Source organism: Crinia signifera, chromosome 11 (assembly GCF_055691185.1).
Source record: "Crinia signifera chromosome 11, ASM5569118v1, whole genome shotgun sequence".
NCBI classification, from domain to species: Eukaryota; Metazoa; Chordata; class Amphibia; order Anura; family Myobatrachidae; genus Crinia; species Crinia signifera.
Genome location: NC_139227.1, coordinates 1,346,028 through 1,597,302, shown reverse-complemented (window position 1 = coordinate 1,597,302; position 251,275 = coordinate 1,346,028). Strand labels below are relative to the sequence as shown.

The 251,275-nt window shown below is 44.2% G+C and overlaps 4 protein-coding genes and 1 long non-coding RNA gene across 7 annotated transcripts; 3 read left to right on the top strand and 2 right to left on the bottom strand.

The window, feature by feature from the left end:
• Positions 1-14,874: 14,874 nt before the first annotated feature.
• LTBP3 (latent transforming growth factor beta binding protein 3) lies at positions 14,875-173,185 on the top strand. 2 transcript variants are annotated; one of them, XM_083164803.1, is made up of 25 exons: positions 14,876-15,748; positions 20,359-20,652; positions 22,858-23,072; positions 38,443-38,548; positions 62,206-62,298; positions 71,937-72,059; positions 76,659-76,817; positions 78,495-78,716; positions 79,095-79,114; positions 82,758-82,827; positions 86,715-86,810; positions 86,887-87,012; positions 90,645-90,776; positions 97,867-97,995; positions 113,231-113,350; positions 113,426-113,554; positions 114,998-115,165; positions 118,049-118,132; positions 122,526-122,654; positions 126,585-126,722; positions 128,019-128,159; positions 135,261-135,416; positions 156,876-156,956; positions 158,529-158,660; positions 169,025-173,185. In XM_083164803.1, the coding sequence occupies exons 1-25, from the start codon at positions 15,505-15,507 to the stop codon at positions 169,174-169,176; spliced, it is 3,459 nt and encodes a 1,152-aa protein (XP_083020929.1). In that variant the 5' UTR covers positions 14,876-15,504; the 3' UTR covers positions 169,177-173,185. The 2 variants fall into 2 exon arrangements, with proteins under 2 accessions (XP_083020930.1, XP_083020929.1); XM_083164804.1 differs by lacking the exon at positions 97,867-97,995 and having other exon boundaries at positions 14,875-15,748.
• LOC146045934 (uncharacterized) lies at positions 151,017-153,540 on the bottom strand. Its single transcript, XM_083165087.1, has 6 exons — positions 153,453-153,540; positions 153,082-153,189; positions 152,674-152,892; positions 152,434-152,472; positions 152,019-152,216; positions 151,017-151,021 (listed from the first exon to the last, which is right to left on the bottom strand). Exons 2-6 carry the CDS (start codon positions 153,176-153,178, stop codon positions 151,017-151,019), a joined length of 558 nt encoding a protein of 185 aa, XP_083021213.1. The 5' UTR covers positions 153,179-153,189; positions 153,453-153,540.
• LOC146045760 (uncharacterized) lies at positions 153,695-155,267 on the bottom strand. The gene is made up of 3 exons (XR_014465587.1): positions 154,968-155,267; positions 154,035-154,091; positions 153,695-153,958 (listed from the first exon to the last, which is right to left on the bottom strand). It is a non-coding gene; the product is annotated as an uncharacterized LOC146045760 (long non-coding RNA).
• A 12,196-nt stretch (positions 173,186-185,381) lies between the features above and the next one.
• On the top strand, positions 185,382-203,915 carry MEN1 (menin 1). The gene is made up of 11 exons (XM_083165600.1): positions 185,382-185,541; positions 188,677-188,762; positions 191,891-192,689; positions 193,464-193,672; positions 194,791-194,919; positions 200,049-200,089; positions 200,652-200,739; positions 201,029-201,165; positions 201,862-201,967; positions 202,051-202,203; positions 203,421-203,915. Exons 3-11 carry the CDS (start codon positions 191,906-191,908, stop codon positions 203,778-203,780), a joined length of 2,007 nt encoding a protein of 668 aa, XP_083021726.1. The 5' UTR covers positions 185,382-185,541; positions 188,677-188,762; positions 191,891-191,905; the 3' UTR covers positions 203,781-203,915.
• Positions 203,916-207,364: 3,449 nt separating this feature from the next.
• Positions 207,365-230,975, top strand: SF1 (splicing factor 1). 2 transcript variants are annotated; one of them, XM_083164816.1, is made up of 12 exons: positions 207,365-207,487; positions 215,363-215,488; positions 219,091-219,166; positions 225,888-226,040; positions 226,364-226,453; positions 226,533-226,716; positions 227,156-227,271; positions 227,347-227,454; positions 227,676-227,865; positions 229,412-229,595; positions 229,670-229,831; positions 230,004-230,975. In XM_083164816.1, exons 1-12 carry the CDS (start codon positions 207,484-207,486, stop codon positions 230,330-230,332), a joined length of 1,722 nt encoding a protein of 573 aa, XP_083020942.1. In that variant the 5' UTR covers positions 207,365-207,483; the 3' UTR covers positions 230,333-230,975. The 2 variants fall into 2 exon arrangements, with proteins under 2 accessions (XP_083020942.1, XP_083020943.1); XM_083164817.1 differs by lacking the exons at positions 207,365-207,487; positions 219,091-219,166.
• The last annotated feature ends 20,300 nt before the right edge of the window (positions 230,976-251,275 follow it).

Here is a 251,275-nt window from a genome sequence, read left to right as displayed (position 1 = left end):
CTGGACCATGGTTTATGAGGGCTCAGATCTTATCTTACATCCTAACTCCGGAGGAGTCCACAGATGTCACACTGAGGAAATACAGGCCTCAAACTCAAACCAGGGTCACCTACAGTTTACATACAAGACATGTCCTGATTCCAATACTCACAGGAGACATAACTATTACACCAATATCAGACATACATTGACCGGACAGATAATCATAACAGGAGGCATACGTTAATTTGATCGATCACCTGATCTGATCGTTACACCTCCCCCTTTTAAAATGGCGCACAGAGGCGGTGACCCACGTCACCGTCTCATCAGTGCGCTATTAACTACATCACCCGGACAGGTAGCAGTGGTCTCTGTGCTGAGACAGACTGCCACTGATTCTGCGGGATCTGTACTAACACTTCCCTATACTTGACGTCTGTCATGGCACCACCTGACGCCATAGCCGTGGCTAGGGTGGGCAATGGCCATAGTCCCTGTCCCTCTCGCAGGAGATGGCAAACTAAAAGCACACAGGTGTCCTCGAACCCATAGTCTGTGAGCACAGTGATATAGTGGGAGCTGTGTCCATCCCGGCTGGTATTGACACAGCCCACCACAGCTGTGCGTCGGACTCCTGGACACGGATTCTCCCCTGCAGCTGGCAGTTTGGCCTTACTCACTGAGATCAGTACCAGACCATTCCGCCACACCCCAAACGGCCATCCCCCTGGGACTCGCAGCTCGGCACGTTTAACTATACCACAGGTGTGGGGCATTCTCCCAGCACTATATACAGACTTAAACATGTCTTCCCAGCACCTCTCCTGAGCTGACTGACCCCCCCTCCCCTTCACTGGGGGGAAGGTCCACTCACTCAACACCTCACACCTCATCCTTTTGTGAGGAGATTCGCCCTCTGTGTCTGTGTGTGTGAATTGTGAAGGGGGGCATGTTTCTGCAAGGGGGAATACCAGCAGGTCATTGTCCCCTGTCTTGGGAACATCCCAGCTCAGCTTTTCTGAGGTTAATGGAGCTGAGTTTACCTGTGCTTCACGGGCCCTCCCACCCTTCTGGTTACACACAGCAGCTTCCCTACTAGCCACTGGCTCTATTCCTGACACAACCCTCTCACTGTACCCAGGGGTATCTTTCCCACTTCCCAGGTATGGGGCAGCCTGTGCCGGGTTGATTCTCAGTTCTGCGTGGAAAGCCAAGCTTTCCATGGCAGTCCAGGACACCTTCCTGAGCCTGACCTTCCCTCCCAGACCCGCAGGTTCTGTGGCTGGGGTGGTGCCACTGAGGTTCTCAGGAGAGGCATCCGTTATCCAGTGATGCTGGAAAAATGCACTCTCTGGAGAGTTCTCAGTGTCTGGAGGGAACCCCTGCTGTGTTCCTGTATCTGTTCTTGTGTGGCTACAGTAAGGAGGGGGGTTTGGGGGGAAAGCTGCAGTAAGGGACACTCTCTCCCTATCTGACAGGTCTACAGTGCACACAGGGCCCACCAGGTCACTTATTATACCTGGTACCACAGTTCCCACAGTAGCGCAAGACATCACATTATCAACAGCAACATCACTATCATAACCTGGGGAGACATCCTGCAATACCTGCAAATTTGCCTGTGCATCTTCCACAACACATGGGGCCCATCCTGCTGGCTTACAATTGCACCGTGGCAAAAACTCTATATCTGGGTCCCATTGTCTCTGAGCAGGAATGGGGTTATCTGAGCATGTTGTCACCAGTAACTTATTGGCAGGTACATGCGCTGCCTGCAACCAACTCAGATCGGTCCCATTTGTGCAGTTAGCGTCCCCGGGCACCATGTCACAACCAGACATCACTGGAGGAACAGGGTTAACGTCTAGCACAGCAACCTTAATGACATCACCAGCAGCACTCCTACCACTGGTGAGTGAGGGTGTCTCATTCCCAACTAGATTAGGGCATTCATTTAACCCCACAAACTGGCAAGGATTACCCACTATACCTGTCTCTAACTCATCCTCCACCTCTACCGAAGGTACGGCACTATCACAGATCATCCCAGGGGCTTCACACAAAATAACAACATTGCAATGTTCAGCATGGTTGCATACTACCTGAGATGCATCATATGGTTCAGAAGGGTTAGTGACAGATATGTGTGGAGTTAATAAAAGTCCCACATCAGTAGTCCCACACATACTTGTGTGCATACAGTCAGAAAGTCCCATTCCTATTTCCGACATAGTCTCTCCCCTGCATACTTTCACTATGCAGCCAGCCGCTTCCGGCAACAAATCTGGAGCAACGGGAGGGAACATGCTGCTCACATCTTCCAGCAGTTTAAACTGGGCCTTGTGATGTGAGGTCTCCTGAGCAGGTTCCATGACTGCTGTAGTAGGCAGAGGCACCTTGCCCTGGTGGGGCACCCCTGGTGAGAGCAAGCTGCTGACATCCTCAGATTCTGCTTCTCCCAACCGTTTAAACTGGAACTCTGCTTCCAGAGCTGGTAGCAACAGCTGTTCTAGGCGACGCCACTCCACACCTATCCGGCGGCACTGATCCCCCCAAAATGGGGTATCCAGCTTTCTCCAAGCATCGACCTCCTGCTGCGCAAATTTGTAACATTGTCCCAGTTCTCTCAGCAGCACCCAAGGAGACGCGGATGGACCCCAGAAACGAAATGCTGCACGATACTGGCTGAAGGCATTGCACTCATCATAACTGGCCTGGATGAGCTGCATGATCATCTCCCCACGAGTATGGTTGTGGCAGGAGATACCTTGCAGCTGGCATTCTTCCGTTAGTTCCTCTGTGCTCAGTAGGGTAAACACATCATCATCCTCCACTGGGTCAATATACCCACTGGGCTCTTCTGGTGCTGTAGGGGATTGGTACTCTGCAGTCTCCCTGACTGCCACACATCCTACAGTCTCCCTGGTGCTAGCAGAGATGTCAGCTCTCTGAGCATCGGCTGTAGTGTCCAGGGCCAGCTCATTACTCACAACCAAGCTGACACTCACTTGGCTTCCTCTGTCTGCTTCCAAGACAGGGAACTGTGCATGACGCGGTCCGGTGAAATTCGCGTCAGCGGTCATTTGGGACCTCTGTCCCTTGTTAGGCTCCCCATGATTGATAACAGAGTCCACACCATGATCCAACACATTATTTACTTCCGCAGACAGTAAAAGTTCAGTACGAAGCCCATCTCCTGCTAACTCAGTAGCCACGGCAGATAAAGTCTCACGTAAAGGTTCGCCATCATGATGCCCTGTATCATCCTCCACTGGTTCACCAACAGCGATCAGCCCCCTGAGCCTCACCAGTTCCAACTGGTACTCACGCTCGGCATGACGCTCTGCAGCCTCTCGTACGGCTTTGCGCTCCTCAGCCTCTCGTCTGGCTTTGCACTCCGCAGCCTCTCTGTCGACAATGCCTTGGCAGAACTGCACCAACTGCAAAGCGAATACGGGGTTCACATCCTTCAATTGCCTGCTAGCAGCTAGAAGGTCGCTCTGCAGTGTAGACTTGCTGGGTCCAGCAGAAGTGTTTGACCCTGGCGCGGAATCGTTTGTACTGTCCAGTGCTGACTGAGCCCCTGGGGTAGGATTGTCCATGGACTGGTTTCCACCAGCAGCTAGAGTCCGATCGGCATCCACTAGTGCCTGAATCATACGTTTTCTACTCTGGCCAGACCAAGGGATATTCCTCTGCACACACACGACCGCCAGGTCATCTCTCCTCATCTGCTGGTAATCAGCCATCCGGAGTCTCACACTTGTCAAATAAAATGATAGGAAAGAAAAACAAGAGAAGGGAGGGAACAGAAATTGCATCCACTGTGTGACTTTTAAAACTATAGTAAAGCTCTGAGTTCTGATTCTGGTGATGTGGGTATTTCTCACAAAATTCTACCCACACTCACTTAAGTTCTTAAAGAGAAAAATGAATTCTCCACCCCACCGCTTCCACCAAATGTCACGGACCCACCGGTCGCCTGCTCCGATACGTCAATCTGAGCAGCGCCGGCCGTGACTGGGGTTCACTCAGGACACTCGGGTCCTTTCCTTGAGGTACACTGCCACCAGCCAAAACCTGATTTTAGCGCCTGAAACTGCGCAAGGGGCGGCTTGGCTCGCCCCTGACCACACAATACAAGATAACAATGGTAACGTTTTTCAGCCGTTCTCTTCCGAGGCTAATGAGTCTTAGGAACACAGAACCAGAACTGGGAATATGTATTATTTATTCCTAGAAATACTACAGAGCTTTAGAAAATAGTTACAAGATTTTACAATGATTTTAAAAGTACACACAAGTTTTAAATGCAAATTTCAGAAATAAAATAAAAGGAAAAAAAGACAGAACCGTATCCTACAATCCTGAAGTGGGGGGGTCCTCCACAAGAAATCTCTCGTCGCCTACAGCCTGCTTGCTCGACCCCCAGGTAGTGACTCTGACTATAGGGAGAAGGTCTTAGTTATACCTTGCAGGCTCCCTCATCCCTCCCACCCTTGGGATTCCACTCTTTCCATGCTGAAGGAGTGTGGAAGGTCCCTGGCAATGTACAGTCTGCTGTTTTCAAAGTGATTGATCCTCTTTCCTTGCATAGCAGACCCACTGATAAGAGATGTGAAGGAAGGGGACAAACTCTAACCTCTTCTTCTGGACCATGGTTTATGAGGGCTCAGATCTTATCTTACATCCTAACTCCGGAGGAGTCCACAGATGTCACACTGAGGAAATACAGGCCTCAAACTCAAACCAGGGTCACCTACAGTTTACATACAAGACATGTCCTGATTCCAATACTCACAGGAGACATAACTATTACACCAATATCAGACATACATTGACCGGACAGATAATCATAACAGGAGGCATACGTTAATTTGATCGATCACCTGATCTGATCGTTACACATACTATGACCGATTACTGTGTTACATACTATGACCGATTACTGTGTTACATACTATGACCGATTACTGTGTTACATACTATGACCGATGACTGTGTTACATACTATGACCGATGACTGTGTTACATACTATGACCGATTACTGTGTTACATACTATGACCGATGACTGTGTTACATACTATGACAGATTACTGTGTTACATACTATGACCGATTACTGTGTTACATACTATGACCGATGACTGTGTTACATACTATGATCGATTACTGTGTTACATACTATGACCGATGACTGTGTTTCATACTATGACCGATGACTGTGTTACATACTATGACCGATGACTGTGTTACATACTATGACCGATGACTGTGTTACATACTATGACCGATGACTGTGTTACATACTATGACCGATTACTGTGTTACATACTATGACAGATTACTGTGTTACATACTATGACCGATTACTGTGTAACATACTATGACAGATTACTGTGTTACATACTATGACCGATGACTGTGTTACATACTATGACCGATGACTGTGTTACATACTATGACCGATGACTGTGTTACATACTATGACCGATGACTGTGTTACATACTATGACCGATGACTGTGTTACATACTATGACAGATTACTGTGTTACATACTATGACCGATGACTGTGTTACATACTATGACCGATGACTGTGTTACATACTGTGACCGATTACTGTGTTACATACTATGACAGATTACTGTGTTACATACTATGACCGATTACTGTGTTACATACTATGACAGATTACTGTGTTACATACTATGACCGATTACTGTGTTACATACTATGACCGATGACTGTGTTACATACTATGACCGATTACTGTGTTACATACTATGACCGATGACTGTGTTACATACTATGACCGATGACTGTGTTACATACTATGACCGATGACTGTGTTACATACTATGACCGATGACTGTGTTACATACTATGACCGATGACTGTGTTACATACTATGACCGATTACTGTGTTACATACTATGACAGATTACTGTGTTACATACTATGACCGATGACTGTGTTACATACTATGACCGATGACTGTGTTACATACTATGACCGATTACTGTGTTACATACTATGACCGATGACTGTGTTACATACTATGACAGATTACTGTGTTACATACTATGACAGATTACTGTGTTACATACTATGACCGATGACTGTGTTACATACTATGACCGATGACTGTGTTACATACTATGACCGATTACTGTGTTACATACTATGACCGATGACTGTGTTACATACTATGACAGATTACTGTGTTACATACTATGACAGATTACTGTGTTACATACTATGACCGATGACTGTGTTACATACTATGACCGATGACTGTGTTACATACTATGACCGATGACTGTGTTACATACTATGACCGATGACTGTGTTACATACTATGACCGATTACTGTGTTACATACTATGACCGATTACTGTGTTACATACTATGACCGATTACTGTGTTACATACTATGACAGATTACTGTGTTACATACTATGACCGATGACTGTGTTACATACTATGACCGATGACTGTGTTACATACTATGACAGATGACTGTGTTACATACTATGACCGATGACTGTGTTACATACTATGACCGATTACTGTGTTACATACTATGACCGATTACTGTGTTACATACTATGACCGATTACTGTGTTACATACTATGACCGATGACTGTGTTACATACTATGACCGATGACTGTGTTACATACTATGACAGATTACTGTGTTACATACTATGACCGATTACTGTGTTACATACTATGACCGATGACTGTGTTACATACTATGACCGATGACTGTGTTACATACTATGACCGATGACTGTGTTACATACTATGACCGATGACTGTGTTACATACTATGACAGATGACTGTGTTACATACTATGACCGATGACTGTGTTACATACTATGACCGATTACTGTGTTACATACTATGACCGATTACTGTGTTACATACTATGACCGATTACTGTGTTACATACTATGACCGATGACTGTGTTACATACTATGACCGATGACTGTGTTACATACTATGACAGATTACTGTGTTACATACTATGACCGATTACTGTGTTACATACTATGACCGATGACTGTGTTACATACTATGACAGATTACTGTGTTACATACTATGACCGATGACTGTGTTACATACTATGACAGATTACTGTGTTACATACTATGACCGATGACTGTGTTACATACTATGACCGATGACTGTGTTACATACTATGACCGATGACTGTGTTACATACTATGACCGATGACTGTGTTACATACTATGACCGATTACTGTGTTACATTCTATGACCGATTACTGTGTTACATACTATGACAGATTACTGTGTTACATACTATGACCGATGACTGTGTTACATACTATGACCGATTACTGTGTTACATACTATGACCGATTACTGTGTTACATTCTATGACCGATTACTGTGTTACATACTATGACAGATTACTGTGTTACATACTATGACAGATTACTGTGTTACATACTATGACCGATGACTGTGTTACATACTATGACCGATGACTGTGTTACATACTATGACAGATGACTGTGTTACATACTATGACCGATGACTGTGTTACATACTATGACCGATTACTGTGTTACATACTATGATCGATTACTGTGTTACATACTATGACCGATTACTGTGTTACATACTATGACCGATGACTGTGTTACATACTATGACCGATGACTGTGTTACATACTATGGGGGTTATTCTAGTTCATTCTTTCTGACAAAATCCTTCTTAGATGGACAAAACCATGTGCACTGCAGGGGGGCAGATGTAACATGTGCAGAGAGAATTAGATTTGGGTAAGTTATTTTGTTTCTGTGCAGGGTAAATACTGGCTGCTTTATTTTACACTGCAATATAGATCTCACTTTGAAGAAAAACCCCACCCAAATCTAATTCTCTCTGCACAAGTTACATCTGCCCCACCCGCAGTGCACATGGTTTTGTCCATCTAAGAAGGATTTTGTCAGAAATAATGAACTAGAATAACCCCCTATGACCGATGACTGTGTTACATACTATGACCGATGACTGTGTTACATACTATGACCGATGACTGTGTTACATACTATGACCGATGACTGTGTTACATACTATGACCGATTACTGTGTTACATACTATGACCGATGACTGTGTTACATACTATGACCGATGACTGTGTTACATACTATGACCGATGACTGTGTTACATACTATGACCGATGACTGTGTTACATACTATGACCGATTACTGTGTTACATACTATGACCGATTACTGTGTTACATACTATGACAGATGACTGTGTTACATACTATGACAGATTACTGTGTTACATACTATGACAGATTACTGTGTTACATACTATGACCGATGACTGTGTTACATACTATGACCGATGACTGTGTTACATACTATGACCGATTACTGTGTTACATACTATGACCGATTACTGTGTTACATACTGTGACCGATGACTGTGTTACATACTATGACCGATGACTGTGTTACATACTATGACCGATTACTGTGTTACATACTATGACCGATTACTGTGTTACATACTATGACCGATTACTGTGTTACATACTATGACCGATTACTGTGTTACATACTATGACCGATTACTGTGTTACATACTATGACCGATTACTGTGTTACATACTATGACAGATGACTGTGTTACATACTATGACAGATTACTGTGTTACATACTATGACAGATTACTGTGTTACATACTATGACCGATGACTGTGTTACATACTATGACCGATGACTGTGTTACATACTATGACCGATTACTGTGTTACATACTATGACCGATTACTGTGTTACATACTGTGACCGATGACTGTGTTACATACTATGACCGATGACTGTGTTACATACTATGACCGATTACTGTGTTACATACTATGACCGATTACTGTGTTACATACTATGACCGATTACTGTGTTACATACTATGACCGATTACTGTGTTACATACTATGACCGATTACTGTGTTACATACTATGACCGATTACTGTGTTACATACTATGACCGATGACTGTGTTACATACTATGACAGATTACTGTGTTACATACTATGACAGATTACTGTGTTACATACTATGACCGATGACTGTGTTACATACTATGACCGATTACTGGGTTACATACTATGACCGATGACTGTGTTACATACTATGACCGATGACTGTGTTACATACTATGACCGATTACTGTGTTACATACTATGACAGATTACTGTGTTACATACTATGACCGTTGACTGTGTTACATACTATGACCGATGACTTTGTTACATACTATGACCGATGACTGTGTTACGTACTATGACCTATTACTGTAAATCTGCTATAAAGGGGGGTACTGCAGTTATGCTTTTTAACTGCAAAATTTGTGGGATTGAGGGGGAAATTTACTAAAGGAAATTTGTAAAAAATCTGTGTATTTGTATCCAGAAATACACTTATTTTTGACATTTACTATCCCGAAAATACGGCAATTCGTATTGATAGCACATCAATACGACAACGAATTGCCGTATTTTCGGGATAGTAAATGTCAAAAATAAGTGTATTTCTGGATACAAATACACCTATTTTTTTTATACATTTCCTTTAGTAAATTTCCCCCTAAATTGCTATGTGTACAGTTGGATGAGGTGTACAAGCTGCAAGTCTGGCCCAATGGCTCAGTCACAGAGGGCAGAGCAGACAGAACCTATATGGGCTACAACCAGGGGTTGAAGTGAGGGGGAACGGGGTGGAATGCTGAGGAGGAACATTTTAACCTCCACATTGGCCCTACACAGTAATTGTCACAGAATAGCGTTCTAGTTTGCAGGGGGATGCTTAATACCCTACCGCTGTCCCTGTCTCTGCCTAATGGGGGAAGGGGAGGGGTGTAATTAAGTGGCATAGAGAAATGAGTCCCCCACCTCTGCATGACCACTTTAAGCTCTGGGTTCATCCATGGTGGATTTGGTGCAGATACTGACTAAAAAGAGTGAGGATCTCAGTACAGTAGCTCCCCAGTTCTGCTGCCCCCATCACAGCCTTCTCTGGGCTCCGCTACACTTCATCCTGCCTTGGTACCGGTGATGCAGCACAGGGCACAGGGCAGTGATGGCTAATTGTGACACTCCAGCTGTTGTTGAACTACACATCCCAGAATTCCCTGCATTAGCTTTATCACACCACTGCTTGCCATTGCCACCCCCAGGAGGTGCCGCCTATAGGCCCATGCCTTATGGGCCTAGTGAGAAATCTGGCCCTGTTCTGCAGTCCCCCGGGTCACCAGTTTGGACATGTTTTAGACTGTTAGGCACAATGCTGGCTACATTTGAGCCACTCTAGAGTCAGTTCCACTCTAGAGTTTTCAGTGGAACATTCTGCAGAGTTGGTCTGGGTATCCGAAGTCTGTGAAACAGGAGTGTCTGATGTTGTCTCGGGAGTCTTTCTCTCCAGTGGTGGTTGGATTTGGACACTTTCCTGATAGGCATGTCTCTGCTGACCTGGTCTTGGGTTATGACGACCTATGCCATTCTCATGGGTTGGGGGTGCAGTAACCATGCATCTCAGACTACAGGGTCTCTGGTTTATAGAGGAGTCTGTTCTTCCAATCAATGTACTTGAACTTTGTGTAGTTCTAAGGGCTCTTCAGGAGGCAGAAAAGGTCTTCATATTCAGTCCGCCAATGCCATGGCAGTGGAGTATGTGAATAAGCAGTGAGGGACTCACAGATGTGCGGCAGTGCTCAAGGTTTTACCGATCCTGAGGTGGGCAGAAGCCCATGGGCCAGCTTTGTCTGCCGTTTTAATACCCGGGATCCGGAATATAGAGGCGGATTTTCTGAGCAGGAATCAGTTACTGGACGGGGAGTGGTCTTTACATGCCAAAGTCTTTCATAACCTGGTGAAGCACTGGGGGTTGACGGAGGTGGATCTGATGGTTTCCCAGCAGAACCATTCCTTGGTTCTGTTCCAGAGTCAGAGATCCCAGGGCTTGGGCAGTGGATGTCATGATGGTTCCCTGGGTGTTCAGGCTGGTCTATGTGTTCCCTCCGTTTCCCATGATAGCAAGCGTGCTGAAACAGATAAAGGCATAGAAGTCTCTGCTTATCTTTGTCTGCCTGGATTGGCCTCGGAGGGCTTGTTCTCAGACATTCTGAGGTCGTCAGCAGCACCGTGCTGGTGTCTTCCTCTGAGGCCAGACTTGTTGCGACAGGGTCCATTTCTGCTTTAGGGCCTCGCTCACTTGGCTTTGACGGCGTGGCTTTTTAGGCCTCCTTGTTGAAAAAGAGAGGGTTTTCAGATGCTGTGTTCCAGACTATGTTACGGCTTGGAAGAGTTTCTTCCACCAGCTATCATAGGGTGTGTAAGAAATATATTCAGTGGTGTGAGCATCAGAAAGTTCATCCTTCCCATTTCAAACTGTCTAGAGCACTGGAGTTTTTTCAGAATGGCCTTATGGTGGGTTTGAGTCTTGAACTTTCCAATTTCAGCCTTGTCTGTTTTCTGGAGGTGTGTTTTTGCAGGGCGTGATGCATATCCAGCCACCTTACCATCCACCGGTGGCTCCATGAGACTTATTCTTGTTTTTTTCTGTATTGCAGTGTGCTCCATTCTAGCCATTACATTCAGTGGATTTAAAGTTTCTCACTTGGAAGTTAGTGTTTCTTCTGGCTATGGCTTTGTATAGAAGGGTTTCGGAGTTGGGGACATTGTCTTGCAGGCCACCGGTCCTTGTTTTACGTGATGAAAGAGCTGTTATATGAACTGTTCCCTCTTTCCTGCCGAAGGTTGTGTCGCCATTTCATCTGAGCCAGGAGAAGGTTCTCCCGTTTTTCTGTCCTCCAATGGATTCTAAAAACAGGGACAAACTATTGCGTTTGGATGTGGTTCGGGCCCTCAAGGTTTACCTTGGTAGGGTTACTTTCTTTTTACAAGACTGATTCTTTGCTGGTGTTGTATGATGCTCATAAGAGAGGCTGGCAGGCCTTGAAGCAGACAATTGCTCATTGACTGAGGTTGGTGATTTTACATGCCTATACAAAAGTCGGTAGACTGGTTCCATCTAGGATTAATGCCTATACCAGAAGATTGGTTGCCTCTTCCTGAAATGTGTGTCATAGTGCTTTGGCAGAGCAGCTGTGCAAGGCTGCTACCTGGTCCTCTGTTCACATTTTTACCAAATTCTACCATTTCCATGAGTTAGCATCTGAGGTTGCTTCTTTGGGCAGCAGTTTTACGTGCTGTGGACGTGGGCGTACTCTCCCAAAGGAGGACCTCTTGAACGTCCCATGGTTAGCTGTGCCACCAGGATGGTCAGAAGAAAAAAGGAATTTTTGTAAGAACTTACTGTTCGGATACCTTTCTCTGAGTCCATCCTGGTGGTACAGTACTCCTTCCCTTTACACTCAGTAAGTATTTATACTGTTTCTTATTTCATAATATTGTTCATGGTTAAAGTTCATGTTTATTGTATATGTTCAGGCATTGTACTAAGTATTGTTTCCTAGTGGTCTCTTTTGAAGATGTACTGAGGTCTTCTGGGATGCAGCAGGGGAGGAGTCTGCCTCTTAAAGCAACAGCAGAGGTGCCCTGACTCCTCCGGACCCACTACATTGTATGGTTAGCTGGGCCACCAGGATGGACTGAGAGAAAGGGATCCGAACGGTTAGTTTTTACAAAAATCCTTTTATATGACTTTTGCCATAGACAATGGATTCAAAAGCAGTTTTCCAAAATCAGTGTGGGTTTGATACCATTTCAAATCTTAGCAGTGAGGCTACTCCCAGGGTGGTGCTGTTTGGCAGTCAGGGAAATGAGTAAGAGCAGAATACGGTTGTCATGTATTTGTGTGCTGCCGAGAAGTGCATATTCCTTTACAAACATTGTACATATTCAGCCAGGCAACTAATCCTTGATAAGACGTGGGTTTCATATGAAAAAAGAACACATTTAGCAATAACCCCATTAATACCTCATTTTACAATATTATTATTGTTTATTTATATGGCATGACAAGGTTTCTGAAGCACCTAACAATATATAAATGTGCAAAAACCAATGAAATAACAAATTACAGTACAAGGCTATATAGGACAAGTACAGTTGTGCTCATAAGTATACATACCCTAGCAGTATGTGTGATTTTCTGGCCATTTGTCAGAGAATATGAACGATACTCACAAACTTTTCCTTCACTCGTGGTTAGTGGTTGGGTGACGCCATTTATTGTCAAACAACTGTGTTTTCTCTTTTTTAAATAATAATGACAACAGAAACTGCCCAAATGTCCCTGATCAAAAGTTACAAGTTATCATTAAATTAAATGTCACATGGATGGGATGGCTTTCTATAAATATGTTTATATATTTTCTCTATACTTGTAAAGCTGCTCAAATCATTGTAGATCTTTAACCTGAACCTAATGTTTTTGTTAATAGAGGAAATCACATATTCTACATATTCTACATTGTACCCGGATACTGTACATTGCACCCGGATACTGTACATTGCACCCGGATACTGTACATTGCACCCGGATACTGTACATTGCACCCGGATACTGCACATTGCACCCGAATACTGTACATTGCACCCGAATACTGTACATTGCACCCGGATACTGCACATTGCACCCGAATACTGTACATTGCACCCGAATACTGTACATTGCACCCGGATACTGTACATTGCACCCGAATACTGTACATTGCACCCGAATACTGTACATTGCACCCGGATACTGTACATTGTACCCGGATACTGTACATTGCACCCGGGTACTGTACATTGCACCCGGATACTGTACATTGCACCCGGATACTGTACATTGCACCCGAATACTGTACATTGCACCCAGATACTGTACATTGCACCCGAGTACTGTACATTGCACCCGGATACTTTACATTGTACCCGGATACTGTACATTGCACCCGGATACTGTACATTGTACCCGGATACTGTACATTGCACCCGGGTACTGTACATTGCACCCGGATACTGTACATTGCACCCGAATACTGTATATTGTACCCGGATACTGTATATTGTACCCGAATACTGTATATTGTACCCACCTGGTACTGTACATTGCACCCGAATACTGTACATTGCCCCCTAATACTGTACATTGCCCCCGAATACTGTACATTGCACCCGAATACTGTACATTGCACCCGAATACTGTACATTGCCCCCGAATACTGTACATTGCACCCGAATACTGTACATTGCACCCGAATACTGTATATTGCACCCGGATACTGTACATTGCACCCGGATACTGTACATTGTACCCGGATACTGTATATTGTACCCGAATACTGTATATTGTACATTGTACCCGAATATTGTACATTGCACCCGAATACTGTACATTGCACCCGGATACTGTACATTGCACCCGGATACTGTACATTGTACACGGATACTGTACATTGTACACGGATACTGTATATTGTACCCACCTGGTACTGTAGAAAAGTTTCATATATTGTATATTATTTCCTTTGCTGTAGTGTTCTATACAATGCTGCCCTCAAATATACAACAAAAACTTAGTAAAGCAAATAACTATAAACATGCGCTCTTCCTATGTGACCCTTATTGTATAGTAAAACTACACAGGTTAATGATGCAGTTACTGTATATCCATCTATTGTTGCCCATGGTTATGTTGTCTCTTATACTCGTTTCATGCTTGTCTCTTAATTACACTTCCGATGTTCTCTTTAGTTGACTGTTGCTGTACTTTTTATTCCAATCATTCTGCTCTATCTACAGTATATACTGTATATCCCCTTTTTTTGTTCTCATTCCCAGTCTACTCCCACCTTCCCTCATCTCTCCTCCCCTGCCTGCCTCTCTCGCTCCCTTTCTCCCCCTCCTCCGTCTTCCTGTTTTCTCGCTTTCTGTTTCTTCCCTGGCTGCTCTCAAGACATTGCTCCCATCCGAAAAACCTTTTCCTAAAGCTTCCAGAGCCTCCGGCTTCAGCGGCTGTCTCTTTCTGTCTGTATGTCAGGCTCTCTCTCTCTCTCTCTGACAACTTTGTCTTTGTTTCCTGAGTATTCTCACTTTTAGAACCTCTCTTCATCCTGTCATTTCTCACATTCCAGTCTCTGTCTTTTCTTCTGTCTTTGTACGGAATACCTCACCCTTGGCTGATAGAAATTCTTAGCATACAGAGCCGCAATTGAACACAGAAGGCGGCAGATGTAAGCTGGCACATCTGCATATATCAGGAGATGCTGACAGATACATACAGATAGTTACATAGACACAGATACATTACAGATCCATTTCATCATCTGTCTGGGTAGTGGGCACACCATGCCCATGTAATGTACAGATACACTGGCACAATCACACATACTATAATGATCTATGTCCCACACCACAACAAGTGACACGAGGCAATGAGAATTAGTGATAGTGAGGTACAATATATACATATACACATATTGAGTAACATACATGTGAAGGCTTCTGCCATCTGAGTATGACTCCTACACGCTGCTCTCCTACTCTTTGCCTATTGTTCCTCTGGTTGGGGACATTTTTCTGTCACTTTTCCCCTTCGGTTACACGTGAGCGCTTCAAGGTAGTATTTGCCCCTGTGGTATGTAAAAGGACGTGTCACAAAGGCTATTGTCATGATGTCTGCAAACCCGGGAGCAACATGACGCTGATAGCAGAGAATGGAGGTTCCACAGACACACTCACAGGGTCTGGATTTAGAGTGGGTGAGTATTTGTCAGAATCCTAGACAGTTGGCAGAGAAAGTCTGGCGTAGCGGCACAGACAGGAAAGCGCTTCTACGGTGACACTATGACACTAGACCAGAGGTTCCCAATCGTTTTTGAATCACGGCTCCCTAGAGTATCAGAATTCTTTTCATGGCACCTCTAGGCCAAACATTAGTAAATAAATTGTTTGTATATCTCATACTTAGGTTTAATTATGTGATGAGGGACAGCATTTGCTTCTTTTATAATTGGCAGCCACCAGCACCTTCAATCCAATGCACCCCTGCAATTTTCCTGAGGCACCCCAGTTTGGGAACCACTGCTGTAGACACAAACAAAACAACAACTTTTTGTACCATATCCACACGCAATGTCCATTCATAGGTAGATGGTTCATTTAAACTTCCGCTGTACAGAGTGATAATGATCTGAGGAATAGGGATGTAATATAACTACAGGTACAGGTGTAAAATCTAAAGGAAAAGACCAATTACGCTGCTCGGAATCGGGCTCGGAATGATGGCGTCCGTGGGGGCTCGGATCTCTGGAATCCGAGTCTGCACATCTCTAATATATATATATATATATATATATATATATATATATATATATATATATATGTGTGTGTGTGTGTACTAAGGAACCAGTAATATAAGGTGTCGCATTAAAGAATAGTGAGAGTGCCTGCACTTTTCCATAATAAGGAATTAACAATAATATATTATATTGTATCATGAAAGAAGCAGCAATCTTTTTGTGTTGTGTTGTGCCTTATTATTATGTATGCCTCCTCCTTTTATAATGGACTTTGTTATATAAGAAAATAAATATTCCCTCTTTATTTTGTGCTTTCCTATGGTTTGGAGCCATAGCAGAGAATAATATGTATTGCATAGAATTACTTCATGTGGAAAATTGGGTGACTTTGTGAATGGGTGCGCTTATAATAACACCGTGGAGCAGCTAGATGTACATTTCTTTAAGGTGCCATTCAATAACACCTAAACAATAATGGTACAAGAAATAAAAAGAAATGTTGTCCAGCGCTATGGTGGTTCACGTGGTAACAATCACCCTTAGAAGTGATTGAATAGAATGTCAAAGTTATATCACCATGTACTCCTTTCCATAGGCGATAGGTTTTAAGTTCAATTGTACACTCCTCCTCCACAACCGGTACCATGCAATAGAAAGATAACACAGATAGTGCAGACTGATAAACAATGAACAGTTTTAATGAAGATGTACACTTACAATTGTGGGGGGATATAAAAGCATATCAACAACCCGGGGCAATGCAGGGCACGGAACAGGGTCAGCGGCAGGGCAATCCAGTCTAGATCTGGTCAAAGTCCTTCCTGCTGAATGTCCAAGGTCCACGATAGTCCCAGGTCCAGATAAGAATGGGTGGTTGGTGGTTAAGAAGCGCTAAACGCGTTTCAGATCCAATAGATCCTTCGTCAGTAGCATACTTAACCAGGTTCCTGAGCGCTTTAAATAGCGTTATCAATTACAGTTACTTCCGCATGTCGCGGCGGAAACAGTATGGCCGTGCGTTCCAAACGGCCGGAAGTGCGTTCCACAGTGTTAACTGTGGATGCGCACATAACTTCACGGGCACACTCTTAAATAAGAACATGGCTGTGCGTTCCAAGATGCCGCTAGCGTGCGTGTCACCAGCGGAATAATGTATACTTATTGACCAGCACATAATACAATTATATAAGAATGTCGATCATATACAGTACAATTTGGAGAAGAAAATATATGGACATATATAAAAAATATGGACATATATAAAAAACGATTAAACATATGCATACATCAATACCGTAATATAATAAAAAACATTTGATAAAAAGTGAATAAAAAGTGAAAAAACAGGAGGGATGGTCATTTTTAAGACAAGAAATGTTTGAGTTCAAATTCACCGTTTAATCCCCCTGGACCGAGGGTATTAAGACGGTGAATCCACCTCATTTCAGTTTGAGATAGCCTTTTGTCTATATCTCTAGTACGCCATCTAGGGGTTATCATTTGGATGCCAACAAAGTTTATTAAAAAACATTCTTTTGATTGATGGTGAGTTTTAAAATGATTTGATAGATGGTGCGTTACTAGGCCCTTTCTGATGTTGTAAATGTGTTCTGCTAGACGCACCTTCAGTTGGCGACTTGTCTTTCCAATATACAATAAATTACAAGAACACTCTAACAAATATATCACGTTTTTGGAGTGACAGGTTATGAATTCATTTATTAAATATTTCTTTTCTTTGGCTTTGAATTCTACTATTTTACGATTCGGATTTTTTACTGATTTGCACATCAGGCAATCACCACATCGGTGAAATCCTTTCGTCCTGATGCTCTGCCTTGGTATATTATCAATGGAGCTTTTAACCAAATGGGTTTTTAATGAGTTAGCTTTTCGATAGATAAAAACAGGTTTCTGGGGTAACATGTGTCCCAGAATCGGATCTTGTTGAATCAAGTGCCAGTGGCATCTTGGAACGCACAGCCATGTTCTTATTTAAGAGTGTGCCCGTGAAGTTATGTGCGCATCCACAGTTAACACTGTGGAACGCACTTCCGGCCGTTTGGAACGCACGGCCATACTGTTTCCGCCGCGACATGCGGAAGTAACTGTAATTGATAACGCTATTTAAAGCGCTCAGGAACCTGGTTAAGTATGCTACTGACGAAGGATCTATTGGATCTGAAACGCGTTTAGCGCTTCTTAACCACCAACCACCCATTCTTATCTGGACCTGGGACTATCGTGGACCTTGGACATTCAGCAGGAAGGACTTTGACCAGATCTAGACTGGATTGCCCTGCCGCTGACCCTGTTCCGTGCCCTGCATTGCCCCGGGTTGTTGATATGCTTTTATATCCCCCCACAATTGTAAGTGTACATCTTCATTAAAACTGTTCATTGTTTATCAGTCTGCACTATCTGTGTTATCTTTCTATTGCATGGTACCGGTTGTGGAGGAGGAGTGTACAATTGAACTTAAAACCTATCGCCTATGGAAAGGAGTACATGGTGATATAACTTTGACATTCTATTCAATCACTTCTAAGGGTGATTGTTACCACGTGAACCACCATAGCGCTGGACAACATTTCTTTTTATTTCTTGTACCATAGAATTACTTCATGACATAAATGTCTGTAGTAAATCTAAGTTATATACTGTACATGTTGGGCCTTATTTTGGTTACATCACCCCCCCCCCCCCCCCCCCGAACATGGGGGGGAGCGATGCTTTTTGTCTGCGAATACGCATTTATGTGCATGAGCAGATGCTGGGTGCAAGTGGGCACCTAGCGGTGCTGGTGGGGGGGCGGCGGTGACGTACTGTGCCCATGGGAACGCCCAGCATTTCTTGGTGAAACGTGAGTGCGGGGGGCGGATGTGCACTGGCCGCCCACTTCCTGTACAGGGAGCACTCACATCTACGACACCAGAGAGTGTCTTATATTTCCATGCACCTTCAAAATCATTGGATGGTCACCGACCATTATACCACTGTATGGCTGAATAAGTTGAAAATACGAATGGAAAATGCACCACATTTGTTATCCGTGTTTTGATAAAGCATGTACAGATCAGCAGTGATATCCGTGCACGCTTCTATGTGTAAAAATAAGTGGAATTAAACAAACACCAGGCTCTTGGACCGGTCCTGGTTACAAAAATACAAGGAAACTTTACGAACAACAAATCCCATTATGTGGGGCATTAATGGGCTCACTGGGACTTGTAGTTCCACAACAGAACCAATACCGTCATAATTATACACAAACACTAAAGTATGATTTTATTACACACAACATCCATACATACTTGTGTATCTTCAGCACGTAGATGTGGTCCACTTGTCTAGTAGAAATGTAATGGGGACCTGGGGAAAAAAATGATACTCTCCATCTCCGGTGTACATTCCTCCATGTAGGCATCTACGGGGTTAAAAATAATAACAAAAATAGCCCAAACCAGTGTACACGAGGAGCTGCTCCCCAATACTGAGTAATTCCCAGTGGCGTCGGTACTGGGATATACAGTATTGGTGTAATTACTTATATATAATTAACTAGTAAGCCTGCTCAAAGCAAAAGCTTCGAAATCTAGTCTGCTACCTTCTGTGTTTGTGCATGTCTGAGAAAGAGATGGAGTTTCACTCTCTGCCAACAGATGGCAGTGTTTCAGAGACTCATGGACACTAGATAGATAGATAGATAGATAGATAGATAGATAGAATGCTGATAGATAGATAGATCGATAGATAGATAGATCGATAGAATGCTGATAGATAGATAGATAGATAGATAGATAGATAGATAGATAGATCGATAGAATGCTGATAGATAGATAGATAGATCGATAGAATGCTGATAGATAGATAGATAGATAGATAGATAGAAAGCTGATAGATTGATAGATAGATAGATAGATAGATAGATAGATAGAATGCCGATAGATAATTAATATTGGTGTAATTTGCTGTAAAATGAAGTAAAGTTGATTTGTTTTTTTGTTATTTCAGCTTATATTGTATACAGATTGTAAATATTCTTACATCTTCTATTTCTCCTCACACAGTGGTTTGCCCCTTACCTTGTATGAATGGTGGTCAGTGCTCTACCAACAATCATTGCCAGTGCCCCCCAGAATTCACAGGCAGATTTTGCCAATTTCCTGCTGTCGCTGGTGGATCTAGAGTACGAGGTGCTACTGAGGCGGGTGAAGGAGAGGGAATAGAGCCATCATCAGGGAAACATGCCGTCTACGCTGTGCAGGTGATTACTGGAGAAGAAGATCCTGAAGGGAGAGGTGTGAAAATCAGTCAGTCAGCTCTCACAGTGCCCCTGGGACCAGGACACAGCTCTTCTGAAGGTATTCTTCCTTGTGCGTGTTGTCTTGTACAAAAGAGCTATGTAAAAAATGTTTGCAAAATGATGCAAAAACTTCCATCTCGATCAGACCTTCATCTCTATATCTTTAATTATAATAAACTGCTGAATCTTTTAAGGCCCCTATACACTAGTCCGACTTGTCCTGAGAGCAAGTCGGACCCAAATTCCCCCAAGCTCCCTTGGAAGTTCTCCTGAAGAGCTCACTAACGATTTGGCACTTGATGTGCCATTTTTTTACATGGGATAAATCGCATGTGATTGGTCCCATGTAAACTTCAGGGGTGTTATATATACGGGGCAGTATGGATGGTGTAATGGTTATATTACTGCCTCACAGCGCTGAGGTCATGGGTTCTATCCCCACCATGTGTTATATATACGGGGCAGTACGGATGGTGTAATGGTTACATTACTGCCTCACAGCATTGAGTTCCATTCCCACCATGTGTTATATATACGGGCCAGTACGGACGGTGTAATGGTTACATTGCTGCCTCACAGCACTGAGGTCATGGGTTCTATTCCCACCATGTGTTATATATACAGGGCAGTACGGATGGTGTAATGGTTAGCATTACTGCCTCACAGCACTGAGGTCATGGGTTCTATTCCCATCATGTGTTATATATACGGGGCAGTACGGACGGTGTAATGGTTAGCATTACTGCCTCACAGCGCTGAGGTCATGGGTTCTATCCCCACCATGTGTTATACATACAGGGCAGTACGGACGGTGTAATGGTTAGCATTACTGCCTCACAGCACTGAGGTCAGCACTGAGGTCATTCCCACCATGTGTTATATATACAGGGCAGTACGGATGGTGTAATGGTCAGCATTACTGCCTCACAGCACTGAGGTCATGGGTTCTATCCCCACCATGTGTTATATATACAGTTCAGTACGGATGGTGTAATGGTTACAGTACTGCCTCACAGCGCTGAGGTCATGGGTTCTATCCCCACCATGTGTTATATATACGGGGCAGTACGGACGGTGTAATGGTTAGCATTACTACCTCACAGCACTGAGGTCATGGGTTCTATCCCCACCATGTGTTATATATACGGGGCAGTACGGACGGTGTAATGGTGATAGCATTACTGCCTCACAGTGCTGAGGTCATGGGTTCGATTCCCACAATGTGTTATACATACAGGGCAGTACGGACGGTGTAATGGTTAGCATTACTGCCTCACAGCGCTGAGGTCATGGGTTCTATTCCCACCATGTGTTATATATACGGGGCAGTACGGATGGTGTAATGGTTGGCATTACTGCCTCCCAGCGCTGAGGTCATGGGTTCTATCCCCACCATGTGTTATATATATACGGGGCAGTACGGACGGTGTAATGGTTATAGCATTACTGCATCACAGCGCTGAGGTCATGGGTTCTATTCCCACCATGTGTTATATATACGGGGCAGTACGGATGGTGTAATGGTTAGCATTACTGCCTCACAGCGCTGAGGTCATGGGTTCTATTCCCACCATGTGTTATATATACAGGGTAGTACAGATGGTGTAATGGTTAGCATTACTGCCTCACAGCACTGAGGTCATGGGTTCTATCCCCACCATGTGTTATATATATACGGGGCAGTACGGATGGTGTAATGGTTAGCATTACTGCCTCACAGCGCTGAGGTCATGGGTTCTATCCCCACCATGTGTTATATATACGGGGCAGTACAGATGGTGTAATGGTTGGCATTACTGCCTCACAGCGCTGAGGTCATGGGTTCTATACCCACCATGTGTTATATATACGGGGCAGTACGGATGGTGTAATGGTTAGCATTACTGCCTCACAGCACTGAGGTCATGGGTTCTATCCCCACCATGTGTTATATATACAGGGCAGTACGGACGGTGTAATGGTTACATTACTGCCTCACAGCACTGAGGTCATGGGTTCTATCCCCACCATGGCCCTAACGGTGTAGCGTTTGTATATTCTCCCCTTGCTTGCGTGGGTTTCCTCCGGGTACTCCGGTTTCCTCCCAAAAATACACTGCTAGGTTATTTGGCTCCAAACAAAAAATATGAACCCTAGAATGAATGTGTGTGTGTAGGGAATATAGAATGTAAGCCCCTCTGGGGCAGGGACTGATGTCAATGCTTAAATATTCTAAGTAAAGTGCTGCAGAATAAATGTAATCATTCGCTCTATCTCTCCGCAGTCCAGGTCCTTCCACCTCTTCTAAATGTCAGAGTTCACCACCCACCTAATGCGTCCATTCAAGTTCACCGTATTGACGGCCTTGGAGCCGACGGAACAGGGGCTGGAGGACAGCATTTAATCGTACATCCTGAAGGAAATAAGGCAGCACCTTCCCGTCCTGTTACCTACAAACCTCTAGGACGATGCTTTCAAGACACTCTGCCCAAGCAAGCTGTAAGTACAGTTACTGATGTGTCTTCTCACCATGGGCGGCATGTTCTAACATCCGCAGACCAGCTCCGCCGCCCTTCGCCGCCCATCGTCGACATAATTATCGCATATGGTCTAACATATGCAATAATTATGGCAAAGGACAGCTCTTGGGTTAAGAGCTGTCCTTTGCGGTGAGCCAGCGGGTCCCGGCGGCTCCCCCCTTCCTCCCTTACCTGGCGTTGGTGCTGCTGCTGCGGCAGGAGGGGGCTGGCTCTCCTTCTCCTCCCTGCACCCAGAAGAGGATTACAGTGCAGGGAAGAGGAGGTCACAGGTCCGGGCAGCACAGCTCTGTGCTGCCCGGACACAGGTGAGGAAGGGGGGTCGGTGAGGGGCGGCGGGGGTCGGTGCGTGGCGGCGGTGGGTTGCGGTAATAGCCCATAGGCTTCTATGGGTCATCACCAGCTTTTGCTGGCGATGCCCCCAGTGGCGGTAACCCGGCGGGGGATGTTTAGAGCATCCCAAAATGCAGTAAAAACCCCAATAATGGGGTTTTTACTGCATTTTTCGTTTAGAGAATCTCGCCTCGTATGTGTGTCAATAGGTTATGTTAGAATTCACTTACAGTACCTGGGCCTGGATTTCAGTTGCTATAAGACAAATATTACAGTTTTTATGCTAAAAAGGTAAATAACTAAATTATAACTTGCTGCCTCATTGCCATCTGTATTGGTGTTTGTGTCCGTATTTTCCTGACGGTGTTTAATTCATATTGCATTTACCATACCAGGTTACATAACACCTGGTGAATTTGAAGCTGGGCCTTTTTGTGGAAGAATGGACATTTTCTGTATATAATCCAGTCCAAAACAATGAGCTGAATGTGGGAGCTTACTGTAATCAGCACCTGAGTGTGTTTGTCTACTGTCATCAGCACCTGAGTGTGTTTGTGTACTGTCATCAGCACCTGAGTGTGTTTGTGTACTGTATATTCTATGCATGCAGTGCAGGAGTGATTACTGCCAACATATACTATTATATACAGTACCTCAATCACAATCATGGACCTCTGTCAATCCTTCTGTCAATGTCGACCTAGTGAGTTTATATACTGTTTATATATTAGAGATGAGCGGCGCGCCCATTTTTGGGTTTTGGTTTTTGGATATGGATCTCCCTTTGGGTTTTGGATCTGGATTGGTTTTGGTAAAACCACCCTTGCGGGTTTTGGTTTTGGATCTGGATCTCCCTTTGGGTTTTGGATCTGGATTGGTTTTGGTAAAACCACCCTTGCGGGTTTTGGTTTTGGATCTGGATTTTTTTGGAAAAATGCTAAAAATTGCTAAAATAAGTGATTTTCGGCCTGTTTTTGCCCCTAAAGTATTATTAAGCTCAACAACATTAATTTCCACTCATTTCTAGTCAATTTTGATCACTTCACAGCTCACAAAATTGTTTTCATTTACTGTAGTTGGGCCAAAAGGTTATACCGAGGTAGCTGGATGACTAAGCTAGGCGACAGCAGTGGGCATCACATACATGTGGACCTTACACTTCCAACCTGGCACATCTTGGAAGCCGAGCAGCTCTGCAGGGGCAGACAGGGTGGCAGTTTAATAAACTACCCCCCAAAAAAAGAGCAAAGAATCCAAAGATGTGCAAGTTCAAATTGTCCTTGGGCCCTCCCACCCACCCTTAGTTTTACTAGTAGCTGCGCTCCACTGTTAGAACCTTAAAACAAGTACCAAGACCCCTATGTGGCTTGATTGTGCACTGTTTTTACCATGTGCAGCCAAGGAGCAGTAGGCATTTGGTGCAGCACTGACTTTGTCTGCAAGTGTTTATCTGTTTTGATCAGTTTAATATCCAATAAGACCCCTATCTGGCGTGATTGTGTGATTGATTGATTATTAATTAATTTAATCTGATTGGTCAACTTTGGGATCATTACCAGTCGCCTCTTAATCCATTACCTAATGGGTAGAGGGGAGGGGGGTAATTGGTGGCACATGAACGAGTTCCTCCACCTCTCTAGGACCCCTGGGTTGGAGATCCCTATCTACCCCTATAGACCCCTATCTAGGTTGTGAGGTCTATGGATATACACTGGACAATGGATATATGTCGTCACACTGGACAATGGATATGTGCCGTCACACTGGACAACGGATATATGTCGTCACACTGGACAATGGATATATGTCGTCACACTGGACAATGGATATATGTCGTCACACTGGACAATGGATATATGTCGTCACACTGGACAATGGATATATGCTGTCACACTGGACAATGGATATATGTCGTCACACTGGACAATGGATATGTGCCGTCACACTGGACAACGGATATATGTCGTCACACTGGACAATGGATATATGTCGTCACACTGGACAATGGATATATGTCGTCACACTGGACAATGGATATGTGCCGTCACACTGGACAATGGATATATGTTGTCACACTGGACAATGGATATATGTCGTCACACTGGACAATGGATATATGTTGTCACACTGGACAATGGATATAGGCCGTCACACTGGACAATGGATATATGTCGTCACACTGGACAATGGATATATGCTGTCACACTGGACAATGGATATATGTCGTCACACTGGACAATGGATATGTGCCGTCACACTGGACAATGGATATATGTCGTCACACTGGACAATGGATATAGGCCGTCACACTGGACACAGGGGCACGGAGCACATGCCATGGAGCACGGATTTTCCCACCCACCCTCTTCCCTCTCCTAGATTGGAGTGAAGAAGCAGGGCGCGTGTGTGTCTTTTATAATATCCCGGTCCCGCGAGAATCCGACAGCGTTTTGCCTCGTTTTCGGTCCGGAATTCAAGCGGGAACTCCCGAACGGACTCGGATCCTGACTCGGATCACGGTATTTGGATCTGCCGGATCCCGGAGATCCGGACCCGCTCATCTCTAATATATATGTGTGTGTTACTCCTTTAATAAATACATGAATCCATTCCAGCAAGTAAAATCAGTTACATTTTCAATCAAGTAGTGAGTCATATACATAACAACCCAAGTGGATCTGCAATGTACTGTATATTACTTACCCAAGGCAGTAAATTGGCACCCTCTCCCCCCACATTCCCCTTCCCCAAAACTATAGACTCTGCCCTTGAGAAACTTTCCAACCACGAAAGATGGTCTTTTCTGACATAAAATTTACTATCCAACCCCCTCACATACTTTATAAATGGACAACACGTGCCTAAGCTGTACATTGCAAGAAAAAAGGTGTGGTCTAACAAGGAAGGGGCGTGGCCATACAATAGTAAAACAAATTCATATTATGCCACACAGTAGCACAATCTTACTCACATTAAACCAGATAAAGCTTCAGGACGGAAGAGAGCCCTGCTCCGAGGAACTTACAATCTAGTAGTACTTTATGCCATTGAACTGTTATCACCTCTTGTTTACAGCAAAAGATCATTTAAACTTTTTTAAAGATTATTTCTGGACTCCCAAAGATTACAAAGTTTTGGCTTGCCCGAGATTGTCAATATAAAATATATATTGTTCAGCACTCCGACCCTGGTCATGAAGGGTTTTGAAAGTGAGTAAGTCAATCTTAAGCCCCCCCATACACTGGGCCGATTTATCCTAAGGACAAGTCGGACAAGTTTGCCCTTGAGAGCCCCCCTGGCAGCTCCCCGGGAGGCTCTTTCCGATTTGGCACTTGATTTGCCATTTTTACATGCAATAAATTGCATACTATTTATTGCATTTAATCCTGGGGGAGCTGCTGCGGCAGCAGGGTCCGAGCAGTAGGGGGCAGGCAGCGGGGTCAGTGGGGTGGGCAGCGGGGTTCGAGCAGTGGTGGCTGGGAGCTTGTAGAGGGGGGTGGGGGGTGGGAAGCGGCTACTGAATTTGAAAAAATATTTTGAAAGACTGGCCGGCCGGTTATTGGCTGAGAGAGTTCTCTCAGCCAATCAGCAGCCTCCCTTCTGATTGACTGAGAGAATTTTCTCAGCCAATCAGTGTCCAGCCAATCTTTTCTAAATATTTTTTCAAATTCCCCAGCCACTTCCCACCCTGCAAATGCCACTACTAGCTCCCAGCTGCTGCTCTGACCTCGCTGCCCACCTCATGGACCCCGCTGCCCGCCCCCCACCGCACAGGCCCTGCTGCTGCACGTAGGTGTGTGCCAGCAGTGCTTCAAAGCTGGCACACACCTAGGGATCGGACCCGACACATCATGGGTGCTAAACAGCACCCGCAATGTGCCACTGATGGGTCCAATTGCGAGACATCTGATGTCCCACCGGGTCCGTACAGGGCACATACAACCGATTACATCCGATTTCACAGCACGATCTGTTGGGATCGGTCGAAATAGGCCCAGTGTATGGGGGCCTTTACAGTCAGCCAGTGAAGGAAGTAGGTGTTATGTGGCTGGAACAAGGCTGGTTGATTAATAGCCAGTCAGCCTTTTGTACCATCTGCAAGCAGAGATAGAAGTGTTGGAATTGAATGAAATCGGGCATATTCGCAGTAGTGTTGGGCCACCTTTAGACAGATGATACAAATGCATGTATGATCTTCTGAGCAAATTAAGGGCCTGATTCAGACCCGATTTCTCATATGCAAATTTGCAGATGACTGTGAGTAGTCAGCCACTGCCCAGACAGAAAGAGAACCCGCCCTATGCAAGATAATTACAAAAATATCGCTATTCGCTATTCTGTTGCGCATCCATATGCAATTCACGAACCATCAAATAATTTCCAGTCTGTGCATATGTGAGTAAGTCTGTCCTTTTCCAGAATGCTTCAATGGATACATCCTGATCAAGGCCAGCATTATGTCATGTGACGTCATCCCCCCCCCCCTGGTGGCATCGGCCCGCCTGTGTTCACAGGGCAACGTCCAGAGTTTTCATGGGGACGCCCATAAAATTCTGGGCATTCCCCTGCTCCAGCCCATTTCTATCCCCGTCCGTCAACGGCCCTCCCTCCCTGCAATGAACATGTAGAGACTTTTATGTAAGTCTGATGGTTTTAAGTATGCCCGTTATCAGTGATACAGATTGTGCCCCATTCATGCAACTCTGCCTAACCCCTCCGTACTGTGGTACATATGTGGGCTCTTGTTCTTAATAAACATAGCTATCTCAAATCATCTTATCAAAAACCCTATATAAGACAGCACATTGGAGGTGCTAATGTGCATTTCGCTTAGGACAGCTTCCTCAAGGCCCCTAGTTGCCATCTCACACATGTAGCAATATGGATATAGAAGTGATGGATCAATTAGAAGCATACACTGGTTTCCATCTGTCCAATCACTTTCTAATACTGGAATTTGAATTTGGGATTGAACATCCATAAATTGGGCTAATGAGAGCATTGGGGCTCCTTTTGCTATGTCAGCCTTTTATCCTGACGGAGTCCCCTTATGCTCTGCTGTGTTTCAAAAATCCTGGTTTATTAATCAATAGCCGATATCCTTAATCCTGCAGTTACTACAAATGTAATTTTAATATAATAATAGTAAACTTTATGACACAGATTAGCTTGTGAATATTATTGTATATTAATTGTGAACACACTGCATGACTAATATATTATACATGTGAATAAGTAAAAATAAACAAAAATGTATACAAAAAAGAAAACATATATAATATACCAAATATGACATTTTGCATAAATCAATAAAAACAGAGTTAAGTGATACAGTTGATAGAATTTATTTGAATGAGTTATTAGTTATTAATATAGCGCACACATATTCCACAGCGCTTTACAGAGAATATTTAAACATTCACATAAATTCCTGCCCCAATAGAGCTTACAATCTATATTCCCTACAACATGAACACACACATTCTAGTGTTATTTTTTTTTGTGGGGAACCGGTTAACCTACAGATGGAGCAGCTCTCATTTGAGCTGCTCCTCGCAATAGAATCCCCATACGCCGCCATTTGCGATCCGACAGAAGGGGGCACACAGGACGCTCGTGCGCCCCATTCTGCCGGAGCCCGCCAGCTCCCCGCTGCTCTCCTGTCGCTGCCTGCAGCCCCTTGCCGCCCCCCCACTAACCCTGCCCATCTCTCTGAAGCGGAGATGGGAGGGGAATCCGCTCCCCATTGCCGTACGAGACACTCGTGCATCCCCATCAGATGAAGCGCCTGACCGCCAGCCTGTGCTTGCTCAGGGGATCTGGTGATTCCTCAGGCTAGCTGGGAGGTGCTCCATCTGCACCAGTATATTTTTAGATTGTGGGAGGACCTGTATGCAAGCACGGGGAGAATACACAAACTCCACACAGTTAGGGCCATGGTGGGAACTGAACCCATGACCTCAGGGGTGTGGTATAGCTCAGTCAGTCAGACAGTCAGTCAGTCAGTCAGACAGTCAATAGATAGATACCAAAACTTAGACATTCACTAGTCAGACATTGGAAAAAGTTAGACATTGACCAAAGTTAGACATGCATTAAGCCCCGTACACACGGGGGAGATATATTGCTCAGCCATATATTGCTTAGCAATATATGGCTGAGCAATATATTGCTCAGTTTCTCCTGTTCATCAGCGACCAGAGATGGTCGCTGATGAAAAAGAAACTGCCGGGGGGAGCCCAGCAGTGGTAATCAGCTGGTCGCAGGAGCATGTTCCTGCGACCAGCGATCACTACAGGGGTAAAAACAGGACCGCGCACCCGGCGATATATCGCCGGTGCACACTCCCATCGTGGACAATATGGTCGCTTAGCGACCATATTTCCCACGATATTACACAAAATCGCCCCCGTGTGTACGAACCTTCAGTTAGACATGCATTAGTTAGACAATGTCAAAAGTTAGACATGCATTAGTTAGACACTGACAAAAGTTAGACATGCATTAGTTAGACACTGACAAAAGTTAGACATGCATTAGTTAGACACTGACAAAAGTTAGACATGCATTAGTTAGACATGCATTAGACAATGACAAAAGTTAGACATGCATTAGTTAAACATGCATTAGTTAGACAATGACAAAAGTTAGACATGTATTAGTTAAACATGCATTAGTTAGACAATGACAAAAGTTAGACATGCATTAGTTAAACATGCATTAGTTAGACAATGACAAAAGTTAGACATGTATTAGTTAAACATGCATTAGTTAGACAATGACAAAAGTTAGACATGCATTAGTTAGACACTGACAAAAGTTAGACATGCATTAGTTAGACACTGACAAAAGTTAGACATGCATTAGTTAAACATGCATTAGTTAGACAATGACAAAAGTTAGACATGTATTAGTTAGACACTGACAAAAGTTAGACATGCATTAGTTAGACACTGACAAAAGTTAGACATGCATTAGTTAAACATGCAATAGTAGACATTGACAAAAGTTAGACGTGCATTAGTTAGACATTGACAAAAGTTAGACATGCATTAGTTAGACATTGACAAAAGTTAGACGTGCATTAGTTAGACATTGACAAAAGTTAGACATGCATTAGTTAGACATTGACAAAACTAACAACACAAGTAAAATGTTGACATGAAGAATCAATGTGTGTACATGGACACCGTATAAGTGTGGTTATGGTATATTAGATCTACAATTTCTAGGTCTACAGTCATATGGTCAACCACTAATAGTCGACAGTGAAATGGTCAACATAGTCAAAAGGTCGACAGGGTCTAAAGGTTGACAATCAAAAAGTTGACGGTCCAATGGTCGACAGTAAAAAGGTCGACAGTGACCAAAGGTCGACAGTGAAAAGGTCGTAGGGGTCCAAAGGTTGACAGACAATAGGTTCGACAGGGTCAACAGCCAAAATGTCGACATGGTCAAAAGGTCCACATTGTAAAGGTCTACATGGAAAAGTTCAACATGAGTTTTTCTGTGTTTGTTAAGTCTATGTCAACATAGGTTGACATGGAAACTGTCTAAATATACTGTCTAACTGCACTCGGCACACTATTATATTCTGTAGTATCCATGCTGTAGTGGATGGTAGGGCATAAAATACCGCCTGTCTGCACAAGTCTCAAAGTTTTGTAAAAAAGAAAAAGGCATGTTGACCTTTTGACCATGTCGCCCCATTGACCCTGTCGACCTATTGTCTGTCGACCATTGGACCATGTCAACCTTTTGATTGTCAACCTTTTGACCCTGTCAACCATTTGACTGTCGATTATTAGTGGTGGACCATATGACTGTAGACCTGGACATTGCAGATCTAATATACCATAACCACACTTATATGGTGTCCATGTACAGATGGGGCCGGGCTCATCTTTGCAGGGGATGGCGATGGCGACGCCATCGCCATTCTCTGCTCCCGCGCCATCTGTGTGTCGGAAGGGGACGCGCGCGCACGAGGTGCGCGCGCGTCCCCTTCCGACGGTGCTGCCGTCCCCTTCCGACGGTCGCCCGGTGCCCACACCGGGCGCCCGCACCCCCCCACAGCCTCCTCGGGTCCCCCCAGCCCCCCTCGAGCGGGAGGCGGACAGTATTGCGTCCGCCTCGCCGGCCGGCCGCCCGGATACTGAGACGCGCGTGCGTGGGGGACGCACGCGCGTCTCAGTCAGATGGCGCCCCGTGTTGCTGGCGGATCGCCAGCAGCATGCTGCTGGCGATTCGCCAGCAAGCATAAGGCCGGCGCCGTCTGTACACATGTTTTCATGTAAACTTTTTACTTGTGTTGTCAGTTTTATCAATGTGTGACTGATGCATGTGTAACTTTTGTCAATGTCTGACTGATGCATGTGTAACGTTTGTCAATGTCTGACTGATGCATGTCTAACTTTTGTCAATGTCTGACTGATGCATGTCTAACTTTTGTCAATGTCTGACTGATGCATGTGTAACTTTTGTCAATGTCTGACTGATGCATGTCTAACTTTTGTCAATGTCTGACTGATGCATGTGTAACTTTTGTCAATGTCTGACTGATGCATGTCTAACTTTTGTCAATGTCTGACTGATGCATGTCTAACTTTTGTCAATGTCTGACTGATGCATGTCTAACTTTTGTCAATGTCTGACTGATGCATGTCTAACTTTTGTCAATGTCTGACTGATGCATGTCTAACTTTTGTCAATGTCTGACTGATGCATGTGTAACTTTTGTCAATGTCTGACTGATGCATGTCTAACTTTTGTCAATGTCTGACTGATGCATGTCTAACTTTTGTCAATGTCTGACTGATGCATGTGTAACTTTTGTCAATGTCTGACTGATGCATGTCTAACTTTTGTCAATGTCTGACTGATGCATGTGTAACTTTTGGTGTCTATTGACTGTCTGACTAGACATTGTCTATCAGTCATCTGGAACCCGACCTCAGTGCTGTGAGACAGTAGTGATATCCATTACATTGTCTCTGCTGCCTTATTATAATATAAAATCAAGTGCTAGATTTCTAACTGATTTGAGCGACGCCGGCATTTTTAGCCGATATTGTGCACATCTATCACAGAGATTTTGGCACTGAAAGGGTTAATATCAGACATTGCACGTATTTCAGATTATGAATGTGCATATATCTACGAGACTGGTCATGATTGGGAAGGTCTTAGTATAGTCCCATGCACAGTTATGAATGTAACGCCTCCACTCTCTATTTACTTAGTTATCTGAGGGGTTAATGCTTTTTTAAATGTATTAATAGTGCACTTAATGTGCACTAGGGACAGCCCACCGCTTAACGCTCAGCGCGGCTGTCCGCTTCAATGCCCCTCCCATTTACAGCCCAGACGATGGATGACTGGCTGTCAGGCATACATCACCCATTAAGCAGCTCCTACTGCTTCGCCAGTCCTGGGCTAGCGTTGTACGATTCTCACAGCAGGGACAACGCTAGCCCTACTGCTGGCTCAGGGCTAGCGTTATGGAGGAGAAGCTGGACCCGCCATTTTACAATAGGCTTCTACTGGGTAAAGATGGCATTGCCATCAGATCCCAGCCTCAGAATGTATTGCATTTTGGAATTTGGTACATATGGGAACGTTTCCAATACTCAGGCTTAGTATATCCCACCACATGTCACTCAGAACAAGCAAATGTGAATGGGAGTGCTGTTAGGGAAGACCATGGACCATAGGTCCCCATTATTCACACATGTGATCCTAAAGCTTCTGTAATTCTCTGAGTCCTAAGATAAATATATTTCTGTTCCGCTGCTTCTACCAATGTCCTCAGTTGCTATGAATTTCACCAAGCAGAATGGATGTACCTGAAGGTGGAGGAGGATATTAACATGGGTTCGATATTTTTTGCAGAGGCCATGCTTTGGTTTGGTGTCACAGTTTTGGGTCCTATTTGTTTTCTATAAATGTTCAAATGGAAATTTCTCCCCACAGTCCACAAATACGGCTACTTTGTCTCCGACTGATCCAACGTTCTCTACTTTCCCATTAAGAGTTCTTCCTATGCTAGACTCCACCCAGAAACACTTGATAATCCTTGCACTTCCCCTAGCCCAGGGCTGCTATATTCCAAATATGATACATGATACATTCTTATGGTGTATGAATACATCAAAATATATCAATAACATAAGAAATGATCTTGGAGGCAGTGTATTATAGCAGTGCAGTCAATGCGGTTAGTTCTTAGAATCCTAGTAGGGCGAACAATGGAACGCTATTGGCTCCAGTGTGGGTGATGTAAGAACCGTCAGGACTTGTGTCATTTACATAGTTGTAACCGCCACAGTCAAATAGGCAGCCGCTTTCTTGTCAGGCCACCATACTTTGTGTTGAGTAAAGTCCTGCCACAGCTCCGTATGTCTCAATCTTCGTGTACCTTTTTCTTCTACAAAATACTTTGGGGGTATGAAGGTGCACTGATTTTACCAACCTTGGGAGTTATTAATATGTCAGTATTGGTGTAACGTCCCCCTGTAATTCCCTGCTGGAGCACCCTAGGGTAAAGATTAAAGTAAATCTACAGAACTAACTCATTTTGTTAAAACATTAAATTTTTCACACAAACATGAAACAGATAGCAAACATGCACCGGGTGTACACAGATTAATCTCAGTGGAAGATTACATGGAGCTGAATAAAACAGATAATACTCTGTGTGATTTGCATCCCTTTATCTATAAATGTTAAAAAGATCCTTGGAATGAATATGTCAAGCAAAATCCAGCTACCCTGAAAACATTCTGGACATGTCTGTGTCCATCCTCACCCCTTAAACACTGTGTTTTGACCCCCTTAATGCCCGCATCTGTCACTCAAACTACAATTCTTTCCTTCCGGGATGCAATTGGAGTTTGGCACAGATGCTGCATATGTGCAGAAATGCAAAAATCGTCTGTTTGCAGTTTTCGAACTTCTGCTTTCCATACTGAATTAGTTCCGATGTTTAGCTGTTTCTTCCTGCTTGGTGGAACATTATAGATTGTAAATCCACACACATAAGTACCATAACCCTGCAGCAATACATTATGCAAGAATCAGGACATCCCTGGTCTGTTCCTTTCATACATACTGTACTCTAGCCACAACCTGTTGATGTGCATACACAGTAAATAAAACCTGCGCTTTTGGCTTATATCGAATTCCCAGGTTGATTACCCCATTCACTATACATGGAAATCAACCTGGGATTTATGTAAGCGTGAGCACAAATGGTCCCAGGGTCACAGAGCTAAGACCCAGGAAATTGACATCTTGCTAAACCTGACAAATTCCTGGGTTACATGTCTGGAAGCAGCAGGAAAGTGGGATCCTATGTAATATGGTTTCACCTAATACTGCAAGGCCAGCAACTGAAATGTTTAATGTTCAAAGCTTTTAGTTACAAATAATAATAATAATAGAGATAAAACAATAGAATGTGTGATTTAAAAAAATAATTCTGCAATCGACACATTTTTTTTTTATAAAACCCCAATATTTCAATAAGGATTCAATCACATTTCTTCAATAACAATCCAAATATGTGGTGGTTAAATAGTCGTTACAGGGAATAACATCATATAAATAATATGCACATTCTTTAAAGAATTTGGAAAAATATAAATGTGTAAATGAAAATAATGATGACTTTTTAGTAATTAAATAATTATCCATAGATACTGTACACAAAGGCATCATATTAAAGCATACCTGCCTACTTCTGAAAACTAGTTTCAGGGAGATTATAGTTGGTAATAGAATTTTGCCACGCGCCACATTGAGGGTCACATCAGTCCCTGCCCCAGTTGAGCTTACAATCTATGTTCCCTACCAGATGTACACACACACACAGACATTCTAGGGTTCATTTTGTGGGGATCCAAATAACCTAGCAGTGTATTTTTGGATTGTGGGAGGAAACCGGAGTACCCGGAGGAAACCCACGCAAGTACGGGAAGAATATACAAACTCTGCACAGTTAGGGCCATGGTGGGAATTGATCCCATAAACTCAGTGCTGTGAGGCAGTAATGCTAACCATTACACCGTCCGTACTGCACATGTTACATCTGCCCCACCTGCAGTGCACATGGTTTTGCGTATTTTGAGAACAAATTTGTACTGCAATGAGATTTGAATAAGGGCCCTAGGTTACACAGTCAGGAGATGCATGTTGAGAGGGGAAGCTAATTGTACTTCAGTGATCTGTTGTATGGATAGATTGTTTGCCTTCAGTTTTCCTTCGGTTTAACATCGGTATAACATTGAAGTTCTTATTTAAATGTATGCAATCCTTAGAATAGATGGGCACAGGCCTCCCTGATGTTCTTTAATTACTTCATACCTTTGTCTAAGCACTGACTACACCTAGAACCCAGTGAGACCCTCATCCAGCAATAGCTAGTAATAACACGGTTTCAACAAACAAACAGGATACCAACTATGATTTAAGGTGCCCATACACGGTGCGCGCCCCCCCGCGGGCATTGCATTGCACATACTTTTTGTACTGCTTTCGGATCACATCGCGCACATTGTATACAAAACACATGCCGTTCGATGCGATCTAGCCCATAACGCGTGCGATTCCCGCAGCGTGTTTGGGCACCTTTAGCAAAGCACCATGCCCGCTTCCAAAAGTCAGGAGATAGCAAACATTCTAGTTTTTTAACAACCCATCAAAAGCATAACGTTTAACACCCCTTAACATAATGACTCACAGCATTGCATGAATAAGGGGAAGTATGATGCCCCATCTGCAAAGTGCCACCTGCATCGTCACCCTGGCCAGGGATAAATAAGTAAGTGTGCCCTCGTGTGTTCTCAGCTAGCTGCCATACAACTATCCTGTACGCTCTGTCTTCTAACTGTAACATATAGATGTTCCTTACATTGTGTTCATTACTCGCAGTGAGTATTTGTAGATCATGACATCATTCCAAAAATATGCTAAAAATAACGCCTCACAGTTGAACAAACATAATCATAGTCTGTTATGTCTCCCCTCTGTGTGACCAAACTTATGGCACTCGACCAGTGGTACAGCAGAACCGGAAATACCTATTCGGGCTGTCTCATTACTCCTGTGGCCTATCCCTTTCCTATTTCATGGTATCGTTGTATTTCAGCCAGTAATTACAGGTGCACAAGATGTCAAATGTTAAATGTATGGACTAGGATTTAAGTAAAAGTTAAATGTACCATCCCCAAGAGATCCTGGCTCCCCTCACCATACACTGAAGGTTCTCATGTACTTTTTCAAACATTCTGTCATGAAATGTACTGTATTTCTATTGTCTGTTGTTCACATCTATCTGCATGGAGAGGTGAAAGCGGGATTACACCATGAAGCTTATACAGCCTCTGGCTGCAGAGATTGTAGGTTATAATAGTTGCTGACAGATTGAAGTTACATACATTGAACAATGCACCTCCTCCAGGGGATGGGAAGTATTATTTAACATATAAATGTAATTTGCCTGCCTTGTAGAATGCTTTGAAAGATAAATAGATCTGGTTCCCAAGTTTAGAATTGGGAGCGTTAAGAAATAGACTAGAAATATGTGAAAAATGCTGGAGTTTAGCAACAAGATTGGGAGTAAGATAACAGATTTAGTCAAAAACAACAAAATATTCACAGTCTGGTAATTTCCAATCCGGTCGAGCTGGGCTTCATCCGAGCCAGAGAAGACTGTATACCATAGCAACCATAGGAACATTAGGCCAACAGTATGAAGGAAAGGGCATGCAGTAGAATACAGAGCATATTTATCAGGGCATGTAGTAGAATACAGAGCGTATTTATCAGGGCATGTAGCAGAATACAGAGCGTATTTATCAGGGCATGTAGTAGAATACAGAGTGTATTTATCAGGGCATGCAGTAGAATACAGAGCTGATGTATCAGGGCATGTAGTAGAATACAGAGCATATTTATCACCAGCCGCGGCTGAGGATGCAGATGTGCTGCGATCATTTATTACATCGCACGGATGTATCTATTGTTCCAAGCTCTGTCCCTGTGGATCCTCTCCGCAGCATTATCAGGGTGTTTTTTCAGAAATAATACTGCAAGTAATGGCTGCACCTGCACCGCTGATGACATAGCCATTACCACCGCCGCCTGCACCCCTTCCCCATCACAACGCCGTGCTACGACCCCCTACCACAACCAGGGCCGCCAAGAGGTATACCTGGTAAAATGTAGGGGGTGTGGCCTAACCATGGGAGCTGTGGCCACCTCCCGCTATTAGGCCACACCCCCAAAATGTTTAGGAGGGGTTGAAAAAACACCAGTTGAGGGGGGAGTATCATTGCCCCCCCCCCCCCCCAGCAGCAGCAGCAGCAGCAGCAGCACACACCTACAGCACGTGCTGTAGGTGTGTGCTGCTGCTGCCTGGGAGAGGGAAGGGGCGAGGTCAGACCAGGGCCCAGTGCCCCCCCCACTCAGTGGCCCTGACTGCAACTCACACTTGCCAACCACTAAGGATCAGTGATGAGAGTGCCTGGAGGGCTGCTGGTCGTCGGGGCTTCCTGCTACTGTCACCTCCAAGTTAGTTGCTGTTTGCAACATCACTTTACTGCACAGGGGGTCACAGGAGCAGCGGGGAGCCCTGATGATTGCAGCCCTCATCTGAGCACCGATCCCCACGACAAGAGCACCCTGATGATATTAAAGGGTATCAGTCCATACAGATAAGTGCAGTCCAGCCGCAATGGTCCATACAACTCTGCATCATTATCTCTAAGTATAAATGTGCTCATATTTTTATGTTTATTTCCTAAATACTATTTAACCTGCTGTATTTGTCCCCTGCGTGTCCTTCTGAAGCTCTGCAGTCATGTTGTAAATACGGTACATATAGGAAGCGTTAAATCTGAGGATGATGGCTGTGTAACGTACTATGGAGAGGAAACACAGAAAACCGAATTTGTTTTATTTCTGTGCCTTCTGCATCACTTTGTATCTTTTGATTGCAGTGTGGCAGTAACCCTCTACCTGGATTAACCAAAGAAGAGGATTGTTGCGGCAGTGTGGGAACGGCATGGGGACAGCACAAATGTAATAAGTGTCCACAGATACCATGTAAGTACCAAAATACAAACATCCCTGGCATGTAAATAATGAGGGGAATTCAGTTGGTTTACAATGCAGAATCTACTAAATGTCAGCATTGTTTATCCTGTAAATATTCTGGTGATAATAAACCTACTGTATACCCTAATAATATAACAACACAGAATTTGGCAGAAGTGTCAGATATTTATTCAAAGTAGCAAATATTTGAATATTGTAAATAAAATTAAAGTATGGTGTCCATGAAAGAACGGCTATAGAAGCAGCTTAAAAGCCAGCAAAATAACACTGCTCCACGGAACCAATCCAAAACAAACTAAAATCACACAGGTTTCCACTCTACGTTCCATTTGGATTACACACCCTCTGTAAGGTGGTCCAGCAGATTTAAGAGCCATCCAAGGTGAGCGCACCTGGGACTAGTCAAACAAACTCCAACTAAGATCTGCCCTATAAAACAGGTAACCTTTCCCATCTACAATAGCCAACCAATCACAAAATACCCAAAATATCACCAGTAGAACTGGGGGGTGGGAAGATTGGAACAAAAGTAAGTTCTCGCGAGCAGGGCCCTCTACCCTCATGTGCTTTTCCTTCTCTAACCTAAACCTTCTATGATGGCACCAAATCAGTTTTCTGCCACTCTGATACTTATGTCAGTGTCCCCTGCTGATGCAGCTATGGTTATGTGCCCTGTACTTGTCCTCTATTGTATACAGCTGTAAGTTACTGTCTCCTGGGTTATATACTCTGTAATAGGGTGCTGTGGATCCCTTGTTCTCTGCCCCCTGATACTTATGTCAGTGTCCTCTGCTGATGCAGCTATGGTTATGTGCCCTGTACTTGTCCTCTATTGTATTCAGCTGTAAGTCACTGTCTCCTGGGTTATATACTCTGTAATAGGGCGCTGCGGATCCCTTGTTCTCTGCCCCCTGATACTTATGTCAGTGTCCTCTGCTGATACAGCTATGGTTATGTGCCCTGTACTTGTCCTCTATTGTATTCAGCTGTAAGTCACTGTCTCCTGGGTTATATACTCTGTAATAGGGCGCTGCGGATCCCTTGTTCTCTGCCCCCTGATACTTATGTCAGTGTCCTCTGCTGATGCAGCTATGGTTATGTGCCCTGTACTTGTCCTCTATTGTATACAGCTGTAAGTCACAGTCTCCTGGGTTATATACTCTGTAATAGGGTGCTGCGGATCCCTTGTTCTCTGCACCCTGATACTTATGTCAGTGTCCCCTGCTGATGCAGCTATGGTTATGTGCCCTGTACTTGTCCTCTATTGTATACAGCTGTAAGTTACTGTCTCCTGGGTTATATACTCTGTAATAGGGTGCTGTGGATCCCTTGTTCTCTGCCCCCTGATACTTATGTCAGTGTCCTCTGCTGATGCAGCTATGGTTATGTGCCCTGTACTTGTCCTCTATTGTATTCAGCTGTAAGTTACTGTCTCCTGGGTTATATACTCTGTAATAGGGTGCTGTGGATCCCTTGTTCTCTGCCCCCTGATACTTATGTCAGTGTCCTCTGCTGATGCAGCTATGGTTATGTGCCCTGTACTTGTCCTCTATTGTATTATTCAGCTGTAAGTCACTGTCTCCTGGGTTATATAGTCTGTAATAGGCTGCTGCGGATCCCTTGTTCTCTGCCCCCTGATACTTATGTCAGTGTCCTCTGCTGATGCAGCTATGGTTATGTGCCCTGTGCCTGTCCTCTAATGTATACAGCTGTAAGTCACTGTCTCCTGGGTTATGTACTCTGTAATAGGGCGCTGCATATCCCTTGTTCTCTGCCCCTGATACTTATGTCAGTGTCCCCTGCTGATACAGCTATGGTTATATACCCTGTACTTGTCTTTTATTGTATTCAGCTGTAAGTCACTGTCTCCTTGGTTATATACTCTGTAATAGGGCGCTGCGGATCCCTTGTTCTCTGCCCCTGATACTTATGTCAGTGTCCTCTGCTGATGCAGCTATGGTTATGTGCCCTGTACTTGTCCTCTATTGTATTCAGCTGTAAGACACTGTCTCCTGGGTTACATACTCTGTAATAGGGCGCTGCGGATCCCTTGTTCTCTGCCCCTGATACTTATGTCAGTGTCCTCTGCTGATGCAGCTATGGTTATGTGCCCTGTACTTGTCCTCTATTGTATTCAGCTGTAAGACACTGTCTCCTGGGTTATATACTCTGTAATAGGGTGCTGCGGATCCCTTGTTCTCTGCCCCCTGATACTTATGTCAGTGCCGCCTGCTGATGCAGCTATGGTTATACAGGGCACATGTCCTCTATTGTATTCAGCTGTAAGACACTGTCTCCTGGGTTAATATACTCTGTAATAGGGCGCTGCGGATCCCTTGTTCTCTGCCCCTGATACTTATGTCAGTGTCCTCTGCTGATGCAGCTATGGTTATGTGCCCTGTACTTGTCCTCTATTGTATTCAGCTGTAAGACACTGTCTCCTGGGTTATATACTCTGTAATAGGGTGCTGCGGATCCCTTGTTCTCTGCCCCCTGATACTTACTGTATGTCAGTGCCGCCTGCTGATGCAGCTATGGTTATACAGGGCACATGTCCTCTATTGTATTCAGCTGTAAGACACTGTCTCCTGGGTTATATACTCTGTAATAGGGTGCTGCGGATCCCTTGGGATTGGATAAAAGCATGGTTGCAGGACAGAAACAGAGAGTTGTAGTAAACGGAGTACAGTCAAAGGAGGGAAAGGTAACAAGTGGAGTACCCCAGGGATCTGTACTTGGACCAGTGCTTTTTAATATCTTTATTGGTGATATTGCAAATGGAATTGAGGGTAAAATGTGCCTTTTTGCAGATGACACAAAGGTATGCAACAGGGTAGACACACCAGGAGGGGTAAAACAAATGATTGATGATCTAGGTAGATTAGAGGAATGGTCAAGAGCATGGCAACTACAGTTTAATGCCAAAAAATGCAAAATCATGCACTTGGGTTGCAAAAATCCAAAGACTAAATATAGTATAAATGGCACTATAATGGAAACTACTGAGGAAGAGAGGGATCTAGGTGTCACTATTTCAGGGGACTTAAAGGCAGGTAGGCAATGTAACAAAGCAATGAAGAAGGCAAGTCAGATGCTTGGTTGCATAGGGAGAGGTATCAGGAGTAGAAAGAAAGAAGTAATAATGCCACTGTATAGGTCATTGGTACGACCTCATCTAGAGTATTGTGTTCAGTTCTGGAGGCCATATCTCCAGAAGGATATAAATACATTAGAGACTGTACAAAGAAGGGCAACTAAAATGGTGCATGGCCTACATCACAAAACGTACCAGGAAAGACTAAAAGATCTTAATATGTATACTTTAGAGCAGAGAAGGGAAAGGGGGGACATGATAGAAACGTTCAAATATATCAAGGGTTTTAACAAGGTACAGGTGGGAGACATTCTTTACAGGAAGAGGAGCAACAGAACACGAGGACATGCACTGAAACTAGAGGGAGGAAGATTCAGGGGAAATTTGAGGAAGAATTACTTCACAGAAAGAGTAGTAGATAAGTGGAATAGCCTCCCATCAGAGGTGGTAGAGGCAAATACAGTAGTACAATTTAAACATGCTTGGGATAGGCATATTGATATCCTTACAAAAAAATAAGGATCAAATATGGTTTGAGGTAACATGTTTAAAAAAGGGGCAGACTAGATGGGCCAAGTGGTTCTTATCTGCCGTCAAATTCTATGTTTTTATGTTTCTATGTCAGTGTCCTCTGCTGATACAGCTATGGTTATGTGCCCTGTACTTGTCCTCTATTGTATTCAGCTGTAAGTCACTGTCTCCTGGGTTATATACTGTGTAATAGGGTGCTGTGGATCCATTGTTCTCTGCCCCCCCTGATACTTATGTCAGTGCTGCCTGCTGATGCAGCTATGGTTATGTGCCCTGTACTTGTCCTCTATTGTATACAGCTGTAAGTCACTGTCTCCTGGGTTATATACTCTGTAATAGGGCACTGCGGATCCCTTGTTCTCTGCCCCCTGATACTTATGTCAGTGTCCCCTGCTGATGCAGCTATGGTTATGTGCCCTGTACCTTTCCTCTATTGTATACAGCTGTGAGTCACTGTCTCCTGGGTTATATACTCTGTAATAGGGTGCTGCGTATCCCTTGTTCTCTGCCCCCTGATACTTATGTCAGCGTCCCCTGCTGATGCAGCTATGGTTATGTGCCCTGTACCTTTCCTCTATTGTATACAGCTGTAAGTCACTGTCTCCTGGGTTATATACTCTGTAATAGGGCACTGCGGATCCCTTGTTTTCTGTCCCATGATATTTATGTCAGTGTCCTCTGCTGATGCAGCTATGGTTATATACCCTGTACTTGTCCTCTATTGTATAGAGCTGTAAGTCACTGTCTCCTGGGTTATATACTCTGTAATAGGGTGCTGCGGATCCCTTGTTCTCTGCCCCCTGATACTTATGTCAGTGCCCTCTGCTGATGCAGCTATGGTTACGTGCCCTGTACTTGTCCTCTATTGTATACAGCTGTAAGTCACTGTCTCCTGGGTTATATACTCTGTAATAGGGCACTGCGGATCCCTTGTTCTCTGCCCCCTGATACTTATGTCAGCGTCCCCTGCTGATGCAGCTATGGTTATGTGCCCTGTACCTTTCCTCTATTGTATACAGCTGTGAGTCACTGTCTCCTGGGTTATATACTCTGTAATCGGGTGCTGCGGTTTCCATGTTCTCTGCCCCCTGATACTTATGTCAGTGTCCTCTGCTGATGCAGCTATGGTTATGTGCCCTGTACTTGTCCTCTATTGTATACAGCTGTAAGTCTCTATCTCCTGGGTTATATACTCTGTAATAGGGCGCTGCGGATCCCTTGTTCTCTGCCCCCTGATACTTATGTCGGTGCCCTCTGCTGATGCAGCTATGGTTATATACCCTGTACTTGTCCTCTATTGTATACAGCTGTAAGTCTCTATCTCCTGGGTTATATACTCTGTAATAGGGCGCTGCGGATCCCTTGTTCTCTGCCCCCTGATACTTATGTCAGTGCCCTCTGCTGATGCAGCTATGGTTATATACCCTGTACTTGTCCTCTATTGTATACAGCTGTAAGTCTCTATCTCCTGGGTTATATACTCTGTAATAGGGCGCTGCGGATCCCTTGTTCTCTGCCCCCTGATACTTATGTCAGCGTCCCCTGCTGATGCAGCTATGGTTATGTGCCCTGTACCTTTCCTCTATTGTATACAGCTGTGAGTCACTGTTTTTGCTATTTGTTTATGTACTCTGTAATTGAATGCTGCGGATCCCTTGTGGCACAATATAAATAAAGGATAATAATAAAAAAAATAAAAAAGAGGCTGACCCTAAATAAAACTAACTTAACTAATTCATGCTTATAGGACAACCCTATTACCTGATGCACTGAGATTTAATTCACTACATTCCCATTCTGTTGTCCTGTCATTTTGTTTCTACATTTAGGGTAAAACATCCAGCACTATTCTATCACCATTGTTGATGCTTTGTATTAGATTATTGCATACTTACCTACCTGACCCTCTCCATGAGGGAGAAAATGCTCTGTTCCTGGGCTTCCCTGGTAATGTATGATTGCCATCACCTGCGGGGAGCTAGGTAAAGGTGTTTCACCACAGGTGATGGCAATCATACATTACCAGGGAAGCCCAGGAACAGCATTTTCTCCCGCATGGAGAGGGTCAAGTAGGCAAGTATGGCTTATTGCTGTACCCAGTGCTGTCAGAGTACAGTATTACAGATTTGTATGGTCTGTGACTGTAAGCTGCTGTATGTCTTACTGAGATAACTTTTTTCTATAGTTTTATTTCTCCCTCTAATGGTGGCCCCAGGCCTGAAGCACAATGTGGAGCTCTGACTAGTAGTAATAAAGCGTATAACAGGGAATGCACAATCCACTTAACGGGAATGATACTTACACATCCATAATTGGAAACATATGTTCTGTGAATCAAACCGTACTCTCTGCACAAATGTTCTGGCGTCAGTTGCATGATTGCCATACACATATTAATGTAATCATCGTCATTACAGTGCACCTGCAGCAGCATTACTGCATGTGCATGATTGCCATACACATAAGGCGCCCAAGGGATTATATTGGTTGCCCTTTGTTGTTACCTTTACAATACTCTCCTAGAAATAATTCACGCGGACACCTTATCTAAAAATAAGACTCAGACAACCATGGCATAAGTTTAAAATGGTCAAGTTATTTATTTAGGTGGTATGACCCTTGTTAGTCTATCAAAGGGATGGCCAAGACAGCACTTGAGACCAGCACCAGTCAGAGGTGTATGTCAATGGCAGCGACTGCCTCGCTCCAATCTAACAAACACACCCCTTACGTAAGGTACAGCCTGCACCGTGACGGCTCCCCGCCCCCTCTAAGGTAAGGCGCGGACACCTCAAGGAAGTGCCCACCGTCCCCGCTCATTTCGGGACTCGCCCACCGTCCTGGCAAGGGGGGGGTAATACCGCACGGTGACCACCTGACACCTCACCCGACTGCTGGTCGAGAGCGCCTTCTCGCCGATTTTTTAAACTAAATTAAATTTAACCGAATTGTTTGGACAGCCCGAAGGCAATGAGCACCAGAGAGAGGAAAGAAAAGAAGGGATGGGAGGGTGGGAATCCGGATTCCAAGAGGAAGTTCCTCCCCCAAGCTGGACCCTATATACCCCCCTTAAGCTACCTCCCCTCTGGGTGCTGATTGGCCCATAAGCACCACATGCTAACCTGTCTAAGAATTACACACAGCTCTGATGCTGCATGTGTATCTGCGTTTAACCCCTAAATCCCCGGGCTCTTAACTGCACTCTGGCTTATGCAGCCTTCGTTTTGCCTAAGGCGCCCAAGGGATTATATTGGTTGCCCTTTGTTGTTACCTTTACAATACTCTCCTAGAAATAATTCACGCGGACACCTTATCTAAAAATAAGACTCAGACAACCATGGCATAAGTTTAAAATGGTCAAGTTATTTATTTAGGTGGTATGACCCTTGTTAGTCTATCAAAGGGATGGCCAAGACAGCACTTGAGACCAGCACCAGTCAGAGGTGTATGTCAATGGCAGCGACTGCCTCGCTCCAATCTAACAAACACACCCCTTACGTAAGGTACAGCCTGCACCGTGACGGCTCCCCGCCCCCTCTAAGGTAAGGCGCGGACACCTCAAGGAAGTGCCCACCGTCCCCGCTCATTTCGGGACTCGCCCACCGTCCTGGCAAGGGGGGGGTAATACCGCACGGTGACCACCTGACACCTCACCCGACTGCTGGTCGAGAGCGCCTTCTCGCCACTGCCAAGGCTCCCCAGACCTAACAAGGTCGCCCGGGACCAGGCCCGCCACCCCTCAACTAGACCTAATGCCTTCCTATTGCCGAGTCACGCCAGAAAAGATGTCGCCCAGGAAAACTTCCATGCCCGCGTCAGACAGGTGGACCCCGTCTGACCTATAAAGGTGGGCCGACTCCCTAACTATCGTGGGGTGCCGCACTGCCCTACCCCCCATGGCGCTCACCCTCCTGGAAACCGCGTGGTTCACCTTTCGCCTTGCCCTATCTATGGCAACTGCATTCCTGCAGCCCCGCCACTGAAGCCGGGGGACGATATCAGACCACACTAACCGCACTCCTGGCCAAAGGGCCGCAATGCGCTCCAGGTCAGCCGTTATGCTACACATGAGTGAGAGCCCCGTATTTTTAACCAGGTCGTTGCCCCCTAGATGTATAATCAATGTGTTGGGGGGGACCTGAACTGCGGGCCTTGGAAACCAGCAGGCTAAAAAGCCCACCCCACTGAAGTCCCCTAACCCCAAACCACTGCACTGAGTCAGCTCGTAGCAAGCCTAAAGCTCTGGAGGCCATGGGATGCCTGGCCGCCCAAAAAATATATGAGTGGCCCACTACCCAAACTCTCCCCTGATGTGATGAGGAAAGGGAAAAGGCTGAAAAAGAAAAAACCTAACGTTAACATCATATATTATACACTGTAACACAACCAGAATACAGTAAACAGCCCAAGTGAAGGTGAAAAACTTAAAAAACCTCCGGTGAACTTTGGTGACAGCCGAATTGAATTAGTTCTATCTCGGAGGAAAAAGTAAAAAATTCACTCCACACCGTCGATTCCCGAACGCTAGCCGTTCCAGAACCGATTGTAAACTTACGTTTTTGGGCTGGCGCAACAGGCGCATTCTACAACTTATCTACTTTATCTAACTTATCTACTTTATCTAACTTATCTACTCTTATATATTTCCTATAAGCCGATGACTTCCACCTCCCTACCTTCTGTATGGCAGAGGGTGGAAGCCCCGCCGCTGCTGCGCATGTTGCGGCCCCTATGCGAAAGGAGTGTGTCCCATAATCCTGAGCCCTCAGGCCTATGCCGGTCAAGCACCGTCTAAACACAGCCCCGAACTGAAAACGGGTGAGGGGCACACCATCTGTGTGCACCAAAAACTGTATGGCTCCAACCGGCCTAAGAGACATGTAGTCCCTGCACAATGCTACAGGACAAATGGCTTGGTTCACACTGGATCGCAGGGTGGCCCAACTACCCTTTCCCAACTGGTCTGTTTTGGATCTCTGTATCCTGCACAGGACGTGGTCCTCATGGAGAACCACGTCCTCCGACCTGAGACCAGACTGGGCCTTCTTGCTCGCAGCTACCAGTTCCCCAATCCTGAATGCCCCGAAAAAGGCGAATGTAAAGGCCACCTTCAGGAGCGCAGCCTCGAAAGGGTTATCAGCCACCTTATCCAGATTTGCCACTAGCTCCCCCAGCATGCGCTCGTCTATAGGCCGCCGAGTGTCAGGAGGCACTGGCCGCTGCTTAGCCCAGCCCCTCAAAGCCTTACTTAATACAAAAGAGGCTGTGGGATCTTGCTTCCCTCTCAGCCTGCTGTGGAAAGCTATACCCGCCAAAGCCGCCGTCATAGCCGACTTTGATCTGCCTCTTACATAATGCCCCCATACGAATGCGAGTAACCGGTCCTCGACCGACTTACCGCTATTGTCAGGCGCAGACTGAAAATCTTCCCAATCCCTCCAGGCCGCCTCGTAAGCCCTGCGGGTTGAGGGCGCCAGTGACAGCAGTGCCAAACCCTTCATGCCGATTCTATGATCTGCCATACAAGATTTGGACACCTAAGCCCCAGGGGTGACGCTTCAGGAGCAAGCTCCCGAAACTTTGTAAACTGAAACCTAGACAGGGCGTCAGCTATAGTGTTTTCTATGCCTGGGACATGTCTAGCCCTAAAATGTATATTGTACCTCAGACAATGAAGCACCAGGTAACGCAGCAACCTGAGGGCCTCAGGGGAAGCCGCCCTCTGATTGTTAATTGCGTGTACCACCCCCAAGTTGTCACACCAGAACACTATGTTCCGATTTGCCAATTCCGCTGCCCACAGCTGCACTGATACTATGATGGGGAACAGTTCCAGCAGCAAAAGATTGACCGTGAAACCCCTGTCAATCCAAGACTGTGGCCACCGTGAGACGCACCATTCCCCTTGGAAATAAGCCCCAAATCCCGTGGAGCCAGCAGCATCTGTGAAGAGCTGCAGTTCCTTGCTGGATTCGGGCTCCGTGGGCCATATAAGCTCCCTATTAAATTGCCCCAGGAATGTGGACCACACTTCCATGTCGTCTCGCATTTCCCGTGACAGCCTGACCGTGTGGTGGGGGTCCCGAACCCCCGCCGTGGCCCTCTCGAGCTTGCGGCAGAATACCCGCCCCATGGGAATGATGCGGCAAGCAAAATTAAAGGACCCCAGCAGGGACTGTAATAGTCTCAGCTGTATCCTCTTCTTCTGCAAGCACTCACTTATTAACCCTTGAAGCTTTGTCACCTTATCCTCGGGCAAGCGGCAGCAACCCGCAGCCGAGTCTATTTCTATGCCCAGGTAAGACAGGACCCTGGTGGGTCCCTCCGTCTTATCCGCAGCTATAGGGACCCCCAGCTCCTCTAGCAGGGAAACCGCCCGGGATAATATATGGGCGCACGTGCCGTCGTCTCCAGGTCCCACAAAGAGAAAGTCATCCAGGTAGTGGGCTACGCCCGCACAGCCTGTACTGCTCTGTATGCACCAGTGCAGGAACGTGCTGAATTTCTAGAAGTAAGAGCAGGAGACAGAACAGCCCATCGGTAAGCACTTGTCTATGTAACAGCCTCCATCTAGCCTAAAGCCCATGAACCTGAAGGACTTAGGGTGTAAGGGGAGGAGCCTAAACGCGGATTCAATATCCAGTTTGGCCATAAGTGCTCCCTGGCCGAAACCCCGGACTATGCCCAGCACCTCGTCAAATAGCTGGTACTGCACACTACAGAACTCATCCGGGATGGCGTCGTTTATAGACGCCCCGTGGGGGTGTGACAGGTGCTGAATCAACCTGTATTTACCCGGGGTCTTCTTAGGGACCACCCCGAGAGGGGAAAAACACATATCAGGGAGGGGGTTCCCTTGGAAGGGGCCCGCCATCCTGCCCAGGGCCACTTCAGCCTGGACCTTCTGGCGGACCACCTCTGGAAAATCCCTGGCCGACTTGAGGTTCCTGATGCAGGAAACTCTGATTCCGTCAGGGATGGGGAGGGGGAAACCAAAACTAAACCCGTCCAATAAAAACCTAGCGTCAGCCCTGTTAGGGTACGCCATCAACCTACGGGCCAGGGCGTCTACCACAATTGGGGAAGGGGCCCTACTTTCCGCCAGTGCCGGCGTCCCCGTGATCCCCACCTTTGGCTGCTGACCTGCAGGATTTGGAGGGGTGCCCCGCCCCCCCGCAGTTACTGCAGTCGTGACGGAAGCGGCACTTGGCGCCCCTGTCACATTTGCCCTCATTGTACGCAAAGCACTTCCCTTTGCCGCCGGCTTTAGACCCGGGTTTGGCCGCAGGAAATGGCTTCCTACCCGATGTATCTGAGCTATGCTGCCCTTTGCCTATGACCTCGAGCCATATCTCCACGTGCTTGCAGCCCATGGGCGTGACCCTTGACCCGGCGTGGGCGAGGCGGAACTTCTCGTCGTAGTTCCGCCACGCCAGCCCCTTATAATCTGTGTACGTCTCGTTCACAAGGAACAGGTAGCGTAAGACGTTCACGTGCTCCCCAGGCCTTGTGCTCAGGTAACAAGAGGAGAATATTAAAAAGCCCTTCAGCCAATTGTGGAAGCCTTTAAAGGCCGCCTCGCTACCACTTCCCGCTTTCTTGGCTGCCTCAAAGTCTTTTTTCATGTCGACCGTCAGTGTAAAGAAGTCGACAAACTTTCCCCTTTTTATTTTGTCCTTTACACCCTTACGCAGGCCCCTGGCCATGGCGGTGTTGGTGCAATGGACCATATCGCCCGCTGCGGCAGCTACTTCAGGATCCGCCTCTTTCCTAGCCCGCTTAGTGCCACCCACTTTTTTCGCAACCGCGCGTGCAACCATTTTAGCAAACTTGCGCGGGCGCTTGGGGGACCCAGACTCGTCGCTACTGGCTGAGGAGTGAGAGGAAGAGGATGCACACTCTGAAGTATTGTCATTCTCACCATCTCCAGAAGCTTCGCCTTGGACCACGGGATCCGCCTGTGCCGTGGCCCCTGTCCCTGCGGAAGTGGATGCTTCTGCCCTTGACGTGGATGCAGGGGTCTCGGTCGACCTGGGGGCCGGAGCCAGGACCCTGGGTATGGCTGGAGCCGTCACCGGTGTTGGCGGTCTGGATTCCGGGGCCCTCCTGGACCTTTCTGCGTCCTCTTCCTGGGACGATCCCCTGAACATGCCACTCCTGCCTCCGACAGAGGATACCTCGGGAGATAAAGGTGCAGTGTTAGGACCATATCCTGACCCCGTCACCCTCACCGACCCTCCCGCTGCTGTACCAGAGCTCCCCAGGCCCCCAGTCGCATAAACCTGGTTGACCTGTTGAGCCTGGGCATACATGTTTGGGTGCGTGTAAGCCGCCCCCTGAAAAGCCTGCTGCGGCACCCCGGGGCCCTGCTGTTGTGGTGCACCAGCACCCTGCCATGCTCCCCCGAAATACCCCCCGGGAAACCCTCCACCTGCCCCCGCTGTTTGGGGAAAGTACGGGAAAGGGGGCTGCTGGGACCCTGTATAGGGCCCGTATTGTGGGTTGGGCATGGGGTACCCCGGGTAACCCCCCGTATTCGGACCGGGAAAAGCCCACTGCTGTTGCTGCTGCACGGGGGGCTGCATGTATGCGTGTTGACCCGCACCAAAACCCGCGTGGCCAAACCCCTGGTGTCCCCCCTGCCCCGCCGGGGCCCCGGCGAAGCCCTGAGAGGCCGCGGGTAAAGGCTGCTGGCCTTGATGCCATTGCTGCTGCGGGGCCTGCCAACCCTGGAAGGGGGGGGCACCGCCATCCATCCGGCCGCCGACGAAAGCGTCCCCACGGCCACCGTCCCAGCCCAGGGGGATGAGAGAGCCTCTCCCCGTGGCCAGTATGTTTGTCAGGGAAGCCAGAGGGCCCTGATCCGCACTGCGCTGCCCACTTGCATTCATCCGCAGGGGGCTCCATGTGGGGCCCCCTGTTATGACCTGCAGAGGACTCCCTGGACCCTGCACTAGTGGGGTGCTAGCCCTGAGGGGCACCCCCCCATCTCCCCCGCTGAGTGACACCCTCCCAGCGCTCACCCCGCTGCCTGAGGCGCGCGGGGTACCCATAGGGGTCTGTCTACCCCGCACTGGCGTTGAAACGCCAGCAGATGGCGCCAGAGCACTATCCCCAGCAGCGCTACTCACTGCTGGGTGCTCACCATGTGCTGCTGGCGCAGCGCGCTCCCCGCTCCCAGCAGAGCCCTGCTGAGCTGGGGAGACGCTTCCCTGCGGTGGGGACCCCTGTCCCCCAGAGGTAGAACGCGCAGGAGACGGCGCGCTCACCCGCGATGACGCGGTTGCGGCCGTCCTGCTGCCTCCCCTGCCTCCCCCGCGCGCTGGTACAGTCACCAGCGGGCGGGCTGCGTCTGCCAACCACCTAGGTGGTGGGGCAGATCTCTTGGGGCGGCCGGACATACTTGCAGCTGCGCGAGTGAAAACAGGCCTAAAAACAAGTTAAAAGGTACTTAGCTTCGCGTGCTGCACTGTGTGAAATCCGGATTCCAAGAGGAAGTTCCTCCCCCAAGCTGGACCCTATATACCCCCCTTAAGCTACCTCCCCTCTGGGTGCTGATTGGCCCATAAGCACCACATGCTAACCTGTCTAAGAATTACACACAGCTCTGATGCTGCATGTGTATCTGCGTTTAACCCCTAAATCCCCGGGCTCTTAACTGCACTCTGGCTTATGCAGCCTTCGTTTTGCCTAATGTGATGTTGCAGATGGTTTTGCACGCATATGTTATGGATAAAGCAGCATGTGAACACAATTTCCACAAACCTTCTCAGGACGATACAGCAGAAGACCCCCAGACTTGTCAATGCATCCAAAGCTTGCACCCCAAAGCATCGCTCTATTACTGGTCTGGTGGCCTTCTGTGTTCCACGTCACAATCAGGCAGCAACAGTGGAGTCATTAGCCAAGTCACACACAGATACCCACCATCACCTATGGAAGAAATAAACCAAAAAACATAAAGAGGAATAATATCACAGAATACTGGTTCGCACTGCAGCATTACACTGCACCACACAAGGCCCAGAACATAGATTTAACTAGAAATGTGACCACTTTTCATGCAAAGAAATTTTTTATGCTGAATGTAAACACAGTCGACAGGGACACTAAAAACATTCACGGCGTCACCATGTTTCAGCCACACTGTTTTATTCTCCCACAAAGTCCCAGCAGATGGGAGGGCATGAAATACAACACGTTAGCTAAAAGAAAGTGAAAAACCCCATGTTGATCTTTTAACTGTCGACCTAGCTTATGTTGACCAAATGGTTGTGTCAACCTAATGTCCCTGTTGACCTAACCCCATGTCGACCTTCAGACATGTCGACTTTCATGCATGTCAATCTTCATTGGTCAACCTTCCCCTTTCCGACCAAGTGACCGTATCCCCTGGAAAACCTGCTGATCATGCTCAGATTCGTGACCCTGCCATCGTCGTCTTCTGTGCTGCTGACAGTGCATCAGGTATACCCAGGGCTATTGTTCAGCAGGCTCCAGCAGGAACTGAGGCCCTTATTCTAGTTCACTTTTTCTGACAAAATATTTCTTAGATGGACAAAAGCATGTGCACTGCAGGTGAGGCAGGTGTTACTTGTGCAGAGATAATTAGATTTGGGTGGGGTTTTTACACCTGCCCCACCTGCAGTGCACATGGTTTTGTCCATCTAAGAAATATTTTGTCAGAAAGAGTGAACTAGAATAAGGGCCTCAGTTCCTGATGGAGCCTGCAGAAAAATAGCCCTGGGTATATCACAGCCCCAAATGCCAAAATGTCCGTCTGGAATGGCTGTAACAGTCAGGAGAAAGGTATTTATGTGCTCAATGTCCCGTATAGGCAGGACACGAGCACAGATGATTGGTCAATTTGGTTCCCATTTGAAACTCCCATCAAAAATGTGTTTTCTAAAAAATACGAATGTAAAAGGACCGAAATACTTATGTAAACCAAAATATGAACCATTGGTAAATTTGTCAATACCATTGAAATGAACGGGGATTTACGGATCTATTCTATTGATGGTGTATTTATTCACATTTTTTTTTGTAACTACCAGAGAATACGAACGGAAAAAATATATCGTATACATTTCAGCCATAGTAAATTATACAATGTGTGAAGTACAAATGTACGAATACGACCATTAGATCTTGGTAAATCCCCCCCCCATTTATCATTAAGAGTTATAATACGGTCTTCCCTTCACATAGGCAAGAGAGATTTGCTGGTTAACTTACAAAATGAAGTTTGCAAGTAACACATTTCTGATATCTAAGGCAGTGTACAGAAAAAACAATTATCTGAGCAACTACAAAATACATCCAGCCCAGGAGGTGGAATGCTGCAGCCCAGATAAGAACTTAAGGTGCCCACACACGCACCGATCCCGGCAGTGCGATGCTGTACGATGGGGTGCGCGCTCCCGCGGCACGCCATCGCACAGTACAAAAAGTATGTGCTGCACATACTTTTTGTACTAGCTTTTTCTAGCATAGCATCGCATCGTATGCACATCGTATGCACAAGGCATACGATGCGATGCTATGTGTGCTAGTTAAGCCCACAACGCACGCCGGGATCGGTGCGTGTGTGGGCACCTTTAGAATGTGGGGTAGAATGATGGAATGCTGCATGTGGAATTACTCAGGAGTAACTGGGATACTCTTACTCTAAGGACATCATTGCACTGACTGTTTATCTAGCCCAGCTCTAGCATATTTATAGTGGATGCAGCGGATTGGTAGTTGCAGGATGATGTCAGACTAGCTTGACTTGGATTGGCTGAGAGACTTCCTGTATACTAAAACAATATGGCTGCACCCATGCTGAGAATGGAGTTAAGTGTGCCATGTATGTGGACCAGGCCTGAGGCATATAACCAGCATGAGAACATAGCGCTGGAAGACATTGCGGGAGCCGTCAGCCGCATGCACTCTGAGTTGGCTGGACACCGGAGCGCCGCATGGAGGAAAGTCTCTGAGCAAGCCTGGAGAAAAACTTGGATGGTAAATAAGTGTTTCTCAGTCAATGGATCGTGACATGGTCTACATATGGAAGGGTTGACATGTTTTTCTAGTGTCAATTTGTAGATTTCATCATGTGGAGTCCAAATTAGTGTATTGTGTCTCCTCGCATGGCTCGTATTGGGCAAGGTGCCTCACTCCACTACTGCTTACAATTCCCAATCAGAGTCCCCGTGGATGGAAAAGTCCGAAGAAAGAAAAAAAATCCCCAAAAACTCATGTTGACCTAATATAGCGACCAATGTCATGTTGGTCTTATGCCATACTTACCTACCTGACCCTCTCCAATACGGACACAGTGCTCTATTCCTGGGCTTCCCTGGTAATGTAATTCCCTGGTAATGCTGCAGGGAAATCCAGGAGCAGAGCACTGTGTCCCTCATAGAGCGGGTCAGGTAGGCAAGGATGCCGTTTGCCTGTGTTGAGCTATTGTCTGTCTACCTTGTGCATGCTGATTCTATGGTGTCCACCTATCGACCAGATACCAGTGTAGGCTGCAATATATTCGTATCTACCTTTAAGGTGTCACAAGGAAAACCTGTTTATTAATGCTCTGTAACCGGTGTCTGTGAATATGAATATATACTAATATACTAATGCAAATGTAAGCCTAAACTAGACGATGGATATCGTTAACGATTCCCGCTAAACTCCAGGGGAAATTATATAGTGCATGCACACTGAACAATATTGTTAACGATATCGTTCAGTGACATCATCCTGACCCCAAATTCATACATACATACAGGTGCATCGTTCACGATATTGATGTGTATGGGGCTTAAGCTATCGAATGAGATATATTATATTTGTGTGTGTGTGTGTGTATGTATATACAGTGGGGCAAAAAAGTATTTGGACAGCCACCGATTTTGCAAGTTGACCCATTTAAAATCATATGTACACTTCAACAGTGAGAGACAGAATGTCTGTGTGTGTGTGTGTGTGGGGGGGGGGGGGGGGGGATGATAGGAAATCACATTGTATGATGAAAACATAAATATTTGGAGACCTACCTACCAATGTCTGTCTCTCACAGACCTGTTACTATAAGAAGCTCTTCTATCCTCCACTCGTTACCTGTATTAATAGTTATCTGTATAAAAGACACCTGTCCACACCCTCAAACAGTCAGACTGCGACCTCTCCACCATGGCCAAGACCAGAGAGCTGTGTAAGGACACCAGGGACACATTGTAGAGCCACACAAGGCTGGGGTGAGCTATCCGACAATATGCAGCAGCTTGGTGAGAAGAGATCCACTGTTGGCGCAATTATTAATAAATGGAAGAAATACAAGATCACTGACAATCTCCCTCGACCTGGGGCTCCATGCAAGAGCTCACCTCACGGGGTATCATTGGTCTTGAGAACAGTGAGGAATCAGCCTAGAATTACATGGGGGACCTGGTCAGTGACCTCAAGAAAGCTGGGACCACAGTCTACAAGGTTACCATTAGTAACACACTACGTAGTCATAGATTAAAATCCTGCAACACCTGAAAGGATCCCCTGCTTGATCCAGCACATGTCCAGGCCCGTCTAAAGTTTGCCAGTGACCATCTGGATGATCCGGAGGAGGATTGGGAGAATGTCATGTGGTCAGATGAGTGTAAAATAGGACTTTATACCAAAAACTCCACTCGCATGTTTGGAGGAAGAAGAATGATGGTTGGCATCCCAAAAACACCATACCCACTGTGATGCATGGGGGTTGAAACATCATTCTTTATGGCTGCTTTTCTGCAAAAGGGACAGGACGAATGATCCGTATTAAGGAGAGAATGAATGGGGCCATGTATCATGAGATTTTGGCCAAAAACCTCCTTCCCTCAGTAAGATCACTGAAGATGGAACGTGACTGGGTCTCCCAGCATGACAATGACCACAAACACACCGCCTAGGCAACTAATGAGGGGCTCTGTAAGAAGCATTTCAAGGTCCTGGAGTGTCCTAGCCTGTCTCCAGACCTTAACCCAATTGAAAATCTGTGGAGGGAGTTGATAGTCCGTGTTGCCCGGCGACAGTCCCTAAACATGACAGAGCTAGAGAAGATCTTCATGGAAGAGTGAGACACAATACCTGCTACAGTGTGCCCAAACCTGGTCAAGAACTACAGGAAACGTTTGACCTCTGTAATTACCGACCAAGGTTATATTACAAAGTATTGAGTTTAACTTTTTGATTTTCCAAATATATATTTTCCACAGGAATATACAAATAAATTGTTTAAAAATCATACAATGTGATCTCCTGGTCGTCGTCCCCCCCCCCCCCCCCCCCCGCCTGTATCTGAAATAAGCACTAAGAGGGACTGTATATATATATGTCATCATCCTAGGGTGTGGCCAATGTGTTGACACGTGCCAGTTCATATCTATGAACTTAATAAAACTCTTTGGATAAGACTTTTTGCTTGATATCTAAAATCCTGGGAAAACTACATCACTGCTACAAGCTGAAATACCCAATCCAGGGGCCTAACAACAGCGCTGACTCACTATTGTTTTGTGTGTGTGTATATATATATATATATATATATATATATATATATATATATAAAGGCAAAGAGAGAGTAGAGAGCGCTATATATTCTCCACCAGCTACAAGTAAAATCACCACGATGATTAGTGGTGTGAATAACCAATCCAATTACAATGTGATAGAAATTCAATAATAAAACAATTTTATTAAAACATATTTTTCATTGTTCACATCTGGATTTCATCTTAGGATATGATTTCAACAGCCCCTATATATATATCTGTGCCCCAAGTCTGGCTAACCTGTATATGGGCGACTGGGAGAAAAATACTTTGAGTCCAGATTTAATGAAAAATTTCATCATATTTAAAAGATATATAGATGACATTATCATTGTGTGGAGGGGGGATGAATCGTCCTTCAATTTATTTGTCGATTCCCTGAATAATAATTCTTATAATTTGAAGTTTACCTCTAATTATAATGAGAGGCATATTGAATTCTTGGACTTATTTTTGAGCGTTGATAATTTTCCTACAGTTAGTACCATTGAAACATCCACGTACTTTAAGCCCATAGATTGTAATAGCTAGTATCTACAATTCCAAAGCTGTCATTTAAAATCTTGGAAGGAGAATATCCCATTCTCTCAGTTTGTTCGATTGAGGAGAAATTGTTCTAATATTTCTTTGTCTGACTCCCAAGCTTCCACATACACTAATAGATTTAATGAGAGAGGTTATCCATCTAATATAATCACTCGAGCGCGTGAAAGGGCTAGAGTCTTTGAACGAGGAAGATTATTGGAATATAAACAATCATCCTCATTACAAACAGTCCAAAGGAGGGATGATTGCCCATTTGTCACACAATTTAATGACAAAGAAAAAGAGATCAGGCTCATATTTGAAAAGAACTGGAATATATTAAAACTGGATCCAGTACTGAGAGACTGGCTCTCTAAGAAACCCGGCATTGTGTATAAAAACGCTAAAACACTGAAAAACATGATTGCTAAAAGCCAGTTGGAACACATTAATCCTAGACCTTCTTCTACCGCCCTTTTAGACATAAAAGGTTGTTTCTCTTGTAACAGCTGTAAGGTGTGCAAGCACATAAGGAAGGGCACTGATCTATTTAATACTAAATTGTCCAAAATAAAAATGCATAAATTCATCAATTGCAATTCAACTTATGTCGTTTATGTGCTGTCCTGTACACAGAGCCAGATTAAGGTCTAAATGGGCCTGGAGCTGCAAATGATCAAGGAACTATTATGCGCAATAATAGGGGTTGTGGCCAGCACCTAATATTGTGGGTGGCGTGACCAGTGTTCTGTTTGGGTGGTCTGCTCATGGGTGTGTCTGTATTTGTGTAAATACTTTCAACTAATTATATATGCCTGGAAAAGGCAGGGGCGGGCATAAGAAAAATGCAGGGAGATATATTGGCGGCTGCACTCCAAAGGTGCACCCGCAGGATGCCGATGTCCTAAGATACTTGTGGAGTTAGGCGGCACACCAGTCATAAAAAAAACACTGAAAGCCGAAACTTGGTAGACAACATTTCAGCACCTTTTATGTGGTCACCTAAATTTACCACACCATATACCCCTTATACAAATCATGCAACACAATAGTAACCCCCTTATACTGTAATTGCCTCTTACACATTGTGCCCCATGGAATGAAAATTCACACCGATTGAGCCAAAATTCACACTATGGCACACAGATTGAGTCAAAATTCACATTTTGACACATGGATTGAGCCAAAATACACACTATACCAGGCATGTCCAAACAGTGGCCCTTCAGCTGTTGTAAAACTAGACGCCCCAGCATGCCTTGAAATAATTTTAGCATTCCCTAATAGCAAAACTGTGCCAATGCATGATGGGACTTGTAGTTTCACAACAGCTGGAGGGCCATAGTTTGGACATGCCTGCACTCTACCAAACAGATTGAGCAATAATGCACAATTTGCTTTATAAATAGGGGCATTGCGCGCCAAAGGCGCATATTAAAAATGTACACCATAATGCCCATTACATGTTAAGCCACACACCATAATCTACATTACGTATTATGCCAAACAGCATAATGCCTATTAAAAATGATGCAACATACATGTTCATTGCCAGGGGTTCCATGACCGTTGCAATGTGGGATTACATGCTCATTGCCAAGGGGGAATACATGCTCGCAGTAACTGGGGGACATCCGCCGCCGGGCAGAAATGACAACTGGGCAGAGAGCAGGGGGCTGCCCGGCTGTATTCAGAGCACTGCATGTCCCAGCTATTTGAAATAATACCCCTTTCACACCAGAAAATGCAGGGACTTACCCGGGGATATGGTCCCAGGATCATGCAGGGACATTCCCGGACTAGCCCCTTTTACACCAGCCTAGTCCAAGCATTTTCTGGTGTGAGGGGGAGATAAAACCACCCTGGGACCCCCTTTTAACAACAAGCTATATCTTCAGAAACAAACTAACCCATTTACATGTAGGCTTCAAATGATTTTGGTCCCGTGAAACTGGGCCATTTGGTTCCAGAGAAATCTGTCCTCAAACAACATGAACAGCCATGAAATTACATTTCAAAAATGAAAAAAATTGGTTTACCCACAATACCTCTAGAACCAATGAACCAATACAGACCAGGTATCAGATTGAAGGCTCAGCAATTTGGATTTGACTGAGATCAACCTCGAGCTTCTGTGATGCCGAAGCGGGAACTGGCAACCGGGTGGAGGTCGGAATTAGTGGGTCCCATGTTGTCCTATGGGGAAAACGTTCCAGGTTTGCCTGGCAGTATCTCCGGGTCCCGGGGGCTACCAATGCGAGGCTGGTCTCATTAGAAAGCTCTGGCCCTCAGCTACAAAATGGGCCTATTTGGAGAGTGGACCTGGAGCTGTAGCTCCATCAGGCCCATTGTTAATCCGGCCCTGCCTGTACACGTGACCTACATTATGTAGGGAAAACTAAGAGAGCATTGAAGATTAGAGCATTAGAACATCTGCGCAATATAAAACATGGTCTCACCAATCATAGTGTCCCACGGCATTTTAAGAATTGTCATAACAAAGAGCCTAGTGGGTTGTTAACAAGGGCAATTGAACAGGTGCCCCCACCTAAACGCGGTGGAGATAGAGACAAACTTTTACTTTGTCGAGAAACTTATTGGATTCTGACATTGAATACCGTAGTTCCATCCGGACTTAATGAAGGTTACGAAGTAACTCCATTTATTAATCAATAAACTGATGACATTATGTGTGGAAATTGGATAACCTTATAGAGATATTTGCCACATGTCTTGAACTATTTTTACTAATAGTATTTGCGGCATTTATTTTAATGCACTATTGAGGATTTTCTTGATTATAATACGATGTTTTGTATTTTAATTATGTTTTTTCTATACACACACATTATATATATATATATATATATATATATATATATATATATATACAAACAACAATATGGCCACTGTTATGCGCTAAGACTCAATATAATAAGCTGCTACTCCGATAAGACTCTCCTGTTAGTGAGAGCCTGATAGTAAGTACAAGAAAGAAGGAAGGGGTTATCGGAGAGCGCTGGACTTGGTACCACTCAGTTCTTAGTGAGATTGTAACCACGTGATGTCCCGATCACACTTCTTATAGGAAATTGGAAAACTGCAAAACCCTCATTTTTAAATATTCGGATCTAGGAAATCTGATTCAATTTGATGTAGTTAATATTTTGGGGTGTATTCAATGATTTCTGGGAACTGTGACAGTGAGTAGTGCTACCTGCTCGCTGTCACAGCTCGCAGGGTCAGTATTCACTGGTCCCCCTGCACACGCCGTTTTCCCCATGCTAGGTTTTTGTAGCGACGGAGGAACTACGTGTGTGGCCGCTTAAACAGGGAGGTTCGTGGCTAAATGCAGTGGGCTCTCCGCATTAGACGTGAGCCTCGCTGTTTGGGGGAATTTTCACTGTCCTCTGACAGCGAGGATTCCTCAGAACGTAAAATAGGAGGAGCGGCCGGCGTGGGTCGCTTGTTTTAGGCGATCCCTGCCATTGCCGGCTGCATTGAATATAGCCTACTGTATGTGTATATTTAATGTGTATATAATGTTATATTTATTTGTCAGATGCCGTTGTTGACGTTAGTGAATGCTGATTGTAGTAGTGAATATACTGTATATATATATCTCCACATGCTGTGTAAGACTGAGGCTTGCAGTATCAGAATTGACTGTGCAGTTGGTTATTCTGTCGGAGAGAAGTTTTATTGTGCTTCTTGATTTGATTCCATTATATCCACTACTAAGGGGATTTTTACAAGGTCACCGAATTAACCACAGTGACCACATTACCCTTAATAAACTCTCAAAAGAGTCACCCAATATAATTTCGTGTGTATCGAACCAAGGTACTTAATTTCCATAGATCCTGGTGTATTACCCCTGAAGAAGTCCCTAGTGGACGAAACGCGTAGGGTTCTGCGTGATCTTTTAACACCTATGATCAAAACGATATTGGATGACAATGACACACCATGAAACTGTATAATGTACTGTTAATGAGAAGCTTTTTATGAAAGTTTTTTAATTGTATTACTGTTCGTAATAAATGTTTTATATTTTCCCAATTGTGGATTGGTGAAACTATCTCTGAGCGCACCTCTACATCTTTTCTCTCCATATATATATATATATATATATATATATATTTATTTGTCAGATGCTGTTGTTGAAAGTAGTAGTGAATATACTTGTGTGTGTATATATACTGTATATATAATGAAATATTTGTCAGATGCTGTTGTTGATAGTAGTAGTGAATATACTATATACTGTATATATAATGAAATATTTGTCAGATGCTGTTGTTGCAGACTGCATAATAATTATCACAGATGAGCCCCTGGGACAAGCCCAGGATATTAGGCTGCAGTATAAGTCTCTCGCACACTTAACTATTACTCGTTGGAATCCCTCCTGTGTTTTGTACTACTCTCATATATATCCTAGTGTTTTACATTTGTTGTGCATAACTGGTATTTACTGAGCACAATGTTCCCGAAACTCAAAACCCATGAAGAAAGTTTTAAAGAACTGGAATCTGAGTACAGCCCGGTGCACTTTCTCCCTCTCAACACTCCTCCCTCTCTCCCCTCCCTCTCCACACTTCTCCCTCTCTCCCCTCCCTCTCCACACTTCTCCCTCTCTCCCCTCCCTCTCCACACTTCTCCCTCTCTCCCCTCCCTCTCCACACTTCTCCCTCTCTCCCCTCCCTCTCCACACTTCTCCCTCTCTCCCCTCCCTCTCCACACTTCTCCCTCTCTCCCCTCCCTCTCTGTTTTTCTCACTTCTCTCAGATTTTGGATTCAGATTTTCCAGAGCTGTTGGAACTAAAATACATCAGACAATAGTGAGGGGGAAGGGATGGAGAGTGAGTTATATTAAATATTCAAGCCCAGAATGTATAACTTTGCTTTGTGCTTCGTTCCAGATTCTGGCCTGCAGAAGACTGCACCTTTCCGAGGTGAATTTGGTTCAGATTGCCCACAGGGGTATAAAAGACTTAACAGCACTCACTGCCAGGGTAAATATCTCATGTGTAATTCATTCTTCTCATGGGGTAATGTTGCTCACTGCCATTTGGGTGCCATGGAGAGAGACAATTGTTTTAAATAGTTTGGGGTTCATGTAATACATCAACCATATGGCTAAAAAAAACACCTATACTTTACATAGACAGTGAAATCTGCCATCCCCACATGTGACTCCCCTCACCATACACTGGAGTAGTTTTTCGAACATTCTTTCAAAACCTGTATATCTGTCACCTGTGGTTAACCCCTTCACTGGCACTCCGGAGAATTTTCCCCTATGCGCCAGTGCCCAGTCTGACTAACCCGGAAAATCCTTGCCGGGCAGTGCCGCTGAGCTGAGCGCTGGGCTTCAGCCGCTGCGCGGCTCCTGCTGCGCGGCTCCTGCCTCCTTCTCCCCTGGCTGTGTGTGGACCCTGCTAACGTCATGCCGAACACAGCCAGGTTGCTGGGTGAAGGATCGGGCAGTGGCTGATCTTGTGCGCGGTGCTGTCCGGACCCTGGAAACACAGTGGGGCTTTTTTTTAGGGAGCACTCCCCCCAGAAAAACTCACCCAGTGGGGAGCACTCCCTTAAAAAAACTACCACTGAAGGGGTTAAAATCTTAGACCACAAGTTATCAAACTCGACCCTCAGGACCCTGCATAGTGCATGTTTTGCAGGTCTCCACACAGAATCACAAATTAAACAATTAGCTCCCCCACTTTTAACATGTGTCAGTGAGTAATGTATGCACCTGTGCACCTGCTGGGTGACCTGGAGAATGTGCACTGTGTGGGGTTCTGAGGACCGAATTTGACATCCCCTGTTTTAGACCTATACTACATAGAGGTGAATGTGGGATTACACCATATATTTGTAAGCAGCATATGGAGCTATATTCATATATTGGTGGTTTTTAACACCCCATTCTGTCTATGGCATTCCCATACAGGTGGTAAAGTAGACACTGGGGGCCAAATGTAATAGGGTGAGAGATTTTGGGAGAGTTTTCCCATGTTTTTTAAAGCAGCAATCAATTACATGGTTTTGCCATGTAATTGATTGCTGCTTTAAAAAAAAAGGGAAAATCTCTCACTTTCTGAAACCCTCGCCCTGTTACATTTGGCCCTTGGTCTTTAGCCTTTAAAATGATTTCTGATAGTAGTCCACTAAGCATATGGTTCTCTTTTGTCTATGTTTGTTTTGTATATTACAGTATAATGTTGTATTTATGCTCAGACACCCACAGAGCTGGCTCCTATCGTGGATCCTGAATAAGGGCCCAGTCAAACACGTATATTGATTTACAGAGTCATATTTGACTCCTACAATATTATGAGGTACCAAAGTCTACAATGGTGTGACTAGACACATGAGCACCATATCTGATAATATCTATAATACCCGGTGAACTTCCGACATCATTGAGTTCAAACCTGCCAATATCTGAAATTCTCAGGTGATTACATTTACCCCTAAGTTAAGTAAAGCTCCGTATGTGTCATTCAAAGGGGGAGGAAATACATAAACACATATAGCAGTAGCCTATTAGCCCCGATGAAAAACTTCAGGGGCAAAATTTAATGCTGCCCGAGTCCAGCGGCAGTGCGAACTGTCCGCCGAACTCTGACGTTTTTTTAAAGGGGAATTAACTTACAAAGCATGGTTTTGCCTTGTAAGTTAATTCCCCTTTGAAAAAGTGCAAGATGTCCACGAACTCTGACCTGTCGCTGCACCCAGGCAGCACTAAATCTCACCCAAAATTTTCACAAATTTCCACAATGTTTTAACAATGTTTGTATTGCACTATCCTATAAGGATTGTCCGAAAAAATGCGCTACTTTTTCCGAAAACGGTACTTCTGTAGTTTCACGGCGCCAGTATGGCGCCGTGCGTCTGAGTCCCCTTGCGGGGCACGCTTCGCTCGCCCACGCTGCGGGCTCGCTACGATTGCAACGCTATTTAAAATCAACTCCATGCCAACATGGATAGTGGGGGTATGAACTATCCATGTTGGCATGGAGTTAAGTTACTTTTTTTGACATATTTCGTGGCGAGCGTAGAACCCGGAAGTAGCACGGCGCCATGCTGGCGCCGTGAAACTACAGAAGTACTCCGAAAACACACAGGTTCAGTAAACCTGTGTGTATTTGGCATCTGCAGCTCTGGTTTTGTTGGAAAACTTGCCTGCTTCAGGGATTTTACTTCACCTGTCTCAGGCAGGCGAAACAAAATCCTCGATAAGCCACTTCACGTGCCAACTTATCAGGCTAATTATGTAGCCCTCGGCAAGCCTATTAACCACGACCGGCTTGGAGTGGCTGCCAAAAATACACAGGTTTCACTGAAATTGTGCGTTTTTGGGAGATCTTGTACTTTTTAGCAGGCAATCCTGATTGGAATGCCCAATAAAATTACAATAGGAAAACTGTGAAAAACATAATATTTTAGTTCCCAGTGTTTTAATGGACCGTATAGGATACTATTTGATGTGGGAGACTGATAACCACAGCAACAGGACTAAGCGGGAGATTCTCTAAGCCATGGGTCTTCAAACATTGGCCCTCCAGATGTTGTGAAACTACAAATCCCAGAAGCCTTGCCACATTTTTAACACACCCTTATAGCAAAATTGTGGCAATGCATGCTGGGATTTGTAGTTTCACAACATCTGGGGGGCCACAGTTTGAAGACCCATGCTCTAAGCTAAAAATGCAGTAAAAACCCCATTATCAGGGTTTTTACCGCATTTTGGGATGCACGAAGCATCCCCGTTGGGTTACCGTGGCGGGGGGCATCGCCAGAAAAATCTGCCGATGCCCCATAGAAGCCTATGGGCTTCTAACTCGCCCCCCCCCCCCCCTCCGTCCCGCATCACCCCTCCCCCTCTTAACGCAAGAGCTGTCCTTTGCCGTAATTAACGCATATGTTACAGCATATGCGATAATTATGAATGCGGCAGCCAGCGATAGAAGGCGGTAAGGGGGCACGGTTGTTAGAGCATCCCCCCTATGGGCCTAATTAAGGCCGGTGAACAAGGCTGCAATTTTTGCAGATGGACAAAACCATGTGGCACTGCAGGTGGGGCAAATGTAACATGTGCAGAGAGAGAGAGAGAGAGAGAGAGTTAGATTTGGGTGGGGTGTGTTAAAATTTAAATCTAAATTGCAGTGTAAAAATAAAGCAGAGAATATTTACCCTGCACAGAAGCAAAATAACTCACCCAAATCTAACTATCTGCACATGTTACATCTGCCCCCCTGCAGTGCACATGGTTTTGCCCATCTGCAAAAATTGCAGCATTTGATTACAGGTCTGAATTAGGCCCTTACAATGCAAACACAGTAGTTACATGGTTGGTGTGTAGTTGTGGTCACTTGTCCCATTTCCAATGTTTGAGTGGACAAATCATCGCTGAAGGCAATGAGACATCTGGTTATGAGGATCACCACATACTGTATGAGCAATGTGTGGCAAATGTACGCTTGTGTATTATTTATAATGTATAATATACTACATTGTGGTACATTATAAAGGAGTCACCTTCTGTGGGATGAATAAAGGTATGCAGTGTATAGTCCTTTGCTTTTTTTTATTTATAATTTAAGTTTCAGCTCCACAAATTTTGTTGCACTTTACAATTGGAAACAACAGCAATAATAATAAAAAACGGTTCTTGTTTCCTAGCAGGGCCCCCACTAAGCAAATTGCTTAGCGGGCGATTCTGCGTAAGAGAATCACATCGCAATGCACACGTTTTTTGCATGCGATGCGAACACATGCGATCCGATGCAATATTTCTATGTAATTTATTCACTGCTCTTTTTTGCCCGGGCAGTGCAATGTGATCGCATCGCAAAATCGCATGCAATTTTATAGGGTGCGATGCCACTTATTTTACTATACACTTATATAAGATGCTATGAGATTGAGGAACCCCCACTATCCTCGCCACCCCGAAGCGTGGTGAGCACGGCGGAACGCGTCCTCCCAACCTTTTCATACCCCCACTATCCACGACAGCGTGGAGTTGATTTCTTATAATGTGGCGAGCGCAGCGAGGCGAGGGAACGCGGAATACATGTAACGTAATCTGCGTCCGCTCGCCACGCTTCGGGCTCGGGGGCTCGGAGGCTTGCTGCGCTTGCCACACTATATAATATCAAGTCCACGCCGACGTGGATAGTGGGGGTATGAAAAGGTCGGAGGACGCATTACGCCACGCTTCGGGGGGTCGTGGATAGTGGGGGGTCAGTGAAACCTCATTGTATGTCATACAAGTGTATAGCTAATGGCATGGCATCGCACCCTATAAAATCTCATGCGATCGCATGCAAATTTGAGGAGGTGCGATGCGATGCAATTCCCTGGGGCCAACAGAGCAGTGAATAAATTACATTAAAAAATCGCATCGCATGGCACTAAAACGGCCCATGCAATGCGATTTCGGTACGGTAGCGTACATAGGAAATCTGGGCACCCTGCTAGGAAACAAGTACCAAAAAACCTGTGTATAACAGGCAGTCATAGAGGTAGGAAGGACCTACTCACAAGCTTACATATGGAAATAGGCCAGAGGTTCCCGAAGCAGTCCTCAAAGCACCCCAAATCCATGATTGGCTACAGGTGACTTAATTAGTATCCCAGTCAGTTTACAGATGGGGCCACGCTTATGCTAAATCCTGGCGCTCATTGCTGCGAATGGGGCGCACGGGCATCTCACAGGTCATGGGTTCTATTCCCAACATGTGTTATATATACGGGGCAGTACGGACGGTGTAATGGACAGCATTACTGCCTCACAGCACTGAGGTCATTAGTTCTATCCCCACCATGTGTTATATATACGTGGCAGTACGGATGGTGTAATGGTTACATTACTGCCTCACAGCACTGAGGTCATGGGTTCTATCCCCACCATGTGTTATATATACGGGGCAGATATATATACGGGGCAGTACGGACGGTGTAATGGTTAGCATTACTGCCTCACAGTGCTGAGGTCATGGGTTCTATCCCCACCATGTGTTATATATACAGGGCAGTACGGACGGTGTAATGGTTAGCATTACTGCGTCACAGCACTGAGGTCATGGGTTCTATCCCCACCATGTGTTATATATACGGGGCAGTACGGATGGTGTAATGGTTACATTACTGCCTCACAGCGCTGAGGTCATGGGTTCTATCCCCACCATGTGTTATATATACGGGGCAGTACAGACGGTGTAATGGTTACATTACTGCCTCACAGCGCTGAGGTCATGGGTTCTATTCCCACCATGTGTTATATATACAGGGCAGTACTGATGGTGTAATGGTTAGCATTACTGCCTCACAGCGCTGAGGTCATGGGTTCTATCCCCACCATGTGTTATATATATACGGGGCAGTACAGACGGTGTAATGGTTACATTACTGCCTCACAGCGCTGAGGTCATGGGTTCTATTCCCACCATATGTTATATATACGGGCAGTACGGATGGTGTAATGGTTAGCATTACTGCCTCACAGCACTGAGGTCATGGGTTCTATTCCCACCAGGTGTTATATATACGGGGCAGTACGGATGGTGTAACGGTTACATTACTGCCTCACAGCACTGAGGACATGGGTTCTATCCCCACCATGTGTTATATATACACGGGGCAGTACGGATGGTGTAATGGTTACATTACTGCCTCACAGCGCTGAGGTCATGGGTTCTATCCCCACCATGTGTTATATATACACGGGGCAGTACGGATGGTGTAATGGTTACATTACTGCCTCACAGCACTGAGGACATGGGTTCTATTCCCACCATGTGATATATACAGGGCAGTATGGACAGTGTAATGGTTAGCATTACTGCCTCACAGCGCTGAGGTCATGGGTTCTATTCCCACCATGTGTTAATATACAGGGCAGTATTGATGGTGTAATGGTTATATTACTGCCTCACAGCGCTGAGGTCATGGGTTATATCCCCACCATGTGTTATATATACAGGGCAGTATGGATGGTGTAATGGTTAGCATTACTGCCTCACAGCACTGAGGTCATGGGTTCTATTCCCACCATGTGTTAATATACAGGGCAGTATTGATGGTGTAATGGTTATATTACTGCCTCACAGCGCTGAGGTCATGGGTTATATCCCCACCATGTGTTATATATACAGGGCAGTATGGATGGTGTAATGGTTAGCATTACTGCCTCACAGCACTGAGGCCATGGGTTCTATCCCCACCATGTGTTATATATACGGGGCAGTACAGATGGTGTAATGGTTAGCATTACTACCTCACAGCGCTGAGGTCATGGGTTCTATCCCCACCATGTGTTATATATACGGGACAGTACAGATGGTGTAATGGTTAGCATTACTGCCTCACAGCGCTGAGGTCATGGGTTCTATTCCCACCATGTGTTATATATACAGGGCAGTACGGATGGTGTAATGGTTACATTACTGCCTCACAGCACTGAGGTCATGGGTTCTATTCCCACCATGTGTTATATATATACAGGGCAGTACGGACGGTGTAATGGTTACATTACTGCCTTACAGCGCTGAGGTCATGGGTTCTTTCCCCACCATGTGTTATATATACGGGGCAGTACAGACGGTGTAATGGTTACATTACTGCCTCACAGCACTGAGGTCATGGGTTCTATCCCCACCATGTGTTATATATACAGGGCAGTACGGATGGTGTAATGGTTAGCTTTACTGCCTCACAGCGCTGATGTCATGGGTTCTATCCCCACCATGTGTTATATATACGGGGCAGTACTGATGATGTAATGGTAAGCATTACTGCCTCACAGCGCTGATGTCACGGGTTCTATTCCCACCATGTGTTATATATATACAGGGCAGTACGGACGGTGTAATGGTTAGCATTACTGCCTCACAGCGCTGAGGTCATGGGTTCTATTCCCACCATATGTTATATATATACAGGGCAGTACAGACGGTGTAATGGTTAGCTTTACTGCCTCACAGCGCTGAGGTCATGGGTTCTATCCCCACCATGTGTTATATATACGGGGCAGTATGGATGATGTAATGGTTACATTACTGCCTCCAGCACTGAGGTCATGGGTTCTATCCCCACCATGTGTTATATATACAGGGCAGTACGGACGGTGTAATGGTTAGCATTACTGCCTCACAGCGCTGAGGTCATGGGTTCTATTCCCACCATGTGTTATATATATATACGGGGCAGTACGGATGATGTAATGGTTACATTACTGCCTCACAGCACTGAGGTCATGGGTTCTATCCCCACCATGTGTTATATATACAGGGCAGTACGGACGGTGTAATGGTTAGCATTACTGCCTCACAGCGCTGAGGTCATGGGTTCTATTCCCACCATGTGTTATATATATATATACGGGGCAGTACGGATGATGTAATGGTTACATTACTGCCTCACAGCACTGAGGTCATGGGTTCTATCCCCACCATGTGTTATATATACAGGGCAGTACGGATGGTGTAATGGTTATATTACTGCCTCACAGCACTGAGGTCATGGGTTCTATCCCCACCATGTGTTATATATACGGGGCAGTACGGACGGTGTAATGGTTACATTACTGCCATACAGCGCTGAGGTCATGGGTTCTATTCCCACCATGTGTTATATATACGGGGCAGTACGGATGGTGTAATGGTTATATTACTGCCTCACAGCACTGAGGTCATGGGTTCTATTCCCACCATGTGTTATATATACTGGGCAGTACGGATGGTGTAATGGTTACATTACTGCCTCACTGCACTGAGGTCATGGGTTCTATCCCCACCATGTGTTATATATACGGGGCAGTACGGACGGTGTAATGGTTACATTACTGCCATACAGCGCTGAGGTCATGAGTTCTATCCCCACCATGTGTTATATATACGGGGCAGTACGGATGGTGTAATGGTTACATTACTGCCTCACAGTGCTGAGGTCATGGGTTCTATCCCCACCATGTGTTATATATACGGGGCAGTACGGATGGTGTAATGGTTACATTACTGCCTCACAGCACTGAGGTCATGGGTTCTATCCCCACCATGTGTTATATATACGGGGCAGTACGGATGATGTAATGGTTACATTACTGCCTCACAGCACTGAGGTCATGGGTTCTATTCCCACCATGTGTTATATATACAGGGCAGTATGGACGGTGTAATGGTTACATTACTGCCTCACAGTGCTGAGGTCATCTGTTCTATCCCCACCATGTGTTATATATACGGGGCAGTACGGACGGTGTAATGGTTACATTACTACCTCACAGTGCTGAGGTCATGGGTTCTATCCCCACCATGTGTTATATATACGGGGCAGTACGGACGGTGTAATGGTTACATTACTGCCTCACAGCGCTGAGGTCATGGGTTCTATTCCCAACATGTGTTATATATACGGGGCAGTACAGACGGTGTAATGGTTACATTACTGCCTCACAGCACTGAGGTCATGGGTTCTATCCCCACCATGTGTTATATATACGGGGCAGTACGGATGGTGTAATGGTTAGCATTACTGCCTCACAGCACTGAGGTCATGGGTTCTATCCCCACCATGTGTTATATATATAGGGCAGTACGGATAATGTAATGGTAAGCATTACTGCCTCACAGCGCTGATGTCATGGGTTCTATCCCCACCATGTGTTATATATACAGACTGCCAAATGCCAGTCTGCCCGCCCCCCTTGCATGCCGCGTTCGTATGCACTGGCTGCAAATGGATGTTTAACACCCACATCATTCGATGGTTGCCGACTATCGAATGATGTGGTGAGTGCACGCATATCTAAAGTGACTTTCAGGTCACCTTAGATATGCGTGCACATTCGCCAGGAAGTGGGCGGGCAGCTGACATTCTGTGATGTAAACTGACCGCCCCCACCACCCACGTCACGGCCCGATTACCATGGAACCGCCCAGTGTTTTCATGGTAACGCCCATGAAATGCTGGGTGTTCCCATGGGTGGGGCTATCTGCCGCCGCCCCACACCCGCAGACTTGGTGTGGTGCGCCTGGCGAACAGTCTGCCCATACGCACCCTGTGTATGTACATGCACAGAAATGGGTATGCGCCCAATATCGGTCCCAAGTGCGAGTGGACGGGGAATACGAAGGAATCAGAATAACTCCCTTTGTGTATTCTCCTTGTGCTTGTGAGGGTTTCCTTCCACACTGCAAAAATGGTAGGTTGATTAGCTTCCAACAAAAATGACCCGTGTGCGTGTGTGTGCGTGCGTGTGTGTGCGTGCATGCGTGTGTGTGCCTGCGTGTGTGTGTGCGCGTGCATGCGTGTGTGTGCCTGCGTGTGTGTGCCTGCGTGTGTGTGTGTGCGTGCGTGCATGCGTGTGCCTGCGTGTGTGTGCCTGCGTGTGTGTGTGTGCCTGCGTGTGTTTGCGTGCATGCGTGTGCCTGCGTGTGTGTGTGCGTGCGTGTGTGTGCCTGCGTGTGTGTGTGCGTGTGTGTGTGCGTGCGTGCGTGCCTGCGTGTGTGTGTGTGTGCAAGTGGTTATTATCTCAAATTCAGTTTCTATCGTGTGATACAATTATCCTTGATAATAATGTCAATGTGATGAGATTTCCGTAGGATAACCTGACTTCTGTGCCTGTTCTTGTTTTCCATAGATATAAATGAGTGCAGCATGCAAGGAGTTTGTCAAAATGGAGAGTGTCTGAACACACAAGGCAGCTTCAGATGCGCATGCAAACACGGTTATGTCTTCATCTCTTCACAAATGCGCTGCGCACGTAAGTTTGCACATAAAACCTCTTTTGAGACCATAGCGAGTTAAGAAACCTCTTATGTCACTTTGTAGCACAAAATGTTGACAACATCAAGAGATGCTCGGCTCATGCTGTCATTGCCAGACAGGAAAGTGCAGTAGGAAACATGTATAAAGCCACATAGTGGTTCACTTTTGGGTCCATTCAAGAATATGTTCACTGAATTCAGTCTGTCCTCTTTCCCAGATACACCATGAAGGAAGTGTAAAGTGTCTCTTGCAGTTCTGGAGAGCTGGTGTGATACGCTATGGCGCTATGGCCTTCTGTTTGGCTGATTTGCACACTGACTGCTATTGCTGATAGTGCTAAAATCATTAGTACTATGGCTACGACACATGAAATCACTGTGACTTATTCACATCTTTATTTAAAGTTTTGCCAGAAAGAAGATTTCTATTTGATTATTAAATGATGTGGTGGTAATACCATTGAAGGTAAAATGGAGACTTACATATACCAATAGGGATTCTTCAAATTAACTTTCTTTTAGTCTCCTCTCAATTTGGCGTACATAAAAAGGAAAACATACAAGAATGGATTATTCAAAGTCTGTAAACAAGTCTTTCTCAATAAAATGGGGACGATAACCAATCACCCTATACGTAGAGTGGGATGGTGAAATACTGATGGCCACCTTCAGTGTTCTAGGTGATGTTTCACACTTACTTTTGCTTACTTCAACAAAGGTGCGCATAACGGTATCTTTTGGATAGTGAAATTCCCTAAAATGGGCACCAAATGGGACACTGGATTTGTGTGACCATGTGGTGACCTGGATCAGTATTTAATTTGGTGCCCATATTGGGGAAGATCTCTATCCAAAAGATACCTTTATGTGTCTGCATCTTTGTCGAAGTGCATGTCTTCACAGCCGTCATTATGTCACACCGCATGGTGGGGGCTTCCTGTACCGAGTCACTGGAGGATGTGTGCAGTGAGCAGTCACAATGCGCCACCGTAGCCCACAATGAACTCGGAGCCGGGCGGCGGACTCAAAGAAAGTGAAGGGGCGGGTGACCGTGCTGCTGGGGATAGAGCTGCTGGGCCCTACCCTCTGTCAGAGTGGCGGGGCCTGGGACGCAACTACCCCCAGACCCCCCCTGTTGGCAGCCCTGCCTAGAACACTGAAGGTGGTCCAGGAACCTATCAGTATTTCACCATATTGGGGAAGATCACCATATTGGGGAAGATCACCATATTGGGGGAAGATCACCATATTCTGGAAGATCACCATATTGGGGGAAGATCACCATATTGGGGGAAGATCACCATATTGGGGAAGATCACCATATTGGGGGAAGATCACCATATTGGGGAAGATCACCATATTCTGGAAGATCACCATATTGGGGGAAGATCACCATATTGGGGAAGATCACCATATTCTGGAAGATCACCATATTGGGAAGATCACCATATTGGGGGAAGATCACAATATTGGGAAGATCACCATATTGGGGGAAGATCACCATATTGGGGAAGATCACCATATATTGGAAGATCACAATATTGGGAAGATCACCATATTGGGGGAAGATCACAATATTGGGGAAGATCACCATATTGGGGAAGATCACCATATTGGGGAGATCACCATATTGGGGAGATCACCATATTGGGGAAGATCACCATATTGGGGAGATCACCATATTGGGGAAGATCACCATATTGGGGAAGATCACCATATTGGGGAAGATCACCATATTGGGGAAGATCACCATATTGGGGAAGATCACCATATTCTGGAAGATCACCATATTGGGAAGATCACCATATTGGGGGAAGATCACCATATTCTGGAAGATCACCATATTGGGGAAGATCACCATATTGGGAAGATCACCATATTCTGGAAGATCACCATATTGGGGAAGATCACCATATTGGGGGAAGATCACCATATTGGGGAAGATCACCATATTGGGGGAAGATCACCATATTGGGGGAAGATCACCATATTGGGGAAGATCACCGTATTGGGGGAAGATCACCATATTGGGGGAAGATCACCATATTAGGAAGATCACCATATTGGGGGAAGATCACCATATTGGGGAAGATCACCATATTGGGGGAAGATCACCATATTGGGGGAAGATCACCATATTGGGGGAAGATCACCATATTGGGGAGATCACCATATTGGGGAAGATCACCATATTGGGGGAAGATCACCATATTGGGGAAGATCACCATATTGGGGGAAGATCACCATATTGGGGGAAGATCACCATATTGGGGGAAGATCACCATATTGGGGAAGATCACCATATTGGGGAAGATCACCATATTGGGGAAGATCACCATATTGGGGAAGATCACCATATTGGGGGAAGATCACCATATTGGGGGAAGATCACCATATTGGGGGAAGATCACCATATTGGGGGAAGATCACCATATTGGGGAAGATCACCATATTGGGAAGATCACCATATTCTGGAAGATCACCATATTGGGAAGATCACCATATTGGGGGAAGATCACCATATTGGGGGAAGATCACCATATTGGGAAGATCACCATATTGGGAAGATCACCATATTGGGGGAAGATCACCATATTGGGAAGATCACCATATTGGGGGAAGATCACCATACTGGGGGAAGATCACCATAGTGGGGGAAGATCACCATATTGGGAAAGATCACCATATTGGGAAAGATCACCATATTGGGGGAAGATCACCATATTGGGGGAAGATCACCATATTGGGGAAGATCACCATATTGGGAAGATCACCATATTCTGGAAGATCACCATATTGGGGAAGATCACCATATTGGGGAAGATCACCATATTGGGAAGATCACCATATTGGGAAGATCACCATATTGGGAAGATCACCATATTGGGGGAAGATCACAATATTGGGGAAGATCACCATATTGGGGAAGATCACCATATTGGGGAGATCACCATATTGGGGAGATCACCATATTGGGGAAGATCACCATATTGGGGAGATCACCATATTGGGGAAGATCACCATATTGGGAAGATCACCATATTGGGGAAGATCACCATATTGGGGAAGATCACCATATTGGGGAAGATCACCATATTGGGAAGATCACCATATTCTGGAAGATCACCATATTGGGAAGATCACCATATTGGGGGAAGATCACCATATTCTGGAAGATCACCATATTGGGGAAGATCACCATATTGGGGAAGATCACCATATTCTGGAAGATCACCATATTGGGAAGATCACCATATTGGGGGAAGATCACCATATTGGGGAAGATCACCATATTGGGGAAGATCACCATATTGGGGGAAGATTACCATATTGGGGTAAGATCACCATATTGGGGGAAGATCACCATATTGGGGAAGATCACCATATTGGGAAGATCACCATATTCTGGAAGATCACCATATTGGGGGAAGATCACCATATTGGGGAAGATCACCATACTGGGGGAAGATCACAATAATGGGAAGATCACCATATTGGGGAAGATCACCATATTGGGGGAAGATCATCATATTGGGGAAGATCACCATATTCTGGAAGATCACCATATTGGGAAGATCACCATATTGGGGAAGATCACCATATTGGGGAGATCACCATATTGGGGAAGATCACCATATTGGGGAAGATCACCTGTAAATCACGTTACGAATGTCCAGCGAGAAAAAATCTGCCGTATTTCATCCCGGAGAGTCTTCGCACAATATGAGCTATGCACGTGCGCAGCAGTCTGACAATTGCTCAGGCTGAGGATCGCAGCCCAGCCAATAAATCTAAAACAGGCCGAGTGTTTGACTTTATGTGTAAAACTCTGTCCCTGCTTTTACGTTCGCTACATACCGTCGATTGTTGATGCGCTGTTTTTCTTTATCCTGGATTGCATTTTTGCTATTACCTCTGTTTTGCTTTGCTTTAGAATCAGTTCTCTATTAAATCCCAATTAGCACATCATAAGGCATCTGGTCTCTGACTTGTTTTCCTGGTTCATGATATTGCGCTGTTCAGCTAATTACCTTGCTAATTACCAGAGCCGGCGCAGTGCTGAGTTAGTTCTGCCGGCGCAGCGCTGAGTTGGTTCTGCCCGCGCAGCGCTGAGTTAGTTCTGCCCGCACAGCGCTGAGTTAGTTCTGCCCGCGCCGCGCTGAGTTAGTTCTGCCCGCGCCGCGCTGAGTTAGTTCTGCCCGCGCAGCGCTGAGTTAGTTCTGCCCGCGCAGCGCTGAGTTAGTTCTGCCTGCGCCGCGCTGAGTTAGTTCTGCCCGCGCCGTGCTGAGTTAGTTCTGCCCGTGCAGCGCTGAGTTAGTTCTGCCGGCGCAGCGCTGAGTTAGTTCTGCCTGCGCCGCGCTGAGTTAGTTCTGCCCGCACAGCGCTGAGTTAGTTCTGCCCGCGCAGCACTACGAGCAGGTGAAAAATCATTTGAAGGTAAATGATTTCCTCTGTGTGCATGTGCAGCCATTCACATAGGTGAGGGCCAAGCGGGGAGTGCGCTCGGTGGGGCAACAGCTCACTGGGATCGGGCCTTTTATGTATGTAGGAGTTTGTTACCAGGATTTCACACTTCCAACCATTTCTCCCCACAGAGGACAAGTCTGAAGTGAAGAGTCAGTGCTACAGGCTGGTGGGCTCGGAAGGACACTGTCAGCACCTTATATCTAACTGGATGACGCAACAACTGTGCTGCTGTAGTGTGGGCAAAGCCTGGGGTCCTCAGTGTGAACCATGCCCTGCGGAGGGCACAGGTAGGAAATGAGGACGGATTCTCACCATCATTTATTCTGATGCAGTTTGTGCTTCCCCTTGTACCTGAGGAGACCTGTAGTAAATACTGTACATGTGCCAGCTCCCGGCTCTATTACCTCTCAGTACCGTGTGTTTCCTTTACCCAACATTTCTCTATGATGGTTCTGATCCCTGATTCCCCTTGTACCTGAGGAGACCCGTAGTAAATACTGTACATGTGCCAGCTCCCGGCTCTATTACCTCTCAGTACCGTGTGTTTCCTTTACCCAACATTTCTCTATGATGGTTCTGATCCCTGATTCCCCTTGTACATGAGGAGACCTGTAGTAAATACTGTACATGTGCCAGCTCCCAGCTCTATTACCTCTCAGTACCGAGTGTTTCCTTTACCTCACATCTCTCTATGATGGTTCTGATCCCTGATTCCCCTTGTACATGAGGAGACCCGTAGTAAATACTGTACATGTGCCAGCTCCCAGCTCTATCACCTCTCAGTACCGTGTGTTTCCTTTACCTCACATCTCTCTATGGTGGTTCTGATCCGTGATTCCCCTTGTACATGAGGAGACCTGTAGTAAATACTGTACATGTGCCAGCTCCCTGCTGTATTACCTCTCAGTACCGTGTGTTTCCTTTACCTCACATCTCTCTATGATGGTTCTGATCCGTGATTCCCCTTGTACATGAGGAGACCTGTAGTAAATACTGTACACGTGCCAGCTCCCAGCTGTATTACCTCTCAGTACTGTGTGTTTCCTTTACCTCACATCTCTCTATGATGGTTCTGATCCCTGATTCCCCTTGTACATGAGGAGACCCGTAGTAAATACTGTACATGTGCCAGCTCCCAGCTCTATCACCTCTCAGTACCGTGTGTTTCCTTTACCTCACATCTCTCTATGGTGGTTCTGATCCGTGATTCCCCTTGTACATGAGGAGACCTGTAGTAAATACTGTACATGTGCCAGCTCCCAGCTGTATTACCTCTCAGTACCGTGTGTTTCCTTTACCTCACATCTCTCTATGGTGGTTCTGATCCGTGATTCCCCTTGTACATGAGGAGACCTGTAGTAAATACTGTACACGTGCCAGCTCCCAGCTCTATTACCTCTCAGTACCGAGTGTTTCCTTTACCTCACATTTCTCTATGATGGTTCTGATCCGTGATTCCCCTTGTACATGAGAAGACCTGTAGTAAATACTGTACATGTGCCAGCTCCCAGCTCTATCACCTCTCAGTACCGTGTGTTTCCTTTACCTCACAACTCTCTATGATGGTTCTGATCCGTGCTTCTCCTTGTACATGAGGAGACCTGTAGTAAATACTGTACATGTGCCAGCTCCCAGCTGTATTACCTCTCAGTACCGTGTGTTTCCTTTACCTCACGTCTCTCTATGATGGTTCTGATCCGTGATTCCCCTTGTACATGAGGAGACCCGTAGTAAATACTGTACATGTGCCAGCTCCCGGCTCTATTACCTCTCAGTACCGAGTGTTTCCTTTACCTCACATTTCTCTATGATGGTTCTGATCCATGATTCCCCTTGTACATGAGAAGACCTGTAGTAAATACTGTACATGTGCCAGCTCCCAGCTGTATTACCTCTCAGTACCGTGTGTTTCCTTTACCCCACATCTCTCTATGATGGTTCTGATCTGTGCTTTCCTTATTCAGCTTCTTTTGCTGAGATCTGCCCTGCCGGGAAAGGTTACCACATATTTAGTACACATCAGATTGTCAGGATTCAGGGTCCAGACATCACTCTGCATTTGCAGCCAGACCTAGGGGACCAGCAGGCAGTTCCCCCAATGACTCCAGATGTGGCTCCACCTCCGATCGTACGGGAACAGACTCCGATACAACACAGACCAGAACTTGACTCTAATGAAGGACAACGTGAGTTATTATCTTATCTTTGGGACTAGATAGAGCAAAGTCATTTGGTTATTTGCTTATATTTCATAAAACACTGCATGTACCTCAATATACTGTAGTCCATCTTTGCAGGTAGAAATCCACTTTTTAAACGGGGCCCATTTATTATTGTGAATTAGCCACAAATAGTATATGGCTTTTTTAGTACTGTACATCACTTATATATTACAATAAATAGAATTTAATACAGTAATGATTTAGAAATGGTTTTCAATATTCAGTAAAAAATGATGTATTTTTCATGCGTACTGCAGCAACCCATACAGCATATGTGTAAATTGTATGTATGTAATGTTACAGTTATTACACTAACTAAACTTATTACCTTGTCTCTTTAAGGTGAAGTAACTGCGGCTATGGTAAGTGTGAAGTTAGTGTCTTGCTGGCATCGTTTGCCTACCTGTGCTGCCAGTGTCATGTGGGAGACTTTGTGTATGTTTTACTAATCGGCTCTGCTGGCGCACCAGATGCCCATATCTGGCGCTGACGCGCTAGCACACGTTGGCGCCTCGCAATTTCGCACGTCCATTGCTGGGAATGGGGCATGCAAGCGTCTCCGAGGCACGTGCGTCACATTTAGCGGCGCAGGGTTTAATTTCCACCTAATTATTACATTTTAGTCATATTGGGTCATCTTAACGTACGAGCTCGATGGGCAGCTGCCCAAGGCCCCTCTGGAGTCTCCTGGGAGGCAGTAAGCAATGCTGCCTGTCACCATGATCACACACAGAGCGACCATGCAGGATTCCAGCCTGCAGCCAGACAGTGAAGGGCTGTCAGCATGCTGATTGGAGGGTGGCTGGGGCTATCGACCAATATGGCATGAGACCACAGGAGGGGCGTGTTATTGTTTACATTTTCCTGTGAATAAGTGTGGAGGGGCCCCAAACATATCGCTTTGCCTGGAGCCCATAATGCTGTGAAGATGGCCCTGGCTCCTCCATACAGTTTAGAGGTTTGTCTTTCAGCCCACGGGAAATGTGCCTCTGTGACACTGTGGAAGCCGTGTGTGAAACCAGTTATGGCTTTTCATTAATAATCCTCTCTATAGCAAATTAAAAGTTATAGGGCCAGATTCAAAAGTGATACACTGGAGAGTGATAAACAGCCAGCCAATCAGCTCCTACCTGCCATGTCACAGACTGTGTTTGAAAAATGTCAGGCAGGAGCTGATTGGCTGGCTGTTTATCACTCTCCATTTTATCACTTTTGAAGCTTAGAGAATCTGGCCCACTAACTGTATAGGTTGCTGGTCCTGTGTTAGAGAAACTGAGGAGCTCTGTGTTAATCAGGGAAGCAAAGCTCGATAATTAGGGGATAATGCACAAAAAATATATTAATAATTAAAGACAAATAAAATGCTTGGTCAGTTAGCATATAGAATGCATTTATTAATAAAATCATGTTAATTAAATATAGAACAATATTTTTTTAGGATGTGTAATTCAGAATAATAATCACATGTGACATCATTTCAGGAAACCAGAGTCGATTTATTGAAATAATTTTTACTAAAATAATCAAAAAAAGGGTGTGATATGATAATGCCCTTTAGCATTATTTTAATATCACCTTAATGTATGATACTAAAAGACTGCTCCAAACCCTAGAATTCGTTTTTGTATTGGAAACCAGATCACATTTTCCGGTACTTGTTTCCTAGCACGGCGCCCGTCGTGGGTGATCGCATACCGTAAGTTAAGGTAACCAAGGTATGCGATGGATGCGATGGACGCGATATTTGGCTATTTTTAGCCTTTATTGCCGGCACTGAGAAAATCGCGTCCATCACATGCCATTATAATGGCATGCGATACGACCGCCGCGATCAACGCAATATTACATAGGGATCAATGTTAAATTAGCCGGCTATTACAAAATCGCGTTGATCGCGTCCATCGCATGCAATTATAATGGCATGTGATACGACCGACGCAATTTTACATTTTTTATTGTATAGGCACCCTAATGGGTAATTGGTACTTATTTCCTAGCACGGCGCCCATCGCATAAGATTGTATGCCTTAATTAAGGCATACAATCTATACAATTGAAAAGATTTTTAATTTTATGTACAATATCGAATCTTATGGATCTCATGGATCTTATGCATCTGGTGGCTCGCTGCGCTCGCCACACTATATAAAATCAACTCCACGCCGACGTGGATAGTGGGGGTATGAAATGGTCAGAGGATGTGTACCGCTGCGCTCGCCACGCTTCGGGTTGGCGTCAATAGTGGGGTGGCGTTAACAATGGGGGGGGGTCATTTCACCCATGAGGGGGTATCAATTAAAATTGGGGTTTTGGGGGTTTTTTACATTGGAATCAATGTAAAATTGGGTCTCAGGGACCATTTCACATTGATTCCAATGTAAAAATCTCGTCGATTGCATCGCATGCATCTTATGCCGCACAAACACATAAGATACATGCAATGCTTGCGATATCGGCCCGACACATACAATCTAGATCGTGGGCGCCGTGCTAGGAAACAAGTACCGGGTAATTTGTATGTTAAATCCCCCCCATTGTTAACGGCAACCCACGATTAATGCCAACCCGAAGCATGGCGAGCGTAGCGAGCCCGCGAGGGTCGGTGGTACACGTCCTACGACCTTTTCATACCCTAACTATCCACGTTGGCGTGGAGTTGATTTTATATAGTGTGGCGAGCACAGCGAGCCACAACGCCCGAAGCGTGGCGAGCGCACACGTAATACCTGTGAAGTAATGCGCTGTGCTCGCCACGCTTCGGGCTCGGTGGCTCGCTGCGCTCGCCACACTATATAAAATCAACTCCACGCCGACGTGGATAGTGGGGGTATGAAAAGGTCGGAGGACGCGTACCGCCGCCCCTCACGGGCTTGCTACGCTTGCCACACTTCCTTGGTGTTGATCGTGGGGTGGCGTTAACAATTGGGGGGGGGGGGGCATTTCACCCATGAGGGTGGGTATACAATGAAAATTGGGGTCTGGGGGGCATTTTTCATTGGGGCCAATGTTAAATCGGGTCTCAGGGACCATTTTACATTGATTCCAATGTAAAAAATCGCGTTGATCGCGTACATCGCATCGCATGCAATTTGCTTGCATGCGATGCGATCGACGCGATTTTTTGGGTCCTGATGGATGCAATTAAAATCGCTGGTGCCGTGCTAGGAAACAAGTACCCATTTTCCTTACTATAATGGGAAATGTGATCTGGCTGAATCTACTAAAAAAAGAGTGAAAGAAACACAGCAGTGAGCCCTCTGATAAAGCACCAATGATGTTTGTCCGATAGACACACAAGCTGATCACTGTGCAAAAATATTATGGGGGAAATTTACGAAGGCAAATAAGCCTATAAAATTCGTATTTTCATAGTAAAATACAAATTTTTTAGGCATAATAAATGCCAAAAATACGCATATTCATATTTATGGCACATTCATATTTGTATTTACCAATACGAATGTATACGCCATTGACAGAATACGAATAGGAATCACCATTCAAAAGAATGGTGATTCCTAATTTGATAATTGATAAATTGATAATTGTAATTATCAGCAATTAGCGGGCTACACTTGCTAATTGCCGGCCAAATACGCCAAATACACTTCATTTTCCAGGAGTATTTGGCTTCAGCCTGAACGGATCAGCAGTGATTAGCCACCGGAAAATGGCAGGTACCATGTGTTTGGGGACCAGCGCCAGCGCAATATACGCTGGCATAATGCCCCCTCCTCTGTTAAACTGCCCCTGCACATATCAAAATAATTTGTTCACATACAGGGGCAGATTTATTAAGTTCGGGGAAGTGATAAAGTGTCTGTTTTTTATCACCGGCCAATCAGCTCCTACCTGTCACTTTTCAAACCAAGTCTGTAACTTCCCAGTTAGGAGCTGATTGTCCGGTGATAAAGTACCAGACACATTATCACTTCACAGAGCTTAATAAATCTTCCCGACAATGACATAAATGATTTCTATGTACATCACTATCTTTGTCTCCAGCTCCCAGCATACAGCCCAAACTCTGAAGAGGAAACCGTGGACTTCCCATCGCCCTTTCCACCAAGGCCAGGTAATAATTATCCGTTGGATGTGCCTCTCATTGTATTAGGGTGTGCACCGCCGATGGTGACACACGACCAGTACAATTACAGCTATTAGGTATTAGCACATTTGCTTAGTGAACTATTCTGCGTAGTGAAATTGTATCGCATGGCATGTTTTCGTGCCGTGCGATGAATGCGATGCGATCTCACTAATTAATTTATTCACTGCACCCTGACCACCGATCGCATCGCATCCCCCTGCAAAATCGAATGTGATCGAATGCAAATTTTTGTGTGTTGTGATTTAGTACAACCCCCCCAGTGTACATGTGTATGTGATGCAATGGATTTAGCTCACCCCCCACTATCCACGTCACCCCGAAGAGTGGCGAGCGGACGAGTTTTGCTTCCTCCTGACCTTTTCATACCCCCACTATCCACGTCGGTGAGGAGTTGATTTTATAAAGTGCGGCGAAGGGACACGGAATGCATGTAATCTGTGTCCGCTCGCCACGCTTCAGGCTCAGTGGCTCGCTGCGCTCGCCACACTTTGTAAAATCAACTCCACGCCGACGTGGATAGTGGGGGTATGAAAAGGACGCACCGCGTCCCCTCGCGTAATGGCGACATGTGTTAACTGTTAACTTGAATTTACTTAATAATTAAGAATAACTAATAAGAATAGAATAATACCAATTAATCAAGAAGAAACGCTGCCAATGCTTATTCTGACAGCACAGCTACGCTAACTGCGTAACAGGCGCCGTGATAATATACAAGTACCATATTAACTAGTGAGATCGCATCGCACAAATATGGGCCATGCTATGCGATTTCAGTACGCTAGCATACGTATGCTAATTAGGCGCCGTGCTAATACACAAGTACCCAATTACAATATAATTAAGTATATTTAATTATATATATATTTCAAAGTGCTTAATAAAAAGCGAGGGCACTCACCATAGCAGCAAAAGTCAGCCAATTTTAATAGTCACACATAGTAGTCGACGTTTCGACCCGCATGGGGCCTTTGTCAAGACACACAAAGTAGATCCAAAGGTACACCAGAGAAGGCAAGGTAACACTGACACATAATGCCAAGCTCACCTATGTGTCAGTGTTACCTTGCCTTCTCTGGTGTACCTTTGGATCTACTTTGTGTGTCTTGACAAAGGCCCCATGCGGGTCGAAACGTCGACTACTATGTGTGACTATTAAAATTGGCTGACTTTTGCTGCTATGGTAAGTGCCCTCGCTTTTTATTAAGCACTTTGAAATATAATTGGCTATCCGGACTGGATGACCTTTGCTGTGCACCCCGTTTATGGTCCTGACATTTGGATGTGAGTGCGGAGCCCCCTGGCTAATTATATATATATATATATAATATACCCTCTGAGTCTGCACTGCACAACACTCCTCTGAGTCTGCACTGCACAGCACCCCTCTGCAGTCTGCACTGCACAGCACCCCTTTGCAGTCTACACTGCACAGCACCCCTCTGTAGTCTGCACTGCACAGCACCCCTCTGCAGTCTGCACTGCACAGCACCCCTCTGCAGTCTGCACTGCACAGCACCCCTCTGCTGCACAACACCTCTCTGCACACTAATGATGAAGTGATTGAAGTTGAAGTTCAACAGCACAGTCGACTCAGCACCCCAGAGACCCGCCACCAGCAGAGCGTGACTGTGAAATGCCAAGCTTTTATAGACTCAGCGTCTCGCGAGAATCCGAAGGCAGATTCCCATGTTCTGCCATGCTCGGGTTTCCGAAAAAAGCCGGAAACTCACAAGCGTGGCTCGTGGGCACTCGGGCCAGGGATATATAAAGATTTTTTCTTGTTAAATGTAATTTTCCTAGGAATACAAATCTTAGTATTCATGTAGGGTGCCAAGTGCTTACAGATAATTGATATTTACAAAGACATATAATAATTTCAGGCAGTTACAGACATGCTCAAGCTAAAAGACAACACACATTAACCCATAGCTGCATGAAGACCTATTGTGACTTGTCTCTAAAGCTCCATACACACGGGGCAATGGGAGCAGTGTGCTGAGCAATCTAGCACAGGTCGCTCAGCACAGATTGCTCTGTACACAGTGCTGTACCAGCGATCTGTCATGCAGGACCGCGCATCACTGTCGCTGGGGGCCATAACACAGAGAGATCTGTGCATCATTTCTAAGCGATTTAGACAGATTGCTTACACATGGGTCTGTAATCCCCCCATGTGTATGGCCCATTACTGGTCAGAAAGGATCAATATACAGTGCTCGCCATACTTAGCAGCACACCTATATATGGACTGCACCGTGTTATAGAAGTGCAAGTAATACATCTATACAGAACCACCACGCACTTACCATGTCCATCATGTATCGAGCGTTCTTAAGAGTGAAAAAAAGGTGAAAGAGTGAAGTGAAAACCGGAGAAGTAGCCAATCGGCTTCTACCTATCATTTTATAGAATGTACTTGATAAATGTCCCTTGCAGTATTCATGGAGGGACAGCTCCCTGTCCCTCCATGGCTGTTACTGTAGTGACTGCCCCTGACATACTGTAGTTTGGAGTTGGGCTTCCCCGAGTTGCTAAACAGCCGTCACAGCAGTGCAGCTACCTACTGGTTCACATTCCCAGGTTCCAGCACCTGACATGCAGCCCCTGCAGTTGACAGCTGCTGCCAGGGCTGATCACAGGCATGGTGGCACTAGGTGAGCACTACTGGTACTTTGTGTGTGTGTGGTTGACTGTTGTGTATGTATCTGTGTGTGAGACAGTGGGAGACTGCTTTGTAGGTTTAAATTTCTACCGCATCTGTCCTGGAGCTTGTACGTGTTGTACAGTAAGATGTCTGTAACTAGCTCCAGTGCAGCCAGGTGTTACGTATGGACAAAGAGCCGGGACCCCCTTCAGGGTGCAGCCAAAAGGATAATCTAACTACAAAGCCTGACAAGGACTTAAAGAAAAAAGGCAGCTTGCCGTAACTATCTAACGCAACTAAAAGCGCCAGCGACCTAGTCGCCCACCAACCGCGACCACGTCGCATACACAATAAGAAATACACCACACAACGGATAAATTCCCACTGGGACCACCCAGTCCAGGAAAACTGAGAACACAGCAACGGCTGAGGAGAATCCCCCCTGAGTTCCGCAGTGGGGCTGAAATAACAAAAGATGAACAAGGCCCAGGAGGGCACCAAGCCAAGAATAAGGAACCAGATCCACAACTTACAGTACCAAGAACAGACCGCCGACCAATTGATGCACCCGGGAGTGTACCAGCAGCAGACAAGCACAGAGGAAGATGGCTGAGATCAGGCAGGTGGATAGCACTGGAACAGAAGCTGAAGCCGCCAGACAGGATTCTGTAACTGAGTGAAAGCAGGCTGGAAGTGCCAAAGGCCAGGAAGGCTGCACTGGGCTAAGTGCAGGGAGAAATGGACAATTGCCAGCAAACAGCTGGTGAACTCCAACAGAGCAGTACCCAGACAGGTGGACAGCTGTGGATCGGGAATAGCAGCTACTTGCACAGGAAACAGGAAGCAGGAAGCTGGAAGCTATCACTGGCTAAGTATTGCAGGAGAGCCTGCCCGATGAAGGGCTCAAGTGATTAATTACACCTGGTAGAGATCCAGGCAGCTCCCAAGCTGTACTTAACAAGCTCATTACCTTGCAGACTTGTGAATGAATTAAGCTCACAGAATATTGAGCTGATATGGCACAGACCTACCACTGGAGGCCACCAGTGAGTCACATGCCAAACACAAACTGAACAGAACCATAAATCCTGGTTCCTAACAAATGGGTATTGTGCATCTTGTATAGAGCTGTGTCATACTGGTTTGTTACAACTACTGTTTAGGCGCCAATGTGAACTTACATATTAACTATTCCTTTATGCAGCGCTTACTTTGGAGCCCACTAAGATGGCTGTCCGAAAAGAGCCTGCTGAGTATGACGACCGGAGCGCTGTAGAAATGGCTCCCTTACAATCGACGGGTGAGTTGTAAGAAAACGACTGTCATCAACTGCTTCTAACATTATGGTTCACTAACCGTATTATTTTCCCCTTTAGAAACTGACCATTGTAAGATAATGAGGAATATCTGTGGATATGGAGAGTGTATATCAACACCAACAGATTACTACTGTAGTTGCAATCCCGGTTACTACGTAGATCCTGAGAAAAAGGTCTGTGTAGGTAGGTAACATCAATGACTACGCTTGCTTTACTTCAACAGAAATAATTGACACTTGGAAAAATTGTACTTGGCATTTTCTCCATATTTAATTTTTGGCATAATATGCTTTTTATTATATATTTATTATATACTGTATTATGAATATATTATTATACCTACGGACTCTACATGTCTCATAAGGCCCCCATCCACTAGGTTGACCTATCGCATGCGGTACCTCGCAATGTCACCCAGCAGCTGCCGTGAGGCAGGATCACATATGATACATTGTATGCAGTAGTTTTGGATACAATGTATCTTATGCAATCCTTGCAGGGGCTATGGGCTGTGACAAGTAATAATGGGAACTTGCAGGACGAAACACTGGCCATATGCAATGTTTTAACGTTGACTAAATCATGATTATAGCTTGTACCCCTGAAAGTTTTTACTATAAATTTTTGTCTAACCTTATTTAAAATGTGTTCATTGTGTCACCCCCATTTCTGGGAGAGAGTTCCATACCCTTACTGCCCTGAAAAACCTTTTTACCTCTAGTCTGAATGCATACCCACGTGTCCTTATCTCTGACTCAAAGTAAAGGGGGTGCCTGATAGTTCATTATATTGTCTCCTGATATATTTTTAAATGTTGAGCATTTCTCCTGTTAATTATCTCTTCTCCAGTGTAAACATTCCTAATTTGGCTAAAGTGGATGCTAAACAGCCCAAGTTGCAGTTGGTGGCAGTGGTAATAGGATAGATCAGTGGGTCTGCAGTTCGGCCCTTAAGTACCCCCAACAGTTCCCATTTTCTAATTCACCCAGTAGGTGCACTCATTGCTAACTGATACATTTTAACAGTTGGAGCTAATTATTTCATTGCAATTCTATTTGGAGACTTGGAGACCTGGAAAATGGGAACTGTTGGGGTTACTTTTGATTGCGAGGTTGGGAACCACTGGATAGATTGAAGGATTAAGGAAATAATCAAGGAGGATGGGAAAGATGGGCACAGGGGAGCTAAGAGGAGGAGGAGGATGAGGAACAATTCATTGTCATTAATATCTGACTATTGTGTTCCGGCAATTTCCCGATGTGCAGGGCAAAAAATTGGCATGATTGCTGGTGGCACTAGTGTGTACCCATTACAGGGTTTGTATAAAAAGTAATGAGACCTATGTTTTCTGACACTTCTGTACGTTGCGCATGCTCCAGGCAGGTTTGATGGAGGGGGGGAGTCAGCTGCAACGCGCAAGGAGCGTCAGTCGCCTACAAGCTTCCGTGAAGTTCATATTATGGTTTAGTGGACCCCTGTTCCTAGGCGTGGTTGAAGCTCAAAAATGCAACATTATCGAACAGCGTTACGCCATTAAATTCTGTGTGGGACACGGAAAATCAGCTATGGAGACATTGGCCATGATCCAGAAAGTGCATTGCCGCCAATTGGAAGCTGAATCATGCACCAAGCCACACCTGCTTCATAGTGAACAACTACCGGAACGGCATCACAATGCTTCCCTAGTCCCCCTACAGTCCCGATCTGGCCCGTCTGACTTTTTTCTCTTCCTGAGTGAAGGCAGCCCTCAAAGGACACGGCGACGGGACCATAGCAGAGGTCAAAGCAGCTTTGACGCGCTGCTTGAAGGATGTTCCAACAAAGGACTTCCAGGGTCCTAGCGAGGACAACTCGTTGGCAGAAGTGTGTCGATGCACAAGGGTCTGATTTTGAAGAATTTTTATTGTTTGTAGCGATATCTTCAATAAATATTTTGGTACTCTTTACCTAGAACGGCGCCCACGATTGAAATCGCGGGCATCGCGGGTAAAATCGCGGTAATCGCGGGCATCGCGGGTAAATCGCGGGTACATCAAAATCGGGTACCCGCGATTACCGCGATTTTCCCATAGAGAACAATGTTAAAAAGCCTGATTGACCGCGATTTTAGCGTTAAATGCCTCAATGCCCGCGATTTTCCCATAGGAATCAATGTTAAATGGGCTACAGAGCCCAAATAGCCCCAATTAACCCTTAAATGTCCCCCCAAATTTTTAACGCCACCCCACGATCCACGCCAACCCGAAGCGTGGCGAGCGCAGCGAGCCCGCGAGGGGCGGCGGTACGCGTCCTACGACCTTTTCATGCCCTACTATCCACGTCGGCGTGGAGTTGAGAATAGAATAGTGTGGCGAGCGCAGCGAGCCACCGAGCCCGAAGCGTGGCGAGCGCAGCGAGCCCCGCGAGGGGACGCGGATACCTTCACAGTTATACGCGTCCCCTCGCGGGCTTCACAGGTGTCCGCGTGGCCACGGACACCTGTGAAGCCCGCGAGGGGACGCGCTTACCTGTGAAGGTATCCGCGTCCCCTCGCGGGGCTCGCTGCGCTCGCCACGCTTCGGGCTCGGTGGCTCGCTGCGCTCGCCACACTATTCTATTCTCACACCACGCCGACGTGGATAGTAGGGCATGAAAAGGTCGGAGGACGCGTACCGCCGCCCCTCGCGGGCTCGCTGCGCTCGCCACGCTTCGGGTTGGCGTTGATCGTGGGGTGGCGTTAAAAATTTGGGGGGACATTTAAGGGTTAATGGGCTCTGTAGCCCATTTAACATTGATTCCTATGGCCAAATCGGGTGGATTGAGGCATTTAACACTAAAATCGGGTCCATCGCGGCTTTTAACATTGCTTCCTATGGGAAATCGGGAGCATCGCGTCGCGGGCATCGCGGGTACGTTTATGGCCGGCCGCGACGCGACCGACGCGATTTTTCAGGTTTAACATGGTTTTCAATGGGAAAATCGCGGGCATCGCGTCGGTCGCGTCGCGGGCAGGCATAAATGTACCCGCGATGCCCGCGACGGGCGCCGTTCTAGGTAAAGAGTACCAATATTTTTTCCCGAATTTGGTCTCATTACTTTTTATACAAATCCTGTATTAAAATTCACAGTTTGCCTGTACAGCTTAAAATCAGGCCCTTTTCCATATTTGAATACCTTTAGAACACGTATGACCATGTCAGAGAACCCATGTATGACATGTCAGAGAAGTTCTTGCCTGAACGCTACATATGTCTAGTAGGTGTACTGAATACCCAAATGTAGCCACAAAGGAACCCTGAGCTCCTGATAAAGCCGTGTACAGTTACAATGCACCCATCAGTGTGTGCGTATGAATCCGTGGGTATAGATGGTAGGAAATGGTTGACCCAAGGTCGACATTGACAGAAGGTTGACACAAGCTTTAGGTCAACATGGTTTTTCACATTTGGGTGTGTATGTCGACATGGACCATATAGTGTACCGCGTGCCCTCCCATGGTTCTCTCAGGCATGGTGCCACCCTGAGCTTGGCACACTACTACCCAAGTCAGCAAACAGTGAGAATATAATAAAGTATAAAAAAAAACAACTTAAAAAAAAACATGAAAAATGAATGTCAACCCTGTCCATGTTGACCTTAAGCTTCTGTCAATGTCGACCAAGGGTATGTCGACCATTCTTAGGTGCTGACCTACTCCTCGACCATTAGTGGAATCGGTGCATGCAAATCAGTTTCAGAAAATAATTATCAATGATCTCTTATAGTGTTATAAAAGTATTTGCATAAAATTCTACTTCCGCATTGTGGCAGATTACAGTTTGCTTTTTGCATCGTAGATATTGACGAATGTAAGAATAACCCCTGCGGGCACGGAAGGGGATTGTGTCTGAACACCGCTGGCTCATTTAACTGTAACTGTCCTCATGGGTACAGACTAAATGTATCACACGGGCAGATATCTTGTGTGGGTAAGAAAACGGTTTTCATGACCATTTGTCCTTTCTCAGTCACTGTCTATGTGGTCTTCCTGCTCACTAATATATGTATAATATATCAAATATTTCTGTTTTATATTGCACAGTAGGTAGCACCTCTATAAAGTGGCACATATTTGACAAATAAGAAACTGAAGCATTTGCAGACACATATGGAGAATATTATATACAGTGATGTCACAGAGAGACCTCTATTGCTTTGTTGTGTACTTGGTCAACCATGAGCAATGTGTATTACAGTAAGGGAGCTTATTGGAGTAATCAGTACATAGTGTCTCTAGAGATACAGTACTGCTGTGCTGCGTCATTGGCCAGCCAAGAGGAATGTGTATCATATTATAGCCAGGAGTCCATATACATAGTATCTCTAGAGATACAGTACTGCTGTGTGGTGTCATTGGCCAGCCAGGAGAAATGTGTATCATATTATAGCCAGGAGTCCATATACATAGTATCTCTAGAAATACAGTACTGCTGTGTTGTGTCATTGTTCAGTCAGGAGGAATGTCTATCATATTATAGCCAGGAGTCCATATACATAGTATCTCTAGAGATACAGTACTGCTGTGCTGCATCATTGGCCAGCCAAGAGGAATGTGTATCATATTATAGCCAGGAGTCCATATACATAGTATCTCTAGAGATACAGTACTGCTGTGTTGTGTCATTGTTCAGTCAGGAGGAATGTCTATCATATTATAGCCAGGAGTCCATATACATAGTATTTTTAGAGATACAGTACTGCTGTGTTGTGTCATTGTTCAGCCAGGAGGAATGTATATCATATTATAGCCAGGAGTTCATATACATAGTATCTCTAGAGATACAGTACTGCTATGTTGTGTCATTGTTCAGTAGGAGGAATGTCTATCATGTTATAGCCAGGAGTCCATATACATAGTATCTCTAGAGATACAGTACTGCTGTGTTGTGTCATTGTTCAGCCAGGAGGAATGTCTATCATATTATAGCCAGGAGTCCATATACATAGTATTTTTAGAGATACAGTACTGCTATGTTGTGTCATTGTTCAGCCAGGAGGAATGTCTATCATATTATAGCCAGGAGTCCATATACATAGTATCTCTAGAGATACAGTACTGCTATGTTGTGTCATTGTTCAGCCAGGAGGAATGTCTATCATATTATAGCCTGGAGTTCATATACATAGTATCTCTAGAGATACAAAGTTAAATCTAGGGGGTAGGTGTGTACTTGCGCTGCTGACAATTTATTTGATAAATTTAACACTCTAATTTGCCAGACAATTGTGCTGAGAAATGAATGAAGGACACACTGCTTAAATAATGCAAAATTTATATGTAAAAAGATAAAAAAGCTTACAATACACAATACATAAATAATTACATATATAGAAATAAACAAAAATAAGAAAATAAAAATATATGCAGGTAACAATAGGATTAATATCAATATAATGGGCTTATTGGAGTAAATACCATATAATATGGTTTTGAGAATAGGACTGGACGTATAGTTTGGAAGCTCCGCTTTTTAAATATATTTCAAGTGCGTTTATAGCAGCAATTGTAAAGATCCAAAAAGTTTATTGTATGGTGATGAATTAGTGGATTAGTATCCAGATAGAGTTATTGTTAGTAGTATGAGTAGTTGAAACGCTGGATGTATGGACGAATTTAGCATGTAAATTTACATGCATCCAGAAATAAATAGCCAAGTAATGCTGGTAATTGCGATGGTATAGTAATACAGAGCGGGGCTCTGGTTGTATCTCACCCCTTTATGGACAAGTTGTCAGCTGGTTGCTCCTGATCGAGGGGGCGGCTGGAGTAGGTATCGTGCGGGGCGCTTCGTCTTGAGAAAGTCTCCATTTGATTCAGGAGACGAAACGCGTTGACGTCACCAGACCACGGACGCACCTGGGCTACAGGCTGCCGCATACGAGACCGCTGTGCACTTCCAGCTCTCGTTTACCCCGTTCTTCCTGCAGGGCTCTCACCCCATCATCACCCACAGCGTCTGCACTACATGGACGCTCCTGCTGCCGGAGGAGTGAGCGCTGGCTGACGGCGCATTGAAGCGCCCCGCACGATACCTACTCCAGCCGCCCCCTCGATCAGGAGCAACCAGCTGACAACTTGTCCATAAAGGGGTGAGATACAACCAGAGCCCCGCTCTGTATTACTATACCATCGCAATTACCAGCATTACTTGGCTATTTATTTCTGGATGCATGTAAATTTACATGCTAAATTCGTCCATACATCCAGCGTTTCAACTACTCATACTACTAACAATAACTCTATCTGGATACTAATCCACTAATTCATCACCATACAATAAACTTTTTGGATCTTTACAATTGCTGCTATAAACGCACTTGAAATATATTTAAAAAGCGGAGCTTCCAAACTATACGTCCAGTCCTATTCTCAAAACCATATTATATGGTATTTACTCCAATAAGCCCATTATATTGATATTAATCCTATTGTTACCTGCATATATTTTTATTTTCTTATTTTTGTTTATTTCTATATGTGTAATTATTTATGTATTGTGTATTGTAAGCTTTTTTATCTTTTTACATATAAATTTTGCATTATTTAAGCAGTGTGTCCTTCATTCATTTCTCAGCACAATTGTCTGGCAAATTAGAGTGTTAAATTTATCAAATAAATTGTCAGCAGCGCAAGTACACACCTACCCCCTAGATTTAACTTTGCTACTTTCTATTGTGGGTTGAGGCAATCCCACAGGTGCTGTATGCAGCAGCAGACAATTGAGTAATTAAGCACCACAGCGTGACTATATTAACTCCCTATAAAGCGCCGGGGACCTTGCTAAACTGGGATCTGGCTGTTTAGCCACTCTCAGCAAGTAAGGAATCCTTTTGTTCTCTAGAGATACAGTACAGTACTGTTGTGCTGCGTCATTGGCCATCCAGGAGAAATCTGTAACATATAATAAGAGTCCAGATACAGTACATAGTATCTCTAGAGATACAGTACTGCTGTGTTGTGTCATTGACCAGCCAGGAGGACTGTGTATTACAGTAAGGGAGCTTATTGGAGTAATCAGTACATAGTGTCTATAGAGACACTGCTATGTTAGCCAGGAGTCCGTATACATAGTATCTCTAGAGATACAGTACTGCTATGTTGTGTCATTGTTCAGTAGGAGGAATGTCTATCATGATATAGCCAGGAGTCCATATACATAGTATCTCTAGAGATACAGTACTGCTGTGTTGTGTCATTGTTCAGCCAGGAGGAATGTCTATCATATTATAGCCAGGAGTCCATATACATAGTATCTCTAGAGATACAGTACTGCTATGTTGTGTCATTGTTCAGCCAGGAGGAATGTCTATCATATTATAGCCAGGAGTTCATATACATAGTATCTCTAGAGATACAGTACTGCTATGTTGTGTCATTGTTCAGCCAGGAGGAATGTATATCATATTATAGCCAGGAGTTCATATACATAGTATCTCTAGAGATACAGTACTGCTATGTTGTGTCATTGTTCAGCCAGGAGGAATGTCTATCATATTATAGCCAGGAGTTCATATACATAGTATCTCTAGAGATACAGTACAGTACTGTTGTGCTGCGTCATTGGCCATCCAGGAGGAATGTGTAACATATTATAAGAGTCCACATACAGTACATAGTATCTCTAGAGATACAGTACTGCTGTGTTGTGTCATTGACCAGCCAGGAGGACTGTGTATTACAGTAAGGGAGCTTATTGGAGTAATCAGTACATAGTGTCTATGGAGACACTGCTATGTTAGCCAGGAGTCCGTATACATAGTATCTCTAGAGATACAGTACTGCTGTGTTGCATCATTGGCCAGCCAGGAGGAATGTGTATCATATTATAGACAGGAATCCATATACATAGTATCTCTAGAGACACTGCTCTGTTGTGTCATTGGCCAGCCAGGAGGAATGAGTATCATATTATAGCCAGGAGTCCATATACATAGTATCTCTAGAGATACAGTACTGCTGTGTGGTGTCATTGGCCAGCCAGGAGGAATGTGTATCATATTATAGCCAGGAGTCCATATACATAGTATCTCTAGAGATACAGTACTGCTTTGTGGTGTCATTGGCCAGCCAGGAGGAATGTGTATCATATTATAGCCAGGAGTCCATATACATAGTATCTCTAGAGATACAGTACTGCTGTGTTGCATCATTGGCCAGCCAGGAGGAATGTGTTACATAGTTACATAGTAGGTAAGGCTGAAAAAAGACTTGCGTCCATCTAGTTCAACCTGGTATAGATATCCATTGCTGATTTGGTAGGTTCTGGTATTTTACAGACAAATTATATTTCTTATTTGTACCCATGGATGTTTTTCTCCAGTAAATGTTTGTCCAACTTTGCCTTGAACGCATTTAATGAGCCAGCCATTACCACCTCTCTGGGAAGAGAGTTCCAGAGTTTGACTGTTCTGACCGTAAAGAAATTCTTTCTACTAGCTGAATGAAATCTTTTTTCTTCTAATCTATACTCATGCCCTCGCGTCCTAGATTCCTTTCTAGTAGAAAATAGGGTGTGTGACAGTTCCTTATATTGGCCCTTGATATACTTGTACATGTTGAGCATGTCCCCCCTTAAACGTCTCTTTTCTAATGTAAATAGTCCCAAATTGCTTAATCTCTCCCCGTAGCTTAAATTCTCCATTCCCCTAATAAGCTTTGTTGCTCGCCTTTGGACTTTTTCTAATTCTATGATGTCCTTTTTATAGTGTGGGGCCCAGAACTGTACTCCATACTGTAGGTGAGGTCTCACCAATGCTTTATATAGTGGCATAATTACCCTTGAGTCCCTAGTTTCCATTCCCCTCTTAATACATGCCAGAATTTTGTTGGCCTTTTTTGTAGCTACATTACAATGGGCACTACATCCTAGATTGCTGTCTATTTGGACTCCTAGATCCTTTTCAAGTATGGAATTCCCCAGTTCCTCTCCGCTAAGGTTGTAACTTGCACACTGGTTGTGTCTCCCAAGGTGCATAACCTTACATTTATCTACATTGAACCTCATCTTCCATTTTTTAGCCCACTCATCTAGAATTGCAAGATCATTTTGAAGCATGGTGACATCTTCTGGTGATTTGATGACTTTGCTAAGTTTTGTATCGTCCGCAAAGATGGATACATTGCTGAGTAACCCTATCCCAATATCGTTAATAAAAATGTTAAACAAAATGGGCCCCAAAACCGAGCCCTGGGGCACTCCACTTAGTACCGGTATCATATCTGATACGGCACCATCAGATGAGGTGTATCATATTATAGCCAGGAGTCCATATACATAGTATCTCTAGAGATACAGTAATGCTGTGTGGTGTCATTGGCCAGCCAGGAGGAATGTGTATCATATTATAGCCAGGAGTCCATATACATAGTATCTCTAGAGACACTGCTCTGTTGTGTCATTGGCCAGCCAGGAGGAATGTGTATCATATTATAGCCAGGAGTCCATATACATAGTATCTCTAGAGATACAGTACTGCTGTGTGGTGTCATTGGCCAGCCAGGAGGAATGTGTATCATTTTATAGCCAGGAGTCCATATACATAGTATCTCTAGAGATACAGTACTGCTTTGTGGTGTCATTGGCCAGCCAGGAGGAATGTGTATCATTTTATAGCCAGGAGTCCATATACATAGTATCTCTAGAGATACAGTACTGCTGTGTGGTGTCATTGGCCAGCCAGGAGGAATGTCTATCATATTATAGCCAGGAGTCCATATACATAGTATCTCTAGAGACACTGCTGTGTTGTGTCATTGGCCAGCCAGGAGGAATGAGTGTCATATTATAGCCAGGAGTCCATATACATAGTATCTCTAGAGACACTGCTCTGTTGTGTCATTGGCCAGCCAGGAGGAATGTGTATCATATTATAGACAGGAATCCATATACATAGTATCTCTAGAGACACTGCTCTGTATCAAGTGTCATTGGCCAGCCAGGAGGAATGTGTATCATATTATAGCCAGGAGTCCATATACATAGGATCTCTAGAGACACTGCTGTGTTGTGTCATTGGCCAGCCAGGAGGAATGTGTATCATATTATAGACAGGAATCCATATACATAGTATCTCTAGAGATACAGTACTGCTGTGTTGCATCATTGGCCAGCCAGGAGGAATGTGTATCATGTTTTAGCCAGGAGTCCATATACATAGTATCTCTAGAGACACTGCTCTGTTGTGTCATTGGCCAGCCAGGAGGAATGAGTATCATATTATAGCCAGGAGTCCATATACATAGTATCTCTAGAGATACAGTACTGCTGTGTTGCATCATTGGCCAGCCAGGAGGAATGAGTATCATATTATAGACAGGAATCCATATACATAGTATCTCTAGAGACACTGCTCTGTTGTGTCATTGGCCAGCCAGGAGGAATGTGTATCATATTATAGACAGGAATCCATATACATAGTATCTCTAGAGACACTGCTCTGTTGTGTCATTGGCCAGCCAGGAGGAATGTGTATCATATTATAGCCAGGAGTCCATATACATAGTATCTCTAGAGATACAGTACTGCTGTGTGGTGTCATTGGCCAGCCAGGAGGAATGTATATCATATTATAGCAGCCAGGAGTTCATATACATAGTATCTCTAGAGACACTGCTCTGTTGTGTCATTGGCCAGCCAGGAGGAATGAGTATCATATTATAGCCAGGAGTCCATATACATAGTATCTCTAGAGACACTGCTCTGTTGTGTCATTGGCCAGCCAGGAGGAATGTGTATCATATTATAGCCAGGAATCCATATACATAGTATCTCTAGAGACACTGCTCTGTTGTGTCATTGGCCAGCCAGGAGGAATGAGTACATGCATGACTTTTACACTATATTCTTCCTCAAACGACCATTTTAGAAATCCATGAATCTACAATACAGTTATGTGGAGCTGTGGAACTGGAACCTACTGTATGCTGTATAGCCAGTACACGCAGCCTTGCATTGTGTTATTAGCTTCAGTGATTTGCCAACAGCCTTCTCCCCCAGCTAACACATTATTATCTCCTAGATGTTGATGAATGTTTGCGCTCAGGAATGTGCGGGGACCCTGGCATTTGTGTCAATATTCCAGGATACTTTAAATGTGAATGTCAACCTGGATACAACAAACTGAAGCATAGACCACTGTTATGTGAAGGTGAGAAACATGGGCGAGCTTTTGGCTTAAATGTGGAAATCAAAATACATATAATTGACTAGAATACATTTGCTGCATTATTCACATGGCCGGACTTTAATCCATGGAGCTTTGTGAAAATGAACAGTGGATTTGGGGACAGTGCACCAAGCATAGTCTAATGGAGTAGAGAAATGAAACCCAGGCCTGAAATAATCAATATTTGTACTGAATTTATAACGCGTATAGCGCTTACCCATCGCTGCATTGAATCCATTTCAAGTCATGTGTTCATTTATAAAACGTTTACCTACCTACAGTATATTGTAAGGATTTCATTCACCAAATGACTGTAAACCATCCAGGGCACATAGTGTTCCCATTGCTTTACAACACTGCCAGGCATGTTTGCATGTTCTTTATTTTATGTCTTAAGAAATTCCATTCTCACTTACGCTTCAATATAGAAAATAAGATTGATGCTTTTGTGAGTAATTCTGGTATAGGTTCATTTCAATACAAATATAAAGCTACATAAATATAACAATGACAATTGTAAAGTGTTCTATGTGGAAATCACCACAGGACAATGGAGAGCTGCGTGTGTGTTTTTAACTGTTAATAAATGAATTCATTAATATAAGGGAGTGCTCTCTGCATTCTAGACTGGTTTCCCCCTAACTCAGCACTGTCCCCAAATTCAAGTATCACCAGACATTTCTACAGCAGGACAGTAAAGTTTCTAAGGGTTCCATTTATCAACATTAAATTTACTAAATTTACTAAAATAATGTGAAAAGGGTATTTTCCCACCCTTTTCACAATATGTTAGTATCCGCTAAATGCAGGGCTTTTGGTGCAGTTTTTATGGACACATAAGTTGATCCCTGTGTTAAAAAGGAAAAATTCATACCTCCCCTGGGTCCGTTGATTGGTGCTTCGGTGAATGCTGCCATTTTTTCAGGCTCCCTGCTGCTCTGTGACCCTCGGCCTGGTAAAGTAAAGCTCACTCTGCAGCACTGGTGGTTGCAATAGCAGGAAGCCCCGAAGACCGCCATTGCTGCATGAGCCGAACCCTGGGAGGAGAGTATAATCAGCTGTGGTGAGGGGTTGCAGTGCAGGATGTGCCAGTTGGGGGGGATTCCAATCCTGGGCTCAGACAGACCGGGGCCCAGGACTGGAGTTTATAAGGTATGTTGTCAGAATCAAAGTTCAAACTTCCTTTGAAGCAATGTGGAGGTTGAGTAGTGCAGCCAGCGCTGCAGACGGAGGACTCACCAGGCATTCCAGATGTTCCAGAAAGGGAAGGGGGGCCCTGCCTATTTTGCCAGTCACAGGCCCAACAATTTCTGATGGCAGTCCTGCTAGTGAATAAGAAGTCATCTCCACCCTCTGGTCTAAATACCATACATGGCAAGAACTGATAGACTTGCAGTACTAAAGCCTTCATTACTAAACAATATATTGCACTGATTAAAAGTAAAAACAAAGCCTCCGACCACTGCAATTGTGTGAGCCACTTTCCAGAGATTTCTCGCTGCCTTAATGTCGGCTCCCTGTTGTTCAGCCTGTATAGCTGGAGCATTGCTGGTCTCACCTCTGAGGATAACCATTTCTATGTCAAGGGCACCTTCCATAGTATATACAAATGTGTCAGGACCTTGTCTAGGCTGAAGCTGGTACATTGGCAATTTCCAGGCTCTGCATTCCTCTAAGACTGCTCAGCAGATAATGACATTATTATGCAGAAAGCTTTATAGCTTCTCCGTGGGCTGCAGGAGCAAAATGATAAAACGGACTTTCAGAAAAGATTTGTATTTTCTTTTATTGCACCGTTTACTTGAGATTTCCTGCTAATCTTACGCAAGAAACAAAAATATACGTTTTTTTTTTCCATTTTGAGAAAGCCGGAACTGTGTTTATACACAAACCGTACAGGAAAGAAAATGACACAGTAATTTGATATTTCTTTTCTTGATGAGTTTATAAATGATTCATGATGATGATCGTGTAACTGAGGTTGAGTGGTGGTGCAAATGTCTCCCAGATGTCATAAGTCTTAGCAGTTTGTATGACTTGATCCATGGAACAGATGTACACAGCAGCAGGGAGGACAATTAAATTGTATACATGAAAACAGGCGGACACTTCCGATTTGCGGAATTATGTGCTGTGCTATTGGAGAATCCGGAAAAGGGAGATACACAGTTTTATAACCAAACATAAGTAAGCTGGAAGGGATGTACTGTATAGTGCGCATGTATTTCTAATTGTCACCAAAGTCTGTTTAAGTCACAGAAAATAATGACCATAATTTGCAAAAATGAATATACGTATTACATGATATTCTCCCTAAGCTCCTTGCATCATAGAGAACCAGCTACAGTATGCTCCAGTTATGGAACTCTTTACTAATATATGTAGACCGTATTTACATACTTTCACATTGTGAGATGTCTGGAGAGAAGAAGTAGGTGGGAGGGGATGGGGCCCGGGCTGGTCAAATTCAGCCCTGCCCATATGCAGGGAAACACTGTGATTGGGCCAAATTTGCATATAGGAGTGACTAAAATAACATGACGTCTGCCAGGCTTCAAAACATTATGGGAACATTTACTAAGAATACGAAAATTCGTATTCTTAATACGAATGAATACGACTGGCATCGTCATCGTATTTCATTTACAAATTCGTATTGTGGAGGGAAATTTACAAAGCAGTCGTATTTGACTGCTTCCTATTTTCCAATGGCCTATATATTCGTATTTTTTTTTATACAAATTCATATTTTAACATACAAATTCGTATTGGCAGCCTGCACGGATCATTCAGATCTGTGCAGGCTGCAGTGTAAAATAAATAAATAATATAAAAAATCGACGTGGAGTCCCCCCCATGGCCATATCCAGCCCCACGCTCAAAGAGCCGGTCCTGGTTTTAAAAAATCAGGGAACAAACTGAGTAGGGGTTCCATATATTTTTTTAAACCAGCCCCAGGCCCAAGGGTTTTTTTTTTTTTTTTTTAAAAGCCAGCAAGACTGGCGAAACACATCATATGTACCAGCTACAACAGTCTCTCCTTGATGTGCAAACGGTCGACGTTCTGCTGATTGAAGGATCATTCCCAAACAAGGACCCAGGAACCCAAGTTCCTATCTACAAAGCCAGCCATCATATTGGGCCTAGGAACTCCTTCTGGATACCAACTCCACTCCAGGAACTCCATGCCCCAACTGGGCTAATATTGAGATCTACTCATAGTGAGTGTTTGAGATGACTTCCAGAGGAGGAGACTGTTAAAAGGTCATATGGTCAATTTGGGACCCAGCAACAATCAGCCATCTATGTGAGAGACTGTACCACTATGTGCCAATTCATGGTTATTATCTATTCTAGTGTTTTTTTAATGATATATTATTTAAAACATTAAGGGGGAAATTTACTAAAGAAAATTTGTAAAAAAAATAGGTGTATTTGTATCCAGAAATACACTTATTTTTGAAATTTACTATCCTGAAATTATGTCTATTGGTAGTCGTATTGATGTTCTATCAATACGAATACGAATTGACGTATTTTCGGGATAGTCAGGGGGAAATTTACTAAAGGAAATTTGTAAAAAATAGGTGTATTTATATCCAGAAATACACTTACTTTTGACATTTACTATCCCAAAAATACGGCTATTCATATTCGTATTGACAGCACATCAATACGAATACGAATTGCCGTATTTTCGGCATAGTAAATGTAAAAAATAAGTGTATTTCTGGATACAAATACAACTATTTTTTACAAATTTCCTTTAGTAGATTTCCCCCTTATAAGTGTTAATATATTTTATGAAATTCCCAAGGTTTTTTTTTTCATTTAATTGCTCTTCAATATGCGCTGTGTTCTTTTGTTTTCTGTTTTATTCATTCCTAGTGGGAACGACTCTCCCATTTTTCACACAGCAGCTAGGAGCATTTACCCACTCCAGCTCCTGTAGGTCCCTTAGGGGAACATCTATTCAAGATGTAGTTTGAAGATGTTTCTCATCAATTGTTAGATGTTTTCTTTCCGTTTTCATCTAGTTTAAGTCCAGGCTACGGTTATGACACTTATACTTTGTAGACTCCCACCATGTCCTCTTCCTTTGCCGTGTAGTACACTGGGCAAGGTGAAAGATCCAGAAAGTGTGGCACTTTTGAGAATAGATCTCTACTTATTCCCATTTATGTAACTGCTTGGGTGAAGTTTCTACTGCCATTGACAAACCAGGTGATCTCCCCAACACCGTCCCACTGAAATACCATAAGACACTTAAATACTTGTTGCTATTACCTACACGCTCACATCTCTCTTCTTCAATCATGTCTTTGGGGGAGATTCTCTAAACTAAAATGCGGTAAAACCTCCGTTATCGGGTTTTTACCGCATTTTGGGATGCTCTAAGCATCCCCCGCCGGGTTACCGCAACGGGGGGCATCGCCAGAAAAATCTGGCGATGCCCCATAAAGCCTTTTGGCTTCTACCACGACCCACCGCCGCCCCGGGCCGACCCACCACCATCTCCCAACCCACGGACAGCTCTTAATGCAAGAGCTGTCCTTTGCCATAATTATCACACATATTAGAGCATATGTGATAATTATGTATGTGAAGGGCAGTGAAGGGGCAGAGCTGGGCTGCGGATGTTAGAACATCCCGCCCACTGTCACCATCTTACATCCACTCTCAATCCCACATGGCACTCTTTAAATCTGATTCACTTTGGTCAGCTGGCAGTGAAAAGCTTTACTTTCTCACTTTCCATGAGAAATGGAACTTTCTGGTCAGCATAGTCAAATTAAGGTAGGGGCTCAGGGGATACTGTTTCCTGGGCCCTCCTCGGTAAGGGGCCCCCTTGATAGAGCACAGTGATATCACTAGCTCTTCCTCTTGTGCTGCAGTAGAAATAGGATGCAAGAATGCATGCAGCACAGTGTGCAGTGCAGAGTACCCAGCTTCTAATCCACCCCCACTATGTGTCTGGGTAAAGTGTTATTTAATGAGGGTGTAAAACCCCACTGGCACTAGGTATGGCATACCTGCAGTCACTGTGTATAATGCATCACACTTACTTTCCTCCGGCTGGTCATGAGTAAGGCACAGGTACCAGGGGGTCCCCTGAATAATCAGGAGTTTAATTGCAGTTGCATTGTGGGAGTGGACTACAGGTGTCAGTGCAGCGCAGAAAGAATTGGGCGCCAGGCCACATCATAACAAAGCAATAAACTGTTTATTTAACATATAGCCGGGATATAGCGGGATAAATTCTGAACACTATCCTCCGGCACACAGCATAATGGTTACATTAGATCGCGTATCACACCAACTCCTCCAGCACATGAATCGCATCAGTTCCAGTACATCAGGGCACCTCCTCCAGCACATCACTTATCATGCCAACTCCTCCAGCACATGAATCGCATTGGTTACAGTACATCAGGGCACCTCCTCCAGCACATCACTTATCACGCTAACTCCTCCAGCACATGAATCGCATTGGTTACAGTACATCAGGGCACCTCCTCCAGCACATCACTTATCACGCCAACTCCTCCAGCACATGAATCGCATCGGTTACAGTACATCAGGGCACCTCCTCCAGCACATCACTTATCACGCCAACTCCTCCAGCACATGAATCGCATCGGTTACAGTACATCAGGGCACCTCCTCCAGCACATCACTGATCACGCCAACTCCTCCAGCACATGAATCGCATCGGTTACAGTACATCAGGGCACCTCCTCCAGCACATCACTTATCACGCCAACTCCTACAGCACATGAATCGCATCGGTTACAGTACATCAGGGCACCTCCTCCAGCACATCACTGATCACGCCAACTCCTCCAGCACATTTTCCGTATCGGTTACATCAAGGCACCTCCTCCAGCACATCACTGATCACGCCAACTCCTCCAGCACATTTTCCGTATCGGTTACATCAAGGCACCTCCTCCAGCACGTCACTTAATTGCAGTGGCATAAATATGGCGAATAGCAGTTTATACCAGGGCATCCTGGGACCAGTAGTGCTACACATCACAGGTTAATGTCTCTCATACATAACAAGGACTCTTGTCAATGGGGGGCTACACAGCATGCCGCGTGGCTTCGACCACTCACCCAGATACGTCCTCGCCTGAGACTCACACCTGGCACTCTTCTAGGGCACCTCTACAGGTGGGCATCACCCTCTCACTGGACTCTGTGTACTGCTGCTCTCACACTGCGATCTCTCTCTGTGTCAGGTGCCTTGCTGGGACTGGCAGCACTCCCCACATGTGCTGTGAGGGGCTGCATTCTCCTCATGTTACTCTGCAGTAAAGCACCCACATGTGCTGCTGCTCTCTCCATAGAAAGGTGCAACCCATGGCTGCTGTTTCCAAAGCTGGGGACCATGGAAATGACAGCTAGCCATTCCATGTTCCCAGCCGAGATGCATCCTTCCCCTAGCTTTTCCTCCTCACTTGTGCTGAATCTGCTACTTTCTAACGACACTTCCTGTCTTCCCCTCTGCAGGAGGCTTACATGTGATCACTGCCTGATCCCCAAACTTCTCCCAATCAGTGCACAGGAAATAGCCCTAGCTATGCATGATAAAACTGAATAGTATTAACTCTGGCAGTACCAGGGTATTACAAGGGCATTGGGGTATAGGCCCTGATTTTGACTAGCAAACTCACCCGTACGTTTGCACAGTGAGCTTCGCTTATGCGCATGTGTAGAGATTCTATGCGGGCACCTTCAGAGACTTGCATAGTCTCTGAGGAGCTCGCCAAGAGGGGGGCGTGTAGGAGGCAGGCAGGGGGTGTTTCCTACGGTTACATGGCGTACCCACCAAAACGCTGCATTTCCTGGGCGTCCCCATGAGAACGGGGACAGCCACCTTCCTTCCTGGGGTGGGCCGCTGACGTCACCAAATGTTCTTAGAGCAGGATGCCGCACATCTGAGTCTGCAGAGACTGACAGAGAGTTGTGAGCACTGCAGAAATCATTCAGTGGTCGCCTATCATTGTATAATATCAGTCCCGCACGCAAGCCGGCAGATGGATGTTTGTGCAAAACATCCCATTCCCAGTGCGCAGGGTATCCTCGCTGGGCGGGGCAGAAATATACCGCTGCTTTGCGAGCCAACCAGAATCAGGGCCATAGTGAGCAACACAAATAAAGATCCCTGTCCCAGTGTCAGTAGCACAGATGCTGCAGCTTCTTACATGTCAGAACATACATTATATATATATGCAGCTTCTTACATGTCAGAACATACATTATATATATATGCAGCTTCTTACATGTCAGAACATACATTATATATATATGCAGCTTTTTACATGTCAGAACATACATTATATATATATGCAGCTATTCTTACATGTCAGAGCATACATTATATATATATATATATATATATATATATGTTCACAATAAAAAAATTGAAAGATGCGCAAACACCAATTGAGAATGTCCGTAGTTTTGTCTCAGAGAGACTACAAGTCCCAGAAATAAGGAAGGGAAATTCTTTCCTCTCTTCCCTAGCACTAGAGTCCGTAATTGGGACCGGCTGCTTCTTAATGCCCGTGAGGGCTCCTGGATCCACAGGAATAATTTGTGTCTAAAATAGAAAAAAGAAGCGCTCCATAGTGCAGATTATCCTGACAAGAAGTTTTATTCTTTAAAAAAGTTCCCAAGGTTCAGACAACAAGGGTCACGTACCACAATAGGCGGTATCAGTACCGCACATTAAAAGCATAAATCACAGTGTCTCACTGTTAGTTGGAGCGGTTACACTCTCCTCTCCGTCTCCGTCTCACTCGTTTGAATGACGCCAGGCCACGCCCCTACGCGTTTCGTCACTTCGGACTTCGTCAGAGGGCTGGCCTAGCGTCAGTCAAGCACCTCCATATATCCTGATCTTAATTGGATGATCTCCAGATACTGTGTTCAATTACATTGATTTAAACAGTTGACATCAATTCCACATGATCGGTTACTATGACCGCAGTTGCACATATATTTCTCATAGAACTTCATTTAAAACCACAGCATAATACGATATATATAAAATGACAGGAAAACTTATTTAAAAGAAAGTTTTTCTAGCAGCATAGAATACACACATAAAAAAGACATAATTCCATATAAAAATAATGTTTCATAAAATACCTTAGGTAGAAAAAAGACAAAGACAATAAAAAGGACCCATATATCAGTAATTAGCAGCAAACAAGATAATTGCTATAGCCCAAATCTGGCTCTTAATTCAATCGACACCTGTGTACCAAGTCGGAATAACATAAAAAACAATTAAAAAACCATATAACAATAATTCGCAGCAAAATAATTGCTAAAACCCACATCTGGCTCTTAATTTAATCCACATCTGTGTATAAAATCGGAATTATTTCAGAGTATTAGTCCCACGGCAAAAGATACGGTAATCACATAAATCTTAAGATGTCTCTTATTTAATAAAGGGAGTAATCTCCAATCCCTCGTTAAGTCCCTGTGGGTAAAGCGTATTTAGTGTTACTATCCAATAAGACTCACGTTTGGTTAGCAGTGCGTCACGGTCACCTCCTCGTATATCGAGAGTGACGTGTTCCAGACCTGTGAACTTCATATTTTTCGGGTCACTTTTCTGACATGTTTTAAAATGCCTGGGTACACTGTGATTCTCTACATTATTCTTAATATTTCGATAATGTTCGAGAATTCTGATTTTTAACGAAAAGACAGTTAAAAATCAGAATTCTCGAACATTATCGAAATATTAAGAATAATGTAGAGAATCACAGTGTACCCAGGCATTTTAAAACATGGGACTTAACGAGGGATTGGAGATTACTCCCTTTATTAAATAAGAGACATCTTAAGATTTATGTGATTACCGTATCTTTTGCCGTGGGACTAATACTCTGAAATAATTCCGATTTTATACACAGATGTGGATTAAATTAAGAGCCAGATGTGGGTTTTAGCAATTATTTTGCTGCGAATTATTGTTATATGGTTTTTTAATTGTTTTTTATGTTATTCCGACTTGGTACACAGGTGTCGATTGAATTAAGAGCCAGATTTGGGCTATAGCAATTATCTTGTTTGCTGCTAATTACTGATATATGGGTCCTTTTTATTGTCTTTGTCTTTTTTCTACCTAAGGTATTTTATGAAACATTATTTTTATATGGAATTATGTCTTTTTTATGTGTGTATTCTATGCTGCTAGAAAAACTTTCTTTTAAATAAGTTTTCCTGTCATTTTATATATATCGTATTATGCTGTGGTTTTAAATGAAGTTCTATGAGAAATATATGTGCAACTGCGGTCATAGTAACCGATCATGTGGAATTGATGTCAACTGTTTAAATCAATGTAACTGAACACAGTATCTGGAGATCATCCAATTAAGATCAGGATATATGGAGGTGCTTGACTGACGCTAGGCCAGCCCTCTGACGAAGTCCGAAGTGACGAAACGCGTAGGGGCGTGGCCTGGCGTCATTCAAACGAGTGAGACGGAGACGGAGAGGAGAGTGTAACCGCTCCAACTAACAGTGAGACACTGTGATTTATGCTTTTAATGTGCGGTACTGATACCGCCTATTGTGGTACGTGACCCTTGTTGTCTGAACCTTGGGAACTTTTTTAAAGAATAAAACTTCTTGTCAGGATAATCTGCACTATGGAGCGCTTCTTTTTTCTATTTTAGACATATATATATATATGTGTATATATATATATGCAGCTATTCTTACATGTCAGAACATACATTATATATATATGCAGCTTCTTACATGTCAGAACATACATTATATATATATATATATGCAGCTATTCTTACATGTCAGAACATACATTATATATATATATATATATATATATATATATGCAGCTTCTTACATGTCAGAACATACATTATATATATATGCAGCTTCTTACATGTCAGAACATACATTATATATATATATATATATATATATATATATATATGCAGCTATTCTTACATGTCAGAACATACATTATATATATATATATATATTTATATATGCAGCTATTCTTACATGTCAGAACATACATTATATATATATATATATATGCAGCTTCTTACATGTCAGAACATACATTATATATATGCAGCTTCTTACATGTCAGAACATACATTATATATATATGCAGCTATTCTTACATGTCAGGACATACATTATATATATATATATATATATATATATATATGCAGCTATTCTTACATGTCAGAACATACATTATATATATATGCAGCTATTCTTACATGTCAGGACATACTATATATATATATATATATATATATATATATATATATATATATATATATATATGCAGCTTCTTACATGTCAGAACATACATTATATATATATATATATATATTCTATGTGTATTTTATGGTTGTTTAAGTTGTCTTTGTTCTGCTACAAGAAAACTTTATAAAATAGGTAAAGCTATAAGCAGAATCCAGCCATAATTAAATAATTATACTCAATGTAATATACAACATTGATTTACATTTAATAGACACAGTCAGTATATCCCAACAGCAGGGACAGATACCTAGCAGCAGTATAATTAGGGACAGATACCTAGCAGCAGTGTAATTAGGGACAGATACCTAGCAGCAGTGTAATTAGGGACAGATACCTAGCAGCAGTATAATTAGGGACAATACCTAGCAGCAGTGTAATTAGGGACAAATACCTAGCAGCAGTGTAATTAGGGACAATACCTAGCAGCAGTGTAATTAGGGACAGATACCTAGCAGCAGTATAATTAGGGACAGATACCTAGCAGCAGTGTAATTAGGGACAGATACCTAGCAGCAGTATAATTAGGGACAGATACCTAGCAGCGGTGTAATTAGGGACAGATACCTAGCAGCAGTGTAATTAGGGACAGATACCTAGCAGCAGTGTAATTAGGGACAGATACCTAGCAGCAGTGTAATTAGGGACAGATACCTAGCAGCAGTATAATTAGGGACAGATACCTAGCAGCAGTGTAATTAGGGACAGATACCTAGCAGCAGTGTAATTAGGGACAGATACCTAGCAGCAGTATAATTAGGGACAGATACCTAGCAGCAGTATAATTAGGGACAATACCTAGCAGCAGTGTAATTAGGGACAGATACCTAGCAGCAGTATAATTAGGGACAGATACCTAGCAGCAGTGTAATTAGGGACAGATACCTAGCAGCAGTATAATTAGGGACAGATACCTAGCAGCGGTGTAATTAGGGACAGATACCTAGCAGCAGTATAATTAGGGACAATACCTAGCAGCAGTGTAATTAGGGACAGATACCTAGCAGCAGTGTAATTAGGGACAGATACCTAGCAGCAGTGTAATTAGGGACAGATACCTAGCAGCAGTGTAATTAGGGACAGATACCTAGCAGCAGTATAATTAGGGACAGATACCTAGCAGCAGTGTAATTAGGGACAGATACCTAGCAGCAGTGTAATTAGGGACAGATACCTAGCAGCAGTATAATTAGGGACAATACCTAGCAGCAGTGTAATTAGGGACAGATACCTAGCAGCAGTATAATTAGGGACAGATACCTAGCAGCAGTGTAATTAGGGACAGATACCTAGCAGCAGTATAATTAGGGACAGATACCTAGCAGCAGTATAATTAGGGACAATACCTAGCAGCAGTATAATTAGGGACAGATACCTAGCAGCAGTATAATTAGGGACAATACCTAGCAGCAGTATAATTAGGGACAATACCTAGCAGCAGTGTAATTAGGGACAGATACCTAGCAGCAGTGTAATTAGGGACAGATACCTAGCAGCAGTGTAATTAGGGACAGATACCTAGCAGCAGTGTAATTAGGGACAGATACCTAGCAGCAGTATAATTAGGGACAGATACCTAGCAGCAGTATAATTAGGGACAATACCTAGCAGCAGTGTAATTAGGGACAGATACCTAGCAGCAGTGTAATTAGGGACAGATACCTAGCAGCAGTGTAATTAGGGACAGATACCTAGCAGCAGTGTAATTAGGGACAGATACCTAGCAGCAGTATAATTAGGGACAGATACCTAGCAGCAGTGTAATTAGGGACAGATACCTAGCAGCAGTATAATTAGGGACAGATACCTAGCAGCAGTATAATTAGGGACAATACCTAGCAGCAGTGTAATTAGGGACAAATACCTAGCAGCAGTGTAATTAGGGACAATACCTAGCAGCAGTGTAATTAGGGACAGATACCTAGCAGCAGTGTAATTAGGGACAGATACCTAGCAGCAGTGTAATTAGGGACAGATACCTAGCAGCAGTATAATTAGGGACAAATACCTAGCAGCAGTATAATTAGGGACAGATACCTAGCAGCAGTGTAATTAGGGACAGATACCTAGCAGCAGTATAATTAGGGACAGATACCTAGCAGCAGTGTAATTAGGGACAGATACCTAGCAGCAGTGTAATTAGGGACAGATACCTAGCAGCAGTGTAATTAGGGACAAATACCTAGCAGCAGTGTAATTAGGGACAATACCTAGCAGCAGTGTAATTAGGGACAAATACCTAGCAGCAGTGTAATTAGGGACAATACCTAGCAGCAGTGTAATTAGGGACAGATACCTAGCAGCAGTATAATTAGGGACAGATACCTAGCAGCAGTGTAATTAGGGACAGATACCTAGCAGCAGTATAATTAGGGACAGATACCTAGCAGCGGTGTAATTAGGGACAGATACCTAGCAGCAGTGTAATTAGGGACAGATACCTAGCAGCAGTGTAATTAGGGACAGATACCTAGCAGCAGTGTAATTAGGGACAGATACTTAGCAGCAGTATAATTAGGGACAGATACCTAGCAGCAGTGTAATTAGGGACAGATACCTAGCAGCAGTGTAATTAGGGACAGATACCTAGCAGCAGTATAATTAGGGACAGATACCTAGCAGCAGTATAATTAGGGACAATACCTAGCAGCAGTGTAATTAGGGACAGATACCTAGCAGCAGTATAATTAGGGACAGATACCTAGCAGCAGTGTAATTAGGGACAGATACCTAGCAGCAGTATAATTAGGGACAGATACCTAGCAGCGGTGTAATTAGGGACAGATACCTAGCAGCAGTATAATTAGGGACAATACCTAGCAGCAGTATAATTAGGGACAGATACCTAGCAGCAGTGTAATTAGGGACAGATACCTAGCAGCAGTGTAATTAGGGACAGATACCTAGCAGCAGTGTAATTAGGGACAGATACCTAGCAGCAGTATAATTAGGGACAGATACCTAGCAGCAGTGTAATTAGGGACAGATACCTAGCAGCAGTGTAATTAGGGACAGATACCTAGCAGCAGTATAATTAGGGACAATACCTAGCAGCAGTGTAATTAGGGACAGATACCTAGCAGCAGTATAATTAGGGACAGATACCTAGCAGCAGTGTAATTAGGGACAGATACCTAGCAGCAGTATAATTAGGGACAGATACCTAGCAGCAGTATAATTAGGGACAATACCTAGCAGCAGTATAATTAGGGACAGATACCTAGCAGCAGTATAATTAGGGACAATACCTAGCAGCAGTATAATTAGGGACAATACCTAGCAGCAGTGTAATTAGGGACAGATACCTAGCAGCAGTGTAATTAGGGACAGATACCTAGCAGCAGTGTAATTAGGGACAGATACCTAGCAGCAGTGTAATTAGGGACAGATACCTAGCAGCAGTATAATTAGGGACAGATACCTAGCAGCAGTATAATTAGGGACAATACCTAGCAGCAGTGTAATTAGGGACAGATACCTAGCAGCAGTGTAATTAGGGACAGATACCTAGCAGCAGTGTAATTAGGGACAGATACCTAGCAGCAGTGTAATTAGGGACAGATACCTAGCAGCAGTATAATTAGGGACAGATACCTAGCAGCAGTGTAATTAGGGACAGATACCTAGCAGCAGTATAATTAGGGACAGATACCTAGCAGCAGTATAATTAGGGACAATACCTAGCAGCAGTGTAATTAGGGACAAATACCTAGCAGCAGTGTAATTAGGGACAATACCTAGCAGCAGTGTAATTAGGGACAGATACCTAGCAGCAGTGTAATTAGGGACAGATACCTAGCAGCAGTGTAATTAGGGACAGATACCTAGCAGCAGTATAATTAGGGACAAATACCTAGCAGCAGTATAATTAGGGACAGATACCTAGCAGCAGTGTAATTAGGGACAGATACCTAGCAGCAGTATAATTAGGGACAGATACCTAGCAGCAGTGTAATTAGGGACAGATACCTAGCAGCAGTGTAATTAGGGACAGATACCTAGCAGCAGTGTAATTAGGGACAAATACCTAGCAGCAGTGTAATTAGGGACAATACCTAGCAGCAGTGTAATTAGGGACATATACCTAGCAGCAGTGTAATTAGGGACAGATACCTAGCAGCAGTGTAATTAGGGACAGATACCTAGCAGCAGTGTAATTAGGGACAGATACCTAGCAGCAGTGTAATTAGGGACAGATACCTAGCAGCAGTGTAATTAGGGACAGATACCTAGCAGCAGTATAATTAGGGACAGATACCTAGCAGCAGTGTAATTAGGGACAGATACCTAGCAGCAGTGTAATTAGGGACAGATACCTAACAGCAGTATAATTAGGGACAGATACCTAGCAGCAGTATAATTAGGGACAATACCTAGCAGCAGTGTAATTAGGGACAAATACCTAGCAGCAGTGTAATTAGGGACAATACCTAGCAGCAGTGTAATTAGGGACAGATACCTAGCAGCAGTATAATTAGGGACAGATACCTAGCAGCAGTATAATTAGGGACAATACCTAGCAGCAGTGTAATTAGGGACAGATACCTAGCAGCAGTATAATTAGGGACAGATACCTAGCAGCAGTGTAATTAGGGACAGATACCTAGCAGCAGTGTAATTAGGGACAGATACCTAGCAGCAGTGTAATTAGGGACAGATACCTAGCAGCAGTGTAATTAGGGACAGATACCTAGCAGCAGTGTAATTAGGGACAGATACCTAGCAGCAGTGTAATTAGGGACAGATACCTAGCAGCAGTGTAATTAGGGACAGATACCTAGCAGCGGTGTAATTAGGGACAGATACCTAGCAGCAGTGTAATTAGGGACGTACTGGATTCATGTGAACATGTCCATATTGTGTTCCACCTCTGTTTGCATTGCAGACATCAATGAGTGTCTATCACAGCAGACGTGTATAGGAGGGCAGTGCAGAAATACTCCTGGCTCTTTCCAATGTGTGTGTCCTCAAGGTTACAAACTACACAACCAACACAGATGTGAAGGTAATCAACTAGTCTACCATTTAGTCGTTTGTATGCGACTTGACCGTTTCTTATAGATTTATGTGTATATTCCAGATATAGATGAATGTTCTCTCTTTCCGCAAATTTGTTCCCCTCATGGCAAGTGCGAGAATCTCGATGGCTCATACATGTGTATCTGTGACAGTGGCTATACGCCTAATGAGGACCATAAGAAATGTGACAGTAAGTGGACATTCGGCCGTTTTATATCTATGTACAGTACTGCAGGGAGGGGCTTCCGAACGCTGCATAGGGAGGGAGCCCTGTATAACAAGTATGTGGCCACTGGGTGGCCACTAATTAGGTCCACATTCAGTAGATTGACAGGCCATAGGTGGACACCTGGCTTAGGTCGACGGGGAAAAGTGTTGACACAAGCAATAGGTTGACATGAGTTTTTCATGTTTTTTCCCAGAACAGGTTTATTTTCATACATAACTATCCACGTGGACATAGAGGGAGTAATAATAGTGTGCCCAAATCGTGGCAAGCGAAGCGGTACACTGGTACGGTGCCCATGTCGGCGTAAATCAACATAGACTACCAAAAAGTAAAAACCCCATGTCAACCCTTTTCTTGTCGACATTTTCTATGTCAACTTATTGCTTGTGTCGATCTTTTGTCCCTGAATAAAATATGTATATATACATATATGGTGTGGCCATATAAAAAAGGGGGAAAAATTCTGTATCATGGGGACCTGTCAATCAGAAAGGAAAGAGATACATTTCTGTATTGTATAACCTGCTCTCATATAGTCCCGGGACTGGTATAGGAGGAAGGAGGATGGAGTAATCCAAGCCACTGCTGGAGGTGTCCCAGTCCTGTTGGGGGGCTTTAGGTTTGGGGGATCCTCTCTAGGACGTTGCTGTGCTTGTTGGTGGTACTCCAAATAATGCTCTCCTAGTCGCTCTCTAGAGGAGTCCCAGTCCACATGGACTAGATTGTAGGGGGGTCCTCTTTAAAGTGCAAAGTGCTGAAGAAATGAATATCCAATGCCAGGGAGGTGCAGTGTAAATGTATGGGCGGCACGGAATCTGCATCTCCTGTAGGTGGCAGCACTATAGTCCGTGCTAGGCCTATAGCACTAGAGAAGGCAGTGCCTGGGGCCACTGGCTCAAGTGTTAGGGGGTTCTCAGAGCCTAGGTGTGCCCCTGCCGATCCCCATCACTTCCTGTCCCTTTATCGCATTATCATCATAGTATATTACATATACAGTAAGAGAACCATTTTGCATATTCTATTGTCTCCAGTTTCTTTTCCTAGACGGATTGCTAGTTCAGGACTTTTCATCACAGTGGGTATTATTTCTTTTCTATACGAAGCTGTATTAGGCATGTTTTGAAATTTGTACTAGAGCAGGAGTTCTCAAACTCGGTCCTCAGGACCCCACACAGCTCACGGTTTCCAGGTCACCCAACAGGTGCACTCATTACTGACTGACACAATTTAAGAGAGCCTCAGGTGGAGCTTAATACTTCACTTGTAATTCTGTGAGTAGACCAGGAAAACATGCACTGTGTGGGGTCCTGAGGACCGACTTTGAGAACCTGTGTCCTAGTGAATGTTATTCACTCTGATATATTGTATCTCACATGAATTCTCTCTCCATTCTAATTATATCAGAGGTTTCCCATGGGTTGGAACTCAGAGATTGCTTCTTAAGTCTGGACGACACCCTGTTCTGTGACAGCGTTCTTGCTGTGAATGTAACCCGGGAGCAGTGCTGTTGTTCATTAGGAGCCGGATGGGGTGACCATTGTGAGATCTACCCCTGCCCGGTGCACAGCTCAGGTACATCCTAATCAATAATCAATAATAATCAACATAACAGATTAAAAAACATAATATTGAAAAACTTTACTCAATATATTTTTTACTTTGAATTATAAACTATTCTGTGTTGTTCGGTATTGTCATTAATTTACCTGTTTATAGATCTGCGGCAACCAGCAAACAAACCTCTTATTTATATTAACAAACAAAAAATATTGTATCCCAACATGATTGTGATGAATGATGAACATCAATACTAAAAACGTTAGATAAATGGGGTGATATGTAATAGGGGCGATTTTTAGTCATGTTTTAAAATTGCACTAAATGCGAAAAAAAGTGTTTTGTGATAAACCCGCAAATGTAATAGGGTGCAATTTTTTAAGAAGTCAGAATTCACCTGCAATTTAGTATGATTTTTAGGCGTGTGATTTTTTAGTAATGATCTTTACACATGAAAGTGCACAGTATTTAGAAAAAAAAAAATGTCATAGGGTACCATGCGCAACCTGGCTGGTCAGGCCTGGACGGGGTACCTGGGAGAGGGGGGAACCCCCAGGCTTCACCTGTCCAGGGCTGAAGACTGGGGCTGACCTCTGACCTCCCGGGGCGGTGGACGCCGGCTGATACGTGTAAAATTACATGAAAAAACATTGCTTTTTACAGTCAAACTACAATGACCAGGTTTTCATGGGCATTCCAATGGAAACTCTGGGCAAGTGGGCATCCTCATGATAATGCCCCAATGACGCAGATGCAGGGGGCGGGCAGCTGACAACCCCCCGATCACCGTTAAATCGCCAAGGCGGCTGTTAATACATCGCCAGGCCGCTAATTACTGGGAGGATTGTAGGGGACGGCCCTGACGAGCGTTACGGTACATGTTAGTCCATCCCCCTGTCAGAGATTGCAGAAATGCACCTAACGCTGGTTCATACATCTGCCGTTATGTTACTGTGTATGAGGTGGGGATGCCCATCCCTAGTATAAGGGGCATCTTGTGTTTAGGCTTGGATCCTATCCACAAGATACTGTATCTCATTATGGAAAGTCCCAAAATATGGAGAGAAAAAATCTAAAACACTTCTGGTCCTCGGCATTTCAGATAGTGAAGACTCAACCGGTCTTATTATAATTGGAATTAAATGTATTCATTTATTTGAATAATGGGTACTTGTGTATTTTGGCGGCGCCCATCGCATCGCATACCATAACGCATACGATGGTATGCGATGCGACGCGATTTCGTTCGATAGTGTGCGATGGCATACAATTTTCAAATTGTATGCCATTGTACATGGCATACAATGCCATACGATGCGATGCGATTAAACATTGTATAAGCACCCTAATGGGTGCTTACAATGTTAAATGCACCCCCACGCCACCCCCGCACTATAAATGTGAACCTCGCCACGCTTCGGGCTCGGTGGCTCGCTGCGCTCGCCACACTATTCTATTCTCAACTCCACGCCGACGTGGATAGTGGGGGTATGAAAAGGTCGTAGGACGCGTACCGCCGCCCCTCGCAGGCTCGCTGCGCTTGCCACGCTTCGGGTTCACGTTTATAGTGCGGGGGGTGGCGTGGGGGTGCATTTAACATTGTAAGCACCCATTAGGGTGCTTATACAATTTTTCATCGTATAGGGCATGGGTCTTCAAACTGCGGCCCTCCAGATGTTGTGAAACTACAAATCCCAGCATGCCTTGCCACAGTTTTAACACTCCCTTATAGCAAAACTGTGGCAAGGCATGCTGGGATTTGTAGTTTCACAACATCTGGAGGGCCGCAGTTTGAAGACCCATGGTATAGGGGGTCAAAATCGCGTCGCATCGCATCGCATGCCATCCGGTACATGGCATGGGATGCGACGCGTTCATCGTACGATGTACATCGGGGGCGCCGCTATAATACACAAGTGCCGAATAATGATTGATATTTTGATTATACATTATATTCCCCCTTGCGGAATAGTGTAAATATGTTGTTTACATGTGTATCCCGGCCTTGCTGAGGACTGCAGGTGTACAGATAACTATCAGGCACATGTGGAGAGTCCACAACCATACAATATTGACTAGATTTACTTGAGATTAACACTCAGCTGGATACAATATAGTCAAACTTGGCTTCCCTGCACAGTCTATTTATTCTTGCACTGTCGGTTTCGGGTGTGGATCAGTTGGTCACCAGCAAGTTGTTACACAGTCATTAGGTCGACACCATTAGGTCGATATGTGTCTAGGTAGACTTGCAGGAAGGTCGACATGAGTCTAGGTCGACATGGGTAGGATCATAAAGTCGACTGAGTCATTAGGTCAACATGGGTTAGGTCGACAGTCAAACAGTCGACCTGGGGTTTTTCACAGTTTTTTTACCCGAATGTTGACACCGTCGACATGGACACAGGTTAAGTGCACCGCATCCCCTGCGCTGGCCATGCTTCTGGCTCGGCTTCTGACTATTTTATTCTCCCACCACGCCATAGTGGATGGTAGGGTATGAAATACCGCCTGTCGGCACATGTCGGTTCAAAAAGCAATAAAAAAACGCATGTCGATCTTTTGACTGTCGACCTAACCCATGTCGACCTAGACTCACGTCGACCTTCCTGCATGTCTACCTAGACACATGTCGACCTAAATGCATGTCGACCTAATGGTGTCGACCTAATGACTGTCTGACAACTAGCTGGTGGACACGCATTGCCATCACAAGCTGGGCGATTTGGAACTTTTTTTCAGATTTTGATAATATAAGCTCAAATTGCACCATGTGTATGCACCTTAAACCAGCAAACATTCCCGAGTGTGTGTTACAGCGGTCATTGTTTTACTTGTTGATTGAATCCCCAATTCTCCTTCTAATTTGCCTTTTAACCTGTTTTCCAATCCTCTCAGGGGAGTTTCTCTCACTCTGTCCTGATGGGGTTGGATTCATCCTTGACCTTAATATTATGAGTTATGGAATTCCCACGTACCGAGGTAAGAGTTCAGGGCATGTGTTATATAACAGGAATGGTTTGTAACACAATTATAATTTGGCCCGCCGCGGGTCCAAGACCAAAATACTGCAGTTTGTGCAAGTGGGATGAAGGTAACTCTGTCGGCCAAGATGACGGTCGGCAGATTTGGTTTGTACAAAAGATATTTGCTTAGGAAGCTATTAATTGTGTGCTGTTGTTCTATGATTTGGTTGTAAATCTGAACCATAGTCTATATAAGAAAGGCTTAAGACCACACACACTGGGCGAGTTTGAGCTGAAAGCACCAAGTGTGTACAGCACGGCGAAGAGCGGTGATGGGCGCTCCTGCATCATCGCTGAGAAAGCCGTTCATTCCCTTGTATTACCAGCAGATGAGCGGCTCTGTAGGTGGCTTTGCATAGCACTGCGCTATGCAAAGCCACCCACCTTCCCCCCCCTGCTGACCCCCATGCCCCCCCCCCCCTGCGCCGGGCAGGTATGTAATGAGCGGCTTTCCTCCAGCGATGACAGAGGTCATCGCTGTCCATACACGCTGGGCATAATCCCCCAGTGTGTATGGACCTTTAAAAAGTCCCGATTACCACGGGAATGTCCCGGTTTTCGTGGACATTCCCGCGTCCTCCCGTGGCTGGCAGTGTCCGGTGGCAGGGGGGCTGTTGGGAGTCCTCCCTGTCAGGTGCTGAGCAGCGCTGAATAAATGCTGTGCGCATGTGCACAGCGTCTATTCCCACAGCCTGGGGGGCTGGGGGCATGGCTAGAGGCTCACAGAGCCTCTGGGCCATGCTCCCACAGCATCAAAACGGGGCGTGGCCTCAAGGGTAGACGCGATTATATGCCATGCCTCCTTTCCAGGTAGCCACGCCCTCTAATTTTCGTCGCACGCCTGTGTCCCTGAGGTATGAAATTCTAAGGGATTTTTTTTAAGATATTGCTCAGAACGGCTGAAATGAGCGCTAGCTTTTAGACAACCATTAAGTTTGAATTGGCTTATACTAGCTTATGGGTAATCACTCCATTGCAGGAATTCAGGAGTCAGTTCACAGGAATATTTTTGCTGGCTGGTAGATACATACAGTACATGGACACACACTAGATGTGCCATTATTATATACCCCAGTAGATGGCAACAGCAATACATCACTTACATATTAACATTTGTTTTACTAAAACTGGGTATCCAGTCGGCTGTCAATAGGTCAAAACCACATGGTCGACATGGTCAGTCGATGAAAGCAAAATGTCGATGTGGCCAACACGTGAAAATGTCAACATGAGGTTTTTTAATTTTTTAACCATCCATACTTTACCAGGACTGTAACTGAAATGGTTAATTGTGCCGATCGCAGCCGCGAGCCATGGGAGGGGATACAGTACATTAGTTGTGGGTCCACATGCCACTGACAAACTCACGTGTCAACCTTGTCAGGTGTCAAACTTTTCCATGTTGATCTTTTGGTGCCGACCTAGACATAGATGACCCAGACATTGCTGATTTAATATACCAATCCCTGCCAATATATATCACAAATAGTTACATTACATCGAGCTGTATACTGTATATAGGCTTGTTCTATAACAGCCGTCTTTACCAGCTCTGGGCACAAGAGATCCATCTGAAATTGGTAAATGTGCAATATCATAATTACCAAGTCTGTTGTCAAGCGACTCCCGAAATAGGAGCAATCTCCCTAATTACACCTTACCCCAATTATGTAGATGTTATATTTTGTTCCTAAAAATATATCAGAGTTGGATATATACATTGAAATGGGATCATCAACACCATTTCACTACAATGGTTATAAGGCCCAGCTTTGGGTGAGTTATTTTGTTTCTGTGCAGGGTAAATACTGGCTGCTTTATTTTTACACTGCAGTATAGATCTCACTTTGAAGAAAAACCCCACCCAAATCTAACTCTCTCTGCACAAATTACATCTGCCCCCCCCTGCAGTGCACATGGTTTTGTCCATTTGAGAAGGAATTTGCCTCTTAGAGTGAACTAGAATAAGGCCCAAAGTCACACTGAATCAAGTTTGTCTTTCTCACTCTGGGACCCTTTTACCATAGGATTGCATTTGCAATGTGGGCAGGATTTACCGCCCAGGATCACAATACAATGGCAGGTATTCAATGCTGTGGGCGAGTGGTGACAACGAGCAGAGCTTCCTGCTCGCTGTCACCACTCACCCTGTCCGTATTCAACGCAGCCCCCTCATACGCCAGTTCCCCCTTGCTCCATTTTTTGAGCGAGGGGGAATTTGCGTATGCGGTTCCTGAACCAGCGAGACCCACGGCTAAATACAGCGAGTTTCCTGCATTAGCCGCGGGTCTCGCGGTTTTGGGGAATTCTCGCCGTCCTGTGACGGCGAGGATTTCCCCAGAACATTGAATAGAGCGAGCGGCCAGTGCGGGGGTTAAACAGGGAGGATCGCTGGTTTTCCCCCTCGCTGGCCGCTCGCCCCGGCATTGAATACACCCCAATATGCGATCCTTTGGTGTGATGTATGTCCCAGATGCAGGGTCAGGGGCTCAGAAAATAGTCTCTGCAAACTGCATAGCAGGGTGTCGGGGGTCTGTACATCCGTGGTCAGCGCTGCCCCCACTGCAATGCTGGCAGTGCGTTCTGTAGCCCATCAGCTACAATAGACTGCTGCCATTGCAGAATGGCGGTAGCCCCGGGACCCGATGGAATGCTGCCCGATGTTGGACCTCCTTCGCTATACAGACATTGCTCCTATACATTGACTATCGCACTGGAGCCCGGTCCGCACCTCTCCTCCCGCTCTCCTCACAGGGAGACTTTCACCAACCAGTTTCTCTGGTAAATCTCTGACAGAAAGTGTTTAGGCGACACATTTAATTAATGGGTTGGAATAAAGCCTGGGGGAGTTTCCTCCTCTTTGTCTATAATAGAAAAATAAATAAATCATGTAAAACATGGTAACAGCATGTGGCCATTAAAGACCAACTGGTACCTATAGCCCCACTGTAAAGAAAATATTAAATAAAACACACAAAAATGGGTTTTAAAATATTTTATTAAACTGTTTCTTCTTCCATCACCCATGCCCTTTTGCATGGCCGCCACCACCCAGGGATTCATCATCTTCATCAATGTTCTTCACATGTGGCCACGCCCTTTTAAGCTCTTTTGCATGGCCGCCGCCTCCCAGGACTTGGTCTTCAGGAGCTCTTCCCTGCTTCTTCTCCACCGTCACACTGACTGCCCCCTGTCTCGAGTTGGCTAATATAGCCGGCTCTAGGGGGTGGGGCGATGACGTGGTGACAATTATTATGTTTTCGCTTTCCTCACTGCCGCCGATGGATAATGAGGGGGACCCAGACCACTGCTGCCGTCACCACTGAGAGCAGGACTCGGGGTACAGCTCTGCGGATTCACATTCTGCAGATGTGGGTGGGGGGCAATCCGGGGGTGCTGTGTATGGGGGAGGGGGGTTATCACAGATGGGGGAAAGAAAAACACAGCCTACTCTGCTGTGTGACTGCTGTGGCTTTGCTGTGGGTCACTGATGTGCCTGTCTGAGTGGATGTTGCTGGGGACTGGAGAAGCTATCGTGTCAAATAAGCCCAGGTTCCTCCTAGCAGTGCTCCATAGTTATGCCACTGGGCCCGGGGTTTCAGGAGGCAGGGCAGTATCGCATCACCTGCTCAGAGGGCCCTGCACAGTGCCCACTACAAGATTGTGCACGGCCTTCTGGGAGAGTGCTCTGCATTTACCAATATTGCCGTTCTTGATCGCTGCAAGATTCGGGGCCACGCTTTTGCATTGCTGTGTGGGCTACACACACGTCGATATTTATTGAATTTATGTAAAATCACTCAGAAAATGGCTGAATATGGTCCCGTGTGTAGGGCCACGTCCTCAGCCCTCACAGCCGAACAGCCTTGTTCCCGCCTGGTGCCAGCCAGTTGCTGGACTCCCTGGTTTCCCTGCTGGCTACCAAGTCTTGTTATATATATTATTGTTTTGTTGCCACTTGTAAACTGCAGTATGCTGGAATTATATAAGTAAATGTTAAATATTAAATGTTAATAAATAAAGTATGGAATAAATACTGTTATATGTAGAAGAAACCATAGACCAAGCAGGAGGAATCTTGAGACCTTCATTACTTCCTAGGATTTCATTTGCACACAAAGTGGACTGGTTCATGGCAGTAATGGGATATTTTCAGACTTCTTTCAGACATACTGATACAGTGCATGTAATGGGTTATACAAGTCTATGGTGTCCGATTAGACGTCCTTAGCTTGTGAAACTGTGTGTATGTAATGTGTCCACCCACTCTCATGTAAAATGTGTTTTATGATATGCGTTAAGTTTTATAACATAAAATTATTTACTATGTTAACATTTTTCCCACACAGATATTGATGAGTGTGAGCTCTTTGGACAAGAGATCTGCAAAGAAGGGAAGTGCGTGAATACTCAGCCCAGCTATGAATGTTACTGCAAACATGGATACTATTATGATAACCGATTACTACAGTGCATGGGTGAGGACTTGGAGTAAAGTGGTCAGAACGAGTGATCCATCTATTATTATTATTACCGGTTATTTATATGGCACCACAAGGGTTCCGCAGCGCCTGGTAACGGTAGCTCTAGTAACGGAGCTCCTCTCAGTATCAGACTGGTTCTTACTATAGAGTTGGAAACAATGACCTAGACACAGGGCCGGCACCACCACTAGGCAGCCTTGGAGCGACGTGTCAGCCGCAACGCAGCTGTCCCCCCGCCTGTGGGAACAGGTGAGCACCGGGGCGCCCCCCTCCCTATCCCGCCTGGGGCGCTCTGGTGACTTGCACCGGCACTGCCTAGACAACATAGTTTTCCTAGAGTTTGGCCTCATCCTTCTCTGGCTATAAAAGTACCCCAAACCTATACACATCATATGCCCATACATAAACCCTGCTTTCCTTTCTCTAGTGATGACAAATTATAGGCAGTCTTCCAGGTATATGCACAACAAAGGTCAGACAATCCTATGGAGTAAGGTGCTTCCGAAGGAGGCGACACCACACCTGCTGGAAGCGTGCCCATGCCCACAGTGGGGGTGATTCTGGTTGGTCTGCAAAAGCAAACTCCTTCATTAATGGACAAAGCCATGTGCACTGCAGGTGGGGCAGATGTAACATGGGCAGAGAGAGTTTGGATGGGGTGTGTTCAAACTGAAATCTAAATTGCAGTGTAAGAATAAAGCAGCCAGTATTTACTCTGCACAGTAACGAAATAGCTCACCCAAATGAAATGGGTGCTGGATGACACTCCGACAGTGGGGATCCCGACTCACAAGGGCTATTCTTCCTTGTGGGGGTCCACGACCCCCATAGAGGGGGAATAGAACCTGGGCCTGTAAGGGGCTTCTTTGCGCTCGTCCCCCTGTCAGAGCACCGGCAGTCGGGATACCAACATTGTGATACTGACTGTCGGGATCCCCACTGTCGGAGCCCCATACCACACTCAATGTAACGCTCTCTGCACATGTTACATCTGCCCCACCTGCAATGCACATGGTTTTGTCCATTAAAAAGGGAGATTTCTTTTGCAAACCAACCAGAATGACTGCAGAGGTCATGCCCCTGCGCAGCTTTGAAGTTTTCGGTTGTTGGACAGTATATAACCGGTCCTTGCGATTCCTGACGTCTATTTCCCTGGTAGTGGAACGCGACATACTAAAAGTGGCTTGTGACGGAATCCCTGCACAGCCATAGAAGTAGGAATGTCTATGAAGAAGGGAGAACAATGCAGCAATGTGTCAGAAGTTACTGACTCCACATTAACCAATTTGTACCCAATATAACGGACAGTTCAGGTAATAAATGTCCAATCTGCTACAGACAACGATATAAAAATACAAACTAAACTAAATCCGACATCTTCCCCTGTAAACATCAAACTGAAGCATCTGCATGGGTACGGGCCGCCCAAATTAAGGTCCACATACATTTGCTCCACCACTGAAGGTCGATATGCCTTCGGTCGACACATGAAAAGGTCAACATGCCTAAGGACAGAATCAAACAGTCCACATGCATTAGGTCAACATTGGGAAGGTCGACAGTCAAAAGGTTGACGGGTTTTCACATTTTTTTGTCCCGAATGTTGACTGAAAAAGAGCCCCGTTACGCTCGGCACACTATTATATTCTCCCGCCACGATCCAATAGATGAAATACCGCCTGTCGGAAACTGTGAAAAACCCATGTCGACCTTTTGACTGTCAACCTGAGCTCGGGGTGGGGGATCTGGGAGGTTACACTGGCCCCTGTTGTACTGATTATCAAAGGTATTGGTCAGTGTTAGGGGTGCGCTACCACAGACAACGAGGTTTAGGGTAGACATATTGGAAGAAGAGGGTGGGTGAGATTTAATAGGACGAGAGATTCAGAGAGTGAGAGATTGGGTGAGAAAGCTCCAGTTTTTTAAAGCAGCAATCATTTACACTGCAAAATCAAACTGGTTTTACAGTGATTGCCGCTTTAAAAAACTGGAGATTTCTCCCAAAATCTCTCACTTTCTGAATCTCTCGTCCTATTAAATCTCACCCGGTTTGTCTATTGGCGGTGCACCACTAGTAAGAAACGAATCATAAAATATACCTTTTATTGGTTATACGTTTAAAAGCTGCGAAATATGACAAACAACCTATAACATTAACACAAGTGAATACAGTGCAAATAAAAATGCAGGTGCGGGGTCTGAGAGCAACTGCCAGTCTCTTATAATGTGTGACAGCTGTCAATTACTCCTGTTATTGTTTATCAGTAAATGTGTATACAGGAGAAAGGTGTTCTTCTAGTTATGTAGTGATTGTCGGCCCCGCAGTTATGTCAGCATTCATAGGGTGAGCAATTTTCTATGTGGTTGTATGACAAGCAAGATGTTGGTAACAGGCTTCTGTAAGACTACCACTTAGTGGGGCAGATGTATTAAGCCTTAACAAGAGATAAATGTAAGGGTGATAAGGAGAGATAAACGTCCAGCCAATCACCCGCTAACTGCCATGTTATAGGCTGTGTTTGAAAAAAGTCAGTAAGGAGCTGATTGGCTGGTGGTTTATCTCTCCTGATCACCCTTGTATTTATCTCTTGTTAAGGCTTAATACATCTGCCCCACTGTGTATAATATGATGTGTCGGCAATTCCAATATAATGGATTACAGTGCAGAGGCACTAGTAAAAGAGGTTGGAAGTACCGCCGTCATACAGGGAACTGACCATTATCGATGAGTCTGTTACTTTGAGTATAGCGTTAGCTGCAGCGGTGTAACTATAGCACCGCAGCCCCAGCCACTGCGGGGGGCGCTGTGCATGTGGGGGCGCCGGGGGCTGCGGTGCTATAGTTACACCCCCCCCCCAATCCCCCGCAGACTTACCTATCTCGCTGGTCCCAGCGGCTCCGTTCTTTTGATGAGGACCACCACAAAATGGCCGCCCCCATATAGCACACAGTTCTCTGAAACTGTCTGCTGTATGGGGGCGGCCATTTTGTGGTGGTCCTCAGCAGAAGAAGAATGGAGCCGCCGGGACCAGCGCGATAGGTAAGGCTGCAGGGGATGGGGGGTGTTTTTGCATGGGCGGCGGGGGATTGGGGGTGCGCGGCGGGGCGGCGGGGGGGCGCCCAAAACTTAGTTACGCCACTGGTTAGCTGGTTAATATCTGTTACAATGCGGTTAATACCTATCATGTAATGTAACCAGACTGTTGCTAGCTTGCTACATGCAGAAGGAACTGTGTGGAATCACATAAACCTAGCTGGAACTGTTATCATCAACAGGATCGGCCTGTGTAGGGGATACAAGCTGTGATATAACCCGGCGTACACTCGCCGTCTCTGTCAGTGCCACTCAGTATCGTGCAGCACGACTGTGTCCCGCCATTGCCGTCAGTAGGATCTCCCTATGTAGGGGATACAAGCTGTGATATAACCCGGCGTACACTAGCCGTCACTCGCAGTGCTGCTGAGTATCGTGCCACGGCTAAGGTGAGACTACGGATGGTTCTGCTGGGGATACATTAGAGTTCGCAATCACATAAACAACAATAGTCAGGCAGTGCTCAGAAGACGTCCGCATGGCTTGGTCAGCCGGTGTATGCTTCGCTTATCTTCCTCAGGGCAACCTGTGTTGGTGCCCGGGGCAGGTTTAAGAGGCTGAGCTTATTTTGAAGTGTCCAATGGGGATCTCCCAAATTACTCTTGGGATTTATCACGTGCAAAACTTGACTAAGAGAGACACTGATCCCACCCCCCATACACACACACACACACACACACACACTTCATTCTATATTTGTATAGGGTCTCAATAACCCTTAGCGATGCTGAAACCAGTCCTAGGATACTTTAAGGGCATGTACTGTAGTCGTTCAAAAAAGTACAGATCATTCTGTATATTGTAACTAAACATGTATCCTTCCCTCACAGATGTGGATGAGTGCGTAGATGAGTCAAACTGCGTTAATGGCCAGTGTATCAATACTCGCGGCTCTTTCTACTGCCGATGCCCACTTCATATGCAATACCATGCCGAACTGAAGCGCTGCATGACCAATGCTGATCTGGGTAAGAATACGTTTCCTGCTTTTAACTTTCCATTGTCATCTCTGCCATACATTGAAACCTCATGCCTAAGCATTTGTGTTGTTTTAAATGTTTTGTAAATATTTACGTGACAACATTGTGTAGAAAATGCAATATAAGCACCAATGTAACTGGATCATATAAAACGGCTGCCCACACTGTTCTGAGGAGGGCAGGAGAGAAGGAGGCAGCCTGAGACATGCAGTCAACTAGATTTCAAGCATCCACAGGGGTGTTGGAGGGGGTAACAGTTTGCATATTGCCCCCATCAGGGAAAAAACACCAGATACAGTACAGTGGGAATCACCGCTTTAGCTGTGCCCCTTTAAATGCTGTCCTGGTGGTCTAGTGTGCAGATGGTGTGAGCCCAGTAACATTCCCCTGAAAACAAACCTGCCATTGTGCAGTGATATGCGCCAATAAAACTTCTTCGTTATCAGGGGCTGGCTGCATTTTTTAGATATGCCCCATAATACATAGGCTTGTATTTGTTAAATGTTGCTGATTTTATAGAGATAAGTTTTTACTTCATTCAAAATGTTTTTTTTATATTTTAAGTATTTATTAATGAAAGTTACAAAACACCTGTCTCCAGCTAAGGCGTCTTCTCTTCTCTTTTATTCTCTGCTCCAAGCGCAATTGACAAATATTGTAACATTTCTGAAATTGAAAAAATCTAAATAGTTTGAGCAATATTTATTCAAGTGACTACGTCAATATGGACGAGGTGACGTGATGAGTCCATCTAAGGGGTTAAATACATCCTAGATTAGATTTTGTGTATCCAGCTGAAACTCTTAATAATCACTAAGTGCCCGATTTAGAGCTGGTCGCTGAGCTGTTTGGAGTCCAGCGATCAGGTAAACAATGCCCCGCACATGTTAAATCCCGCAAATGTGCACAGCTATGAATGCGTTTCCAACTGTGCACACAGACAGAACAGAGTGTATAAACACTCACCATCGAATGGATAACAGCCATGAACAGCACGGGGATAAGGAGGCCTCTGCTGGCGTTAGCGGCCCGGGCAACGTCTGCGAATTCCTGGGCACTGCTAGAAAACTCCAGCATTCTGCCCCCAAATGCCCGGTGCCTGTCAATCCATCTCTGGATTAGTTCTTAGTGGGACCCAGCACATGTTCACAGTCCGCAATTCACAGCCCAAAGAGTGGGTCTGAACTGGGCCCAAAGTTTTAACTTTAACACCAATATTAATAGCCTGAATTTTAATATTATACTTCATTTTTACTAATTGTTGTCATCACCTGATTTTCACAGATGTGGATGAATGTCAGGATCGAGGATTGTGTCGCAATGGGCGCTGTGTAAACACACCTGGCTCTTTTCACTGCGAGTGTACAGCTCCATGGACCCTGGACCCCCTGGGGAGGCATTGTAATCCTCCTGACACACAAGCAGGTGAAACCTACATTGATGTCCACTGATATACAATGGAATACAATAATGATGAGATTGTAGGATATCATTATAAAAGAAAGAGCTGTTACTGGCTATCTTACAATTGTACATCTTATGTTATAACATTAGTACTTACTATTGCCTTGTGGTATTTTAGGTGCCCATTTATCATTGTATTGCAGCCTATTGCCCCAAAACACCCCTTATCTATATAAAGTAATACTAGCACTTTTGATTCCAACTTGGCCTTGGCATCAGAGCCCACTGGAAATTGTAGTCCATCTGTAAAATAAAATACAGTAAACAAAACACACAGCTTAATAAAATGCTTTATATAAATAAGATCTCCCCAACTCATGACCTTTACCCGTGTATTACTCATCGAATTCCATACTGGGGAATTCTATTAGTTCCATGTACCCATTCTTGGCTTGGCAAATAGAAAAAAACTTGGAACAACAAAATACTTTCTCTGTGAATGCCTCTCACTGGTATTGTGTGGGAGTTACTTCTAACCAGAGTGGCCTTCATTTAATGCTCTGACGGAGCCTCTCCGTAGCCTTGGAAGATGTCCCTTGCATTGTAGCTCCTCACAAACAAGTCTAGCATCAGTGTTACCAGTGGGGCTTATTTACCAAGCTTTTTACAGAACCACTCTGGACCAAGAATCTAGATCAAGAAGATCCAAAGCTAGATGACTCCATAGAAAAGGTTTATTTATATAGTGCATAATTCAGGTGTGACGTTCAAGCTGCTGTGGAACGATACATCCTAGCATGTCCCGCCATAGTTTTTCTGTTAGGGCATCCTAAATATGTGGCAGGACATGTGTAGTTCTACAGCAGCTGAAGTACCACACGTTGCCTGCTATGATATGTGTCCTAAGAACAATGCTCAGTCTAGAACAACCCAACACCTGAGGGTCATTACTCATTTGATTGAGCCGCTTCCAGTTTGTTTTCGTTTATTTACTGATATTCACAGTGCTGTCAGATTAATTTAGAAGGGCAGTAATTGTAAAGCACTCGTGGATTTGCCTTTTAAATCGCATGGCCAGAGCTGTGGAAAATACAATGACTTGTAATCCAGCACTTTGTAAATATACCCTCAGTATGCTTGTTGCAAACTATGTTACCCATAAGACCAACTTTAGAAAGGCATTGACGGGACCTGCATTTAGAGAGCATGCTGGTCCATGTAGTGCCACAAGGAGGCTCTAGGGGTAAGCTCTTAATCATCTATATATATATATATATATATATAAAAAAAAAGTCCAATTAGCGCGCAAGTCCTTTTAAATAGCAGGAATAAATTGGCTTCTTCCAAGCAGGATTTCACAGCACTTCAGGTCTAATTAGACCGGCGGCTTCCTCAAATTACCCTTACGGGCACCTGGATTCGCAGGTAGTGGATTTTCTAAGAGAAGAAAAGAGGAGCGCTCCAAATAGTGCAATTAACTTTTTTATTTTTCAGCAGAATAACATATCCGACAGGTACACTTTAAAATGGCATCACGTACCGCAACAGACGGTTAGGCACAACCGCGGGTGATAAACAGCATGAATCAAGGCTGACAGGCAGCGGAAAAGCAGGATACGAGTGCTCTCACCACTCTCTCCAACACGGAGTTCAGACCGACGCCAGGCCACGCCCCTACGCGTTTCGTCACGAGGACTTCGTCAGATAGTATCTATATATATATATCTTTCTCACACATGCACAAACACAGAAGGTAGCAGACTAGCTTTCGAAGCTTTTGCTTTGAGCGGGCTTACTGGTTTAGATATATGTGTATGTGCTATTATAATGAAGCCCTGAGGCCCATACACAGGGTGTCACAAGAGAGGGATTTGAGGGAGTCATGTGGTGTTCTGTGAACTGCAGTCGGACTAGAAACTGAAGGGTTAAAACAGGCTGGTTCTTAACTAGAGAGGTGCAGACTCGGATTCCAGAGATCCGAGCCCCCACGGACGTCATCATTCCGAGCCCGGTTCCGAGCAGCGCTCGGAAATTCCTGCCTGACTCGGGTGAGTCCGCGTAGTCAGAACGTCATCTCCCGGCGCCGGATTTCGCGAGGCTTTGAATAGTGGCTGCCGCGCCCGCCATCTTCACTCCAGTCTAGTAGTGGGTTGGGAGAGGGTGTGTTGGTGCTGCGGCTGGGGCTTAAACTTAAGCTTGACCTTGAACGCAATATTTTTGGTACTTATTTCCTAGCACGGTGCCCGTCGGGTTGATCGCATGCCTTAAGTTTAAGGTACTTAAGGCATGCGATCAACGAGATGGACGCGATTTTCTGTCAATCACAGGTTTAATTGCCGGTAAAAGAGAAAATCGTGTTGATCGCGTCCATCGCATGCCATTATAATGGGCCGCGATGCGATCAACGCGATTTTCCCATAGAGAATAATGTTAAATGATTTTCAAAGTTCAAATCGCGTTGATCGCGTCGGTCGCGGGCCATTATAATGGCATGCGATGCGATCGACGTGATCAACGGGATTTTACATAGGGAACAATGGGAAATGGGCCAATCTGGCCCATTTCTCATTGTATATGCCCCCACATGGGTATAAAGTATGGTTAATGCCACCCCACTATTGACGCCAACCCGAAGCGTGGTGAGCGCAGCGAGCCCGCGAGGGGGGCGGAACGCGTCCTCCAACCTTTTCATACCCCAACTATCCACGTCGGCGTGGAGTCTATTTTTATACAGTGTGGCGAGGGCAGCGAGCCACCGAGCCTGAAGCGTGGCGAGCGGACGCGTACACCTGTGAAGTTATGCGCGTCCGCTCGCCACGATTCAGGCTCGGTGGCTCGTTGCGCTTGCCACACTTTATAAAATCAACTCCACGCCGACGTGGATAGTGGGGGTATGAAAAGGTCGTAGGACGCGTACTGCCGCCGCTCGCCACGTTTCGGGTTGGCGTCAATAGTGGGGTGGCGTTAACAATGGAGGGCCATTTCACCCATCAGGGGGGGGGGGGTTGCTATTAAAATGGGGGGTTTTGGGGCTTTTTACATTGAAATCAATGTAAAATTGGGTCTCAGGGACCATTGTACATTGATTCCAATGTAAAAATCGTGTAGATCGCGTTGATCGCATCGCATGCGATTTGGTTGGCATGCGATGCGATCGACGCAATTTTTCCGACCCGATCAATACAATCAAAATCGCGGGCGCCGTGCTATGAAATAAGTACTATATTTTTTATTCGCTGGGGCTGTCTCTCAATGCTGCTGTGTACTCTAACTGTGTACTTGTAGTACTACTGTCTCCTCTGTGCGGTCTACCTCTGGTGTGCGGTGCTGTAATTATTTTATTCGCTGGGGCTGTCTCCCTCAGTGCTGCTGTGTACTCTGTTCTCCTCTCTGCTTAGGGTGGGCTCTCCCTAGCAAGGAGGACAGTCTAACTGTGTACCTGTAGTACTACTGTCTCCTCTGTGCTGGGGCCTACCTCGGGTGCTGTGCTGTAATATTATATATTATATTAATAATTAATTATATTATATATATAGTCCACTGGTGCTGCCTGCACGGAATCTGCCAGTATTATTTAGTTACTCAGTCCACTTTTGCCACTGGCAGTGATACTGCTTAAGTGTACCTACCTAGTACAACTACATACTAGGCTGCTATATATAATTTAATAAAAAAAATAACACTTGTGCTGTGTGGGACTGTAAAAAATAATTCCATGCTGCTGGTGCACTGACGTGTGCCACTGCCAAGCAAGTAATAAAATTAATTATTATAAATTCTGCTGGTGCACAATACCAGTATTGCTGACGTATCTACCGGTCTGGTGCCTAGTACTGTCTTATCTACCTGTCTGGTGCCTAGTACTGCCGTATCTACCTGTCTGGTGCCTAGTACTGCCGTATCTACCGCTGCAGTGCCACTATTACATGAGCCACGTGTTTGTGCCGCACACTTGTGTGGCTTAGCATAGTTATACAGCTACCTTGGTGCAACCTTTTGCCCTAAAAACAATATTGTAAGGTGTGAGCTGTTCAGAATAGACTGGAAATGAGTGGAAATTAATGTTATTGATTCTGCGATTTTAGCAGTTTTTATGCTTTTTTAACAAAAAAATCAGAACCCAAAACCCAAAAAATCCAAACACAAAACACTTAGGAGGGGTTTTGCCAAAACCCATTAGAACCCAAAACCTCAAGGTAATCAGAACCCAAAACCCCGAAAAGTGGCCGGTGCACATCCCTAGTTTTAATCAAGGTTTTTTTCATTCATAGACAACAAAAACGGGCAAGTCTCAAATACTTCTTTGAGGAGGAGAGTCAATGGTAAAATGTAAATGAGGTTTTTGCATAAAGAACCTGGGGTAATGGGAAGCTGGAGAGTGCGGATGATGGGAATGCACTTTAGGATGAATGAAGGTTGCTGGTAGATGAAGAAGGACGATGACGAGAACTTGGGTAATGATATCCGGAAAGAAGAATGGGTTTTGATGGCAAGATAATTGGATCCAATAATAAAGACACTGAAAGACTTTGAATGCCTGGAGTTGGAGCTGGTACTGGAACCGGAGGGCACTGACGGGTCCGGTGGCCCAGGTGGACAGGAACGGGGAGAATAGACCGGGTTAGGCAGCGCGATCTGCATAGGGTTGGAGTTCCGCCAAGAATGACTGACAGGCTGAGCTATGAGTAAGCAGCAGGCACTAGAATAGCCAGGAGTCTTCCCAATGAACTGAACGGCTCACAAGACTTTTTGCACTGACCCTGATTGCCCTACTCAGATCTTCTATGTACCTAGAGCATGGCTGGGCAATTGCGGCCCTCCAGATGATGAGGAACTACACATCCCAGGATGCTTTGCATTAGTTTTGCTATGTGGCCATGCTGAAACTGATGCAAGGCATGCTGGGATGTGTAGTTCCTCAACATCTGGAGGGCCGCAATTGCCCAGCCCTGACCTAGAGGGTGGCAGGGCAGGGAAGCAGGAAAGCCCCTGGCCTGGCCCAATCACTCCTTTGCCTCCCAGCGCCGCCTAACATTGTCAGACTCCATGCAGTGCTGCTCGGTCCCCCATGCGGCCACACGCCTGCTACCCCTGTCACCCCCCACCAGCCACAGGACACCAGCCGGTTACAGGACAGCCGAAGTCGAGCATGGCTGCCTGTGACACATGGGGTGATTTTTCCCTATTTTCTAGAAATGAAGCACACATTGCGCTGTGTGGGTGTCCCATGGAGATCCGCATTCCCACCATCACCCACTCATATCTTTAGCACAAGCAGCCGCAATTTAGTCAGATCTCCTGCATGTGCATAAAGAACAATGAGTTTGAACATATCGCCCATACACACATCTCTGTGTGTATGGGCGAGCTAGCCACAGGGAATCTCAAAGGGAATTGCTGAGCTTGCATCCCTTAAGGCCCCCATACACTATCCGATTTTGGCACTTTGGGCCGATAACCAGGTGAAATTGGGCCAAAATCGCATGTGTGTGACACCTGATCCGATCCGATGCGCGGTCCCATGCGCATCGGATCGGATCAGGGAGGTCGGACGGTTAGCACATAAGATCACGTCCGACCACCCTGTATGCATATGCCTGCCCGCCTGACAGGCATATGCATGCAGACTGACCGGGGGAGCAGCAGCGCTCATCAGGGGGATCCCGGAGCGGGCAGCGGGTCCTGACTCTTTAACTAGCTGGCGGCGCCGGCGAGTGCTGACCTGGCCGGGCGGTGTGATCAGCAGCGCTGCGGGACGGGCAGTGCAGTGGTGGACTGGCGGGTATTAGATTTTTAAAATTTAAAATTATTGTGCAAAATTTAATAATGCAATTTTTTAAAAGTCTTAAACATTATGCTATATGCCAAGTGATTAAAAGGTAACCTAACCCCATTGTACATGTGATCTTTGTGCTTTATCTGGAGTAAGTTTTTTTGGTACTTGTTTCCTAGCACGGCCACAATCTTGTGGATCATGTACCTTTAAGTTAAGGTACACGATCCACACGATGGACCCGATTTCCTTTGAAATCAGGTCCATTTTGCCGGCTAAGACACAATATCGGGGGCATCGCGTCGGTCGGGACCATTAACATTGGTCCCGACGCGACCGACGCGATGCCCCCGATTTTTCCATAGGCTTCAATGTTAAAAAATATTTTAACATTGAAATCGTGTCGGGAAAGGTAAAATATCGGGGGCATCGCGTCGGTCGGGACCATTAACATTGGTCCCGACGCGATGCCCCCGATTTTTCCATAGGCTTCAATGTTAATAACATTGAAATCGTGAGAAAATGTGAAAAATGTGAAATGGGCCAATATGACCCATTTCACATTATAGATGTCCCCGTCTTCACCCCACGATAGACGCCAACCCGAAGCGTGGCGAGCGCAGCGGTGCGCGTCCTCCGACCTTTTCATTCCCCTACTATCCACGTCGGCGTGGAGTTGAGAATAGAATAGTGTGGCGTGCGCAGCGAGCCACCGAGCCCGAAGCGTGGCGAGCGCAGCGAGCCCCGCGAGGGGACGCGTATAACTTCACAGGTATACGCGTCCGCTCGCCACGCTTCGGGCTCGGTGGCTCGCTGCGCTCGCCACACTATTCTATTCTCAACTCCACGCCGACGTGGATAGTAGGGGAATGAAAAGGTCGGAGGACGCGCACCGCCGCCCCTCGCGGGCTCGCTGCGCTCGCCACGCTTCGGGTTGGCGTCTATCGTGGGGTGGGGTTTACGCCGTTAAATTTGGGGGGGTTGGGAATATTTTACATTGAATCCAATGTAAAATCGGGTCCCAGGGACCCGATTTACATTTCATTCAATCAAAAAATCGGGTCGGTTGCGTCGATCGCATCGCATGCGACCAAATCGCATGCGATGCGATCAACGCGATTTTTCCGACACGACCACCCCGATGTAAATCGGGGTGGCCGTGCTAGGAAACAAGTACCGTTTTTTTTACTAGAACAAAGTATAGAAATATGGAAGCAATGAATCATTGGAAAGTTCACATTATTTTTTGTTAATATGTTATTATTGTAAATAAAGTAAATTAACGGGAATTTTACATCATGCTAAATCATAAAGCGTTCATGTGTCAGCAGTCCCTTTTACCAATACAGATCGCACCGAGTCATTGGATATCTGCTGGAGGATGCGAGGTACAGACGGAATTTGTTCTCTTCCGATGCATGGCCCCCAGTTGTCACTGACTGAATGCTGCTGTAGGCAAGGCCATGGTTGGGGTCTACGGTGCCTTTCCTGTCCACCTAGGCACGGTAAGGAAATACAAAGTACTGTTCTGAACCAATGATAATCATTTAAGATTCAAATATTGAAAACTCACAATGAATATATCTCCCCTATTACATTGTCCATGATTAGTAATATTACTTTAACATGTTATAAGTTTTCTACTTTTGTTTTATTTTTTATTATCTATATAAGTGAGAAAGTAAGGCACCCATACACTAGTTCCATATTGGACGATTTGACCCGATCCCTCGGGCAATTGTCCCAAATCGGATGTGTTTGACATCAGATCCAATGTGTGGTCCCGTGTGCATCGAATGAGATCCAAAAGTTGGACCTGTAAGCAGGTTCGACCTCCAACTCTGACCCCCCTCCTGGTGGCAAGGAATGGGGCCACATGTGTGTGTGTGTTTATGTGTTTACCATGCACAGCCAATAGGTTGTACCTGGCTAACCAAATTTGGTATGGTAATTTAGTTTGACCAGGATTAGATTTTTGACTAGGTCCGATCTTCATCAGGGCCATGGAGATCTACATGGTGGGCACCAACTAGGCCATGGAGTCTCTGGGGGGTATGCAATCTGGGATCATGCCGCATAACGACAGACAGGATTCAATGTCCCGCCTGCCGATAGGCGCAAAGGGGGCGTGGCATCTGCCCCACCTGCAGTGCACATGGTTTTGTCCATCTAAGAAGGATTTTGTCAGAAAGAGTGAACTAGAATAAGGGCCATAGTGACTTGATAACTGTGAATTTCTTAGATGTTAAATTTCATGTTTTATTATGTATTTGCTATATAGCTACAGATGTAGCCACTGCCATCTATCTCTATAATAGGACTAAGTGAGTAATTGGATTACTCTGCTAATCCCCTACTGTATTGTTCTATGTATTGTATTGCAGCTGAGAACAATAGGATAGCCATGGTGAGCCATGGCCTAAGGAGGATAGCTGAGAGGGGCTCCTACTGTAGGTCTACTTCATGAGTCACAAATGTATCAAAAGATGCTGCAAAACACCTTATATATGGGTGGGATAAGCACAGCTGTTTCTGTTCCAGTTAATGGCTGTGTTTCAACAGACATAAAAATGATTATCATTATCACCTGTTTGGTATTATTATCATACACCGGACTATAATTCTACAAAATTCTTCCCTGCTGCAGCATAAAGGGGGAACTCTCAACTGCCCCACCCCCAGTATGAGGTCACCACGTACATACATTACAGCAGCCAGTAGCAGGTCACCACGTACATACATTACAGCAGCCAGCAGCAGGCCACCACGTACGTACATTACAGCAGCCAGCAGCAGGTCACCACGTACACACATTACAGCAGCCAGCAGCAGGTCACCATGTACATACATTACAGCAGCCAGTAGCACGTCACCACGTACATACATTACAGCAGCCAGTAGCAGGTCACCACGTACATACATTACAGCAGCCAGTAGCAGGTCACCACGTACATACATTACAGCAGCCAGCAGCAGGTCACCACGTACACACATTACAGCAGCCAGCAGCAGGTCACCACGTACATACATTACAGCAGCCAGCAGCGGGTCACCACGTACATACAGTACAGCAGCCAGTAGCAGGTCACCACGTACATACATTACAGCAGCCAGTAGCAGGTCACCACGTACATACATTACAGCAGCCAGTAGCAGGTCACCACGTACATACATTACAGCAGCCAGCAGCAGGTCACCACGTACATACATTACAGCAGCCAGCAGCGGGTCACCACGTACATACATTACAGCAGCCAGTAGCAGGTCACCACGTACACACATTACAGCAGCCAGTAACAGGTCACCACGTACATACATTACAGCAGCCAGTAGCAGGTCACCACGTACATACATTACAGCAGCCAGTAGCAGGTCACCACGTACATACATTACAGCAGCCAGTAGCAGGTCACCACGTACATACAGTACAGCAGCCAGTAGCAGGTCACCACGTACATACATTACAGCAGCCAGTAGCAGGTCACCACGTACATACATTACAGCAGCCAGTAGCAGGTCACCACGTACATACATTACAGCAGCCAGTAGCAGGTCACCACGTACATACATTACAGCAGCCAGTAGCAGGTCACCACGTACATACATTACAGCAGCCAGTAGCAGGTCACCACGTACATACATTACAGCAGCCAGTAGCAGGTCACCACGTACATACATTACAGCAGCCAGTAGCAGGTCACCACGTACATACATTACAGCAGCCAGTAGCAGGTCACCACGTACATACATTACAGCAGCCAGTAGCAAGTCACCACGTACATACATTACAGCAGCCAGCAGCAAGTCACCACGTACATACATTACAGCAGCCAGTAGCAGGTCACCACGTACATACATTACAGCCGCCAGCAGCAGGTCACCACGTACATACATTACAGCAGCCAGTAGCAAGTCACCACGTACATACATTACAGCAGCCAGCAGCAGGTCACCACGTACATACATTACAGCCGCCAGCAGCAGGTCACCACGTACATACATTACAGCAGCCAGCAGCAGGTCACCACGTACATACATTACAGCAGCCAGTAGCAGGTCACCACGTACATACATTACAGCAGCCAGTAACAGGTCACCACGTACATACATTACAGCAGCCAGTAGCAGGTCACCACGTACATACATTACAGCAGCCAGTAGCAGGTCACCACGTACATACATTACAGCAGCCAGTAGCAAGTCACCACGTACACACATTACAGCAGCCAGTAGCAGGTCACCACGTACACACATTACAGCAGCCAGTAGCAGGTCACCACGTACACACATTACAGCAGCCAGTAGCAGGTCACCACGTACATACATTACAGCAGCCAGTAGCAGGTCACCACGTACATACATTACAGCCGCCAGCAGCAGGTCACCACGTACATACATTACAGCAGCCAGTAGCAGGTCACCACGTACATACATTACAGCAGCCAGTAGCAGGTCACCACGTACATACATTACAGCAGCCAGTAGCAGATCACCACGTACACACATTACAGCAGCCAGCAGCGGGTCACCACGTACATACAGTACAGCAGCCAGTAGCAGGTCACCACGTACATACATTGCAGCAGCCAGTAGCAGATCACCACGTACATACATTACAGCAGCAAGCAGCAGGTCACCACGTACATACATTACAGCAGCCAGCAGCGGGTCACCACGTACATACATTACAGCAGCCAGTAGCAGGTCACCACGTACATACATTACAGCAGCCAGTAGCAGGTCACCACGTACATACATTACAGCAGCCAGTAGCAGGTCACCACGTACATACATTACAGCAGCCAGCAGCAGGTCACCACGTACATACATTACAGCAGCCAGTAGCAGGTCACCACATACATACATTACAGCAGCCAGTAGCAGGTCACCACGTACATACATTACAGCAGCCAGTAGCAGGTCACCACGTACATACATTACAGCAGCCAGTAGCAGGTCACCACGTACGTACATTACAGCAGCCAGTAGCAGGTCACCACGTACGTACATTACAGCAGCCAGTAGCAGGTCACCACGTGCGTACATTACAGCAGCCAGTAGCAGGTCACCACGTGCATACATTACAGCAGCCAGTAGCAGGTCACCACGTACATACATTACAGCAGCCAGTAGCAGGTCACCACGTACATACATTACAGCAGCCAGTAGCAGGTCACCACGTACATACATTACAGCCGCCAGCAGCAGGTCACCACGTACATACATTACAGCAGCCAGTAGCAGGTCACCACGTACGAACATTACAGCAGCCAGCAGCGGGTCACCACGTACATACATTACAGCAGCCAGTAGCAGGTCACCACGTACGTACATTACAGCAGCCAGTAGCAGGTCACCACGTACGTACATTACAGCAGCCAGTAGCAGGTCACCACGTACGTACATTACAGCAGCCAGTAGCAGGTCACCACGTGCATACATTACAGCAGCCAGTAGCAGGTCACCACGTGCATACATTACAGCAGCCAGTAGCAGGTCACCACGTACATACATTACAGCAGCCAGTAGCAGGTCACCACGTACGAACATTACAGCAGCCAGCAGCGGGTCACCACGTACATACATTACAGCAGCCAGTAGCAGGTCACCACGTACATACATTACAGCAGCCAGTAGCAGGTCACCACGTACATACATTACAGCAGCCAGTAGCAGGTCACCACGTACATACATTACAGCAGCCAGTAACAGGTCACCACGTACATACATTACAGCAGCCAGCAACAGGTCACCACGTACATACATTACAGCAGCAGGTCACCACGTACATACATTACAGCCGCCAGCAGCAGGTCACCACGTACATACATTACAGCCGCCAGCAGCAGGTCACCACGTACATACATTACAGCAGCCAGTAGCAGGTCACCACCGAAGGCCGGGATCCAGATAGGAGATTCTGAATCCAAAACCTGAGAGATTCAGAATCTAACAGCGGGAAGATAACATTTTGCCTCATGTTGGGATCCAAGGACGGCCTGGAGAACCCAGTTCCGGCCCAGAATCACTATGTATGGATTGGCATTGTTCTCAGTTCTCAGAGCCTGCTTATCTAATAATAATTACATTACAGGTCGAGTATCCCGTATCCGAATATCCGTTATCCGAATTATTCCGAAATACGGACATTCCAGAAAGTGAAACAAAATTTTTTTTTTGCTAAAAACTCACTGGGGACATATGTAACAGCATCACTGGGGACATGATATTTAACTGCCACTATATATGTGCAAGACAATGATTGCTTGGCATTCAAATTCAGTGCTGAGATAGTACACACATTTTGTTTCACGTTTTGAAACCTTGTTTTTTTGAACAATTAAAATATATTTGTGTGTATATTATGTGTTTATACAGCATAAATGCAAGATACTTCAAAATACATCATTGAAATATTAAAATATTCCGAAATACGGAATAATCCGTTATCCAAAATTCTCCTGGTCCCGAGCAGTAGATAAGGCACACTTTTTCTTCAAACTAATTGGTTTTGACAGGTCCACGCCCCTTTTATACAGGTTGTCCACGCCCCCATTTATACAATTTGATATCAAACTTGATACGATCGTATCGCGTTTGATATCAAAGTAGTATAAAATTAATATTAAACAGTATTAAAATATAATTGGTTTGAGACTATAACTTCATACACTGATATTGACTATGTGAAATAACACATATATAAAGCTCGCTTAATGTTATCTTAACCAGCTGGAAGAATTTCTAAACATAATGCTAAAAAAGTTGTTAGAAAAATATGGTATACAACAGATATATAATTCGTAGAAATGTAGATCTTGTTTTATATCAAATTTGATTTGTGTAGGATGTCGCGCAACGCCGATCATCAAAACAGCCGGCTGAAAGCCAGTTATTATAACGTATTAAAGCCGGGGAGTTTTTGCGGTTTTGATAAATATTATAAAACTTTGAAAAATAAATTTAAAAGATCCGATGTGAGAAAATGGTTACAAGAGCAAGACGCGTACACATTGCACAAACCGGCTAGAAAAAACTATAAAAGGAATATGATATGTGTATCGGACATAAATCAACAGTGGCAATGTGATTTGGTATCGCTCATAGATCTGGCAAAGCACAACGACGGCGTAAAATATATACTAACCGTCATCGATATATTCAGTAAGAGGGCCTGGGCTGAAAGTCTGACTGCTAAGAGCGCGACGACTGTCGCTAAGGCTTTTGAAAAATTATTCCAACAGGGGGACGTACCGAGGAAACTACAAACCGATAATGGTAAAGAGTTTCTAAACAAAGTCCTAAAAAAGTTGTTAGAAAAATACGGTATACAACATTTCACAACCAATAATGATGTGAAAGCCGCCGTTATAGAACGCTTCAATAGGACTTTAAAAACACGAATGTGGCGATATTTCACGGCGAATAATACATACCGATATATAGACGTTTTACAAGCGTTCATTACCAGTTATAATAACACATACCATAGAACGATTAAGCGAGCTCCGAATGAGGTGGATGGCTCTAATGCGCTGGATGTCTTCAAGACGATATATGGCGATTACTTTAGAAGTAAGAAAACAAAGGCTTGTTTAGCGGTCGGGGACCACGTTCGTATCTCAAAATATAAGGATATATTTCAGAAAGGTTACGAACAGAGTTTTTCTGAGGAAATATTTGTAATACGCGGCGTGAACACTAAAGGACTTAAGCCGCTTTACACGTTGGAGGATCTCTACGGGGAGGCTATAACGGGTAGTTTTTACCCCGAAGAACTTCAAAGTATACCGAAAAACTATAATAGGATTTACAAAGTGGAGAAGATTTTAAAAAATAAGACGGTTAGAGGGAGGAAACACGTATTAGTCAAGTGGCGTGGATACCCCACAAAATTTAACAGTTGGGTCGCTGCATCGGAGATAAAAGATATATAAACAAAGAGGAAGATGGATGACAAACCCTTCTACATAACATTGCCGAGTAACGCCTCAGCCGATACATTTCCACAAAATAAGATTTCTGACTATACCACAAAGTTAGCAAGGCCGATAGACTTAAGTGGAGATTGGGAAGTAGCTCTTACAGAAATACAATACCCACACACCTGGAATACAATCGATGTGCGTGATTGTGTGTTGAAAATAACAAAGTGGGATGGGACGAGCGGTACAGCAACGAGGGTTTGCGTTAAACCGGGGTTTTATGAAACCATCGGGGCGTTACTGTTTTCTTTCAACGCTGAAATTGACCGACATAAACTGGATGGTTTAAAACTATTGTACGATCCGCTTGAACGAGAGATAATCATCGACAACAAGGCGATGTACAACATCACAGCCGGTCCTAAATTGTCGAGAATACTGGGGTTATACCCGAAAACTAAGTTTTTAAAACCGTGCGCCGACATCAGCGGAGGGCAATATACGCTCTTCGTGTACACAGATATTATCGAACATCAGAGGGTCGGTGATAGTTATGTCCCCTTGTTGCGCACCGTTGAAATAAAGGGCCGTAACAACGAGATGGTCACTATACGGTATGAGAAGCCCGATTATGTTCCGTTGTGCAAGACGCATTTTGACACTATAGCCATAGAGATAAAGAATGATCAGAACGAAAACATGTCATTCAAGTTTGGGAAAGCGAACGTGAAACTACATTTCAGACGCCGCAAATCCGAATTTTATTAAAGACAATGGTGGCCGTTAAAAATTATGGTGACCCGGGGCTCTACGCGCAATATTATAAAACACAGGCCGGTAATGGATTACCCGGTTTTCACGGCAGCGCGTATATGTACGGGTGCGGTTTAGGTGGAATTTTTCGAAGCCTGTTCAGAAAAGCGGTACCGCTTTTCCGAAGAGGGCTGGCGATAGCAAAGCCCCACGTGAAGAATGCAGCACGCAACATCGCGAAAGACGTCATCGGACAAGCCACAGCGGCGGTTGTGAGCAAAATACACGACGCAAATCAAGCGAAGCAAGATGGATCAGGTTTAATCTATGCCAGGAAAGGGGCGGCTAAAAATAAACGGAAGCGGGCAATACGACTTCCGACATGGTGCAGACCCCTTTTAAACAAAAAACGGAGCAGACGCGGCTTAATTAAAAAAAGGAAACCGAAGCGAAGGGTCGGTGATATTTTTTAAGCATGTCTTTCATACACAATGAATCCATGGAATGCGCAAAATCTGAACTTGACCTTTTTGACGTACCACCGACGCAGACCAGCGTAGAGAAAAGCCTCTACGTCGAAGTTCAACCTTTGGCGGCATTATCCGAGACCGCGCCGCTTGAATTCTACATAGCGGCCAGCGGGGAACACTACTACGATCTGAACAACACGTTGCTGTACGTGACCTGCAAGATCGTACGGCCTGATAACACTGCTATACCTCAAGACGCCAAGGTCGCTCTTATTAATTACCCCATAGCAACTTTATTTAGCCAGGTTGATGTCACTTTGGGCGATAGGCTCATATCGCAGTCCAATAATCTTTACGCTTATAGGGCCTACATAGAGACCATACTGAATTATAGCTCAGATGCGTTATCCACAAAACACACAACTGGATTATTCTACAAAGATGTGGCTGGAGAACACAACACAAGAACCCTGGATGGCGTAAACACTGGGTTTATAAAAAGGGCAAGAACAACGGCACAAAGTCGAACGGTTGAATTATTGGGGCCGCTACACTGTGACCTTTTTCATCAACATAAACTAATATTGAACGCCGTGGACTTGAAGATAAAACTCATCAGAAACAAAGATGCTTTCTGCTTAATGTCTGCTGAAGCGGAGCCCTTTAAAATTCAGATTGTTGCAGCGTCCCTGTTTGTGAAAAGGGTTCAGGTCTCACCCGCAGTCCGGATTGGACACGCCCAGGCCTTACTGACCACCAACGCCAAATATGCGATCGATAGAGTGGGCATGAAGATCTATAGCATACCGACGGGGAGTCGCGTATTTAATTTAGAAAATCTGTTTTTAGGACAGGTGCCAAAAACCGTTATAGCCGCTTTTGTAGATAATGAAGCGTTTTCAGGAGCCTATGACAAAAACCCTCTACGGTTTGAACATAAAAATGTAAACTTCGCATCCCTATACCTGGATGGAACACCGCATCCGGCCAAACCATTTCAACCAGACTTTGAACACGGTAATGTGGTTCGCGAGTATATGTCGCTCATTCAGATCACAAATAAGCAGAAATCAGATTCGGGTATACTAATTGACCGTGAAGAGTACCTCAACGGCTACACACTATTTGCTTTTGATCTGTCGCCTGAACAGGAATGCGCGGAGCATCTGTCTCTAATCAGAACCGGTAATCTACGAGCTGAATTCCGGTTTGCAGGAGCACTAGACCGGACAGTCAACATAATAATATACGCATTATTTGATAATATCATCGAGATCAACCAGCGGCGCGATGTGCTGTATGATTATCTATAAATGAAATAAATAATTTTTATATTTATCGTATATTTACCAATATTCATCACCCCATCAGCGATATGAACACATTACAGATAAATTGTATACTGTACGCTAATCCGGTGACGCGCCTGTTTTTTAAAGGGACCTACCCGTGTGATATGCTTCCGAGCGGTAAACTATCGCAATACCCCTGCGCGTTTGTAATCAACACACACACCAGCGCCCAACCGGGGGAGCATTGGTTGGCCGTTTATTTTAACAACCAGCGCGAGTGTTACTTTTTGGACTCTTACGGTTTAGAACCTGACAACCCCCTATTCCCAAAGGCCATAATAAATTTTTTAAACTCAAATTCAAAAAGAATTTACCACCAAAATAAGCAGTTGCAAGGTTTTAACAGTACCGTTTGTGGGCAATATTGTATATACTTTATATTTTTCATGTGTAAAAATTACAAATATACAGATGTGTTGGTCCGTTTTAGTTTTGATACAAAACGTAATGATCGCTATGTATCAAACTTTGTAAGACGTCTCCCTAGAAGTCATTGTTTGAGTCGATATACGGGTAACTGTATACAGTCCTGTGTCACCAGTAACCAACATGTGTTTGATAAAAATAATGTGTAATACAAAATTGTTTGTGTAACTTGTAACTAATGTTGTGGTTGAAATGCTGTATGTACATTGCTTATGGTTACTTTCTATTAAAAAATCTTGCTTATTGAACTTTATATCGTGTGATTGCATATTTTTGCAGACAAACTGGTTAGAATCAAAGAACAAAACAGCATTTTATAAATCATAACCATATTTTATTGGTACAGACAAAATGTATTTACAGCAAAATAATCACGAATAACACGATAAACTTTACAGTTAAAACAATACACTAAATACATGATACATTACAAATTAAACGTCATCGTACAAATTAAACACACAAAAATACATTGTATAAAAACATTATAAATTAGTTATATGTTAAAGGTTCAACCACTGCGAATCCTGAAACAGATTTACGGATCTTTTCCTCGGTAGTAAGTATCCGTGTGGCGTTGTTAACCCGGGGGAATTTAAAACATTTATACGACTTTTTTTAATGTTGTGTATTGGGGAGGCTATATTTACATTGCCAATTTCATCATCGTAGATTTCAGCTTTTAAGCGATCTAACTGTAATCTGTTTGATGCATTACCAACTACAGTGGACGGGATATTCAACTCAGCCATAGCGCGCATAAATTCAATCCATCCGTTAGGCATTTTATGACTCGTCACGCTGTGATTTTGCGTGATACCCCTTATCAAGTCTAACACATTGGATCCTGGCACTGTGACGCCTTTATACATAAACACACCCTTGCGGTCCCAATTCGCAATGTCTTTAGAGCGAACCATTTTACTCATTAGTATTTCACAGTTCTTTTTATACCGCGCATTAACACTGTTCAAGACATCGTGGTAAACAGCGTCGGTAGCATCGTCTTGTGTAGGGTTAGTTGTATCCTCAACAGCATTTGCACCGGGTGATAAAAGCGTTAAAGTTGACATTTCCCTATCAGTTTGTTTACTCAACACCAGGTATCTCTGTAACACAGCTGTGTAGCGTTTTGCCTTTTCATACTCTGATAAAGCATTATTATGTAGTATACTTATGATCTCAGCATCTAGGCTTTGCGTGGCTGTTTTGCGTATATCATCGCTGGTTGGTTTGTTGTTTAAACGGTCTATCTGTTGCTGGGGGACCAGATACATTTTCTCAGAGTATTCCATCACCGATTAGACAGTAGTCCGGTAATTAATGGAATGGCAAATCCTAGCAACGATCCGATAAACCCACCCGACTGTTTCACCAACCTCTTCTTTTTCCCAATGGCGCATTTCTTATTACAAAGCGATTTTATAAGGGACCTCTTCTTTTTAAGGTAGTTCAACTGGCGCTGTGACAGGGGTATTTTACCTTTAAGCGTATTGAGAGCAATCTCACATATGGCTGTCACCAAATCGTTTGAAGCGTTGGATAATATAGCGTTTCTTTGGGCCGGTTTGGCTTTAATGAGGGTTTTTAAAAGGGCCCAATTACGCCTTATCCTGGTCGACATGTTCACAGCTGTTAGAAGTGGTAATGAATGACTATAGGATGCGCGGTTATAGCTATTTAGAACCCCGCTTCTTAACAACATAAGCTACTGGTGTGTCGGGGGGAAATAAACCGCTTCGTAAACGATAATCATCAAGGGCATTGTTTCTTAAATCAACCAGTAAATAACCGTATGGAGGCTCCGTAGCGGACTCATAGGCTTCAAGAAAAAAACGATATTTTGATGGGTACATTTGTCTAGCCAGAATGCTAACCTGCATTTTATCCCTGGGGTTTTTAAACAGGACCATATATTTTGTGTTTAAATGTATAGTCCTGCTCTTTCTACCTTGACAAAATATGTTTTGCACAAGGTACATGACACTGAGATTACGATGGTGCACATACTTTGTGAACGCTTTCTCAACCTCAGAATTATTACTCGCTGCATCCATCAAGTCATCTATCACCGTTAAATTAATCTTATCAGGGGGAAAAAGCTGGTCGTCGCTAAATGACTCGGGCAACCCCTCTATAAAACGCATACCAGGGTGAGCACTCAGAAGTTGGTCATATATCGGTTGCCAACAGGTGTAAAACCAAACAATATTATCAGGTACATGCGTCATATGTGTGGATGCGTGTTGTTTTAGCGTTTTCACAAAATAACTTTTCCCCGAATTGGAGGGTCCGGCTAAAATACAGGAGAAGGGGTGTTGAAAACGGATATCCATCTTAATAACCAAATGGTAGGGTTGTAAAATTATCCGTGAGGTTACGTTTAGTGTAAACGCACTTTTGCGTTTTCTGCAGCATACGGGTTTCAATCTGCCAGTACTTTTTCACACGTACTATACCGGGCTGCCTGGTCACAATTTTTTTCTGATCCTCGCCTTTGGGGTTTAAAGGATAATCTAAGACCAGTTCTTTCAGACTGTCAAAGTTAACGTGCTGCTCATTACAAACATTCAACGTTATACCTTTGACCTTGAGGCTCGTCTTGCCGTTGCTTAGTCTATAGCCGTATGACTTGGGGCCGGCTGAAACAAACTCTGTTATATGCGTACCAGATGGTAGTTCGCTGGTCAACTCCCCTAGATAATCGCCTAATGGCGGATTCCACTCACCGGGCCTGCTGACAAAAATTACAGAATCTGTATCGTGATACAGACATCTATCTTGTAATCTATCCAATAGGTTGTACAACTCGACGCGGGCGTGCGCTGTGGTAAATGCTGCTATAAATATATTTGTTGTTGAAGACCTGGTATAATGGTCTTTGGCGTATTTCCAGTTGACCATAACAGTTTCTGAGTCTATGAAGTCTAAAGCAGACACCTCATAGTGTGGTTGAAAGGCATATTCAAAAAGCTTATCAGGATCTGTCACTAGACAAGTATTGGGCATGTTGCTACGTTGACCAAATTTACCCCATAATGAGTTTAAAAACAATTTAGAAATTTGTCTTTTGGCGGGGTTGACATTTATGTGTTCGTGTCTTAAAGCTATGCCCTCATTTTTTTGATACGCGTCTATGTACTCTTGTTGTTTCACAGAGTCTGTACACCAATCAGGGTAACCAGAAGCCTCCTGTTTATCTCTGAGGTGTGTTTTAATGTAACCTGAAAACAGATCATCAGATCTCTCATCAAAATGCCACACCTCATAGATTTTACACACTTTGTACCCCTTTTCTATAGCAAGATTTATCTCCACTGTGCACCATGTACCGGTTAGGGCGCGGTTTTCTGAGTCATGAACACACGGCTCACACTGTCCAGATTCGGCGCATGTGCGGCACAGCGGAAACATTAACTTACCATTCATTTTAACCGGTAAAACTGGAAAGAAAAGGCCTCGCGGAGGATTAATTTTTAATTTAACAAAACCGAAATACTTTGTGACATCATCAAAGTCCTTATAAATGATGCGTGGGTGACGTATAGGATATGTTTTGGTCTTGTTGACAAATGGGTATAGGCTAGTAAAGTCAAAATAGTGTATTTTTTCATCGCACTCTGTCTTGTGATAAAGTTTTATGGCGTTAGTGCGTCCGCCATAAAGACCATCACGAGGATCCAAGGGTTCAGGGATTTCCAAACCTTTCAGAAAAACCTGAAGCTCCTCATCAGTCTCCCTCATTTTCTTCCACTCACACCCCCACATCTCCCTTATCTGAAATCCACACCGTTTAAGGAATTGTATCCTTAACTGTGTCTTGTGCCGCAGTTGACCGTAGGTTGTTTTAGTCAGATTGTTTTCATCATCGGCTTTGTAACAGTTGTCACAACCGTGATAAAAACACCCCTGGAATTCAAAAGCTGTTGGCACGCCGTTAATCACGGCGTAACCATCCAGACTGTATCTACCGACTTTCTTCTCACCACCTTGTAAAGCGTGTCTTATACTCACACCTTCTTTGTGTTCTATGTACATTAACCACTGTATGGCTGGTGTTGAGTAACGCTTCTGGGTCTTGTGATAGTTATCACCCGGTACAAGAGCCAATGTGTTTGCCTGTAAATATTTACAACGATACATAGCCATACAAACCGACGCTAAAGTCGTCAGTTGGAATGGATCAACGTGACGTTTAACGGCTACATCTTTTTTCTCAGCAGCTATTACAAACTCCTGTTCTGTCATGTCTATAACGGCTGATCTGAAAGCTGCGCACCCTTTTTGCAATATTCTGACATCCTCTTTACAATATCGTATTAATTCTTTTTGAAAATTAAACACCTTGTGTTTGTTTTTTTCGTACCACTCTGTAACATCAGCGGCCTCCTCAGGCATCATGTGTTGTAGGCCAAAATATTCTATTGAGGGCATGCCCCCTATGTAATTTTGGTTATCGGCTGTGTTAAAAAAATGCGGGAAATGACCTTTAACGCCATCAAATCCCATGGCCTTTGGAAATCTGCTCAATTTCATGGGGAGAAAATTGAGAGAGTCTATAAACCTAATCTTCAGATCTTTTATTGTGATACACATTATGTTTCCGCCATTAGAGATGAGGGATACTGTATACCGTTCTTTGATGATCTTGTTCAATACAAAATACGCATCATACCGCCCACCGTTATGGGCTATGAATGTGTAATGCGCAAATTTTGGTTTCATGAACGTCTTTACAAAATCATCGATACAACCTTTGCCCTTAAACTCCCAGGATTTCTCACCCATTAATGTGAGAGCGTAACAGTAGTTTGGTATATGTATACCTGTCTCCTGCATGCATTCGAAATAAAAAAAGATGTATTTGGTGGTGGGTTCTTCCGCTTTGATGGGCTGTATGTAACACAAATGATCCGCAAACCCATCAACATATGCCTTGCAAGTAGAACACTTTAGCCCCTGACACTCATGAGACCTGCGACGGTAGAGACAACACCTGTCGCAATAAACATGTTCAAGACAGGATATTTTGCGATCTAAAGCTAAGGATTTGTGCTCCTCTAAACATTCACGCGATCTGCAAAACACCCTACAAACCGAACATCTTAATGCGGAATCACCATCATCAGCGCACGCTTGTCTGTGACAAGCCTTACAAAAGAAAAGACAATCGTGGCTATTTTTGCGCTCATAAGTTCGATTACATAAGGAACAGAAAAATCTCGATCCGAGAAATGCGCAGATATTAATCAGGCCATAATAGTGTGAATCGTGATATAATACATACAGGGTATCACCGTAGCGCGAATCTGAAGAATAGTAATGCCAAGAACGATTATTATGATATAATATTGTAATTTTTGTTTTTAAGTGTTTTTCAAAAACAACAACGTCGCTAAAGCTGACTGCTTTATCGATCGATAGTTTCAAATCCTTATGAATTTGAAGCGCCCGATCGTGTATTTCAGCGTCTGTGGCATTACCTTTATCCAGAAGTTTGCAGATCGATGCCGCAAAGCACAAATAATTGTGCGTATTGTTGAAATCATACAGGTGTCTTCTGCGCCTTTCTATAATTAAGCTGTATGGAATGCGTCTAAGGCCGCGACCAGTTAGGGCCCCACCCGCTCTATTTCTAAAAACAGTGATCACAAACCTTAAACCCGTGCCTAATAAGAATTCAGCGTTACTTTGAAGAGTGTTTGTAATTTGATTCAAGAAACTGACAGCGTCTAATGATTCTTGCGGCTTTCGGTGTGAGTAGATGGCGTTGTGTAAACCACCCCCCTCCAATCTTAACTGTACACGATCATTAGGGTCAACACCAACCATGAATTCATCAATCATAACCTGTATAGCGTTGTGTACGGCTTCAACACCCTCTGCAAATGATGTAACTCTTTCCAAATTAACAAATTGAAAATGATTATGATACTCAATAGCTCTGAAATTAGGATGGTGTCGCTCATACCTGTTAACCGCTTCTAAGTACACATCTCGCCGACCTTCACCATCACCGGGTGGCGCTCTCCCATCTATGTCATTATGCCTGGGCGTTGCGGGGTGTTCAACATTGTCAGGTGACGCAACGTCACCCGGTGATGGTTGGTCCGGCGATTTGTCAGCCTGTGCACCCGGGGTTGGGGGTGTGCCTCGCACCCTGTGTTGTTTACGCTTTCTCAGCCTGTATATGCATTTTAAAGCCTGTTTTATTTTCGAACGGCGAAATAAGTGTGAGATTTTGCACGGTACATTTGCTTTAATTCTTGGGGCTTTTTTACACACATGTAAATTACGTTTCAACCCATAACCCACCATGCCTAGTCACGGATCCGTTTCAATTATCTCGGCAAAATGATACATGTTCGCTTTAATAAAATCCCTAGTCCTCACGGTCTCTGCTATATGATTTGATGTTACATTCATGTACATTTCTACAAGTTCTTTAATGATCTCTGGCTTCTTTTTTGAACCATAAAGCTCATCTTTTATACGGTTCAACATGGTATTGACATTTCTACGCATGTACCCTATATGCTCACGCATCCTCCCCATGACCGCGTAGTATTGTATTTCCGCATCTTGTCCTAATTGTTCCACATTCTGACTCCCATCAACTATGTCTGTCTATACCACGGTCGGCGGGGCATCCGCACCGCCCGATGCGGTTGCCTCGCCGACCGTGGTAAAAACACTGGGTAGTTTTGTGTAATCATCACCCATTACTTTATCAGGGATTCCGGCTACAGATGTTACAGCCTCATCATCATTCTGTGGTGTATCTGAGACTGACTCTTCACTAGGGGTGATAAAAAATGTTTGCCCATTTAAGTCCTCATCATTAGCGGATAATGTATCTGCAGGCGTGTTACTGACTACGCTTTGCGTTTCTGCAGTATGATGTTCCTGCGTGTCTGAAATCACGATGACATCATCATCCGTCAGCGGCGTGTATATCTCTCTTGACAGTCGTAAAGTTTTACGAGTCTTCACAGTCTTTGTATTACCGGCAATGTCAATGTCGGATTCAGTAGGTGTTGCAGGTGTTGTAAATGCGTGCGGGTAATCCACATTACTCACGGTTGGCACTGTTTGTAATGCAATTCTTTTTCTCACGGGTCTACCTTCCGAATATTTCAATTTTCTTTTAAGGTCTGATAAATCGGCCTTGTTTTCTTGACCGGCTCGACTTTTTGTAATTCTCCGCTTGCTTGGCTTGAAATCGTCGTGCTCGGTGGCCATGATCTCGGCCCTTGATACATTTTCTTGACGTTGTGGGTCGATCACCGTTTTAGCTGATTCACCCCCAGCCATTTCAGCATTGAGTGGTTGAGCAACCCCAGCCGCGGCTATCATTTTTGCGAATCGTCGCGGATCCGCTGTAAATAAAAAATAACAACGTTTTAGTTACACATTTGCGGACACTAAGACAACCGCTTTATAAAACCTTCAGACCCGCCTCCCAAAACACCCACCCCATCCATGTCGGTTTGCATCTACACAGTCTGTTTAACACCTGTGGTTTCCATTTGTAAAGAACAATGATGAACGCGGTCCTATATAAGAAACTAAATAAATAAACATTACATTACACACCTGAATATTTGCCAGATCTTTCCATCGGCGTGGTTCCTACTGTAATAAAAATCACACTGTTTTAGTTACACATACGCGGCCACAAAGACAGTCGCTTTATAACAACTTCAGGATCACCTCCCAACCCCCACCTTCCTTGTCGGCTTACGTCTACACAGGCTGTTTAATACCTGTGGTTTCCATTTGTAAAGAACAATGGTAAATGTTGTGCTATATAAGAAACCAAATAAATAAACATACACGGGTATTTGTCAAAGGTTTGCGCCGGCATGGTTCCTTTAAACAATGACCAGAAAGCTTGATCGCTGATCTGGGGTCTTTTTGCTCCTTTAGCCAATGAGCTGTTGGGTTGTTTGGCGTTTGATCCAACACCCGATGTCGGTTCTCTGTATCCGGATGGTCCCGCTTCACACGTATCGGCCCTAGGTACCGTAGGTTCATACCGGCTAGCTATGTCATCTGTAATACATATATTATCAATTAACGACACATTCGCTGACTTGAGAAAAAAAAAAAAAAAAAAAAACCGTCATTTAAGTCATGATAACAACAACTCCTGTGGACACTATTCATGATTTTGCGGCGATATGCAACATTTAACACAAAAACACATTATAAAAACACCGCTAGCCAATCGTCAAAATTCACCTTGTATAGCCGGGGTCTGGTATAGCTGTTTATAGTGTTTTGCCGATGGTAAATTCCAGAGATCATCCATTATGTGTTCTGCATCAGATTTCGACATAATCGGCGATACTAACAGAGAACAAATAACACATTAATATCACAGGCGGTATAAAAATGAATATAACAGGATATATATATATATATATATATATATATATATATATATATATATATATATATATATATATATATATATATAAGTGAGAACGTGAGAGTTCGCGCGAGATAGCGTGAGAGAGAGAGAGAGAGAGAGAGAGACATATTTTTGGAAATAATAATATATCACATTTTTTAACATACATCACATTTTTTGACGGCTTATGAACACATACATTTTTGCGATTCGGACAAATCAGAGTATGCTGCGTATGGGTTTTCGAATGTCGTCAGATCCGGACCGACTGTGAAATCCGAACCATATAATCCAACTTCAGATGCGTCATTTGTGACATCTGAAACTGATTTATGGGATTAACAATTTAATAAAAAATAATATATACATAAAAAATAAAATAAAAATTAACACAACAATTTTGTAGAACGAAAAATAAAATCAACACGTGTAACATTAATACCAATAGGGCGCTTGTCTTAACAGAACCTGTGACTAACACATCTGAGCCTGGTAATAATAATTAACACCAACAGAGTAACATTTATAACCACCGTCAATAGCCCCCTGTGCCTTAACAAATCATGCCCTAGCAACAACAATGTGTCTTTGATCTGTAAACTTACATGTATTTGTCTGCTCATTTGACGGCTGTTGGAAGCTGGGTAACTCTTGAAAATCTCTGAGACTTATTTTATTTGCATTAATGGTTTTGTATTCCTTTCTCTGTAATAAATAATAATAAGTTGAAATAACAATACAATAAGATATTGTTAAACTATTGTAAATATCATATACACACCTGCATGTTGATGTTTTGTTGATAGCTTAAGTTCAAAGTCAATTTCTACAACAATCACTGTTGATAATAAAAGATAACTATAAGCAAACATAACGAAATTTGCGTGCACAAAATCACATAAAACTATTAACGCTCTCACAAAAAACCTCATCTATGTAAATTTATTACAGGGGATCCAACAAAGCTACAGCAGCACCCCCATCATATCACATGTGTAGTCCGCAGACAACACATATAAATGTGATAACTAGCTCATTATTTTAAAATCATTATGTATAATACAATGATACAATATTAAAATGAAGCTATTTATAAATATCAAAGCCGTAATACCAAAAAACCACATCTACTGACATTGTATTCTATAGATCATTCAATAAAAATTAATTACAGGTGATCCAACAAAGCTACAGCAACACCCCCATCATATCACATGCGTAGTCAGCAGACAGTACATATAAATGTGATAACTAACTCATTATTTAAAATCATTATGTATAATACAATGATGCAATATTAAAATGATGCTATTTATATATATCAAAGCCGTAATACCGTAATCTGCGATGACTAACATTAACGAACTGTAAATTGTAATAACACAATATACTGTATTTTTAAAAGCAATATGTATAATGTACAGACCACAATACACTAATCACTGCACATACAAATGGACAGTTAAAGTACCATAGGCTAAATATTTTTCTTTCCTAAATAAATGTTTAACAACAAGCAGCCAGTATGCCTGTATGTACTCCCAATACATTACAATACAATGCATGCAGCAACAAACTATATTTAAAAACCCCCATCCTACCACTAAATAAAACATTTTGCTATGTATATTATAAAATATTAAAACTATGCTATTTAGAAATATTGTATATATATATATATATATATTTATTTAGAAAATTAAAATAGACTCACCCCCTTTCTGGAACAAAATCTTCAAGTATTCTCTGAATATTTCTGGAACAAAATCTTCAAGTATTCTCTGAACAGTGTGTGGACAAAAGTTTCAAGTTCTCTGCCTTCAAAATGTGTGGACTGGTTCCTCATGGAGAACATATATATATACTCAGCAGTCAGTTAGCACATCTGTGTTGCATTTGTTTCATTTGAATATTCATGAGTTGTGTTCCAAAGTTATAGACAGGCATAACAAATATATATATATATATTTGATTTAAATAATATAGCATATTACCCAAAACACAGCTGTTTTCAGAATATATTGCTTGATAAAATAAAACCAAAATGTGATGTATAAAATCCTTATCCTTATTATTAAATAAATGACAGTTATGTTTCAACATCAACAGCATACATAAGACCTATATATACATGTGTATGCTTTTTAATTTAAAATATATACCTTATCCACCACCCCTGTGTAATTTGATTGAGATATATATATATATATATATATATATATATATCTGATTTAAATAATATAGCATATTATCCATATTTTATTCATCACATAATATAATGATACCATCACATTACACACATATATATATATACTGTATATATATATATATATATATATATATATATATATATATATATATATATATATATATATATATATATATATATATACATACTGTATATATATATATAAGTTAATTCTGTAGTCTCTAGCTCCGTCTGGAACTTGCTTGCAACTGCAATACATGGCCACTAGATGCCACTCATGCTCTGTTGCAAAGATTTCATGGCCTTTCTTTGTACTGTCTAAACTAATTAATCTGCTAGTCGTGTGAAAATGTTTTTTTCAGAGGTATGAGCTTTCTAATGAATATAATTGTTACCAACCCTGCTGTGCTGTCTACGCTAATTGCGTCATACGTAAATATCAACGTCTTCAAAGACTATGGAATCCGGTGTTTAAAATTACTTTTGAAAATTACAATCATCCGTCATATCTGATGTCTTTCTAAAAGTAACACTATACTTCTCACGCTGTGTGTCTTTAAATTTAAATGCCTACAACATGTCAGGCCCAGACTGACTGGCTCCTGTATCTTTAAATGGATAACAGATGTATACCCAGACCTCTTTGTTATCTCTGATATTTCATTTTAAAAGCAAGATGGACCTTAGCTGGTGTGGAAGTTATCGTGTGGAGTATAACTTTTTATTTTTTATTTTTTGATACACGCTTGGTCAGGCACTTCGTTGTAGTGCTTTTTGGATCGTTCTAAGGTAAGTGTTATTATAGTTGGTAATGATATGTCTGTATTATTCGCCGTGAAAGATCTATGATCGATACCAATTACCCGGCTTTAATACGTTATAATTATATACGTTATATGTTTTGATGATCGGCGTTGCGAGACATCCTACACAAATCAAATTTGATATAAAACAAGATCTACCTTTTTTAGCATTATGTTTAGAAATTCTTCCAGCTGGTTAAGATAACATTAAGCGAGCTTTATATATGTGTTATTTCACATAGTCAATATCAGTGTATGAAGTTATAGTCTCAAACCAATTATATTTTAATACTGTTTAATATTAATTTTATACTACTTTGATATCAAACGCGATACGATCGTATCAAGTTTGATATCAAATTGTATAAATGGGGGCGTGGACAACCTGTATAAAAGGGGCGTGGACCTGTCAAAACCAATTAGTTTGAAGAAAAAGTGTGCCTTATCTACTCCGAGCATTTTGGATACGGGATACTCAACCTGTACTATATTGTTTCTTTCATTTTTTTTTTATAAAATATTTTTTTTTGACTCTGCTTGTACTAATGAATTCATTTTAAAATGTTCCCATCTCAGTTATACCGTACCCTTCCCGTTGTTTTCCCCGCAGCTCTGGCATGTTCACTCTCGCACAGTGCGGCAAATTCGTTCTGGGAGTTCAGTGCTCACAATCAGAAGAAATCCCGAACAGGTAATTAAAGATTGTTCTAGGCGTTTGTAGGTGCTAAGATTATCTATATTTCATTTAAATCTTTTTATTAGAAAGTATTTTCTATTTAACATGTTTGACAGACAGTAGCAGCGTAGACTAACCTAATGTAAGCAGCAGAGGCGGAACTACTATTGGTGCAGCAGGTGCAGTGCATCGGGTCCCCGAGTATTAAGGAGCCCACTCAAGGGCGGATTGGGAACTAAAAGTGGCCCTGGAGAAATTTATAGAAGTGGCCCTATGTGGGCGGCACATAATAAAATGTAGGTGGAACCAGCACCAAATTAGATTGGATTAATACATTGCTACACCTGTGTGGAAGCCATTGATTTTAATATGCTTTGCAGTTTAGTGGGTTCCAGACCTTTAAGCTACTGTGACAAACCAAACATCTCCACATTTTAAATAATACCCTACATCCCCCACTGAGGCTTAACACAGACCCCAAACCCTCCATCAAGCAGACAAACACTCATTACCATAAAAGCCAGAATATCACAAAAAACTCCACCCCTCCCCAATGGAGCCCAGAAACACCCCAGAAAGGGTTACACCCCAATGGCACCCACAATGTATAATTCAAGTGCACTGTCTTAAACCTGACATTAAAAGAGGGGAAGGGGCCATCAGGCAGTGGGTTGGAAGGTCGACACAAGCATTAGGTAGTTTTTCATGTTTCTGTCCCAAATGTCGACATGGACACCGTGTAGCGTGTCAGCTCGTATTGCTTCGTGCACGCTGTTCTGTTCTAACTTCACACTCTAGTGCTTGGTAGGGCACGAAATACTGCCTGTTGGCACATGTCTGTTGTCAGATTGTAGTGGCTGTACAGATTGCAGGGAGAGAGGCCGGACTATCCAAATGTATAGCGGCAGGCATTGCAGGAGTGGCATACTAGCCAGATACAGGTACAAAGAAGTCTACTCCACCCTGTGTGACGGAACTGGCTGCAGCTCGCACTTATAGCCCTGCTTCTCTAGGAGCTCTGGGAGCTGCTGGCCATGTCCCCAGCCTGTGTCCCCAGGCTGCGGGAATAGACACTGTACACAGCACCAGTTACTACATAGTATGTTACCACAAGTACAGAATAATTACTTTATTATTAGCATTATCTAGTGGGAGAGAAATGACACATGCAACACTACATGGATGGTCATCTGAAAGTTGGAGTTTTGTTGTAGTGGATTCTCTGGAGACACTGTTCTCTTGTCACAGCTCTGTCACATGTGTGTCCTGGTTACGTCAGTTTATTACAAATAATGCCTGTACTGTAACATACCTCCCAACATTCAGCTTGAGGAAGGAGGGATGCCTCCTAAAATTTTGGGGCATGGCCTCGCGATAAGGGGGCCTATTGCTGTGAGGCCACGCTCCCGTTTTGCCACAGTGGGTGCATGGCTAGCGGCTCTGGTATGCTGTAGTGCGCACTTCACTGAAACACAAACTCCATCCACCTGCACACGGTAATACAGACAGTTATTTCCCAATTTGACACTGTCATTTGTTAATATTTTGCCATTTTATCCCAATTTGATCGCTTCCCCCTCATTATAGATGTTGACAGCTCAGAGGAGGTGTCTGAGGAGTGCCCATGTATCAATGGTCGCTGCGTGAAAAGTCCCCATGGAGTCACATGTGAGTGCCAAGGAGGTTTCCAGCTGGACATCACTCGGACACGCTGCAATGGTAAGCCAGAGCTCTCACTAAATCAGTAGGGTTTATTTATTAAGCATCACTATGATGACACGAAGACTTGCCAATAACGCAAAATAACAAAGGTTATTATTATACATCGGTTTCAGAGACAGAAGTTATACGTACACACATAGGGGGAAATTTACTAACAATACGAATGCAAAAAGTTGCATTCATAGTCTTAATACGAATGGCTACGACTGCATAAGTCGTATGCTAAGTCGTGTTCCGGAGGGGGATTTACAAAGCAGTCATATACGACTGATTTGTAACCCTCCGATGGCATATAAATTCATATTAACGGCCGCTAATACAAATTAGTGGAGGCAGTCTGCACGGATCAGTCAGATCCATCATATCAGTCAGATCCATCATATCAGTCAGATCCATCATATCAATCAGATCCGTCATATCAGTCAGATCCGTCATATCAGTCAGATCCGTGCAGGCTGCAAGGTGTAAAAAAAAGAGAAAATTAAATAAATGAATAAAAAAACAGCGTGGGGTCCCCCCCCCACAGCCACAACCAGCACCAGGCTGACAGAGCCGGGGCCAGTAATAAAAAATCAGGGAACCCGACAAATAGGGGTTCCCCGATTTTTAACAACCAGCCCCAGGCTCCAGGTCCGGGGCTGGTTCCCAAAATACGGGGGGACAAAATAAGTAGGGGTCCCCCATATTTTAAGAACCAGCCCCAGGCCAAACCAGCCAGCAGGGTAATGCCACAGCCGGGGGGAGACTTTTTATACAAGTCCCCCCGGCCAAAGCATTAACCCCCTGACCGGTCAGCCTGGCCAGGGGCCCTGGGGGAGTGGTGACCCCCAATAAAGGCCCCCCCCTCCAGGACGTACCTGACCAGGCTGAAGCCTGGTGCTGTCCCCGGTGGCCCTGTGCGGTGGCCACCGGGCTGATTCAGTGTAAAAAATTAGATGTAAAAACTATTGTTTTAAACTGTGGAACTATGAGTCCCAGCTAGCCTCCCCCGCAAGCTGGGACTTGGAGAACCACAAGTTCCAGCCTGCGGGGCATTAAAGGGCCCGCTGGCACTTGTAGTTCCACAGTAAAAAAATAGTGAAATAAACACACACTGACACATAAGAAAAATAAAACTTTAATACATACATTACACACATACTGATACTTAAGGGCCCCATACATCAGCAATTAATTGTGACAATTTTCAGATATGGAGATGATTGCCACAATTAATTTTAGATGTGTGGGCTCCCCCTTTTGGCAATCCCAATCAAAATCGGCAATTGATTGCTTAATCAGGTTTTTAAACATGTTTAATAATCTGATATTATCTGCAGATCTTTTTTATATGTGTGGGCATTCCCAATTCGTTTTCTTCATCTATTTACATTATGAACAGCTGAAATGACAATCTATTGGGCAATTTCCAGATATGAAGATGCAATCTTTAGATGGAAAAATCTGCCGATCACTGAAATAAATCTGTAATGTGTGGGCAAGTCAGATAGATTGTAAAATCCATTTATCTGGCCAAAAAATCCCTGGATCTGGAAATCCATAAATTGTGATTGCTGATGTATGGGGCCCATTACCTATCTTGATCCCGTAGGTAGGTCCCAGGGTGTTGATGCCCTTTAATGCCCCGCAGGCTGGGACTTGTGGTTCTCCAAGTCCCAGCTTCCGGAGGAGGCTTGCTGGGACTCATAGTTTCACAGTTTAAAACAATAGTTTTTTCATTTATTTTTTTTACACTGAATCAGCCCGGTGGCCACCGCACAGGGACACTGGGGACAGCACAAGGCTTCAGCCTGGTCAGGTAAGTCCTGGAGGGGGGGTCCCCACTCCCCCAGACCCCTGGCCAGGCTGACCGGTCAGGGGGTTAATGCTTTGGCCGGGGGGACTTGTATAAAAAGTCTCCCCCCCGGCTTTGGCATTACCCTACTGGCTGGTTTGGCCTGGGGCTGGTTCTTAAAATACGGGGGACCCCTACTCATTTTGTCTCCCCGTATTTTGGGAATCAGCCCTGGACCTGGTTTAAAAAAAAAAAAAAAAAAAAAAAAATCGGGGAACCTCTATTTGTCGAGTTCCCTGATTTTTAATTACCGGCCCCGGCTCTGTCAGCCTGGTGCTGGTTACAGCTGTGGGGGGGACCCACGCTGTTTATTTATTTATTTTTTACTCTATTTTTTAACACTAAAGCCTGCACGGATCTGACTGATCCGTGCAGGCTTCTGCCAAATATGACAGGAAAATAAAGTGTATTTTCCTGCCGTATATTCGTGGCAGTTTTACACTAATTAGCGGCCGTATTATCAATACGGCCACTTAGTAAATCAGAAACTACCATTCTTTGAATGGTGATTTCTGCCGTATTCTTTCGATGGTGTACTCATCCGTATTTGTAAATACAAATACGAATGTCCCATCATTAAGAAAACGAAAATACTTTTTTTTTTTGGCATAGTAAATGCCCAAAATACATATACACCAAAAAAAAAATTGTATTTTCGTAAGAAATTTGTAAAAAATAGGTGTATTTGTATCCAGAAATACACTTATTTTTGACATTTACTATCCCGAAAATACGGGAATTCGTAGTCATATTGATGTGCTATCAATACGAATACGAATTGCCGTATTTTCGGGATAGTAAATGTCAAAAATAAGTGTATTTGTGGATACAAATACACCTATTTTTTACAAATTTCCTTTAGTAAATTCCCCCGATAGTGTTGTACTAGTTGCTGAACCACCTCTACACCATCTCCCATGCCTCTGTCTATTAACATTTATTTTACTAAAATAATGTGAAAAGGGGGTGTTTTTACCCCCTTTTCAAAGTATTTTAATTGAAATTGAATGCATTAAAGGGCTTTCAGTGCATTTTTCATAAAAACCTCTCCATGCCCATTAATGCACATTTTTTTTAATTAAGCAGATCACATTTCCCATACTTATAATAGTGAATGCTATCTGGCCAAATGTACTAAGAATGTCACTTGTGGTCACGAGAATGGGGTGCGTGGGGGTTTACCCGCAGGGAGAGTAGTAGGAACAAAGGACCTTATTCTGGTCCACACGCAATGCTGTGAAATTTGCAGCATTGCGTGTAGATGGACTGCCGCCCGCACAGCCCCTGCCCCCCCTTGCTCGTCGAGTTCCACGCACGGCTGTAAATGGATGTTTTGTTGTGCGCCGACCAACGAATGAAACACTCTGCTTTGCGTGTTACCTGCTTCACTGCGCCATTTGCATGGGAACACCTAGCATTTGCATTGGAATGCCATGAAATGCCGGGGGTTCCCATGGGTGCAGCCCAGCACCACCACCCCACGCTAGGGGCGAATGGGACAGCGAACTAGCAGTTCCACCCGCTCGGACCCAGCGTCTGCACATGCGCAATAGTATATAAAGCAAACTGAGGAATAGTATAAATTGAATGTGGCAGGTGCAAAAGAAACTTACAATGGGATGCGCTCATTTGTCAATCAAGGGATGGAAAAGAAAAAAGATTCGGTAGGGAACATAACATTTTGAGAGGGCATAATAGCAGCGAGCAGCCCAAAACAATCAAAACATATAGCAAATAGTCCAAGGGATACTGGAAGCTACAAGTCAATGCAACAAAAAGGTGGCAATTAGCAAACAGGAAGCCTGACAAACAAGTCAGGTCACAGGAGGTGGAATTGTGAGGCCGATGACCCTGGAATTATGGTCCATTCAGAACAAGGAGGTGGAGGCATCTTATGTCTTTGTGGGAGAAATATGTGGTGGATTAGCACCTTCCTCTATGGGAATACCCGGCCTAGTCATTCATATGGAGAGCTGGCTATGAGCAGTTTCCCCTGATGCCAGACCAAGATGTAGATGGGGAAACCACATCGATATTTGATGTCATTCTGGTGAAGCAGAGAGGTGACAGGTTTGAAATCTCGTCAAATGTGATCAGGTAGATTTGTAGGGTGGAGTTATAGAAGGAAATAGAACCAAGGTGACAGACCTCCTTCATAACGAGCCTCTTTTCAGTGAAGTAATGCATTCTGAGCATAGCATCTGTAGACTGAGAGTGAGTGAGGACATAGTGCCCGATGAGCGCAATCTAGAAGAAGGTGATCCCCGGGAGTCGCAGCAGAGCTCAAGATGCGCAGGTTCCTCTGGGATCCTCCTAATTCTGAAATTGTTCCTCCACCCCCCCACCTCATTTATTTAATACACTATAGGATTTAGTCCTGTTGTGGTAGGTGGGGAGTGGAAAGGTCTGCCTTATAAAATACACAAAACAATAAAAACATTCGCCTCATTAAAAAAAAAATATATATATATATTATACCCGCTGCTGTGATGATCTACATATAATGCCAGTAAAGGCAACCATAGCAATACACTGTTAGGAGAGTATGTTATGCCCGATATAATCGAGGGCATGTTATGTCCCTTCTGGACCTGCAAATTGGTGGGACTGCTATGCTATTACTGGTGCCTGTCCTAGTGTTTTCCTCCTATGTCCCTATAGATTTTAAGCTTGCAGCAGGGCCCTCCTACCTCCAACTCTGTCTGTTGTTACCCAGTTTGTTTTATCACGGTCTACAATTGTAAAGCGCAACGTAATCTGCTGCTATATAAGACACTGTAACAGAATCTGCTGCGCTATATAAGACATTGTAACAGAATCTGCTGCACTATATAAGATGCTGTAACGGAATCTGCTGCGCTATATAAGACACTGTAACGGAATCTGCTGCGCTATATAAGACGCTGTAACGAAATCTGCTGCGCTATATAAGACACTGTAACGGAATCTGCTGCTATATAAGACACTAACGGAATCTGCTGCGCTATATAAGACACTGTAACGGAATCTGCTGCGCTATATAAGACACTGTAACGGAATCTGCTGCGCTATATAAGACACAGTAACGGGATCTGCTGCGCTATATAAGACACAGTAACGGGATCTGCTGCGCTATATAAGACACTGTAATGGAATCTGCTGCGCTATATAAGACACTGTAACGGAATCTGCTGCGCTATATAAGACACTGTAACGGAATCTGCTGCGCTATATAAGACGCTGTAACGGGATCTGCTGCGCTATATAAGACACTGTAATGGAATCTGCTGCGCTATATAACAACCTGTAACGGAATCTGCTGCGCTATATAAGACACTGTAACGGAATCTGCTGCGCTATATAAGACACTGTAAAGGAATCCGATGCGCTATATAAGAACCTGTAACAGAATCTGATGCGCTATATAAGAACCTGTAACAGAATCTGATGCGCTATATAAGACACTGTAACGGAATCTGCTGCGCTATATAAGACACTGTAACGGAATCTGCTGCGCTATATAAGACACTGTGACGGAATCTGCTGCGCTATATAAGACGCTGTAACGGAATCTGCTGCGCTATATAAGACACTGTAACGGAATCTGCTGCACTATATAAGATGCTGTAACGGAATCTGCTGCGCTATATAAGACGCTGTAACGGAATCTGCTGTGCTATATAAGACGCTGTAACTGAATCTGCTGCGCTATATAAGACACTAACGGAATCTGCTGCTATATAAGACACTAACAGAATCTGCTGCGCTATATAAGACACTAACGGAATCTGCTGCGCTATATAAGACACTGTAAATAAATAACAGATAACTTGAAGCAGTTAATCTGCATTGACTCAACCCCAGCCGAAGGTGATGAAAGACGATGAGGAGGAGGGTGTGGCTTGGTCCGAACAGTACAGGATTTCTCATGACCCCTCTCGCACAATGCGAAGATCCATTTTGATACACAGGGACAGGAGTTCCTTGAGAGTGGAAGGCAAATCTTAGGATGCTAGCTCATCCTTAAGTTTTTCAGATAGACTATGCCAAAAGACTGCATTCAGAGCTTCTTCATTCCATTGGAGCTCAGAAGCCAGAGTCTGAAATTCTTTGATGTACTGTCTAACTGTCTGGGAAACTTGAATTCTCATGATGTCAAAAGCAGCTGAAGATGAATGACCAGGCTCATCGAAGATTCCACGAAAGGACTGAAGGAATCTTGAGTAGTCACTGAGAATAAAATCTGATCACTCCCACAGGGGAGAAACCCACTCAAGGGCTTTACCGGACAGAAGGGAGACAATGAATGCCACCTTGAACCTTGATTTGGGAAAGTTCTCTGGAAGATGTGTGAAGTGAACATCGCAGAGGTTTAGGAAACCTCTACAGAGTTTAGGATCTCCGTCAAATTTTCCCGGAATGGGAAGGCATATTGCCTTGGAGAAGGATGCTGGAAACTTAGATTCCTCTTGGCGAGTAGACTAGGATGAAGGTGTAGCCATAGCGGTTTGGAGTTCATCTTGACGTGCAGACAATTCTTGTAAACCGTTGAATATCTGTCGCTGCGTACCTTCCAGGAACGCCACTGCAGTTTGCAGCATGGTGGCTATGACACTGCCAGATTCATTGGGTCAGTGCTTACTTTCACGGCTAAGGTTAGTTGTGAACCCAGACGAGGACGAGCTGCCAGTGGGCTGAAGTAGTGAGGACAGAAGCTAATGGGTTTAATATAAGATTTGCTCTAAAGATGGGACAGGTCTTTGGCTAGGACGACATAAAGCTGGGGACACCAGCAATGCAGAAATACTGGAAAACATGAAGCTGGATATCAACAGAGCAGGATTCCAGATGAGTTAAACTGGGAGCACCAGCAATGATTAAATACTGAAAGACATGGAGTTGTTTATCAGCAGAGCAGGATTTCCAGATGACTGAAGCTGGGGATGCCAGCACAGCAGAAAGACTGGAAAAAGTGAAGCTGGTTAACAGCAGAGCAGGATTTCCAGGTGACTGAAGCTGGGGATTCAGGCTGGAGGCACCAGCAATGCAGTGAAGCTGGGTAGCTTGAAGCTGGGGATTCCAGCAATGCAGGAGAGCCAGGTAGCTTGAAGCTGGGGATTCCAGCAATGCAGGAGAGCCAGGTAGCTTGAAGCTGGGGATTCCAGCAATGCAGAAGAGCCAGGTAGCTTGAGACTGAGGATTCCAGCAATGCAGGAGAGCCAGGTAGCTTGAAGCTGGGGATTCCAGCAATGCAGGAGAGCCAGGTAGCTTGAGGCTGGGGATTCCAGCAATGCAGGAGAGCCAGGTAGCTTGAGGCTGAGGATTCCAGCAATGCAGGAGAGCCAGGTAGCTTAGAGCGGAGGATTCCAGCAATGCAGGAGAGCCAGGTAGCTTGAGGCTGAGGATTCCAGCAATGCAGTAGAGTCGGGTAGCTTGAAGCTGGGGATTCCAGCAATGCAGGAGAGCCAGGTAGTTTGAGGCTGGGGATTCCAGCAATGCAGGAGAGCCAGGTAGCTTGAGGCTGGGGATTCCAGCAATGCAGGAGAGCCAGGTAGCTTGAGGCTGGGGATTCCAGCAATGCAGGAGAGCCAGGTAGCTTGAGGCTGGGGATTCCAGCAATTCAGGAGAGCCAGGTAGCTTGAGGCTGAGGATTCCAGCAATGCAGAAGAGCCAGGTAGCTTGAATCTGGGGATTCCTGCAATGCAGGAGAGCCGGGTAGCTTGAGGCTGGGGATTCCAGCAATACAGGAGAGCCAGGTAGCTTGAGGCTGGGGATTCCAGCAATGCAGGAGAGCCAGGTAGCTTGAGGCTGGGGATTCCAGCAATGCAGGAGAGCCAGGTAGCTTGAGGCTGAGGATTCCAGCAATGCAGGAGAGCCAGGTAGCTTGAAGCTGGGGATTCCAGCAATGCAGGAGAGCCAGGTAGCTTGAGGCTGGGGATTCCAGCAATGCAGGAGAGCCAGGTAGCTTGAGGCTGAGGATTCCAGCAATGCAGGAGAGCCAGGTAGCTTAGAGCGGAGGATTCCAGCAATGCAGGAGAGCCAGGTAGCTTGAGGCTGAGGATTCCAGCAATGCAGTAGAGTCGGGTAGCTTGAAGCTGGGGATTCCAGCAATGCAGGAGAGCCAGGTAGTTTGAGGCTGGGGATTCCAGCAATGCAGGAGAGCCAGGTAGCTTGAGGCTGGGGATTCCAGCAATGCAGGAGAGCCAGGTAGCTTGAGGCTGGGGATTCCAGCAATGCAGGAGAGCAAGGTAGCTTGAGGCTGGGGATTCCAGCAATTCAGGAGAGCCAGGTAGCTTGAGGCTGAGGATTCCAGCAATGCAGGAGAGCCAGGTAGCTTGAATCTGGGGATTCCTGCAATGCAGGAGAGCCGGGTAACTTGAGGCTGGGGATTCCAGCAATACAGGAGAGCCAGGTAGCTTGAGGCTGGGGATTCCAGCAATGCAGGAGAGCCAGGTAGCTTGAGACTGAGGATTCCAGCAATGCAGGAGAGCCAGGTAGCTGGAATCTGGGTATTCCAGCAATGCAGGAGAGCCAGGTAGCTTGAAGCTGGGGATTCCAGCAATGCAGTAGAAGTCAGATGGTTCAGAGAAAGGAAGTGCAGGAGATGGTAGATGTACTGTGTCTTTAAGGAGCTAACAAAGGCAGAAGCTTCTTACACGCTGACAGACAACAAAGCATTGACAGCGTTCTGTTCCATGAGCTGGGCTTTATACCTCCTGCTCAGTGCTGATTGTCTGGAATGCAACTCTCGTATATAGTTTACTCCAAAAGGGCATGGTATGTATCTGCACAACCGCATAAATTTATTTATTGCAAGATAACAAGACCCCAGATTTTTAGATCAATGGTGGGGTGCTGTTCCCATCAGGCTAATGTAGACAAGTTTTACAGAAAAGAGAAAAAGGGGGACTGTTCGGGGGAACGCACTGATAATTGTTTAAAATATAACTTTTATTAGTATTATTTTAATACTGCACCAGGTGGGACAGCAGATGACAGGGAGCGCTTAGGATAGCGCCGCAGGTATGACAAGGTGCGGCTGGGGATCGCTGTAAACCTCCGTTTTGTGACAAAGAGCACAGCATTTTATATTGGCTATATATCCCTTCACTTTACACCAGTAGGTGGTGCCACTTGCAATATAGCAGCAACATGATGGTCATGCAATGCTATTCTGGAAACGTTTAGCAGAGGCACAGTAATTAGTGACATTAATACTGGTCTGAACCCTGTTACTGAGCTTCTATAGAGAAACAAATTCCCTCCTCCATTTTCTGTAACCAGATTATAGTATAACATTATGGTGATTTTGTTTACTCATTTATCGTATACAGAGAAGCCTGCAGTGACAAGATAGTGAATTCAAAATCTGTTTTAATAGTTTGGCAGTGACTAGGCTTAGAAATGTCCCTAGTAGTCTAGTGGTAACTTACCTGGTCCAGTGGGTCCAGCGATATCTTCTGGGTCTGTTGGTCAGCTGATTAGGACTTCTGGTGGTATTGCTAATCCTAACCGCAGCCCTTCTCCGAGTGCCTAATCCTCTCTTCTGCAGAAGATACCCTCTGCTGCCAGTCCATGCAGAATGTTGGAGTACAAGCACACACCATGTGTTGGCATTGTGAATGTCGACATTCTGCACATGCCAATTTGGTCAATGTGTACATAACTGCTGACGTAGCAAATGTCAACATTTTGTCCATTCCATACATAACTGGTTTTTATACTAGATGCTTGCGTTGTGTAGCACATGGCTAATGGGTGAACTGCTCTTAAAGCTATGGTTGAATGAGCCAGCCAGTGATCCCAAACTTATTGTGGTCATGGTACTCTAGAGCAGGGGTGGCCAATCCGATCCTCGAGATCTACCAACGGTCCAGGTTTTCCAGGTTACCTAGCTGGTGCACAGCTGTAGTCATTACTAACTGTCACATTCCCCAGGTCACCTAGCTGGTGCACAGCTGTAGTCATTACTAACTGTCACATTCCCCAGGTCACCTAGCTGGTGCACAGCTGTAGTCATTACTAACTGTCACATTTTATAACATGCTGCATTCATTCCTACTATAGATCCACAGGTTGCCTGGAAAACATGCGCCATTGGTAGATCTTGAGGACAGGCTTGGCCACCCCTGCTCTAGAGCATCAAAAAATGTTCACAGCACCCTACGATAAATGTTTATTATTGAGAATTATGAAAAACATATGAAATTAAGTAAAATGTGTTTATAGGTCATCCTTAGGGTCAGTTATATGGTATAAAGGGACTTAATTTGCTACAGTTTGTTCAAATGTTATATTTGACAGCCACAAACATTGGTTTTGCCTGTTATATTGATCATAAATAATTTAAATTGGTCTTGGGCCATCAACCCATAGCACCCCTGCAAGTGTCCTGAGGCACCCCAGGCTTGGGAACCAATGAGCTAGGCTCTGAAGTGAATGTTCGCTATGAAGTATAGATATAAAGAGCATGAATATCTAAAGTGTGTAAAAATAATATAGCGCTACAGTGTTATATCCTCATTTTAACTTGTTATTCATCGAACAGATCTGGACGAGTGCAGACAGAAAAATCCAAGAGGACCTCTCTGCAAAAATAGCCGTTGTATAAACACAGTGGGATCATTCCGGTGTGTGTGTAAATTGGGGTACACACGATCTCGTCACCCCCACATCTGCAACCCACAAAGAAAAAGATAATTTGTTCACCACAGAACAACATCTCACCAGCATGCAGCTAATCGAACTGAAGGTCCATAAGGAAGCCGAGTACTATAAAACGCTGAGATATTAATGAGACATATATAAGATGTATAGTAACCAAGGTATTTGTAAGATAAAGACGTATTACAAAATATTTTTGTACAGTACAGTGCACCCTTGTGTAGTATTCAGTTTCTCATACTCATATTATCTATATATTTATAAAAAGGGTGGTTGACTACACTCTTCCTGTACAGACATATTGCTTTACAGTTATATCAAGGCTATAAGAAGACCACTGTGTATGTGTGTCTATGTATGTATATATGTAAATAGAGGTATGATTTATTATCCAGAATAGCTGGGACTGCAGCATCATTTATCGGTCTGTAATTTGGTGCACTGTACTTAAAATACTACCAAATATATTTATAACGGATGTCGTTCGTTAACAATATTGTATTGTGTATATCCAGTTTTAGTTCATTTTTTTCAGCATCGCTTCTCACAGGTCTTAAGAAAGGTGCGACCGCAAGTGATAAAATGTAACACGCTGCAACAATTTATTTTCCTTCATTTTACTTACAGAAATTTGGGGATTTTTGGGTGTTTCTGGATAATACATTCCACATTTACTTACACACACACACACACACACACACACACACACACACACACACACACACACACACACAAACATACATACATATAATATATATATATATATTTTTTTTTTCCAAGGGGTGATCGCACTCACACTGATTATGGTAAAGATAACAGTGGGGTGCACATTAAGGGGTCCAGAAGTCAATCCGTGCCCCAATGTATACATAGGTTCTCAAGTAGAGAAATGAGCACTCGCCACTTTATCAAAGAAACACGAATTTGATAAAATCATGAGAAATTTATTTCCAACGGTGTCATCAAGGTAGAACAGTAGTAATCACATTGCTCCAACGTTTCGATCCTTGAACAGTGGACCTTTATTAAGGAGCCTAGAATTGTACAACAAACAATGCATTATGCACTAATACGCAATGCACTAATACGCACATTAGTGCAAACACATGGAGGTACAAACTAATATAGTGATTAGGAAACAACAGTACTTACATGAGTGAAGGTATACAGTGTTTGAGATATCAACTGGTGATCATGCAGACCAACATGGTGCAGGTACAGTGACACCAGCTAAGACTGCCCGGGCCCAGCTTATATACCCAAAGAGCGAAAGTCACGTGGACACGCGTTCCTGCCGTGTCCCGAATGACATCACTTCCTGTTTAGTGCGGAGGTCCGCAAACAGGAACTCGCGGCTATTGTGACAATAGCCGCGAGTTCCTGTTTGCGGACCTCCGCACTAAACAGGAAGTGACGTCAAGCGGGACACGGCAGGTTGAGTATCCCTTATCCAAATATCCATAGTTTCCAAAATGTAATTTATTTATTTTTCTGCTAAAAGCACTACTGGGTCATCTGTAACTGGCACTACTGAGGATATGATATGTAACTGGCGCTAAATATGTGCAAGAAAACTATTGCTTGGCATTTAAATTCAGTGCATGAGATAGGACACAAACTTTGTATATTTATAATATAATATATTTGTGTGTATTTCATGTGTTTATACTATTCCAAAATATTCCGTTATCCAAAGTTCTTCTTCTGGTCCGAGTATTTTGGATAAGGGATACTCAACCTGTATATAGATGGAGATATACAGATCGGGGGGTGCCCAAGAAGTGACTGTACTAAAATACTTTTTCAGCACTGATCACTGGTGTGTGAGGGGCAGTAAACAGTAAAAGGATATGCTGGAAAACCCATCACAAATTAAAATTTTATAAAGGAAGAAAAGGAGCACCTCCTAGTGTAATAGGGTAAAGTGCCACCCAAGACATAAAGCAAAATGCTAACACCATTTATCTGGTTAAAGGTTCTTTGGTCAGAAGACCCTCAAATGAATAATACAGGGAAAATAAAAACACAAAATAAAAAAAAAAAATCACACAGAATGGGGGTCTAGGACAGGTGCGCAATTGGTGATGTAGTCTGTGGGAAGCAAGACTGGGGAACTCAGAAACACTGCAGACAAGAGGAAAATTGGAGAACAAAGAATTGAAAGTGTGACCCCCATTCTAACATGGCTTAAGCGAGGCCAAAAAAGAGTACGGAGGTCTACAATATCCCCCTATTTTTTTATTAATAATATCAGCCCAAATCTGAAATTTGCACCATGAATGGTTTTGTTTCTTGTTTTTGAGGTTCATCATAGTGAAGATCGGTGAATACAACAAATAGGACAAATCACGCACATTGGAAAATATATGCCTCAATTAGGAGGGCGGGTTCCATTCCCATTTTTTTTATATTTATTGTTTGTAGGAGGTGTAACTATAGGTACCCAGCTGCACCTTCAGTGGAGTGCAGTTACTTCATCACCTTCTACATAAATATAACAGTGTGCAGCATTTTCCAATATAAATTTTAGTAAAAACCATCTACTATATAAAAGTGAAAATTTGTCATTCTGTCGGTCTTTCTATACAAATGCACAGTTCACAAGCCAAGATAGAGACATTTTACATTTTAGTGTATTTAAACACAGCTGAGGCAACTAAAAAAATTAGAAATAAAAATGAATTAGTTAATTTTTAATTAATAAAAAAAAAAAATAGTTTTACACACATTCCAATTACCTAGATCCTTGATGGCTAACCTTGACACTCCAGCTGTTGTTGAACTACACATCCCAGCATGCTCCGGTATGGCTGAAGCAATTTATGCTGAACTTGGTACACATATGACTTACAATCTGAGAAAAAACAGTGTGGGGGTAAGACACCCCTAACACCACTAGGGGTGAGACAACAGCACAGAGTATTTCAGAAGACAGCATAACTCTGAAATGACTGGAGTCAGTTACACCAAACTTGGTAGACATATCAATTACTATATGTAAACAAATACTCTGGGGGTAACACATAACTTGCACCCCTAGGGGGTGAGGCAGCAGCACAGAGTATTTCAGCAGACAGCATAACTCCAGAATGACTGGAGCAATTTACACAAATCTTGGTACACATAAGACTTACACTATGTGAACAAACATTGTGGGGCCACATACCTTTATTACCCCTAGGGCTGAGGCAGCAGCACAGAGTATTTCAGCAGACAGCATAACTCTGGAATGGCTGGAGCAATGTACACCAAACTTGGTACTACTTGGAACTACTAGTTCGCCATCCCGTTCGCACCTACTAGTGCGGGCGAGGGGGCATAGGTTCGGCCGGGATGGGCTGCGCCCATGGGAATGCCCAGTGTTCCATGGGTGTTCCCATGAAAATGCTGGGCATTCCCATAGGTGCGGGCACCGGATGTCAGCTGCCCGCCCTCTTCCCGTATAGGGAACATGCAAAGCTAAGACATCAAAGAGTGTCTTCGTTTTGCGTGTACTTTCCAAATCATTCGATGGCCGGCGATCATCAAATCATTTGGCCCCACACCCAAGGCTGCGAATGGATGTTTATGCAGAACATCCATTCGCAGCCATGTGGGGAACTCGGTGAGCGAAGGGGGGGGGGGGGGGGCGGCTGTGTGAGCAGTGGGCGGTGTTCCATCCACACGTAACGCTGATCTGCAGGCTTAAGCTGGCCATACATCTACAGATCGATTGTCAGATTGGGCTGGTTGGAACAAAAACCTGGTAATGGATCCCTTGAGTACATGACAGTTGACCAATTGCTTTGAAATGCTGGAAAACTGCCAAAAACTGTCACTCATCCATTAACAGGTTTTTACTCCAACCAGCAAACCTGACAATCGATCTGTAGATATATAGCCACCTTTAGGCCAGAAATGCAGCGCAAAAGGTCATCATTATGCTATTACACACACACACACACACACACACAAACTCCTTTTCAATGTATTATTGGTTTATTGTACTATTTGTACTTTTAAGTTTTGTCCTTATTAAAAAATAAATATATTTATTGTCATTTTACATTGTTACAGTTTTGTATGATATTTTCACTTTTCTCCCTCTCTGCTCTTTCACTCGCTCTTTATCTATATACAGTATCTAGCCGTCTACACGCTGCCATAACCACCTACAGTACCTGTCAAAGCGCACCTGATCCCGATGTTTGCTTGCTGGGTTCGGCGGTGCTAGTGTCTTTAGGGTGAAGGCAGGTGGGGGTTAGTGGTAGCTGTAGATGCAGCTTTCGCGGGGCTTCCGGTTCCCGCATGTCAGGGGCGCGTCCTTAAAGAGACAAGAACCCATCTTTTATTCTTGATGCTCATAAGGGCAGAGGTCAGCCCCTCCTATTAAAGGTAGTGAAGGAGCCCTGCTCTCTAACCTCGCTACGGCATTGTTCACTACTGTTACTAAAAGCACCAGCTTCAGTTATTTTTATCCGGGCTCCCATTCCCGATGCAATCAGTCAGGGTTATACTATCCATTGCCAGTCGTAAATTCAGGGTGGAACATGTGTCCCCAGCACCTGTATTCTGAAATCCAGACTGACTGTCAGATCCTGCTCTCTTGCGAGGGTCCCTGGTATACACCCCTGGCATGTTAGATTCCCTGCCTCAGTTTTGGGCATTAGTCAAGTTCAAGGTACAGGTTCACATCCTGAACATTCCAGTGGTTTGTGACACTCCCGAATATTGGCCTTTATTCTGATTGCCGTGCTACGTGTTCCTGCAGGGGAGCGTATTTATGCGCATGTGCAGAGCGCTAGGTGCAAGCCGGCCTCCCGTTCGCACCTAACAGTGTGGGCATGGGGTGGTGGTGTCTGGCTGCAACCATGGGTACAAGAGGGGTTTTACCTCTGCGAGCACTGGAGAAATTATTCAGTGGTCGATGACCATTATGCTAAACATCCATTTGCAGCCTCGGTGAGCGAGGGTAAGGGCGGGCAGCCGTGTGAGGAACTCTGTTAACGAGGGTAGAGGCGGGCAGCCGTGCGGGGAAAATCGGTGAGCGAGGATAGGGGCTGCAGCCGTGAGGGGAACACGGTGAGCAGGGGTAAGGGCGGGCAGCCATGCGGGGAAAATCGGTGAGCGAGGGTAGGGGCTGCAGCCGTGAGGGGAACAGTGTGAGCGAGGGTAAGGGCAGCAGCTGTGCGGGGAATTCGGTGAGCAAGGGTAAGGGCGTGCAGCCGTGCAGGGAACTCGGTAAGCGAGGGTAGGGGCTGCAGCTGTGCAGAGAACTCGGTGAGCGAGGGTAAGGGTGGGCAGCTGTGCGGGGAACTCGGTGAGCGAGGGTAGGGGCTGCAGCTGTGCAGGGAACTCGGTGAGCGAGGGTAAGGGTGGGCAGCTGTGCGGGGAACTCGGTGAGCGAGGGTAGGGGCAGATAGCCGTGCGGGGAACTCGGTGAGCGAGGGTAGGGGTGGGCAGCCGTGCAGAGAATTCTGTGAGTGAGGGTAGGGGTGGGCAGCAGTGCAGGGAACTCGGTGAGTGAGGGTAGGGGTGGGCAGCCGTGCAGAGAATTCTGTGAGTGAGGGTAGGGGTGGGCAGCTGTGCAGGGAACTTGGGGAGCGAGAGTAGGGGTGGGAAGCCGTGCAGAGAACTCGGTAAGTGAGGGTAGGGGCGGGCAGCAGTGCGGGGAACTCGTGATCGAGGTTCGATGTGGGCAGCCGGGCGGGGAACTCGGGGGAAGGGTCGGGCAGCCGTGCGTGCGGTGTAAATTCACAAGCAACCCTGTGAATTTTGCAGCATTGCGTGTGGATCAGAATAGGGTCCATTGTGTAGGTCCCATTTTGCTGTCAAAACAGCTCTGACCCATAAAAGGCACGAATGATATGTAAAGGTGTCCTATGGTATCTGACTGACATCCCATTGATCACAGTAATCATCTTTGTCATGTTCCTCAATCATTCCTGACCAATTGCAATGCAGCAGCATACATCAGATTCTATCTATTATCTTCTAGAAGGAGCTGAATAAATACGTAGGAGAATCTGATTGGTTGCTGTGGGAAATATCCCAACTTCAAAAGAACTCCTTCTTAGTAAATGTACCCCAATGAATCCCAGCTGAACATTGGCCAGAGCATCCCACCGCCTCTGCAGGCTTGTCTCCTGTCACCGGTAACTACATGTACTCGGCCATCTATAATCAGGTTCTGACGTAGGAACATTGGCCAGAGCATCCCACCGCCTCTGCAGGCTTGTCTTCTGTCACAGGTAACTACATGTACTCAGCCATCTACAACCAAGTTCTGATGTAGGAACATTGGCCAGAGCATCCCACCGCCTCTGCAGGCTGGTCTCCTGTCACCGATAACTACATGTACTCAGCCATCTATAATCAGGTTCTGATGTAGGAACATTGGCCAGAGCATCCCACCGCCTCTGCAGGCTGGTCTCCTGTCACCGGTAACTACATGTACTCAGCCATCTATAATCAGGTTCTGATGTAGGAACATTGGCCAGAGCATCCCACCGCCTCTGCAGGCTTGTCTTCTGTCACAGGTAACTACATGTACTCGGCCATCTATAATCAGGTTCTGATGTAGGAACATTGGCCAGAGCATCCCACCGCCTCTGCAGGCTTGTCTTCTGTCACAGGTAACTACATGTACTCAGCCATCTACAACCAAGTTCTGATGTAGGAACATTGGCCAGAGCATCCCACCGCCTCTGCAGGCTGGTCTCCTGTCACCGATAACTACATGTACTCAGCCATCTATAATCAGGTTCTGATGTAGGAACATTGGCCAGAGCATCCCACCGCCTCTGCAGGCTGGTCTCCTGTCACCGATAACTACATGTACTCAGCCATCTATAATCAGGTTCTGATGTAGGAACATTGGCCAGAGCATCCCACCGCCTCTGCAGGCTTGTCTTCTGTCACAGGTAACTACATGTACTCAGCCATCTACAACCAAGTTCTGATGTAGGAACATTGGCCAGAGCATCCCACCGCCTCTGCAGGCTGGTCTCCTGTCACCGATAACTACATGTACTCAGCCATCTATAATCAGGTTCTGATGTAGGAACATTGGCCAGAGCATCCCACCGCCTCTGCAGGCTGGTCTCCTGTCACCGATAACAACATGTACTCAGCCATCTATAATCAGGTTCTGATGTAGGAACATTGGCCAGAGCATCCCACCGCCTCTGCAGGCTTGTCTTCTGTCACAGGTAACTACATGTACTCAGCCATCTATAATCAGGTTCTGATGTAGGAACATTGGCCAGAGCATCCCACCGCCTCTGCAGGCTGGTCTCCTGTCACCGGTAACTACATGTACTCAGCCATCTATAATCAGGTTCTGATGTAGGAACATTGGCCAGAGCATCCCACCGCCTCTGCAGGCTTGTCTTCTGTCACAGGTAACTACATGTACTCGGCCATCTAGAATCAGGTTCTGATGTAGGAACATTGGCCAGAGCATCCCACCGCCTCTGCAGGCTTGTCTCCTGTCACCGGTAACTACATGTACTCAGCCATCTATAAATCAGGTTCTGATGTAGGAACATTGGCCAGAGCATCCCACCGCCCCTGCAGGCTGGTCTCCTGTCACCGGTAACTACATGTACTCAGCCATCTGATCAGAGGAGATCAGCAACCTGATAGAAGTGCTGAAGCTGCTACCACCAGTCATGACAAAGCCGATACCTCTTTGTATTTTTTGCTCTTTGGAGCATTTCTCTTTTTTAGGATAGTTTATTAAACTGCCACCCTGTCTGCCCCTGCAGTGCCGCTCTGCTTCCAAGATGTGCCAGGTTGGAAGTGTAAGGTCCACATGTATGTGATGCCCACTGCTGTCGCTTAGCTCAGTCATCCAGCTACCTCGGTATAACCTTTTGGCCCAACTACAGTAAAGGAAAACAATTTTGTGAGCTGTGAAGTGATCAAAATTGACTAGAAATGAGTGGAAACTAATGTTGAGGCTAATAATACTTTAGGGGCAAAAACAGGCCCAAATTCTGTTATTTTAGCCATTTTTAGCATTTTTTTCATAAAAATCCAGATCCAAAACCCACAAGGGTGGTTTTGCCAAAACCAATCCAGATCCAAAACACGAAGGGAGATCCAGATCCAAAACCCGAAAAAGTGGCCACCACACATCTCTAGTTCTGATGTAGGAACATTGGTCAATGGTCTGTAGCTACATAACCCCTGTAAGCTGCAATACACTGTGTGTTCTGACACCTTTCTACCATAGCCAGCAGTCTATTCCCGTAGCCAGGGGGCTGAGGGCATGGCTAGAGGCTCACAGAGCCTCTGGGTCATGCCCCCATAGCGTCAAAATGGGGACGTGGCCTTGCGGGAGAGCCGGGAGTATAGGCCACGCCCCAAATTAGGCCACACCCCACAAATTTTGGCGTGCCTGCGGCGCGCAGCAGCTGCGTCCCTCTTCCGACTACTCCAAAGTTGGGAGGTATGTATGTGGAATGTTTTTCTAGCACAGAGAAGTAGATGTCCTCCATATGCATGTAGAAATCCACTCTCTGACACCATTCCCTTATCGTAGAGACTCTTGCTGAGCGCCAGGGAACGGGCACCACCGCTCTCGCAGCATGGCATAAAGGTTTCAAAAGTGAGTTCTTATAACTATTTATAGGTAGATTAGAGTGTGAGAGGAGCCAGAGGTCAGGTCCGTTGGGCACATCATACCCCACTATTTTGGATGTCAATTTTAACGATTGCGTTCCAGAATGGGAGATCCGAGGACAATCCCACCAGATATGCATTAGGGTACCTCTCTCCCCGCCACATCTCCAACACAGAGGCGACACCGAAGGGTAGCACCTATGGAGTAAGGTGGGGCATCTGTACCACCTGGTGAACAATTTATACTGGGTTTCACTAACATCTAAGCTGGTAGAACACTGCGATGTCATACCACAATGCCTCCTCCAGTCAATTTGTATCCCCCGATGAATGAGGTCGTCATCCCATGCTATACAGAAAGAGGGAATATTGGGAAATGTACCATCTAAGATGATTTTATATGGCCTAGATATGACGTGTGTAGGGGCTGGGTTCTGTGTACATAGTTTCTCAAATAGAAGTGAGCTCCCTATTGAGATTTAACGTCTTGTCTTGTGATTGGATAAAATGGTGTTGTAAATAGAACCAAAAAGTCCCTAGGGGGTATGTCTTCTGTTTCACATATTTCTGAGAAGGATCTAAGGGGGTTATTCAGGTTAATTCGCAAGGCTGCGAATTCACAGCCTTGCGAGTCCACCAAACTTTGCCCGAACAGCTGCGAATGGATGTTTGGCATAAACATCCATTCGCATGGCTCGGGTAACCGCCCACATCTTTCGATGGTCACCGACCATCGAATGATGTTTAGCGTGCACGCATATATAAGTGACCTTTCAGTTGCGTATATATGCGTGCACGCTGGCGTGGATACGGCTGGGCAGTTGACATCCGGTGATGTCAGCCACCCGCCCCCCACACCCGCGTCACTGCCTCATTTCCATGAGAACGCCCAGCGTTCTCATGGGAACGCCCATGGAACGCTGGGCGTTCCCATATGGTAATGGGGCAGCCCGGCGCCCCCGGCGACCCAAAAGGTCGCCGTGGGTGCACGCACCATATGCCTGCACATGCGCAGATACCCGTCTGGGCATGCGCAGATGGGCAACATCGGAACTGCGTGCGAATGCACACAGATCTGAATAAGGCCCTAAGTGTACTCCGAGAGTATAACCGGTGCACCCTATCTAATCCCTTCTTCTCCCATCTGGTAGCGAAACCTCCGGATAGCCCTGGGGAAAATGAGGTGTTGCCTATGACAGGTAGGAGCGGGGAACGAACGGATGAGATATTATATTTATACCTAATCGATTTCCATACCTCTAGAGTGGGGCCCACTGTGGGATGTTCCCGATTTTGGGGAGCCATGGGATCTGTCTGAGGTTTGATTGTGTGGAGTAGGATTCAAGCGTCACCCACTGTTTTATGCTAGAGTCTGGACGTGTCCAGTCCATTATCCTATAAAGGATTGATGATTGGTAGTAGGCCGATATCACGGGTAATTGTTGACCCCCTTGCGATTTGTGTCTAGACAGGTGGCAATGCTTGAACCTGGGTCTCTCTCTCCTCCCCTCTCCCTCCCCCCCCCCCCCCCACACACACACAAAGTGGCTGATTGCTTTATGAGTATCTATCAAGAAACGATGGGTTAGAACTCCCAAATATTTAACATGTGATGGGTGCCATTCGAATGGGAAGGTAGTTTTCAGAGTTGCAAATTGATAACGCCTAGATATGATTGATAACCCAAACTTATATATATTTACTTAATAACTTTTAAAAATAATGGCAACGCTGAAATGATTGCACACCAACACAACCTTGTTATAAAATGTATGACAATGCTTTTCTTAAAAAATAGCTTCATTACAGGTATTTGCAAATGCAGACTAACACAAGAAACATAAAATTTATTAGCTAATACTTAAACAGTAATTCTAAATCAAATCAAAATGGAAACCTTTCAAGGACAGTGATCAGCCATGATTAAACCTCCTTCATAGTTACCTCCAGCCCTCCGTGCTTGCTTGTTCTTCCTCAACTGCCTTCCTCTTCCTTCTCTAACTCTGATATTTAAACTTTAATCACATTAATTACTCATAAGCATTGAGTCTTATTGGCAGGCTCTGCTTTCAATCATGATGTCATAAATTACCCAACACCCAACTTCCTTGTTACTAGGCATAGATTCAGTGGCCTTGGGGTCTACGCATGTGTGGCCCTGTTCCCATATTATTGATAAGTTTGTGGAGTCTAGCTGTCTGTCCTTGCTCCATTATACTGATCACATTCTTAAGCTTCTAAAACCAAAAACAATTTTCTATAAGAAAATCACCTTTACAGCACTATTCTGAATGATCAGCCATTTTATAATGTTATTATGCAAGTCATAGTTGACAAAATGGTTGCTGCTTCTAACAAACACATGCTGCTTGGCGCAAAGGGTAGAGCAAAGAGCAGAGGCGAAAGTGGACATCCCTGTCGGGTTCCGTTTGAGATATTAATCGGCTCAGACAGGATCCCGTTCACCCTAACCTGTGCCGTCGGGGCTCTATAGAGAGCTAGAATTTTTCAAAGAAACGATTAGCCCAGTCCCAACCTCCGCAATATCGCCTCCATGAAGGCCCAGTCCACGCGGTCAAAGCCTTCTCCGTGTCAGTGGAGAGAAGCATCATGGTTGAGCTATTTGTCTGAGCATGTGCAATTAGGTCGAATACTCTAATGATGTTGTCTCTTGCCGCTCTTCCTGGCACAAACCCATTGAGAATTACGCAAACCGCCTATACACTGAAACGGAGACAGCAGTGACAATGCACTCCACCGCCCGGAAGAACTGTGCGCTCCAAAGAGCGGAAATACGTCAGTAATGACGCCAGAATCCGGAAACGCTGTCACTCCGGTCTCAACACTTCTTATAAAGTTTTTATATGTTTCTTATACTCGTTTTCACAAATAAAGGAAAGCGCTACTCTTAGGTTTGCCTTCTGTTCTTTACAATACGTTTATAAATCTATTTTAGAATAAAGGTTTGTTAATAATAGGATTGCCCGGCACATGTGTTAATTGTTATTCGTTACTAAGGGTATATAAACCCCCAACAACCACACCACTTTATCACCTTGAAAAAGCTGACATAGCTCAGTGAAACGCGTTGGTGGCACAGTGAGCAGACCCAAGAGTTGAGGATACTGGCACAGAGACTCTCTGCTCCTAAAGGCTACAAGTCCCAAGAATTTCTGGACTCTAAACAACATCTTTTCAGCAAAAAGCAACATCGTCATCCACCATCTGGGAAGCCCCACAAGGTCCTAGATCTTCCTCCAAGGGCCCTTTACCATCTTTGCACAACCGCATCCTAGTGAGGACACAGGACCCAAGCTGGAAAATCCCACTAATTGGTGAGACTGTTTAAAAGCTGATAAAAAGCCATATTTCAAAAAGCCAAATAGAGGATAATACCCAAACAGATTGTATCTGTCTTAATTGTTTTTATTTTTATTTGTATGTGTAAAATAAATTGTTATACTTTTGCAGGCAATCCCATTTCCACTTTTATTATTTTTTAAAATATTCTTGTATTTAAATGTGTTAGCGCTGCTTCTTGTATAAACATATACTTCATTACTATTGTACCTCGAGAGATTTACTATACACCTCACCAAAGCAGCTGCTTCTTTTCAAAAATTGAAACAGATCATATCATCGCCTAGTTCCATTTTTTTAAGATAAAACCCATTGCTGGCACAAACCCAACCTAGTCAGGGTGAATTATCCCTGGCAAAAGCGGACCCAGGGATAATGGGTTTGGCATTGAGCTTGATGTCTACATTTAGTAGAGAGATCTGTCTGTAACTAGATGGGAGAGAGGGATCTTTGCCTTCCTTTGGTAGTACCATTGTGTGAGCTCCTAGAGATTGGCTAGTGAAGGGATTTTTGTCCGAGACTGTGTTACAAGCCCGTAGGAGCAACGGGACCAGTCTCTCCTTAAATGCCTTATAGTATGTAATTGGAAAGCCGTCTGGGCCTGGGCTCTTACCAGAGGGGGAGGTTCAGATGGATTAACCAACTCATCCTCTGTAAAAGGGTCTTCTAATGCCTGGGTCACCTCCGTGGGTAGTCTAGGGAAAGAGGAGTTCTGCAAATACTGTTCCAACTCAGATTATACAGGTCTGTATAGTATTTATGAAAGAGTTCAGCTATTTCTTTCCTTTTGGCATGTAGGTTGCCATTAGAGTCTTTCAGTTTAGTTCTAAATGTAAGTGACCTTTGTGCTCTAAGTGCCAGAGCGAGCAATTTCCCTGGCTTATCTCCCCATCTGTGGTATTTATGTAGACACCACCTGAAGGCTCTTAGGGTCCTGTCATCTAGCATATTATTGAGTGACGTACGCGCTTTTTGAAGTTCTAATAGTGTGTCTCTGGTGTGGAATGCTTTATTAGTTTGTTCTAACGTTTTAATTTTGGATAGTAGGGCCAAACGACATTTGTTTTTTTTTTCTTTTTAATGAGAATACCCATCTGAATGCATTTACACATATATATATATATATATATATATATATATATATATCTCAGTCCCTAGACTCAGAGGACTTCAAAGACCGGTATTTAGAGCCTCATTTTCCAACCAAGTCTGGGACCGTTTTTATGCTTGATTTTAATTACCATTGGGAGTTTTTTGCACATATTAAACAGTTGTTATTATCAAAATACTGCACAATGATCTTTTTTTTTTTTTTTTTATACACCCCTCTGACAAAAATCCCAGCATTTTGGGAAAGGGGCTGTCTCTTTTATATCATTCTAGGTGAATTATTTATCTGCCGACAAACCATCGGACAGTCACCTCATCCAAGTTATGTATAAACTCATGTATTTGTAAACATGCGAGGGTAGCGTTGTGTGGTGTCCTTATGTGACAATGCCCCTGTAACGGTGTGGTGTAAGATGGCACCTGAATCTGATGACGGCAGTAGCTTCTGGATTCTTCACGGCTTCTTCTGGAGAACCTGTGGCAGGGAATGGCACAACCCAAGGAGACCCACAAAAGATAGCGCTATTACGGTTAGCAGCAACAAAGATTTATTTAAAAGAGGATACTTGTACCGGTTGCTGCAATACATTTATGTACATATGTAAAAATCAATAAAAGTGCGACGTGTAAACATTCACTTTAAAGAATTAACTACTCGATGACCACCTCAGTATGGATCAATGTTCAAACTGCAGCGGTCATTACCGACTTCACCAAAAGACATTAAAGAGATTAATATTATGTCACTAAGACACTATACTGCATATATAACACTGTATCACAAAATGTCCACCAGGTGGCGCTACGCACCCTGTATACACTGCACGGTAGTCCCTGGTGCAAGCAACACAGTTATTGAACTTAAATAAAGGTCCCACGATGGCAATCGTCACAAGGGAGATTAGGCCCTAACTTAGGGCCTTATTCGAGTTCACTCTTTCTGACAAAATCCTTCTTAGATGGACAAAACCATGTGCACTGCAGGGGGGCAGATGTAACATGTGCAGATAGAAATAGATTTGGTGATTTTTTGGTGATTCTTTGCAGGGTGGCTGCTTTATTTCTACACTGCAATATAGATCTCACTTTGAAGTAAAACCCCACCCAAATCTAATTAGATCTGCACAAGTTACATCTGCCCCCCTGCAGTGCACATGGTTTTGTCCATCTAAGAAGGATTTTGTCTGAAAGAGTGAACTCGAATAAGGCCCTTAGTGTGCACACTACCTTTATATAGGCCAGAAAAGGTTAACGGTCTTCAACTGCGGGACAGGCGAGTTCCCTGTTTTTTGGGGTAACTCCCTGTGTGGGGTATGAGCCATAACCTGTACCCATAGCTGGCCTGGATGGTGTGAGTCTGGGGAAGAAAGTCCACCCCAACAATGGCTGGCTTAGTGCTGGAAAAGGTACCAGGGAGGAATGTGAGGGAGGGGATCACAGGTGAAATGGCAGGGACGGTCCTTACTGTGGACCCTTGATATACAGGTCAGTGATGGGTGAGCATGGGGTACCTGGGGTCTCAGCTGCAATTGCTGGCTCCAGCCAGTAATGATCCTTCTGTGTGGCTCCTGACTGGACTCTTCCTTAAGTAGTGCAGGGTGGCCTCCAACTGGTCCCCTCAATGCTGCAGGTGGCCTTCCCTGGGTTGCTGCATCGGCTCCTCTGCCGCCGCTGATAGCCGCGCCATCCCTCAGTCGCGCTGCTGCCTGCTCACCGCCTTCTGTGCCGAGCTGTCCCAGTGTCTCAATGTGAGCGCGTCTCCTCCGTCAGCCGTAGCGTCCACCGCAGTGCGGCTGTCAATCACCGCGGCCTCTGTGTGTAGGCTTGCAGGCGCACTCGGGCGGCAGCTGGTTTCTGCTCCCTCACGTGCGTCTCTCCTCTCTCATGCCGCGGCTTCCTTCCTCTTCTCTGCGCACGTGGGTCCTCTGCTCTCAGACACCCACTCTCCTCCTCGTTCAAATGCAGATGCATGGGGCCCATTATGGCCCGCAGCCTGTCAGTGAGTGGAGACCGCGGACTGGTGTGAGGTCTGACTATTGATACATCAGCAATCACAATTAATGGTTTTTCAGATCCAGTGATTTTCTGGCCAGATAAATGGATTCTACAACCTATTTGACTTGCCCACACATTACAGATTTATTTCAGTGATCGGCAGATTTTTCCCATCTAAAGATTGCATCTTCATATCTGGAAAGTGCCCATACATCACCTCAATCGGTTGTCATTTCAGATGTTACTTCTTTTCATAATGTTAATAGAAGAAGACGAAACGGGAATGCCCACACATATAAAAAACAACCACAGATAATACCAGATTATTAAACATGTTTAAAAATCTAATTCAGCAATCGGTTGGCGATCCCGATCAATTTTTGATCGGGATCGCCAAAAGGGGGAGCCCACACATTATAGATTAATTGTGACAATCATCTCCAGATCTGAGGATTGTCACAATTAATTGCTGATGTATGGGGCCCATCAGGCACACCACTGCACTTCAGGATGGCGCCATCCGGCTGGAGACTCAGCGGACTCATCCCTGTGCGGGAGTAGGCGTCGGGCCTAGCACTGCTAACCTGCAGTCAATTTACCTACAGTCAAAATCTCAACGGTCAAAATACCGACAATTCATTAAGCTGACAGTTAAAATACTGACGGAGGAACACCCAGAAAACACCGGTGGCATGCCCCCATACACCCACAGGTGTCACCTTCGCTCGCTGCCTTCGAGCAGGCGGCTCCTGCATTCGCACAGCATATCATTTGTTCAATTATCAGACAGGCTGTGACAAATCATTACGCTTCTAGTATAAATATCTGCATTATGGGGATGATTCAGGCATGATGCACAGTGCTGGGAGACGCTGATATACCGTAAATAAACTATGGTATATTCAGATAATATTCTCATGTATTTTATAAGCCTAGTGTTTATTTCTATGTTTAATAAATTAAGTACAATGTGAAATACATAATTCTACTACAAATAGGCCTTGTAAGCAACTCGGCAGAGAGGGAAGTTCATTCCCGCTGTAAAATAAATGACAGCTCTAACATGGAGTCGCAGCTGTAACCTATAGGGAAGGCCATGCCTAGTAACCTACCGCGCATGCGCTGTACGCGGGACACGGGCGGCCGCCAGGGTGCGCAGTGTGCGGGCTGAGGATCCAGTGTGCGGGGGACGCTCGGGAGTGCCGCCAAATATCCGTGCGCAGTGAGTGCGGTCAGTGTGGGACGGCCGCTCGTGTGCACTCTGTGGAACGCATTTCCTGCCGCTGGAACGCACAGAGCGGAAGTAGTCGCCGCATTGTCCGGGATCCGGTGAGTGCTCGGGGAACGTGGTAATATTTGTATGTGTGTGTACCCAGGGCTGGTGCGAGGTCTGACTACTGATAAATCCCTGCTACCTGGGTAATGCAGTAATACAGCACAATCTCTCTATTGGTCCCATAGGAAGATCAACATGAGGGCACCCTGCTGCTAGGGCCATGTATAATGGTCACATATATGTATAATACCATGTGCAGATACCTCTCCATGAAATCTTCTCCCATTATAGTCAATTCGCATCCTTTTCTGCAGACCAGACTGTCATTCCTTTCAGTATATCCCCTCTCCAGGAGGACACAGTGCTCTGCTCTTGGACTCCTCCCTTAATGTGTGATTGCCAGCACCTGTGGTGACACCTTTCTTACTAGTTAACCTGTTCAACACAGGTGACAGCAATCATACAGTAAGAGGGAAGTCCAGGAGCAGAGCAGTTTGTCCCTCCTGGCATGGGTCATGTTGCCTCCAATCTCTTTGTAAAAAAACTAAATGCATCCAAGTAAAGAAAATGAACTATTCCTGTAGGTGGTATTCAGGTGTATATTTATTCTCGGGTTTTAGGGCTGTTTCCAGGGCCGATGCCAGACACCGGAGCGCCCCAGGCGGGTGGGGGTGCTCCGGCGCTCACCTGCTCCCCGGGGGTCCTGTTATTGCGGCAGACCAGCCGCTCCTCATGGGGGGGTGCCGGCTCCCTCCCCGGCTCCCATGGGGGTTGTGGTGGGGTTCCGGGCATCGCAGCGGCAGACCAGCTGCTTCACACGGGGGGGGGGGGCGGGGTTGCCGGCACTGGGTCCCGGTTGGTTGCTCCACACAGGGGGGGTCCAGGTATTGTGGCAGCAGGCCAGCCGCTCCACACAGGGGGGGTGCCAAGGATGCCTCTGCGTCCTTCAACGGGGGGGTTGTCAGGGGTGGGGGGTGACGGGGGATGCAGAACGCCAGGGGTGGGGGGATCTGCTTCAAATTGCGCCCTCCAGTGGCCGGCGCCCTAGGCAAATGCCTAAGGCTGCCTAGTGGTGGCGCCGGCCCTGACTGTATCACACGCTCCGGCTGAGGCCAAAAGCCGTGCCATACACAGTAGTTAATAATGGACAGGATTGTGTCCATTCACACGGGACGGTCCGGCCGCCAGGTTGCAGGCAGATGTCACCACTGGAAAGGATGGCTGCTGGGCTGTGGCCATCCCAACCATTGTAAACTTCTGTGCATAGCATGGTTTCTTGCCAGGCGGGGTTGTGCCGTCAGCCGGAGCGTGTGAAACCGCCCTTAAATTTAATAATTTTATTTACATTTTCTCATCTGCAATTAGTCACAGTATAGTGATTGGTAACACAATTGCTTTAGTTTCTGTTTGGGGGCCCAGCTGCATCACTTCCTTCCTTCAGGGAGAAAATACTCTGTTCCTGGACTTCCCTGGTAATGTATGATTACCCCGCGGCTTCAGGGGAGTTACGATTTACAGCAGCAGCCAGCATCCCCCCCCCGCCTCAGCAGCCGCAGACACCCACGCTGTGCACGGCCCCCTTGCAGGTGCCTCAACCCGCAGAGGGACCATTTACACCGGCCTCTACACTGGTCCTGACCGTGTTCTACCCAGGACCTGGGTAGACAACCGTGTAAATGGACACAGCTTGACCCCATTTACACCGCCGAAGATCCATGTCTGACCCGGCGCTGACCCGGATTTTTCGGCGGCGTAAAAGGGGTATTATGGTGTGTACTGTTCCAGCTAGTAGGCTGAAAGTTTTGCAGGAATTGAGCTGTATAATACATGATTACTCAGTCCGGCAGCATACTGTAATAAAAAATCCTAAGAGTAGTTCAAAGGTTGGACGAAGACGTATTCAAATATACACGAGCCCATATTATAAAGTAACAAAGTAGACCTATCAGTCCGGGTTATTATTGATAAAATCAGTGCTATACATATTTAACCATACATCTGTTTCAAATGCATTCGAACCTATCAAAAGCATAACTGAGCACCTTTAGGAGTTGACAGGAAATGAATATAAAATACATATATATATATATATATATATATATATATATATATGTATATATATATATATATATATATATATATATATATATATATATATATATATATATATATAAATCTGTCTGTATTATACAGCTCAATTCCTGCAAAACTTTCTGCCTACTAGCTGGAACAGTACACACCATACCTGAGTGATCTACAGTAAATCACACCTAACACCACAAAGCAGTGGACAGGGAGATAACTACATCTAATTACTGAATTGTGGCTACATTGTATTATAGTGTTCTTATATAAAACACAAAGCAACACTGTTTCAATCCTCTAGTATATCAATCTGTAGTAATAAAAAAAAAAAAAGCGAGAGTGCTGAAATGAACACATGTGTTGTGTGTTATAGATACCCTGTATGTAATATAGACAATACCGCAATAGTTGAATATAATTTCTGTGGTATCATACACTGACACGTAAGGAGGACAGAACAGAATAAAACACACACACTGTGCAATATATTTTAATCACTTTATTTCTATGATTTTTGCACTTATATATGTTTGTCTATACTTCGCTGGCTTTCAGCACTTTTAGATAATAAAAATAAAAGTTATATTTTAACATTGAATTTGGCGGTGAATATTCTCACCAGGATTCATCACATTAAATATCCGTTGAATGAGTGCCCCGAATTGGGAATTCTTTTCTTTCTCTCTCCGAATCAGAACTGTCCCATGAAAGGTGGAATGGTTGGGAGGTTTGTAATGTACCTGTGAAATTCAAGAAAAAGTTTGTCCACAATGTTTTTTTCTTTTATAAACCTCAATCAGACTCAAGATAACAGAGGCTGGTTTTGGCTATAAGAGGCAACCCTCCAGCATTATGTGGTCTGCTATGGTGAAACCAGACCCACACTGATGCCTTTATTGGGTGAATGGTGCACTCAGTGCATTATGGTAACGTGGTCACTCCACTGGTCCCAACATTATGTTCGTGACAAGGTCAATTAGATGTTCAGGAGATGATGCAGAGAAACAGCTGCTGGTTAGGACATAACCAAACAAGTTGCTGTTTCTATTATCTTATATTGGATCTGTGACTGATAGTGGAAATAATGCTGTTTTCTTCTATAGGGAAGAACATTAAAATGAAAATTCTCTACTGCAGTTGCTCCAGTCCATAACATCCACCCCCGACTTCATCTTTGTTGTCACTGAAGGTAAAATTATAGGAACGTATTTCCACTTGTCCTGGTAGTTTGGCTTTAAAATAAAGGAAGAACAAAGATGTATATGACAGGAGGGTATTCGGCCTAAACCGGGACTTTTGTACTTGAAGAACAGAACATTTTATGTAATGACAAAAAAATCCCGAGCTGCTGGGGAACTACACATGTCAGCATGCCCTGCCACAGTTTTGCCGACATGAAGGATATCTAGTGTTGGTACTTGCTTAGTTTCACGGTGGCAGCATGGCCGCGCCCTACTTCTGGGTTGCGCTCGCCACACTTTCTAATAGAAACTCCATGCCAACTTGGTTAGTTCATACCCCCACTATCCACGTTGGCATGGAGTTGATCTTAGATAGTGTAGCGAGTCACCGAGCCCGCAGCGTGGGCGAGCGCAGACCCAGGAAGTAGCGCGTGACCATACTGCCACCGTGAAACTAAACAAGTACCCCAGTGTTCATTCTAGCACCCGCTATCTTTGACAATCCATGTAGTTCCTCTTCCCTGCCCGGGGTGTCGCTGCCTGCTGTAGTGCTTTTAGCACAGTGTGGTCTGTATATCAGCACTGGTATGCAAACCAGACCTGTGCTAGAAACACCACAGCAGACAGCAACACCCCAGGCAGGGAAGAGGAACTGCATGGGTTTTCAAAGATAGCGGGTGCTTGAATGAACACTAGATATCTGCAGCTGGAGTGCAACACCCCTAATCTATGGTGTACGTTTAGGGTCTAGTGATGACATTGTGTATCGGATGCACAGCTGCAAGTTTAGTATTGAGTGAATGTCCAAGTTGGGTATTATTTCTTTATTCAGGTATTATTTATACAATCCTATGTTTTTATTTTGGGGGCAATACAATTCGGCACGTTTGGGCATCGCTGCAATGTCCTGTCGATTTAACTCTCTGCACATGTTACATCTGCCCCACCTGCAGTGATCAGATCTGAATAAGGACCATGATGTGCTGTTCCAGAATGGTACGTTATATCAAAGGGGCAATTGAATTCCTGACAATTATTGCAGTTGAACTATTGGTAAAATTATGTCAGCTGCTTCTTTGAAGACAGAACGATCTTTTTACCAACATTGTATATGGGAAAGCACAAGAACGATGTAGACAATCTGTCTAAGCTAAAAATAGATGGTCCTAATTCAGATGAACACTCAGTCGCCAGCTGGTGGCTTATGGCACCCATGGTACTGCACAAGCCGCCCCTCGCAAAGGACAGGAAATCTCTGTTCCTGCACCAAAAAGGCTATTTGTGACCTTGACGATTGTATGTGATATGGCGTTGAGTCATCTGTACTACAGATAAGGTGCATGTTGTATATTTAGGAATGAAGGGGAACTAGTGTTATTGCCAATTTAATGTCCCATATGTACGCCTTTCCTTTCTGAAGATAGATTTATTGGCCATTCATATTTGTGTATCATAACATTGTGTCTGCATTCATTCTTCTGTTAAAAGATTACTTTCTGTAAATAATCATCAGCAATTGTATCAAACAGTGATAACACTTTTTTTTCAGCAGTTTTGTTGAAAAACAGATTATTACGTCTTCTTTAACATGCACAGAGGCTGACTGTAGAGTTTTGTCGCTTGTCCTTTAGCACATCCCAAATCTGCAGCTGGCTTCCAAATGCTGTTCACATGCGCCAATGAATGTGCAGCGTGCTCGCCATGAGTAGTATGGAAGTGCATTCAGACTAGGCTGATGTGATACAGCCAGGACACGGGTCATGGGGAGGGGGGTTCTTAGAATGCGCACCCTACCTATATGAGGTGCTATCATGCTGGGACTTGTAGTTCTGCAAAGAAAAGACACATGGTGCAGATGCACACTCCACATTATTCATCAAAACTCGAGGTTCTTGGTATATTAATTGGCCAATAAATATTTGCCCACCAATCAGCTTTACAATGACCTTGTTATCTCTGGGGGTTTGGATCAGGAGTGCGGGACCCCAAAGAAGTCGGCGACAGCCAGTCACCCTGGGCAGCACACAAATAAAAATCTAAAGTGTTAGTGTGTTAATAAGAAGGAAGCAAAAGCTGGGGGTTAAAAAGTGTTATAAAACTGAAAGTGCTAGAAAGTATAATATTCGTAAAAAATAAATAGTGCTAAATAAATGTTAGGGTGTGGTAACCCAGCCACACCAACCCAAGGGGAGCCGCGCCCCAAATCCATCCCTAAGACTAGCAGATTGTGTACATTTTTAGGTCTTACCGACATTGTGCCGTCAGTTTGCAGTCTATGGCTACCAGGGACCAAACCGTGAACTAATGTTCAGATCAGGTGGCTGGGTGCTACCCTAAGCTGAAGGAGTCCCAAACTTCAGGTGTACACAATATTATACCATGGGGGGGGGGTCTTACAATGCACACCCAGGGCACGGACACGGTCACCAGAGGAGTGAGATATGATATCCTCCCATCTGGGCTAATCTATCCTGCATCGCTGTATAAAAGTGGCAATCCAAGATGACAGTAAGCACTGAAAACAGGGGCCAAATTAACATTGGGCCCATAGGGGGTATGCAATGTGGGATCGTGGCAGTCGTTAACCGCCGACAGCCGTGTTCCAGGCCCGTTTGCGGTCAGATCAACCATATAACGACAGGCGCAAAGGAGGCGTGGCCGCGAAAACGGCCGGGGATTGTCGATCTGCGGCCCGGATAACAACAATCCACAGCCGTTATCGGTAGAATGGGCCCGTCCGCTTCTGAAGTCGTGCACGTTCTGCCGTGATCCCGCATCAATGCTGTCGTTAATAACAGCATTGAATAGGGAGCCGCCGCTATTTCCCACGTCGGAAATACCGGCGGCACATTGCATACCCCCAATAGTCTCAGCAAAATGTGACCTAAATCTTTTCTGCAAAGAATCAAGAAATCCATAAAGTCTCAAATTGTGCATTGCAAATATTTACAGAGCTAGATTGTTACTTGTTACCAGCCGGATTTAATTTTATTTGCTCATAAAAATAACTACTATAATTTAATTACCATTAATTGAATATATTGTTTGTTTGTTTTTCCCTTTTAATCACTATGTTTGATCTTGGTATCATTGACCTCTGTGTATATGAACATTGTCTTGTTTTTCTTCCTCACAGCCTGAATTCAGGATTATGGGTCTTCTATCCACCCAGAAGTCATTTTTCCCTCTTTGCTCTTTGGAATCGCTGATCAGTCTCTTCCAATGGGAGCTGTCTCGCCCAGAGCCGGATTTGGCTCTGCTGTCTCTTACTCTAGGCTTTGTAGAGCACTTTTTGGCAGTTAATCGTGTGGTTCCCACTAATGTGACCAGTATTCCCGGAGGGCCTGAATTATTATCTAAAATAGGTGGAGAAGGTGTAAAGGCAAAACGTGGAGAGTCCATAGGCCAGGGAACCCGTGGTGGCATTAGGTCCGTACAAGGCAAAAGAGGCGGTAGAAGTGATTTGGCAAAGAAGGCAGGTTCTGGAGGGCAAGAAAGGAAAGAAAAAGAAACTGGTCCTAAAAAATCAGCTGGAAGAACAGCAAAAAAGGAGGTAAATAAAGCAGGACGAGACACTTCTGAAGTAAAGAAGGACAAAGAAGCAGCACACGAAGAGAGCATTGTTACAGAAGATGCTACAAAGAATGGACCAGGGAAGGAAAGCAAAAGAAAGCTTGATGAGAATACCAAGTCCGAGATTCCCCGACAGGGAATACCATACTTTCCGACCCTGGAGCTATCGGTAGTCCAAGCACTACATGCACGATTCACAGCTCAGACGCGAGGGGCGGTGGATTTGTCATGTTATCCTCGAGAAGATGATGTGTCAGGTCGGGAGTTAATCCGTAGGGTATCCGACGTCATCTGGAATGGTCTAAGTCGATCGTACTTCAAAGACAGAGCACATATACAGTCACTTTTCAGCTTTGTAACTGGTAAGATTGCTTACATTTGTTGCTATCCGTATTAGACTTACATCACTTATTAGTGACAAGTAATACCCTGCTGAATATTTGTGAATTTTTGCAAATACAATTTTATCAAACCTATTACGGATACTGCGTAGAGTGCTGCTACATTGGACCTATATATACATTACATTTAGGGTTAAGTATAGTGTAGCTAATGATTTGTTGCAGTAATGTGCTTCAGGTTTGGAACAATGCATGTGATTTACACGGTCCTCACTGTCTACCAGGGCAGGTTTGTCCTGCCCCAGCAAAACCCACCAAAGGATGTAGGAAGGGCTCCCCCCTCACCTCCGCTCCGGCGTCTGCACGCCGGAGCTTCCCTGCCACCACTGCACCAGTCGCCAGTCACAGTCCGCAGTGACATAGGCGGCAGGCTCGGGGAGGTTCAGAACTCCTGAGCACTCTCGAGCCGCCCTGAACATCCCCGATCGCCGGAGCGGAGATGGTGGGGGGGGGGTCTTCACAGGGGGGTGGGTCTTAGAGGTGGTGCTCCGCTGGAGGCACCACTAGCGCGCACCTACTACATGGTGGTATATCCAGGAATTTTTACAGGACAGCCCACTGCGGCAGCGCAGCTGAGCCGGGCATACCACTCAAATCTTTCCTCATATTTTTCATTAACTTATTGTTTACTGCCAACACCGGGGTTACTGCCTTGCTTCTACGTTTTGTAACATAAAATGACATGCTAAATATTTAGGTCAAATGAGTACTAATGATTCCATCTACCTCTCTTAGGCACAAAGCTTGATTCTCCTGGGGTGGCTTTTGCAGTTGTGGCTGCCTGCCAGGCCCTAGGTCTTTCTGATGTGCATCTAGCTCTCTCTGAGGACCATGCATGGGTAGTGTTTGGCAAGGATGGGGAGCAGACAGCTGAAGTGACTTGGCATGGCAAGGGTAATGAGGACCGAAGAGGGCAGTCTGTGAGTCCTGGTGTAGCAGAAAAGGTGAGGTGTCAGGTATTTGCATGTGTATGTATTACGGAATATATGATTGAGGTTGAAGACCCCACAGTCAGGGTGGGGAAGAGGTGGCATATACAGGGTGGAGAGAGCTTACAATCACACTTATTTGACTATAACTTAAGATCTACAAAATTTATTGTCTATACTCCCAATAATAGATATACCACAGGAAGTTCTGATGGAGTTCTGCAACTTTGAAATCGAGTCGAATAATAGACTGTGCAGACAAGACGATATAGTGAAGATCGAATGTGTATACGGTGCCGTGATATTTGATCCTGATTGAATAGAAAGTACATTGCACTGTGTGTACACTACTTTATGTAGATCCCACATCTTAGTACATTGCTATTGTTACACTGTATTCACCAGGCATGGGAGGGACATCTCATACTTATATAGTGCACCTTACATAACCAGGAACTCGCACATTGGGTCCACATTGAACAAAGAAAGCCGACAAGTTCCTGACCACTTGAGACCTACGCTGGCATTAACAAATGGTGCCCACTTCTAGGCATTTCTGTTTATAAACGGCAGCTTGGTACAAAACCATATTCTCCATTGGTCAGGAGTGAGCTAAGCGACATTAGAAAATCTGTGTATATTGTACATATATATTACACAGGGCTGTATCTGCCTACTGGAGATTACAGTATAAATTCTATGCCACACTTGAATCCTATAGTCAACAACCGGATAACCTACCAATATGTCTTCATACTGAAGGAGGAAACCGGAGCATCTGAACCAACCAAGCAAATGCCGGGAGAACACACAGACTCAGCCAGTTAGGTTGAAATCATGACCCCTGTGCCACACCGTAGTAATCATGCAACCACAACAAAGATTGGATGGGTTCATCTGTACGTCCAAAATGGATATAAACAGAACTTAGAAATAAAAATATACAGATGCAAATCTGCATGACATGAGGGGTATGGCCATGTCATTACAGAATGGGTGCTATAGGTCAGCACAGAGGCAGGCAGAAAAAGAGACGGTTTCCTGTGTCTAATTGCCACGGTCTGACTGTTCTATACTGCCATATAAATAAAGTTTGTGTTATATCCCTTCCCCCCTCTCCCTTCTCTCTCCAGAGCTGGCTCTACTTAAATGGCAAATACTTGCGGTGTGACCGTCACATGGAAGTGGCTTTTATGGTCTGTGCCATCAACCCTTCAATAGATGCGCACACAGACAGCTTGGAGTTATTGCAGCTGCAGCAGGTGAGTCCAATATATTGGTTTATTTTATTCCAATTCACTGTTTGAAAACCAATGACAAGAGATTGTATTCCTTATATATTGCTATATCCAGTCCTTGTAGGACAGCCTGGTACCTCTAAATGTCGGGGGGGGGGGGGGGGGATGCAGTGCTTTCAGGGTTGATACAGTGATTGGAGCAGGGCGACTCCTGTGTTGTCTGGACTGTTTGCCGGTCAGGCTCAGTACCTGGAAGTCCTCACACACAAATACTGCGACCCAATACATGGTGGCCCGAGTTCTGAATTGGCAGCTAGCCCGAAGATGTGAGCGCTTATCTGCACACACCTCTGTGATACCATTGCAGAAGGGACCCAGCATGCGGGTGGTCTTAGTCTGTGCTGGGCGGCCCCCTGCATGGTTGTGTAAGGGTAACTACTACTCCTGCTGAATGAGGCCCAATGTCTCCTGTACATGAAATGGTGATGAGCAGCTTCCCTGAAGTAGGATCGGAAGAGAAGAGAAGTTGTAGAGAACAATAGCTGTAACGTATTATTCAGAAAGCCATAGAATCCATCAATATATAAAGGGAAAAGCCATAATTACCAAAGAGCTACAGTAGATGTCTGACCAGTCTTTAGAAGCTTCCAGTTGGTTTTGGCAGGAAGCCTATAAGCTGGCTACCCGACATCATACCTCCCAGCATGCCCCTCTCCAGGAGGACACAATGCTCTGCCCCTGGGCTTCCCTGGTAATGTATGATTGCCAGCACCTGTGCTGACACCTTTCTTATCAGTTACCTAGCTCCCCACAGGTGCTGGCAATCCTACATTATCCATACCTCCCAGCATGCCCCTCTCCAGGGGGACACAATGCTCTGTTCCTGGGCTTCCCTGGTAATGTATGATTGCCAGCACCTGTGGTGACACCTTTCTTATCAGTTACCTAGCTCCCCACAGGTGCTGGCAATCCTACATTATCCATACCTCCCAGCATGCCCCTCTCCAGGAAGACACAATGCTCTGTTTCTGGGCTTCCCTGGTAATGTATGATTGCCATCACCTGTGGTGACACCTTTCTTATCAGTTACCTAGCTCCCCACAGGTGCTGGCAATCCTACATTATCCATACCTCCCAGTATGCCCCTCTCCAGGAGGACACAATGCTCTGTTCCTGGGCTTCCCTGGTAATGTATGATTGCCAGCACCTGTGCTGACACCTTTCTTATCAGTTCCCTATCTCCCCACAGGTGCTGGCAATCATACATTATCCATACCTCCCAGCATGCCTCTCTCCAGGAGGACACAATGCTCTGTTCCTGGGCTTCCCTGGTAATGTATGATTGCCATCACCTGTGGTGACACCTTTCTTATCAGTTACCTAGCTCCCCACAGGTGCTGGCAATCCTACATTATCCATACCTCCCAGCATGCCCCTCTCCAGGAGGACACAATGCTCTGCTCCTGGGCTTCCCTGGTAATGTATGATTGCCATCACCTGTGGTGACACCTTTCTTATCAGTTACCTAGCTCCCCACAGGTGCTGGCAATCCTACATTATCCATACCTCCCAGTATGCCCCTCTCCAGGAGGACACAATGCTCTGTTCCTGGGCTTCCCTGGTAATGTATGATTGCCATCACCTGTGGTGACACCTTTCTTATCAGTTCCCTATCTCCCCACAGGTGCTGGCAATCATACATTATCCATACCTCCCAGCATGCCTCTCTCCAGGAGGACACAATGCTCTGTTCCTGGGCTTCCCTGGTAATGTATGATTGCCATCACCTGTGGTGACACCTTTCTTATCAGTTACCTAGCTCCCCACAGGTGCTGGCAATCCTACATTATCCATACCTCCCAGCATGCCCCTCTCCAGGAGGACACAATGCTCTGCTCCTGGGCTTCCCTGGTAATGTATGATTGCCATCACCTGTGGTGACACCTTTCTTATCAGTTACCTAGCTCCCCAGAAGGTGCTGGCAATCCTACATTATCCATACCTCCCAGCATGCCCCTCTCCAGGAGGACACAATGCTCTGTTCCTGGGCTTCCCTGGTAATGTATGATTGCCATCACCTGTGGTGACACCTTTCTTATCAGTTCCCTATCTCCCCACAGGTGCTGGCAATCCTACATTATCCATACCTCCCAGCATGCCCCTCTCCAGGAGGACACAATGCTCTGTTCCTGGGCTTCCCTGGTAATGTATGGTTGCCATCACCTGTGGTGACACCTTTCTTATCAGTTACCTAGCTCCCCACAGGTGCTGGCAATCCTACATTATCCATACCTCCCAGCATGCCCCTCTCCAGGAGGACACAATGCTCTGCTCCTGGGCTTCCCTGGTAATGTATGATTGCCATCACCTGTGGTGACACCTTTCTTATCAGTTACCTAGCTCCCCAGAAGGTGCTGGCAATCCTACATTATCCATACCTCCCAGCATGCCCCTCTCCAGGAGGACACAATGCTCTGTTCCTGGGCTTCCCTGGTAATGTATGATTGCCATCACCTGTGGTGACACCTTTCTTATCAGTTACCTAGCTCCCCACAGGTGCTGGCAATCCTACATTATCCATACCTCCCAGCATGCCCCTCTCCAGGAGGACACAATGCTCTGTTCCTGGGCTTCCCTGGTAATGTATGGTTGCCATCACCTGTGGTGACACCTTTCTTATCAGATACCTACAGGTGCTGGCAATCCTACATTATCCATACCTCCCAGCATGCCCCTCTCCAGGAGGACACAATGCTCTGTTCCTGGGCTTCCCTGGTAATGTATGATTGCCAGCACCTGTGGTGACACCTTTCTTATCAGTTACCTAGCTCCCCACAGGTGCTGGCAATCATACATTATCCATACCTCCCAGCATGCCCCTCTCCAGGAGGACACAATGCTCTGCTCCTGGGCTTCCCTGGTAATGTATGATTGCCAGCACCTGTGGTGACACCTTTCTTATCAGTTACCTAGCTCCCCACAGGTGATGGCAGTCCTACATTATCCATACCTCCCAGCATGCCCCTCTCCAGGAAAACACAATGCTCTGCTCCTGGGCTTCCCTGGTAATGTATGATTGCCAGCACCTGTGGTGACACCTTTCTTATCAGTTACCTAGCTCCCCACAGGTGCTGGCAATCATACATTATCCATACCTCCCAGCATGCCCCTCTCCAGGAGGACACAATGCTCTGTTCCTGGGCTTCCCTGGTAATGTAGGATTGCCAGCACCTGTGGTGACACCTTTCTTATCAGTTACCTAGCTCCCCACAGGTGCTGGCAATCATACATTATCCATACCTCCCAGCATGCCCCTCTCCAGGAGGACAGAATGCTCTGCTCCTGGGCTTCCCTGGTAATGTATGATTGCCAGCACCTGTGGTGACACCTTTCTTATCAGTTACCCAGCTCCCCACAGGTGCTGGCAATCCTACATTATCCATACCTCCCAGCATGCCCCTCTCCAGGAGGACACAATGCTCTGCTCCTGGGCTTCCCTGGTAATGTATGATTGCCAGCACCTGTGGTGACACCTTTCTTATCAGTTACCTAGCTCCCCACAGGTGCTAGCAATCATACATTATCCATACCTCCCAGCATGCCCCTCTCCAGGAGGACACAATGCTCTGTTCCTGGGCTTCCCTGGTAATATATGATTGCCAGCACCTGTGGGGACACCTTTCTTATCAGTTACCTAGCTCCCCACAGGTGCTGGCAATCATACATTATCCATACCTCCCAGCATGCCCCTCTCCAGGAGGACACACTGCTCTGTTCCTGGGCTTCCCTGGTAATGTATGATTGCCAGCACCTGTGGTGACACCTTTCTTATCAGTTACCTAGCTCCCCACAGGTGCTGGCAATCCTACATTATCCATACCTCCCAGCATGCCCCTCTCCAGGAGGACACAATGCTCTGCTCCTGGGCTTCCCTGGTAATGTATGACTGCCAGCACCTGTGGTGACACCTTTCTTATCAGTTACCTAGCTCCCCACAGGTGCTGGCAATCATACATTATCCATACCTCCCACAAGCATCTTTTGAAATGTACCAATCCTAAGAAAGGGCGGGGGATATAAACCCCTCCAGGATGGCAAACAGGTTGATTCCTGGATAAAGCCTTTTAGGTGAAACAGCCGTAGGCTACTAGGGCCACTGTCCACATGGTAAATTGTGTTTGTATTTTGTGATAAGAAATAACCACTGTATTGAGATATAGAATTTAGCTCAAAATAAGAGTGTCCTATAGGTCCCCACTGTCACCTGTATACAGTGCAGGACTGACAGCTGGAGACAGCGAGCGGCGTCTAAGTCACTGACAAGCCAGCCCACTGATTCTCTAGAACACTGTCCGCCTCTGCAAGAGGGGATATTACAGCAAGTCGCCACGGTACCTGCGAATACTACATTAGGCATATCTAAGCCTAAATCGCAGCTAGTTAGTACCAGGGCGGCGGAGACTGCATGCTGCAGAATTAACAGTTACAGCATAGCAGATCTGAGGACGGCATAATATACAAAAGCCGCTTATTCCTCTGCAACTTTGTTTAAAAAACATTCATACAAATCAGAGACTCCTCTATTAAGAAAGTAACAAGAATATACAAAAAAAATTGAACTATCAATCTACGAATTATATGGTGTGTATGATAGTGTGAGATCTGACAATTTTGCGAAAAAATAAATATTACAGTGGTAAAAAATTAAAATAAGAATACAAACTATCACTGGGTCTGAAATTAAAGTATATTGGTTATAAAAAAAATAATAAAAGTACATTAAAGACACACAGAGACGGGTGGTGTATATCATTATCTATTTGTACTTGCACAAATATACAAAAAACACACAGGGACATCGTATCCCTGCAAATTAAGGATTTAATGAGGCAGTGGTCCGACACTGTTTTAATACACTTATTCCAATTTCTTTATCTTTCTCACATCTGTCGCTAACGTTTTAATATTTCACCTTTTTATCAGCAAAATCATTAAAAGTTATATTTTATAATTATCAAAAAAGGACGTTTTAGTGCACCCAGCAATACTTTCTCTTCTTGTGTGGTTGTGTTGCTCTACGGGATAGCTGGATTTGCTTTAGTCTTGTTTGTATGTTCCCTCTAATATGGATGAATGTATGTTTTTTACTTTAGAGTTTACTTTGGGTGCTGCATGATGGAGGACACCTAGAGAAGTAAGTCTAGATAAAGATGTATATTTTATGTAACGGTAGAATGTAGGTTGTTGGATTGTAAACCGAAACAATATTACATAAATGTTACAAATCATCAACTAATTTAACTGACAGATTATACAGTTAATTTACTGTCCGGCTTCCATTAATCTGTATTTGAAAAACAGTATTTTGTAAGACAATTTTGTGCAATGAACGTAATTATCCAGCAATGCTCTGGTGTTCCTGTTTATCATTGTAGATTAATACTTTGTATATGTATTCTGTATATGAAAGTCTCTGGTTGTTTCATCTGTCTCTGCTGCTGCAAAGCCTTGATCGGTATGTGATCAGTAAGCCCCACCCCTCCCTAATACACTGCTGTTCTCTGTAAGATCTCCTCATCGTGCCCTCCTCACTAGGAAGCGGGAGATCTGGTCACACTCCTGTGGGTGTGGAGGGAATACACAAAAAATCATCTCCTGGCACTATTTTACTTTACAATTAATATGATCTAAGATAAGTAAAGTCTACTACTTTGTAATGAGGATTTTATGTTTCAGATATAATTGTTTATCCACAGATATCCAATGGCTTTGGGTAATTTGGCAGACCTTGAAGATTTAGCTTCAACCCCTGGACGTCCAAAGCCTCTTGAGCTTTATCACAAGGTAACGTCTATTTTAGGTTATATTTAGGCCTCTCTGCTTTATCATTGATTTGTGGTTTTCAGCATTTTCACATGATTTTTTTTAAAAACCTTTAAAGCCTTAGCTTTCAGGGGTGTTTTTTATGAATCAAGCATTGATCTTTTATTTTTTTATTTGCTTTTTAAAATAAATAATTTAGCTTTTCCATTTATTGGAGGACTGTGTACCATATTTTACCCGTAAACCTAAATTGTATTTGGAATTGGTGAGTTTTTTTGTATAGTTCCCAACTTGTTGCTCATCCCCACAGGGTATACGGTCCTCTCGGTTGCACTATGAAAACCAGCACTTGTATCCTCACATTTATTTAGCCGCTTATCATTGCCGGAACAAAGATGTGCGAGAGGCATTAAAGGCCTGGGCTGAGACATCTGCAGTCATTCAAGAGTAAGACTTTTTATTAATTAGTTCCCTTTCATCCCTTGCTTTCCTACACTACATACACTACACTGCACTACATACAGTATACTGCACTACATACACACCACTACTGCACTACATACACACCACTACATACACTACACTGCACTACATACAGTATACTGCACTACATACACACCACTACATACAGTATACTGCACTACATACACACCACTACTGCACTACATACAGTATACTGCACTACATACACACCACTACTGCACTACATACAGTATACTGCACTACATACACACCACTACATACAGTATACTGCACTACATACACACCACTACATACAGTATACTGCACTACATACACACCACTACATACACTACACTGCACTACATACAGTATACTGCACTACATACACACCACTACATACAGTATACTGCACTACATACACACCACTACATACAGTATACTGCACTACATACACACCACTACATACACTACACTGCACTACATACAGTATACTGCACTACATACACACCACTACTGCACTACATACAGTATACTGCACTACATACACACCACTACATACAGTATACTGCACTACATACACACCACTACATACAGGATACTCCACTTCTATTTTCCAAGCATATATGTAATCTCTCATCTTTTGTCTTTCTGGTTTTTTTATACTTTTTTCTCTCCCTTTAGGTATAATTATTGTCGGGAAGATGAGGAAATCTATAAAGATCTCTTTGATATTGCCAATGATTTGTTACCTAACTTATTAAAAGAAGAAGCCTCATCAGACAACCCAGTAAGTTACTAGTAAAGTCTTCATTTCGGCCTTGTGAAACGAGAGTATTAGCAAAGATTTTTCCTTAATTTTATTTTTCTTAGGCTGGTACTTCTCTTCAGGATCCTTTGAGCTTTGCAAACCTCTTGCGTTTTTATGATGGGATCTGTAAGTGGGAAGAGGACAGCCCAACACCCGTGCTACATGTTGGCTGGGCCACATTCCTCGTCCAGTCACTGGGAAGATTTGATGCACAGGTTAGTATGATACTTGCAACTTGAATAATGAGTCAAATATATAACTAGGGTTAGTATGGTATTTTATATCAGCAATTCAATAGTTAATCATTTTATTTCATTTTTTGCATGCTACTGTACTAATGACCACCTGCTTTGATAGACGTATCTGAATTACTGAACTGGAGGATAAAATAGTTACTGTGTTTCCCCGATAATAAGACACTGTCTTGTTTTTTTTTTTTCAAGAAAAAACACCATAAGGCTTATTTTCAGGGTAGGGCTTATTTTAATTAACATTGACACCGTGCCCCCAGTCCTGCTTTTGCAGACACCGTGCCCCCGGTCCTGCTTTTGGAGACACCGTGCCCCCGGTCCTGCTTTTGCAGACACCGTGCCCCAGTCCGGCTTAATTTCGGGGTAGGCCTTATTTTGGACTAGTTTCCAAAACCAAGTGTAGGGCTTATTATCGGGCAAACACGGTAGCTTAACAATATACTTCCATGAACCAGAACATTATAACCAATCCCATAGGAAGTAAATGACCTTGACTATCTGGTAACAATGCTGCTTGTTAAGGTCATGTCCACCATTCTGGGCCTTATTCTAGTTCACTCTTTCTGACAAAATCCTTCTTAGATGGACAAAACCATGTGCACTGCAGGTGGGGCAGATGTTACTTGTGCAGAGAGAATTAGATTTGGGTGGGGGTTTTCTTCAAAGTGAGATCTATATTGCAGTGTAAAAATAAAGCCGTCAGTATTTACCCTGCACAGAAACAAAATAACTCACCCAAATCTAATTCTCTCTGCATATGTTACATCTGCCCCCCTGCAGTGCACATGGTTTTGTCCATCTAAGAAGGATTTTGTCAGAAAGAGTGAACTAGAATAAGGCCCTCTGTGTTGACCATTGTCATATCAAATTTTTTGACCATGTTTACCTAGTGTAGGCCCAAAGTCTGGATACGGTGTTGAATGCAGGAGATATGGTTAAGTGTAGAGATCTCATTGTCATTATTGACCGATTTCTGAAATTGGATGAGTTGTGGGATGAGCCATGGTGAGGACATAGATTTGTTCTAGGAGGGAGTCTCTACTAAAAAAGCTCTTTTCTCTGTATAACTAAGATAGAGATTGAAGATTATGTGTAACTATAAATGGTTTCCTAAGCATTTAGAAGACTGACAAATGTTACTGTATGTGTTTAAAGCTGACTGACTTTTTGGTACTTATTAGGTAAGGCAGCAGGTAACAATGGTGAGCACAGACCCTGCTAATGAGGATGATGACTCTGATGACACCAGAAGAAGGGCCCATCGCAGAGAGTCCAGGCCTGGGGAACCTGTACAACCTCCTCAGCGCCCGTCCCAAGAGCAGAAGGGGGAGGAAACGGAGCTTGCTCAGGCACTCACACTCAGCTTCCAGAGCCAGAAAATGAAAGGAATGAAAGAGCTTTTAGTAGCAGCAAAAGTGAACTCCAGTGCGATCAAACTGCAGCTCACGGCCCAGTCACAAGTGCAGCCAAAGCGAGTACGAGGGCCTGGTACTAGGGACTACAACCTGGGATATCTGAAAAGACAGCGCAAATCAGTCTAGGAGTGAGTGAAATAGGGGGAGGCAGAAGGATTTATTTTTGTTACTCATGTTTTGTTTTTCAGTATTTTAAAAAGTGTCTGTAATATAGTGACTCAATAATAAGCACATTAAAGTGTATCTATGGTGTTCAAGAAATGTAGATGATATTGTCTGTGTTTCAGAAAAATGATTATGTTAAAGAGCTACGGTTGCTATCTCTGCGCTTTTCACTTTTATTCTGAAGTTTTTCAACAAAAAACACCTCACAAACACACCTGAACAATATGAGTGTGGGGGCAATCGTCGGGGACCGGCAGGGAAGGGGACGTGCGAGCGTCTCGTGTGCGTGCGTCCCATTCAGGGGGCTGGCGGTTCAGACCCCTGCTAGAAGAGAGGCGCTCCATCAGTAACTACAGGTTACCGATATCGGTTGGATTTCAGGTGGATGCCTTATACTATGTGCAAGTGCTTGCAGGTAACTGATAAATGTGGCGTGGCTACATAGTTGCTTGCAAGAGGACATATGGACAAATATTGGCAGTGAATGTGGTATGTATATATTTGTGTATAAAAGGGACCTAATATTTGTGTTTCATGTCTGGGTGGATTTACTTTGAAACAATGGTTTAGCTTCAGGGCACCTAATCCATGAGGGGCTCTGAAGCGACTTTTATTTTAGTGTGTGTTATTAAAATAAGGTTGTTATAGTGATATAATCTCTCTCTCGCTTGTGCATTTTAACACCAAAAATGACATCACCTCTTGTTTTTATGTATTGTATTGTTCTAGCTAGTCACCAATAACACCAATACTATCAGGCTTTTAGCACCACATAGCTATTACAGCTTGGATAAGCGTTGCTTAGTACAGTGGGATCTACTGGAAGTTGTAGTCTAGCTCGGTGATTTGTGCTCTGTAAATAGCGTGTATCTCTGTTAAACTACAATTACCAACAGCCTGCAGAACTTCTCTTTGGGACATTCCACGAGTAGCGGAGCCTGACTGACCCGTCCTAGGAAGGAGCCTGGGACAAGGAAGAGTCTAATAAGATAATTCTGTTGAATCTGAGCAGTGTGTGTTGTCATGTGTTTATAGAAGAGGGAAAGAGGGTGAGGTGATTAATAAAGTGTGGGTTCTGTGAAGTGATTACTGAAGGGGGGTGCTGTAAAGGCCCATACACCCTTGACGATTTTCAGCTGAAAATTGCTTAGTGTGTATGGGTCAACGATCCCTGACTAACGATGATGCGTGCTCCCGCATTATCGCTAGTAAGGTGGTTCAGCGATGATGGATGGTTTGTCATCCATCATCGCTGTGTGTGTGTGTGTACGCTTTCAGCCCGGCAGACTGCCCTGCTCCCCCCGCCTGCTCCATAATCACCCCGACGTCCACCGCGCTGGTCCTCCCGGCTCCATGTTCAGCCACCCGGGGCTTGCAGCTGACACCCTGCCCCCCCCCTCTCCATACTCACCCTGCGGTCCACCGCGCTGGTCCCCCGGCACCGTCCTCCCGGCTCCATATTCAACTTCAGCTGCCCTGGGCTTGCAGCTGACGCTCCACCCTGCTGCACACGGAGCACCACTGGCCACCCAAAAAAATTTAAGCCAGTAATATATATATTGCTGCCATGTGCCAGCAATGTATATTACTGGCACCAATGAAATGCTTATGCCAGTAGTATATACATTTTTTAAACACAGTCTGAGACATGTCAGGTAGGAGCTGATTGGCTAGTGGTTTATCACTCTCCATTTTATCACTTTTGAAGCTTAGTGCATCTGGCCCGGTGTGTGTTACTGTATATGTTTTTAAGTTGTCTATGAATATAAAACATGGAGTGAGCTGGCTGCCGAAAGCAGTGACAGCACCACACAGTGACACACACAAAAAAAACATTGGATAATTGAGAAAAACATTGGCGGAGAAATTTATCGATGTTGAGGAACCATTGAATCCTCAACATTGCAGGGTTAAACATCGAACATTGAAACCATAAATCCGATGTTACTGATGAATCATCGTATGATTACCCATCTCTACTTCATAATGAAAACTTGGGAGATGTGGAGTGAAGTGCAGACAGGTACATTCAGCTCCTCTGGACAACAGGAGCTGATATATTGGAAGGTTGCCTCTTCAGGGTGCGTTAATTTGCCACCTCACTCCTTTCCAGTTCATGCTTTAAACGAGCCTTACAGCAGCCATTTACACGCTCACAACGGCGTTTCCATGCATTACTGCAGCAGGAAATATCACACATTCTAGTACTATATATATATATATACATATATACAAGGGTGGAGCCCGGCACTCCAGTGCCAACAGGGAATAGCAATGATACGCTGCCCGGGTGCTGGCCCTGGGGGCTGGGATAGCTCCCAAATATAACACAGTGCATACCTCCCAACTGTCATGATTACAGCGGGATAGTCCCGATTTTCGGGTCCTGTCCCACTGTCCCACCCGCGGCAGGCATTGTCCCGCTGCGGGGGGTGGCAGTTGGGAGACCCCCCAATCTAATAGAATAGACGCTATGCGCACAGCGTCTATTCTCGTATGAAAATGAGGTTGCGGCTAATTAGCATAAGCCACACCCTCATTTGCATACGCCCCACCCCCTTTCCGGGCTTCACCGCACGAGTGTCCCTATTTCATCAGCACAGCAGTTGGGAGGTATGCAGTGGGAAGAGAGCGTCACGCCGGGGCTTGTGATGAATCAAAATAACAGCTTTATTGGCGTTTCGTCAACGCGTTTCGGGCAATACCCGTTGTCAGGACAAGTCCTGACGACGGGTATTGCCCGAAACGCATTGACAAAACGCGTTGACATATATATATATATATATGTGTGTGTGTGTGTAAACTCTGTCATATCAGTACAATTCGCAGCTCAGCGACTGAAAAGTGTGCAATTAACCACATTTCCTGACTATAAAGAACTATCAGTATTCCATACCTCCCAACATGACCCTCTCCAGGAGGGACACAATGCTCAGCTTCTGCACTTCTGTCTTAATGCATGTTTAACTTGATCTGTGTTGAACAGGATAATTAATAAGAATTAAGACAGAAGTGCAGGAGCAGAGCAATGTGTCCCTCCTGGAGAGGGACCGGGTCATGTTGGGAGGTATGGTATTTAAATCACTTATTAGTACAACTTCTTCCACCGCTTGCCGCCATTTTCCGACTTGATTGGGTTACAAAGAGCAGCCCACAAGATGGCGATAGTGGGCGTGTCTAAGCGACACGTGTTGAGCGATAGAGGGACCCAATGAGGAATCACTTCTGGTTGTGCGCCTAAAGCGCCCTTCTCCAAACCGGAGGAAGCCGCCTTGCGTAACTATTCCGTCAATTGAGGCGGGGCCAGGAACTAGAGGAGGGTGGGGCACGCCTCACTGATGTCGCTCATGGCAACGGGTTAGTTCACCAGCGCCCTATACGTCTCTTAACACGTATTCAACAGACCCGTAACTAGGGGGCGTGACCTGAACTTGACTAGCATTTTACTTATCAAATCAGCGCACGTTTCTTCATCGCGCCTCCCTCACACAGGGGCGGTCACATTGTCCAATGAATGAATCCTATTTCGCTCCAACCAGCACGGTTGTGTCTTTTCAGTGGGAGGGGAAACCGAGGTTATAAAAGGTTCAATTCTACGCGCAGACACTCAGTCATCATCGTGAGGTGAGGCAGATTGCAGGGCGAGCTGGATCCCGAACACGTGATGGGTAAGGACTAGGCCTACTGCCGGTCATCGCTATGAGGCCTCCCGCCGTTGTGGTTCCGTATGGGCTGTGGTGGACGGTTTAGGCCTGTGGGTTCCATGTTATTATCCACGACCCGAGTGTAGTAATGGCCGCAGAGTGATAAATGGAAGCTTTTCCTTGTCACCTGCATGGGAGGAAGTGTTGTCTCTAGTACATTGCCTACCAGATGCCAGACTGGCCGTGTGTGTGTGTGTCTATATATCTATGTATTATATGTGTGTGTGTATATCTTATAGATGTGTGTGTGTGTATCTATATATTATATGTGTGTGTGTGTATATCTTTATATTATGTGTGTGTGTATCTATATATTGTGTGTGTGTGTGTGTGTGTGTGTGTGTGTATCTATATATTATGTGTGTGTGTGTATATCTTAATATTATGTGTGTGTGTATATCTTTATATTATATGTGTGTGTGTATATCTATATATTATGTGTGTGTGTGTATATCTTTATATTATATGTGTGTATCTATATATTATATGTGTGTGTATATCTATATATTATATGTGTGTGTATATCTTTATATTATATGTGTGTGTATCTATATATTATATGTGTGTGTATCTATATATTATATGTGTGTGTATCTATATATTATGTGTGTGTATCTATATATTATATGTGTGTGTATCTATATATTATATGTGTGTGTATCTATATATTATATGTGTGTATCTATATATTATATGTGTGTATCTATATATTATGTGTGTGTGTATCTATATATTATATCTGTGTGTGTATCTATATATTATATGTGTGTGTATCTATATATTATATGTGTGTGTATCTATATATTATATGTGTGTATCTATATATTATATGTGTGTATCTATATATTATATGTGTGTATCTATATATTATGTGTGTGTGTATCTATATATTATATCTGTGTGTGTATCTGTGTGTGTCTATATATCTGTGTGTCTATATCTGTGTGTGTGTGGCTATATATTATATACTAGGTGATTCATCGCGCCCTACGGGCGCTCTTCACACCGTCGTAATGGGCTGCGCCCCCTTAATTTGTGAACGTTTGTATATGAGAAATATGGTTAGAATTGTATGAAAGATGCCCTGTATTGCAACTTAGGTGTCCGCGAATCGCGGGAGGGGGGGTCGCGGAGGGTGCCGCGAATTGCAGGAGGGGGGGTCGCGGGGGGTGCCGCGAATTGCAGGAGGGGGGGTTGTGGGGGGGTGGATGCTGCGAATCGCGGGAGGGGAGGGATTGCAGAGAATCGCGGGAGGGGGGTCGCGGGGTGGGTTGCCGCAAATCGCGGGAGGGGGGTTACGGGGGCGGGGGTTGCGGCGAATCATGGTAGGGGGGGTCGCGGGGGGTGTGCCGTGAATCACGGGAGGGGGGGTCACGGGGTGGGGTGCCGAGAATCGCGGGGGGGTGTGTGTGTGCCGTGAATCGCGGGAGTGGGGGTTGCGGGGGGGGTGGGGGGGTGTGACGCGAATCGCCACAAGAAAAAATCAACACAGAAAGGTCAACACATGTAAATGTTGACATAAGTGTGGCACTTCATTGGTGTCCATGTCGACACATGAGAATGAATATGAAAACATTCAAAAAATGAAAAAAAAAACTTCAAAAACTCATGTCAACCTTTTTCATTGTCGACCATAGCCATTTCAGTGTTTTCCATGTGCAATTTAATTCTGGAGCTGCCGCGAATCGCGGGGGGGTGCCGCGAATTACGGGAGGGGGGGTCGCGGGGTGGGTGCCGCGTATCGCGGGAGGGGGGTTACGGGGCGGGGGTTGCGGCGAATCATGGGAGGGGGGGTCGCGGGGGTGTGCCGTGAATCACGGGAGGGGGGGTCACGGGGTGGGGTGCCGAGAATCGCGGGGGAGGTGTGTGTGTGCCGTGAATCGCGGGGGTTGTGGGGGGGGGGTGTGACGCAAATCGCCACAAGAAAAAATCAACACAGAAAGGTCAACACATGTAAATGTTGACATAAGTGTGGCACTTCATTGGTGTCCATGTCGACACATGAGAATGAATATGAAAATATTCAAAAAAATGAAAAAAAAAACTTCAAAAACTCATGTCAACCTTTTTCATTGTCGACCATAGCCATGTCAGTGTTTTCCATGTGCAATTTAATTCTGGAGCTGCCGCGAATCACGGGGGGTGCCGCGAATTGCGGGAGGGGGGGGTCGCGGGGTTGGGTGCCGCGAATCGCGGGAGGGCGGGGTTCACAGGGGTTCCGGTGGGGGGTTGCCGCGAATTGCGGGAGGGGGGGTCGCGGGGGGGTGCCGGGGTGCCGCGAATCGCCGGAGGGGGGGTTGCGGGGGGTGTGACGCGAATCGCCACAAGAAAAAATCAACACAGAAAGGTCAACACATGTAAATGTTGACATAAGTGTGCCACTTCATTGGTGTCCATGTTGACACATGACAATGAATATGAAAACATTCAAAAAATGAAATAAATCTTCAAAAACTCATGTCAACCTTTTTCATTGTCGACCATAGCCGTGCCAGTGTTTTGCATGTGCCATTTAATCCTGGGGCTGCCGCGAATCGCGGGGGGTGCCGCGATTTGCGGGAGGGGGGGTTTGCGTGGGGTGGGTGCCGCGAATCGCGGGAGAGCGGGGTTCATGGGGGTTCCGGTGGGGGGTTGCCGCGAATTGCGGGAGGGGGGGGTCGAGGTGGGGGTGCCGCGAATCGCCGGAGAGGGGGTTGCGGGGGGTGTGACGCGAATCGCCACAAGAAAAAAATCAACACAGAAAGGTCAACACATGTAAATGTTGACATAAGTGTGGCACTTCATTGGTGTCCATGTCGACACATGAGAATGAATATGAAAATATTCAAAATATGACAAAAAAACTTCAAAAACTCATGTCAACCTTTTTCATTGTCGACCATAGCCATGTCAGTGTTTTCCATGTGCAATTTAATTCTGGAGCTGCCGCGAATCACGGGGGGGTGCCGCGAATTGCGGGAGGGGGGGTCGTGGGGGTGGGTGCCACGAATCGCGGGAGGGCGGGGTTCACAGGGGTCCGGTGGGGGGTTGCCGCGAATTGCGGGAGGTGGGGGGTCATGGGGGTGCCACGAATCGCAGGAGGGGGGGTTGCGGGGGGGTGTGACGCGAATCGCCACAAGAAAAAATCAACACAGAAAGGTCAACACATGTAAATGTTGACATAAGTGTGCCACTTCATTGGTGTCCATGTCGACGCATGACAATGAATATGAAAAAATTAAAAAAATTAAAAATAAATCTTCAAAAACTCATGTCAACCTTTTTCATTGTCGACCATAGCCATGTCAGTGTTTTGCATGTGCCATTTAATCCTGGGGCTGCTGCGAATTGCGGGGGGGGGTGTGCCGCCAATCGTGCGAGGGGGGGTCGCGGGGGGGTTCTTTTTGCTGCGAATCGCGGGAGGGAGGTCGCGGGGGGGTGTTTTTTCCGCGAATCGGGGGGGGGGTCACGGGGGAGGGTTATGCCGCGAATTGCGGGAGGGGTCATGGGGGGGTTCTTTTTGCAGCGAATCGTGGGAGGGGGGGTCGCGGGGGTGTTTTTGCTGCGAATCGCGGTAGGGGGGGTCACGGGTGTTTTTGACGCGAATCGCGGGAGGGGGGGGCGCGGGGGGGAGGTTTTGCCGCAAATCGCGGGAGGGGGGCGCTCACCTGGTGGCTGTGGAGTAGCAGTGCTGGGCAACATGGGAAGGCAGTGGGTGTCTGGCACTGTCTGTGGGCTCACTGGGCTGGTTCTCTGTCACATACCTCCCAACATGACCCTCTCCAGGAGGGACACAATGCTCTGTTTCTAGACTTCCCCTTAATGTATGATTGCCATCACCTGTTTTAAACAGGTTAATTTCTCAGAAAGGTGTTCAGCACAGATGAAGGCAATCACACATTAAGAGGAAAGTCCAGGAACAGAGCGTTATAGACACAGACACCCACTTTGAGTGACAGATGTAGCCAAATATATAGGAGATTCTCTCCGACTCTCTCATGGGGATTCCAGTTTTTTAAACACTATTGTTGCGTATTTTTGCCCAAATGCTGCGTTACCCCCATCTGCTCTGCATTACCCCCATCTTTCCGAATGGCTGCTGGATTGAATTGATAAATGTAATGGGCTATATGCGATGTACCATGGTGGCAACTGATATTTAAGTGTCTGATATCCTCTAAGCTGGGTTATGTATCCAGAGATATGATCCCTTCATAGTGTACTCGTCTCTTACTAGCACTCAGACGGTACTAAATGGGTTTCGGTTTCTCCAATCAGCGAATGTTAGTAACGGGCGTTTTATTCTATTTACGGTAAACGTTGCCACAGTTTTGCTATAAGGGAGTGTTACAACTGTGGCAAGGCATGCTGGGATTTGTAGGAGGGGGGGTAAGTGTGTGTCAGGATAGCCCAAAAAAATGGGAACACCCCGAGACACACTTCCTGGCGCTTAGCAGTGCTAGTAGAATATTTAGACCAATTCTAGTATATAATTAGTTATGTTTTCAACAGCTGCAGCATGCACTTCAGTGAGACTGCCTGGACTCACACAAAAAAAAAGGATAGGGGTGGGTTGAAGTATATTGCGCTGCTGTCTTAGAATATTGTTTGAAACACACTGAATGGCTGGATAAAAATAAATGTTGGACACACTGTTGTATTTTAAGTTTTTATATAGAAATATAGAAAATTTAGCAATACACACATTTATTGCCTAAATATGAAAAATAAAATAATTATGAAAATAAAAACACAAATATATAAATACACAAAACAGCAATATTTAAAAATTATCACATGAATAGGGATCCCAAATGATGGTAATTTAGTAACATTAATTGCAGACCTTATGTAGCAACTGGTTTTAACTGAAGCAGTCAATTTGCATTTGGTACCAGGAGAAGGGTATAGCCAGATCTTATACTTGTTGTATAGACTGTAACAATTTATAAGTCATATGGGACGGAGACACCGCAATGGATGTTATGCTCACCGTTTTCTTTGTAGCACCTGCTTCGTGCTGGTTGTGGTGCAAAACCTGGGAGAGGAGGGGAAGATTTCTTCCTGCAGTCGGGTCCAGGTGTTTTTAGAAGATTTATGGCCCCTTTTGCTTGTATGTCGGTCACTCCTCTCGGCACTTATGCCGGTGTAGCCTGCATGCGGTATATGGATTCACCACATTGACCGCAGCAGTGAAGGAGTGAATGGATTAACAAGAGTGCTGCTCCTCTGTATTGATGTGGAGAGCGGCTGTTGGGGATAGCTGATGGCCGGCAGCGGGGGGATTTTGCTGCACTTCAGCTTGTATGGAAGTATAAGATCAGCGGTGAGCCGGCAAGTGGAGCTGCACTCGTTGTGGAAGCACAGTCGGCGTATAGCAGCTTAATTCGCGGCAGCGTGGAGCGAGTGTTCCTCTCCTGGGAGAACAAGTTGCGGTCTGCTTTGCGTGGATCACCGGTTCAGGTAAGTGCTGACGTCAACGCGTTTCGTCCCCTATGTCTGATGGGAACTTTTTCAAGACGGATACCAGTGTTCTCTGGCAGACTTTATTTATAGGGAAGCTTCTGCTTAAAATTGCTGATTAATTAATCAATTTACTTTCAGGATATTTCATTACATTGATTCAGAGCTGTATATGTTCAATCTAATCAATAGGTTATACTAACCCTCTACACAGTGTGTCCAATAATTTAATATACTACAACAGTATATACAGAACATGAATTAAAAAAATTTTATTTTAGCAAAAAGTTACATAAAAAACACAAAAAAACAAAGCAGAATAGGTTATATATTAATTACAGGGTCCAATTTAGTATTGTGCGCAAACCCGACATTTATTTAATTTGCCGCATGAAGTTGATAACAGTACATTTTAATTTTATTTTATTTAATTTAATTTGTAGCCCTACATAGGTTACAGCAAAAAAATGTGTTTTGGCAAATATTCTAATACTCAGGTATTCCCAGCATGAGTATTCATTAGATAACTTGTATGTTAGAAAAAACGGACAATCGGACCAATTAGGTGGAAGAGACATATATAAAAGTATTATGCTTAAATAAGACAATGAGAGAGACGAATATGAGTAGAAAGATATCCATTCTAATGTCTTTATAACTCTTTTATACTAAAACAAATAAATAAAGAGAGAAAACAAGAAAAGTTTTTTGTTTTTGTTATAAAGCTGAATATTGAGAGGGTGTTCCAAAAAGTATATATATATACACAATCATTTTACCTAAAATTCACAAACACCTCACTTCACCTCCAGGGAGACCCATAATTTCAGGTGTTGGTTCACTTACCTCTAATTTGTCACATTTTGTAGATTCACACCTTCAAAAATTTGTTTTATCACTTCCGTCACATATTAAGGACACAACGCACATTCTAAATAAAACCTTAGATTTATCCTTTGTTTTGGCAAATTAAATAAATGTCGGGTTTGCGCACAATACTAAATTGGACCCTGTAATTAATATATAACCTATTCTGCTTTGTTTTTTTGTGTTTTTTATGTAACTTTTTGCTAAAATAAAATTTTTTTAATTCATGTTCTGTATATACTGTTGTAGTATATTAAATTATTGGACACACTGTGTAGAGGGTTAGTATAACCTATTGATTAGATTGAACATATACAGCTCTGAATCAATGTAATGAAATATCCTGAAAGTAAATTGATTAATTAATCAGCAATTGTAAGCAGAAGCTTCCCTATAAATAAAGTCTGCCAGAGAACACTGGTATCCGTCTTGAAAAAGTTCCCATCAGACATAGGGGACGAAACGCGTTGACGTCAGCACTTACCTGAACCGGTGATCCACGCAAAGCAGACCGCAACTTGTTCTCCCAGGAGAGGAACACTCGCTCCACGCTGCCGCGAATTAAGCTGCTATACGCCGACTGTGCTTCCACAACGAGTGCAGCTCCACTTGCCGGCTCACCGCTGATCTTATACTTCCATACAAGCTGAAGTGCAGCAAAATCCCCCCGCTGCCGGCCATCAGCTATCCCCAACAGCCGCTCTCCACATCAATACAGAGGAGCAGCACTCTTGTTAATCCATTCACTCCTTCACTGCTGCGGTCAATGTGGTGAATCCATATACCGCATGCAGGCTACACCGGCATAAGTGCCGAGAGGAGTGACCGACATACAAGCAAAAGGGGCCATAAATCTTCTAAAAACACCTGGACCCGACTGCAGGAAGAAATCTTCCCCTCCTCTCCCAGGTTTTGCACCACAACCAGCACGAAGCAGGTGCTACAAAGAAAACGGTGAGCATAACATCCATTGCGGTGTCTCCGTCCCATATGACTTATAAATTGTTACAGTCTATACAACAAGTATAAGATCTGGCTATACCCTTCTCCTGGTACCAAATGCAAATTGACTGCTTCAGTTAAAACCAGTTGCTACATAAGGTCTGCAATTAATGTTACTAAATTACCATCATTTGGGATCCCTATTCATGTGATAATTTTTAAATATTGCTGTTTTGTGTATTTATATATTTGTGTTTTTATTTTCATAATTATTTTATTTTTCATATTTAGGCAATAAATGTGTGTATTGCTAAATTTTCTATATTTCTATATAAAAACTTAAAATACAACAGTGTGTCCAACATTTATTTTTATCCAGCCATTCAGTGTGTTTCAAACAATATTCTAAGACAGCAGCGCAATATACTTCAACCCACCCCTATGCTGGGATTTGTAGTTTCACAACATCTGGAGAGCCACAGGTTGGCCTGTCCTGCCCTAGTACTTTCATCTCTGGTCAGTGCCTATGTAGACCAGCGTTCATCACCTTTATATGTATAGCATAGATCATGAACTTTTTGTCTCCAGATTTTTCCCGGAAACGTAAAAGAAGTCGCTGGAATGACGAAACTCCAGACCAGAAGACAATCATTCCTGGGATGCCGACGGTCATACCTCCGGGGCTCAGTCGTGAGCAGGAAAGAGCTTATATAGGTAATACCAACTTTCCTTTTTCATGATCACATCAACTTCAAAAAGGTTACGTTCTAAATTGTATTCTAATATTCCGGTATGTGTAATTTGTGAACTGTCAATATTTTATCTGTGCAAAATAAATGTTTCCATCTGTATTTCAGGAAACAGACTTATTCAGTGGTGTTTTTATGCTCATTTTAGTGGCAAAACATTTAATTTTTAACAAGGGGTTCACCAATTACAAGAAATTAAACCTTCAGAGGGGAAACAGTTTCTTGCTATTTTTTTTACTGGGTATTAAATTAGATGGCCCAGAAACTTTTTCATGCAAAAACACAAGAGCAGTGAAGCCTGTTTCCTTCGCTGCAGCCCCGAAAATCCGGTGCTTATCAGGAATTCTGCTTTTTACTGTAATAGACGGGCAAAATCTCTGGTAAGCAGCGACTCATGCCAGCCTATCCGGGTACCTGGCGAAGCAGTTACATACAACCTCCCCATAAGTCTGTTTCTTTCATTTATTAGTTGTACAATAGCAAATGCACATGCTTTGTGCTGTAGGGTGTTATGTGCAGAAGTCTTTTTTAAGGAGTCCAGCACCAGAAAACGTAACCATAGTGTATGTTGGATTAGTAAATGGGCCAAAATGAGCTGAAGTGGATGATTTTGTGAGTGTTTAGGTTGTGATTTGCCACCTTCAGGTTTCTTGCTCCAATGTAGGGCGGAATCAAATTAGCTGTGTTCATTTACCTTTGCTAATGGGCTTTCCGTTTAACCCCTAATGCTGGCACTTCTCAGGGATTTTGTTTCACTGGCCGTGCGCAGTGTAAACCAAATGCCCGCTAAGTAGTCTTTTTTTCATGATCACTGCTGCAAAAAGACGTAGGTCCTTGGCTTTGTGCCGGTCCTGTGTGTTGTCTTGGCGGTAGTTGGAGAGCACAATGTCCATCGGTCAAAAATTTGCGGAAGCCTTTTATTTTCATGTGGTTATATAATGAAAGGGATATAAAATGTTTAGTTGTAAGTATTCATGCAACGATGGGCACTTTTAGTGATATGTGGAAAGTATTGCTTTAGGTCCATTCTGAAGGCCTTCTGTGTTTAGTGTTGCTCCATGGCATGTTATATAAAATGTCAGTGTTTTTGGTTAATTTGCATTAAATATATAGATTTGAAATCCTCCATTCGTTAGACCCCTGGTTTAAAAGAGGATGGTCACCATAAAAGCTAATGTCTGGTGTTTAACCCCTTTCGCTACAGAAATATGGAGTCTAGGGACTGGGGAATATTTCCCACCCCTAATGGCATCCTATAATAAGTGGGTATAAACCAGTGCCTCATCTAGATCTTATACTGGGCACATACATTATTGGATAAAAAGTCTGATGGGCATGTGATCAGACAGAATTGGGCATGCTGTGAGCTAGTGGGGCATAGGGCTATATCTGGGTACCTCCCCCGTGGAGCAGACCTTTCCCCATACTACTTCCAGTTCATTACATCGGGCACCCTGAGATGAGGAGTATAACTAAACTTCCGGAGCATCAGTAAACCAATGTCCTGTACACACGGGGGGGGGGGGGGTTTGAGCTTTGTGCTAAGCTCTCGATAGAGCGATGAATAGATATTTGAAACCTGCTTAAAATATCTAGCCCGGCAATAGCGACACGCATCACCATCGCTATGGGGCACACAGTGATTTGGGCTTCATTTCTAATGCTGGGTACTACCTGCACGATGCAGGTAGTTAGCGGAAGGTACGACCTGCTCACGATCAGGCGGAGCCTATGACCCGCTCAGAAACTGCATCTGATGCGATCGCAATCCATTCGTGACCCGCACCCACTTCAATGGCTGTTTCTCAGATCCTACCTGCTGCAGATAGGATATCAGAAAATACCTAACGACCCACGGGGCCGCACATCGGATAAGGATCGCATCAGAACGGCAGTGAAATGGCCCAAAACATGGCCAATTTACATACAATCCGTCGTCCAAATCGTCCTGGTGTGTACCCCACATTAGTGATCTAGGAAGATTGCTTAGAAATAGGGATAAAATTGCCCTGTGTGTATGCCCCATGTGTCTTACATTAGCAAGTAGTAGTTTCGGTGTCAAATTAGTTGACTTAATATTGTACAGTTTCCTGATATTGGGCCGTTTCATTACGCGAACCCCCAAGGGCTCTGTTCTAATCCTTATCCCCTAATGTTAAGGGACGGGAAATGTTGATTGGTCAGCTCCAATACATCAGACATGCTGGATGACTACATGACAGGTCGGTTACACTCATATGTAGTACGGCTGTGAATGGAGATTATTCAGATGATTGGGTTCCATGAGAACACACTGTAGATGGTAGACCTCCAGTGTATGTCAGCTAGGTTATGATGACCTGCATTTGTGTGACAGGTGTGGGTAAGTTAGCGCACATACTTTCTAATGTCATTACTGTTAGTGGCTGCCATGCATCTGTACATCTGTGTTATTCCTAGTGCAGGGATGTAATGTAGCCTTGAAGAATGCTGGACGATCTTCAGCATCCTTTTTAGTTATTTATTTATTTTTTAATTAAAGGTGCAACACTTGACAAGGAATTGTTTTGCCTAGTAAATGATTGCCCCTTTAACATTACATCCTGCCGATAGTCTAAGATTTTTAAAGGTATTTCTTTTTCTGGTGCTGGTATCCCTGAAAGCTTGGGTTTATTGTGTGCTAGTGTGTTGAATGAAATGACGTACTCGGCAGAGCTGCGGAATATGGGTTTGTAGTCACTGTTTAATGCCGTTAATGTAATGATGAAGTAAAATATTTAGCTTCAAGCAAGGATATTCAATTTAAATGTTCAGTCTTTGCGATGACAGATTGACAGCGGTCTTGGTTAGCAATGATTGCTGTCGTGTATACCTTAAAGAAGGAAAAGGGAAAAAACTGTATAATACACATTTAAAAATTTCAATTGCTGAACCCAAAGATGGTGGTTTTAGGTATTTTTAGAAAATGGCTTTCTTGTTTGGCATATCATTTCCCGTGTGCATTTATTATGTATATTTCGCTTTAATGCTTTCTCGGAAATGTAGAAGTATAGCGGGATGAGGGTTCCGAATGACATGCTGCGCAGTGCTGATTGGTCAGCCTACTTAAGGCAGTATATAGATATATATATATATATATATATATATATATATATATCACCCCCTCTTATTCAAGCCATTGAAAGCATTTTCTACCTCATCACCAATGCCTTCTTAAATGTGAATTATAATGAAAACGAATCAGGATGTCAAACTACCTAGTTCTAGAGAACATTCCGGTTACTGACCCAGCTAAGTGATGTAGATTCCAGCGCTGCCACAATGCTTTTGTTCTGTGTAGAACTTTATTAATTTTACCCCCAATTAACTTGTTTTAGGCCTTATTCTATATTGGTCACCATTGCCCTGTCCCATTAAGTGTGAAACAGGTAACAATAACCCTAACCTATTGACATCCTTTTATGAACTTCTCTCCTGGTGATAACTATTATTGATTCAAAATGTTATGGGTTTAATATTTCTCCTTTTTGGGAATGTAACAAATTTCTCCCGTTCCTTTTTTTTGTTTTCTAACCTGCTTTCTTCCAGTTCAACTACAAATTGAGGATCTGACTCGCAAGCTTCGCACGGGAGACCTGGGAATACCCCCTAACCCAGAAGACAGGTTGGGAAAACCCCTCCACTCGCTTGTAACGCCTGACAGTAACCGTTTCATCTTCTCTTGGGCTTATTAATGAAGTGTATATTCTGTGACGTGTGACATATAGGCGGGCTGGAACTATAGAAAAACCATTTTCACTTAGTGCCATTATCTTGCTCTCCAAAGTGCTATTGTACATTAGTGAAGTAATATTATCTTGAATTTAAGTTTTGCAGAATTGTTTATTTGAGGGGGGTCTTTGGCGTAATATACCCACCAGTCCGATTTACCAGCCCTTTTCATCCGATTTCACTGTATCGCAACAAGAAATTAGATGAAAACTGAAATCAGATGTTTTGCTTGCGATCAGATGCGCAGATCGGAGCCATAGATTAGACCTGCTGCACCAAGGATCTATCTGATCCTGCAGCCAGGACTGGGATCACATACAACGGGATGCAGTCAAAATCCCGACAGGGTCGAAATCCCGGATGGGTCATAATACAGACAAGGACAAAATACTGACATATAGGGCAGTATTCAATGAGAAAAATTCTCCGTGTTTTATGGCGAGTTTGTGCTTTTCTCACGTTGGACGGAGACTTTTGCTCTCAAAAAGCGAGCAACCCTATTCAACGTGCACTTCTCGCCGTCTTTCTAAGTGATTTTCGCCGTGTCTCTCCGTGTAGCAATTCTCCATCTTTTCATGGAGAAGTGGAATGTGAACTTTTACAATAAAAATTTTTTTGTTTTAATTTTGGTGTCAAAAAATCAGGAATTTTAATCTGTGAAAGGGGCATGCTATTTTTATTCATGTGCTTATAGCACATGAATATATATTTGATTTACATTTTTTTTTTACAGAGCAGGGGGCCGGGAGCCGAGCCGCTCATCAGATATTCATATATTCACTGCACCCGAACATTACATATGCACGATCGGGTGCAGTGAATACACGGTCCCCTGTTGGCTCTCCCGGGGGGGCAGCCTTTGCTGCCTGGCTCCCGGGGAGCCCACCTCCCCCCCACATACATTCTGGGGCAGGCAGGGAGACTTCCATCTCCCTGCCTGCCACCGTCCTTGGGCTCCCTGCGGCTTCACCTCATACGCCCCTCGCGGCGAGTATCAGTCACATTGAATAGAGTATAAAGTGCCGTCACGGAGAGTCTCCAAACATGGAGAATCTCCGCAAAAACACGGCGAGTGCATGGCGAGCGAAAAAAACGCTCGCCATGCACGGAGAATAATCACATTGAATACTGCCCATAGAATGTACAGGTGAAACAGTCAACATGACTTTCCGTCTACAGGTCGCAAGGTCCATATGGGTTTTTTCACTGTTTTTTGACCCGACATGTGCCGACAGGCGATATTTCATGCCCTACCACCCACTAGGGCGTGGTGGGAGAATAAAATAGTGTGCCGAGCGCAGCGATGCACCGTGCCCGAAGCATTGCAAGTGAAGCGAGCTATGCCAGGGGCTGCGGTTCACCTCCAACTGTGTCCATGGCGAAATTTGGGTAAAAAAAACTGTGAAAAAAACCCATGTCGACCTCGCGACCTGTCAACGGAAAGTCATGTTGACTGTTTCACCTGTACATTTTAAATGTCTGCATTTTAAGTGTCGGCATTTTGACCGTCGGGATTTCATACCGAATCCCATACAACAGGGGTGGCTAAACCGGTCCTCAAGATCTACTAACGGTCCACGTTTTCCAGGTTACCTAGCTGGTGAACAGCTGTAGTCATTACCAACTGTCACATTTTAAAACATGCTGCATTCATTCCTACTATATATCCACTGGTTGCCTGGAAAACATGCACCGTTGGTAGATCTTGAGGACAGGTTTGGCCATCCCTGCCATACAACATTGTGTGAAATCCAGCTGCGGGGAATGGGATGGGATACCTCGCAGTAGCGGGTTTCTGGGAAGGGCACTTTGTACACAGTGCCAAGGATATTATGTCCTAGCTTGAATTGAATGCTTGTTGGTGCGTTTGTTCCAGCTAGTAAATATTGCATTGTATAGGACAGTCATTTATGATCAGATTTTTACAGTGAACAAAGTTGATAGCCAGCAAATGCCACTAGAAGGGAACTCAGATCTGTCGTGCAGGGGTCTTCAACCTTTAATACAGTGTGCGGCACATAAAAAAATTAAATGAAGCCTGAGGGCCACTAAGCTATACTGTGGTATTTAGCACAGCCCCCATAGACACCACAACTCCCCCATTATGTCAACACTGCTATGTATATATATATATATATATATATATATATATATATATATATATATATATATATATATATATATATATATATATATTCTCTGTATAGACAATACAGCCCCCAATAAAGCGTATCCCTTCATAGGTAGACAGCACAGCCCTCTTGTAGATAGCACAACCCCTTCGTACTCTGTACATTGCCCCCAATAGGTAGCCAACATCTTCACCACCCCATACACCGCACAGTACCCTACCCTGCGTACTTCAGTGACTAATTGTTATAACTATTCTGACTCTTGGTTTTACCAAGAAATACTTTTTAATAACTTGTATTAACAAAATATTAAATATTCTGGATTATGAAATACAAAGTTCAGTACATTTCCTAATCAGAGTGGAGGGAGAGGTTTGCAGGCGGGTGAGTACTTAGCTTCTTTGGAGAGCAAGCTGATTTCTACTAACTGACTGACGTTTTTCCTGATTAATAACTTGGTTCTTAAGTATTTTCCTTAGGTTTGATGTAAAGTCAGACATTGCGGTGTTACCACATTTAGCTTGGCTTTTAGTTACATCTGTCATGAATAATGTGGGGATTGCAATATCAAAGCTTATAAGAATATGTATGGACAAGGGACTTCTGTTCCTGCTTTTTCATTCTTTTAATTCCCTCAATCATAAGGATGTATATTAATGTAGGAATTTACCAAATTTTAGAAGGTGTAATCGCCCTTTTTTGTCATAACACAAGTTTAAGAGTTGGTTTTCTGAAATACTGCTTTCATTAGATAAGTTACTGTAAACTGATTGTCATGTTTACAGATGAAAGATCCAGTTTGATACAATAAGCGGCCTAACTAATACTTTGATATTTAATTGTAAAATCTAATTTTGAGCTTTAGAATGTTACTGATATGGAAACACATCCTCATACCTCTAGTAATTTGCTTGGGACCCGAGATATCACAGCCAGTTGAGGTGCATTCTGGGTGGCACTGGTAGATTTAGATCAGGCATGTCCAACGTTGGCCCTCCAGATGTTGTGAAACTACACATCCTAGCATGCTTTGCCACAGTGTTGCTATTAGAGAATGCTCAAACTATTGCAAAGCATGCTGGTATGTGTAGTTTCAAAACATCTGGAGGGCCAACGTTGGACATGCCTGATTTAGATTTCAGGCCATCCAGTAAGGTTCAGCATTCTTGTTCCATTAGAAAATAGTACAGACTTGGAATAAGTATTCAGTGGACTTCCTGTAATATGGTGAATCCTAAAGGGTCAGAGGACCTTTTACTTGGTGGTTCCATTAAATCCAACCTCCAGTCAGGCACGGTTACATGGACACCTGCAGGTGCAGTTTCCCACAGTTTTTAGGTCCCCCTGTCACTGCGCACAGCATGTATTCACAGGAGAGGTGGACTTGGGGCATGGGGGTAGGGTCACTAGGTCGACCAAACTAAGCTTGACATACATTTGGTCGCCTACAGTAGGTTGACGGGCCTTACGTCACTCCTCCCCCTCTGAATGTCGACCGTAGACATGCACTGCGTCTACAAGGTTGTGTCCACCTTTTGCCTGTGCGGACTCGAGGCCGGTTGACCTTAGCTGTGTCGACCTAACGACCATGTCTTTCCTGAAGTGCTGGGCATGCCCACACATTGAATAGTGTTGTAGCTCATGGACACTGCATTCCTTTAAGGCCACCCCTCCTAATTTTTGGCACAAGTGTATTCCTCCATACCTGCAAGAGGCATATATATGTGGGCATTATACACACGGGCAGCGGCATATACATGTGGGCATTATACACAGGGCAGCAGCATATACATGTGGGCATTATACACACTGCAGTGGCATATACATGTGGGCTTATACACTGGCAGCGGCATATATATGTGGGCATTATACACACGGGCAGCGGCATATACATGTGGGCATTATACACACGGGCAGCGGCATATACATGTGGGCAGAGACACCATAAAAAGTGAGTGTGGAGGAAGGGGGGGCGTCACCTCCAAACAGGTTAATGTGATTATGTCTGATTATGAGAATCCGACATAATCACATTAACCTGTTTGGGGGTGAATCCAGGGGTAAATGACAACCCCTGGATGTGTCAGTCACTGGGGAAGGGAGGGTGAGAGAAGCAGCATTGGCGGGCGCATCTTCTGCATATCTCCCCCGCCACCGGCCCGGCTATATTACCGATTAATCAGCTGCCCGCCTATATTACTGATGTATCAGCCGCCCGCCTATATTACTGATGTATCAGCCGCCCGCCTATATTACTGATGTATTATCAGCCGCCTGCCCTCCTATATTACATACCAGGCGCCGGGGAGATGTGTAGAAGACACGCCCGCCAATCACAGTGGCTGTGGAGGGGATGCGCCGGCAGTGATTGGCGGGCGCATCTTATGCACATATCCCCGGCGGCTGGTATGAAATATAGGCGGCCGGTCGGATGATACTTCTGTAATATAGGCGGGCGGGCCGGACATACTGGGTGCGGGGGCCGGAGGTTCCCCACCCCTGACCTAGAGGTAACCCTACATTGTTAGACTGCTGCAATTGGGTTCTAACTTTAAACCAAGGGTCTTCCAGTTGAATGCTGATTTTCTTGTTTCTACCTTACAAAGTATTTGCTAAAGCTAGTTTGACTGTTCTCGAACACTTCCAAGGGACATTAATGTTTTCAGGCATAGCTTAATTAATAATGCAGAATGATGTAATGAACGATCGGATAACTTGGTTCTGCTGCTTGATAGAATTCACATGACAAGTTTAGGGCAAGTCTAGCAGAAGTAGCCAGTTCAGCATTACTAGTGATGCAGCTTATCTGTTCCATTTCTTATGTTCAATGGAAATAAATTAGTAATCATATCAATATCTTGGGTTATTTGCATCTATAATCTGGATAGTCGAAGGTAAAGTATATTCTTTTTGATAATGGGGGATCAGCATTTTATTACTAAAACAAGAAAATAAGAAATAGTTTCAGTTAATTGTTTTGTTAGCATTGGCCCTTTAAGGTAACTGCAGGTTACATTTGTTCCTAAAAGATCATGCCATCAGTTTCACTGTAATAGGCATCAATAGCTTTAATCACCTATGGATTCGGTTTCTTAATCAATAACCACTTTCTTTTTTTTTTTTCTTTAAATAATCCGGTTTCTCTCAAATGTCTTCAACAGCGTTTTGTTTTGACTTCATCACTATTGCAGTGTCAATAGGTGCACACTCTATGGGGTGAATTATCCAAATATTTAACATTAACCATACCCTATTCTCTCTGCTCCTACTGCATTCTCATTGCTTTTGCTGGAAAGCAGGTTTTAAGAGGTTAACCCTTTTTCGTTTTTAATGGTTAACAGCCTTTGCACCTTTTTTAAACAGGTTTTAAAACTATTGTGCCCCATTTTAATAAGGTTTGTGAGCAGAATTGTATCAACAACTAATGTTTTTTTCTTCCTCAAAGCAGCCCTCTAATAATTTGAATTCTCAAATGAATATTCAACCATATTTCTATAATTAACCTGCTGACTTTCTCTCTAGTAGATAGAGATTTTCCTTTTGCCCAAGTCTGCCTTTTGACCCTTTTCCCTGTGCATCACTGTATGAACGCCTGCTGTATAAGACTAGTTCGTTAGTCATGGGATTTATCTTCCTAGAACGTTTTTCAGTAACTAAAATCTTATGATTTGTTTGAAGTTACTCTACAACGGTAAATTTGATCATTTATGAGATGGTAACAAAACTTGTACATTTCTGAGAAATCTACCAGTTTTATTGCCTTAAAGTAAGTTCAAAACTAGAGATAACTAAATTCAAAGTCCGTAATGTGACTAGTTGTAGCTTATCCAGTAACGTCTGAACTACTGCAAACAACGGTGTAAAGGTTCATTCACTAATTGTTAGGACTTGAAAGAAAGACAGACATTTGGTGACAGAAGAATTGATACCCCGTTATGTTATGTCGCTTAACAGACTGAACTCTGAAATCTATCAATATAATATAAGATATAAAATGGATAAGTCTCTCAAATAATTCTACTGGTGCTTTTCCTTGTTTAGGTTTATATTTCTAAATTAAGTTTTGTTCCCAACTTGAATCTGACCCCTTATGTCTTTGTTACTGGAAGTTATCTGAGATTTAGATAGTTATTTACAAAGCGTTACTTAGAACTTTTGTAAGCAATGCATGGAAATGGTTATTGCCTAAACATCTGGAAATGAGACTAGAATTTACATTCATTTCTGCAACTTAATTATAAGATGTATGTAATATGTTTAGTTTCATGTATTAACATCTAAAGTTTTGGTGCTGAGCTTAGGTAGAGAATGTAAGGCAGAGGGATTAGTAAAGCTTTCATGTTAGCGGTAGAATGCCAGGAATGTACCGTGCTGTGAATGTTTACTTATACGGATGGGGTTTCCCTGTAGTGGAAGCTGCCTCCACAGTGTTACTTTGTGCATTGGCATTGTTCTAATGTTCTGTGCTCTCCCTTCATACAGATCTCCATCTCCTGAGCCCATTTATAATAGTGAAGGCAAACGTCTTAATACTCGGGAGTTCAGGACTCGTAAAAAACTGGAAGAGGAGCGTCACAACATGATCACGGAGATGGTGGGCTTAAACCCAGACTTCAAACCGCCTGCAGACTACAAGTGAGTCGAGCAGTGAGGGTTTTGTTTAAATGGAACTTCCTATATATCATGTCTTATGTCACAACTGTGGGCCAACCATCATAGACCACAAGTTGTAGGAGTTGGTGTAATCTCAGTGGGAGTCGTTAGATTTAAAGCATTTAGTTTACAGAAAACAGTCGTTTTTCTGCATTTAAAACAATTGGTGCTTTAAATCTTGTGACCATCACGCTGCAAATTGTAGGCCATTATGTTTGACCCTGTATGTTCCCCTACGGTCTGTTGTAGTTCTCCATCTCCTTGATATCTTATATACTCTGCTGACGCACTGCCTTGTATTTCAGACCACCTGCTACACGTGTCAGTGACAAGGTCATGATCCCTCAGGATGAATACCCAGAGATAAACTTTGTGGGTCTGCTCATTGGGCCTAGGTATGAAACACTCTTTAAATACAATAGCTGCAGGTTGATATAATCATTTCTCATGGAACTCCTGTTTTCTTTTATTAAGGGGCAATACCTTGAAAAACATTGAGAAAGAATGTAATGCCAAGATAATGATCCGGGGTAAAGGTTCAGTGAAGGAAGGTAAAGTGGGACGCAAGGATGGGCAGATGCTTCCAGGGGAGGATGAGCCACTCCATGCCCTGGTTACGGCCAACACCATGGAGAATGTTAAGAAAGCAGTCGATCAGGTAACCGGTAGTGTGTAGTTCTATCACCTGACCACTAAGGCTGTATATGCCGATGGCTAGCTGCAAACTTCACATTAATACTGCACCCGTGATTTATTAATTTGGGTTAATTGCTATTCAGTTGTATAATAAGGAGATATTGTGTTAATGTTACTTTTCAGTTATTCCAAAGTCAAAGCACTAAATTTGCTTATGTGACAATGTGCTGATTGCTATTAAACGCAATGTTCTTATCCTGCAATGTGCGGAGACTCCTGTTTGGAATACCAGCCTAAGCAATGTTGCAATCCATTCTGCAGTTTTGAATCACTGAGCAGGACCATGGTTATGCTAGATCTAATTAATGTCAGGAATAAACCAATTACTAATCTTCCAGAACTATGATAATTCCAATCATGTATTGGTTTATTGTGCTCACTTGTCTTCCTTTTGTCCGCAGATCCGAAATATTCTCAAACAGGGTATCGAGACTCCAGAGGACCAGAACGATCTTCGGAAAATGCAGTTGCGCGAGCTAGCTCGCCTCAATGGCACATTGCGTGAAGATGACAACAGGTTATTTTTTTTCCCTTTGACCTTTATTCCTAACCCTCCAATCTAAGCTTACAACTGACTTTAATTTGTTTATAGGATCCTGCGACCCTGGCAAAGCACAGAAACACGGAGCATCACAAATACCACCCTTTGTACGAAGTGTGGCGGAGCTGGACATATTGCTTCTGACTGCAAGTTTATAAGGTGACTGTCAGAACACTTTTTAGAATGTGCAGACATGGTCCTCAAAGTATGTATTCATTTTAAGTGTGAATTCCCCTCAACCTAAAGGAAGAAATACAGGATTTCCTGTGTAACTTTTCTTATGATGGTCATAAGAAGTGAAACCTTACTTTGTGGTGGCGGCTGCAGTGTAATGTTCATGTATGTAAACCCCAAAAATTGAAGTTTTATTTTCACTCTAGTGTGTCAGTGCGTCCTGGGGAGCCCCAGTCAGCTCAGGACAAGGCAAGGATGGATAAAGAATACCTTTCCCTTATGGCAGAATTGGGAGAGGCCCCTGTGCCTTCCTCTATGGGTGCCACGACTGTTCAATCACATTCCATTCAAGGGAGCCCAAGACCTACTGGCATGACTGGTAACCAGCCACCAATGGTATGTATCCATGCTGCAACCCTTCCTCTTTACAGAAACCTTTCAGCCCAATAGAATGAGTCTATTGTGAAGTTGTTGCAGCTGTTGGCTCTCACTGTACATTCTGATACAGTAAAACTGATTTGCAGAGGTTTTGATGAGTAAAATTACGGTATAACTGAATCAAACTAGTTTGATTCTTATTTCTTAGTGGAAACTGTCCCCCGAATATATTTTTGTAAAAGCATTTTACTTAGATAGGTTTTATACTGGAATTTGTGGGAGATAATCTTTTTTAATGCGGCGATTCGTGATTACATGCTGCATGAGTGTATGTGGATATAGATAGATATATATCCGTATATAGATTCTGTGTTTTGCATGTCTAATAGAACATAAGCACATTTGCCTCCCACCAAACAAGCTTTATTGAATGATCTATTTAGGGTACAATGGTAGATCAGTAACATTTTGTATGGTGAAATGTTTTTCTGTTCTTCGTATGTTCAGAGTCACACAATGAAAGCATAGTGGTTTAATATGCATGCAGTTGTTCAATGGTAAAGTTATGCATAGGTTGTAGCCTTAATGGCAATCACCAGCGGCTTCCCTTGTACTGGTGGTAGTTCCTCTTCTGATGCGGTTTTTCCAGTACATAGAATGACCTAGTTGGTGAAGATAAGCGGTGGTATGGATTCCATCACAGAATCATTTCTTGCGGTTACCTTGCTGGCACAACGTTAGGTCATTTCTGCAACTTCTAATGTCAATTTGTTTGTTTTAAAATGTTGTTCCTTGAACTCTATACTGTGGCATTACTAAAGTATGTCCTCCAGATATTGGGATAAAGCTATGAAGGAGTGAAGACCGAGTGATCTAGATTTAATGTACACATACATGTCTCCTCCTCACAGCCCTTCTAGTTACGCTATGCTGTGGTGAGAGTCCATAGTGCCGAGCATCTTTCCATTAAAATGTCTTCACTATGTGAATAAGATGCAGACTTGATTCAAATGTTATATTCTTTGTGACCATGGTATAGAAACGCCTAATAAACAGGTACATTCCATTTCATATGCAGATAGAGGCAAGGTTGCACACATGGGCTTCCTGTAGATCATTAGTCCGCTGTCTGCTTATGTGTCTTATTCAAATATAGGTGAAATATGCTGAAAGCGAATAGTTGTCTGGTCATTTATGGCAGGCATCTCCTACTGCCTGTATGAGGGCACCTGTACGCTTACTCCTCTGAATCCTCTCTACACAAACAGTAACCCAATGTCCCTGAATGGACTCCGGAGCGTAGTTACGTAGTAGTTACGGCTGAATAAAGATTTGCGTCCATAGAGTTCAACCTTGGGTTTTATGAGTCTGATCCATTCGCTTCATCACTTGTTATATGTAGTGTATTCTGATATCTTTATAGACAGATTAGGATTATTGTTTGTACCCCTGGATCCCTTTATCAGTGTAAACCTCCTTGTTCTGCTCTTTACAAAAGTCACAAGCAAAGCAGGAGAAAAATCCTTAAAGATCTGACCTGTTTTTTTTCTTTTCCTTGCTACAGAACCGTCCACCCTGGATGGCTACTGATCGTCCGTTCCCATCTATGCATGGTAGCCCTCACTCCTTCCATCATCCAATGGGAGGAGCTGGCAATGGTCCTCCCCTCCAGCCTAATCCTGCGGCCCCCCATCATCACTGGATGCAACCCCATCATGGAGCACACCCACATGGACATCATCCTATGGGTAAGCTCTTTAATGCAGATTATTTTTAATACCTATTTCTTTATCATCACTACAACATTAGTGTTTTTTTCCAGGTCTTTTGCACTCGCATCCAATGGGCCTGATGCCTCCTCCGCCTCCACCACCTAGTGGACCAGCTCCTCCTCCACCGCCATCTGGCCCTTCTTTGCCTCCTTGGCAACAACAATCTACAGGAGCACCTCCTCAGCCTGGAGCACCTCTTCCATGGCAGCAGAGTAAGTGTGGACTTTCCATTGATAAAATGTTTGAATAAAGTGTTACTTGGTATTAGTACAGTAGCTGAGTAACACTACACCTAGAGGTTTTACTAGTTTTTATATTTAATTGTTTTTCCTAGTTATTGTATTAAAGATTATTTTCTAATTTATTTTATATTTTCCTTCCCAGGCTCCCAAAACAACCCATCTGCCTCAGCCTCTCTCCCTCCATGGCAGCAGCAACAAGGAGGAGCTAATGCTTCATCTAATGCTGGCATACAGTCGAATGCCTCCCTTGTACCCCCACCCCCCGGTGTCCAACCACCACTGCCTCCCAGTGCCCCACCACCACCTCCTCCACCACCACCTGGAACATCTGGCCTTCTGTATGCTCCACCACCACCTCCTCCACCTCCAATGGATCATTCCAACTTTGTCACTATGATGGGAATGGGTGTGCCGGGAATACCTCCATTCTCTATGCCCCCAGCTCCCCCCCCTCCTCCACCCCAAAACTGAGTTTCTAGTTTCTACTATTCATACTTAATGCAGTTTGCCATTCACAGCAGAACACCATATCTTCACAGTGGACAATTCAATCCTTTCCAATGAAAAATGTGGATCAAAATACACATAATGAATTTGTGCTTTCTACAAACTATCCAACACCAGTGGAACGTCCTTTACCCCCCAGGATGATAATCATTTGGTTTCCCTCGTAAAGCTTTTTTGTTGTATATTTTTGTTACTACTGGTGTTAAATGCTAGTTAAAGGATGACGAGCCTTATTCTTTAACTTTTTAGCTGTGTGTGAAGCATAGGTAAATTGTTTTACCTATTATCCCATATAACATGTTGCTCATTGCTGCCTTTGCAATATTGTTCTATTTCCAATTGTTCAATGCAGAAGAAATGTGTCCTTACCACACTCATAACTACTTGTCTACTACTATATACCTTTAATAATGCTCTGTTAATTTTTGTCTTGTGTGTGAGTACAGGCAATATGTCTATCCTCATTCCCTGATATCAATGTGACTTGTGGATGGGTGCAGAGGAAAAGCAGCATTCGTAGCATTTAGTCTGATCTATCGCCTTTTTGCTTGCTTTTTAATGTCTGCTGTACAAAGAGCCTGTCTTACATTAAAAGATTTTTTATAAAGTCTTGCCCGTAATTTATCTAGTACGGTAATAGTTCTTGAGTATTTGAACAGTACATTTTCCATTGATATGAACTTGAATCTGCCTGTGGCAACCGTGCTGGTAAGTTTTTGTGCATAATCAAACGGAGGCTGGATTTTATGGGGATGCTTTTGGGGTGCCAACGGTCCTAATATATGAACTACCGAATCCGGACACTGGTCAGATTAACAGCAAAACTCCAACAATGCTGGCTCCAGAATATTGACTCTCCTCCCAAAGACAAGTGTGCTCAGTCTGGTTAGGGCTATTATGTGCGTGGGGTTAAGGTTAGGCATTACGGCGGTATGGTTAGTGTAGGAAGGGTTAGTAAACTTACCACCCAGATGCTGATGTCTCTTAACCACCATATCCCAATACCATACCCTTTTTACTATAGAGGACTGAGCTATTTCTCATGACCTTAGACATGATTGAGACTACAAACTGCTGCTTCCTTCTAGATGTTAAGTCAGCCTTTTAAGTAGTCAAGGGACTTCCAGCCTATCAAGGGTTAAAGCAAATCTGATCTGGTATGTTAAATATTGTAATATATAGCATATGACCAAATTCATGGAGTTAATATTGTACTTCCAAATCCCTGTCTCAGTCATACTTATGTGAATAAAGCTCTTTCCCCTGCAAGCTTCACCTTACACTTTTCCAGTGTTACCAGTGCTTGAATGTGCAGCTTTCCTTATGTGCACAAATCTAATTCCAGTAACAAATCTAATTCCAGTAACACATCAAAGGATGAGACAATGATTTCTCTCACTATTTCCAATGCTTATGTAGAAGATATACAATGTGTAACATGTTTGTATTTATAACAGCAAATATTTTCTTCAAGTAATTTATTTTTTTATTTATAGTTTTATACTTGTAGCACACAAATAGTATAGACCAGTGGTTCCCAAACTGTGTGCCGTGGCTCCCTGGGGTGCCTCGGAACACTTGCAGGGGTGCCCCGGGTTGGTGATCCAGGACCAATTCAAATTATTTATTGTTAATTATTAATGGGCAAAACCAGTGCTGGTGGCTGCCAGTGGTAAAATGTGTACAAACAGAAGCAAATCCTGCCCTTTACCACATAACTGAACCTAAGAATTGCATATAAACCCAATCTAATAATTTTTGGGGGTCCTAGGGGTGCCGTGAAAAAATTCCGATACCCTAGGGTGCCGGGATTCAAAAAAGATTGGGAACCCCTGGTATAGACAATAAAACTGGACAAGAGCTTGTAGGGATACCAGTCCAAGAAGGTAAAACATTTCTGTCGGTTACCGGTCTTCCAATCAAATCAGTCATGTGGAGGGAATTGCACTGAGATGAGGATGTAATACTTGTGTGCTGTTTCTTCAACTGTTAATGAACCGTTAAGATGTACCAACATCGTAAACTATATTGGCAGGTGACCTAGCACTAAAATATGTCACTATATTGCTCGGTGACATCACAAGGAATGCGGCAAGTCACGAAATAGCTGACAATATAGTTGAATTTGTCTGCATGTTCAGACTATAAGGGGGAATGTTAATAAGTTGTGTGAGTGTTCGCTGGGTACACATGAAACGATATACAGGATAATATCGTTAATGATTTTATTGGGCATATCATTGGCTAAAATTGCATTGTGTACCCAGCTTGTCCCAAACAGTTTACATTAAGATTAAGTGCGGATCTGTCTGAATTCACCTGCTTATGTAGCATTTGTCAGGCATGTCCAACGTTGGCCCTCCAGATGTTGTGAAACTACACATCCCAGCATGCTTTGCCACAGTTTTGCTATTGGAGAATGCTAAAACTATTGCAAAGCATGCTGGGATGTGTAGTTTCACAACATCTGGAGGGCCAACATTGGACATGCCTGATTTATGGGAATCTGGAAATTGACTTATATTCAGTAAACACATGTAGCTGATGCAGAGTTGAACACAAGTTTGCTTGGGTGTGGTATAGGGTTATGACAGTCGGGATCCCGACAGTCATTAGTCGGACTCGGACACCATGGCGAGCGCAACAAAGCCCCTTGTGGGCTCACCACGCTGTGGGCACAATGGTTCGCTACGCTCACCACCTATTCTACTCTCCCTCTGGGGGTCGTGGATCCCCATGAGGGAGAATAGCAGGTGGCCGTCGGGAACCCGCCTGTCAGAGTTTTAACAGTCTGGATCCTGACATCTGGTAAATGACCGTCGGGATGCTGACTGGCACTTTGCTTTACAGCCATATCTTGTTTTGCGCGCTGCATCATCTTGATGAAAGTATGTATGATACAAAGACATAACAATCTGTATCCACTTATTGTTGGGGGTGTAACAAATTGCTATCGGCAATTGTGCAGTGTTACATATCGGATTATACTGGTTTTTACTGTAGACATTTTGTTCTAGATACAGAACTATGAGTAGGGGCAGCAGCTATAGGGCAAAACACTCCGTCATCGGGGCTATGGCAGCAGGGCATTTCCCCCCTGCAGTGGGCATAGGAGTAGGGCAGAAACAACCATTCCCACCTCCCGCCAAGAGACAGCAGGGGCTAGTGGCAGTGCAGAACTGCCGGCATTTACGTTTCCCCACGAGTTAGTGCCACACCGCCAGCAGAATAATAGGTGGGTGCCAGGAGCATAGAAAAAAAGAGAACTAGTAATCGCACAGGAAAGTAAATCAGATCGACAGGTGACCCCTCAATATGGTATTATAAATTAACGTTTTGACTGAGGGTGTGCTACCACAGGACATCAATTTGTTGCAATGGAAATTAGGGACAGGAAGATATGTCACTTTGTGGTGCACCTATAGAGAATTTTATTAAAATGTAACCTTTATTGTAATTGGTTAAAAGTAGCGAAATAAAAGACATAAAACATGAAGGACACACAAACTTTTTTTTTTTTTTTAAGGATATAAATTATCCTTACAACGTGGGACCCCACACTCCTTGTTAATGATTTTTACTGTAATCCGATTCTATGATCAGTCTAGTAATTTAAGTGGTTTGATTACGCGGCGGTATGGTGAACTAATATGACTTTGAATAAGCCAACCCTGTTCCCTTCCTTATAGACAGGTGAACCCCTAAGGTTCACCTGTCTATAAGGAAGGGAACAGGGTTGGCTTATTCAAAGTCATATTAGTTCACCATACCGCTGCGTAATCAAACCACTTGTTGGCTATAATTACTAGATCTGAAATGTCTTTACCTGAATGCTAGGAGTTAACTGGTAAAATGGGGGAACTAGAGACTATAGTATTGGAGGAAGATTTTGATCTCATAGGTATTACCGAAACTTGGTGTGACCAGCCTTAAAACCAAACATAAGGGAAGATCTATACGAGAGCACAATGGAGGCGGTAGAGTCGGTATGGGTAGAAATCACAGGTAATATTAAAGGGGCCAAAAAACTTATAGTAGGAACATGTTAAACCACCCGAAATAAATATGGAGTAGGAAAAAGACATTATTATGGGTGACTTTAATTACCCAGAAATAAATTGTAAGGATAGGTCAAGTAATACCGCTAAGGGAAATGGTTTATCGGGTGCCCTGAATGACCAATATTTGTATCAATTTACTGAAAGTCCAACCACAAATAACAATATCCTGGACCTCTTGATAAACTATAATGGGGACATTCTCCCTAACATAACAATAAGGGAGATATTGGGGAGCAGTGATCACAATATGATCACGTTAGATTTAAATTTTACCAAAGATAATTACATTGGTGCAACTAGGTCCATAATTTTCAGAAAGGGAAACTAAGGTAAGTTTGAGGAGTCCTTAAAGGATATAAACTGGGAGGAATTGTTTAGAGCTGGGGTAGCCAACCCTAGTCCTGGAGAGCTACCAACAGTGCATGTTTTGCAGGTCTCCTCACAGAATCACAATGAGCTAATTGGCTCCACATGTGTATCTTTTAAAATGTGTCAGTGATTAATGAGTGCAGCTGTGCAGCAGCTAGGTTGTCTGAAAAAATGTGAACTGTTGGTAGCTCTCGAGGGCTAGGGTTGGCTACCACTGATATAGAGGTATGGATACTACTAAAAGGTAGCAAAAGTAAAAAATTCTGAAGGAGCACACTGATACATTTATTCCTATGGTAAATAAAAACAAATGTCACCGATGTGGCTTAACAGAAATGTCAAATTTGAAATATCTAAAAAAAAAAAAAAGAGGGTATTCAAAGCGTTTAAACAAGATGGGTCACCCAAATCATTTGCCGCATATAAAGAATGTAATAAGTAATGTAAAAATACAATCAAGATGGCTAAATTAGAGACCATGTAAAATGGGTGCAGGTATCACATCTAATCCCAAAAAATTCTACAGTTATATGAACGGGAAATGGTTAAGGAAGAAAAAAATTGGCCCACTAAAAAATAAGCAGGGTACCTGGTAATGAGAGTTGTGGTCACCTAGTTGACCAGATAGCATGGTACCTGGTAATAGAAGGAAAAGAGTAAGCGTAATTATTCAATTGATTTTTTGCTTTGATATTTACAAGGCAATAATCTTCAGAAGATAATTAGCCTTTATTTATATGGCACCACAAGGGTTCTGTAGCGCTCAAGTACAGAGTACACATAATCAAAACCGGAAAACAGAGACTTACCGTTGAAGGCAATACAGGACAAGTACAGGGTAAATGATTATAGGAACTTCAGTGATTACTGCAACATAAATATACAGGTGGCAGCGAAGAGCATGCTTTGGTGTAGTCGAAGATTACTGAAGTAAGAAAGAATGAGCACATGATGAAGAGATCCCTGCTCGTGAGAGCTTACATTCTAAAGATGTCCCACAGATTAAATGATTGGCTCTTGATATCTCCCAAACTGTATGTTTGAGCGAGGAAACAGTCAAAAATTGAATACAGAACCTAAATAGTAACAAATCTCCTGGCCCAGATGAAATACACCCTAGGATACTAAAATAATTGAGTTCTGTCATAGCGCTACCATTATATCTGATATACGAGGACTCAAACTAGAGGACGGTATCAAGGGACTGGTGTGTAGCTAACGTGCCAATATGGAAGAAAGGTAGCATAACTAACCCTGAAAATTATAGACCGCTCATCCTTACATCCATTGTGGGTAAAATATTAGAAGTAATAATAAGAGATAGAATCCAAAATATCTTAAAACAGGAGAAGGTGATAAGTAAGGCTCAGCATGGGTTTGTAAAACATAGATCATGTCAGACTAATATAAGCTTGTATGAGGAAATCAGTAGGGGGCTGAACTTAAGGAAATCTGTTGATGTTATACTGCTTGATTTAGCTAAAGCTTTAGACACTGCCTCCTAAAAGGTTATTAATAACACTAGGTAATGTAGGGTTAGGAGATAAAATTTGTAATTGGTTTAAAAACTAAGCCCACTATCTGAGGAAGCCGCTGATACCCCAGGAAGAAATGCGTCATATTTAAATATATTTTTTTGGCTGAGCATCCATCTCATTGTGAGAACCTATACCTGCCTGAAAATATTTCCACCCCACCAAAGGAAACCTGCAAGCACAGAGTTGCCACTCCAATTATACATCAGAAATCCAGGCATCCTGAGTCTGCAGGACAAAATTACTATCAGCAGAGCCACAATTGGGGTGGCTTACAACTGACAGGTATTGGGAGAATTATCCTGTTCTACTTTACAAATAAACCGGCTGTCCAGACAAGGGAATTGGGAGTGCATGCCCCTTTCTCCCTTAAGTGGACCTAAGTATCCACCATATACCTCACAAGAGGATTGCACAGTATTCGGGGATACCGAGGTTTTTAGGGTTAATCAATGATCGGTCTCAAATCAAGATATTGATTTTTTTTTATTGTATTATCAATAAAAATTGGGTGTTTTGTAAATTCTGTAACAATGGCTAGTGTCTTTATTTTTAGTGTAATAAATATTCCATTATTTAATATATACATTGTTTCCAGCGCATTCTATGTATTGTTTTTATACTGTTTTTGTTTCTATGGGAAAGGGCATTTCCCTATATAAACGCTGCTAGAACCTTCTGCATAGATACTCATATTTACAAAATTCAGTTGCACACAGATGTGTATATGGTCAATACCCCTAATAACTTAATTATTAACTGACATTGTGTTTGGGGTTTAGCGCTATTTTTTATTTTATTTTTTTAATTTAAAACTGGTTGCACAATCGGGGACAGAGAGTGGTGGTAAATGGAATACATTCCAGCTGGGGTAACGTCCAAAGTGGAGTCCCACAAGGTTCAATATTGGGACCCACCTTGTTTAATATATTCATTAATGATATAGGAAGTGACAGTGAGTACAACTGCAATATTTGCGGACGACAAGACATTAAGTAAGGAAATTAACTCTGGAGAGGATATGGATACACTACAATGTGACTTAATTAAATTGGAAAGGTGGGTGGAATATGCAGTTTAACACTAAAATCAATACCCGCGTACCAAAAAAAAAATGTCAGACTGGCCGTGGGGACGGGGATAGTGCTGATCTGCCATAACCTTGGAGCATGGGTCTTCAAACTGCGGCCCTCCAGATGTTGTGAAACTACATGTCCCATCATGCATTGCCACATTTTTTCCCATAAGAGCATGCCAAAACTGTAAGGGCATGCTGGGACATGTAGTTCCACAACATCTGGAGGGCCACAGTTTGAAGACCCATGCCTTGGAGTATTCATCCAATCATATAGGAGAGTCTTAGCCATGCTAGGTATTTCATGCTAAATGAAGCAAAAACGAAAGATGTGTGAACATCTGCAGGTAAATTTTCAATGATATGCTAGTTGCTAAAAAGATTACTGTTTTATATTGCTATCATGGCTTAATCTTAATGGGGTAGATCCATCCATAATGGACCAAATGAAGGACTTGGGCTGTGTCCTGGCACCCAAGTAGAAGAGCAGAAAAACTGGCTGGGGGGGGGGGGGTTCTTGGAGAACCATTTGGATCTTAAGGTGCGTACACACGTACAGATTTTTCTGTCTGATCTATCTGGTGGGAACAGAATACTGGAATTGTATGGGAGCAAATGACAATCAAAAATGTCCACCAAAATGTAGGAAAACAATAAAAATATGTGCTTTGATAAATTTTGTTATATCAGAATGATGTAAACAATTTGTCTGACTGATCACCGTCTGTTTTCAAGTGTTTGGGAACTATTTTTTGATTGTCATTTGCTCCCATACATATCCAGGTTTTTGTTCCCACCAGATAGATCAGACAGAAAAATCTGTCCGTGTGTACGCACCTTTACATTGGTGGCAAAACAATCTAATGGGGCCCATATACTTGTGAGATCTCTGGCACAATCATGCGTTTGCGACAAATTGCATGGAATGCTCACCAATTGCATGTGCCACTCCATGTTATTTGTGGGCACAGGGTTGGATATCGCATCTCAAGATATAAGACAGAATAGTGAGGAACGGGCAAGCAAGAGATTGCAGGTTGGAGAAGGGGGGTTGGGGAGTAAAACTAGAGTCAGTAAGAAATCAATAGAGCATCGAGATCACAACCTAGCCTTAACGGAAGAAACTAAAAATAAACATAAACTGAAATGCTTACTGGCTAATGCAAGAAGCTTAGCAGGAAAAATCGGGGAACTGGAAACTGTGGCCACTAGGGGCGATTATGACATTATTGGTATAACAGAAACATGGTGTAATGAGTCGCACAATTGGGCATTAAACATGGAGGTATATACTCTCTTCAGAAAAGACAGGGAAAATAGAAGGGGCGGGGGGGGGGGGGTGCCTTTATGTAAAAAATATCAACACCATGTGAGAAATAAATAAGCTCAGGTATAGATGAAGATAACATGGAGGCCATGTGGGCAGAGATAACTGATAATAAAAAAAACCTAATAATACAATTTTAATAGGGGTATGCTACAGACCACCCAACGTGAACGATAAGGATGAGTCTCTACTTTTAAACCAAATCAAAAAATAGTGAGATCAGTGGCAGGTACTAATTATGGGGGATTTTAACTTACCGGACATTGATTGGATAAAGGAGACATGTAAATCAGCAAAAGCAGTGGGTTCCTAAACGTACTCAAAGATCAGTTTATCACACAAACGGTAGAAGCTCCAACTCGTAATGAGGCATTATTGGATTTAGTATTAACAAACAACATAGATCTAGTTTCAAATAGCAAAGTAATAGAACATCTAGGGAACAGTGACCACAATATGGTCTCACTGGAAATCAACTTCTGTAAACTACAACATACAGGACCGGCAAAAATACTAAACTTCAGAAAAGTTAACTTCGAATTATTCAGGCAAGCTCTAAAAGAAAATGAGTGGGAAGTGGTATTTGAGGGGAAGAATGCAGAGGAAAGGTGGGATACACTAAAAAATGTGCTTGAATCACTAACTATTAAATACACACCAAAAGTCAATAAGGGTAAATTCAATAAAAAAAAAAAGGCCCTCATGGTTGGACAAAAAAGTAAGGACAGCAATCAATAATAAAACAAGAGCATTTAAATTCTATAATTATAACGTGAATGAGGAGGCGTTTAACAAGTACAAAGAATCAAACAAAATTTGTAATGGGGTAATCAAAGTAGCTAAAAGAGAAAATGAAGAGCTCATAGCCACTGAAAGCAAAACTAATCCCAAGAAGTTTTTCAAGTACATAAATAGTAAACAAATAATTAAAGAGAACATAGGCCCATTAACCAATATCAATGTTAAAGGTTTTACAGAGGATAAGGGAAAAGCAGAACTGTTAAATGAGTTATTCTTATCAGTGTTTACTAGGGGAGAGCAGACAGTGGAAAGCACAGGTACCACAAATGGGACGAATAAGCCGGATCTTAATATTGCTTTCACGACCGATGAGATAATATTGCAGCTCAGCAAAATCAAAACAAACAAATCACCAGGGCCAGATGGGATTCATCCTAGGGTACTAATGGAATTAAGGGAGGAACTAGCGACCTCTCTATATTACATTTTTGATAACTCACTTTCATCAGGTAAGGTACCAAAAGACTGGAGAACATCTGAGGTAGTGCCAATATTCAAAAAAGGAAAAAGGGATGACCCAGCTAACTACACACCTGTGAGCTTAACATCAATAGTGGGTCAAATATTTGAAGGATTTTTAAGGGATGGTATCCAGGAATATTTAGACCTTTATAGTTTACTTAGTATTAACCAGCATGGGTTCGTGAAAAATCGTTCATGCCAAACAAATTTACTAGGCTTCTATGAGGATGTCAGCAAAAACCTTGATAATGGAAACGCTGTAGATGTGGTCTTCCTAAATTTTGCTTAAGCTTTTGATACAGTACCACACAAGAGGTTAATAAATACAATGGAGGACCTGGGATTAAAGGTAAGAATCTGTAGATGGGTAGGGAACTGGCTGTGTAATAGGGAACAAAGAGTGGTTGTAAATAGTGCCGTATCTAATATGATACCAGTACTAAGTGGAGTGCCACTGTGTATGGTACTAGGGCCAATTTTATTTAACATATTTATTAACGATATTGGGCTAGCATTACTCAACAATGTATCCATCTTTGCTGATGACACAAAACTGAGTAGAGTTAGTAAATCAACCGAGAATGTCTCCACGCTTCAGAATGATCTTAACAATCTAGATGAGTGGGCAAAAAAGTGGAAGATAAGGTTCAGTGTGGATAAATGCAAGGTGATGCACCTTGGGAGACATAACCAGTGTGCTAGTTATAACCTAAGCGGGGAGGCATTGGGTAATTCTGTACTTGAAAAGGATCTAGGAGTCCAAATAGATAACAAACGGGTGTAGTGCTCAATATCACATAGCAACAAAAAGGCCAATAGAATTCTAGCATGTATTCTAATACGCAGGGGCATGGAAACTAGGGACTCAAAAGTAATTATGCCACTGTACAAAGCATTGGTTAGACCACACCTTGAATATGGAGTACAATTCTAAGCCCCGCACTATAAAAAGAACATCATAGAACTGGAAAAAACCCAAAGAAGAGCAACAAAGCTAATTAAGGGAATAGAGAATTTAAGCTACAAAGATAGATTAAGCAAATTGGGACTGTTTACACTAGAGAAGAGACGTTTAAGGGGGGATATGCTCAGCATGTACAAATATATTAAGGCCAATATAAGGAACTGTCAAGTGCCCTTTTTACTGCCAGGAAGGAGTCTAGGACACGCGGGCACGAGTTTAGATTAGAAGAAAGAAGATTTCATTCCCTTAGAAGGAAAAATATCTTTACGGTCAGTGCAGTCAAACTCTGGAACTCTCTTCCTGGCGAAGTGGTGTTGGCAGACACTATAAATACGTTTAAAATAAGGTTGGACAAATATTATTGGTTAAAAACATCCAAGGGTACAACTAAGAAACATAATCTGTCTTTAAAAATATCAGAATATACTATATAACAACGGATAAGCTATTAAAACCTAGGTTCAACTCGATGGACGCAAGTTTTTATTCGGCCTTATTTACTATGTAACTATGTAACTTGGTTGTAAATTACTTTGTGTTGTGCTTTCCTTTAATAAAACATAGATCGGTTTTTAATGGCTTTGCTAATTGGATAATAGTATTTTTGTAACTTCATTTTTGTTTATGCCCTGCACAAGCAGAGTTAAAATATAAGCACTTAAGCTAATTTTTCTTGTTCCTTTTATTTTTAAGGGCCCAAATTTGTCAAACTGCTACCCAATGTGCTGTCTTAAGAACAAGGGATTCTTCTGCTATCTCGTATATGGGGTATCAGGGGTACCTTTGCACTGTACATATGGGTAACAATGATTCACAAGTAGTGACAAAATAAAAACAAACACACAACATTAGATACTGTATGCGAATATGAAATAAATGGTCTAGGAATGTTTTGTTGTGCAAGCTTGTGTGATGCCGTTTCTGGCGGTGCTGCCATGGTTGTCATGTGATGTCAGAAACTGTTACTGTAGTGCAGGGATGGCGGTTGTGTTTTTGTACTGTCAGGGATAATGTGGTTTCTGCAACACGATTCAGAGAGTTTGGCTAAGTAATGGGGATGTTGGTAATGTAGTTTGTCTTGGTGGTAATGCAGGTTTGAAGAAGGGACACTATTATTGTAGTTGGGAGGTGGTGGTGCTTCAGTGGAAGGTTGTGTTGCCATAGTCTGGTGCTGGGTTTTAAAGATTGAAATATTGCGGTAGTGTATGGTGGTTTAAGGTGGGGAAGGTATTGCTGTAATGTGGAGAACTGGCATGGTATTGCTGTAATGTGGAGAACTGGCATGGTATTGCTGTAATGTGGAGAACTGGCATGGTATTGCTGTAATGCGGAGAACTGGCATGATATTGCTGTAATGCGGAGAACTGGCATGGTATTGCTGTAATGCGGAGAACTGGCATGGTATTGCTGTAATGCGGAGAACTGGCATGGTATTGCTGTAATGCGGAGAACTGGCAGGATATTGCTGTAATGCGGAGAACTGGCATGGTATTGCTGTAATGCGGAGAACTGGCATGGTATTGCTGTAATGCGGAGAACTGACATGGTATTGCTGTAATGCGGAGAACTGGCATGGTATTGCTGTAATGCGGAGAACTGGCATGGTATTGCTGTAATGCGGAGAACTGGCATGGTATTGCTGTAATGCGGAGAACTGACATGGTATTGCTGTAATGTGGAGAACTGGTAAGGTATTGCTGTAATGTGGAGAACTGGCATGGTATTGCTGTAATATGGAGAACTGGCATGGTATTGCTGTAATGCGGAGAACTGGAATGGTATTGCTGTAATGTGGAGAACTGGCATGGTATTGCTGTAATGCGGAGAACTGGCATGGTATTGCTGTAATGCGGAGAACTGACATGGTATTGCTGTAATGCGGAGAACTGGCATGGTATTGCTGTAATGCGGAGAACTGGCATGGTATTGCTGTAATGTGGAGAACTGGCATGGTATTGCTGTAATGCGGAGAACTGGCATGGTATTGCTGTAATGCGGAGAACTGGCATGGTATTGCTGTAATGTGGAGAACTGGCATGGTATTGCTGTAATGCGGAGAACTGGCATGGTATTGCTGTAATGTGGAGAACTGGCATGGTATTGCTGTAATGCGGAGAACTGGCATGGTATTGCTGTAATGCGGAGAACTGGCATGGTATTGCTGTAATGTGGAGAACTGGCATGGTATTGCTGTAATGTGGAGAACTGGCATGGTATTGCTGTAATGTGGGGAACTGGCATGGTATTGCTGTAATGTGGAGAACTGGCATGGTATTGCTGTAATGCGGAGAACTGGCATGGTATTGCTGTAATGCGGAGAACTGACATGGTATTGCTGTAATGCGGAGAACTGGCATGATATTGCTGTAATGCGGAGAACTGGCATGGTATTGCTGTAATGCGGGGAACTGGCATGGTATTGCTGTAATGCGGAGAACTGGCATGGTATTGCTGTAATGCGGAGAACTGGCATGGTATTGCTGTAATGCGGGGAACTGGCATGGTATTGCTGTAATGCGGAGAACTGGCATGGTATTGCTGTAATGCGGAGAACTGGCATGGTATTGCTGTAATGCGGAGAACTGGCATGGTATTGCTGTAATGCGGAGAACTGGCATGATATTGCTGTAATGCGGAGAACTGGCATGGTATTGCTGTAATGTGGAGAACTGGCATGGTATTGCTGTAATGTGGAGAACTGGCATGGTATTGCTGTAATGTGGAGAACTGGCATGGTATTGCTGTAATGCGGAGAACTGGCATGGTATTGCTGTAATGTGGAGAACTGGCATGGTATTGCTGTAATGCGGAGAACTGGCATGGTATTGCTGTAATGCGGAGAACTGGAATGGTATTGCTGTAATGTGGGGAACTGGCATGGTATTGCTGTAATGCGGAGAACTGGCATGGTATTGCTGTAATGCGGGGAACTGGCATGGTATTGCTGTAATGCGGAGAACTGGCATGATATTGCTGTAATGCGGAGAACTGGCATGGTATTGCTGTAATGCGGAGAACTGGCATGGTATTGCTGTAACGCTTTTCTGACAAAATCCTTCTTAGATGGACAGAACCATGTGCACTGCAGGGGGGCAGATGTAACATGTGCAGAGAGAATTAGATTTGGGTGAGGTATTCTGTTTCTGTGCAGGGTAAATACTGGCTGCTTTATTTTTACACTGCAATATAGATCTCACTTTGAAGTAAAACCCCACCCAAATCTAACTCTCTCTGCACAAGTTACATCTGCCCCACCTGTAGAGCACATGGTTTTGTCCATCTAAGAAGGATTTTGTCAGAAAGAGTGAACTAGAATAAGGGCCATAGTGACTAGGTAACTGCATTACTCCCTATTTTGGAATCCTATTGATTGAAGTCTAATTTCCATGGGTGTGTAATACACTACATTAGCCTGTAGATGGGGTCATGCGCTTTAGTATATTTGACTTAGACTTATGTTTAAAAAAACAACCAGAATGGGCTATATTCCGGTTTGTCCTATTAATAAAGTTTGACGCAAAGGTCCCACCCCCCACACGTGAAATGATATGGCTTTTGTCTTCTACTTCACACACTTAGAAAAGGGTTGTATTGTACTGTTTATTCACTGACAAGTTACTTGTAATACGTCCTCTAACCCACAGGTTCTCAAAGTCAGTCCTCGGGACGCACACAGTGCATGTTTTCCTGGTCTCAGCACAGAATCAAGTAAAATGATTAGTTCCACGTGATTATATCTTAAAATGTGTCAGTGGGTAATGAATGCACCTGTGCACCTGCCAGGTGACCTGGAAAACGTGAACTGTGTGGGGTCCAGAGGACCGAGTTTGAGAACCGCTGCCCTAACCTATTGTGGATAATAGAAGTTTGTTGTTAAAAGTTCTCTAAGGGGAAATACAATTTCTGTATGGCAAATCTTTAGCAACTGGTTTGCAACATGCAGTCACGGGCAGGATTCAGCCGCAGTAGCCCCCGTTTTTATGACTGCTTTAATCTGAAAAACGATACAGTTTGTCTTGTCTTTTAAACTGTTGGTGGTTTGAAAATATGAGCTAGTTTGCTGTTGCTAGCCTGGGTTAGGGCAGTCCTCAATTGGGTTCCCCCCACAATGTCACCAGCCCCTGCCCCCAAGCCCTGTTGATACTAGAGATTTTCCCCCGGGGAAGTCTGGTCTGCAAAAAAAAAGGCTTCTGTCAGCAGAATTAAGCACGGGGAAGGTGTACAGCTTCCCCCCTACAATCAAATGATCGCTTACAGTAGGGTGATCGAACCTATTTGATTTCTCCAGCTAATTGGATCGGCCATTTTGCAGTGTGAGATCATCAGATTTTTGTTCCCTCACACCAGCAGTTTATCCTTCCAGGGATAGGGATAGGCATCTGGTAAAGGTAGATTGTAAGTATGCTTACTCAGCCCTTGTCAGGATGCTGCTCATCAGGATGCTGCTGTGGGTATACTGGCCATCTGTATGTACTCTGAAAGCTGGCATTCATTCCGGGTGTAAGTGAAATTAGATTAGCTGTCAGGAATTGAAACTCAACCTTAGATATTTAGATCATGTGTATTTGGGTGTTTGATTTGTCTTTGTTGCATTATAGGGGCTGCCATGAAGTATTTGTGAGGGGGAAAGCAAAGTAGAATTTTTTATTGAAAAGCCCAACTTCAGGGTTACTTTACACTAGAGAGGAGTGCCGGGGCCGAAGACTTGGATTTTGGATTAGTCACCAGGATTTGGATTTGTCAAACAGGAGTGAAAGGATTTGGATTTTTTTCAAAAATGGTCAAAAACTGCCCAAATTGTGTAAATTTTGCATTTTTTGTCCCTAGAGTAATATTACCCTTAATAACATTAATTTCCAGCCCTTTCCAGACAATTTTGACCCCATTACAGCTCACAATGTTGTTTTCATTCAATTTAGGCCAAGGTCTGCAGCAAGCTGGCTGGTTCTTAACACACGGAACTTCTGACAGTATCAGTGTGGTGTATTGGGGTGCAGTACACACAAACAATGAATAAAGAGAAAGATTGATTTGGATTTTTTTTACTTTAATTAATTTAATTTGTTTTTAATGTGCCGAACAATCACACACACACCTTCTGACAGTATACTATGGGTGCAGTACACACAAAGAATGAATAAAGAAAAAATTATTTTGTTGTTTTTACTTTCATTATTTTTATTGCACAGCTTGTATAACTATGTTTGGACGCAGAACAATCACTCACAGAACTTGTGGTGTATACTATTGGGGTGCAGTATACTGCAAGAAAATAAAGAACAGCTAAATTTATTTTTATATATATATTTTTTTTTTATGGACGGGCCTTGGAGGCAGAACCATCACACACGGAACTTGTTCTGCTTCTGACAGTAGTATATATTGTATTGGATTGCAGTGCTGCACACCACAGTGACACAACACCACAATGAAAAAAAAATGAACAATAAAAAGCTGACTGACAGCCTGCCCGTGTACCCCACTTCAATGACTGACAGCCTGCCTAACACACGACCAGTACAATTACTACAATATAAATAAGTATATATATATATATATATATATATATATATATATATATATAAACCAGAGCACAAACCCCTTTGCAGTCTGCACAGCACAAACCCTTCTGCAGTCTGTACAGCACAAACCCCTCTGCAGTCTGCACTGCACAACACCCCTCAGTCTGCACAGCACCCTCTGCACACTAATGAATGATTGATGAAAAGTGATGGATGATGACAAGTTCATATTCAACATTTTATACTTTTTCATGATTTACCATCCTTGTAGACTTCGATTGGAAATGGTAAAGTGTTCTGAGTGCAGCAAGGCACCTATCCTGAAGCATGGTATATTAATTGTGGTCCATGAGGTGATGACATTGACACCAAAGAAATCTTGAATCTTGGATTTAGTCAATCGGTCATCACCAAAAGGTTGAGACTGACAGTCTACTTAGACATTGTCTGTGAGATAATCCACACGCGATGACTACTGTGGAATATTTCAAGGATAAGTAATTATACAACAGATATACAACATCTTAAAAGTATAAAAATGTATTTTGAAGAGGTCTTCTCCAAGTGAGTAAACCTTGTTAGGGGGGGCCCAGGAAATATGCTCATCGAAGGTTTACTCATGTAAAGCTGAGAGCAGATAGCAAATAATTGAAATCTAATTCTCCTCACCACAACCCCCCACTGCCCCTCTTTATATTTATATTATTGATTTAACCAAAGTGATTGACACTTTTTTGGTGATATGCCACTTTATTTGTAAAGACACCAATACAGTTAAATAACATTACAGACCCCAAGGTCAACATGGACCATTTCTGACCACAACCAAATCTACAACTCAACTCCCATGGACATATTCCATATGCAGGCCTATTAACTCCATGAGGCCTGGATGGTCAATTTATTTGTTCTCATCACATTAGAGTGAGTCACTCATTAATATTGAGCGGTACTTATATGTTAGTTGGCTCGGACAACTGCATTTGGCATGAAAGGGGTCGGCTTTTTATTTATTTGAAGAGGAAGGCCTATTTATAACCAACTCTTAATAAAAGGTGCCTTCCTCTAAACTAAGGTGGCGGTGAGAAGAATGGTTAAAATATGGACAAAAATTTATGCAAAAAATTATATAATTCAAATAAGAAAAAGGGGGGGGGGGCAACTGCCCTGATGGCCAAGGATTGACCATCTGCCACTATCCTTGGCCACCTTAAAATTAAGGATCGGCCTTCTGCCACTATCCTTTTCAAACGAGAAAATAACACCAACATTAAATTCAATCTACTAATGGGCCAACTGCCCCACAATGGTCAGGGTTCGACCATCTGCCACTATCCTTGACCATGACCCAATCGGTAATGGCAGAGCTGATTACTCCACCCCAATAATTGGGCCAACTACCCGTCAATGGTCAGGGATCGACCATCTGCCACTATCCCTGACCACGGCACAAATGGCAAAGCTGATTACTCTGCCGCCTACGGGAATAATAATTGGGCCAACTGCACCATTCATATAATTACGACAGTTAATCATAAAGTGATGCGTGGACCCACCTGGACCGGTGATGCCCACCTTCGTGAGCTGATATACATGCCTAGCCACTTAGATAACTAAACTGTCCTTCAACCAATATTTTAAATATAAGCAAAAATATAACCATTCTGAACCGGCCATCAATAAAGCCGACACAATGATTCCAATGTAAAAAACCCAACCACTTAGGGCGGGAGGGTGGGCAACGAATCTGACTGAAAAGAGATGGAACCTTCTAGATCATAGGCATATATCAGATGTAGAGCCACTCCCCTGATATTCCATCAACCAATCAAATCAGTACTCCCTTCATACAACGTTCCTCCCCTTAAAAGCTCAACCCCCACATGCCAGTGTATATGATTCCTTGTTACATGCCCATGCTGGTAAGCTTATGTTGCTTCGGATAAACTAGTTATCATCTGCAATCTTTCTGGCTTGAGTGGTGACAGCAATCTCCCATCAACTGAGGAGGAGGCGCTCACCTTTCTACAGCGTCATCATTTGCTGCCACAGATGCAGACATGCGTGAATGGACACCTCATGAGACTGTCCATAAAGGAATGCACCTGGAGGTGCCATATAAAGGCCTGTCGCCGAAAGGTGGCAGTGCGGGCTGGGCTGTGGTACCCAGGTTGCCATCTCCCCTTTGTTAAACTCCTACGCTTCATTTACTCATGGGCGCATGAACTGTCTAGTGTGGCGTACTGTGAGCGGGAGCTGGGGATCTGTATCGCCACAACAGTGCAGTACAATGCCTTGATGAGAGAGGCTTGCTTGCCCAGCCTCAGCAGCAGATCGGAGGGCCGGGACTTGTCGTGGAGGTGGATGAGACCCTCTACACTAAGAGGAAGTACAACGTGGGGAGGATCCTTCCACAGCACTGGGTCTTCGGCGGCATATGGCGAGAGACAGGCACCTGCTTTATGAAGTGGAACGCAGAGACGCCATAACCCTGCTGGATGCTATCAAAACTTATGTTGCCCCTGGGAGTGTGATCTACAGCGACTGCTGGCGTGCCTACAAAAGCGAGGAGTTGGTAGCGGCCGGGTACGAGCATGCCATGGTGAAACATTCCTATAACAACGTATGCGGGGGGCTGCAATGTGGAGAAATAAAAAGCAGCCCCCCCACAGCAAGGCAGAATTTGACCTCTTACTTAGAGGAGTTTATGTGGAGGAAATCTGTGGCGAACGACCTGCCGTTCCAGCGCATGTTATATGCCTTGAGCCTCCTGCCTAAGGGCTCTGCAGGGCCCACTTAGCACTTCTCTTCTTTTCTTGTTCTTTATTAATGATATCGTTCTTTTGATTCTATTGTTATTATTCCATTTTAATGATCTTACTCAGTTATTACTAAAATGTACAGTTAACGTTAACCTGTGTCTACATTACTGTCTCAGATGTGTTGTATGGATGCTGTGAATGTGTTCCTAAAACAACACCATATATATATATATATATATATATATATATATATATATATATATATATATATATATATATATATATATATATATATAGACATTGTAGGGGCTCTGCACTCACTAAATTAACTGATATTAATAAATAGTGGAGATTTGGTTCATGAATTGATAAACAATATGGTCACAAGCCATAGGGCACCCCAAAACTAGGAAAGGTGAGTGCCGATGTTTAGTGTATATATTGTTTATTAGATACATTTTTTAATTAGTCTTATTGTGGTCACATTCTCTCATGCACCCTGTTTTAACCTATATTTCATAGCTTATGTTAACCATTTCCCTAGATGATTAGTGACAGGTGTGTTGGTAATTGCTCACCTATAAAAGCACAGTCTGCTGTGAGCGTTGGTGGGACGCGGGACTGTAACTAAAAATTGTGATTGTAACTCCTGCCTGCCATGCACCTGTGATGGGCCAATATATTGACCATTCTGTGTATCAGCCCAAATAACCGTCTGCCTTCGTTACATTATAAGAGGAAGCACGTCTCTGCATTGTCATTTATAAAACATCAACAATTTCCCCTAATTTCTGATACTCTCTACTAATTATATGTAAAAAAAAGACTGGTGGGGGGGGGGGGGGTAGTTGTTTTGTCCCAGGAGCCACCTCTGACCTTTCCTGAGTAGCAGCTTCACCTGTCAGTCACCGGCTCCTCAATCCCACTCCCATCTATGTGAGGTATTTATAGTCCCCTCCACGTAGGCCAAAGCAGCTGTCATGACATGTATGTCTGCTACATTCACAGCAGTCTCTGCGAGCAAGTCTGTCTGTAAATGTTTCTCCCTGTCTATTGGTTTATTCCGTGCTCATCTTCCTTTCCCCTCTCATCATTCTTATATACAGTAATACTCCCTGAAATGTCTCCAGCAGCTGTAGTCTCCTCATTTCATGCCCCCTCCCACAGAAAGTGTCACTTCTCTGCTCTGTGACCTTTGGTTGGGCAAGTGTTTGACATACCAAGTCGGTCACTGCAACCTCTGCCTAAAAATGGAAGCGAGATATCAGGAAAGAGAAGGGTTAAGTTATTGAATATATGGCAATAGGAGAGTAGTGATGTCAGACAGGAAGTGAAATAAGCAGAACTAAGCGATACTCTGCAGGGTTCTCAGTAAATAAAAGCGATTGTTGGCTGTTGGTCTGAATACACCTGATAACAAATCCTGGCATTACCAGTTGTGTTGTGTTATCCTCGTACATGAACTTTTCTGTGATTTGTCAGGGTTAGGATTATTGTTCTTTCTAGTAAAAGGGAGAATTTATATTGTGTGGGTCCCTGCCTTCAAAGTGATGCTGCAATGAAACATTCAATGTGTCCTTGCCAGGTGGGACTTAAATGGGGATATACACTCCATCACCCCTGCTCTCTGCCCTGTAACACATATATCCTACTGCTTGAAGGTCACCACTATATTTAGTCTGTCCAGAAGGACAGACTGAATATGATCTGCCGAATCTGCATTAACCCTTCCGTTACTCATTGCTGCAGAACTTCTCATGACTCTTGTTATAAAGTCCCTTATATCGTGGGCTGGGACACTAAGTAATCCCCACATTCTGTCTCAGCAATTGTTGTACTTTTCTGCTGTGACACTTGCTCAGGGAACGGCTATAACCTCCACAGAGCCATGTCAGAGTATTCAGTTGCATTAGGGGACTAGTACATTTCGGCTAGCCTTACAGTCCTCTCAACTCCCACCTTCTGCATAACCTGTGGCCCTGCCCTTTGACTATGTTGTTATGTAAGATGGGCAGAGCCTCTGCGTTCC

What these genes read in the sequence shown, in the direction of transcription:
- LTBP3 (XM_083164803.1), top strand. Translation starts at nt 15,505, where the DNA reads ATGACTCCTACACGCTGCTCTCCTACTCTTTGCCTATTGTTCCTCTGG. An exon ending in AGGACACAGCTCTTCTGAAG is followed by an intron (nt 20,653 to 22,857) that starts GTATTCTTCCTT and finishes ATCTCTCCGCAG; the next exon opens with TCCAGGTCCTTCCACCTCTT. An exon ending in TAAGTGTCCACAGATACCAT is followed by an intron (nt 38,549 to 62,205) that starts GTAAGTACCAAA and finishes GCTTCGTTCCAG; the next exon opens with ATTCTGGCCTGCAGAAGACT.
- LOC146045934 (XM_083165087.1), bottom strand. Translation starts at nt 153,178, where the DNA reads ATGTCGAAATCTGATGCAGAACACATAATGGATGATCTCTGGAATTTA. An exon ending in AACCTTTGACAAATACCCGT is followed by an intron (nt 152,473 to 152,673) that starts GTATGTTTATTT and finishes TTTTTATTACAG; the next exon opens with TAGGAACCACGCCGATGGAA. An exon ending in AAGATCTGGCAAATATTCAG is followed by an intron (nt 152,217 to 152,433) that starts GTGTGTAATGTA and finishes TTTTATTTACAG; the next exon opens with CGGATCCGCGACGATTCGCA.
- MEN1 (XM_083165600.1), top strand. Translation starts at nt 191,906, where the DNA reads ATGGGTCTTCTATCCACCCAGAAGTCATTTTTCCCTCTTTGCTCTTTG. An exon ending in ACTTTTCAGCTTTGTAACTG is followed by an intron (nt 192,690 to 193,463) that starts GTAAGATTGCTT and finishes TACCTCTCTTAG; the next exon opens with GCACAAAGCTTGATTCTCCT. An exon ending in GTCCTGGTGTAGCAGAAAAG is followed by an intron (nt 193,673 to 194,790) that starts GTGAGGTGTCAG and finishes TTCTCTCTCCAG; the next exon opens with AGCTGGCTCTACTTAAATGG.
- SF1 (XM_083164816.1), top strand. An exon ending in CCCCCTAACCCAGAAGACAG is followed by an intron (nt 219,167 to 225,887) that starts GTTGGGAAAACC and finishes CCCTTCATACAG; the next exon opens with ATCTCCATCTCCTGAGCCCA. An exon ending in GGTCTGCTCATTGGGCCTAG is followed by an intron (nt 226,454 to 226,532) that starts GTATGAAACACT and finishes TCTTTTATTAAG; the next exon opens with GGGCAATACCTTGAAAAACA.